This window comes from Saccopteryx bilineata, chromosome 3, assembly GCF_036850765.1.
Source record: "Saccopteryx bilineata isolate mSacBil1 chromosome 3, mSacBil1_pri_phased_curated, whole genome shotgun sequence".
Classification (NCBI taxonomy): domain Eukaryota; kingdom Metazoa; phylum Chordata; class Mammalia; order Chiroptera; family Emballonuridae; genus Saccopteryx; species Saccopteryx bilineata.
Genome location: NC_089492.1, coordinates 86,759,982 through 87,013,847, shown reverse-complemented (window position 1 = coordinate 87,013,847; position 253,866 = coordinate 86,759,982). Strand labels below are relative to the sequence as shown.

At 49.1% G+C, this 253,866-nt stretch overlaps 2 protein-coding genes and 1 long non-coding RNA gene across 7 annotated transcripts; 1 reads left to right on the top strand and 2 right to left on the bottom strand.

Annotated features, from left to right (window-relative positions):
- Positions 1 to 25,585: 25,585 nt before the first annotated feature.
- On the bottom strand, positions 25,586 to 146,943 carry PLB1 (phospholipase B1). Its single transcript, XM_066266803.1, has 58 exons — positions 146,797 to 146,943; positions 129,941 to 130,002; positions 128,478 to 128,544; positions 127,300 to 127,358; positions 123,669 to 123,709; positions 123,033 to 123,076; positions 120,061 to 120,157; positions 119,673 to 119,724; positions 117,973 to 118,059; positions 116,075 to 116,137; positions 115,196 to 115,275; positions 114,268 to 114,343; positions 113,354 to 113,458; positions 112,284 to 112,340; positions 108,025 to 108,096; positions 107,128 to 107,202; positions 104,910 to 104,973; positions 96,084 to 96,142; positions 93,397 to 93,470; positions 91,661 to 91,704; positions 88,626 to 88,734; positions 85,383 to 85,434; positions 84,958 to 85,038; positions 81,145 to 81,210; positions 80,725 to 80,825; positions 78,633 to 78,714; positions 76,495 to 76,599; positions 76,297 to 76,392; positions 75,945 to 76,016; positions 74,550 to 74,588; positions 73,569 to 73,629; positions 72,494 to 72,552; positions 71,423 to 71,496; positions 66,606 to 66,649; positions 64,064 to 64,172; positions 62,623 to 62,674; positions 62,154 to 62,234; positions 61,540 to 61,605; positions 60,671 to 60,771; positions 59,618 to 59,699; positions 58,875 to 58,979; positions 57,702 to 57,797; positions 57,093 to 57,164; positions 50,820 to 50,885; positions 47,434 to 47,494; positions 46,128 to 46,186; positions 44,922 to 44,989; positions 44,655 to 44,698; positions 44,338 to 44,437; positions 40,781 to 40,832; positions 39,743 to 39,823; positions 38,146 to 38,211; positions 36,233 to 36,327; positions 34,796 to 34,877; positions 33,730 to 33,834; positions 33,104 to 33,199; positions 28,847 to 28,921; positions 25,586 to 27,372 (listed from the first exon to the last, which is right to left on the bottom strand). The coding sequence occupies exons 1-58, from the start codon at positions 146,849 to 146,851 to the stop codon at positions 27,169 to 27,171; spliced, it is 4,392 nt and encodes a 1,463-aa protein (XP_066122900.1). The 5' UTR covers positions 146,852 to 146,943; the 3' UTR covers positions 25,586 to 27,168.
- On the top strand, positions 28,360 to 33,723 carry LOC136330258 (uncharacterized). Of its 5 annotated transcripts, none has more exons than XR_010730262.1 (6): positions 28,360 to 28,702; positions 29,478 to 29,773; positions 31,315 to 31,463; positions 32,847 to 33,035; positions 33,117 to 33,179; positions 33,547 to 33,723. It is a non-coding gene; the product is annotated as an uncharacterized lncRNA (long non-coding RNA). The 5 variants fall into 5 exon arrangements; XR_010730258.1 differs by having other exon boundaries at positions 28,360 to 28,777; XR_010730261.1 differs by having other exon boundaries at positions 28,360 to 28,777; positions 31,267 to 31,463.
- Positions 146,944 to 214,490: 67,547 nt separating the features above from the next.
- FOSL2 (FOS like 2, AP-1 transcription factor subunit) lies at positions 214,491 to 234,952 on the bottom strand. The gene is made up of 4 exons (XM_066266802.1): positions 233,919 to 234,952; positions 223,161 to 223,412; positions 217,885 to 217,992; positions 214,491 to 215,510 (listed from the first exon to the last, which is right to left on the bottom strand). Exons 1-4 carry the CDS (start codon positions 234,018 to 234,020, stop codon positions 214,992 to 214,994), a joined length of 981 nt encoding a protein of 326 aa, XP_066122899.1. The 5' UTR covers positions 234,021 to 234,952; the 3' UTR covers positions 214,491 to 214,991.
- Positions 234,953 to 253,866: the final 18,914 nt, after the last annotated feature.

Here is a 253,866-nt window from a genome sequence, read left to right as displayed (position 1 = left end):
CCAGGTTTGCCCTGTGTAACCAAGTGGCTCTTATTTATTTTATTTTATTTTTAAAATTTCTTCATCAAATGACTTGACTACCAATACCTGTAGCTAGAGAATGGGAGTAGAGACTTGCTTTGCAGCAAGAAGCCCAGCAGTGGAGGCTCAGTTTACCTTCCAAGGCCTTGAATTGATGGCTTGACTCTGGGATTCAAACTTGAAGCCACATGGCCTAACAGGACCCGGGGACTACATGTGACCAGGAGCTCCAGACACACGTTCCCCTGACTCTCCCCATGCGGCTTTAGAAGAGTTGCTGAGACAGAGGACTCTTACCCTCCAATCAAATCCAAACATCCTCCTTCTACTCTGACATGCAGGTGTCCCTGCAGCCTCTGCCTCGTCCCACAGGCACGTGTTCCTGGGGCTAAAAGCTGAGGCCAGTATAAGTTGCATCCCAGGAACAGATGCCGAAAGGCAAGGATCAGGAAGGGTTGGGCTGCCCAGAAATAGAGAAACCGCAGGAGCAAAAGATCAGAAAGTGGGAGTCCAGTGGGAGGGAACTGGTGAGGTATGCTGGAGCGAAGATCTGATTCAGTCTCCTTAAGACAGCCCGACAAGAGAGGTAAACTGAGTCACGAGGGCAGCAGCTGAGAAACAGCAAAGAGAACATCAAGAATGGAGATAGAGCAGCCTCTGGGGAAAGCGACCAAGGCAGGGAGGACCTAGAAGAAGAACCTGATTGTTGTCAACATTCCCTGTTGAGCTCCCACCTGGGAGACTGTGCAAAACAGCGGTGGCACAAGGTACCGTTTCCCCAACCGCTGCATTCCCACACCCCACTCCCAGAGGGTTGTCTGCGCCTCTCCTACTTAATGTAATGTTTCTTCTTACTACCTACGGGGACTTGTGCAACTTACTTAACCTCTCTCTGCACCGGTTTCCTCACAATGATCTCAACCTAACAGAGTTGAAAGGACTAAATAACAATATATGGGAGGTGTGTCTGGCACATTGGGATTACTCAGTGGGTATGAACTATTATGGTTTTCATCATTACCATAACCTGTATTTGATTTTAAGTGTGAAATGAATGACTTATAGGAGGTGGGGACTCTGATCCCGTTCTATAAATAGAAAAAACGAAGCTGAGGAGGTCAAACCCTTGCTAAGGCCGCACAGCAGAGGAGCGCTGGAGTCAAGCTTCAAACTCAGCTCTATCTGCTGGCTCTTCAGCTCACATTCTTTCCACTGTGTTCATTCATCTGTTTGGTTCTTTGGATCCTCAACCATGACAGGTGCTGAAAGCAGCCGTGGGCCAGTGGGAAGATCACAGGTACGGAGTCGGAACACCTGGGTCCCAGGTCTTACCTGCTAACGGGTGACCTGGGACACCTCACTTCTCTCTGGACCTCTGCTTCCTGTGTTCAATGAAAAGCGGTACTGCTTAGGACGGTGTTGCGAGGAAGGGAAAGCTAGCTTTCATGGTGAAGACACCAACACAGAGCATGTTGTCTCAAACAAGCAAAAACATTCCATGGTTCTAAATCTTCTTTTTACTTCTTGTGAATTTCCGTTGTTTTTTTATTCTCCTGGCTCCCTGTTCTCACCTCCTGCCCTGGGTGTTTCAACCTCAATGTCTGAAACACCTTTCTGTCCTTTGCTCACTCTTCGTGTTTACGTTTTCTTTGCCTGGAAGTTTCCGTTTACTCCTAAGGCTCCTGAATCTGTGCCTGTATCCGGGCCTTTGGCTGGAGACTTAAAATACTGTCTTATTCCAAAGGCCAACACCAAACAAAATGCAGGATTGGGTAGAGCCCCAGCCTGCTGCTGTCTTCCTCCTTCCAGGCCCCGGCATCTGAGATCCCTATGGTTTCTTTCCGTCTAATCAAAACTGTTCTCTGGACAGAAGCTGAAATTCCTTTCCACTCTGGCGAAAGTAATAGATATTTGAATGAGGGTGAGAACTTTCTGCCCAAGCACCGACCTCTCTCTGCAGAATTTCGCTTTGGTGGCTCTCCAAAGGGAGGATGCTGGATTCAGAGCACAGGAGATACCACCATGCAGGTGGCTAAGATCCAGCGGTGCATCAGCCAGGCCCTGGAGTAGTCTCTGGGATGTTTCCTTGCTTTAGAGGCAGGATTGTAGTTACTCTGGTCACACCTATGACATCTCTTATCTTTGCGTCTTAAAGAGCCCTGGGAATGTTTATTAGTGGGAGACAGTCTTAAAAAGCAGACTGGCAGGCAGCAGCCTCCAACTACAACTGAATTCCCTTTTAGACTTACAAGCCTCCATTAAGAAAGTCAAGTTTTCTAAATTCATGTCAGCTCTTGTTCTAGCAATGAGGTAACATGCCTGGAGTGTTTCAGACCACCGTTTTAGTTATGCTGCTAGCTGATTTCAAAACAGCATAGCATTATTACCATTCCATGTGTATTAGGTACCCACGTCAGTCACCCTATGAATTCAAGTTCCTGCTCCCAGTCCTAACAGCCTGACCTTGGGCGAGTCTTGTGAGCTTTCGGTCTCAATTTCCTCATCTACAAAAGGAAATAATAGTCCGTAACTCTGGGGATTGTTGTGAGTCTTAAATGAGACAGTATCTGCAAAGTACCTGCCTCAATGCCTGGTACTCAGTACTCTTAAAAGTGAGTTCCCTTCTCCCTCCTTCCCCACAGTCCCTCTCCTTTGCTACAGAGCACTGCAGAGAAATAAGCAGAAAGGTACATTTAACTCTCTCCAGAGCTGTGTGTTCTCAAAGCAGATATATTTAATTCTTAAAAACCTCAGACACACATTCCTTCTGTTCAATGACTTCAAACATTCACTTTTACCCTTTCCTACCCTTCACTAGGAAAGAAAAAGAGTGAAAGATGAACAGGAGAGTTTTGTATGCCAGCCATTGTATCAGACACACTAAAACAGATTGCTTTGAACTAAGAGCCTACAGAGTGGAATTATTAGCCTGACCTAAGCTGCAATATATAAGAAAAAACCAGCTAAATGTTCCCTCCTTTGGAAGCACTGTGACAATTTAACTGTCAGTTGGTGCGACTAGCATTCATCTCAAGATCACAGTAACATAGAGATCTTGTCTAGCTCATTACGGCTTTCTTAAACCTTCTCTGGGTGCTCCTGCTGTCCTAGACCCACCCAGGCCAGTGTGGGGGGGGGGATCAAGAATTGCTAACACATCACTAATGATCTTTTGGATTCAGAATCAGAACCAGGAGAGCAAGTGCAGTGGTTAAATCTAAAGAACTGTCGACTTCAGAATGTCCAAACCTGTAAAGAATTTTTATAAGGGTTTATTTGAGCCAAACAGAGGCTACGCCTAGAAGCAAGATCTCAGCAGACTAAGAAAAATGCTCCGGGGAATGACAGTTCACAGTTCCTTTTATGCATTTGGAATTGAGGGAACGAATGTAAGGAAGATGACATGGAGAGGGGAGCGAGCAAGGTGGGGACTGGGCTACAGGATAGGTAAGTTCATGTGCTCTCTTGAGGGTAGTTATGCCTCAGAGATCTAAAAAGATTACTCTGGTATTTATTTCGAAGGTGTGTTAAATGGACAGGGCTTGCTCATGGCAAACATAAACCTTTTCCTGAAAACGTTATATGCCAGGGGTATGACTACACACCATGACCTCCCCAGTTAGGAATTTATGATCAGATCACCCTGCGAAGTTTCTTCCCATCACTGGACTTATCAGTGGTATTATAGAATCCCTTTCTCGTCCATGATATGAATGTGAAGCTACATTCAGAGGCAAAGCAGAGTGTGAAGAGACCAGGCCAGAAAACAGAGTCACCAATTGTGGAAGGACCCACGATGGGATGCTGGCTGGCTGGAGCGGTCAGCATCAGCTGATCTAAAAGTGCCAGGCTGGGCCAGGCATACAGCAGGAGCCAAGCGCCAGCCCAGGGAAGGGAAAGGCGCAGATGGAAGGGGAGCAGGGACTAGGAAATCGCCGCAGCTAAAAACAAGTAGGATGAAAACAGGTCAAGGCCAGAACTTGATGTCTGCAGACCCGTGGCCAAATCCAGGTGTGAGTGATGGCAAAAATGGAGTTCAAGATACAAACTGAGGCTGGTGCTGTTCCACCAGATGGACTCGATGAGGGCGGGAGTGGCACCTGAGAGCACAGTTTGGCAGGCCCATAAGTGGAACTACATAAATACTAGGTGTTCCTGGCATGGTGAAAATCGGCAGAAGTCCATGCATGAATCGGATGAGGGAAACCTTGGAATCGTCTAAACTGAAAGCACAGTGTCGGAAAGCGGGCCTTGCTCAGTGAGTGCTCCACCTGCCTCCGGGGGCCCTCAGTCAATGCCTTTGGTTGGACACACCTAAGACCCTCCTCTCTCTCCTTTCCACACCCTGCCTTACTTTCCTGTGGTTATCATGACAAATTATGACAAACTTGGTGGCTCAAAACAACAGAATGTATTGTCTCATCGTTCTAGAAGACGGAAATCCTAAATCAGTATGCCTGGGTTGAAATCAAGGTGTTGCCCTGGCTGGTTGGCTCAGCGGTAGAGCGTAGGCCTAGCGTGCGGAGGACTCGGGTTCGATTCCCGGCCAGGGCACACAGGAGAAGCGCCCATTTGCTTCTCCACCCCTCTGCCACGCTTTCCTCTCTGTCTCTCTCTTCCCCTCCCGCAGCCAAGGCTCCATTGGAGCAAAGATGGCCCGGGCGCTGGGGATGGCTCTGTGGCCTCTGCCTCAGTCGCTAGAGTGGCTCTGGTCGCAACATGGTGACGCCCAGGAGGGGCAGAGCTTCGCCCCTGGTGGGCGTGCCGGGTGGATCCCGGTCGGGCGCATGCGGAAGTCTGTCTGACTGTCTCTCCCCGTCTCCAGCTTCAGAAAAATGAAGAAAAAAAAAAAAAAAAAAAGAAATCAAGGTGTCGGCAGGGCAGGGCCGTTCTCCCTCCAGTGGCTCAGGGAAGAATCTTACCTCTTCCAGCTTCCTGTGGCCATTGGCATTCCTTGGTTTGTGGCTGCATCACTCAAATCTTTGCCTCTGTCTTCACATGGCCTTCTGCTGTGCACATGCATGTGTGCATGTGTGTGTGTGTGTGTGTATGTGTATGTGTGTGTGTAATCTCCCTCTACTTTTCCCTTAAAGTAGTGTTTAGGATTTACCTGGATAATCCAGGAGAATCTCTTTATCTCAAGATCCTTAATCCAATCACAAACTGCTCTTTTTTCTCATGTGGTAACATTTGCAGGTCCTAGGGGTTTGGACCTGCTATCTTCAGGGAGGCATTATACCACCCCCATGGGGCCTAATGCAACAGTGGTTGGGAGAGGATTCCAGTTTGCCTTTCCCTGGAGTGATGTGGCAGGGGCAGGGGTGTGATGAGGGGTGAAGGAGAGCTGTCACTAGGACAGAGGCAAGACAAAGCAGGGCAGAGCAGAGCAGAGCAGACGTATGGGGGAGGCTGGTGGGAACCACGTGGTGCGAGGCAGGGTGACATCAGAGCGGAGCTCAGCACCAGCATCTGGGCAAGGGCATGCTAATGGCCTCCGGGAAAAAGCATGAGTCACTCGGACACCCAGCCAGGGCACGGAAGGGACCAAGGCCTGTCTGATTGCACTGCTGGTGTTGAGGGCTGTGGTGAATTGTCCTGGGAACATCAGACCAGAGCGCCCATGTCTGAGCTCCCTAAATTGGGCCCAGCTGGGCCACAATGAATAGGACACAGTACCTGACCTTGATGAGCTCATGTCCTAGTGGAGAGGCAGAAAGAGCCCCATTTTTTGACAAAGCTGTCTTTCCTCTGTGTCTTCTCTTCCTCTTCTCCATGTGTCTCTCCTTGTGTCTTTTTTTTTTTTTACAGAGACAGAGAGAGTCAGAGAGAGGGATAGACAGGGACAGGCAGAACAGAGAGATGAGAAGCATCAATCATTAGTTTTTTTGTTGCGCATTGCAACACCTTAGTTGTTCATTGATTGTTTTTTCATATGTGCCTTGACTGTAGGCCTTCAGCAGACCGAGTAACCCCTTGCTCGAGCCAACGACCTTGGGTCCAAGTTGGTGAGCCTTTGCTCAAGCCAGATGAGCCCGTGCTCAAACTGGCAACCTCAGGGTCTCAAACCTGGATCCTCAGCATCCCAATCCGACACTCTATCCTCTGAGCCACCACCTGGTCAGGATTCTTGTGTCTTTTATAAGGACATTTGTCCTTGGGTTTAGGACTCACCTGAATAATCCAAGATAGGTACTGGGAAGTGGGTATATCTTTTAGCAGCTATCATTCAACTCACTACACCTTCCCCATCAGAATGTATTTATCCAATGCTTCATTCCTGCAGGTCCCAAAGAGATTTTGAATATATCTGAGCAAAAGTATTGATGATTTAATAATGTTAGCTCTTTATTTTATCAGAGGACTCCCAAAACCTTTGTCCAGAGAATGGCTCAATGGGAGTTGAAATTGCAAGCTCCGCTCAGGCCTCTGGCCATAAAGCTTTGGAAAAAGGTTCTGCTACCAGCAGCCCTCAGACCCCGACTTGCCGTGGATTTGCCCCTGTGACCCAGTCACAGGAAATCATGGGAGAGCGGGAAGGGGTTTATGACCATTTCATCTCCCCCTGGCTTTCCAAATAACTTCTGCTTCCTTCTATTCCTAATTCTTCCTTTTAAACCAGTTAAGAAAGAAAGAAGAAGCCTGACCTGTGGTGGTGCAATGGATAAAGCATCGACCTGGAATGCTGAGGTCGCTGGTTCAAAGCCCCAGGCTTCCCTGGTCAAGGCACATGTATGGGAGTTGATGCTTCCTGCTCCTTCCCCTTCTCTCTCTCTCCTCACTAAAAAATAAATAAATAAATAATGAATGAATGAATGAAGAAAGAAAGAGAGAGAGAGAGAGAGAGAGAGAGAGAAAGGAAAAGAAACCAGTTAATAGTTACCCTGCACTGTGTTAAGTAATTTACAAGCATCTTATTTAATCCTTGAAACATCCCTGTGAGGTGGTTACTATTAGTACTGCACTTTGCAGAAGACATGGAGGCTTAGAGGCAACATGGCAGAACCAGAACTTGAACGTGGGTTTTCTCTTGTTCCAAATTCTGAGCTCTTAACAATTCTCCTGAGGCAGCTCCTGCAGCTCTTTGGAAGGCGTTGCTCTCAGAACTGGGCTGTCGGAAGCATGATGGGCGGGGCCAGGGGAGCTGTACTGGAGGCTGCTGGTTCTTCTTCCAGAAAGTCAGACTGAAGGAGGGTGACGGTGAATCCTCCAGGTGGAGAGTGTTTGTGGATTTATTTGTGTCACCATGACTGAAAGAACCCCTCTTTTTAAGAGTGAGTGTTCTCAAATCAGCAAAATTGAGAGGGACTAATGGGCAAAGGACCCAGAAAGCTCCTTCCTCAAGTTTCCTGGTGAGCACAGGGGGAAGGAAGGATGAGGAAGAAAATACAATGAAGAGAACAAATAAGTCTCATTTCTGATGAGGTGGGGGTGCATTTAACACCCATAAAAGCATTAGGTAAAAGTCTTGTTCACCCTCACAGGAAGAGCATCAACCCCAGCGATGGTCTGTCTGTCTGTCTCACTGAACTTCCTTCTCAGAAAAGAAGAAAACTAGTATTTATTTGAGCATGTAGGTTTACAGACAATTTTAATGCTGAAAATAATCCTCTGAGGAAGATGTCACTAACCTCACTTTACAGATCAGTCAATGGGACTCAGAGGGCATAGGGGCTTTGCTAAAGGTCACCCCAGTAGACAAGGGCAAAGCCATGATTTATCTTATGTCCTTTAACTCCAATTTCGGAGTCTGTTCTACATTGTCCATGTTGATTATAAAACCCTGGCAATGCTCAATTGTTTGACGAAGGAGCCACTAGTCTCTTCGCAAGATGAAACATGCGACGTCACAACTGGTTTTCTTAACCTCATGTGTTTCCTTATCTCTCAGCCGGACTTTGTCCACCTCTGCCTCGAGGACTCCTTCTTGGACTCTAAAACTCACCTCAAATGTCTCATCTCTTTGAGAGTTTCTAGATCCACCACATTTGGGCTCCAGGCAGAATTACTAACTGTTCGTTATGTTCTGTCAGACCCATATGGATATGTGCATTACTAATAGAGCACTGTTAATGTTCCTGCCTCCCCCCGCTAGGACGTGAGCTCATTAAGATCAGGTATTGTGTCCTATTCATTGTGGCCCAGCTGGGCCCAATTTAGGGAGCTCAGACATAGTGTCAGACTGGGGCCAAGGACCCAGGTTCGAGACCCCGAGGTCGCCAGCTTGAGCGCGTGCTCATATGGCTTGAGCAAAAGCTCACCAGCTTGGACCCAAGGTTGTTGGCTCGAGCAAGGGGTTACTCAGTCTGCTGTAGCCCCACGGTCAAGGCACATATGAGAAAGCAATCAATGAACAACTAAGGTGTCGCAATGCGCAACGAAAAAACTAATGATTGATGCTTCTCATCTCTCTGTTCCTGTCTGTCTGTTCCTGTTTATCCTTCTCTCAGACTCTCTCTGTCTCTGTAAAAAAAAAAAAAAAAAAAAAAAGACACAAGGAGAGACACATGGAGAAGAGGAAGAGAAGACACAGAGGAAAGACAGCTTTGTCAAAATGGGGCTCTTTCTGCCTCTCCACTAGGACATGAGCTCATCAAGGTCAGGTACTGTGTCCTATTCATTGTGGCCCAGCTGGGCCCAATTTAGGGAGCTCAGACATGGGCGCTCTGGTCTGATGTTCCCAGGACAATTCACCACAGCCCTCAACACCGGCAGTGCAATCAGACAGGCCTTGGTCCCTTCCGTGCCCTGGCTGGGTGTCCGAGTGACTCATGCTTTTTCCCGGAGGTCATTAGCATGCCCTTGCCCAGATGCTGGTGCTGAGCTCCGCTCTGATGTCACCCTGCCTCGCACCACGTGGTTCCCACCAGCCTCCCCCATACGTCTGCTCTGCTCTGCTCTGCCCTGCTTTGTCTTGCCTCTGTCCTGGTGACAGCTCTCCTCCAACCCTCATCACACCCCTGCCCCTGCCACATCACTCTAGGGAAAGGCAAACTGGAATCCTCTCCCAACCACTGTTGCATTAGGCCCCATGGGGGTGGTATAATGCCTCCCTGAAGATAGCAGGTCCAAACCCCTAGAACAGGGGTCTGGAACCTATGGCTCATGAACCAGATGTGGCTCTTTTGATGGCTGCATCTGGCTTGCAGACAAATTACTAAAAATAATAATAACATTAAAAATAGAAAACATTCTCATGTATTACAATCCATTCATTTCCTACCGCTCATGATCATGGTTGCGGGTAGCTGGAGCCAATCACAGCTGTCCTCCGGGACAACACCAAATTTTTATTGAATAGTGCGTAACGTACATGGGTCATTGTATGGCTCTCATGGACTTACATTTTAAAATATGTGGCGTTCATGGCTCTCTCAGCCAAAATGTTTCCTGACCCCTACCCTAGGACCTGCAAATGTTACCACATGAGAAAAAAGAGCAGTTTGTGATTGAATTAAGGATTTTGCGATAAAGAGATTCTCCTGGATTATCCAGGTAAATCCTAAACACTACTTTAAGGGAAAAGTAGAGGGAGATTACACACACACATACACATACACACACACACACACACACACACATGCACACACGCATGTGCACAGCAGAAGGCCATGTGAAGACAGAGGCAAAGATTTGAGTGATGCAGCCACAAACCAAGGAATGCCAATGGCCACAGGAAGCTGGAAGAGGCAAGATTCTTCCCTGGAGCCACCGGAGGGAGAACGGCCCTGCCCTGCTGACACCTTGATTTCAACCCAGGCATACTGATTTAGGATTTCTTTCCTCTAGAACTGTGAGAGAATACATTCTGTTGTTTTGAGCCACCAAGTTGCTGTTAATTTATTATGGCAGCCACAGGAAACTAAAGAGGGCACCAAAGAGATTGACCTTGCTTTCCTGGTCTCTTTCATCCCCTCCCCCCCAGTTTAACAACTGTCATATCTACCTGCCTCACTCCTCACTATGACCCCTGGGATGACCACCACCATTTACTGAGCACCTGCTACATGCGGGGCATGAGGCCAGGGGTCTCACATGGGCTACATGCAATAACTCTATGAGATGAGTGCTGAGGTTGAAAGAAATTAGGTAACTGGTACAGGATCACACGGCTAGCAAATGCTAGAGGTGGTATCTAAACCCAGCTGTGTGTCACTTCAAAGCCTGTGGCCATAGCCCTGTCCTTCACTGTTTGAGTGCAGGCCCCTCTAATTGAACATTAGCTCTCCAGCAGCCTACTGGCATCCCACAAAAATGACTGCTTACCGTGTGCCAGGTGTTGTGCTCGGCACTCTTCATACATTATCTTATTTTTATCAGCAAAAGAACTCCATGAGGTAGGAGCTATCATATCCCCCCCCCTTTTTTTGGTATTTTTCTGAAGTTGGAAACGGGGAGGCAGTCAGACAGACTCCCGCATGTGCCCAACCAGGATCCGCCCGGCACGCCCACCAGGGGGCAATGCTCTGCCCATCTGGGACGTCGCTCTGTTGCAACCAGAGCCATTCTAGAGCCTGAGGTAGAGGCCACAGAGCCATCCTCAGTGCCCGGGCCAACTTTGCTCCAATGGAACCTTGGCTGCGGGAGGGGAAGAGAGAGACAGAGAGGAAGGAGAGGGGGAGGGGTGGAGAAGCAGATGGGTGCCTCTCCTGTGTGCCCTGGCCGAGAATTGAACCTGGGATTCCTGCACGCCAGGCGACGCTCTACCACTGAGCCAACCGGCCAGGGCTTTATATCCCTTTTTATAGACAAGGAAACTACCGACCATGGAAGAAAGATCGATCCTTGGGCCTTGGGGCTCCTTGGGGTCCCGGACTATTGTTATTTCCTCTGATTCTCTTTACTCCCTATTTGCACAGGCACACTGAGCTATAATTTGCGTTGGACGTAGTTCAGTGTCTGAAATACTTCTGTGTTGCCCAAAGCCTTGGGGGGGGGGCTTCCATCAAGTATATGGGTGGGGCTTGCTTGTTAGTTTCCACAGAGATCAAAACACCTACCCTGCTATAAAAATACTCTACTGCCCAGACATTCACAAACACCCTGTCCACATTTTCAAAAGTCTCTCTACCTAGTCCTATCCACACCCTCCTCCTTGCCCTCATCCTCATTAGAAAGCTTGAAGGAATTACACTGAAAAATTGATATATTTTAAAAATATGCAAAATGTAATTTATTATAACATTGGCCATTATAATGATAATGTAAAAACTGAGAAAGAAAAACAGTTGAGGAATTCTCCAGACTATGAATCCCAATTAAATCTTTTAAAAGAAAAAAATAATAAAAGGATTTTAACAAAGGCAAGTATAGAAAAGAATGCTAAAAGAAAGAGAAAATGAAAGAGAAAGCAAGATTGTCTACATTTATAAACTCTGAATATCTAGATGGATTTATTTAGAATTAGTGGTAATTGGCATGCTTTTGTATGAAATGCTGAAAAACTTAATTGAAATAACAAACATGGCCAACAGACAGCAAACTGCCTTTGAAAGTGAATTAGGAATTCCAGGATCATCTTGGCTCTTTAGGAGTTTGGAAAGGAAGACAAGTCCAATGAAAGGGAGGAAGAACAGAAGTAGAAGAATGAACAGAGAACAGGACCAGAAGCTGAAACGCTGGGTTTCTGTCTCAGCTCTTCCACCCATTTGCTGTGTGACCCTGGATAAGGCAATTCCCTTCTCTGGGCTGCAGCTTTGCCCGTCTGCTGATGATTTCTGTGGTGCCTTCAAATTCCATAAGGATGTTTTAAACCAATATACAATCATAATCCAATTTTTTGTTTTGTTTTTGCTTTTCTTCTTCAAAGAGAATGAGGCAAGGAGCTATAGTAGTTGTTGCTGAACACACATTTATCCAGTGGGCAAAACCATGAGGACCTTTGGGGAAAAATCTGACAAGAGCATACCTCACACCCAAATCCCAAGCTCAGTAGAACTGCCCTTGCAATGTTGGGCTGGAGCAGCCTTGTGAGGGAGGAGGTCTGGGGAGGCCTCTGTCTGAACCTCTTTCATTGCAACACTCCCAGAAAACCAGCACTGTTATTAAGCCTCAAAGTAAACATCATCCTCAGCAAAAGCCCAAGCTAGCAGTCACCGAAAGCAAAGCTCACTCTTTTAAAGAGAACTCTTTCACCATTCATCAATCCACCAGTTCCTGCTTTAAAACATGAAAACAAACAGGAGGCTCCCCTAGGAGCTCAATGGCCTTTCATCCAAAATCACTGCAGGCTGTAGGCAGGGTTCGGAATTATGTTTCACTGGCTGGTCCAGACCACAGTGCGTTTGGGGAGAGAAACATGCTCAGGGAACAGAGAGGCAGGGTTCGGGGCAGGGGTAAGAAAAGGCCCTCTCTGGGGTGACTGCTGCAGAGCTGTGGACAGTATTAACACATTCAGAACATTTGGACCAGAGTTCAAAATTCAGACTTATCAATAAGCATTTCTTGCCCTGAGTATTTATCATAGGTCTATTGAGTTTTTAGCATATCATTTTGTTCTTGATAATTAAGATGCTGCTTCAACATATTAAAACTGTATCTTGTGTGTATGTCTTGAAGCCCAACCTAGCTAGTAAATTCCTCAAAGGCAGAAGAAGTTCCAGTTGTTTGGTTTCCAAGCCCAACAAGGTGCCCAGTGCAGAACTGAGCCGAGAAGTCAACAGCAGCTCTTCCATGTGCCCCAAAGCAGTGTCCGTCCCTGCCTGTTTCTGTGACCCTCAAAGCACTCCTTCCTCCCCAAGTCTGAGAAGACTGAGTAGAACATTGAGAAAAGTGTAATCGGGCATTTCTATATAGCCTAGAGTAGTCTGTACCCCATCTGAATAGTGATGATAATAATAATGGCCAACACTTATTGAGTATTTACTATGTTCAGGCATTGCCAAGTGCTTTATCTTGCAACACCATCTTCATACTACCCTATGAGATAGCTACTTCATCATCCCCATTTTATAGATGAAAAAACTGAGACTCGGGCACATAGCTAAGAAATGGAAGACCTGGGATTCAGAGCAGGGCTGGCTGTGTTTTCACATATGAGACAGCAATTTTCAACTGGTGTGCCCCAAGACACACACAATACCTGACTATTTAGTCAGGGGCATTGACCTCTTTTCCTGTGGATTGTCAAATAATAAAGTGACAAGAGCCAACACAACAATGGCCATCCAGTGCGAATGAATCAAAATTATACCTGTTTTTTTGGATCGGCAAAACGTATGTTTTTTTGGTGTGCTGCAGAATTTTAGTAATTAGTTTATATGTGCCATGAATGAAAAAGGTGGAAATTGCTGATCTAAGATATATTGCTTCCTGAACTAGTTTGTGAATTCCTTAAGAGCAGAGATTCTGTCTTTTTTTTTTTTTTTTTTGGAGAGCCTAGAAGAATCCTGAGCAATACTAGGCTCTTGTCATCTACCTGTTAACTGACTGTTAGGAGGTCCAAGCCCAGGGAGGTCCATGCCTAGGGAGGTCTATGCCTAGGGAGGTCTATGCCTAGGGAGGTCCATGCCTAGGGAGGTCTATGCCTAGGGAGGTCCATGCCTAGGGAGGTCCATGCCTAGGGAGGTCCATGCCTAGGGAGGTCTATGCCTAGGGAGGTCCATGCCTAGGGAGGTCCATGCCTAGGGAGGTCCATGCCTAGGGAGGTCCATGCCTAGGAAGGTCCATGCCTAGGGAGGTCCATGCCTAGGGAGGTCCATGCCTAGGGAGGTCCATGCCTAGGAAGGTCCATGCCTAGGGAGGTCCATGCCTAGGGAGGTCCATGCCTAGGGAGGTCCATGCCTAGGGATATCTATGCCTAGGGAGGTCCATGCCTAGGGAGGTCCATGCCTAGGGAGGTCTATGCCTAGGGAGGTCCATGCCTAGGGAGGTCTATGCCTAGGGAGGTCCATGCCTAGGGAGGTCCATGCCTAGGGAGGTCTATGCCTAAGGAGGTCTATGCCTAGGGAGGTCCATGCCTAGGGAGGTCCATGCCTAGGGAGGTCCATGCCTAGGGAGGTCTATGCCTAGGGAGGTCTATGCCTAGGGAGGTCCATGCCTAGGGAGGTCTATGCCTAGGGAGGTCCATGCCTAGGGAGGTCCATGCCTAGGGAGGTCCATGCCTAGGGAGGTCCATGCCTAGGAAGGTCTATGCCTAGGGAGGTCCATGCCTAGGGAGGTCCATGCCTAGGGAGGTCCATGCCTAGGAAGGTCCATGCCTAGGGATATCTATGCCTAGGGAGGTCCATGCCTAGGGAGGTCCATGCCTAGGGAGGTCCATGCCTAGGGAGGTCTATGCCTAGGGAGGTCCATGCCTAGGAAGGTCCATGCCTAGGGAGGTCCATGCCTAGGGAGGTCTATGCCTAGGGAGGTCTATGCCTAGGGAGGTCCATGCCTAGGGAGGTCTATGCCTAAGGAGGTCTATGCCTAGGGAGGTCCATGCCTAGGGAGGTCCATGCCTAGGGAGGTCTATGCCTAGGGAGGTCCATGCCTAGGGAGGTCCATGCCTAGGGAGGTCCATGCCTAGGGAGGTCTATGCCCAGGGAGGTCTATGCCTAGGGAGGTTCATGCCTAGGGAGGTCCATGCCTAGGGAGGTCCATGCCTAGGGAGGTCTATGCCCAGGGAGGTCTATGCCTAGGGAGGTCTATGCCTAGGGAGGTCTATGCCTAGGGAGGTCAAACACCAGAGACAAGAGTAACAAAAGAGAACTTGCAAAGAGTTTGAAGCCCTACTTAAAGCCAGGCTGATCTGGAGAGTTTGGGTGGGGTGTAGGCACAGAGTTCTCCTCCAGGCAATACTCAGAAACTTTCAGAAAGCCCTGAGAAGAAAAGTGGACTTGCTCCCCTGAGGAAGACTCTTCAACGAATAATGAAGCATCCAGATACAGCAAGGGCATAGAGATGGCTCTGGGGCCAAACCCAATTCAGTGTCCCATCATTGGTGACCACTAAGAGATGGCTCTGGGGCCAAACCCAATTCAGTGTCCCATCATTGCATAGACCAATGCTGCTCTATGCAAGAAACTGCTCATCAGCCTTGGCTGATGTCCAGTTTAGAAAAATGCACACATTATTCAACTGATCCTATACTTTGGGCAGTCTGTGGAATTTTCCTTCCTTGTCCTGCACTAAAGGTTGCTTTATTGGTGGTGGCACAGTGGATTGAACGTTAGGCTTGGGATTCTGAGAAACCCCGAGGTCGCTGGCTAGGAGAGTATAGGCCTGTCAGCTTGAGCATGGGATCATTGATATGATCACAGGGTCACTGGCTTGAGTCTAAAGGTCACTGGCTTGAAGACCAAGGTCGCTGGCTTGAGCAAGGGATCACTGGCTCGGCTTTAGTCCCCTGGTCAAGACACATATGAGAAAACAATCAATGAACAACTAAGGTGCCACAACAAAGAATTGATGCTTCTCCTCTCTCTCCCTTCCTGTCTGTCTTTCCCTATCTGCCCCTGTCTCTGTCTCTCTAAAAAAATTAAAATAAAAAATCATTATAATAGCTATTACTTTTATTAGTACTAATTTTATACCAATGGCCTTTTAATTCATTATGTTTTAGCTTATTAAATTCTCACAACAACTCTATTGTATATTTATCAATAGCCTTACATAGGAGATAAGAAAGCTGAGGTGTGGGATGATTAAGTAACTTGCTTTAGATCACATGGCTAGTGCACGGAAGAATCAGGATTCAGCCCTGGACAGGTAGCTCAATTGGTTAAGAGCATCATCTTGATACACCAAGGTTGCAGGACACATACAAGAATCAACCAATGCATAAATAAGTGGAACAACAAATTGATGTTTCTCTCTCTCCCGCCCCTTCTTCTCTCTCTAAAATCAATAAATTTAAAAAATATATATCTGTTAAAAAAAAAGGTATCAAGATTCAAACCCCAGTCTCTCAAACCTCAGATTTCTGTCTGTTAACTGCTATGCTGTGCTCTTTCCTTTCCTTTCCTTTCCTTTCCTTTCCTTTCCTTTCCTTTCCTTTCCTTTCCTTTCCTTTCCTTTCCTTTCCTTTCCTTTCCTTTCCTTTCCTTTCCTTTCCTTTCCTTTCCTTTTCTTTCCTTCCTTCCTCCCTCCCTCCCTCCCTCCCTCCCTCCCTCCCTTCTTTCCTTCCTTCCTTCCACCCTCTCTCCTTTCTTCCTTCCTCCCTTCTACCATTCTTCCTTTCTTCCTTAATTCTTTCCTTCTTTCTTTCTTTCTTTTACAGAAAAGAAATCATATATATATCTCAAAGCAATATATATATATTTCAAAGTAAAGCTTGCTGTATGTTTAAAATATGTATCTTTATTTAAATGATAACCTTAAAATTGATATAAGGCATAATCTGGGTCATTGGGCAGTCCAAACTTAACTGAGTCCTGTCTAGCAATTTAAGAGCTCCTTTTTGTGTCTATTTATGATTGATTTCTAGCCAAGAGGAGGCTAAATACCATTGTGGCACATTGAATGAATGAGGGTTTTGCACTAGATTGAGCAGAGACAAATCATGGGAAAATTGCTTGTTCATGCAGTCACACAGCATGCAGTATACAGGCATGCCGAGTTTACAAGGATTTGGCCCTTAGGTACCATCTTCACATTGGAAGCAAGTACATTACAAATATTCCATCCTTCCGTAGCCAGCTTTGTCCACCATATTGACTCATCATTTTGAGAACTAGCTACTTGGCTGTTAAACTGCTTTAGTCCCCACTGAAAATTGTTAGAAAATAAAGTTTTTTTCCAAATCTCCTTTTAGCTATTCTTCTTTCTCGATGATGCAATGAATAGTTATAAATATTCTTTAGAAACTTCTCATTTTCCTACTTTAAAGAAGAAACTAAGAAACAAGACAGACACCTGCTAGCTAGTTCAATGAATAGCACATCAAACTTGTTTATGGAAGAGGAATAATCACAAAGTTTGAGTTTATTACAACATTAGAAAAAGCAGGTGAGGAGGAAGCAGAGTAAAAACAGTGCAAATAGGAAGCATGAAATGAGACTATAGAAATAAATCCAACTCTCACTAATCACAATAAAAGTAAATGGATTAAACTGGCCTACTAAAAACATAAGAAAATATTAGATTGAAAATATTAGAAATCTAGATACACTTTTTATGATAGACTACCTAAACTGTAAGGTTGCAGAAGGACAGAAAACAGAAATATGAAAAAAAATAGAACTGACAAGTATTAACCAAAATAATAATAATAATAATAATAAAGCTAATAATAATAAAGCTATTATTAATATCAGAAAATGAATTTGGGATAAAGCCAGTCACTGCATTTTGATAAATGTTTTAGTTCATCAGGGAGACATAACGACTCTAAACTTACATGTACTTAAAATTCACATAGGGGGAATCTTTTGCAGTGGTCTCAAAGGATGAATAGTTCACCAGACAGACAAGAGGAGAGGGCCAGGGAGACAAGCATGCCAGGGAGGGAACGCCATCTACCAAAAACCAGAAAGGTGAGAAAGCATGGCATTTACAGAGACCTAACACATTGGGTAATTACACTGAGAAAGAAGAATGAAAACATTGTAAGTAGTAGTGACTTCACATTCATGAAGACTTATCTTCTATGACAGTTTCCTGTACCAGAAAGAAGAACTAGACGTAGTTCCTCTTCAACATGAAACCAAAGTCGCTAGAAGAAAGAGTACGACTCACATGGGGGATGGGAGGCGGACAAAGAACCAATGCTTTCATTTTCCTTGGCAAACCCTGCAGAGCAGATTTCAAAGTCCCAGAGTAATTCACTCTGGTGATGTCATTTCAGCCTTGGATGATTGCGCGTCCTGAACAATCATGTGACTAACACATTCTGGCTGTCACCGAGAGGTCCAAACAAGATCAGCAGCATTACTCAGCCCCAGCGTGCTAGCGAGCTGCCTTAGTTCCTTGCTTTCATAATTAAGTCTGATTTGTTACATGTAATAAAAAGGGGTTAAGAAAGGAGAAAGAAAAACAAGTGTGGGAACTATTTCATATGAATGCCATGACCTAACACATTCATTTGATTTCAGTTGGCAAAGGAAGTAGAAGATCCAGTTTCACACACACACATACACCCACACAAAAGCTCAAGAATACTTGCACAATGGGCTTCTGAGTTAGGGACATCTTTTATATACTGTCAGTTTCCAGCATGACAGGTAATTCACTCAGGAACAAAATACCTTAGAGAGTAGCCAAAAAGTCTTAGGAAATAATGTGCACTTTAGGCATAGGAAGTGCTTTTAAAAAATTTCAGATAATTTAAACAATTTGTGTTTCTTGAATTTGGACCCACTTTTGCTGCTGTGTGTAAGGAATTCTCTAATGTACCATGAGAATGGGCAGTTATCCACCCATTTTTTATTTTGGTGGTGAAAACTGGAAACTGCGAAGAGAGGCTGGAGGGATGGGGGGGTGTTGTCTACTTTTCTGGTTTCTTTAAAAACGCCCTTTTCTGAGCGTTAAGCATGTTTTTTGCTTTAATCACAGCAGAAAGTGTTTTCCACATCGGAGGAAGTGGGGAACAGGCCTGAACCCCTGCTCTCTCTTCTCTCCAGGGATCCACGCTCACCTCGGCCTGCAGGAGCTCTCTGCCCTCTTCTCTTTTTGTAAAAAAAAAATTATTATTAATTTTAATGGGGTGACATTGATAAATCAGGGTACATATGTTCAGAGAAAACATCTCCAGGTTATTTTGACATTTGATTATTTGCATACCCATCACCCAAAGTCAAATAGTCTTCTGTCACCTTCTATCTGGTTTTCTTTGTGTGTCCTCTTCTCTTGTTTGCTCCTCCTTCCTGTGTTCATCCTTCAGTTCCTTTCTTGTCCAACGGAGAATAGCAGAATTTATGCAACCTAGTACTTTTTGTAGAAGCTGCTTAATTCTGCAGGTATTTGTGAAGTGTATGGCATGTGCCAGCTCTGCTTCAGGTGCTGAGAACCTGCAGTGAGCAAAGCAGACAGGGGTCCCTCCTGTCATTGAGCTAGCTACCCTTGAGGGTCCTCAGGGAAGGCATCTCAGAGGCAATGCTATCTGGCTGAGATCTGACTCTGAAAAGGAATGAGCCCAGGGGAGAACACCTGGAAGAGTGTTTCAACCAGAGGGAACAGCCCTGTGCAAAGGCTTTGAAAAGAGCATCATCTCCATGCACTCCAGGGAAAGGAAGAAATTTGGTGAGTCATTCCTGGGTTCCCAGTCATCCACACATGAAGGCCACTCGTACCTGCTGGGTCACTAGGCAGGATCCATGCCAAGAAAGAAAGAAATGTCCTCTGCCAAAGGTGAGAACTTCAGATAATGAAGGGCCTCTAATTCTGTTCCAAGCTGGGGGCAGGAGTAGGCAGGGTGCTGGGTGTCTGTGCTTCAGAAAACAGGGTGGCATCCCGTTGCAATGGCACAGAGAGACTGGAGCCCAAGGAGCAGAGACAGGAGGGAGGCCAATGCAACATCCCAGGCTCCAAAGGTGGTGGCAGAGAGCCGGAGAAAGATGAGGTTTTTCTAAGAAAGGGAGAGAGGAGCACGGTGCTTCCAGGAGAAAATTGTCAGTTTGGATGAGGGAGAATGGGGGACTGGAAATAGAAAATAAGATAAATTAGTTCAGGGTATTTTGGCCACAGAATTCCAGAGTTTGAGTAGAGCAGGAGAGAGAATTGTTTTTAGACGTCTCAGAACTGGAGACAGGTGAATGAAAGGAGGAAGGCGGGGTTTGCAGAGGGGACGGAGGAAGACGGATGGACACAGACAGGGACTGTCCCTTCCACCATCACATAGGCACTCACTAATACCAGGAACCTTTTCAAAATCTGCCAGGCTGAGGGAAATGAGCTAAATGTCTTTTGTTTTATACAGAAAGCAGGATGGCCAAGCCTCTATTTTTATACCCTGCCTTTTCAACACCTTTTTTAACCTTTGTTCCCTTTTGGTAAACATAAAATTCACATGCCCTCTTTTAAGGTCATTTGAAATTTTAAAATAAAGTAGCTAAAAACAAAGCAGGGTGATTTCAGAATACATTTTCTCATTAATAATGTTTTCTGTATGCTGCTATATGTTTTTGCTGTTAATGCGCCCTCTGACCAGGTTGTAGGCTGTCCCCTTCTGACCTCCTGGAATTTCCATGCTAGTCACTGCTCAGTTGCCTGCTGCCTGAAAGTGTGACCAGATCTGCATACCAGCCTCAGGCTACTGTTCCTTAACTCAAAAGGGAGAGGGAAAAAGCAACCACTTAGTGGACTGCCTGGAGCTTGTCTTTAAAAATATGTAGGGAAGTGAAGGAGAAGGCTGTTGGGGGAAAGAGAGCTTGCCTTGCTTCTGAGAGCAAAGCTAGACTCCATGACTAAGTGGGATCTGAGCGTAGAAGAAACATTAGATTAACCTCAGAGCATAGGAAGTTGGAATTATAACTTCTTAATTATTTTGTGGTTTCCAAAGATTTTTGCATGTGTAAGTTATATAAAAGTTTATCTCTTGCAATTCAATAAAAGCTCTACTATAGATTTTATTTTTAAGATATTTATAGTTCTTTTATAAACCAATCTGTAGAACTAGAACCTTTATTAAACTAAGAACATATGCTACTATAAATAAAATGTGTAAATATTTTTAAATTGCTATGAAATATATCAGAATAAAAATTCTGGGCTCATAATTTTTTAAAATTTCAAATTAAAATAAAAAAAAGAGATCTCACTAAAGATCAAAACTTTCTGACAATGGACATAGTGAACACCCGGCCCTGCAGGTGAGCTGTGTTGAAAAGCAGAAGCCTACCCAGGGTCTAGGGTCCCTTCCAATGCTTTAGTTCTATGAATTAATTTATATCTAAACACCACGAGCATGGCGTTGAGTTGTGGGCATTCACAGATTCTGGTTCTCTCTCTCATCAGAAATAGCCTGATAAGCCTGACTGGTGGTGGCGAAGTAGAGTGTTGACCTGGGATGCTGAGACCCCAGGTTTGAAACCCCAAAGTCTCTGGCTTGAGCATGGGCTCATCCAGCTTGAATTCAGGCTCACCAGCAAGTTTGCCAGCTTGAGCGCAGGGTTGCCGGCTTGAGCATGAGATAATCAAAATGATCCATGGTCCCTGGCTTGAGCCCAAAGGTCACCGGTTTGAAGCCCAAGGTCGCTGGCTTGAGCAAGGGGTCACTGGCTTGGTTTGAGCCACCTGGTCAAGGCACATATGAACAATCAATCAATGAACAACTAAAGTGACACAATTACAAGCTGATGCTTCTTATCTCTCTCCATTCTTCTCTCTCTCTCTCTCTCTCTCTCTCACTAAAAGACAAACAAACAAAAACCCTCCGAAATAGTCAGTTAAAAAGAACTATCAATATCATTAGTCATTAGAGAAATAAAAAGCCAAACCACAATGATACATTACTTCTCACTGACTGGGATAGCTATATTAAAAAGGACAGGCAATAGCAAGTGTTGACCAGGATGTGGAGAAATTGGAACCCTCATCCATTGCTGGTGGGAATGTAAAATGGTGCAATCTCTTTGGAAAACAGTCTGGTAGTTCCTCAAAAGTTAAACATAAAGTTAACATATGACCCAGCAATTCCACTGCTTGCTCTATACCCAAGAGAAATGAAAACATATGTCCACACAAACATGTAATATTTATAGCATCATTAGTCATAACAGCCAAGAAGTAGAAACAATTCAAATGTCCAACTGATGAGTAGATAAGTAAAATGTGATATATCCACACAGTGGAATATTATTCAGCAACAAAAAGAAATGAAGTCCTAATACATGCTACAAGATGAATGAAGCCAAAAAACATTACAATAGAAAGAAATCAGTCACAAAAGGCCACATATTGTACAATACCAATTATGTGAAAGGTCCATAATAGGCTAATCTATAGGGACAGAAAGTGGTTGTCAGTGGCCATGGTGAGGAAGAGGGAAGGGGGAGTTTGGGGGGAAATAAGGAGTGTCAACTAATGGCTATATAGTTTCTTTAAGGGTGATGAAAATGTTCAAAAGTTGATTGTGGTGATGGTAGCACAACTCTGTGAGTACACAAAAAGTTGAGGTGTATCTTTAAAATGAATAAAGTGTATAGTATATGAATTATATCTCAGTAAGATTATTAACCGAAAGGAAGAAAGAAACTTTGACTTACATTTACCTCAGTTTGGTGGCTTTGTAATGAATACTTACCAAACTTTTGTATGCAGCCTTTGGGTACAGCTTCTCTGCCACGGTCAGGAGAGTGGGGGTTTTTCTGGGCATATCCTCAGGCTTCAGAGCCGTGAAGAGCCCCCTGCAACTGATCACTCAACAAACAAGCACCCTAATTTAGCTTTGTTCTTTTATAACACATCTTTCTGCTTCATTCTTTTAACTTAAAAATGATGAAATAGACATACAGGAAAAGTCTAAAATATATATACATCAATTTCAAGTTCCCAAGCAAGATCTTGTGAAACCACCACTGTTAGAAGCCCTCCCTCCTTTCCTCTGCGAACACAATCCCCTCCTTCTCTCAAAGGTAACAATTTTACTGATTTTTATGATAACTGTTACATCAATTTCCTTAACTACTTTCACTACCTATCTCCTTATGGAATCAGATTCCAAGAAATCTTTGTAAAACTTTCTTCTTTTTTTTTTAGCAAGCAACAGAGAGACACAGAAAGAGGTTCAGACAGAGACAGACAGGAAGGGAGAAGGACGAGAAGCATCAACACCTTAGTTGTTCAATAATTGCTTTCTCATATGTGCCTTAACTAAGGGGGGGGGCCTCCAGCAGAGCCAGTGACCCCTTGCTCAAGCCAGTGACCTTGGGCTTCAGGCCAGTGATCTTGGGCTCAAGCCAGCGACCATGGGGTTATGTCTATGATCCCATGCTCAAGTCAGTGACCCTATGCTCAAGCTGGTGAGCTCATATGAGCTCAAGCTGGATGAGCCCATGCTCAAGAAGTGACCTCAGGGTTTTGAACCTGGGTCCTCAGTGTCTCAGGCTGAGGCTCTATCCACTGCACCACTGTCCGGTCAGGCAAAATTTTCTTCTTTTAACTTTATATGTAAGATTCACCCAAGTTGATAAATGAAACTGTAGTGATTCATTTTTCACTGATGCATAAATGCCCATTGTATTAATAGACCGTAAGTTATTTTCCCAGTCAACTCTCAATGGACATTGACCTCATCATTTCTAGTTTTGATTTTATGCACAATACTGCTGTGAATATGTTTGACCCATCTCTCTAGAGAGACATATTTGCAAGTGTTTCTTTGGGAGACACAACCTAGGGATAGAATAACTGGATAGAATTACTGGGTAGTTGTTTCATATTTGTTCAATTTTAGAATTAAAAAAAAATCTTTAGCTTTTACATGTTTTCTTAAAATTAAAAATATTTATCTTCTCATTAGTTTCTAAATACTTAATGTTTAAAAAGTTAAAAAGCAGTCCTGGCCGGTTTGCTCAGTGGTAGAGTGTCGGCCTGGCGTGCAGGAGTCCTGGGTTCGATTCCTGGCCAGGGCACACAGGAGAAGCGCCCATCTGCTTCTCCACCCCTTCCCCTCTCCTTCCTCTCTGTCTCTCTCTTCCCTTCCCGCAGCCAAGGCTCCATTGGAGCAAAGTTGGCCCGGGCACTGAGGATGGCTCTGTGGCCTCTGCCTCAGGCGCTAGAATGGCTCTGGTTGCAATGGAGTGGTGCCCCAGATGGGCAGAGCATCACCCCCTGGTGGGCATGCCGGGTGGATCCCGGTCAGGTGCATGTGGGAGTCTGTCTGACTGCCTCCCCGTTTCCAGCTTCAGAAAAATACAAAAAAAAAAAAAAAGTTAAAAAGTTATATGATTCTCGCCTGACCAGGCGGTGGCGCAGTGGATAGAGCATCAGACTGGGATGCGGAAGGACCCAGGTTCGAGAGCCCGAGGTCGCCAGCTTGAGCGCGGGCTCATCTGGCTTGAGCAAAAGCTCACCAGCTTGGACTCAAGGTCGCTGGCTTCAGCAAGGAGTTACTTGGTCTGCTGAAGGCCCGTGGTCAAGGCACATATGAGAAAGCAATCAATGAACAACTAAGGTGTCGCAACAAAAAACTGATGATTGATGCCTCTCATATCTCTCCATTCCTGTCTGTTTGTCCCTATCTGACTCTTTCTCTGTCCCTGTAAAAAAAAAAAAAAAAAAAAAAAAGTTATATGATTCTCATATAATATAGGATGAACACATGTCAGAGATTTTTTAACTCACTAATTAATGAAGAATCATTAAGATGATGAGTATGGTTCAAAGAAGAATTTGAGGAATGGAGATTTATATTGTTAGTTGGTCAAAGGACTGCTGAAATAATGTTGCTTATAGACATAAAACTGGTTAGTGTCCCATAGGGTGATAAAATTGTAACCTTGAGTTATCTATTTTACCAGTCAAAAATCCACTAGTCAACATCCTGCATAGTGCCTGGGCTCTAACTGAATAGTAAATAGCAAAGTCTAACTTTATATTCTTGATAACTAAATCTCTCTTAGGTGAGCGAGTGAAACAATGACATTGACAGGACAAGTGGTCGCATTCCTGCCTTCTTTCCAAGTTTGGGATGTCTTTTTATTAACAATACTGTCCTTTGCGTCTGAGTTTGTAGTGAGGACCAAATGAGAATTTATTAAAATGCTTTGTCAACTGTAAAGTGCCAAATATATGTTCATTAGTATGATTGTTTTACAAAACCCCTTGCATAATTTATTAGAATTAATACCGATGTGGGAAATTAATTAGTGAACACCTGTCTTTTAAACTATTGTTTTTATCTCATTCAATTTTTACAAAAAGATTGAAAAGATAGAGAATCTGCTTTAGTTTCCCTGTGTGTAAGACTGAGCTAATAATAGTATGTACCACACTGGGCTGTTGCGGGAATTGATGACTAATACAGATTTACTGTTAAAAATAATGCCTGGTATACAGTAATACACAGGTGATGTTGGTTCACTGGGTATTTAATCTCTTCTATCTCCTGAAGTTTAATTTTCTTTAATACCAATATATTTAATTTCTAGAAGTTCTATTTGATTCTTAGTTCTTTCATAAGTCTGCCTTTATTTTTAAAAAGAATGCTTTGTTCTTATCTCATGTTTTAAACTTTTTGTCTTTAATCTTTCTAAACAAACTTAGAGTCTGTCTTCAACACTGTTATAAGACATTTGTTGTGTCTACTGATTCTCACAAGGATTGTTCCTTCATTTTTTTCTGAGTGGAGCAGGTATGTTGTCACAATTGTACAGAAACAGAAATTGAAGCTAGAAGAACACGGATGGGGCCTGGGTCCTCTGGGGACTCTATTCTGTTTTGCAAAAGAGATGAGGAACCTTTATGAGAGGAAGGCAGGCAATTTTCATCCACTCATTACGTCCTTGTTCCCACAGCCCTCTCTAGGCCTCCACTTCCCTGACAGTCTGGACCCCACCTCAGCCTCCACAGCAGAGAAGGAAACTCATTTCCATGTGTGCAGTATTTTAGAGTGACAGAGCATTTTCATATACACGTCTTATTTGCCAGCAGGCCTTGAGGCAGGAAAGGTGGGTACTCAGAGTTCACCTTTTATTTATTTATTTATTTATTTTCCATTTTTCTGAAGCTGGAAACAGGGAGAGACAGTCAGACAGACTCCCACATGCGCCCGACCGGGATCCACCCGGCACGCCCACCAGGGGCGACGCTCTGCCCATCCTGGGTGTCGTCATGTTGCGACCAGAGCCACTCTAGCGCCTGAGGCAGAGGCCACAGAGCCATCCCCAGCGCCCGGGCCATCTTTGCTCCAATGGAGCCTTGGCTGCGGGAGGGGAAGAGAGAGACAGAGAGGAAAGCGCGGCGGAGGGGTGGAGAAGCAAATGGGCGCTTCTCCTGTGTGCCCTGGCCGGGAATCGAACCCGAATCCTCCGCACGCTAGGCCGACGCTCTACCGCTGAGCCAACCGGCCAGGGCCAGAGTCCACCTTTTAGAGAGCGGGTATCTGAGAAACAGGCTCAGGCGGTGATGGGGTTCGCTCAGAAGGCCACTCATTCCAATGGTAAATCAGGGCTTCTGACTCACATTCTTTGTCATCCCAACTATGGGATCAGAGAGGTACTTAGAATGCAGAAGATGATGGATTCTTTTTTGTTTGTTTTTTATTGAGGTGAAATTCATAAGACTTACAATTAGCCATTTTAAAGTGAACAAGTCAGTGGTATTTAGTGCATTCATGAGGTTGTACAATCACACTTCTAAAACTTCTCCATCACCCCCTCCCTGGGTTTTTGTGCAGAATAAAAGGAATAATCAGGGTAGGGCACCCAGCTTAGGGCCTTGCCCCCAGTCAGGCCTGGACTGTCAGCCTCTCCAGCTGTCTCAGCAACCTAGTAATGTAGAGAGAAGTCTTTCCCAAATTTAGCACCTTGAGGGAATCAGATTGGAGATATGTGAGGTATTCATGTCCCAATCCTTTTATTTTTTAAAGTGACATTTCAAAATTGCCCTCTTCCAGGAAACATTTCCCAATGTTGGAACTCCTCCTAGTCTTGAGAACAATCCGACACATTTACCCACAATGCTCCGGTGTTGAATCACACTGCCATTGAGCTTCTTGTCTTTTGAAGGAGTTTGTCTTCTTGGCCAGGTACTGCACGGCCTTGGAAGTATCACAGTGTGCTGCGTTGTTCTGGGTACAAAACAGGTGCACGACAGGCATGTGTTGGATTATATTGGATGGTGGCCAGCCAGCTCCCAAATTCTAGCCACCACTGGGTGACCAATGTTTTCCCCACGCTTGAAATAGTGGGTTTGGTGACTGAGGAGATGTCCCTCCAGCTGGGCTGGACCCTGATAGGGGTTGGTCTGGCCCTAGTCAGCCATCACTAGGGCAGCTCTGGCTGAGACGACATGAAAAGCTCTAGCTCCCACACCTGTGTTGTACAACAGATGGGAGATGGAAGCTTCAAGCAGGTTAACCCAAGAATAGAACAGCTTAGGCCTTATTTAAATCTGTCATTTCCAGGAGCATAGGCCCCAGGCCTCAATAAGTCATGATGGTCCTTTTGGCTTCCTACGTCATCAGGCGTCGAAGCAGGTGCTCTCTGTGCTGGTCAGGGGAGGCTGAGTAGGGGGCGATGAGGAATGGTGTGGCTGGGCATTTAGGATGAGTGCCCACACATGCCAGTGGGCCTAGAAGCTCATAGTATTCAGGCTTATTGGGGGATTTTCCCTCCGGCGACTTCTCATGGCTCTCCAGGCCATCACTGCACTGACACCAACTGCAAGGCCACCTCCTGCTGCCACTGGCACGGCCCAGGAGAGCACCTGGGGGCCTGCGTCAGCCTCGTCCTGGAGTAGCCGACTGTTCCTCAGGGTGTGCAGGTAAGGGCTTTCCTGTGGAGGAGAGGGTCAGGGGAGAAGGGCCTCTGAAAACCACCCTCCTGCCAACCTTCCGCTCACTCAGTCCCTGTCCTGGAGATGCTACGACAGCCTTGCACAGGTCACAGCTGGTCCGTGTGTAAAGCTCCCTCATGGACACTGTGCCAGGTCTCCTGAAGGAGGAGGGGTGCCCAAAGGGGTCGGCACCAAGCTATCACCTCTCTGTGTGTCTCCTCGGCAACTGCTTTCCTGTCAACCTGATTGCGGAAGGTTGGGAACTGACGAGTGACCAAGGAAAGAGTCCTGGGGAGCTGGCAGAGTCCCCAACTCTGTTTCTTCTTGGCCACCCCTGGACAGCTGTCCTCTGCCTTCTGTTCAGGGGTGCCTGGGAGCAGAGAAGGTCAGTGTGGGAGGACAGCTGCCTCTGTAGCAGGTCAGAGAACCCACACTGAGAGGGGCCGGGAGAGGGGGTGTGGGGCCTGCCTCCCTCGGGGGAGCCCTGTGCTCGGGAGCTGTGAGAGTGCCTGAGGGGTGAGAGGTGACCTCTCTCATTGGCCTGGCAGGAGATAAGACATGTTGAGAAGCGAGCACATCACAAAGGAGCCTGTCAGTGTCTTATGAGAGGTGTAAACAGAAGAGAGAGGCCAAGGCAGGTGTGTGTCTGGGGCGGGAACAGGAGGGGGAGATAAGGTGGAACAGTAGCCCCGAAGAAGGACATGGAAATTTCCCACAGGCAGAGCTGGGGGCAGGGCCCCCAGGAGGAACAGAGGTCAGGAGGAAAGCGCAGGCTCGGGCAGGTGAGCAGTCGTGGGGCTCGCCTGGGAGGCTGCTCCATATTCAGGCGCAGAGAGTGTCTCAGGTGCCTCTCCTCAATGGGCAGCGGGAGGGCCTCAGCACTCTCCACAGTACGCAGTTACTTCCAGGAGGCTGCTCCGTGTCTGGCAGTGATCATGGGGTGGACGAAGAGGGGAGAAAGGACCGCTGGGGAGCGAGTTAGGGACTTGTCAATGGTCCAGGCGAAGGGAGTAAGGGACTGGAAAGTGGCAGTGGTGGAAAGGAGGGACGGAGGACTGCAGGCTCCCAGAACAGACACGGTGTCTTATTTCTCTCTGCCTCCCAACCCCCCACTCCTAGTGGCTGCCTGGCATGGGAGAGCTACTCAACCTTAAGAGGGAGCATGACTCAGACCCCTCCGGGTAGAGGGTGACTCAAGGTTCTGGCCAGTGCTCTCTGCCTTCCCGGAGTGCTTCTCACTTTGGTGGGGACCTGTTGCTTTCTCTTGCCCCTCCCCCATGGCTGCCCACATTCTGAGGAGCCAAGACGCCGTCAGGAGCAATGAGGAGAGGTGAGATTTGAGAATGGTGGCGGTGAGTGAAGGTGCACAATGCCGCAGCCTCCCAGAAGATTTTTGTGTCCCCAGGTATCTAGATTAACCTCCCCCGTCCCCATTAGGCATCTGTCCTTCTGGATAGGAAGGACCTTTACTCACAGGAGAGGGACACTTGAGTTTGGTTCGGCTGTAGGTGAAGTTGTTGGAGGTCGTCTTACGGCCCACTGGTTCCAGCTAACGAGAGAAAAACACCCCTGATTCCCTCCGAAGCTGGGGAGGCTGCCCTGTTGGGAGGGGTCTCTCACCCCACACTGCCTCCATTTGCAAGATTGAAACCAATCAAGAGGCAAGGTCCACGGCAAAGACCAGCAGTCCTGGGGCCAGAGCTGGACCTGACTCTCGCTCACAGTGACAGGTCAGAGTCCATCAGCGCAGAGTGGGCGCCCACGTCTGCGTCCTGGATTTACTGAAGCCAGGAGAGCACGACCAGTCAGTCTAGAGACCACAGTGAGTAGAAGTTAGGGCCCAGAACCTCCATTTCTTGTCTCCTTGTGGGTGGCTGTGATTGCAGAACTCTGCATTTTCAATTCAGAAATGATCATAATCTCATTGACCAACTTCTTGAAGTGTGTGGGGCTAGTCATTTTCAGGAAGACTTTGAAAATGCATTAGTTACCACAATATACCGCCACTACACATTGGTTACCATGACACGGTTACTACATTTGGCTTATCACCCTTAAGAAAATGCATTTTCTTACTTGAGCATCTTTGCATGTTTTTCCCATAGATAAAAAGGTTTACTGGAAACACTCCTGGGAGCATTTGTGGTTCAGAGAATTTCTGCTTAATACTTTTGATCCTGGGACCCTCCGAGAATGAGCTGGATGTAGCTGTACCCCCTGCTCCCAACATCTTCAGCCAGTAGTCTAACCCACGGCATGTGGCCAGCCCGAAGAAGAATGGGAACCTGGCACGCTCACCTATTCAGACTGTCCTGAACCTCTGGCCTCTACCACCTTATAATCTGCATCCCTGCCTGTTTCTGACCTCATTGGCTCCTGACCCCCAGGTACTGCCTACGGGGTAAGTGAACATACTCTGTGCCAGCTAATGACCATACCTGGCTCATGATCTTGTTTTTTGTTGTCTTAAAGCCTTTATCCCTGCTTCTTAGTAACACAGTTAGATAAGTGGTAACAAAATGAACACATCTATGTAACCAGCATCCAGATCAAGGAACAGAATATCACCTGTACCCAGAGCCCCCTGCCACCCTCTTCTGCCATAATTCACCCCAATAAGACCATATATTAATTTTCTTGTTTTTGAAATGTATGTCTATATTGCTGCATGTTGTTGAAGTTCATTTCTCAGCACTGTAAGGTATTCCACTGTACGACTTTTTTTTAACCATTCGCCTGTTGGTAGACATTAGGGGAGTTTTCCATTGGGAATTATGAACAGCACTGCTGCAAAAGGTCTGTCTGCATCTTTCGGTGAACCCATGTGTTCCTTTCTGGTGGGAATAAACCCGGGAGTAGAGTTGTTGGGTCACAAGGAATCCACACGTTCAGCTTTAGTAGATATGTCAAAGAGTTTTTTCCAAAGTGGTTTTAGGCATAAACTGTTTTTAAAAGTCTCCTGATGATTCTATTCTGCAGCCCAAGCTGAGAATTGCTGTCATAAAGGCTGTAAGCCCAGAGACAGGGCTGCCAATCAGGAGGCTTGGTTGTCACCCAGCACCTGGGCAGATGCAACTAGTAGGTGACAGAGGGATTTCTGCAGGAGGAAGCAATCAGCAGTGAAGGATTAGGCATCAGAAAAAAAGAGAAGGAGAAACTCTATAAGCAGACAGAAGAATAAAGAGGAAGAGAAAAACATTTCCTGGTGCTGCTTGTATTTCTGGCTTTGCCAAAGTCTCTGGCAGAAGCATAAACTGTTAAGAGAGGAGGGGCAGGAGAAGAAAAGTTTACAGTGCTTGCTGCCACGGTAGGGTACCCTGGGAGCATCAGCCAACGCCTGCAGACACGATGTCATATGACTGTTATTATGAGACGTGAATTCACCAGTTACATATGTGCTTATCTGGCTGGGAGCGGGAAGGCCAGGTGGTGCTGTGTCCAGAACACTAGGCAATTAGACTTGAGTGCTAATCCCTGCTCTACCACTAACTGGCTGTGTGATCCTGGCCACATGGCCTCATGTTTCTGAGTTTTAGTTATAGAGCATTCTGGCTGGATGACCTCTAAGAGCCCTTCTCGTTCTAAGGGCCTGTTATTGATTTTATATCACTCTAGGGGTGAAATACCAGTAAGAGAATAATCTGAAAAGTTGGCCTGATGCAATCAATAGCTTTATATCTGGGATGGTTTTGGATGAAAACACTGGACTATACAATTATTTCCCCAAGTTATATAGCATAGGGTAAGACATCCTTAGATGGTTTTAGTTCAGTTTTGCTTTGTTATTGTTGTTTAAATTCGAAATACAGCAGGGACAGTGATGGGTGGGAACCACGGGCAGTCTTGTAGCATTATCGGTATGGCTCTGTGGCAGTGTGTACCTTTCGTTTTCAGATCTAAACCCCTCCCACTTGCCTTTACACATAAAAGCTTCTCATGCAGGGGAAAGGGAGAACTGCTGAGCTGTTCTGGAAGCAGAGGCCAGAGCTACATCCTTAATTCAAGCAGAAAGAGACCAAAGGACCTTGTCATTTTTGAGTCATCAAGCCCCAGGAGACTCCTGGCATTGGGCAGACTCAGAATGCCACCAGGTAGGAAGGCCACATTGATGGAACTGCTGGGAAACAAAAGATAAGGGCTGCCCTGGCCGATTGGCTCAGTGGTAGAGCGTTGGCCTGGTGTGTGGGGGACCCAGGTTCGATTCCCAGCCAGGGCACATAGGAGAAGCACCCATTTGCTTCTCCACCTCCCCCCCCCTTCCTCTCTGTCTCTCTCTTCCCTTCCCGCAGCCGGGGCTCCATTGGAGCAAAGAAGGCCCTGGCGCTGGGGATGGCTCCTTGGCCTCTGCCCCAGGCGCTAGAGTGGCTCTGGTCTTGGCAGAGCGATGCCCCGGAGGGGCAAAGCATCGCCCCCTGGTGGGCAGAGCGTTGCCCCTGGTGGGCGTGCCGGGTGGATCCCAGTCGGGCACATGCGGGAGTCTGTCTGACTGTCTCTCTCTGTTACCAGCTTCAGAAAAATACAAAAAAAAAAAAGAATAAAAAAAAAAAAAGATAAGGGCTAAGCATTCTGGGCCCTTCTTGGAATCTGGGTCTCCCTGAGTTCTCGGTGGGGAGGGAGGGATTTCAAAAGCAATGGAGTTGTGTGACTCAGCCACTGAAGGAGAACTGAACTTCAAAACAAATATCTATAGAAGAAATGAAGTCTACTGTACCAACTTGGATTAAAAAAAATTACTGTGTGGAGGGAACTTAAGGATGTTGTCATCGAAATCCAGAGTCCTGGGCTGAGAGTGTGATGAAAGATTTAGGAATGGGCAGAAGGTGACGTCAATGGGAGGAAAACAAAAGGAGAGGAAGGCGAGTCTGTAATTAAGACGGCCTGCTTACATGCCGTTCTGAGCAGAGGAGATGGTGCAGCTAAGAGAAAGTCAATCTTGTGAGTCAGCCGAGGGAGCTACCGGACCTATCGGATGAGCTGACAGGTGTGGGGATATTTGCACAGTGGTGGTTGGCAGGGACACGGCGGGCCTGGACTGCAGTACAAGGCGCAGGAGTGCAGACTGTTTAGTCACCATGGGAGAATCGAGGGAACATGCACATCAGGGTGGGGATTGGGTTACCCACTGAGACTACATCAAAAGAAACCAGTGGATTGGAAGGCATTTCATGTGCTCTGTGCAAATGTGCCCAGGAGTGAGTAGTCAGCTGTGAAGGACAGAGGCAAGGCCAGGTGTCCCTGCGGCCCCGGGGCTGCATGTTCATTGCGAACGGTCCCCCTTACAACCTGAAGAAAGGTGGCTGCCTGGGAAACAGGCTGGGCGGCTCTTTTCTTTTTGCTGTTGAAAGAAATAATAGTCGAAAATGTATTCAGACTAGAATGATGGGCTGACATTTGTTCAATGTTAATGATTTGCTGGATGCTATTCACACATTACCTCAAATTTCTGAGATGTGTCATTTTCAATGTTTTTACAGATGTTGATGCAGATGGCCAAAGAGACATTGTTTGCCTAAGGTCACACAGTGAGGGGTAGAAGCTGTTATTTTCAGCCAGTCTATCTGATTACAAAGTCATCCCCCATATTGCTGAGAGAATCAAATCTGCCAGGACAGGTGAGGCGCGCTGCCTTGCTGAGCATCGGGGAGAAAGGTGCCACGTCACCGGTAGGTTTTTGTTGTCAACGTCCTGGGGTGGCCCTTTGACACAGCCCACTCGGCCCACAGGCACTCACCATGTTGTTCCAGAGTGCGATGGCCATCTCGGCATGGCCGCGTTCCGAGAAGTGGAAGCAGTCCTCGGAGAAGAAGGTGAGGTCCGCTCCCCCTCTCTGTGACCAAAGGCAGGGGGATTACCTTCCTGGGACAGGGGCACCGCTACCTGCCCCCTACCCACCTAGGAGGTGCCCTGGGCACTTCCCTTTTCATCCTTCAACTCTGCTGGGAACTGGCTCCGATATTGATGGAAAAATTCCCCAATTTTTGAATTTTTATTTTTTAAACAGATATGAATCATGGCCACCAGCAGCCCACCCTTTTCCTTCCGCATCCCTACCCTAACAGTTGAAAAAGAATAACATTTTTAGGGAGATTTTCATTTATCCCAATCCAGCAAATAGCAGGGCCGTGCCTCAGGCCATTGTGTGGCCAATGTTGTTTTTCTCCTGCTCTTTCCAAGTGCATCTGGATTCTAATTATACTCCAAAAAGGGGTGAAGGGGAAACAGAAAAACCAACCTCTTGGGAGCCCTCTTAGAGACAGAGAGAGGATAAAAAAAAACCCACATAGAAAAGAAAACACATCATCGAAGATATGGCCTCCCTACACATGTGCCTCTCAGAAGTGCCTGCAGCTTACTTACCTCGTTCAGGGGGACAAGGGTGTTTTGGAAGAAAGGCTGCACGACCACCGTGAAGTCCTCACGCTGCAGGTACTGGTGCCAGTAGGAGAACCTGGACACGCCACTCTGCGGACCGGACGGGGAGAGAGGCTGCTCAACCCTCCACCGAGGATGGACAGCTTCTAGTCCGACTGCCTTGGGCTGGTCGTGACGGGGGCCAACCCACCCTAGATAAATGTGGCTTAAAGGGGTCTCTGCAGGAGTAACACCCAATTCCACTCTGAAGACTGGGTAAGGCTGGGTCTGAGCTGCCAACCAGACTCGTGGGCCAAAGGCCTCCCCTGTTCTCACTGCAGAGGTGAGTTAGAGCACGAGCTCCAGTTCAGATCCTGCTCAAATAGAGACCATTTCAATGCCAGTTCCCCCAAGTGCTCGTGGACTGGGGGGGAAGGGGGGGTGAGCGTTCATAGACTTTGAATAGAAGTGCCAAAATGTGTCTAAAAGAGATAGATTAAATGGGCTTATTCTTAAGGAGCTTATGATCCATTTGAAGTGGGACAAGATGTGGAAAAAGCATGAGGAACATGTGGTCAGTGAAGTGTAGGCTGAAGCTGACATGGGGAGATATGGGGGGGGGGAGTCCAGTCCGGGGAGCAGCTTAGAAGAGGTAAGGCAACATGCCCCGTGCGTGAGGTGCATACGTTGCAGAAAGGCTTGGAGTGGACATGTCAAGGGAGGGACAGTAAGTTGGGTGGGGCTAAGCCTTATGTTCTTAAGAAGGGAGAGAAACCAATTGGCCATAAACACTCCCCCTCCCTCCTCTGGGCGGGGGATTGTGGCCACACATGACATCCATTCTGGGAGCTGAGTGCTGGTCACGGCTCAGGGCTGACTAGCCCAGGACTGGGAGGTGAGAGCTCTCTCAGCTCCCCTTCTGAGATCTCTTACTCCCCCTCCTCCCCAGACTCGGTGTTCAGTTCACCTGGATACATATTTCAGGGCTGGGCTCTGCCTTTAGGGAGTAGTCCTGCTCTCAGCAGTCAGGGTGCCTCCCCTCTGGGGTAGGAAGAGGCGGGTGCAGGGTTACCTGAAAGTTCCAGTTCACTTCCTTCAGTTTTTGCATCTCCAGGGAGTTCTCCTGGGAGTGTAGGAGGCAAGTGCAGCTGCTCCTGTAAGACAAGGCCCATGGAGAAGCCCCTTGGGGGCAGCCTGGCTCTGGCCCCCCCACACACATACAGAGAAAGCTGCTACCCACAGGGGCCTGGACCCTGTGCTGCCTCGCATGGGAAGGTGGAGACACACAGGTGTCCCCAAAACACAGCCTTGCTGACTTGTGGACCTAGGCCTCAGAACCGAGCTCTAAGGTCACAAGGTCCAGTACTTGTTGAGAGAGAAGGTGGAAGAGTTGGCACCCGATGCCTGCGTCTCTGTGTGGACAGGCTGCCCATGCTCTGTGCCCCTGACTGCTCCATTCCAAGCTTGTGACTTCTGGGCTTTCTCCAGGAAATGACTAGTAGGGAGGGCTGGAGTTTTGGAAGGACTGCCATGATGGCCCAGTCTTTCTTCTTCATGCTCCCGAGGCCTCCCCTCTCCACCTCTAGCTACATGAGACTCTCCCTCAGGGCTCCAGAGCGGGCAGTCTCCTGAGAAGCCAGGGAGCATCAAATCAGCTTGAGCTACCTGACAAAGTAGAATGTATGGCCAGCAGATGCGGGAGGAGCCTGTCATACCCCCCAGCCATTGGCTGCTCTATCCAGGGGCTGGGTTCCTAGCAAGAATGGGAACTAGATTGTCATCTTCCTAGCAAATCCATTTAACACCAGATAGGACTTCTAACCTCCTAGGAAATCTCCTCCTCCCAAAGCAAAACTCTAGGAGACTCTCTGGTCTCAGATAATGGCACCTTCCTGCCAGGGTCACAGCTGAGCTTTAAACAAATTCTAGCCCTCAACAGAAATTCTTGTCCTGCACTGGCTTTCAAGGACAGTTATATCAAGGATATTATAAAACCCTCTTTCCTGAGACACTGCCCCATGAGGGCCAAGAATTTTATACGCACGTCCTATAGACCTCCCGTCTACTCTCTAAGGAGATTGCACAGGTGAGGAGTGATAGGCCCAGAGAGGGTGGGGCGGTTTGGTCAAGGCCCCACAGCTCGTACAGGACAGAGCCAGAATCTAAGGCCAGGTACAACCGTCCGGAACACTCACTGCCCTCCGGGCCTCTCAGACACGGAGCCACTCACTGGAGGTGGAGTGTGGAATCAGCCGCAATGTCAGGAGGCTTTGAGGACCATTTTGTCTGTCTCACTCTACAGAAAAGCAAACTGGGGCCCTGGGAGATGAAGTGACTTGCGCACAGTCGGCATTCAATAACAGAGAGGCATTTCCAAATGGTTTTCCAAGTCCCCCACGAGTTGTCCTCTTTATAGGACTCTCCACTCTGTCTGCAATGGTCTCACCATTGGCATTTGTGAGCCCTGCTCTCCCAGGGCCCTCACGTGGCGACCGTGATGGGTACTTACTGAGCTGCCTGCAGCGTGTTACATTTCCCGTCGTGGCCCTGGTGCAGAACAGTCAGCTCCATGACCTGAACCACGTTGACGAAAGCCCTCGGGAGCTGTGATGAGCAGAGGAGTGGGCTTCATTAGTCCCCAGGACACTGACTACTGCTGAAATGGGCCTAAAGGGTCATCTACAAGCCAACCTCCCCCCTCCCCAATTTTACCAATAAAGAAATTGAGACCCAGAGAGGGAACACAACTTGTATTAATCTTGCTGGATCGTCTTTGTCCGCCCCACTTTCTACTTTGAGAAACCGAGACACAGAGAAGTCAATTGCCCAAAGTCACACTGCTAGAAGCCAAAGCACCTGGCTGCACACAAGGTCAGTTGGCTCCAGAGTTGAGCTCCTTGCCACTAACAATACAATTGGCTTCAGTTAGAATTGCCCTGCGGAGGAGCTCAGCAGCAGCCCCCTCCTATGCAGCCACAGTGCCTATGCATGGTGCCCCTGATGCTCAGCCTGCATCTCCCTGCCCTGGTGCCTATGCATGGTGCCCCTGATGCTCAGCCTGCATCTCCCCGCCCCGGTGCCTATGCATGGTGCCCCTGATGCTCAGCCTGCATCTCCCCGCCCCGGTGCCTATGCATGGTGCCCCTGATGCTCAGCCTGCATCTCCCCGCCCCGGTGCCTATGCATGGTGCCGCCCCCCGCCCCTGATGCTCAGCCTGCATCTCCCTGCCCTGGTGCCTATGCATGGTGTCCCTGATGCTCAGCCTGCATCTCCCCGCCCCGGTGCCTATGCATGGTGCCCTTGATGCTCAGCCTGCATCTTCCCGCCCCGGTGCCTATGCATGGTGCCCCTGATGCTCAGCCTGCATCTCCCCGCCCCGGTGCCTATGCATGGTGCCGCCCCCCGCCCCTGATGCTCAGCCTGCATCTCCCTGCCCTGGTGCCTATGCATGGTGCCCCTGATGCTCAGCCTGCATCTCCCTGCCCTGGTGCCTATGCATGGTGCCCCTGATGCTCAGCCTGCATCTCCCTGCCCTGGTGCCTATGCATGGTGCCCCTGATGCTCAGCCTGCATCTCCCCTCCCCGGTGCCTATGTATGGTGCCCCTGATGCTCAGCCTGCATCTCCCCGCCCCGGTGCCTATGCATGGTGCCCCTGATGCTCAGCCTGCATCTCCCCGCCCCGGTGCCTATGCATGGTGCCCCTGATGCTCAGCCTGCATCTCCCCGCCCCGGTGCCTATGCATGGTGCCCCTGATGCTCAGCCTGCATCTCCCCGCCCTGGTGCCTATGCATGGTGACCCCACTGCTCAGCCTGCATCTCCCTGCCCTGGTGCCTATGCATGGTGTCCCTGATGCTCAGCCTGCATCTCCCTGCCCTGGTGCCTATGCATGGTGCCCCTGATGCTCAACCTGCATCTCCCTGCCCTGGTGCCTATGCATGGTGCCCCTGATGCTCAGCCTGCATCTCCCTGCCCCGGTGCCTATGCATGGTGCCCCTGATGCTCAGCCTGCATCTCCCTGCCCTGGTGCCTATGCATGGTGCCCCTGATGCTCAGCCTGCATCTCCCCTCCCCGGTGCCTATGCATGGTGCCCCTGATGCTCAGCCTGCATCTCCCCACCCCGGTGCCTATGCATGGTGCCCCTGATGCTCAGCCTGCATCTCCCCGCCCTGGTGCCTATGCATGGTGCCCCTGATGCTCAGCCTGCATCTCCCCGCCCCGGTGCCTATGCATGGTGCCCCTGATGCTCAGCCTGCATCTCTCCGCCCTGGTGCCTATGTATGGTGACCTCGCTGCTCAGCCTGCATCTCCTGAGCACAGCTTGCCTAGTTGCACTGTTGGGGCATCCCCAGTGAGTGACCAGACAGGCAGGTTACCGGCAGGAAACGGGACCCAGAAACTAACTGCTGCTCCTTCCTACCTCCTCGTAGAGGATGTCCAGGGCCTGCTGGACATGCTGAACATATTCCATGGCCGAGTGATCCTCCTGTGAAGAAAGAAGGGGTTCTCCTCAGCTCTTGGGCTTTGGCTCAGAGGAGGAGGGGAGTGGTCCGATGCTCAGCATTGGAAGGTCCTGGGGACCTGGAATGGTGGCAGAGTGGGCACAGAGGGGCTGTGATGGCACTGGACAGCTCTTGCTGCTGGAGGACAGAGTCTCTGTAAGAAGTCATCCCTAGACCGCTATGAGACACCAGGAACCACCCTGACCTCACCTTGCTCCACAGAACCTCAACCCAGAGGTGGCCCCTGGCAGTGCGGGCCCACCCCTCTCCAGTCTCATCTGTCACCAGCCGCAGCCTTCTCCCACAATGACAGTGCCCCTGATGGCCAGGCTCCCTTTCCTCTGGGCTTTGGCCATGCTGGTCCCCTGCCTGCCCCAGGATTCCTACTGTCCCTTGTGACTCAGCTTGACGGTCTCCCCCTCTGGCCCATCTTCCACCTGGAGGCTGATTTCGCCCTTGCCCAGTTAATCCTGGTGGTGGTGGTCAGCGCCCTTTCACAAAAACGCTTTCAGGAGCATACACCTGTTCATACAGGGGACAGGCATTCTGTGGCTAGCAGTACCCAGTGTCCATAGATGGCTCTGGGGTCACTTCTGGTTTCCTGGACCTCATTGAGACCAAGATACAATGACATTTTATTCCCCAAGGGGTAGTGTCACTTTTGCCACCAGAGTCTGTGTAGTAAGGGAGAGAACAGAAGGGCAGGCGCCTGGAAGAGCGAAGCCCTGTGTGGGGAAGGAACTCCATCCAGCCCTCAGTGGCTGTCTCCACGAACCCCAAGGAATGATAAATGTCTTTCTCCCCGGCCTGTGACTGTCAAACATTCTACCATGACCTCTGAGTAATGGCAGCTGTCTTTTCCTGGCCAAATAAAATACAGGACTTCCTCAACTTGGAACAAGCTGTATTCCAAAAGTTATAATTTCCCAAAGTTTTAAGTCGCGGTGCATTTCCCCACAAAAACAGCAGTAGGAAGAGAGTTGGGTTCCCAGGCTGGCTAGCTGAGGTGGGTTAACTTATGATGTCCCCAAGTGCAGAAAGCCATCCTGTTGGGACTGGTTCAATTTTATCCAACCTCATTTATGACATGGTTTCAGCTCCCTCTGCACATCCTACACCCCCCATGAAAAAAAAAACACACACCAACAAACAGGCAGAGACTGGAAGCAGCTACTGTGTGGACCTCACTGGTTATCCACTGAGTACCAGAAAATAGTATATGTGTGCATCAGAGAGGACAAAAGAGGACATCCATCAGCAGTGCCTGAAGCGTGAGTGCTTCTAGACACTTCCAGAATCGGGAAACCAATGAAGCTGGTCTCTGAGGGCCCTCTCAGTAACAGGCAACGCCAGGCCTCATGGGGTGTGTATGAGCCAGGGGCTTCCCGGGTAGACTCAGGTGCCTGGGAAGTTGTCCATGGGACTCCCCCAGGAGGCTCAGGACCCAGGGCATGGACAATGCCATGGGTCAGCAACCCCCGTCTCAGGTCCCCCGTGGGGCTGGTCGGGGCCTACCGGATTCTCGCAGTAATGACACAAGTCGTTGCTCCCAATGAACAGTGTGATCAGCTTCCAGTCTTTCTCCAGGTTGATTTCCTGAGGGGACAGAGATCCCAGGTTTAGGGTTGGGGGGGACATTCAGGGGGTGCTTCCCAGGCCCAATAGCCCAAGTGTCTCTCATGGTCTCTGTATCATGATGAAGAGAGGATGCCAAGTGGAGTCTCCCTCACCCCCCCACCCCCCCCCCCACCCCCGGCGCTGGAGCAGGGAGCTTCTCAGTGTGTGCGTGCGTGCGTGTGTGCACGTGTGCATGCGTGTGTCTGCCCACCCAGTGCAAGAGCCTGTTTTCCCTTTGAAATCTTCTTCAGAAAGCTGCAGTCCCATGTGAAGCAGACTGTGTTAACATCCCCCCTCCCCCAAAAACCCACACCATCTAAAGGCCTTCAAAGGAGCAGAGGGCAAAAGATGCAGCTGGGAGAAGAAACCCAGAGCCGCCTCCTGGGAGAGCGCTTCAGGTGTGGGGCCAGGGCGGTGGGCCGGGGCGGGGCCTGGACGGGGCGTCCTGTGTGGACGGAGAGGTGGCGTGGGGGCTGGGAGGCCCTCCGAGGAGCCTGCTTTCCACTCGGCCAGCACCATAATAGGAGTCCTGCCAGGAGCTGAATTCCAAGGCGCACACACAGAGCATTAAAAAGAGAAAGTTCTAGTGAGAAAGTTGAGAGGGGCCGGGTGAGCTAGGAAGGAGGAAGGACTGGAATGAGAAGGCTATTTTTAGAACCCAGCATTTACATAACGGGGCTCTGCAAGCCAACTCCGGGTAACGTGGGAAGCTGCCAGAGGCCAAGGCCACCGATGCTCTGCTCTGTCTCCCCTTTCTGCAGTGACTGCAGGGGCAGGAGGTGCCAGAGCCGTGGGTGAGGGTGCAGCAAACAGGGTGCCTTTGCGGTAAGACCTGCTCAAGCCAGGGGCAGGAGCTGCAGTGGGTCATCGGGGCCCTTTAGAGCCACTGTACCCACCCCAGGTGGGGACCCAGGGTGGCTGAGGCCCTATACTCACAGGGCTTCTTTTCATTCGCTCTACCAGGTCCCGGGCCTGGGCTGGCATGTCTCTAGGCAGGAGAGAAGGGATTGTCAGAGCTGGCTCAGGAGCGAGAGCTCAAGCTGTAGGAGCTTGGTGAGGCAAAGATATGCTTCAGGAAGACAAATGTTAAGTTTATTCAGAATGTATCTCAGGAAATCTCAACTGCGTAATAACCAAAGCTCTGCCATGGACCTCGGAGCCACACGGACCTGGACCCTGCAGGGGCTAATCTGCACCCCACATCTCTCTGTAGGCCGCCCTCTTGGGCTGCCGTGGGAGGTGGCTGCTCAACCTTCCATCGGGGCTGTTCCCTTGTATTTCATCCGGCTCTTTCCTTGCAAGCTGAGTCTGTTCACTTCTTACTCGGCTGCCTGTTTTAAAAATAACCTTTTTTGTGTATTTGAAAAAAAGTCATAGCCCTAAATTATTCCTCAGCTTTCTCTTTTCCAGGCTTCATTACTCCTTTAACCTTTACCTCTAAGTCCCACCCTCTGTTCCTTTAATCTTTTTGTTTCTCTTCTCTGTAATTACTTTGGATTTCCACACCACTCTCCGTCTCCCCACTTTCCCCTCTCCCTACAAAACAGGATGGGGGAGACAAAAGCCGAGAGGATTAGTTCTCCCTTCATCTCCCAGACATCTGCCACAAACAAGGAAATGAATGCTTCTGGGTCAGAGATCTGCATGCCAATGGAATACTCCTCAGCAATAAAGACAAACAGTGATTGATATGTACAACAACGTGGATGCTTTTCAGAATAACTTTGCTGGGTGAAAGAGGTTAGACAAGAAAGGAGTACACAGTCTATGACTCCATTTACATAACATTCTATAAAGTTAAGACTGATCTATAGTGACAGAAAGCAAGTCAGTGTTTGCCTGGAGTGGGGTAGAGACCGGAAGGGGCAAGAGGGAGAGATTACAGAGGGGCACAGGGAAACTTTAGGGAGGGATGCGTGTCTACATCATCTTGATTGCAGTGATGGTTTCACAGGTATATGCATACGTAAAACTTATCAAATTACAGACTTTTAATGACAGTGCATTGCATGTCAGTTAAACTTTTTTTTGTATATGATAAGTTATGTCAGCAAAGAGATACAGACAACAGAGGCTTCCATGGAAGAAGTCATAGAAGCAGTCACTGGTACCCGATGGCTATTTAAAATCTCTGATGCCCACAATGAGCTGGGCACGTGGCTAAGCACACATGGCACCTTCCCTGCCCTTCTTTCTCAGCTACATACCCAGGGTCACACCCATACACTATTGCTATTGATAGGTACATCAGAAAGCTATAAATAAAGCCTGTCCTGGTTGAAGATAACAAACAACCAAAGTACCTACAACCTTTTAATAGGCCCAAGATGTGTCTAAGGGAATTCATGGATGATAAGCCCCTAGGAGAGCTAGGGGAAGTAAGGAATGCTCACTTCCTCCTCTTTTCCCATGTTCTTCAGGCTCAGAGCAAGCCCTACCTCCCTCGTGAGCTTTCTCTCTGAGCTCATTTATCCACACCTCCTCCATTTTCTCTTCTCTCCTGGTACAAAGAGCCCTGCTCATGGAGTTATGGGACCAGGGTTCTTCTTTCAGCTCTGCTACTAACTTGTTGTGTGATCTCACCTAACTTACCAAATCCTGCTAGGGCTGAATTTTTCTCACTTTTTAAATGAAGAGGTTGAACTAGATGAATTCTGGGTCGGTGTCAGTATTTGGACTGCCTAGTCCTCGTGCTTCACTTCTCTGTTCTCTTGGTTGCACTCTGAAGTACAAAGTAATTTCTGTCTGCAATGTTGCCAAATGCAATCGTTTTCCCCCCTTAGTTATTTGTTCATTTAATCTCCTTAATTAGACTGCAAGCTCTCTGGAGGGAGGGAGTTTACTTTTTGACCCTTTCGTATCTTTTAGTAATCACCTTGGCAGGTGTTCAATGAATTCTTGCTTATTAATTGATTAAAGAGGAGTTAGATGTTTAATAAAACTTTGAAAGTAAATATCCTAATAATGGCAAAATTTTTTTGCATGTGTATTATATACTGTACCGAGTACTTTCCATGGATTATTATCTCACTTAATCCTTATAACAACCTCGAGAAGTGGGTACTCTTATTATCCCTATTAACAGAGGGTGAAACTAAAACTCAGAGATGCTGAGCCACTTGCCCAAAGTCACACAGCTAGTAAGTCTGGGAGCTGAGATCTGGACACAGATGGTCTGACCCCAGGTCCCATTATCTTGGTTGCTTGGCTGCGGTATTTAGCTTTCTATTTAGGTGAACTGATCCTTATCAACACTTAGCTAAACACAGAGTACGGATAAAGGAGTGACAGAACATCTCTCCCACCTTGCTTACTAAGTCGATGGCTAACTCTCCCTCCTTCTAATATGGGACACCAGCTATACCAGCAAGAAGCTGCGAGTCTGGGCTACTTCCCCTGCCACAGACTGGTTCCTGTGGAGACGTCGAGCAGCAGCAAAATGAAAAAGGCAGTGAAAGAAGTGAAGCCAGAAAGGGGCTTAAATGTCAACAGACTTAGGAATCGCCTCCCAGTTAATGAAGCCTGAGCTGTGGAATAATAATGAAATGACGATAACGATGATGATGATAATTATTATAATAGTCATAACAGCGGTTAGATGTTGACATTGTGACCCCATGAAGCCAAGTTTCTTGCAGAAAAATAAGTTCTTCCTGCTTATGACGTCAAGGAACTGACATTGCTTCCTGCAAGCTCAGAGGCTCAAACTGAGCGTGGGGCCCTCCTCACAGGGTCTGAAAGGAACGCTCCCTGTAAACAGACTGAGTCAAGACAGTGCCGTTTCCTTGGTGATCTCAGTGCAGCAATCCTGCTACAAAGCAAATACCCAGCACGCTCTGTGCAGGAGAATCAATGAACTCCATCAGGCATTTCAGCTTTAATTATCCAGGTTGTTATCAACAACAGAAATATGAGTGAAAACAAACAACTACCACGCTGTTCTGGGCTGAACATCTAACTCCCTGATGTCAAAATAATAGCTTTTCCAGAACTGAGCACTGGAGATTCCGAGGTAAGGTGGAGGAGGAAAGGTGGCCATCCGTGGGGCCACACGCTGAGTTCCTGAGCTGCTGAGAAGGGCCCTGAGTGTGTGACCTGAACCGCTGCTGGGCAGCAAGGTCCGCAGGAGTGAGCAGGACAGCACCTCGGGAGGTGTGCTTCCTCCCGCTGCCCCAAGAGGCAGCGATCGTGGGCAGAACAAAGGCCCTGCGTCAGCCTGGTCTGATCCCGGCTCCTCTGATAACTCTCTCTGATAAGCTTGGACCACTTGGTGTCCTCATGCTAGTACCCATCTTGAAGGGTGTGAGGGTTACATGGGATCATTCCTGTGAGGGGCCAGCTCAAGGCCAGGCACAGATGTGCTCCACGTGTGGCAGCGGCTCTGGTTCATCTGGGGACAGGCTCCCAGACACCGCCCTCCTCCCCTCTCCCACTTGCCACTGTGGTCCCCCAGGCTGCCCTCCTCTCTCCCACCTGCACCCACGTCCACTCACCGAGCTCTGGCCCCTTCCGCAGCTACGTTCAGTCCTGCCGTCTCCTCCTGGGTGCCAGTGGAGAAGCCAAGGATCTGAGGATTGAACTTCTTCAGGATGTCTTGTAGGGGGAGAAAGCAAATAGCACAGGTGAGTGGGAGATAGATGTGCAATGTTGGGGCACAGGTGGGGGGCAGGACCGTTTGGGGTCTTTTCAGGGGCTGGCTGACTTCCTTCCTTGCAGATAACCTTTTCTGCCAATGCTCAGGGGGAAGGCCTTGGCTCAGCGCGGGGCTGTTGTGGCCATAGTGATGGTGCGTCTTCATGTTGCTACTTACTGGGCAGTGTGGTGTGGGTCTCCAAGACCCCATCTCCTCCAACGCTGGGGAAGAGAAACACATGTGGTCAAACCCTCCTAACCTGCCATTCCATATCATCATATTTCTGAGCCAGAACCACCCTTAGGACTAATACAAGCATCAGGGCCTCTCTCTCCCCCTCAGTGCAGGCCACGGAACCTGGCCTTGTCTCTGGAGGATGGCAGGGGAAATCCTCATGTCCTTTGGGGAGTGTCATCAAAGAAAACAAGTAGAGAACATCCTCACCTCCAGGAGAGTCCCCGCCAGGACACGAGCAGGTCGCTGGCGTTGCTGGGGCGGGCTCCCACGGCTGTCTGTGAAAGACAGAGAAGCAAGGCTGCAGACCAGGGCTGGGCCCGGCGCAGGCTGAGGGCACTGGGAAAGGCCTTGTGTCCTTGTGTAGCAGCCGGGACCTGCGTTCACCTTTTCTGAAACTAGTACCAGCTTTACTCCAGGCCACTTAATTTCTGAGTTGTCCTGACTCGCCAATCCTCCACACACAGTCCGTAACCAAGTCCTATGGGAACCCAAATTCTTCCTTCCCAGTTTCAATAGCTCCCATCTCTTTCTTTCTGCTCTCTTTGCCATATTCCAAGGTGAGACTGCATATTCCTGCCACAGACAGCTCTGACCCCCTACCGGATCCCACCGACTCCAGTGCCTGAGCCCTTCTCGCCAGACTGTCCGCCTGCTCTTCTGAGCACACCATTCCTTCACATTTCCCCTTAACTCTGAACTTTCCATGGGTTTCCCTTACTCTCAGCTAAATCCCCTTACCAACTTTCTGAGTTCACCATAATATGGTTTCCGCTTTCCTTCCTGCGTTCACCCACTCCTTTCCTGTCCACACAAAACTCCAGGTCTAAGCAAATAGATCTGATACAGGAGGGCCTTGAAACTACCCCACCTCATTACCACCCACCCCCTCTAGGAATGCTGAACTTCACCCTGTCCAGCCTGAAATGTCAAATTCATTCTCGGTGACCTTTGTCAGTTTCCCCTTCTTCTGTGAAGCTTTCTTGAAATGCCTTATCTTAAAAGAGAGAGAGACATTCCTCTTTGAACGCATATTTAAATAGGGTGAGGGGACGCTGGGCAATGTGTGGGTGAGACCCACCACTCTGTGGGTCAGGGGGATGGAGGTGAGCTTCCTGATAACAGCAGGCAGACTTGGATGAGGATTATAACGCAGAGATGGCACGCTTGGGGACAGTGGGGAAGGGGGACAGATGGCTTCTGCCTGGGGATGGAGGTGGTGGCTGAGCAGGACTGTGGGAGGGCGGCGGGCAGGGCATTCCAGATTGCCTGGTGATGCCGCATGGCTGCCTGGCTGCGATACAGCGCCTGACACAGGTAGGTTCTCAGTGTCAGCTAAATGCAGAGCCAGCACAGTGGAAGAGCGACTTTTACACAGGGCTTGGCTGGGGCCGCCCGGCGCAGCTCAGTACTCACCGTCAGAGAGTCGCCCAGGGCGGCCACCACTTTGATGTCTGCTGGCCGGAGCTCATGGACTAGGATAGACAGGCAACAGGATGGAGGGTCAGGGGAGGTCTTTCTTTTAAAGCATAAACTTGACTAGAAGTCTGAGATTCTGCTGTGGTCCCACAGGTCCCCATTACACTTATTTCCAACCTAGGGCTTTGGCACCTTTGTCTCTTACATCCATTTAGAACAGTGGTGGTCAGCCTGGTCCCTACCGCCCACTAGGGGGCGCTCCAGCTTTCATGGTGGGTGGTAGCGGAGCAACCAAAGTATAAATAAGAAGATAGATTTAACTATAGTAAGTTGTTTTATAAAGATTTATTCTGCCAAACAGTGAAAATCTGACATAAAGTACTAGGTAAGTAATTATTATTCTATGCTTTAACTTGCTGTAATTCTGCTTTATAAATTTTATAAAGTAAAGTTACTTCCCTACTTTATAAATCACCATTACTGTGGAACTGGTGGGCGGTTAGAAAATTTTACTACTAACAGAGATACAGAAGTGGGCGGTAGGTATAAAAAGGTTGACTACCCCTGGGTTAGAGCAACAAGGCACTGGCGGTGCTGGCCTTGGCGGCTGTGGTCCATCCTGAGAGGCACCCAGTCCACACTGGAGTGGTCCAGGAAGGTTCCAGCAGTGGGGTCACGAGCATAGGCAGAGAGGACCCCAATCCCTGACTGTCCCTATCTCACCAGCAGAGAGGCCTGAGGGACTGCCACTGAGACTAAGTGGACCTGAGAAGTGTGGTCTGTGGAGAGGCCTGAGGGACTGCCACTGAGACTAAGTGGACCTGAGAAGTGTGGTCTGAGGAGAGGCCTGAGGGACTGCCACTGAGACTAAGTGGACCTGAGAAGTGTGTCTGAGGAGAGGCCTGAGGGACTGCCACTGAGACTAAGTGGACCTGAGAAGTGTGGTCTGAGGAGAGGCCTGAGGGACTGCCACTGAGACTAAGTGGACCTGAGAAGTGTGGTCTGAGGAGAGGCCTGAGGGACTGCCACTGAGACTAAGTGGACCTGAGAAGTGTGTCTGAGGAGAGGCCTGAGGGACTGCCACTGAGACTAAGTGGACCTGAGAAGTGTGGTCTGTGGAGAGGCCTGAGAGCCCAGGTGGGGTTGCAGGCCAGATTTTGTGGGTTGCATCCAGATATTGGTCTGCATTGTGTGGGAATCAGCAAGGTCTGCTCAAGGGTCCCAGGTGTGCTTGTAGGGTCTCCCACCAGCCAGACACTCAGCAAGTCTCTTAACTGAAGTGGGGAATGACGTTTTCACTCACCCGAGGTGGGAACACTGTTGGAAGGATTCCACTCCATACACAGGAAGTCACTGCCCCAGTTCTAAATCAGCAGGAGGAAAGACACAACGCCCAATGCTCATTGTGTAGGGGAAGTTAATTTCAGCCCCAAAACTAGGGAAGTAACTTTTGGTGGAGGCTAGAACTACGTCACTGTAGGGGATCGTGTGAGGGTAAGACCTGTGAGTTGTACATGGACTGCGAGGGAAATTAGAGAGGAGAAAATGGGTGTCTGCCTATCCCTATGCACAAGACACATGATCATGGGCACACACATGCACACTCACACACTCTCACCCATCTGCATTATCTACACTCTTAAATGGAGCCGGCAGTCCTACCAAAGCAGGGGAGGAGCAGTACAGCCATGCTATAGGCGGTCTCTCAGAAGAACACAGATTTGTATGCCTCAGAAGAGATTGCAGATGGGTGCTGGTACTGTTGTTTAACACTAAGCTAATGGACACTAATTACAATGCTAGCGCTGAAACAATAATTAGTTAGAATATTTTTAGGAAAAGAACATGAAATTTTTATAATTGTAAAGTTCCTGGTTTCTGCATATTTTTTCTATATGTGTGTATATCTTTTTGAATATTTAACTTAATAGCCAACCAATTCCAATTCTTTATACATGTAAATTCCTTCATCTCTAAGATAAAAAATATCTTTTCCGGGTGCTGGGGAAAAGGTTGTAGTGGGAAGCAGAGGGCACAGAAATGATCAGTGACAGCAAGCTGGGAGAGTAATAGAACCTTTTTGCTGAAGTCCCAAACACCTACATGTCCCCAAGATGGCCTGAGGGACAAGCCCCAGTGCTGAGCGCCAAGCAGGGCTCCACAAACAGGCCCTGGCTGGTTGGCTGGTTGGCTGATTGTCGGCAAAGGCTTTGGAAGCTCATCTCATCTGTTTTAATCAGATGATGATGAAGACAAGCCTTGTTAAAACACTTCTTTCAGAAGGGAGCAAAAATGAAACTACTTTTAAGTGTTATTTGCTTAATTTGATATAATTTAGTTTATTCCAGGGAATTGCTCCATTCATCACACTGATGGATTCCTTCTTCTGTGTGGATGTTCTACTGAAATCAAGAATGTGCTTGTGTACTGATGATAGATATCAGGGGAAATGCAATTAATAAAAAGTTCTCTAGCCTGGCCTACAGACAGAGCGCAGTGGATAGAGCATTGACCCGGGACACTGAGGTTTGAAACCCTGAGCTTGCCCAGTCAAGGCACATACGACAAGCAGGCAATGAACAACTAAAGTGAAGCAACTATGAGTTGATACTTCTCACTCCCTACCCCCTCTGTAAAATCAATAAGTAAAATCTTAAATAAAAAAAAGTTCTATAGCTGTGAGTACTTTAGAACCATCTCAGCCAGCTGGTGAGCCAGAGACAAGCAGGTGCCGCGCGGATTAACAGACACAGGCTGGAGTATGAGCATGCTCGTCTGTCACAGGGGAGAACCACAACCTGCAGTGTGCCCAAATACCCTGGGGGTCCTATTAAATGCAGATTCTGATTCAGTAGGACTGGAGTGTTCCCAGGACTGTGCCTTTCTAACAAGTTCTCAGGTAATGTCGATGTTGCTTGTCTGTGGCTAAAACAGCAAGGTATTTTAAAAAAAACACAAACCCTTTCTAGGCATGAATTTCTAACTCTTCTAGCAGCAAAGCAACACATAAGATGTAAGACACATAAGATGGTAAGATCCCAGAGGGCAGGCCCAGACCCACCTGGCTCACCTTATATACCCAGCACATATGCCTGCTTCATTTAGGCATCTAATAAATAAATGTTAAATAAATAAAAGCCTGATTGACAAGACACAGCTGACAGTTTGATTATAATGTGTTTGTTTGATGGGCTTGCCTGGGACAAGCCTCCGTTGGGTTAACGTGAGCCTGAAAGAATCCAGAGAGGCTGGGTGGTTGGCATTACCTCAGCCATAAAGCTGTCATGGCTGGGACCCCACAACTGAGAACCTAACAGCTCTCCAAGAATTTCCTGTAGATTAGGCTCAATGCTTCAGCTAGCTTGTAAAAAGTCCTTTTTCGATCATGCTGGCTGATGCTCAGTCCATTACCCACACTACTCAAGGAGATCTCTTTAAAAGTTGAACCAGATTGCCACCCTTTCCTAAAACCTCCAATGGCTTCCCCCATCTCTCCACCTAAAGTCCAACCTTCCCAATCAAGGATTCAGATATTGGGTGATCTGGCTCCTGAAAACTTCTCTGATCTCATTACCCCACTTTCTACCACATTCACATGCCCACAGCCACTCTAATCTTGTTTTCCTTCCTCAAATACACTTAAATGAGCCCCACTTCTGAACCTCTGTGTTCCCTGGTCCTGCCTGGGATGCTGGCTCTTCAGATAGCTGGCATCTCTTCACCATACGTGTCCCAGCTCAAATCTTTCCTCTTCAGAGAGGCCTGGCTTCCCCAGCTCACCAGAACTCGCCACTCCTCCCTGGCCCCATCATGCTTTCTCGCCTCACTTTTCTCAGAGCTGGCATCGCCATCTGAAATGATTGTGTTTAGCTATTTATTGAATGCCTCCTTCAATAGACTGTAAGCCCCATGAGGGATAGGACCCATCTCTCCTGTCTTCTGTTCTATCTCCCTGGAAAAGTCCATGGCACATAATAGGTACTTGGTATGGAATAACCTCTAATTCCCCAATGGCAGGACCATGTCTGATACTTCTCTGAATTCCCTATAGCCCCTAATACAAGAATGGACATACCATAGGTGCTCCACTGAAACTGGTGGTTGAGCCCCTGTCCTGGTGGCTGACAGACCCAATCTGGACCAGGCCTGTCCTGGAAGGGGTGGCCTGGGGTGGTCTAGGATCCTCCAGGCCATCTTTGGAGTAGTAGTCCTTAAAGCCATGGGCCCTAAATCCTTTGGGGTTCCTCAGAACCAGTGTGACTGACTTGAACTAAACCAGCCTTAGGGACCCACCTGGATGTGCACTGGCTTCCTGTTGGGCCAAGCCCCCCTGGGATTGAGGAGCTTTTCAGGAAGTCAGTGGCACATCGAACCCACTACCCCCGTCCCGTTCGTCCCTTCTTGAGAGGCTGAGTTGCCTAATCAGAAATTATGTTCATGCAAAGCTCAAAGAAAACTGACCCATGGGCATTTCCTCTAGTTTGTTCACATCAGGTAAGCATTTGTGAACGTGCTAGGACAATCCTGGAACTTTGTGATTCAGGTGATTTTTATTTACACATTTCAATTTCCAGTATGTAAGAAGGATACATTTCTGCTACAGCTAACACTCAAACTGCATCACACCCGAGTCGCTGGCAGGTGGACACGGTGTGTCCCTGAGAGAGGCAGACATGCATCAGGAGTTACCTCAACAGCTGGCTGGGTGGGGTATGTGTAGTTACTGTTCCGGAAGGTTCTCAGGAAAGGCTCGTGCTAAGACAGAAAAGAAACCACAGGGGGAGGTTACCTGACAATATCGAAGGTCACTTGGGAAATACAAGAACTAATTATCCTGTCCTCTGGATTTATTGAACATGAATTTTTAGCGTTCAAATACAAAGAACTGTATGAACACAATTTTGTTCACTCCCTAGAGGGTTTTACATATCATCTTTGGCAAGGGACACACCATGACAGTTTCCATGAATGTTTTACTCAGGGTTCGATGCTTCCATTTCCACCCTAGCAACTGAACACCTTCCTGGGCATCACAGTGATCTGTTTTCTTTCCTTCTCTGGCAAGAGATACACGTTATAGCAATTTTTTTTTTCTAAAAAGTTTTATGATTATCAACTTATTTTTAATATCTTCTTTCTGCCTCCCTTGAACTATGTGTCTTACCCCCTTCGGGTTGATTTCATAAAAATATATGAATATATATAACAGGTAATGCCTTTTCCCATGAGCATCCTCTTCATGGCCTACTCACTAATCCAGCTCAAGGTCGGTTCTCACACAAGCCCAGTCAAGAATCCAAGTCCACTCAGTTGCAGGTGATGGGTTAGTAAAGAAGGATGAACGAAGGCAAAGGAGAAACAGGGGGAAAGCAAAGGAACGAGAACATGTAAAAACGATGGTAAAGCAAGACCCAGTTAGTGAGACCGAGATCAGAGACACCAGTGGGCCCTGGGCTGTCAACCCTTTCACGTGATGTGCTCAGTGGGCTACGATGGCCATCATCTGAAAATTTAGGAATAAAAAGAAGAAAGAACCAGAATGTTGGAGAAGAGGTCACTGGAGATCAGGTCCAGGGGTTGAAACAGAACTGTTCATGAGCTGAACTCATCCAGGAGATGTTTCAGTTCTGCTTTATTTTGGCCGGAATGGCATTAACAGAGGAGGAGGCAAGGGAGGGGAGAGCGTCTGAATGGTTTCAGGGGAAACACGCTCTCTTCAGTCCCGGCCCTGTCCTTCCTCCTGTCACATGCCTGATCCATTCACACCACTGCGTTCCTGCCTGGCATCAGGTCTGAGTTCGCAGCCCCTGAAAACCCGCATCTTAAAGACGAGGAGCAACGGAGGCCCAGAGCGAGGAGGGGCCCTGCTCCCAGGAGAGAGCAAGTAGTGAGTGAGAACAGCACCTGGCCGGCTCCATTCCTCACATTGATGCAGGCCCGTGTCGTCAGAGAGGAAGAGGGACAGAGGGACTCAGCAGTCACCTGGGAGGACCAAATCTGCACGTGCAAACTCCCAGTCCCCAGCACGGCCCTGGTTCCCTCAGCACCGCACACGTCTCTCCTTCCGAGTCTCAGCGTCCCTGGCGGACGCACGGGAGTACTCAGGGCCAAGGGCAGGAAGTGTGCTCAGGACTGGCTGCAACAGTGCGTGACGAAAGAGGCCTTACAATGTCGTGCCATCATGGCTAACTCGGCTTGTCTCCAGCTAATGTTATTTAGTGTCCCCTGAGCATTCACATCACATGAGGGCAATCTGGGGGTACTCTATACAGAACTGACCCTCAGTTGCTGAGCCCCGTTGTGTTCAGAGCACTGTTCTGTGCTAGGATGAGGGGAGGATACAAGAGGCCTACAAGCCAGCCGGGCAGAGCATGAGGAGCTCCGAGGCGGCAGCGGAACACCACAGAACAGTGTGGCCGTAAATGAATGACTGGTAAGGAATGGCGGTAAGATCTGGGGATGTGTGGTTCTCCAAGACCAGGCTCAGGGGGAGGTGGGCTGCTAATTAATATTCTCCCCCCACTTCAAGGGGGCCCTGACTGGGCCCAGGATCTGGGGGTTGGAGCTAGTCGCAGAGTGGCCAGCACAGGATAAAACAAGAGGGCAGAGATGCACCCTGCCCGGCTGGATGTGTTAAGAGTCAAACTGGACAGTCTCTCTGATCACATGACCCAGAGTTGGGGGTTGGGCCAGAGAGGGGAGACTGAGTCAAAGGTATCAGAGGTCAGGGAGACACTGGGATTCAGCCAGGAGTGAGGCCAGAGCAGGAATAATCAGAACAGGTCCAGGGCAGTAGCAGACAGGTGGCCCGGGCTGCCCCGGGCTTGTTTTATTGACCATAGGCCACATGGTGTGTGCATGAGTCAGTGTGGTTTAAAGGCTAGGGTGGAGCAGATCATGTGGAGGGAGGGATTCCATCATTTAGACTGACTGGCTCTCTCAGACTCCATAACATCAGTGAGTAGAAGGTAAAGCCCATTAAATGCCAGCACAAGGAAGTCTGGGCAAAGATGGTGTGGCCCGCCTGGGGTGGGGGCAGAGCCAGGACAGCCACCTGATGTGAGTCAGCAACGTGAGTCAGAGGCTTTGGGAAAAAGTCATGTTCATCTTGGCTGTGTCACTAACATTTAAAGTTCCACAGTGAAGGAGTGGTGGTGTTTTTTTATTGTTGTTGTTGTTTTTTTCTGTTCTGTGCTGCTCAGACCAAACCAGCGGGTACAGGCAGGTCTGGGCACCTGTCTGAAGAGGGGTCATGTTCCAAGGAGACATACCTACCACGTGAGACAGGGTTTGGAAGGCTTGTCTATGATAAAGGGTTGGGGGAACTGAGGAGAAGAGTCGGGAGGGTGGTAGAGGTGGAGGTGGGGAGAGGGAAGAGGCCACGACAGGCCACGACTCTGACATTCCACTCCATTCCTAATGTGCTGGTTCATGACCTACCAGGCTAACTTCACAACCTGTTAGTGGGTACCACATGGCAGTTTGAAAAGCACGGCCTTAAGAGCACAGATGTTTCAGTAGAGGCCATGGCGATGCCTTGGGAGGAATGTGGTAGAACAATTCATTTATTCTATGAGAATTACATCAATAGGACTCTGAGGTCCTCCGCACTAAGATTCTAAGCTTATATACTTCGTGATGGAACGGTAGGACCAGATAACCTTTAACAGGCAAAGTGCTGAGAATCAGAACAGGGGTGGTGGTGGTGGGAATGGGGAGCAGGGGCCGGCCAGAGGGGCACTCGGGAGAATCCCATCAGGCAGGCTCCTGTCTGAGGTCCCAGGCCTGTGAGATGGTGGAAATCACAATACTGACAGAAGTGGGAGAGTCCTAAGCATCAGACTTTTTGGGAAGACATATTTAGTTCCTATGGACACTCCGTACTCAAAATTATTTTTTGAAGGAAAGTTAAGTTTGAAGTGATGGTGAGGTCAGGGCAGGATTAGGAGATTTAGAAGTCCAAAGCATTCAAAAGATAATAGTGTCCCCTGTATGTAATTCAAAATACACTAAATAATCTGTATAAGGGAATCCAACAAACCTCTGTTCTTTCCAAAATAAAAGATAGGATGTAACATCACTTGAAATTATTTCAGTTTCTCTCTTTCTCTACCTGTTTCTTCCTTCTTCTTTGCATCTCTCTTTGGTTTCCCTGCTTGGTTGATACCCTGACCATTCCTGTAAGCTGCCATCTGGGAAACCTTACATTATATAGGGCAGTGGTCCCCAACCTTTTTTGGGCCACAGACCGGTTTAATGTCAGAAAATATTTTCACAGACCGGCCTTTAGGATGAGATGGATAAATGTATCACATGACCGAGACAAGCCTCAAGAGTGAGTCTTAGACGGATATAACAGAGGAAAGGGAATTTGGTCATTTTTTAAAAATAAAACATCATTCAGATTTAAATATAAATAAAACGGAAATAATGTAAGTTATTTATTCTTTCTCTGTGGACCAGTACCAAATGGCCCACGGACCGGTACCGGTTTGCGGCCCGGGGGTTGGGGACCACTGATATAGGGCATTCAAGGGAAAAACAGATCTTAAGGGTTAGAAATATGAGGTGAGTTTGAGAAAGAAATAAGAAATGAAACACAGATTGGGGAGTCTCTTGCAAAGAAATTTAACAGGAAACCCTCGCAATGGACAAATCTCAGAGGGAAGGGATGGGAAGAAAGAGAAGAGGGAATAGGACTGAGATATGGCAGTTGGGGAATGTCCACATTTTCAAGGCTGGAGAGGTAAGGAGGGTCATTAAAAAGAGACAAGAAGGAACAGCAACCAGAAAAACAGACCAAGGAGGGGCTTTTGCATCCAGGAGACTCCTGGAGGAGGGAGTTAAGTTTGTCAAACACTTAGAGAGGGAAGATGAGTAAGAGCTTAAAAAGGACTGTACTGGTCTTTCAGCTGCTTTCTCCAATGCCTGCGGAGTCCCTGCCGGCTGCCCTGGGTTAGGGAAGGAGTGGCAGAGAGGAGACGAAGACAGGAAGGGGACCACAGCGACAGTCCACAGAGCGGCTATGCAAAAGTTGGAAATCATTCGTCCAACCTGAAAGTCTACCAGAGATCCATGGAGTGCTGCTAAGTGCCTGGTGCAGCCTGGGCAGAACGCACTTGCAGTTGACTGGGGCGGGGAGTGGGGGAGCAGGGAGGAGGACGAGAAAGCTCCCGAGTGCTTGCATCCATCTCAGCCCCCTCCTCCCCACTGGGTCCTGCCTCTTGCCTCTATCTTTAGACACCACTAGCACTAAAATATGTGCTGCCTGAGCCCTGTCAGCTCACACGGAGATGCTGGTGGACTTTTATTTAGCTCCAAGGCACACGGGAGGGAGCAGATGGGACTCGAGGAACACAGAATGCTACATTGCCTGGTATGGTGAAATGGGGCTAGCCAACAGATGGAGCCTTTGGGAATGGACTCTGGGGTTGCCTGGCAACAACTTCTTCTAGGCTGGGCTTCTGTGGTTCCAGGAGGCTGGATTTGTCTCCTCTGCTCGCCAATGGCTTAGTCAGACTCTGTCCAGGGGGAGGAGCAGAGCCCATTGTGGCTTGCGCGTTGGTGGACTGGCACCCTATCTGGCTCCTTGCCTGGGGCAGAGAGTGACACAGATCACCTTGAGGCCCATGGTGACAGGGTTCTCCCTGACAGTGCCTAGACTCCAGTCTGGTATTTAATGAATGTTTGTGGGGAGGAAGAGCAATGATGGCTCCCTGGAATGTGTTATTACTCTTACTATTTAATGGAAGATTGAATGGGAATATTGGAGTTTTCCATGACTGATGTTCAGTATGTCAGTATGGGTTGTAAAAACAGTGAAATACCTCCAGTATGGTTTATAGCCTGACCCCCACTACAGAGGTTGCCTGACTCCTCCCCTAGGGCCCCTTGGACATGCTCAGGAGTTAGCAATTAAACCATTTACCCCTGGCCCAGCAGAGTCCCCTTTGCCACAGCCTTTTGGCCAGCATCTGACCTTTGGAAGGGAGGCATCCCTGGTGCTCTGGCTGTTACATCATTGGACCACCGCCCTTGCTCCAGGCTCTGGACCCAGCCACTGAGCCCTCCGCTGCCACTGTCCTCACTTCTGCACCCCTTCTTCCCACCACCCTGTCCTCCTGATGACGCTGACAGGTGTGGGGAAGGTAGCAGGCAGGGCACACGGGTCCCCAAAAGCCTGCCACCCTCTCTGGAGCCCTGGCAGATACACACGGGAGCTGCAGGCCTGGAGGGTGGGAGGCAGTGAAGCAGCCCACCCAGAAGGGAGACCCAGCCTCCCAGTTTGGGTCAGGCTCTTCTGCTTTTATTGCTGCTGAAGGCTCTTGGGCCACGGCCTTATTTGGTGAAAAAGTCGGAAGACAGGGCCTAGAAGAGGTTGCTGAAGGCAGTGGGAACACGAACCTGCCCCCACCCCTAGGCCTGAAGTCAAGTTGAACAACCACTTACATTTTCCTCCTAAAAAGGAGCTGAGTTCTCACCACGGCCACTCTGACTTGCCCCTCCTCCACAGAGCTCCAGGGCTGTCCTCCTTGACCCTATCCCTGTGGGAATCTCCCAATTCAGGCTCTGCCACCGCTAAGCACAACTTCTGACCTGCTGGCTTCTCGCTAGGCCTCCACCTGCTGTCTGACTTTCCCGTCTGCCGCTCCTGCCAGTGCTAAAACGAGCCTTCTTGTCATCCTTCCTGCTTCCTGACTCCCCTGCTCAAGAATCCACCCTTCTCACCCTGACCCTCAACCTCTGCTTGGGCCCAGGCCTCCTCTCCCCCCGCCCCTTTCATTCCCAAAGAAATAAGTGCTTCTCCCCTTTCCATTCTCATTGACTTCCCTCCATCCTCCGAAGTCCATCTGCTTCCAGGTCAGGGGCAAGATGGGCAAGGAGGAAGCTGTGGAGGAGCGGGAAGGGGGAGGGAGGTCAGAGTTCTTGGTTCCCAGAAAGGAATGAGCAGGTCCTTATTACCTGAGTGGGGCAGGAGAGGGGTATATCTGCTCTCAGGTCCAGGGTATCCGTTTTCCTTCCTAGTGGTTCGAGCTGATTGGGAAAGAAAAAGAGAGACACAGGTGTACTCCTTTGTTTCTATGAACGTGAACATATCTGGGCAGCATCCTGCAGTGGGAAGTCTCCTAACTCAGTTTCAGAGGCTTTGGCTCCATTTCTGGCTCTGCCAGTTGCCAGCTGTGGGATACCGGGCGAGTCTCTTAGCTTCTCGAGGATTCAGCTTCCTCATAAACTTATGATAGAGCAGGGCGGTTGAGAAGCTTCAATGGGGAACACGGCTTAAACCACCTGGCGCAGTTGCTGGCACATAGAACATGCTGAATACGCGTGGGTCCTGCCTTGCATTCATGTGAAGAGTCCCTCATCAGAGTTCAAAGCACAGAGGGGAGCGTGTGGTTAGCCCTGGGATCTTAAGGACTCTGGGTTTTCAATTCTATAGATGTCTACAGATGTGCCAGGCATGGCTCCTCTGTACCTTGCTGGCAAGGGGGGCCAATGACAAACTCAATCCTACGGGGCTGGTGCTTTGCTCTAGTCTAGAACCAGGGGCACCCCACTTTTTTTTTTTACCATATTGGCCCAAAGGGCCTTGGAGAGCTGGGAGTGGAATTTCTGACTTGGGTGGATGCAGTCTGGGGCAAAGAAAGACGTATCCGGGCGCCCGTCCTGTAGGAGAGAAATAGACTTCCTCAAGGTCCTGGTGGTGCAGAGGGTGGAGTGGGATCCACAGCTGATGGGCCTGAACCTGGGGTGGACCTCCCACCACCCTCCTCCCCGGGGGTGCTCTGAGCCCTTGGACTTCTCCAGGCCTGCTTACTTCCAGAGGGAGAGCAGAGCAATACCACAGATCAGTAGCCTTGGGTGACCCCAAACCCCCATCCTCCTTCCTGGTCCCATAATTTCTATTATTTAATAATAATAATAATAATAAAAGTGCCATATTTGTTTTTAGGCATGTTGGTATGATGCTCTAGCCCATGCCATGGTTCAGGGAATGAGATCTCAAAGTAGAAAATCTACTTTCCAGCCACTGGCCAGGTGGTCCCAGTGGTCTTAGTGGGGAGAATGGGGCCGAGCCTCGGGGCAGCCCTGGACAAAGCCAATACAAGGCAGCGTGCCACCCTCCTCTTTCTTGAGGCACTCAGGGGTGCTCGAAGCTCCCTCCAGTTAGGTGGGGCCCTTAAGATGGAAGTGCAGGTGGACAGAACCAAGTCCCCACCCTGGTCCACTCATAGAGCTCGCTCTTCTGCTCAGTGTAGGCGGGCCGGTCAGACGCAGAGCACAGCAGGGGTGGAAACTGACTACCCAGAACCCTCCTATATGACTGCAGTGTCATGGGCATGTGGCAGGAAGTGAATGCTCTGTAGCTGGGCATGGTCAAGCCTTGTCTCTCTGTCCCATATCTCCTTATGATTTTAGGAAGGCTACTTGGCACCTCTGATCCTCTGCTCTATGGAGATGATAAAAGTCACCTTGAAAAGGTGTAGAGACTTTATGTGTGGCGATCACAGTGCCTGACACATAGTAGATGCTCAGTAAAGTGGAGGCTGCTCTGCCATATCAGGCTGCCACTAGGAACGCAGCTCAGATGTTCAAGGAGGCCCCACCCACCAGACCAGCACCTGGAGAGCTGCCTGCCTCTCTCCCGTTTTATTCACACTCTCAAGGAAGTATGTGGCATTTCTGCCCTGAATTTCCTCTTCTCTCCAGGAGCCCCAGCAGGGAGGGCAGGGGCACACATACCTCCAGGATGGGCAGCCGGATGTCGTGGAAGAAGGGTTGCAGTACCACAGAGAAGTCCTCCCGCGTGTCATAGCGGCCTGACTCCACCAGCTCACGCATGCTGCTCTGGGGACACACCCATGGGTGCCTTCAGCATAGGCCCTCGGTGGGCCCAGAACCCAGTGGGGCAAGGGTGGCAGTGGTGGGCAGAGTCCCCGTCTCCCTGGTGAGTGGGGGAAGGGTGTTGGCTCAGCCCTTCCCTCAAGCGTGCAAAGGCACTCGCACTCGATTGCAAAGCTCTTTCCAGAGAATTAGAAACGGGTTGGGTCACCTTTTTGTTTTGCTCTTAAGTGAACTGCAAGCTCTGTAGGGCCAGGCAGGAAGTCCCACAGGGAATAAAACCTGGGAAGAGTCTCCAGAAGGGGCAGGGTGGGGGGTGGACAGCTGTGCCCCAGGGTGCAGGGCAGGGGAAGGGGTTCCGTGGGGCGTCCAAGGCTAATTTCCTCCTCAGGCAAAGCATTGGGGTTAAGCCACCCTGGCAGCTGAGCCATGGGGGCTTTGCCACCTACATCCCTTTGTAATAACTTCAACAGGGGACCCGAGACACCTCAGCCAGGTGGGGGAGAAGAAGGGGCCTAGATGGCGAAGCCCCCCTCCAAACCCCAAACAGTTCTTCCCTCCTCTGAGTGTCTGCCCTAAGGGGCTCCGGGCTGGTGTGTCCATTGAGTGGGGAGAGCCCTGGACGGTGCCCTTCGTGGTCTCACCTGGTAGGCTCTGGTGATGGCCTCCAGCCTGGCCAGCTCTTGGGAGCTCTCCCGAGGGGTCAGGACGCAGTTACAGAAAACACTGTACAAGGAGAGGGAGGCAGGAGACCCCAGAGGGCTGGTCAGGGCTGGTTCTGCTGCACGGGGCAGCTCACTCGGGCCTGGGCATAGGAGCATGTGCCATGAGACATACTCAGGGGCAGATTCAGGCCTGACATGGACGCTGGATAAGTTCCCAAGGGTTCTTGCAGGGGCACCCTCTCATATTAACAGAGTACAAGTAGTGGACAGCAGGCACTGGACCTGAAGCAAATTATGCTGAAACGATGAATTTAGGCAATGCAAATGCGATGTTTAATTTTTTTAAAATAAGATAAAAATGCATCCTCTGGAATTGGAGCTGGTATTTGGGAGCCTCTAATGCTCACGTCCTCTGACACCTCCTTAGTGGACACTAATGCCTCATTGTGTCTTTTATTTTGTTATGTATTATTTCCTACCCAGAAAATACACTTAATGTTAAAAGAGATGTTATCTCTGAAGTACTCAGGACAGTGCCTGGCTCACCGTGAGTTCTGTGAAAGTATTTGTTAAATAAATACACATATATATAAGGTACAAAGAATAATAAAACATGCCCACATGCCTCTTGTCTTGCCCAGTTTCAGAAACAAAACCCTCCCAATTTGAAGTCCCCGCCCTAATTCACCTCTTCTGTTAAAGGTGACTAGATTGTGTGGCTTCCTCACTCTGCTTCAGGGTGACCATTTCATGCTGTCCCTACAGGCCAGCAAGCTGTCTCTCAAGCATTAGCCTTTGCCTCCGCCGGCCCCTCTGCCTGAGCTCCCCCCACCACAGAGGTTCCTGCTGACACCCTGAGGTCGGATGGGGGTGGGGCATGGCTCCAACCTCCTAGAAAGGGGTGGTCCTGCCTCTTTGCAGACTTGGGCACATGGACAGACCAAGTCACAAAGACCCCAGGGGAGGTACCACTGCATGAGCCAGCCCAGGGGTGAACCCTCCCCCAGCCGGGGGCAGCCAGCACCTGCCTACCTGGCTTGCTGCACCGGGCACTTGTCTGGGTTTCCCAGGAAGACCTGCCGCATGACACTGGGGCTCATGAAGTCCACGAGGTTGACCAGGGCTCTGGGCACCTGAGGGCAAGGCCGAGGTGAGAGGGGGGTTCCGGGGGCTCCTCTCCACAGCTGCCTTAGGCAGAAGTAGGAACAGGCTCGAGGGTCCCTGCAGAACTCCAGCTCCAATGTCCCTGAGTGGAGTTCTGTGGAGGTGTCTACACGGGGCTACCACTGAGGACCCGGCAGGCCATGCATCCGCGTGGGCTGCAGTGCAAACGCCACCTCTTGGAATGGGACAATATGGTGGACCCAAGTCTAAATGCTCAGAGTTCAGCTCCAGTCAGCCACCAGTTAGTGAACCCAGATCTGCTAGCTTTAAATTTGGTGAGACAGACACCCTGTTTGCCAGGGCATGAGTCCTTGACCATTTCTCTCGAGCCTAGCGTGGACCAACTGCTGAGCAGGCCTGAGACTCAGCCACCCAGAGAACCACCTGGTGGTCAGAGTATACGAGGGGCTTCCCTCTGCCTGGGGTGGGGACAGAACACACTGCTGGGCACTGGATCAGAGAAGGGCTTGCTTTAGATACACTGTGAGGCCCAGAGTACAGTGCCCAGCCTGGAGCCACTCAATTGCTGCCACCAAGGCATGCCCCAGGCAGTGGCGGGGGGATGATTAGTGTACACAGTGCCTCCCCTTCTTCAAGCCTGAGATCCTGCTGGGCTGATTCCAAATGCAACAAGGCTTCCCTGTAGGTAGGCCTCAACTGCTAAAAAGGGAAGAAGCCTTCGCCTTCTTCTCCCCACCCACCTTTACCCCCACCATGCTTGAGCCGTTACCACCCACCTCTCTATGCAGGATGTCCAAGGCATTGCGGAGACGGTCAAAAAAGTTGGCTGCAGAATAGAAATCCTGGGAAGAGACAGGAGGGACAGGAGGAGCTGGTTAAGAGGAAAGGCCCGCGGGGCAGTTGTAGGCCCCCTCTGGCTCCAGCCCCAAGAACTTGCTCTCCCTCTGGCCTCCCGGGTCACCAGATCATCATTTCAGAATCTGAGGTGAGTGGTTGGCCACTAGCTGTTATCAAAGATGGACCAGCCAAAACACTGGGACCTTCAGCCAGAGCTTTAGTTCAGGAGCCAAAGGTAGAGAGTCCTCTTTCTAACTGCTTGGGGTTTCCAGTTTCTTTCCTTTCTGAATTTTCAGGAATTTTAAGAGAGGGGGGTAGAAGCACCATCTATCTGCACCTGCTACCCCACTACCTGGGACATGGAGGTGGAGGTGGAAAGCCGAGGGTCATGGGGTAGGAAGTGTATGCGTGGATACAGGTGCATGTATGTGCACACACACACAGGTGTAGTTGAACAACCCTAGGATTGATTCTTGGGACTGTTCTCAAAGAGGATCTCCCAGGCCTCCTGGTCAGTCAGGAGCAATGAGCAGGCCTGGCCCACCACCATTACCGAATCCGTGCAGTAGTCACATAAGTCACTGCCTCCAATCAGCACCGTGATGACCTTCCAGTCCTCATGGAAATTTACTCTCTACACAGAGGGAGGAGAATGCTTGGTGATTTCCAGCAAACAAACAAACAAATAAAAAACACCAGAGCTCTAGAAAATCCATTCAACCTTCTGAGGCTTCTTTGCCCACTTGAAATAACAGAATCAGAATCTCAGAACTGAAGGAATTTTTGGCGTTTATTTATAGATCACAGACTCTCAGCATCAGGAAGGACTTTCAAGGTCCTTGTGATCAGCAACAAGCCTCTACTCATGGACACAAACATCCCCTCCAGAATGTCTCCAGCCAGGGCTACCCCACTGCTACTCTAGTGACAGGGGGCTCACTGCTTCACAGCAGACCAATCCGTTTGGGGACTCTTGTGGATTAGAAAATTAACGTTTAAAAGTAACCATAAATCTGTCTCACCTGGTCTTCTCTCATCCTCTGCACCAGAGCCTGAACTTGGCTTGTAAGTGCCCTGAAAAGGAGAGGAAATGAGTTTTATTCAGGAAGAGAGCCTGGATTTTTTCTGCTCAAGGGCTGTACAGGAGGTTTCCGTGGTGTTAGCCCCACTGCATGAGCTGGTAGGGACCCTGTGGCTCAGGGGCAAGGAGCTGCTTGCCTGTTCAGGAGAGTTATTTCAACAAATAACCCTTTGAAAGCCAACTAACTGTGTGTTTGTCCTACTGCTATAGTCAAAGGTACGGCCAATTATATTTGTTACTCATAGTCTCTTTCCTAGAACCACATGTGCCAAAGTGTCTTTTATGAGTCCATGCTAGGAAACCATTTGTCACCTGGGAAGAACTGGTTTAGTTCCTGAAATTAGATCTATGAAAGTTTTAGCATGCTTCCTCTTTTCACCTTGGCTGCCAGGAAGCTGAGTTTGCTGTTCAGGCACAGAAACTATAAAAAAAAAAAAAAAAATCACAGTGGCTGTGATTTTTCTCTTAAGGCTATGTTAGTTGTGTTATTTTTTATATAAACTTATCTAAATGCCTCTTTTAGAAAGAGATGGAGAATAAATAGACACTGTAATGAGCCCGGGTTTATAATTCCTAGGAGGACTAGATCTCAGGCATCCTGAGCTCCACACTAGTTCAGGACCCTGTTACAGGTCTGGGTGGGATGGATCCACAACACAGTGACCTCCTGGGACCCGATGGTGGGTCCGTCTGTCCTCAGCTACTTCTATTACCCAGGCTGAGTGAGCAGATATGGGAGCTGTGCTCATCAACCAGAGGGTATGGCCCTGAGCAAGAAGGTGACAGTGTGACAGAGGCTTAGATGACCGAGCTGAAACAAGGGGACCCAGACTGCTGGGACCTCGAGGTGCTGGAGGAGGGCTTCCCGGGGAGATGGTCCTGGGAAGCTGAGCCCTTCTGCCTTAGCGGCTCTGGCTTCTCAGCTGCACTTCCTGTTCGCTCTGCAGCGGGGCTAGGGACAGGACATGACTTGTTGCCCCAGAGGCCTCTAAGGAAGGAGGTGCTGGCTTGCCCATCCCTTTGTTTGGCATGCCCTGATCTTTTTGGGGAATTGCCACTTGCCAGGCTTTGGAGAGAGTGAATCTCTCTATCACCATCATGCCATGGTAAGTTTTAAAAATTGGATAAGGCTGGTCAGTTAGTCGAGTGATTAGAACATGCTGCATATGAAAGTAAGGTCAGAAATTCAGCTTTTAGGAGCACAGGATCTCTCCAAGCTGCAGCCTCTATAGCTTAGTCACAGGGGCAGCCAGGGAAGGGAGTAGCCGAGAGGCCCTCAAATCATCACTGCAAATGGATAAATGTCCCCTTTGCACATGGAGGGCATAGTAACATCTTAAAAGGGAGTGCCTCCCACGGAGCCCCCTCCCCGAATGCCATACTCAGCCTTCGCTCCAGGAACAGCCTGATTGAGGAACGCATTTGTGTCATTGGCGTCACCTGTGCCCAGTGCGTAGCCTGTGAGATGTCTGTTAAACTTCCGAAGGATGTCTGGAAGAAGAAGGGGCACATAGGACACAGAGAGCTTAGGCTGGAAGGCCAGGGGTCCTCTCCGGTCCAGAGTCCCCACACTGGGCTGCGTTTCCACTCAGGCAGCCCGAGGAGAGGCAGAGGAGGGGTGCCAGCAGGAGCGGGGCCCCTCTGGGTTGACATGACTTGATAACAAGGTGGGCCAAGGCAGTGTGAGCCTCTCAGCTTTTTTTTTTTTTTTTTTTTTTTTAATAATTCACAGAGAATCGTGCAGAAAATTCTCTCTATCTCATTGGATTGTCTCTTCATGCTCTGGGCCAGGTGAAGAAATCTAAGGCTCAGAATGTCTGGAGACTTGCCCTTGGTCACCTGGCAAGCACATAGAAAAGCCAGGTCTCTGGGTTCCAAATAAAGTGTATATTCCACCCCCTTAAGCCACCTGCCCACAGGTCTGTCCTCCCATTTCTTTTTCTTTTTTCCTTTTTGGTTTCTTTACTGAAATATGAACTCAGTGTTTGGCTATTCACAGATTATCTCCATGCCATCTCCATTTAGAATTTGACACACGTGTCAGTTATACGGTGTTTTTTCTGTCCCAGGTGCTCTAAGGCAACAGCGGCAGTCATTATGGATGCAGAAGGCATCGCTGAGAAGGGAGCGATGGCAGCCAAAGTTAATTTGTTAGTATCATCGTTGTTCTGGACGGGGCTCTTTACCGTTTGTTTGTTTGTTTTTTGAGATCAGGCAAGTTAAAGGTGTTCCAAATGATATGTCTAAAAATGATTACAATATTGGCCAGAGAATGGCCTCTACCCAGAAAGGACTCTTAGTGTATTCAGTCATCAACAAACCTCTCCTCCCATTTCAATGGTAATTGGAAGGAAGATGTTGTTTCCTCCTTGTAGGGAGCCGACCCACAACTGCTGGCTGACAAGGTCACAGCAGAAGAAGACCCACAACTGCTGGCTGACAAGGTCACAGCAGAAGAAGACCAAAAACTGCTGATTGACAAAGTCACAGCAGAGAAGACCAATGGCTGCGGGGTGACAAAGTCACTGCAGTGAAGACCAATGGCTGTGGGGTGACAAAGTCACCACAAGGGATAGGCACAACGATACTCCCCCCTTTGACTTTTTGAATTAATCTGGCCTTATATCCCCCCTTTTCTGGGTGTGTGCTATTATTTGTGGCACAGGGATAATAGTACCGTGCTTTCCCTGTAGATTCGTAGTGATTTCTTTGGAAATGAGACAGAGGGTATGAGTTTCACAGAAAAGCCTGTAAGCCCCTTGAACTGGGCTCATAGACATAAGAGGCTGGCTATGATATCCCTCATAAAGGGTTAAGTTTGTAGGAGAATTCCTTCTTAATCATGTTAAAAAGAATAGATTGTGACTTGTGAATGGTTAGGAGGCAGTGGCTGTGCACAGAGCACCCTTCGGCCTTCACTTAACATTTTTTCCTCCCTAGCCTTTTCATGTGATAAGTAGAAAAACATTTCTTTCTTCCTGCTTATTTGATCTGCAAATAGTGGTATATTCTGAGAAGAATAGAGTCAGAACTTAACTAGTGTTTAAATATAATAAATAAGTAATATTTGATTAGACAATAGTATCTTAGATAAGGTATAGTAGGATGGCCCATTGTGTGGCCTAGGATGAGAGCGTAGTCAGCAAGATAAGAATGTTTTACTAAGAGAATTGTCTTTTGACTAAAGACAATTGCTAGGCTTTCTCAATGAGAAGTTCTTATGAGATTTAAAAATGTAGGGAAATCCATGGAATGTCTTGTGTTGCTGCTGGGCTATCTTGCAAGTGCACTCTGCATATCTTTGGGTGAAAGCTATTCTTGATGTTATGTTAATTTCTTTAAAGGCAAGCCTTTTAGAATCTTGTGAGAAAAAGTAGGACACTGCATAAACCCAAGGCCATTTACCTGAGCAAGCGGTGGTCCATTGTTAGTCGTCTGCTAAATCTCTCTCTGCCCCTTAACTCACAACAGTAGTAAAGTTAGTTAACTTTTAGAACTAATACTCTAAAAGCTTTTACTGATGTTGTTATCACTATTCAAGTTATTTTGTATTTTGAATGATTTGCTACCTGATTTGTGACTCATAGATGTAAATTAACTGTTATCGGAAACATGAAAACATAGTGAAACAAAAGCAATAATTAACACCATGTGATTGTAACTCGGTGTGCGTGTATAAAAAGGGAGCTATACTAGCATTTGGTAGAGATGCCTGGCAGTAAATGCTAACCGGAGAATAAAGAGAAAGAAAAGAATTCGGCTCTCTCACTCCATTTTCGCCGACGCCGTCTCCTCCTGTGGGACCCCTGAATGCCCCCCAGGGCTGGACCCCGGCACCTCCTTCCTTAGCTGAAAAGCATCTCAAGAAATCTAGGGGTCAGATGCAATGAGTGGACAGTCTCAAGGCCCCTGGTGGATACTCACTCGGTAAAGTGGTCACGGTCTCCAGGGAGCTGTCTCCTCCTGAACTGTAGGGAGTAAGCCAGTGAGATGAAATCAGTACAGAGGTTTTTTGTTTTAGCACCCATGCCATCAGCACCTACAAGATGTCAGACCATCTCTTTGTGTTTGAGGGATTCTGAGAAAATTTGAATTCCCTAATAGGTTGGTTCCCTCACCCTCCCCCCTCAAGTCCAGGATTTGAAGGCAAAAGAGAGCCGTTTCTTTTCTCCACCAAATCGGGAGAGAGAGCAATGCTATGTGCTCAGCCAGGAGCCCAACTCCGCATTGGTTATCTCGCCTCTCCCCACGAGCTCATGATGTGAGTGCCACTATTTTCATTCCGTGGAGTAGGAGGCTGAGGCGCATAGGGCTTCACTAACTTTCTTAAGGCAACTAAAAGCCGTAAGAGTAACAACAACAACAACAAAAAACCAGCCTGAGCTGGAAATTTTTAGAAAATGGGTAAGATCTTCTCTGTCTAGTAAAGTAAATTCACTGGAAGTTTCAGGGGGCAGACTCTCACTGCCTTCTGACGCCCAATCTAATTTCATCTGACCTAACAGAATTTTCTGGCCCTCAGTCTAACCCTATGACACACTCAAAATTTCATTTTCTTTCGTGCATTTCAATTGAATACATGTGGGAAGCAAGGAGAGAAGCAGTTCTATTTTCACAAAGGCCGATGTTCAGATGTACTATATTTATTGTTCTATTTCTTCTGCACCTCCCTCCTCAATCCCAGCATATTATTCTAGGCCAACAGATTATGGTAACACAGGGCTAGCATCCAGCCCACCAGTAGAGGCTTCCAAAGGACGGCCATAAATCAAAGTCATGGCTGTTGTTCATTCAAAGAATGCTTGGAATGAAGTTGACTATTTCATACCAGAGTGGTCAAGGGCTGAAGCCAACCACTCAACAGTTCCTGGCGGCGTGGAGCGAGAGAGGCCAGGTAAGCCCTGCCCTGCTAACCCTGCTCCGGTACCTCTCCTCATCTTCCCAAAAATGTCTGAACCTAACTTGGCTGGTGGTTGGGCACCTGTTTGAACTTCTGGTTCTTTTCCAACTCTGCATAATTCTGCTGCTTTAGCTGCTTCTGATCCTTCTTTCTTTGGACTAAAAGCACTTAATCAGAATACTTCCCACTTAAAAGGAAATGATAAATCATATACCTTCTCTAATTACTGTGTTCTGACTCTGCTTCCTTTTCTCCTTCACTAAACACGTAAGCATAAACATAGAGACATACGCAGAAACACACCTGTCCAGTACTTTCTCCTGTAATTTCTTGTTTAAAGGTATCTTTGTTCTAAAATAAGCGCTGTGGCTGGTTGAGACCAATAGGCTATTAAATCTCTCTCTGAGCCCATTTCAGAGTGAACATTCCCAGGAGAAAAGAGAGGGTTCCACAAATAAATACAGGTTAAAATATTTAAGGGCTTATTTTGATCAGAACTATGTGAAACATGAAACAAAACAGACACATATAAAACAGCCAGCCGACGGGAGACTTGCAGAGGAATGTGATTTGTATTACGATGTGAGCTCAGCGCTGGACTTTGTTCCTCTGTTGTCACCACAGTGCAGAGAAATACAGAGTAGATGCTCAGTAACACCGGTTAAAGGAGTTTCAGGCCCTGGCCGGGTAGCTCAGTTGGTTCATGTCAAAGGTTATGGGTTTGATCCCCTGGTCAGGGCACGTACAAGAGTCAACCAATGAATGCATAAATAAGTGGAATAACAAATTGATGTTTCTCTCACCTGCCTCTCAAAAAAACTCATTAAATTAAAAATAAAAATCTTAAAAAAACAAGAAAGGTTTTTCTCTCAGTAATGTGAGATTGGACTCCTAATTAACATGACAAAGAAATGCATTTTTTGGTAAGTAAATTTTATTTGGGTCCTTGGAATGCTGCCAAACAAGCAAACTTATTTCAACTGAACAAAAGGCAATGCTCTAGGGACCTCCAGGCCTGCCACATGCTTATGTTATATGATCTTCACAGGTCCGGGGGCCGAGCCTCCTCCTGCGTGTCCTGCTCCCAGCACCCCCTCCCCAGAGCTCTGAGTCTACTTCTGCCCTGTCCGGCTCCATGAGTCCAGTCTCTCCATTTTGTTTTCTTGGAGGAAGGGGCTCCAACTGCATTTTTAATTTACCTAAAATCATTCATTGTTCGTATGTCCAATCTAAAACCTGTAATGACTCCTGAAGATGGCTGTTCTCAGATTAGCCTAGCACAGCAATTTTCAACCTTTTTCATCTTATAGCACACATAATCTAATTACTAAAATTCTGTGGCACCCCCCCCCATAAATTGTTTTGCTGACCTGACAAAAAAAAATAGATATAATTTTGATTCAGTCACACCGCACAGCTGTTGTGTTGGCTATTGTTATTTTTTATTTGACAGTCTAAGGGAAAAGAGGTCAGTGCCCCTAGCTAAATAGTCAAGTATTGCATGTTTTACAAACTCTTGTGGTTCCCAGTTGAAAAATCGCGGGTCTAGTACATGGACAGTTCCTGGGGGATGCTAATAGGTATACGAACAAAGAAAGCATTCTGGGATTAAGGGTAACATTGGATGAAACAGATACAATTTTTTTTGTGTGTGACAGAGACAGAGAGAGAGAGAGAGAGAGAAATAAGGACAGGCAGACAGGAAGGGAGAGAGATGAGAAGCATTAATTCTTCATTGGGTCGCTTTAGTTGCTCATGGATTGCTTTCTCATATGTGTCTTGACCATGGGGCTACAGCAGAGTGCGAATGACACCTTGCTCAAGCCAGAGACCTTGGGCTCAAACCAGCGCCCCTGTGCTCAAGCTGGTGAGCCTGTGCTCAAGTCAGTGACCTTGGGGTTTTGAATAGGGTCCTCTGCATCCCAGTCTGACACTCTATCCACTGTGCCACCACCTGGTCAGGCAAGACAGATACAATTTTTTAAAAATGTCTTCATGGTAGGTATTGTCAGAGCCTTTAATATGCTAACAGGCATGTGAATTCCCCAAAGGAAGAATATAGAAGGTAATGTTTCCAAAAGAAAACAAACAAACAAACAAAAAACAAAACCAAAGAATTTGCCCTCATCAGGAACATGGCTGGGGTTTGTGTTCCATGGAATACAGTTTGGGAAATGTTAGTCTATGTATTCCGCCATATGTCAAGCTGTCTCTCACACTGATCCAGAGCTTCCATCGTTAACACAGGGATTCTTGGGGCAGGTTATCTGAAACATTTAGAACAAAGAGATTAAAGGGATAGCAGCCAATGAAAATACCAGGCCTTGGAATGAGAACTCGGGAACTGAAACATTATGCCACACTTGTCAGAAGCAATGGAGCAGTGGCTGGATGTTTCCACTGCTGCAGAGAGAAACATGCAGCAGGAGATGCCTGTTTGCATCTGACCTCAGACCCTGTCCAGTGGAGCTGTGTGAAAAGCTGAGCAGGTCGCCCCTCCCCCAGACGGCACCTGCATCCTACCCATCTCTGCCGTGCTTGGGTTGCCTGTTTTTCACTTCCCACTCTGTGATGCGAGCCCCCTGCCTTTGCAGCCATGCAGCTGCTGCAGCTCATGCTTTCTCTGGGTTGCAATCAGCTCGGCTTTCTCTCTCTCCCTCTGGCTTTTCTGTTTCTCACAGCCTCAGGACCCCTGGGGGTAGAGTGGCCAGGAGGGGAGCCCACCCACCTGGTGAGGTATGTGGAAACCTCAGGGCAATCAGGGGCCAGAAGGCATTTACCTCACCTGTCAGGGGTGCCCACGCCCTACGTCCTCTCTGTGGGTGGCTGCAGGCTGAGTGAGGACACCTCTCTCACCAGGGAAACCTTTCTGAGACTGTCCTCAGAGAACTGTTACAATCCTACTCAGCCCCAGCATTCCCTGTCACTTTCTCAGAAGAAGGATGGGGAGGCAGGCCATCGTGGGGCCACCCAGCTTCTCGTTAGCACTCCGCCCTCTTGTGGCTGGCTCTGTTCTAGTTCTGAATTCTGAGCTCATCATCAATGACTGGAAGCATACAGAAATGCAACCTTGATTAGGAAAGAAACTTCAGAATGCCTACACCCAACAGCTCACCTGACACCTTGAATTTTTCTACTTCTGGGTCTGGAATGTTCTTTCTCACCTTTTCCGCCTACCTAATTGCTGATCTGTCAAGACATGAGCAAGGTCCCACCTCCTCTGGGAAGCCAGGGTGGTTATTCCCCTGTCTGCATCCCTGTAGCACGCGGCATGTCTCATTCCTACAGAGCACCGGCCGAACGCGCAGAAGCATTTGCCTGCACTTTCCACACATTCCCCTCATTCGACCTCTGTTGGTGTGATTGTGTCTTGGTTATTTCCTCCTGAAGCGTGTTGCATTGTGAAGTTTTCTGTACAGATGTGTACATACATGTAAAGGCAGGGTGTGACAACAGACCAACACGAATAAATACATATAGACGTACACAGATGTAGGGGCAGTTACGTGTGCACATATACATGCAAACGGACAGGTGTAAAGACTCAGGGATTTGGTGCTTTCTGGGTGCATTTCATGTTGGATTTGCTGACCTAGGAGTCTGAGGAGGACCCTGGCTTGCTTTTTCTGCACAATTAAAAAAAATAAAAGGGTCATCAAAAGTAACAGATCCTTCCCATTCACCACATTGTCACATTTTGCAGACATACATAGGTTTTATTCTGAAAGCCCATTCCAGACCTGGTCCTTGCTCTTTGGTATTTAAGTATTTACAGAGACAAACTCCCACCCAACCTCTGGGGGTGAACATGGGGTGGGAAGGGGTCAAGGATTAACATTACCTATATGACAGCCCCCGATACTGAGTGGCGACATCACGAAGGTCGTCTGGTTTGGAGCCAATTCCATTGCCAGCCTTTGAAAACATACCAAAATCCACAGGAAAATCAGCAAGTCAGAGAAAATGGAGGCTGTGGATGTGCAGGGCATCTGCAGGTGGTTCCCAATACACTCCTGGCAAAACGCTGGCCCGGGAGTCAGAGAACCCGGGGTTACACCTGCAAGTCGCAGCTGCCTCTCTGCTTCACTGGGGACAGGCTGTGTTTAACTCACAGGGTTCTTTGGATGGCCCAGTTGGATGAGAGTTATAAAAATGGAAAGACTTGTAAGTGCTTTACGAATGTGAGGCACTATTATTACCATCAGCATCGTGCACCTAGGCTCTTTCTAAGCAATGAAGAAAGAGCTCACAGATTTGAGAGGACTGCAGTGGGCAGATTTCTCATGAGCTTTGTATTTCTCTCCTTTCCCTCTGGAACACTCTGTAAGGCAATCTCATGGCTTCCGAAGGGCTGCCAGAAAGTAGGGATGGTCAAGGAGCCCTATTTCTCAGAACTTAGGGGCAGCGTTTTAGCCACAGTTCTGGAGTCTTTGCTATTTTCCGTGCAGATGCGGAGAGGAAACAGGTGGGAGGGTCTGAGCTGCGTGTAAAGCATCATCCAAAGGGAGAAGTGCTCCCGCACAGGTACGGTAGATTTTTTTGAGTCAAAATGTTTTTGCAAGTGTTAAAAAAAAAAGTGTTGTTGGAGATGTTTTCTCGGAACATATGTACCCTGATGTATCAATGTCACTGCATTAAAATTAATAAAAATAAGATAAAAAAAGTGTTGTTAGATATTCAAAACCTCCCCTGTCTGAGATAATTCAGTCCACTGCCGAAAAAAAGACTTCCCTTTGCACACCTGAGTGAGAAAGTGACTACAAGACAAACCATCACCGTGTTCTTAGATTGACTGTCCAGGAGAGAGGGGGGATAACGCAGAGGCCAGGAGTGCAGGCACCGGAGTTAGGAGAACTGGGACCTGGAACTGACACGTCCACCGCCACCCCACCCAGCGCCCAGGAGTCCTTACAGTCAGAGAGTCCCCCAGAGCAGCCACGACGTGGATGTCTGCAGGTCTCAGGGCATGCACTGGAGAGACAAGGGGACACACGTGAGCCCGCGGGAAGGGAGCTGCAGCCAGAGTCCAGTGCTTCTTTAAGCAAGATCAGAAACCACCCGCATGTGTGCTTGGGCCACGCAGGACTGAGTGTCCACGGTGCCCTAGAGGCAGAGGTTATATCAAGACAGACTTTCCCCATAAGAGATGCAATAAAGAAATCCTGGACCTATGGGGAGGGAGAGGTGCTGAGAGACAGGGAGAAGGAAAGGGGATGAATGAAAGTAAGGATGGGAGGGAGGGAGGGAGAGAGGGAGGGATGGAGGGAGGAAGGGGGGAAGGAAGGGGGGAAGGAAGGGGGGAAGGAAGGAAGGGGGGAGGGAAGGAAGGAAGGAAGGAAGGAAGGAAGGAAGGAAGGAAGGAAGGACGGAAGGACAGTGGGATCCCACCACTGTAGCACCAGCAGTCACACGGGATACCAGCTGTGCTCAGAGTACATAACCAGATGGGCACTGGGACATCTGAAATGAGGTCCAAGGCCTGATGCACAGCTTATTGGGAGCTGGATTCTGGATTTCCACAGAGAATTTGAGAATCATGTCAGGCCTTTCTGTGCCCCCAAGTGTCCTCTAAAGACTCCAGGGAGCTTTCCAGCCCTGCAGGCGGCAGTGACAGCAGAGCCTGGAGCCCCAGGACAACCCGCAGAGCTGGCTCCCTCTGGGGACCCCCTCGGCACCCCGCCCTCACCTCTGGGCCTCAGTGGGTGGGGTGCTCATAGGAATCCCCCACTGTGCTCCCTTTAAGGGGCTGCTATGGAAGGACAGCACACAGTCCCTGGCCTGGCCCCTGGGGGCCTGCTAGGGAAGACACCTCTGCAGAATGGAGCGGGACAAACCAGGGACTTGTCCCAGATGACCTCCCAGACAGGAAGCCAGCACTGGCCATAAATGTGTCATTAAGTGATGCATAAAACACTTTGTCAGAACATTCATTGGCTTCTGAGTCCTTGAAGAAAGTCCTGGGTCCCCGTGTCCTGCAGAGTGCTTACCTGAGGCAGGCGGCGAGGCAGAAGAGGCTCTGTCCCCACATAGCAGCTGGCTCCCAAGACCCTAAGGGCAAAGAATGAGTATCAGGGGCGAAAGGACCGTAGAGGCTGGCTGGGTGTCAGACACACAGAGACCTGTAACAAACACAGACGCTACTCCCCGCCCCCTACTGGGGAGAGCCTAGAAAGGCATTTGAAGAGGGTTCCCCAGATGATTCTAAACATCAGCCACCCTGGGGTCTGCTGAGCTAGCTCAGACTCCTCCACCAACTGATGTGATAACTGGGGTGTTAATAAAACGACCCCACCCCACTCCTGCTTCCACGGCAGCCGACGAGGCTAGGACCTTCACTGCCCCTGTGCTGAGGCCATGATTGGGCTGGCTGGCCCCCACTCTGGCTGTTTTTTTTTTTTGTTTTTTTTTTTGCATTTTTCTGAAGCTGGAAACAGGGAGAGACAGTCAGACAGACTCCCGCATGCGCCCGACAGGGATCCACCCGGCACGCCCACCAGGGGGCGACGCTCTGCCCTCCAGGGGGCGATGCTCTGCCCATCCTGGGCGTCGCCATGTCGCGACCAGAGCCACTCTAGCGCCTGGGGCAGAGGCCACAGAGCCATCCCCAGCGCCCGGGCCATCTTTGCTCCAATGGAGCCTTGGCTGCGGGAGGGGAAGAGAGAGACAGAGAGGAAGGCGCGGCGGAGGGGTGGAGAAGCAAATGGGCGCTTCTCCTATGTGCCCTGGCCGGGAATCAAACCCGGGTCCTCCGCACGCTAGGCCGACGCTCTACCGCTGAGCCAACCGGCCAGGGCACTCTGGCTGTTTTGATGGAGCTTACTCTGCCCTCCACGCCATCTGAGGTGCAGGTGGAGGGCCTTTCTACAGGAGTGTGCGCCCCCTGGTTCTCACCCCCCCCCCCCCAGCCCAGTCTCAGCTCAGGGGCTGCCCACTGCACTGGCTGGTGAGATAAGGCAACATGCAGATACCTGCACACTGTTCTTGTAGGTGCTCAGAAACGGCCAGTCCTGTGAGAAGAGAGGGTGTGAGTGACCACAGTGAACACGGCTTGCTTCCTGCTTTGCTCTCTGCTGCCCACCAGCAGGAGGTGCTAATCTCTGCATGAACACTTCAAACACCATTGTCCTTCCCGCTCCACACTGCAAGCCCCTCCCTGCCAGGCTGACCCTGGAGGCTCCATCCCAGGATGCACTGGGGCCTCCTCCACAACCCAGACCCAAGTAACCCAACATGAACTCACAGGAACAATCAAAATAAACCCGCAGCTGCCCCCAGGAATGACCATGTCTGCTTGTCACCTCCCACTCCACTGCCTGGAGTGGCTGTGTCACTGCTTTCTCAACTCTGTCCCTCTCAACAGAGCACCACTTTTTGCTAATATAAGCCCGTGTCCCTGCTCCCTAGGCCCCCTGGCCACCGCATGCCACTCCTCCCCTGCAGCAGCCTGGGCTCCTTCCTGCCCCTGCAGGAAAAGTCTGGCTGTCTGAGGTCCTGCCTCATGCAAGCCCCACTCAAAGGGACCCCACAGGGAACACAGGGGAGCAGACAGGAGTGGGGAAACAGCTGCAGATTCAACCAAATGAGAGTGAACATGGCGGGGGGGGGGGGGGCTTGATCTGCTTTGGCTTCCTGGTTTATGTCTGCTTTCCTAGCTCCAGCTTTCCAATATCCACCTCCAAACCCATCCTAACAATAGGATCCTGGGTCTCAGTGCCTCGCTCTTCACATTGTACCATGGAGACAGTGGCTCCAGGGAGACGGAGTGTCCTTCTGTCCTATCCTGCCGTTCCCCCCACCCCCTAGCCTTCCAGATGAGAGCTGGATGGGATGCTGCGTTCCTCCTCCTACTGGGAAGAGCTGAGGCAGCCGAAACTTGTGCTAGGGTGAACTGCGACAGGAAGGGATGGGGGGCCACTCTAGGGCCTTCCAGCCACCAGGGGCTGTCATTTCACCACAGTCTAACCCGCTAGGGCAATGTGGATAGTTCACCAGAGTCTGTGATGAGTGAGTAGGTGAACAGAACTGGGGGCGAGGGTGAGACCCTGGTATGCAACAAACGAAGAAACCTTGATAAGACTTTAAAAGGCTGGAAAAGATGCTTAACATGGAGCCACTGCTCCTGCACCTGGCCTGTGGAGGCACAGTGGATAGAGCATCGACCTGGAACGCTGAGGTCACTGGTTCGAAACCCTGGGCTTGCCTGGTCAAGGCACACATGACAAGCAATCAATGAACAACTAAAGTCACCCAACTATGAGTTAATACTTCTCATTTCCCTGTCTCCTCTCTCTGTAAAATCAATAAATAAAATCTAAAAAAAAAAAAAAAAAGGAGCTGTTGCAGGGATGTGCTTTTCACTCTACCTCATTTGGACACGTGATATTGATCTTGTTTTCAAAATCATGCTGTGTTGACTTCTGGCCGACAGGTTCCAGCTAAAACAAGAAGCAGAGTGAGAAAGAGGTGGCAAGAATGGAAAGGTCGGGCTGTGGGTCAAGGCTGGGGAGGGAGGGAGGGAGGGAGGGAAGGAGAAAGGAAGGGAGGGAGGGAGGGAGGGAGAAAGGAAGGGAGGGAGGACAAAGGATACGGATTTAATATCATTGCTGCTCCAGGACTCACACAGCCTGAGTGATGGGCCTCTGATGTCCAGCAAAAGCTTCTGGAGTCTTTTTCTTATCAGAGAAAGGAAAATATTTCCTACCTCAGTCATCTTACCATATTGTTCCAGAGAGCACTGGCAGCATGGGCATGAGACTTGCTGCTGAAGTGGAAACAGTCAGGAGCGAAGAAAGAGCTATCAGGCAACCCGTCCTGGTCACGGGACAGACAAGAGGGGCTGTGTTATGAGATGTGTCAGGAACAGCTGGGCACTGTTGTGCCCCACCATTTATCCACGATGCTTGCTTTATTTACCGAGGTCTTTGGCATGTTCACTTTCTCGAAGAATGGCTGCACAACCACTGTAAAATCTTCCCTCGTGTCATATCGCCCACTCTCAACCAGCTGGTGTGTCCCGTCCTGCAGGAGGCAAACGGGACAGGGGTCAGGGGGCTCCCTGCACCTGCTCAGTCTGTGCAGTCTCTTTCTCTGCTATAGAGAGAATAAAACAGAGTCTGATCTTCGAGTGAAATCAATCTGCTGCAAAATCCAACTGACCAGGAGCCAGCTAGTGACATTTTAGATCAGCTTTTATCTCAACTCCTGTCCCCAAGCTCTGCTGCCATTACATATATTTGACCCAGGCTGTGAGGAAGGGAACGTAAGGAAAAACTGCAGTCCATCAGCTTGGTTCCCCCATCCTTTGTGTTCTTCTTTTCCAAGTGAAATGAGGGGAGATAGAGACAGACTCCCACATGTGCTCCAACTGGGATCTACCTGGCAACCCCAGTCTGGGGCCGATGCTCTGCCCATCTGGGGCCATGCTCACAATTGAGCTTTTTTTAGCACCTGGGGTGGAGGCTCATGGAGTCATCCTCAGTGCCTGGGCTAATGTGCTCGAACCAATTGAGTTATGGCTGCAGGAGGGGAGAGAGAGAGAGAGAGAGAGAGAGAGAGAGAGAGAGAGAGAGAGGGAGAGAAGGGGAAGGGGAGGGGTGGAGAAGCAGATGGTCACTTCTCCTGTGTGCCCTGACTAGGAACCAAACCCAGATTATCCACAACATGTCAGGCCAATGTTCTGCCACTGAGTCAACCATCTAGGCCTGCTTGATGCCTTTTTAAAGCTTCTGATTAAAAAGGAAGGGGGGGATACGTATTTAATTACATGCCTTGTTTGGATAATCCTTACATTTATTTTATTTCTGTCTTACATTTGTTCAGAAAGTCAAAGGTGAATCAACCACATCTAATACCTATTTATATCGCTTGTGTGCGGTGCATGTGCACACGCGGACTCCTGTGCCTGCACACTCCTTTTAGGCCCTCAGATCTGTCCAGGAGGGTAATGAAGCTGTTACTCTCCCAGTTCCCACTTGGGCTCAGGCCCAGGATGATGAATTAGCCCAGTTCTGGCTCCCATTCCTGCCAAACTGCCATCTCGCTGCTTGCCAGGTTCTCACCATTTGGGGCCAAAACCCTTGCTAGAGAAGGACGTCAGGGTTTGCATGCCAAGAACATTAGTGTGGGCACTTCCAAAGATACCATGCACTTGCTTTGCCCAGGGTCAGCCAGAAAGAGAGCCCCTACACTGGGAATGCATCAATTTTTACCTGCCAGGGGAGTTGCCTCATTATGGGCAGTGGCTTGAGTAAGGCAGAAGGTACAATGCCATTACCTAGCTATGTGCCTTTCTGCAAGATGCTGTCCATCTCTGGACCTCTATTTCCTCATCTGTCAATACAGGATGTTTGGCAAGACCTGCACCTTCCCTTAAATCCTTTCCAATGCTACTGGTTACACCATGGCTCAGCAACAATGGCTCACAGTGGTACCACGCATCTCTTAAGAAACAAAAGAAACCATATCTCGAATGTCTAGCACACAGTGGCACTGAGAGCAATGATCGTCTCCAGGGAGAATGATGGGAACCATAGCTTTTGTAGGAGGGAGGGAGGGAGCAGGTTCTGAGAGAGGGCACATGATGGCCTCAGGTAGCTGAGCCCTGAGCTTCTGATGGAGAAAAGCCTGAAATGAACAACCCACAGGATGTCTGGGGAACGCCTGCTCCCCCAGGACACTTGTTTCTCTGGGAGGGGAGGGCAGAGGGAACGCATGTTACTGCATGGAATCCTCCAGACTCTGTTGGGTGGAAAGGATTTCCCATCGAGAGTTGGAGGCTCATACACATTCCCCATGGACAACTGGAAATATTCGTTTGTGTGTAAGTTCAGGAGCTGAGACTTGATGATGTGTGTTCAGAGACTTGGTTCTATAGCTCGGTTCAAATAAATAAAATCGCAGCCCCTGCAGGTGTCTTTAAATCTGAAAACTGGTCAGAGGTAACCTTGTACCCAGTCATGGTCAAAATAATGTAGGTGTAGGATCATTTTCCAACCAGAGCAACCAAATCACACAGCAGTCCTGTGCAGCTGAGATGCCCCTTCCCGCCTCACCTGATACTTCTGGTTGACTTCGATGAGGGTGGCAAGTTCTGTTGAGTTATCATCAAACTTCAGGACACAGGGACACAGGTTCCTGCAGACCAAACAGACGAGAGGCCTCACCCCACCGAAATCACCATCTGAGTGCCTGATGCAGCAATGGCGGCTTGAGATTCAGACTCTGTTAAACCTGAGGCATCAGGGCTCCTGCTAATGGGGGCCCCAGCTGGCTAACCTGTCAACTGTGCCAGGTGAAGCTGAAGACAGTTTCCCAGACCTGGATTTGCTCGTGAAAATGAAATAGTTACTCCTTCTGACATCTGCACGAGTGATTGTTGTGGAGCGGAGCTACCTTCTGGTTATCTGAAGACTGCAGTACAGATAAGGCACACCTCCTTTTTGATAACAATAGTGACAACCAAAACAATGGCTAATGCATACGGAGTATTTATTGTGCCAAGAGTTTTATGTATATTATCCTGTTTAATCCTTTTCAGCTATTCTTGAAGTTGTAGTGACATTGACCCCATTTTACAGTTGAGAAAACTGAGGCTCAGTGTGGTTAAGTATTTTCTCAAGGTCACATGGATGCTAAGTGAAAGGGCTAGGACTTGAACTCAAGTCTGCCTGGTCTGAACTTGAGCTCTTAACCCCTGCTTAAACTGCCTCTGTCCGGTCTGGATGGCCATCTTGCAAATCTGGGTTTTGGTCCAGGGGGACGAGGCGATAATACTGTGGGTGACTCAGTGTAGACTTGGTGCCACCAAGGGAAGCACCACCACTGAGACAGAACAGCGGAGAGGCAGGGAGGACAGTGCCCTGGAGAGGTGGCGGGACAAGGTGACCTTGAGCCTGTCTGACCCACAGTCAGTGACTTGGCCATTTCAGATCTGAAAACAAACCTGGCAAATGTGGACTCTGAACCTTTAGCGTTAATTGTCTAAAAACCCTGCTGTGATCAGTAGCTCGAGATGGGGGTGAGCTGCTCTGGAGTGGAATGAACACACTGATCCCCTCGTGGCCCAGCCGCTAGAGAAAGAGGGAGCCAGGGGATGAGTCAGCAGCTTTAAATAGCACGCCTGCCACCAGCTGCGTCATAGGCTAGAGTCATCCAGTCGCCATCCCCTGCTCTCAGTGCCCTCGGGCTCCCGGGGGGCTTGTGCAGTCTGGGCACGCAGGTGAGGCTTGGCATGGAACTTCAGGAGAGCAGCTAAGATACTCCTACATTCCAAAGAGCAAGGCTCTTGTGAATTATTCATTTAGCCATTCAGCCAATAGCCGCTGAGCCCCTATGCTGTGCTAGCAGTGACTCAGACCACAGAGTCCAGGGCTGCAGGAGAGAGGCACATGAATAACTGCCATGTGACGTGCTGGGCGGGGGGGGGCAGGGGACGGCGGTACAGAGCTGGGGAGAGGGAATGGGGAGCCGGCCGCAGCCACCGTGACGTCAGCTAGCGGTCCAGAGGCGGCCGTATGAGAAGCAATGCTGTGTGAAAGGGCATTGCTGTGGTTAGAAGGGTATCTCCTTCCTGAGGGTCGTGGGGATGTGGAATACTAGAGAGAGAGCCACCTTTATTTGGCTCTGGAGACTAGGGATGAAGAAGGCCTCCCTGGGGCCTCCCCAGGACCAGGGCCCTCTGTTAGCCCAGGAAGACTCTGTCCTCTGGGCCTCCTGGTTCTAATTTGATCATCCTCTTCTTTATCGAGTGACAATAGCCCTGCATTTGTGAATGCCCAGCCTGGAGCACCATGCCAAACAGAGGCGCCCTCTGTCCTAGAGATGGGCCGCCAGAAGGGGGAGAAGCTCTGAATACTGATCCTGGCCCCCTCCATTCCTCATGCTTGACTCTCCCCGCCCTGGAGGACTGAAGGGTGTCCTGAGTTTCTGTGACAACAGAAGCATGTTTGGGTTGAAATGCACACTCCGAGGGCAGCTGCGGTCTACACTGGGGACGCAAAGGTGTCCTCCATTAAACCCTGTCAGATTAGGAAATGGGGGTGGTCTCAGTACTCCTCACACTCTGCCCTTGGGTTTGCTAACTCATCAGAGTCACTTTCTGCTAAGGGCCCTATGGCCCTTTCGGGAAGAGGGGGCGAGGCTCACCTGAGGATCATCCTCGGGCAGCTGACTTTCTTCTCCTGGAACAGCTCCCTCAGGCTAGCGATCTCCAGTACCATCACCAGGTTCACAAACGCCCGAGGAACCTGAGCAAAGGCAAGCTCAGTCCCCCGAAGGATCGAAGGATCGAGGCTGGGCAGTGCCTCCTGTTGGGCATTAGGCCGGTGGCCCTCCATCTGGCCCATCCACTTCTTCCATCCCTGCCTCCCCGCCCAACTCCCCATCAGCACCCATGTGTTCAGGCTGCTGGGACCAGGACTGACAGCCTGGTCATGCTGGTCTCCAGGTAACAGGGACCTGATAGTGAGGTCTCAGCCAGAAGCTAGAGCCATCTCCAGGCGAGGTCTGAGGCCCAAGGAGAACTGTGATCGAGCTGCCAGAGGCCATGTGACCCAGCTCCTATACCTCAGCATGGAGGATGTCCAGAGCCTTCCTGATGTTGTCTGTGAAGTTCTGGGGAGAATAGCGGACCTGCAGGAAGAGGAAATGTCTAATACCATTTGTCACCCAGTCTCTATGCAGGCCAGGGCCACTTCTTCTTTTGGGTCCCCTCCTTCCTGTACGTCAGCCAGAAGGGGCAACATCTAAACCTGGGTTTGCCTTGGTGCCTCCCACCTCCATACCAACCCACAGCTCTCAAGACTTACCATGGCAGTGACCCCTTCCTACCATGGGAAACACCCTTTCTCCTGCGCGGAGCTATGAAAAGCTCTGGACTCACTGCCTATCAGCTAGATGTAGAGCCTTCACTGAGGCATCTGGGTTCCCTCTAGAGTGGGGTGTTGGAGCAGAGGACCTCTAAGATCTCTTGCAGCTTGAACATCCTCTGGTCCTATGCCTTGATTTCTTCTGCTTAGAGCCTCAACTGTCTGGGAACCCACAGCCCAATCATATCACTTGAGGAGAAATGGAGGGGAAGAGTGTCCTGTGAAACCCCTCTCCTAAGAACAAACACATTGTAATGGTTATTTCTCTTGATTTTCATACTTGTGGTTTTTAAACTTTTTAAAAGCAGTGGAACCCTTTCTCTGAATGAAATCTATCCAAGAACCCTGCTCTACCAGACGAATTAAAGTTGCAAGAAAGTGGGGACAGGCTCATGAGGCCCCCCTCCCCACCTGCCCCAGCAGCCCCCGGCTCCACTGGGGGCTCCTCACATCACAGCTTGAAAATCCTGACCCTGGTGACTTTGTTGTCTGGAAAGGAGGGATCTGGGGCAGGGGCAGGGCAGGTGCTCCAGGTCACAACAAGATGCATCACTTCTTAAATTCTGCTCAGCTGGTTCCTTTTCTGCCTGACAAACATCCCAGACTTCAAGTCCCAGTCAGAGTCTCCTACTCTGTAAACTTCTGATACTCCTCCCATGCCCACGCCCAATTCCCATGGCAATTCTGACTTCAGACCTCTGTGGGCATCACTGGAACCACACGATGGGGTTTTTCTCATCATGTTATGGTGGTCTGTGTCCCCCTGCCCTGATAGTGTGTGTTTCTTGAGGACAGAGCCTGCATTTCACATGTCTGCTTAGCCCCTAGTACAATGCCTGGCATACAATACGTGCCCAGCAACTGATACCAGAAATAAAAGGTGTCCTGTTCATCAGAAAACACCATAAACAAAACTAAATGGAAGACAACAAATAGGCAACATAGTTGACAAAGGGTCAGTATACTTAATACAAGGGTTTTTTTATAAGTCAATAATAAGAAGATAAATAACTTAATAGAAAATGGCCAGTGGGCATAATGTAGAATTTATCAAAAGGAGAAATTTAAACAAAGAAAATCAAAGTTTATCTCTACCTAGTAAGTAAATAAATGCAAAATTTAAAAACAAAATATAATTTTATCATTTATCAGATTAGTAGTTATTAACTGATAATATACATTGTCAGCTTGAGTGAGGAAATAGGCATAATTGGTATAAGCATCCTGGGAGCAATTTGGCAATGTATATCCAAAGCATTAAAAATGTGCAGAGTCACCAAAAAATAAGATGGATAGACAGATATGTGCTACGATAGCACAGTATTAACAACTGTAAAATCTAGGGGGAGGTATATGGGCACTTACTACACAAGTCTTAAATTTCTCAGTATGTTTGGAAATTTTTATAATAAAAGACTAGGGGAAGAATATGTATCTTTTTACTTATAAAGCTTACTACCTAGAATACAGACAAGAAAAAAATTGTGGATGTACACAGAGATGGTTGTTTATTCTGGTATTTATTTATAATAAGCATAATTAGAAGTAATGTAAGCTAAGTACCCAATAATTGGGAACAGTTAATTAAGTTATGACCATATAGCCATTAAGAATTATGTTAACATAAAAATAAATATTGATAAAAGAATATTTTCCCAATGTGTTGCTATTGAAAAACAGCAGGTTACCAAAAGATATTTTTGAGATAATACCATTTTTAGAAAATAATAAAGCATTTTCTCCACATTTACAGAAAATGCTAGACAATGGCATTACAGGATGTTGTAATTATGTTACAGAGAATTTTTTTTTTAAGTGGCAGGAGGGGAGATAGACAGACTCCCACATGCACTCTGACCAGAATCCACCTGGCAACTCCAGTTTGGGGCCAATGCTCAAACCCAATGGCCGGCAAACTCATTAGTCAACAGAGCCAAATATCAACAGTACAACGATTAAAATTTCTTTTGAGAGCCATTTTTTTAAACTTAAACTATATAGGTAGGTACACTGTCATTAACTTAATTAGGGTACTCCTAAGCTGGCCTTTGCGCCCGCCCGCACGTGGTATTTTGTGGAAGAGCCACACTCAAGGGGCCAAAGAGCTGCATGTGGCTCACGAGCTGCAGTTTGCCGATCACTGCTCAAACCAATTGAGCCACTGGCTGTGAGAGGGGAAGAGAGAGAGAAGAGGGAGAGGGAGGGGAAGAGGAGCAATGGTTGCTTCTAATGTGTGCCCTGACCAGGATCAAACCCATGATGTCCACACTCTGGGCTGACAATTTACCCATTGAACAAACCTGCCAGGGCCTAGAGAATATTTTTTTCTCTGTACTTGGTATTTCTTATGTGTATTGCTTGCACAATTAAAAAGCAAACAAAAGAACTATTAGCCAGATTGGGTGGTGGTGCAGTGGATAAAGTGTCGACCTGGGATGCAGAGAACCCATTAAGCACAGACTCATCCGACTTGAGTGTGGGGTTGCCAGCTTGAGTGTGGGATCATAGACATGCTCCAAGGTTGCTGGCTTGAGCCCAAAGGTCACTAGCTTGAAGCCTAAAGTCACTGGTGTGAGCCCAAGGTCACTGGCTTGAGCGAAGGGCTCAGCTGGAGCCCCCTGGTCAAGGCACATATGAGAAAGCAATCAATGAACAACTAAGGTATCGTGACAAAGAATTGATGCTTCTCATCTCTCTCTCTTCCTGTCTGGCTGTCCCTGTCTGTCCCTCTCTCTGTTTCTGTCTCTCTTGCTAATAATAATAATAATAATAATAATAATAGAGTCAGCTCAATTGAATGTAGAAAAGGCATGCCCAGCATTAGGCAGAAGTCATGAGATGGATGATCTTAACACAAAGAAACAGTAATTTACACCTACTCAGAATACTAGTTAGAGCTACCTAGCATATGAAAGGGCTGCTCATCACTGGAAGTGTCTAACAACTGGATTCTGTGACAGGCATTTCTGCTGTGGGTGGAGACTGATCTGGATGGTTTGTGGGGTGTCTTCCAGCTCAGAGAATCGGGGAGTCCAGGAAGAAGCACCGCACACACCCATGGGGTAGCAGCCTGGCTCTTGGGTTTCCTGTCCACCCAGAATGACTGGGCATCTGAACTTTGTCTAAGTGCCTGCGTTAGGAAATCAACTCTCCCACACAGTAACAGCACGGAGGTGGAGACGGTGAGGGAGTTCAATACTGGAGAAAGGAGCTGACTTGCAATGACCTATGAGGATATGCCTGATTTTTGAGATCACTGGAATGTTATCCTGGTTTCTAGAATGATCTATCAGCTCTCTTGATAGAAAATCTCATCATGTTTCATCTCATCAGCAGGCCTGCTCGTCCTGTGGAATCTCTTCCTGGAGATGAATGCCCCCTAGGTCTCGGGCTAATCCCGGGGTGGACCGATGCAGACCACAAGCCGCGAGTCCCAACCCAGCTGCACTGCTCTGGGGCCTGCAGGGAAAACCTTCTTGGGGGAAGTCTCAAATTAGGGCCTGGGACCTACCGGGTCATTGCAGGAATCACAGAGGTCGTTGCCGCCTATAAACAGGGTTATTATCTTCCAATCTTCCTGAAAATTTATCTTCTGAAATGAATAGAAAACAAGCAAGTAAATGCCTTACCCCAGAGTCAAGTCGTGGAAAATACAAAGTGCTGAACACTGGCAGGGATGAGTCCTTACGTAGCACAGAGTTTAGAGCACATTAACATTTTCTGTTCTTTGGTTTGGGGGTCCTGGGGTCATAGGTCACAGGTCATTGGTGCTAAATCATTGGCTGTTTTTTTGTTTTTTTTTTAAGGTGGACTCCCTGGACTTCCTTGGCCCTGTCCTCTCCCAGAGCTGTCTGTCTCCATGGAGTTCTCCTGCCCAGTTCCCGTTCCTGGGAGTCCCGCCGCAAGCAGTCCCAGGCGGTGCCCCCTCAGACTCACCGTGTGGTTCTTCATCAGGCCGACCAGCCTCCTGGCCTGAACAGGAAGATCCCTGCGGGCAGGCACAGGAAGAAGTCATGGGAGGAGCCGGGACTGGGACCCAGGGCTGGGAGGGGACTTAGCAGAGAGAACGGAATAAAACTTGTAGCAGGAGAGTCGGACTGAAGGCCATGCTCCGGTCACAGAGCTGGGGCGGGTGGGAGTCCTGTCTGTACTCTGGGGAGAGAGCACTCCACATACGCGGTGACTGCTAGTGCAACGGTTTCCTGATTGGCATAATGATTACATACTTTTCTTTCTGTCCCAAGCCAAGCTCATTCAGGGCAGACAGAAGGCTGCACGTGAATGTCTCATGTCATGCACAGCTCATGCCGTGACCTCACCCTCAAGGTGACATAGTTGAGTCAGACACACCTGGGTTTGATATTTAGTTACATCTTGCTAACTGCAGAAATGTGACTTAAGTTTCCAGTCCAGAAAGTCTGCAGATGGGGAGACGAAGCCTGTGGAGTGAGAGCCCTTACTGTGCCCAACACATGGGTTTGAATCCTGATCCCAGCACCGGCCAGCTCTGAGACCCCAGCCAGGTAATTCACTTCACCAACCCTCAGCCTTTCCCTTTGTAAAATGGGGGTGGCAAGCATACCTTTGTCACAGAGTTAGTTGTTGGGCAGATTAAATAAAGTGCCCATAAAGAACTTAGAACAGCACATGCTAGCTATCCATATTATACATACTCCATTTAAGTATTTGTACCACCATCGCTATTATCTTCAATAGAGTCCTGGGCACAGAGCCTACCAGGAAACACTAGCCACCATCCTCCTCCATTCTTAACTATTAGCCTGGCTGGCCTGGTTTTAGTCCCAGTAGACAAGGTATCAGTGAACCTGGGTAGTAATTCTGGGTTAGCCATGTAACTTCTTTGAGCCTCAGTTTCCTCGTCTGTACATCTGAAGTTATCAGAGCAGCAGCTCTTTCTATGGACCAGAGTTTTGGGATGATTCACCGACCTCTCTGAGCCTCAGTAACACCATTAGGAAAACATGGGTGTCTGATGCTCTGCTTTGTCTGTCTCACAGTTACTGAGTGGAACACAGGGAATAAGAGAAACAAAGGTACTTTGTAACTTGTGCACTGCTGAGCATGTAGGAGGGCTTCCTATCAAACCGGGGCTAAAGCCTGCAAGGCACAAAGCCAACTGACCATGTGGTTGAGTTGATGCATCTGTTCAGGCCACTTTGCCTCTTTGTGCTATAGTTTCTGCAATACAGGAATAACAATCTCTCCCTCTTACCCACAACTCAGAACGTGCTTGGACAAATGGATTACTTGCATGAAAGAGCTGAAGGCTCCCAGGAAAGCTGAGAAGAAATCCAGGGCCATGTGAATCACACTCCGTTCGGTTACTTTTATGACTAAGGTTTCCTTCTAAGCTGCCTTCCTGACATAGTCACTCTTAGACCTGCCTCTCCCCTTAACACCTCCAGCTGGCATGTGCTTAGAAAAAAAGCAAAATTATGGTAATATTAAAGTAAGCCTACAATTTAAAGCAGTAAATTGGTAGCCTTTCACCCCTCCCCCACCAAAAGGAAAACAAAGCCGTAGAATTCATTCCAAACCCTACTGGATTTTGTAGGATCTCTGCTCTGGAAAATTGGTCCCCTTTCCTGTCATAAACACGAGAGTTACTTGGGTGGCTCACAGATTCAGGGTGTTGAGAGCTGAGGGAGTGGAGTAAGGGAATCTAAGAACCAAGACACAGGAATCCCTAGGAACTACATGCTAGCATTAAATTTGTGATTGTTCTGGAAGGAGAATAGGATTAAGAACCAGAAAGGATCTGGTTCCTTTCCTAGATAGGGAGTGGCATTCACTTATTCTCTGACCAGGCAGCAAACCCAGTGGAGTGCTCAAGTCTCTGGGACCTTGGAGAGAAATGGAGCTGTAGGACCCAGGGAAGCCAACCACGCTCTTGGGACTCTGCCATTCAGTGCCCATGAACCACAAGACCAGGGGTCCCCAAACTTTTTACACAGGGGGCCAGTTCACTGTCCCTCAGACTGTTGGAGGGTCGGACTATAAAAAAACCTATGAACAAATCCCTATGTACACTGCACATATCTTATTTTAAAGTAAAAAAACAAAACAGGAACAAATACAATATTTAAAATAAAGAACAAGTAAATTTAAATCAACAAACTGACCAGTATTTCAATGGGAACTATGGGCCTGCTTTTGGCTAATGAGATGGTCAATGTCCGGTTCCATATTTGTCACTGCTAGCCGTAACAAGTGATATGACGTGTTTCCGGAGCCGTGACACGTGAGTCCTACGTCACCGGAAGTAGTACTGTACGTGAGCGATGCCGCACTTTGCAGCGCCACCACATACAGTACTCCAGGAGCACAGGATGCGGATGCAGATGCCTTCTGTGCTCCTCTCACTGACCAGCAATGAAAGAGGTGTCCCTTCCAGAAGTGCGGCAGGGGCTGGATAAACAGCCTTAGGGGGCGACATGCAGCCCGCGGGCCGTAGTCTGGGGACCCCTGCACAAGACAGCGGTTCCCTTGTTCACTAACAGGTTTCCCAGGCGGGTCTTACATCCCTGCTGCACTGTTGCTAGGACCACCATCCTGACCCAACATGTCTGTGCCATTTAGAGCTCCCCAGAACTTCTACACTCAACATGGCACTGAGCCTCACAACCGCCCCGGGAGGGTTCACAGCCAGCCCATATCTTAGGGTAAGGTTTAGCGAGGCCGGGCAGGGGTGGGCGGTAGGGAAGAGGGGAGCCAGGACTCAGCTCAGGGGACCAGTGCTCTTCTCCTGATCCAGGAAGGATGCAAAGTCAAGAGCCTGAAAAAGCTGCCCCAAAAGCATGTCTGAGGAAGGGAATGAGACGATATGAAAGATAAAGATGAGCAGAAAATACAAGCTGAGTCTCAGAGCCAGCCCTCCCCTCTTACGACCACTGCCTTACGTGGATGTGAGATTCATGATGAGAAAAAGGAATTTGCTCAAAGTGTATACCTGGCATCAGAGTCAACTGGGACTAGTTCCTGGGGTGGAGTTAAGGGTGGGCTAGCAGCTTTCCATGCCCCACAGCCAGGGACACCCCCGAGAGAGACCCTTCCCCGGACCAAAGCCTCTAGCTGTCGGCCACACAGCTGAATCTAGGCTGAGCCCCCGACCAGGTCCCCAGAAGACCTGTGCTGTCACCCCAGGGCTCCCCTGCTCACCCAGCGCAGTCTCCAGCCACAGCCTGGTTTAGGAAGGCTCCGGGACTGTTTTCTTTCCCCGTGCCAAGAGAGAAGCCCTTCAGGGATGGGTTGAATTCCCGGAGCATGTCTGGAAATACAATGAAGAGACATGCTTAGTACAACCCAGAGCAATGTGCGAATCCTTTTACTAAACACTCGTGGGTACTGAGGACCAAGCAGTGCCCCACCCACCGCCCTTTTCCTTACTATTCACTCAGCATGGGAAGAAATGTTCAGTAGGACATTTTCCTTGTTTCCCTTAATGCAGAATAACTACTGAGATAATTCATGCACCATAACATTCAACATTTTAAAGTATACGGTTCAATAGCTTCAGTATATGCAGACAGTTGTGCATCCATTACCACAGTCGACCTCAGAACATTTTCATCACCCCAGAAGAAAACCCCGTACCAGCCCCCCCCCATTCCCTCTAACCCATGGCAACCTTGAGTCTATTTTATTTCTATATAAACGTAGTTATTCTGGACACTTCATACAAAAGGAATCATACAATACAGTATGTTTTGCATCTGGCTTCCTCCACTCAGCATAATGTTTTCAATGTTCACCCATGTTAGCAGGTGTCAGCACTGCATTCCTATTTATGGCCAGATAATATCCTATTGTACAGACAGACCACAGTTTATTTATCCATTCACCAGTTGAAGGACACTTGGACTATTCTCACCGTTCTGGCTATTATAAATAATGCAGCTATACACATTTATGTATGAGTGTTGTGTGGATTTCTCTCCAGTTTATAACTAGGAGTAGACTTGCTGGATCCTCTGTTTAACCTTCTGAATAACTTTTAGACCTATTTCCAATGCAACTGTATGATTTGATTTGATTTTTAATCTACTGGGGTGATATTGATTAAGAAAACTTTATAGGTTTCAGGTGTACAATTCTATAGTCCATCATCTGTATATTGCACTGTGTGCTCACCGCCCCAAGTCAAGTCTCCTTCCATCACCGTTTACCCCCCTTCACCCTCTCCTGTCTGCCCTTCAGCGATTTTCCTCTTGTAATCATCATACTGCTGTCTGTGTCTATGAGTTTTTTCTCTGCTTACTATTTCATGTTTCCATCAGCAGCAAATGAGGGTTTCAATTTCTGTACATCTTAATACTTGTCTTTTTATTATAACCACTCTTGTAAATGTAAAATGGCATCCCATTGTGGTTTGATAGTTAATGATATTGAGTATCATTTCAGGTGCTTATTGGCCATTTGTATACTTTTTTGTTTTGTACCCTTTGCCCATTTAAAAAAAATTGTGGTAAAATACTTATAATAAAATTTACCATATTAACCATTTTTAAGTGTAGTGTAGTGGTACAATTTTTAAATTGGGTTGTCTTTTTATTGCTGAGTAATAGTTCTTTATATTTTCCAGATACAAGTTTCTTATCAAGTACATAATTGGCAATTATTTTCTCTACTCCTTGGTTGTCTTTTACTTTCTTTGGAAAGCACTTTCTTCTTGTTTTTCCTTTGAAACACTAAAGTGTTTAATTTTGTCTAATATATCTCTTTTTTCTTTTTTGTCACTTGTGCTTTTGGTGTCATATGTAAGAAGGCTTTGTTTAACCTAATGTCATGAAGATCTGCTCCTCTGTTTTCTTCTAAGAGTTTTAGCTCTTCCATTTAGGTCTATGTTTTGATTTGAGTTGATTTTTGTATATGGTTTGAGGTAGGGATCCAATTTCATTCTTTGTAGGTAGCTGCCTGGTTGTCCCAGTACCATTTATTGAAAAGACAATTCTTTCCCCATTGAATGGTCTTAACATAGGCTAAATGTGTCCAGACATCTGAGGGGCAACATTGCCTCAATCCTTTGTAAGTCACTTTGATGAGAGATCTTGAGCCTGTTGGTTTTTAATTATGTTACCCATGCTAACAGCATGAGAATCGGAGAGCCCAGCAAGCTGTTATACAGGCTGGGCCAGGTCCTAGCCAGTCAATCCCACTTACAAAAGCAACCCGCACCATCTCCAAGCAGTAGGGGAGTTTATTTATAGCTCTTGTGTGTAGACCTAGAGATAAAGAAGACAGGGAATACTTGTGCCACAGAGTTGTACCTACTTAAATTCAACAGGATTTGCAAATAGCAAAACAGATAACAAATGTGAAGTCCAATCAGCTCTGCCTATGTAGAGATGAAGCAATCCTTATCATCAAATTCTTAGTGACTTAAAGCTCAAATAACTTCCTAGTCTCTAAAGATATATTACACAGGGATAATTACAAGAAGAGTAAATGAAAATGGGCCCAATGAAATTCCTCTTCAGGTATAATTATTAGCTATAAGATTTTAAAGGGAAAGAATTAAATTTTAACATTTATTGCATGTATCTTTAAGAATAAGCACAGTGATGTCTACGGATTAAGGACAATACAAAGATGAAAAAGACAAGGTTTTCAGAGAATGTTGTCAGGCTTTAAAAAAAATCAGTCCAAGCAGGTTGTTGGTGAAATAATTTAAAGAAAACTTCAGGCTCCCAATGTGACTGTTTTTGCACAGCCTGAGCAAGGTAACTTCACCTTTACTGCTGCAATAACAGTGTTTCCTAAAGCGGCGCGCAGGAATTCACTGTCTCTGCACTCAGTGGTGCCTAATGCCGCCCAAGCCGCGACCAACGCTTCTCAAACAGGCATAGCCCAGATGGCTTTCCTTTCTTTCTTAAATCATTTCTTAATAATGATTTGCACTAAGGATTGGCCTGAGATCTTTATCTCTTATTCTCTTCTTTAGACAAATACAATTTTTAAAATATAAAAGAGAAAAGAAAAGAAAAAGAAAATCTCCCTCCCAGGCTTTTATCACTCAAGAAGCAAAGCAGGGAGACCACATCGGGGAAGCAGCGCCCCCTGCCGAATGCGGCTGTCTCTTGCCTCCCGGTACCCTGCTAAGCTCGAGGCCTCCGCCAGGGGGAGCTGCAGATACGCGCACAGTGACTGCGAGCCCGTCCCCCACCCCACCCCACCCCCAGGGAGGGTGTACTCACTGGCCAGGGTGGTGACGCTGCTGAGGTTCCCATCTCCGCCGACGCTGTGTTGTGGGAACAAAAAAGAGAATGAGGTTGAAAATGCCAGCGATGCAGAAACACCTCAGACACTACTGACACAGACCTTTCTCCTGAGAAACACCCTGGGGGCTTGCAGCCTGCCTTTTACTTAGGATTGCAGTAAAAATTCTTGAGAAACAAGCCAGAATGCAGCAACTCCTCTCCCCTCAAACCTGAACATCCAAACCAGAAATGGTCATGGCTGACTTTGCTTATGTTTAACTTTGAGTGTTGACACTGGGGCAGGCTTCCCCCACTTCCAGAGGGCAAGTGGCCTTCCTTGTACGCAGAGTCCGGCCTTGCCCCACCAACCACGGCAGCTGTGCGTTGCTATTATTACTGAAAACACAGTAAAAGGGCTTGCTCTCATCGTTCCTTTCCTCTTCGGCTTGGGCAGACCTGTCTTCCAAGGGTGTCTTCTACAGAGCAACCCATCTTCCAAGCCACTTCTACAAGTCCAAGGAAATCCAAATCGGATGGGTTTCTAGGCATGAAAACATGCAACATTCCAGAGTTTATTGGATTCCCTGCTTTTCCATATCCCTTCATTCTCTGCCAAACACGTCTGGGAACATTTAAAAGGTTCTCCAAGTGGTCAGGGTTGAACTCTGCAGCATCACAAGGGAAGATGCCAATGATTCGACTCCTCTGGTGCCCGAGATGCCAGGTCCCAGGCTGAGGGACCACCGCCCCTGCCCCCTCATGCGTTCCACGCTCAGAGGTCTGAGTCCTGCTCGCTTCAGCTTGGGGAAGCCTGGATCTGTTTACAGCCTGAGCAGGAACAAGCCTGCAGGAAGCAATACACAATGGAGGATGCCACCACGTTAGGTGTCAGCAACCACCTACTCTACCTCTTGATCTTTTACCAACTGGCTGTGTGACCCTGGACAAGTTACTTGCCTTTTCTGAGCTTGCTTCCTCATCTGTATACCGAAGGCCCTTTAATAATGATGCCAGCTGCCATTTGTACCTACTTTGTGCCAAGGCACTGTGTTGGGGTGCTTAAATTCTCTCTAACCCTCACAACAGTACTCCTGCAGTATAATTATCCCTACATCAAAGATGAGGAGACAAGCTCAGAGAGGTTAAGTAACTTGCCCAAAGTTGCACAGAACTGGGCAGCCAGGGTTCAGACACAACTCTGGTGCCAAGGCCACTGCCTCCTTCCAAGACTACTTCCCAGAGGAATAAATGGAGGCTAGAGAAGCTTTTCCAACTCAAATGTTTATGTAGTTTCTCCCCCAGACTCCGCCTTGTCCCAGCGCCTGTTCTGGGAAGTGCAGTGGTCTGGGGAAACTGATAAAAACCTTCTTCAAATTAAGCCTAGAAGTTTCTCATGGAAACTACTAGGTGGTGCCTGACCTGTGGTGGTGCAGTGGATAAAGCGTTGACCTGGAATGCTGAGGTCACTGGTTCGAAACCCTGGGCTTGCCTGGGTTTCGAAGGCACATAGGGCAAGCAACAAACAACTAAAGTGAAGTAACTATGAGTTGATACTTCTTGCTCCCCTCCCCCTCTTCTCTCTGTAAAATCAATAAGTAAATCTTAAAAAAAAAAAAAAAAAGGTATTAGGTGGCTCATTCCTCTGCTGGAAGAATGTTTTTCTATGATGAGCAGGGGTCCTCCCAGCCCTGCCAGGAAGGGGTCTTCAGGGCCTACCCACCCCCCTCACTCACCTCCAGGATAAGCCTCGATACTGGGTCAAGACGTCCAGGATGTCCCCGGGCTTGGACCCGGCCCCATTACCAGCCTGAGAGGGAGCAACAAGTGGTGAGTTTCCCTGCCAGCTGGCCAGAGGTCCGCACCTTGTCCTGGCCGGATCCCCTGGGGCCCTCTAGGATCCAGAGTCTGGACTGCACCCTTTCCAGAGGTGAGTGACAGCCCCTGCTGGGAGTCCTGGCCTGTCCCCAGCTCAGCCTCACCCTGAGAAACCTGCCAGAACCAAGGTCGAGTGACACCAGTATAGCAAAAGTGTTCTGAAAAACTAGACTGCAGTGTCCATTTTCCAAAAGGACACATTCTGGGGTCCTGGTTTCTTAATTTTAAAAAAGTTGTGAAGTCTGTCATAATAGAAAGTGTAGTGCAGTTCTATTATATCACTATGTCTGCACATGGACATTTACAAAGTAGCCATCAAATGAATGCCTTGTACCTACCCCTCAGCTGACCAAAAACCAGGGTCTTTTCAAGCCACAGTCTGGACCGGGGTCAGGAACCTTTCTGGCTGAGAGAGCCATGAACACTACATATTTTAAAATGTAATTCCATGAGAGCCATACAATGACCTGTGTACGTTATGCATTATCCAATAAAAATTTGGTGTTGTCCCGGAGGACAGCTGTGATTGGCTCCAGCCACCCGCAACCATGAACATGAGCGGTAGGAAATGAATGGATTGTAATATTGAGAATGTTTTATATTTTTAACATTACTATTTTTTAATTAAAGATTTGTCTGCGAGCCAGATGCAGCCATCAAAAGAGCCACATCTGGCTCACGAGCCATAGGTTCCCAACCCCTGGTCTGGACCCTCTCTGCGGGTGCATGGGCCTTGCCTAAAGGCTGTTATTTCAGAGCAGGACCGTGCCAAACAGCACACGAAGGCTGGCCTCCCAGGCAGCCTGGGGAGGAGGATGGGCCTCCCTGAGAGCCCCCAGTCCACCCCTTGCCCCAGGGGTGTGATCCCTGCTCTGGGGCACAATTCCTCTGGCCCCAGCCAGGTGTGTCATACTCAAAGTGCTGCCACCCCAGGAAATCCCAAACAGCTGTGCTGATCCTTGATGACTTCTTACTCCCAGCGCATCTTCAAGGAGCCCAGGGGCGGGGGGGGGGGGGGGCGTGGGCACAGGTGAAATCGGGCCACACCTGGCAGTGGTGGGGGGTAAGCAGCGCTAACAGCCACCTGCCTGTCCTTCCCCGAGGGGGTGGGTATGAGCAGTAGGGACTTTGGGGTGAAGAGTCACTGAGGGGTCAGGGAGGAGACAGCTACAATACAAGGCCAGAATTCTGAGTCAGGACCCATGAGTTCTGGGCCTGGTCTAGCACTTACAAGCTGTGTGGCCCTGGACACAGACTTTGTCTCCCCCAACTCCACCTTCTTTATGGTTTAAGTTTAAGGAGAGTTGGACTTCACGGGTTTTGTTGAGGAAATTGAGTGAGATGATATCAATGTGAATAGGCCGCAGATGTGAAGGTGTGAGCTGGGTTTGGGGGGAAATTCAGCTGGAGGCCCTGGATGCTACTGAGCAGCAGCTAGACTCCTCTGTGATGAGTCACTATTGCAGGGAAGCTTCTGTCTGGAAACCTCTGGGACCCCATCCAGGCTCTCTAAGGGCCTGACTTGGCTTTTCAAAGATAGCTCTTTGTACGGCTTGGGGTGTCACAAGGGAGAGGCTGAGAGGCAGGCCAGGATCATTTTTAGGAGCTCTGACTCTCCTCCTGACCCGTTTTCTCACATATAAACCCCCCCACGTCCTATCAGCACCTGCTCCTGTCTCATTATCTCCTGGCCCCTCTCTGAACTTCCCGACATGCAGACAAAGCAGCAGGTCTTTGAAGGAGTGCTACCCCATGGGTGGGAGACCTAGTCCCCTTCTGCTGCATGACTTGGGCTGGGTCACTTCCGTCATAGCTTCTTGCTCTGGGGTCCCTGCTTCCCACTCTGTCCTGTGTTCTAGCAGTTCCGGCATCGGGAGAGAAATGAGGAGTTTAGAGTGAAGGTGGGAAGACGAGATGGGCAAGGAATGCTGGATTCCAGGGAGGGCGGGATGCTGAGGACTGGAGAGCAGGACCCGGACGGCAACATGGCAACAGTTATGAGCTAGGAGTGAGGCCCTGGCCGGTTGGCTCAGCGGTAGAGCATCGGCCTGGCGTGCGGGGGACCCGGGTTCGATTCCCGGCCAGGGCACATAGGAGAAGTGCCCATTTGCTTCTCCACCCCCCCCCCCCCTTCCTCTCTGTCTCTCTCTTCCCCTCCTGCAGCCAAGGCTCCAATGGAGCAAAGATGGCCCGGGCGCTGGGGATGGCTCCTTGGCCTCTGCCCCACGTGCTAGAGTGGCTCTGGTCGCAGCAGAGTGACGCCCCGGAGGGGCAGAGTGACGCCCCGGAGGGGCAGAACATCACCCCCTGGTGGGCAGAGCGTCGCCCCTGGTGGGCGTGCCGGGTGGATCCCAGTCAGGCGCATGCGGGAGTCTGTCTGACTGTCTCTCCCTGTTTCCAGCTTCGGAAAAATGCAAAATAAAATAAAATAAAATAAAAATGCAAAAAAAAAAAAGAGCTAGGAGTGAGGTTTTCCCTTCCCCGGTTCTCAGTGCACCCAGATCAGCTACCCCCACCCCTTCCTCCCACACTCAGGGTAACTCACCGTGAGAGAGTCGCCCAGGGCTGCGATCACCTTGATGTCCGCCACCTTCAGCCTGTGGACTGAGAAACAAGCAGAAGTGAATGGAGGATCGGGGTTTCTACCTCTTCTGAAAACAAGTGATTTCCCAGGAAAACTGAGAGAAAGTCAATTTATTTATTTATTTATTTATTTATTTTCGTATTTTTCCAAAGTTAGAAGCAGGGAGGCAGTCAGACAGACTCCAGCATGCTCCTGACCGGGATTTACCTGGCACGCCCACCAGGGGCGATGCTCTGCCCATCTGAGCTGTTATGGCTAGAGCCATTCTAGCACCTGAGGCCGAGGCCATGGAGCTGTTCTCAGCGCCCAGGCCAACTTTGCTCCAATGGAGCCTTGGCTGTGGGAGGGGAAGAGAGAGACAGAGAGGAAGGAGAGGGGGAGGGGTGGAGAAGCAGATGGGCGCTTCTCCTGTGTGCCCTGATGGGGAATCAAACCTGTCCTTCCACATGCAAGGCCAACGCTCTCCTGCTGAGCCAAACAGCCAGGGCCAGGAAGCCCATTTTAACAGCAGTTCAGCTTGGACAGAGATATTAAGAACCTGTCCTTGTCATTAGGTTCGGCAACAGTAGCCCAATAGTCGCCGTGGAGCCTGACTGCTCCACAGGTCTCCTCCTTGGGGCCCCTGGACACAGGGCTCAGGGCTGCAGGGTGGACCTGCTTGCAAAGGGGAATCTGCTGGCTTTTGATGAAACCTGATGCCACCAGGTGAGCAGCCACCCTCGGGGCACAAAATGAGCCAGACAAAGTCCCTAGTGATCTGGGACTAGGGAAGGAATTGTGGTGGACTCACAGCCAATATTCATCTATTCTAGGATCTGGTCATATTTGGGACTAAGTATCATATTATTTTACTAAAAAAATTAGCTCAGTTTCTCCACAATGAAAAGGGAAATGCCTTCATACCACTATTTTTTAAAACCAAGGTGAAATTCATATCACATAAAGTTAACCATTTTACAGTTAACAGTTCAGTGGCATTAGTGGTATATTCAGTGTTGTGCAACCACCACCTTACCTAGTTCCAGAACATTCTCATCGCCCTCATTAGAGACCTGTACCCATTAGCAGCCTCTCCCATTTCTCCCTCTCCCCCGGCTCCTGCAGCCACTAACCTGCTTTCTGCCTATGGCCTCTCCTATTCTGGACATTTCATACAAACGGCATCACACAATATGTGGCCTTTTGTGTCTGGCTTTTTTCCACTTTGCATAATGTTTTCCAGGTTTGCTTGAGTTATGGCATGTGTTAGTACTTCATCCTTTTTATGGCTGAATAATATTTTTTTGTATGGCTAATATGGCATTTCAGTTATCCATTCATCACTTAAAGGACCTTTGGATTGTTTCCACGTTTTAGCTATTGTGATTGGTTCTGCCGGCCACATGAACATTCATGTACAAGTATTTATTTGAAGTCTTGTTTTTCACTATCTGGGGTATATACCTAGGAGTGGAATTGCTGGGCCCTATCATAATCCCATGTTTAGCTTTTTGAGGCACCACCAAACTGTCTCCTCCAGCTTGACTCTATTTTTTATCTCTTGCGTTTAAGCACATACTGTGACGTGGCTAAGCCGCTGTCTACTCCTATGACAAACATGTTCAACATTGGCCGGAGCACTGGGGACTACACAGTGATCAGAAATGTTAAATGTCCTCAAGAACCTCACAGGCTAAGGAGGAAACAGGAAACATCTGTAATTATAAGAATTTCTAGGCTGATAAATACTTTGAGAGGCATAAAGTGATCAGAAAGCCCGGAGCTGGGGGCTGATCTACCCCAGGGCTGTGGTGGGGTGGTTCAGAGCAGGCTCGTGAAGGTGGTGTTTGGTTGAACTAAACCTAAGGCATTATGAGATAAGAGGGAGAGCCAAGCAGGTGATGGATAGCGTAAGGGTGGACATAGTCCAGTAAACATGTGATATCTATGAAGAACAGAGAGTTATGCAGTTTGGCTTAAGGGATGGGTACAGAAGGAGGCTAACAAAAGTAACGTTGAAAAGTAGGCTAGAGGCCCTGGCAGGTTGGCTCAGCAGTAGAGCATCAGCCTGGCGTGTGGAAGTCCTGGGTTCGATTCCCAGTCAGGGCACACAGGAGAAGCATCCATCAGCTTCTCCACCCTTCCCCCTCTCCTTCCTCTCTATCTCTCTCTTCTCCCGCAGCCAGGGCTCCATTGGAGCAAAGTTGGCCTGGAGCTGAGGATGGCTCCATAACCTCTGCCTCAGGCACTAGAATAGCTCCTGCCGCAACAGGGCAATGTCCCAGATGAGCAGAGCATCACCCCCTGGTGGGAATGCTGGGTGAACACCAGTCAGGTGCATGCGGGAGTCTGTCTGACTGCCTCCCCACTTCTAACTTTGGAAAAATACACATACACACACACACACACACACACACACACACACACAAGTAGGCTAGGGCCACAAGCCTTATATGCCTGGCGAACATGAATATTGCTATACAGGGTGGGGCAAAAGTGGGTTTACAGTTGTTCCTACTGAAAAGAACACAATAATTAATAAATAATAACACAAGAATAAACTCTGTTTCAGGTACTTACAAGTGAAACCTACTTTTGCCCACTCCTGTATATACAACTTGTACGTAGGCACCTGCACTATATTTGTGTACCCCTTTACATTATACACACATGGGTGTGAATCCAAGTGCATTTGGGGGCCCACACCTAAGATTCTGTATTCCACATGCAGCTCTGTACCCTCAAGTCCTTGCTCCCACGGTCACCCTGACTTTGCTATAGCCCCACTTTCCTCTCAGATGTGCCTCCGCTTGTCTCTCGTGGTGCACTGCTGAATGAAATTGTCAAATAGCTTTCAGGCCTTAGGGAAAAGTCTAATATATCATTTGTCCCAGGGAGTGGCCCACTCCCAGAGGGAAGAAGCATTTTAGTGGGGTATTGCTTAAGATGAATAAACTGAACCTTGCGTGCAAGGAGGCTTACTTGACAGCTCCTCTTTGCCAAGTCACCCTATAAACACGCAGTGAAACACAGAGAACAGGCAGCTTTCAACATAACCTGACTACATAGCCCACTTCACTCTTCACCATCGAAATCATGGTTGTATAATTATACCCAGGGAGGAAGCTGTGTTAACACTCAGTGGAATCAGTGCCTTGTTTCCTTCCATGGAGACATCTTGTCTACCCAACTTCCATGCTCTGTGCAATAGGGAACTACCTGCCACTCCCACTGGGAGATTGCTCCCACTGAAAAAATAAAAGTCCTTGCCTCTTCCTATGGGAGCATGTAAGCCAACACATACATAGTTGTGAATGTGCATATGCAAAATACATAGCTTTGTGGTCCTCAAATTTGAGTATGTATCAGAATCATCTGGAGAACTTGTTAAAACACAGATGGTTGGTCCTCACCCTCCGAGTCTCTGATTTAGTAGGTATGTGGTTAGAAGAATAATATCAAATCACAAAGCCAGCTGCACACATTAGCGCACATCCATGGGGCCGAGCCTGAAAACTTTAAAATGACCTCTCTCAAAGAAATCAGGCTGAGGTTAGAAAACAAGTAAAAAAGAAAGGCAACGAAGGCCCCCCTCCCCTCAACTCTAGAGGGTTTATTTTAGCTCCTAGTGATGACAGTCAATCAGCATGTTCTTGTTGCCATAATGTGTAATACAGTGAATTCTGTGAGCACTCCAGGGGAAAGGGTTAGGGGAGTCTTTGGGGCTGACAAATGTGGAAGAAATGGATATATTTGCATCAAAAGCCACATTACTATTTGATAAAGAATTAGGTGAAACTGGCCATTTCTGTCTTCAAAATTTGTAGCAGATGGAAAATATACACACATACACATGCATGTCTACATCTGTGTGTGGTGGGGGAAAGAAGGGAGTTTCTACTTTTGATCATCCTAAAGGATTTCCTGCAAGAGATAATAAACCAAATGAGCCAAGCCTAGATGGGAGGAGTTTGACTTATCTGGGATTTTATTAAGATAGAGCCCAACACATATCATTGGCTTAATATCTGGAGACCTTGATTTGAGCTTTGTTAATATCATCATGTATGACAAAGACACAACCTGGAAACACAGCAAAGTACTTTAGCAATTGCTCTCCTTGGGAAAAAAACTATTCAGAGATAAGATTAAATTTGTGTGGGCTGATTAGCTAAACATTATCTGGTACAAACTGTGCACCACCTTGAAAGAAACTGATAAACACATCATTAGTTCATCAAGATTTCTTTAGAGAGGACCTCTTATCAGAAGGCCATCCAAATGATGATGAAATATCATGAATAGTAAAGAAATAGTAGCCAAGAGTAGAAAATTGGAGAAACTATCTTCTATACATGAAAAGTTACACCCAGGAGAAAGACTTGGCACCTTGGAGTTTTGTCTCGTGCAGGGGTCCCCAAACTTTTTACACAGGGGGCCAGTTCACTGTCCCTCAGACTGTTGGAGGGCTGGACTATAAAAAAACTATGAACAAATCCCTATGCACACTGCATATATCTTATTTTATTTATTTATTTATTTTTTTGCATTTTTCTGAAGCTGGAAACAGGGAGAGACAGTCAGACAGACTCCTGCATGCGCCCGACCGGGATCCACCCGGCACGCCCACCATGGGGCCACGCTCTGCCCACCAGGGGGCGATGCTCTGCCCATCCTGAGCATCGCCATGTTGCGACCAGAGCCACTCTAGTGCCTGGGGCAGAGGCCACAGAGCCATCCCCAGCGCCCGGGCCATCCTTGCTCCAATGGAGCCTTGGCTGCGGGAGGGGAAGGGAGAGACAGAGAGGAAGGCGCGGCGGAGGGGTGGAGAAGCAAATGGGCGCTTCTCCTATGTGCCCTGGCCGGGAATCGAACCCGGGTCCTCCGCACGCTAGGCCGACGCTCTACCGCTGTGCATATATCTTATTTTAAAGTAAAAAAACAAAACGGGAACAAATACAATATTTAAAATAAAGAAAAAGTAAATTTAAATCAACAAACTGACCAGTATTTCGATGGGAAATATGGGCCTGCTTTTGGCTAATGAGATGGTCAATAAGCTCCTCTCACTGACCACCAATGAAAGAGGTGCCTCTTCCAGAAGTGTGGCAGGGGTCGGATAAATGGCCTCAGGGAGCCGCATGCGGCCCATGGGCCAAAGTTTGAGGACCCCTGGTCTTGTGTAACCCAACAACTTAAACCACTTGGGGTCACCATCTGAAATAGCAACTTTCTCTTAATTGTTAGCTAGGATTGCCCAACCCATAAGCTCTCTGATTTTAGGGACTTCCTCAATTGTAGTAAACTACTGGTACAAGACTGGAACCTTGTTTCTAACTTGGAAGTCCTTCATTGTGAGCCTATATGAAAAATATGTGCTGTGCAATAGAAGGAACTCAAGAAATATGTTAAGGTAAATGACAAGCTAAGTAAGGGGCTCTGTGTCAGGGACTGGGCAGCTTTCCAAGTGAAAATGATGGAAACTACAGGGAAGGGAAACACTTATTCATCCAGACATCTTGGGGTGAGTTTGAACTTGCTTAGGCGGCTGGTCCCACCTGGGGACAAGCAGGCTATTACTCCCGGTGGGGCATCAATACTTCTTAGTCACAGGCCTAGTGAAGTTGCAAGACTCATGAACATGGGGTGACTACAGAAACAGCTTCAGGGTCTACAAGGGACATTAAAATGCTGGTTCAGAACTAAGTGAAACCTTAGTGATCACTCAGTGTTGTAACCTGGGGCATTTTCATATCAGGTTTTGAGTAGCTCCTTTCAGCCAAATGAGTAAAATTAAATGATATCGGGGATGGAGACAGAAATCACTGGCTTAAATGGATGAAATGTTCTGATTCCTGCTGGTGGTGATAGTGGCATACAATTCGCTTTGTGGATCTCTATTTTCAAATACTATAAATTCCCCCCCTTGCATGGAATTAGCAGCTTGACTTTAAGACAAACAACGTTAATAGATAGCCAATGAGCGGCATCCCCTCTGGCTCCTTGTTATGACCACTCTTTTGTTTGCAAAGTGCTACTCCTTTTCTCACCTTTTCTCGATGGGAAGACCTTAAGTCAGCTACCAGGCGTAATATAAAATGATATAAGTATTTACAAAGTTAATAAAGCCCAGGGGGGATAGCACCCAGCACACTGCACATGTAAACTGGGGGGAAACAATTAGAGGCTTGCATGCATGCATGCATGCATTCATTCCTGGTTACCAAATGCCAATAGGTTTTATATATATATATATTTACACCAACACTAGATCTCTCACCCAGATTCCCCTCAATCAGTGGAAGGGTTTATCCCCTGTGGGCTCTGACAGACGGCAGTGAGGCACCCTGGCTGCGGGCCCTGGTCTGCTGATAAAGGCCGTATTCTATTTTGAAACACCACTTTTGATTAGCTAGGTGTACCTGTGGATTGGTTTGAGAGAAATATTAGGAAAGGGGACTAACAAAGAAAGTTTCTGAAAATAACTCTGAAGACAAAAGAGTTATTTTATAAGAAAAATGGTTTGAACAGAAGATACTTTGGTCTAGTTGGTTTTGAAAGTCTTTTTCAACCCTAAGAATTGTTGATTTGCTGAATTAGAAAATCTCGATAGTTCAGATTAGTTCAGCAAACATGTATGGGCTCTTACCAGGTGCTGAGTCAGGGATATAAAGATAAGATAACCTGTTGTTATAAGTGTATATCAGATGCCTTCCTCTCAATTAGAAATTGCCAACACGCTCTCCAGAAGAGTGAACGACCTCACCAGAAGTATGATCCTTCTCAAGGGAAAATATTGTGTTCCTGTACTAAGTCCTTTGTCCCCCCCCCCCCGCTCCTCCCCGCCCCCATCCACCATGGCCACAAGGATGGCTAACATGTCCAATCATAGAGCATACACGGAATGAAGTGTGTCCAGTTAGCGGTGACCATTTGTCTAAATGACACTTTTCAGGTGGGACTCAACTGCAGACCCGGCACTGACCTGTGAGGGCTGCCACCCAGCTGGAGAGAGTGTGTCCTGATCCCACGCCCACCAGTTAGAGCAAACAGGCCTAAATCTATCCATCTGCTTATTCAAATAGCTCCTATCACCAGATTATCTAGGACCTCAAGATCTTGAGATTTCTGGCATTTATATCTTCAAGCGCCAATAAACAACAATCTTCAGGGTCAGGGAATAAAGATGAGGTCCACATTGTATTTGGCTTTTAGATGTTGAGATATCATCATCATGACAGGAATGTAATCTAGACAGATTGCGACATGCTTTCAGAATGATAAGATTGAAAAGAGGATGGCCCTTAAAGACTCTGACTATTAAAAGAGTGACGTTCTTTCTCCCTCTCCTTTTCTCTCTCTACACATAGAGACATACATACATACATATGTACACCTTTGAGTTTTTGCCATAGGAGGGTCTACATCTGAAGCTAGTAAATTATTTTCGCTGCGAAAATCCTGCTCGTAAACTAACCAACAGGAACAGGTGTCACCAAGTGGGGAGAAGCCAAAGACTCACAGTGTGAGAGTGTGTGTGTGAGTGAGTGTGTAAGATCTCGATCACCTGCTCCTTTGTTCTGCAATACAGGCAAGAGCCAGTTGTAAACCAAAGTTTTGGGGAGATTTTTCACTGCCCAGTCAGTGGCTTAATTAGAGCGCGTAGGGCTGAGACGTGGGAGGGCGAGGAGAACAGACAGGCACTTATTTGTTCTGCTAACACCCAGCAAAAGGAGGCAGCCTGACTCTGAAGATTGGCATCCCTGACAGATTCCTGCGAGGCACTGCGGCACCTCTGAGCTTAATTCTCTACCCTGCAAGGCACAGAGGAGGCATTCAACACGCATCTGATCAATGAGTGGACACGTGCACAAATCGATGAACAAATGAGCCCAGGACCTATCTCACTGCTGCAGAACTGCTCCTGGGCTGATGTTTTGTGTCATTGGGTCACAACCCTCTCCCTCCCCAGGTCTCCCCGGTCACGTGCACACAGCCATCACTCCTATTCTGGCTGGCCTGGGGGAGAAGGCTCAGCCCTTAGGCAGCTCCTCTTTGGCCTAGAACTCTCATTCCTGACTCTCATTTTCATGGTCCGACAACAGTCATTTTGGAAATGCTGAGCGACAATAAAAACGGCACATTCGTAAGGTAGCGCGCTCTCCTGTTCTGTGCGGGGTTTGAGTGCATCCTGCATCAGGTTCTGGCAAGGCATGCCGATTGGTTATTTTTGCTTCCTGCTTCAAGGTAGTCTTGCTTTTCAGAGGGCAAATTCACCTCATCGAAGTTTAAAGGCAGGGATAATGACATCAGCTCGCTCTGTGCGGATCATGGCCTGGCATACAGTTAATGCTTAATAAGTGCTTTTTGATAATTTTATCATATCTAACCCATATATTGTATCATATCACATATCATATCACATCATATCTTATCACATCACATCATATCATATCTTCAGTTAAAGAATAATCACACGCAGGCATGAACTTACAAATATACAGGCGTACCTTGGAGATGGTGCGGCTTTGGTCCCAGACCACCGCAATAAAGTTAGTGTCACCATAAAGTGAGTCATCGCCCTTTCTGCTGATGGAGGGCACTGCCTTCCTTTTGCAGAACATGCAGCATCCGTGCAGCGCCACCCAGCCAGGCGTGCCTGCACGGACGGAGCTGTTCCGACTCGTCCCCGAGACCCCGCTCAGGTGTGTCTCAGGCAGAAAGCCCCGGCCATCCTACAGTCGTTCTTACTTTACTGAGTTCAGGCCTCAAATGAGTTTAAAAAATCACTCGACTCAAGCTGTGTACCTGAGGTGGGGATCGTGTCGGAGGGGTTCTTGTCAGGGCATCTGATTTCCATTCCTTCCCGCAGCTGCAATGAGACACACAGAGAAATAAGGAGAGACAGGACATGTGAGACTGGTGAGAAGTGGGGTCTCTACTTTGGAAAACATCACCTAATGTAGCAACCGAAGTGTCTTCTAATCTCTCCCTCCTGTTCAACACTCACATCTGGGTGTCCACAGCATCCTCTCCAAATGCTCCCACACCTGTCCCCTCTCTGTCCCTTTCCTCGGCCTACGTGCAGGCCCCTGATTTCTTCTGGCTGAGGACACTGCGGTGTTCACAGCGTCACTGCCCTCACTCCCCTGGGCTTCCTGCCCAGCTTCTGAATCCAGTCAGAGAGGTCTCTCGATCTCTCCCACAGAGTAGAACTGGGTTGCTACTATGTTCTCAGTGAAAGCAGGGATTTGGGGATAATGCTGTAACCCCAGAGCCTAGAACACTACACAGCAGGTGCTCAGTAACTTTGTTGGTTGAATAGTAAATACATTCCTGCTCTGTATTAACCCTTTGAGTAGTGAGTTTTTTGTTAACCCTTTGAGTGAGGTCGTACATGAACGTTCGTACTACTCAAAGGGTTAATATCAACATAAAGTCATTCCTTCTTTGCATGGCCTAAGAGGCCCCAGCCATCCTAAACCATAAGAACTGAGCCAACGCTCTGGACTCTGGACTCATGCCTCTGTGTCCTGCCCAAGCATTAGCTCTACCCCCTTTCCCACATTTCCATCTCCCTGGTTCAACCTCAGACCTGGGTACTTAGGCTGAGGTCATAGGTACTTAGGCTGAGGTCATGGGCACTCTTCCAGGGGTCTTTTTCAACTCTCGCCTGTGTCAGTGAGTCACTCTGCCTCTGTGCTCCCCGAAAACCCCATGGACACTTTGATTACAGAATCTATTCCATTGTGCAGTAATCACTGGTTGACTCCACTAGACCGAGCGCCTTAGGACAAGCAAGTATTTTATTGATGTTTTTATCTCCTATGCCTGATATCCATCCTTCCACCTACCCACCCATTTAGTCATTCAACAAAATAATAATTGGGTACTTGCTCTGAGTCCTTGCCCTCACCCATATTGAGTCCTATTGGTACAGAGAGGTAGGTAGTCAAAAACTGTATCCTGCAGGAATGTATCGCTCCCTATTATCAGATGATAATGCTAGCAACACTTATAGAGAACTCACAGCATGCCAGACTCTATTACACATATTAGAGTAGCTTTATACTTATTATTTATTGTGATTTAATAACAACTCTATGAGGTAAAACTTGGACTTTCACCACTTCCCACGTTAAAATAAACATGGCACAGAGAGAGTTAAGTCCCTTGTCCAGTGACACAGAGCCAGTGAGTGGAAGAGTCTGCATCTGAACCCAGAGCCAGTTAGTTCTCTGCTCACTGTGCCACGCTGCCCCTTAGATGTACCCTCGTTGCTGTGGTGTTAGAAAGGGTGGGACAGGTTGATTAATAGGAGTCTTTCCCACTGCATTTCTTGGGCTTTGCCTCCACCACCTGGAATAACTCTCGCCTTTTTTATACAATAAGGAGGCAGGGATGGCGCTAGGCCAGGTTTGTCACAACCTGTATCAGGCCCCAGTCCTCTGAGAACGAGGACATCACCGGCACACGTTTCTGGTTCCTCGAAGCAGTGCAGGGTGCTCTATCTAATCTTGACAGGGAGTATCAGAAAGAGGTGTGAGATAAGCAATAAGCAAGCCACCGGCAAGTGTGAGGTGGCCCCGGAGGTGTGGGCCAACTTCGGAGGCCTTATGGTCTCCACACTCTACGGTTTCAGATTTCACCATATTTCTAGGCCTTTTCTTGACTTTCTCTTCTGATTAAGGCCCCAGATGAATTTAAAAGGGTTTGGCCGAGATTTGGGAAGGGCCTGAAGACTCTCGCCTTACAGCCGAACATTCAGGGAGCAGGCAGTGCTGAGCGCCCGCCGCTCTCCGCGAGGCTGCAGGGCGCTGGTGGCCGGGCCATTCCCAAGACGGAGCCGCTGGGCAGACCTGCTTCAAGCACCAAGGACACAGCGCACACCGAACCCCTCACCCTTCCCAGCCTGCCCCTGGGGTTCCGGGATAGGAAGAACCAGTGGGAGTTCCCACAGACTCAGCGGGGTGTAGGGCCCCTGGCTCATTTACATGTGTGCCAACCACAGGAAGCCTCTCCGTACCTCTAGCTTCTCCTGGAGCTCTGTCAACCTGGGCAGGTAGTTGCTGTTTCTATAGGTGAACAGATAGGGACTTTCCTGCAGAGAAAAGTCACGTGTTGTAACCACGACTCAGAACCATGTACCCTTCAATTATTTGGCTTTATCACCCAGCAATACCTTTGGGCCAATTTACAACATTCATACCATCATTTAAATGGAAACCACCGTCTGGTTTTTCTTCTCTGCACTTCCTACAAGCTCCGTGAAGGAGCCCATGGATGCTTTTCAATTTCCCATTTGCAGTGGCTGGTATTTCCTGCTCTCTACCTGTAGGCTCATACTACCAGGAGAGTATATATATTTCTATGAAAGAAGAACTTAATTGTAAACCTCCTGGCAGCCAAAGCAAAGAGGAAAACAGAGTAAACTATATAGTTCTTATAGCCTAGTAACAAAAAACTTATCAGTTCATCAAGAAAGCCAAAACTTTGAGTATCATTAAATGATAAAAGGAATTCTACTCATTTATGTTATTTTTCTTATCCATTTATTCAGTAACATTAACTACATGCCTATTACATATATATTTGGCAGATATTTAAGAAACTCATGTTTAGATTTGAGACATTTAGGGCCAGGTGAGATATAGCTTTGTCCCTCTGCCCTCCGCAGGCGTGGAAGGGGCCATAATTCTACCAAGACAGCTCAATTCTGCTATAGCGGTTAAATTCTGTAAGCCTTAGGTGTGGTGAGTATGTTAAGCTGTGACCAGACCCAGAAGAATAGACCCAAGGCTCTAAAGGGGCTAATGTCTCATTCAGGTAAGACCCCACTTTACAGCAGTGCCCATTTGGTGACCCCATCTTTCTCCCAATTCAGGCAGAGCTGTCTGTCCCCTCCTCACCAGTCCTTGCCTACCTGAGAGGGACATTTCATCAGCCTTTTCTCATTTGCACTGAATGGCTCATCCTTCTGTCCCACTGGCTTCATCTAGAAAAGAAGGTGACCTTTAAAACAGGTAAGTCATACACAGGTGACAGCATGCCAGGCCCACTGAGAATGACTCGTTTGTCCAGCATTTCTCAGAGTCTGACCTTGACCCGGGACCAGCAGCATCAGTGGCATCTGGGAACACATTAGGAAGGCAAATTTCCAGCCCCCATCCCAGACCTACTGACGCAGAAACCCTGGGGTGGGGTCCAGCTCTCTGCACTTTCACGTGCCCTTCAGGGGATTCTGATGCCCGCTCAAGGTGAGACCCACTGCACAAGAGGGTTCCTAGCCCACGCCTCCTGATGTCACAACAGAAGCTGAACACCAGGGAGGCTGGGCGGGGACTAGGACATCGGGGTCCTCGATCCAACCAAAGGTCTCTCAGTGGGTCACAGCGTCCTATGTCTATCGATTCCGGAACGAGTGGTGGTGGCATCAGCTCTGACATAGCTGCCTGAACGGCAGCCAAAGCCTATCTAACACCCTGGACAGAGAGTGCATAGTGGGCCAGCAGGTAAAAGAACACTGAAGGTAAGAGAGGAAAATGAAGGCAGTAGAAGAACTTGGCGTGGGAGCAATTTATTTTAAACCTTGTGTTATTTTTAAATGTTCATTATATGTGTGCAAATACTGGAAAGAAAAGCCCAGAGGCCTTGAGAGCTCAGAGGTTTCCTCCTGCACGCACGATCTCCTTCCCTTGGAGAACCGCATGTTTGTGGTCAGCCCTGCTTCCCACAGGTGCCGGGCTCCCAGGGCACCTCTGTCCCTCGCCTTCCCTCCAAGGACTCCGACAGGGGATACAGGAGACAGGACCCTGCAGGATGGAGCAGCCTGTCTGGCTCAGTCACTGGTTCTGCCATGAGGATTTGAGAGTCTTTGGCGATATCTTATCCCTGCATCTGTGCCCACTAAGCAAGAAGCAGGAAGAGACCTTTACCCTCTCAGGACTGGCTCTTCACCCAAATGGACAGTCAGATAAGAGGGTCATTAACCTTTTGGAAAAGGAGTGGCAACCCTTTAGCTCAAAGGCTGGAGGAGGGACTGAGGTGCTTTCTTTCAGTTTTATTCTGATGCTCCTAGAAGTGGGAGGACCCACCCAGCACAGTCAGACCTGCTCTGAAAGGGAATGTGGACTGGGCCTGGGTCGGTGGCCACATGTCAATCTGCCCTGCTTTCTCCTCCCCAATCGTCCTAAAATATAATCAATAATAGAACCTGGAAAGAATCATTGGAAGAGCCAAGGTTAATGATTCTGGTAGAATGGATACAGCAGATCCTATTCTTTTAAGGACCTCAAAGAAGGAAAATGTGTAGGTTTTTGCAATAAACCCATTTCTGTTAAGAACCTTGGCCTTCTAATTGTCTCCTGTCTTAGTCACCTACATTCTTCCTGCTTCCACTAATCCCCTTTACACCTGCTCTGACCCTGTATCCTCACGGGGATGGAGAGTGAGGTGCTTCTTCTAACGTGTCCCTCACGTGCCCCTGCCTCTCCTGCCACCCTGTGCAGCACACAAATGCACGTCCACCCCAGGGACACTGGTGCTGGCCTTGTCCTCCTCCTCCACTACCCAGACCCTTAATTGCTCGCCTGTCCTCTGCACAGCTTCCCTGCCACCTGACACACCAGGAGTGTGGGAGAGGCGGAGGGTGACCTAGACATTCTCCCCACGGAGGATTCCCATTGGCTGTGAGCATCTCCTGAGTGTTCCCATCCTGCCCTGCGGCTCTGGCACCTTGCACAGGGCTTGGCACCATGTGGGGATCAGGATGCCTGAGAGGACCTGGGAATTGAGTTCCCTGAAGGTGGGTCTCTTAAACTACCGTGGTAGTCACTGGCCTCAGTACTCACATATGCACGCACGCACGCACGCACGTGCTGGGGCTTGGCAGTGGGGGGGGGGGGGGAGCAGGCGCCAGTGTGGCTCTGTGTGTCAGCAAATGTGGGCATGGACAGACACACTGACTTCTACCTCCATGGTCTCAGGGAAGCCCAACACAGCAGAGGCTCAAGGAGGTGAAGGTGGAGACTCCTGGCCTCCCCAAGTTTCTGGGAGGACACAAGATGAACCCAAGAGTGACCCACTCCCAAGGCCCTTGGAGGCTGACTAAGGGTCATTCTACCCCTTTGACAAGTAGAGAAAATAAAATGGCCAATGTGACTCACTTCAAAGAAATAACCAAAGACACACCTGGGTCGAGCTTTCCCTCTTTGCTGGCCTGGCTGCAGGGACCCTGAGAACTCTCACTGGGAAATGACTGCTGATGGGTTAAACAGGTCTGGACAGAACGGGGAACTGTCCACCCACAAGAGCTACCACCTCCTCCTCAGGGCCCTTGTGACGCCTACAGTGTCCCAGTCCCTTGGCCTTGAGTGTGCGACCTTCTGCTGCCCTCTGTGCACCTGCTCATCCTCGTCCTCGTCCTCACCCTCCAGTGGGTAGGACACTGTGCATGCCTGTTTGAGTGGACAGGTCATCACTTGGGCTCAAGAAGGCAGTTGTCACTACTGCCACCACCACTGATGACACTCAAAGGCAAGAGAAGGGGAGAGAGAGGGAGAGGGGAACCCTTTCTCCCTATCTACTCCCTCCAGCTTCCCTCTGTCTGCGTTCAAAGTGCTTCCTCGGTTCTCGGGGGCCTCCTTGTCCCGTTTCCTGTCTATCAGACCAGCTCTACTGCCTCTTGATAACGCATTTGCCATTATTTTCCGTGCCTTTTGCTCACAAAGGCCTCTTGCCTAGGAAGGGCCACCCTGACCCTGACCTCCTCTGACATTCCCGACAAGGTCAGGTCAGACCCCGCCGCTATGGGCCCTCCCGACCTCTCACCCATGTCACTCTCGGGTGTACAGCACCCAGCCCTCCGCTGCTGGCTGGGTTCAGGTTGACGCTTGTTCCTCCGAGTCGCCTGACCCGTCCAGCTATACCCTAGGCTCGGTGAGGGCAAAGGCTATTGGTGTGTCTTTTGTATCTTCATCAGACCCCGCACAGGGCAGGGCACACTGTGGGTGACCTTTTATTGCTCGGGAGAGAGGTGGCACCGGAGGAGAAGGAGAGAGGTAGGGCTGAGCTGGAATAATCAGCTCTTCTCCCCCGGACAGCGGGAGCAGGAGGGCAGCCCCTGCAGGGGGGCCACGCCCCTCTCCTCTGCCCCTCACAGGAGATCAGCAGCAAAGTGGCTTCCTGGGGGAAGTGGTCCACCCGCGGGTCAGGCCCACTAACAGAGAAAACAAACGCTTTCTTAAAGGAGAATGGGATTCAGTGGCTGAGGGCTCTGTGGAGTCCCCGCCCCCCTCCTGCTCTCTGCCGCGCCGGCTGATCGTGTAGAAACACAGCTGCTCGTGGTACTCAGCCGAGCACTTAGTTGAAAAGATGGAGGAAAAAAAATTTCTAATCTAAGGAAGAAGAAAACCAAGTTTCTGTCACTGCAATTCTAAAAATAGAGCAGCTTGGATGGGGGAAAAATAAGTGGCAAAATCAGGTCTCTGTCTGGGCCCTGGAAAGGCTCAAAGTTTTGACATTTCATCCCATCCACTGACTAATCCCAGATCGCCCTGGGGACCCTGGAGGTGGGGGAACCCTGTCATAGTTACTGTAAGAGGGCCAACACGTGTCGAGTACTCACGGTGGGCCAGGAGTGAGCTACTCACTTGACATGTCTTGGGCCAGGTGTTGTGATCTGGGTTTTGAAGAGAGAAAGTGGAGACCCTACAGTCATATGACTTGTGAGAGATGGAATTAGGATTTGAACCCAGGTCTTTACCACTCGAAAGTCCATGTTCACTCCAGCCCCACACTGGGTCTAGAACGCACACGATGGCGCTTAAGTGTGAAGTGAGAAAAAGCTGTGCTGGAGTGTGAGAAAAAGCAGTGTGAGATGCTGCTCAGTGCCCTGCTCCCCGTGAGGTCCCCACACAGACTCCAGGAACGCTCCCGAAGGTGCTCAGCGAGGCCTGCACACTGCCAGGGCTGCGTTCCAGTGCCGGTCGAGGGAGTGGAACTCCCGGTGGTCAGGACTGGGCTGTCCCTAGACGTGGAGGATCCCTGGTGGCCCAGAATCATTATCCCGGGACCCTGCCCCTCCGTCTGAGCCGTGGGCAGAGTGGCTGTGGCGGTGGAGGCCCCACCTCCCCGTAGGCCAGTGCCTCACATCGGACACTCCCAGGACCCCTGGGCACTCACCATGCTGTTCCAGAGGTGCAAGGCCAGAGTGGTGGGATCCAGGAGTGGCCACTGCCCCTGGAAGAGAACCTGATGAGAACCCCTGTGACGGGGTGGACCTGTCACGAACCTTAAAGCTGTGCTTGGCAGAGATGGGGTGGCACTGACCCGTCCAGACTTTTTCTCTCAGCCCCTTCCCCCATCAGTGATGGCAGGCACTTATAGGGGCACTGTCTGGGGCCAGGGCTTAGAGGCGAGGTTATCGTGGGCGTCTCCATTACTGCACTAAACAGCAGAAGCAGGGGTGACAGGGAAGTGATTCATGTGTGGTCTGAGTAGGAGGGGGGATGGAAACTCATATTCCTCCTCCTCCTTTTAAAACACTATTTAAACATTGTTTAAGTCCCGAAGGGGGCACAACGACTCCAACAGGCGAGAGCCAGGAACCTGAAGCCGGGACTGTCCCAGACACACAGTGCTGGAGCCTCCATGGTGTCAGAGAGACCCCACTGAGCACGTGTGGACCCACCGCCCTGCCCATGGTCTGGGCGCCCCACCGAGGCAAGGGGCATTTGCCCAGTGACCTGTGGGAGATGGGCAAGTCAAACTGCCCCCCCTTCCAGGGGTGGATGCAGCGAGCCGGCAGAGGGAGGGGAGTGACACGGTGCCCTGAAACTCTATCCTGAAGAGTCACAGTAGCTAAGAGGTTCTGAGGGCTTCCCAAGTTCCTCACACGTTTACTCCTGTGACCCTGACAGCCGCCCAAGAGGGAAGGAGATGAACAATGGCCCTGATTTCACAGGCGAGGAACTGAGGCAGAGAGAGTTCCAGCAACTTGCCCAAGGTCACACGACTGGCCCATTTCAGAGCTAGGAGCTGCCTCAAGTCCATGCTCTTTACCTCCTGGCTGCTCTGCCTCTAAGGAACCGGTTGGTGGGGCTCTCCAACCCCCTGGGAAAACCGTCCAGAAAGTATAAGACAAAATATTGCAGCATTTCCCCCTGAGAGTGTGTATTCTGGGCTCAGGGAATCTCAAGTGGGAGGGAGAGGGAGAGGTGTGGGCCAGGCTTCTTTCGGCCACCCCTACTCACTGAGAGTGGCCACAGGGCTGTCTCGTAGAAGAAGGGCTGGAAAACCACCGTGAAGGACTCATGCTCATTGTACTTGCTGGAGGCCAGGAGCCGCTCCCAACTTTCCTGAAGGAGAGAGCAGAGAGATGTGCTCCCAGGAGCAGGAGCAAGGCACAGCCTGCCCCGTCCTCCAGCCAGGGAGTTCTCATAGCCCTGCGGTCCCAATCGCCCACCACGTGCTATTCTGCATTAATACCAGACGCAGAGCTGAAATACACTCCCCGGGAGCTCAGGTAGTATACACCTGCCCGGCAGGAGGCTAGGGCACCATTCTCTGTTCAAGGGCTAAGATCCATAGAGGGATGTGCTGTTAACCATATGAAACATGTCACCTCTGGAATAAGAAAAGTGCTACACATCTTCATACATAACTTTGATCTTAAAAAAAATCATCATGCGAACACGTGTCAATAGGAACTGTGCTTTGAGCACAGCAATGATGGCTTCCACTAAGCCATCCTCACCCTCTTGGGGTCTCTTCTGTAAACCAGAGAGCACATCTCTGGGACCTCTGCATTGCCCTCGGGCTGTAGTCTGGGGTGTTAGCCCCGCCTAGGCAGAACCAGCTCATTCGTCACAGAGGCAGTGGTACCAGCAGTGATAATGGCCAAAACCATTTCCAAATGAATTTGCAAAGCCTTTCCCTATCTAAAGTACCACCACTGACCCCCAACCTGGCAGTATGTCATCCCCACTTTTCATGTAGGAAAATTAAGTCATCATTGGGGAATGAAATGAGAGCAGCTCTCTACGGTTCCTGACCAAGTCAGAGAAGTCCTTCAGTCACAGACTTATACCCTAATTGTCCCTACCACCTCTGCTCTCCTCCATGACCCTCGCCTCTGCAAACTGCCCATCTCCCAGAGTGGGCTCACCTGATAAGACCACTGTGCCACAACCTTGGACAGCTTCGAGGTGTCCCCTGAGCACCTGCAGGGCTCTGCTCCGGGGCTGCAGGTTAAAATAAGGCAGGCATGAGAGTGTGGATACAGGGGGGCCATTTGGGCTGCCCCATGGTGAAATAAGAGGGCTGGGGACCCGGACATTGCCCAGGAGTGGGAAGGAGAATTGGAAGTCTCAGAGGGTGCAGGAGACGGAAGCAAATACCCGCTGAAGAGGACAGAGTGGAAAGGAACATTGTGATCTGGTTTCCATCGGTCACTCCATCGGTGGTGGACAGGGGTATGGAGACACGTGCCCTCTAGCCATCTCCTGCTACACTGACCCCTCACTGCCTCTACCCCAGACACCCACCTCCAGTTCTCCCTCCCCCTACTCTGTGTCTTTCTCTTCAAAACCCTCCCTTCCCCTCAGCACTGTCCTCTCCTCTCTGTTGCCCCCACCTCCAGCTGTCCCCACCCTGACTTTTGCCACAGGGACTTCTTTTCTGGGTGCAATGCCAAAAATCTTGGGACTTGGGTTCAAGGAGTTTAAATTCTATAACAACTTTCAGAATGATGTGAGAATCAAGTTCTATGAAGATAAAATACGTTGAGGCTGATTTTTTTTCTTTCCAATTTCTAGAAGTATCACTTCTTGGCTTATGAATGTTTTGCCAAACCTGTTCTTTTAAACTCTCAGATCATTCTGGTGGGGGAGAGGGCAGGCCCACTGGCATGGCGTCAGCAGACTGAAGTGTGCATCCTTCGACTCCGTCCCCAGAATGATACTGCACTCACTCGCTCTGTGATCTCAACACATTGCTCAATCTCTCACGACCTCGGAGATGTGAAGTACCCCACCCAGTGCCCGGCACCTGGCAGCCACTCACCAAATGCTTGTCCCATTCCACCCCCCTTTTACCTGCGCTGGGTCCCCTGATGCCAGGGAGAGAGCCACACAACCTCAGAGAGGTCCACCAGGTTCACAAATGCTTTAGGGACCTAAGAGGAAACAAGAGAGAAGATGAGCGTTTGCAAAGTCACTGTCGCTGCCCGAAGTCTTCCCTGGAACCCTCAGCCCAGTTTGGGGTCTGCTTGACCGTGAAGGGCCTCTTTGGGAGGTTTGGTTGGGGTTGGTCCAAAGCTACCAGCCCTGCTGGTTATACAGAAATGTGTCATTCCCCACCTCTCAGGGTGGGCAGGGCACTGCCCACCACAATGTCAACAAGGAGGCAGGCCCCCAATGGTGAAAGGACTCTAGACCTGCTCCCACAGAGAAGGTGCCTGCCCAGGAGTCTCAGAACCGGTGGTGCTTGCTGGCTCATTGTGGCCACTCTGGGAAGGGAAGCCTTATAGCTTCTCAAGAACCCCTCACCCCCACCCCCAGTAATCACAGCTCAGAAAAGAGTGGCTTTCAGGAAAGAATTGGGTCTGGGAAAAACTGTTCAGGAAAGAGTGGGGTCACCGAGTCCCCAGCGAGGGGTTTGCCCCCTTCCCTCCTGCTGCCCAGAAGTCTCTGTCAGAAATATCTTTTGCCAGAGTGAAGGGCTCTCTACCTGACCCAGGTTTCAGCACAAGGGTAGAAAGGTGGCCTCCTCCAGTCCCTCTCCCCAGTCCTGATCTCCCTCATGGGAGGGCTGCCAGGACGCCATCTTTCTCAACCCAGTGGAGGCAATGTGAAAGTAACCAGATCCTTCCCTGCCAACCCTCAGAAGGGCAGCTCTCTCCCGTCTGTGGAAGGCGTCCACGAGCAAGCTCCGGGCGCACGGTCCCCTGGACCTGGGGCAGCCGCAAGCCTCACCTCCTGGAGCAGGTAGTCCAGCATTCGGGTCAGCTTGTCCATGCCATCTGTCACATACCTCTGCTGTGAGAGGAAAAATGTGCTGAGTGTAGGTGGGGCGGGGAATATGGGGCCCCGGCTGCCTAGGCTCATGCCTGCCTGTCCCTTCCCTCCCCCCCCCCCCCCAGGGATGATAGTGGCAAAGGCCCTATGAGATCCCAGTTTCCCACAATCAAGTGCAGAATTCCCCGAGCTCCCAAGGGCTCTTGTCCATTCTGACTTCCCCAAACCCCAAATGAAAAGTTCCATGTCAGGGAAGGGCAAACTCAAGGCCAGGGAAACTACAGCTCACTTCGAGCGATGGGAGACAAGACTTACTCCCAAAGGCTGATGGAGTCACTTGTATCTGAAGAAAATCAGGCCCAAAGGGGGAACACAATTACCCTTGGATTTAAGGACCCAGATGAGCCTCAAAACTTCCACATGACATTCTTTCATCAGATCTCTCCCTGCCACATTCTCCCGGAGTAAGACAAGGGCTCTTGTCACTAAGTATTTAAAGACACCCCCCTTCCTACCCTATTCCTTGCAAGTAATGAAAATAAATAAACAAATGAGAGCACTGCAAAAATAGCCCCTGGTTTACTTTTCCAAAGTAAAAAAAGACACAACACACAAGCAAACAAAAAACCCCACCAAACAAAAATAAATTTTATAGCAAGACACACTCCTAAGCTGCCTGCACACCGCTGTCCCCTGAGGGGACTTGGCTCAAACAGGAAGACAAGGGAGGCCCAGGAGCTGTCTGTTTCCTGGGAGAACTCAGGTAGGGATTCTGGAGACAGCTGCCAATCACTCAGGCCGTGACCAAACGTAAGGCAGCTTCTCCATCCTGAGTCCCCGCTCAAGTGCGAGGTTGTCCTTGGAGACCAGCGCAGCCAGCTCTGTCTGTCACCAGGGCAGCAGTAAAACCACGGTCTCATTGAGTCCGAGTGAGTCTCTCTCTAAACATGACCTTAAGCATCTCACTTTTCCTTCTGAAGGGCCTTGGGAACTCTGTCTAGAAGGGTCCTCGCTGCCCACATTCAGGTGATTGATCTTCCACAGGGACCCCTGTGTCGTTCTCCCCCGACGGCAAACTCTGCTTTCAAACCTCTCAGTCCAGGTGCTTGTTCACAGCGGCAGCATGGCTCGGGGCCCGCCCAGCCACCCCACACACTGAGTGGTTGTCGCTGGGACACCGACTCTCCCTTTCCTTAGAGGAAGATATTATGTTCTTATAAAAACATCCCTTGTCTACAAGGTCACAGATAATAAACTCCTCTTTGAACCCAAAGGCAGGAAAAAGCTTATTTTCCCAAATGAACCTGGACTTCAGCCCGAGGTAGTCACCTACATACAAAGTAAATGAAGTCACATGTTTCATATTCTGCGTGCAGGAATGCTAAGGGGCCTGGAGTGTAGTCTACGTACATGAACATTAGGCTTTCCATTACAACTGGGTTCATGGTAAACTACAGTTCAAAAGGTGATGACCAGAGTATATATCCTGTTTTATTTCCTTAATTCAATACTTAAATGAATCAGAGTTAAAAGAGGTAAAATGATTTTTAACTAGGAAGCTGATTTTTCTCAATTGCAGAATAACCATAGACCCCCCCCCCCTTATCTCCACCTCAATTTCCTTTACCTGATATGAAAGATGGTAAGTTAAAACACCTGTTTCCATATATGGTTCTTTGAGCCCTTATCCATCCATCCATCCATCCATCCATCCATCCATCCATCCATCCATCCATCCACATTCTGAAATAGGTGCCACCACGCCCAGCCAAGGTGTAGACTGGGCAGGTTTAGTTCATTCACTCTGCACCCACCCTGGCATTTGCAATCCCTCCAACCCCCTGCCTGCGGTTTACCTGTTGGGCAGAGGGACACAGGTGACATTGGCTTGTGTTACTGAAGAACACATTGATGAGCTTCCAGTCATTCTGAAAGTCAAGTTGCTAAAGAAGGCAACAGCATCAAAAAGAGATAGTGGTCAGACCTGATACCCAGAGAAATTTCTCTTCATATCTTTCAATTTCATATATTGACCCCCATTAAATCATATTTATGGATTTTTTTTTTCAAAAAGAGAAGTATATGGTGGGAAACTCAAATTGTACAACTACTCTAGAAAGCAATCTGGCAAAATAGACTTTAAAAACTTTTAAGGGCATACCCTTTGATCCAACAATTCCATTTCCCAAAATGTATTCTAAGGAAATAAGGGTACATGAGAGATTTAGCTGCAATGGCAAAGCCTTGTTTATAACAGTAAAAAAAACTGGAAATAACATAAATGTCTAAAATAGGGGATTGCTGCACAAGTTGGGAAATACTCAGAAGTGAAACACTGGGTGGCTATTAAAACAATGTTGGAATATATAATTATTGTCATGGACAATATCCTATTTAGAAAAGCACATTATAAAAAGTATCCACATCTAGTTACAACCTTGTTTTATAAAATATACATATGTGCTTAGAAAAAATATGGCAGGGGATGTATGCTGAGTTGCCAACAGCAGTTATCTCTGAGTGATATTCTTTTTGTTTATCTGTGGTGTTGTTATTTTTTCTGCAATAAACATGAGTCACTTGTGGAACAAAAAATAAACATCTATTTTGCTCTTTAAGAGGCAGTGTGAAGCAGTTGAGGTGTGCAAGGCTGTGAATCAGACACTGTAGATTTTAGCTTTAACTAGCTGTGTGAACTTGGACAGGTCGCACCAATTCCTGGGACTTCAGTTTCCTCATCTGCAAAACTACGTGGTTGGATTCAAGACCTCCCCGTTCTTTTCCAGAATGCTGTGATTACTCCAGAAAGTCTGGCAGGCATTCCCTTGTTAGAAGGAAACCAACTCTTGGTGGCGTATCTCCTGCGTTTATCCCTGTCCCTGTATAACCTGCAGTGACCTGGCTTTGCTGCCTGAGCTCTTTAATGACTGCCTGGCTGACCGAGACTGTGGCTGCCCTTGGTTCCCATGGTCCAGGCTCAGCGCTTGGTTCCAGCCAGGGTGGCACCAGGGTTTCAGCAGGTATGTTACCCAGGCCTCCGCCTCAGAGCTAAAATGGATACGATAATTAATAATAACAACAATCGCCACTTCAACGATAACGACAGCTATAGGGTTCCACTGAGCATTGCCTCTGGGCCAGGCACATCCAACACCTCATTTAATCCTTCCTAAATTCTGTCCTACAGCCTCTTATTATGCCCAATTCATAAATGGGAAAACTGAGGCTTAGAGAGGTTAAGTGCCTTAACCAACATTATATAGCAAGGAGGTGAAGAATTCAAAATCCCCATCTAACCCAAGCTCTCGACCACCTGCCTAAGCAAGAAATCATGTAGTCCACCTGCTGACTTTCAGCAGGACCATGCAAAACACCAAGGTGCACGTAAGAAGTGACCCTGTGTTTCAACGGCCTCCAAGAAAAGCATTTGTGGAGCACCCAGGCCACTGTGGTTGCTGAGTTTGGGGCACAATGGCCACAGCTGCCCGGGGCGTTTGGTCTCACTGTCTTTCCACAGACACGGGCACGCCAACCACAGAGTCAGATGGGGTCCTACCTGGTTTTCTCTCATGCTCCTCACCAGTTCTTTTGCCTGAATCCACAAGTCTCTGCACAGGGGAGGGGAGCAGAGAGAAAATCAGTTGAATATAACTTTGTCCAAGCCTGGGAGCTTGCCCCGTGCCCCAGCCCAGGAGCCAGGCTCAGAGCCCAAGGCTACACTGCGCCACCCGCGGCTTCTGGAGGGCAGACCCTGACCTGCTTTCTAAAATCAGACCCATCAGACAGACTTAAATCAGCGCAGGAGAGGCATTTTAGCTTTGACTTAGTACAGACCTCTATTTTTAAGCCTCTTTGACTCTGCCAGTCCCTCCTCCCGAAATGCTCCTGCCCGTGCCGAGACCCACGGGAGTACACAGCCCCGGAGAGAGCCGGGAGGGACTTACTCAGCACCAGCACCGCTGTGGGCTTCCGCTCTCTTCCCAGGGGCGCACATGGGCCTCAGAACAGAGCGACTGAAGTGTCTGATGATGTCTGAAAGGACTAAAGGGAGAACTGGCTTGAGAGTTGTGGCTCTGACAGCTGGAGGTCAGCTATGGAGACCGACCCCTCTGGGCTGAGGTGTCAGGGTGGCTGCCCTTCTTCCAAACCATGACCTTCACACCTGCCTTGGTGTGTGAGGTCAACCTCAGAGCTGGCCCCTGGAAGTGAACTGAGCTAACAATTAACATCTGTGAGGGCTAGGCCAGGCTTAGTGTTAAGCACCTTTTATGTGAGAAGGGGAAACTGAGGCTGGGAGCAGCTAAGCAACCTCCCTGAGGGCTCTAGGCTAACTGAAGTTGTGTGCTATTGACTGGTCAGGGAAAGCGTGCGGGGACAGGGACCGGGCAGGCTGTCTCCCAGTCCCCTCTCTCCCCGAGAGAGTGACAGCAGGGTGGGAAAGCTCCCGAGAACACAAAGAGAGCAGTCCCAGGGCTGACAGCCAGAGGGCTGCTAAAAATAGCACTGCCAGGAGCAGTTACGTTGTGTCTTGCTCCCCAGAGAGGAGAGGGCAGAGTGGGGACTGTCATGGGAGGGAGATGCCTCCACCCCCACCCCTCAGTCCTCCTTCTTTCTTCCCCCACCCAAAAGTGCCAGGGGCTTCGTGGGAGCAGAATCCAGAAGGCAGCTTTAAAGGGTTCCCTCGGAGGCTGCCGACACTGTACACGCAGCAGGTGGGGAAGGGGTAGGGCGGGAGAGCTGGGCAGGAGAGGAGGGAGAGCTGGGCAGGAGAGGAGGGAGAGCTGGGCAGAAGAGGGGGGAGAGCTGGGCAGGAGGGAGAGCTGGGCAGGAGAGGAGGGAGAGCTGGGCAGGAGGAGCCCTTTTCTCTAAGAAATGGAAAGGCCTTCTCTGAGAAATGGAAAGCTCTGAGGCCAGTGGAAGACTACAGGACAGCGTGTGTGTGTGTGTGTGTGTGTGTGTGTGTGTGTGTGTGTGTGTGTGTGTGTGTGTCCTTGGCATCAGGACCATATGTGAGGATGAATGACCTACCTGGTGCTAGGTCTTTGAAAGATAATTACTTTCTAACCAAAGGTACTTGCATTATATGGCTTCTTTGTGGTCAAACAGGACCTGGGTTCTTTTCACACAAACCTCATTTCATTTTACATCTGCTGTGTACTTTGTCCATCCTGTCTGTCCTTTCTGCCTCTCTCTGGGTTCTTAGAGGGGTCAAAACAAAGGGACAGACTATGGGGCTGGACCACCTGTGTTCACCGGGACTCTGCCGTGTACTGACCACGTAACTTTGAAGAAGTCCCTCCTCGCCCCGACTCAAGTTTCCGTGGGCACACTGACTGTGGTAAGCAAGGGCACAGCTAGGTCTGCAGAGCTCCACGGTCCTGGAGTTGGACACAGGCGGGCTCAGCTGGGGCTGGCCCCATCCTACACGGCACAGCCTGGATATTCCCAGAGCACTTTCTCCTTAAAGGACCGGTTGCTCCTCTGCCGGCCGGCGCCCCAGGACTGCACTCCGCTCCTCGCTCCTCCCCTGCGTTAGGTAGGCTGGATCCCCTGGCAGCCTCAGGCAAGTCCTGTCCCTCAGGGCATCCAGGGGCCAGGCCTGTTCTCACTGCCCTGCCTTCTGCTGCATCTCTGGCCAGGGGGGCCTCCTGGTCACTCTGCTGAGGAGGGGACTCCTGGTCACTCTGCTGAGGAGGGGCAGTCAGGGCTTTTTATGTTACTAGGTGTGTGAGGGACAAAATAAGAAAAAGGAGGCAAGTCAAGAAGTCAAGCAAAGCAGCTGTATTTGTGGTTTCAGGGTCTAAACTACATCCCATCTTCCCAGACACCACTTGTTTCTTGTTTTCTACCACAAATACACCACTTGTTTCTTGTTTTCTACCATTTAAGAGTAAAAAGGGTCAAACCAGGCAGAGCTGTGACAGTCACCTAGTTAGTAGGGGCCTCTTCTTTCAGAATCCTTTGACTCTTTTCAAGGGGATCCTCTCACTACCTTGGCCACCAATATCCCTTCACCTGTCAATCAGACTCTGGAGGGCAGAACACAAGGCCTTAACCACCCCTGCTGGGAGGCAGGACTGAAGGCAGGCCCAGTGTCTTGCTCACCCCTGCCCTTTCCAGGGAGCCCAATAAGCCCCAGACCCTTGGTGAAACTTACTGGCTGAGCTGGCAGGGCACTCGCCACCTCCCTGTCATTGCTCCCACAGGGGGTCAGCTCAGCGGAGCACGTGCATTGTGTCTGAGCCTTCTCGCCCTAATGTGGGTGCACAGTGGTTTCCTTGGCAGTGACCGCGAGCACCACGGTTAGAGGTGACTCTAACATCCCACCAGGCTAACTAAGCTGGCGTTAAGGGACTTAAAGTTTCAGGATGACTTAATAGAATCGTAAGGGATGTCTGATGTTCAATGAAAAACAACAACAACCCAGGTTACAGATAGCATAGCACAAGCACATTCATATATAAAAAGGCCAAAATGTTAACAACGATTATCACAAATAGTGGGATATAGTTGGTTTTCATTTTCTTCATTTCATTTTCCTGAACCCAACTGATATATTTATAAGTGAGGGAGTTAATACAAAATAAAATAGGCTGAAAATTAGACCAAGTCTTCTCCTGGAGGGGTGGGGGTTCATTGTGGGCAGTTTCCCCAGATGAAGTGCTACTGGCTCAGCCACCCCCTGGCCCCTCCCCCATGTCCTTTAACTACCAAAGCCTCCTGGCTTCTCTTTGCTCAGAGACCCTCAGACACATTTCTCACACCCTCCTTTCAGGGTGTGTGACTTTTCATACCCGGACCCTGTCTGTCCTCCCCCTCTGCTCGGGCTCCGTGACATCTGTCCACCTGCCACAGTGCTGCTGTGTGGGGAGGGATGGGGCAAGCAGGGATCTGGCCGGGAATGCTCAGAACTCACCTGTCACCACTCCCAGGGACACCTGCCAGGGCCTATCTCCGGTCCTGCAAGTAGAAGCAAATGCACAGGTGTCAGGCTGTGTTTGTCACCTGCCAACAACCCTTTTCCTGGCTGCTGTGGTCTGTTCCTGACGAGCTGCAGCCCGGCCTGGCTCTGCATCTTAGATGATCCTTACTGGAGTTGAAGACACAGCTCAGATGGCAATGGAGTCGGCCCAGTGGGGTGCACAGCTCCATCTGGGCCCTTCTCCCCACGTCTCCAGTCTAGCCCAAAGCTGGAAGGGGCTGCAGACCTCGGTGTAGAATGAGACTGACCCTGGTCTGCCCTGCACGCTGCCCATTGAGCAGAGCAGGGGCCTGGTCGGTGGTGAGAAACGAGAATCCTGCCTGTGGCCTTGCCTGCTTTTCCTCCCATTTACCCAGAGGAGCCAGGGGATTCACAGGCACAGTGCTGTCAGGTGGGGAGGCAGGAGACTGGGTTCTGTCCCCGCTCCTAAGGGACACCTGTTCCTCAGGGAGCCTGGAGGCAGGCCTTTCCCACCTGGTCCTGGGGTTTCCCTGTCAGGGAGGCAAGGAGAGCACATCTCTGAGGCTCTGTCCAGCACCACTGTTCTGCGATTCCAACACCGTTACTTACCAGGGACGCTTCTGCGCCTCGGCTGTCCCCGAGCCTGGAAGCTGAAGAAGATGGGAGGCATTACTCTGGCCAGGGAGGGCGGCAGGACCTGTCCTCCTGAGACCCAGCTGCCCGTCAGACGGGAGTGGTGACAGGTGAGTTCTGAGCTTTCCCGGCCAGATCCCTGCTTGCCCCATCCCTCCCCACACAGCAGCACTGTGGTGAGTGGACAGATGTCACGGAACCCGAGCAGAGGGGGAGGACAGACAGGGTCCGGTATGAAAAGTCACACACCCTGATTAAAAGGGAACCCACAGATCCAGAGGAAGGTCAAACTGCCCACGTTCGTTCTGCAGGAAGGGGAGCAGGTTCGGCTTCCTCTGCGGCACGTGCGGCAGCGCCCAGAGAAACAGAGGGCGTGTGCGTTTCCCGCAGGACAGAGAGCGGGCAGAAGGGCTTAGATTTACATCCACGATAAAACCCTGTGACTATCCTGTGACTATCCTACAGGAACACAAGAGACTGATTATGAGTGTCCACACTCTAAAATGAACTTTGTTTATCGTCTGTCTCCTGACTGGCATGTAAGCAGCATGAGGGCAGGAGTTTGTATCTGGTTTGCTCTTGACTGTGCTCCTTGGACCTAGAACAGTGACTGACACATCATAAGTACTCAATAAATATTTGTTCAGTAAATAGTTTTTTAATGATCAAAATAAGTTTCTGATTGTCCTCTTGCTACATTGCTGGATGACATAGGACTCTCTCCATGGGAGAAGTGCCCTAATTGTAGGGCTGGAGGTGAGACTGTGGTGACCCACCTGGGAATAGTGTCCTTCGCAAGGCCCTAGGGAGGTTTGGAATCCTGCCCAGGACATAGAACATGCTCAGTACACAGTCACTATTGTCGGTGTTATTTTTAGAGATCAAAATCCTAGAAGACAGTGTCTCTAGGAACGGTGGTGACAGCTAGAACCACACTCCCCACTTCCAGCCTGCTGCCACTTCCCCTTAAAGACCGTCTATCCTACCCACCCAGCTCAGATGACAGCCAGGCTCTGAACTGGTCACACGCAGAAGCCCTCTCGGGAGGACAGGCTGACCGTGACCTTTCTCTAACTGGGAATGGAGTCTTTTACTCTGCATGAAAGGCCACATTTCCAGGGAAGGGTAACAAGTTAAATAAAAAATTACACTAAAATGCCAGCCAGGGGTCATAAAGATGCCAGCAGGTGAAGTCACAAGGGAAGCAGGCCTCCTGGGACTGAGGACCTGTGGACAGCTGCACAGCCCACAGGGGGCCTGACTGACAGTGGAGCTCAAGCTTGATGGGGGGGGGGGTGAGGAGGGAAAGGGAGGGGGAGAGCCTGAGGAACAAGCTCACAGGGTGGGGAGAGCAGCCACGCTGGCAAACCCAGCAAACGCCTGCGTCTTCGCTGTGCGCGGCCGGGCATTTCCTCTCCACGCTCCTCGTTAGCCCAGTGCCTGCCTTGTGGCGGGGCTGTGTCTGGCACAGGACATGCAAAGCAAGGTCAGGCACAGGCCTGCCTTCAAGGAATCTGATAGACTGGATTGTAGCCTCCCTGGCATGGAAAAATGTCCATGACTCTTACTTGAGCAGAAAAACAAGTCACAGATAATATGTTACAGTATGACCTTCCTTACATTAGACACACACACACACACACACACACACACACACACCCTCTCTTTCCCTTCCCTCCCTCTCCCCAAACTGTGTGTCTGTCTGCATCTGTGAACAGGAGATGTGAATGGGGCCTCTAATATTTTATACTATATACATGTGTTGTGGTTGATATTTACTTATATTAAACATGAATCACACGTTCTAGCTTGAAAACAATTTTTGCAAATATTTACAAATCTAATATTTAAAGTTTCAAGAGGAAAAGGGAAGTCTAGAGCAATTAAACCAACCAGTGCTAGTCACTGTCACAGGTATGTGTGCCCTGGTTACAGCAGGCCCCAGGAACTCAGAGCAAAAACATCCGTATGATGGGATTTTTTCCATTTTAAATTCAGTCTTATTTTCCCAAACCTGATTTTTTGTACACCAGGCTGAGCTCGCAACAGCGGCTCCATAGGCAGAGGGAGCAAGGCCGCCTCCCAGGTGCTGGGCTCTCAGGCTTCATCCTGAAGGTTGGGTATAATGATTCTGGGGCTGGGAGACCATCACTGATGGAGCTGCCATGGGCCTCGGGCTCACAGGAGGAGAAAGGAGAGCGAGTGACAGGCAGGAGCTGGGGGTCTGAATAATTCATGAATAAAGAGCGCTTTCAGAATGGGGACCAAAGGGTGGCAGCCATTGATTGGTTTGACTTTGGAAACCTGGCTCAGGGTGAAGATTTTCCCCACAGTGAGTTTCCCTGGCCAAAGTGGAAGAAAATGAGTCCTCCAGCGAGTGTCACACATTCCGGGCTCTGGAATGTGACCATCAGCATGCAGGGACACACGGGCTCAGCAAAGTCAACGCGCTATCTGTGACATGAAACCTCCTTTCTCATTTATTCCTATCTCCCCTTTCACATCTCTCCCAGCAGTAAACCTCCACCTCCACCTTCTCTCTCTCTCTCTCTTTCTCTCTCTCTCTCTCTCTCTCTCTCACACACACACACACACACACACACACACACACAGAGTCACGTGTGCAGTTTGACCACCACCAGACCAGCACAGAGAGAAGAAAACGAGGCTGGGAAGCTCTGCCTGCCGATTTCTCTGGGTCCAGAGTCGGTTTCTGATGTGAAGTCTTGTACAATACTTTGCACACGGCTGTCACTGTGCACGGGGTGGGGGGTTTGGGCCTTCAGCGAGGTGGCAGGCTGGGCCCAGGGGAAGGGGCTGAGGTTGCAGGAAGTACAGCCTGCAGCAGGGCCAGGGGAAGGAGACTGGTAGGCTTCCCAGGTGAAAAGAAGACACTGGAGGGAGGGGAATGTCCTGGGTCAGGTGCGGGAGGTCTCGCAGGGCCCTGGAGCAGAGCAGAGGACACCTGGTCCGTGGTCTGTCCAGCGGGGAGTCACTGGGACTGGGGGTGGGTGCGGTGGGCAGCAGGGTGGGAGGGCGGTGGGCTTCTACTAAGCCCAGGCCAGCGGGGAGTGTGGAAAGCCAGGTGGGAATCACGTTGGCCTTCACTCTGCCCCCCCCCCGCCCTCCTCTTTCCAGATACCCCGTTCTGCTCCTTCCCTCCCTCTCTCCATCTCTCTCACCGCTTCCCTTCTCCGTCTGACCATGTAAAACATACCGCTTCATGGGGACTAGCAAGGATGGATATACTTATTATAACTTACCAAGCAAGAGAAGGACAATTTTTTTCTTTAGCTCATAAATGGACAATTTAAGAGATTAATTTTGCAATTCTGTGTGATCTTTGACTTAATTTATCAATGGGTTTAATTTATTAATGAGAAACGCCAAAAGTTTCCTCATCTGAACGTAAAGAGAGGTTTTCATTTGATTTAAAAAAAAAGATAGAAGACTCATAACCCCCGAGATTTTAGGATTTCTCCAAACTAAGTTGAAGAGGATAAACTTCTCTACAAAAACGAAACATTCTGCATGTTCCCAGGAGCTCATTTGGAAGCTCACGGAGCCCAAACCCTGTCTCCTACCTCCATTTCCTTGAAATACTCACCATGTCCACATGGCCAACGGCTGCCACAAATTTAATATCAGAAGGTCTCAGAGAGTGGACTGTGAAGACAAGAACCCAGGTAAGAAGGTCGGGTCTACATTTCCCACAATGTGGGCCACAGACGCTAAGTGGGGGGGGGGGGGTAGGCCCATGTCCACCAGTCAGAGGACAGCTGCAGGTTGAGTCTTGGCCATGGGAGCAGAGAGCTGAAGACCAGGCTATCATGGGAAGCCCTAGGAACCTGCTCAGTCCTTGCTGGGGGCCACACTGTGAACTGAACTCAAGGTCTCCAAACGGTGTTTCATGGAAAGTCATTCAAGGTCCTCATTTTCCCCTCTCACCTAGCCCATGGCTCTGTATTTCTGGACCACCATTAGTGAGATGGCAAGAGATCAAAGTGAAAACCACCTATGTACACAAAGGGTCACACTGGCTCAAAGGTCACCAGAGAAGAGCGCTCAAAGCCTGTGAATGCGTAAACGTCAGATGCGAGCTGTGGACGATGGCATACCAGACCTCCCAGCAGGCTTAGAATTAAGTCTCTCTAGAGACCACCAACATACTCCATGCTCATCTGATGGGCTCCCCAAAAGAAATCCTTTCCTAAGAAACATATTGATTTCTTTTTCGACCTGTACTCCTTCTCTAACAGAATAGTAAGAATAGCACACTTAACTGGACAGCCGGGGAAGTCAGCGCAATCCAAACATAAATAAAAGCCGCCAAACAGTCTGTGATGCAGCCACTTAATAGGATAAGGCAGGAGAAGATGACCCGCTCAGGAGCAACATTCATAGCATCCAGGTGTTGGACAACCCTCACCCACTATGGGGAAACAATGTCTACAGCACCCACTGTGGCTACATTACAGGGACAGGGAAAGCACACGAGTGACTAGGGTCCCAGCCACAGCTGCCATGACACGGTCTGCCCCTTGGAGGGGAGCCCTCCTGGAGGTTGCCCTCATCTGTCAAGCCACTGTGGGGCCCACGTCGATCTCACCTCTGACTGGTGGGTCATTCTATGTCCCTCCATAAAAATAAATGAGAGGGGAAAAGAGAAGGTGTGAGGGACTAAGGATGGGAAAGAGGAGGGACTTGAATGGCCAAAGGGTACAAGAGAAGTAGGGCTGGGCCCTCTGCTGGGGACACCAGAGTCGTGGCCCAGGCGTCACATACCTGACTCAGAAGGCAGGCTGGATCCTGATTTCTTTGGGTTGCATAAGAACTGAAAATTCCTCAGGCTCTGCAACAGAAACCGAACACCAGAAACGTCAGCTGAAATACTGCAGGTCCTGAAAGCTTGGTGCAGAAAGGACCGTGTACTTGCTCTATCTAGGCTCAAAATCCAGAAGCAACAATTGTCCAGGTGCATGGTCATCTAATCCCAAACCCAGTTCACCTAGTACCGGGGACATGTGTCTCTTGACAACGAGTTTAGCAGGTGGAGGTAAGGATGCCCCCAACAGTGGGATGGAGAAGGAGGGAGAATAAGAATCCATTTCTGGGGTGGTGACAGAGTTCTGGAGGTGGGCAGTAATGATGGCAGCACAACCCTGTGAATGTATGCAACACCACTGAATTTTACATTCAAAGGGATTAAAATGGTAAATTTTAGATTACGTATACTTTTCCACAATTAAAAAATCATTAAGAAGAGATCCAGTATACCTAGACTAAAAGATTTTTTAAAAATCCATCTATGCTATTTTTATTTGTATTATCTACTTTCTCTCTTTTGATTATTTACACAAATGCAGGTATTTGAGGCATTATGTTCATGTGCTGCTGGACACGGGGTAAACTTGAAACTGAAAACTTGTGTTCCCACCTGATCGGTGTGTCCTAAGCCCAGAGGAGGGCCTGGGTGACCAGTGCCTGGGTCCTCAAGACCGCTTGGGCCTCCTCAGATGCTCATAGGAGTCCAGAGCAACCTCTGCATCTGAGTGTCCCATGAAAAGCTTTGGGAAGGGAGATCATGTTTCCTCCCCGGAACTGAGAGTGAAAGAAGAGATGTAACAAGTCCTTAAACAGTCATTTCATTCAACTTCTAACACTGATAAGAGGCCACAGAAACTTAACGCTTTTCTATATCAATTAGCCTATGGGAAAACTAGTGCCATTACAGGTCATTTCACTGCAATTACAAGAACCCATCAAGACATTGAGTGAATGAGGACTTGCTGTACTCCAACAGGGTAAAACATGCAATAAATGAGTTCCTTGACCACATCTCACTCTCATGAGAAGACACAAGTTAATCCTCTTGAATTACTGATTGCGGTAAGAGATAAAGTATTTACTCTCAACTCTTATCTTGTGGATGTTCTGGGAAGACCTTACCCAGATGCCTTCAGATAACTCATAGCATCAGCTTCAAGGTTCATAGAGATAACAAGCTCATTTATAAGTCTTTCCGGACACTTCTGGGAACCACCCTCCCGGTCTGTAGGAATGATGAGCCCCAAATTCCAGGAGATACAGGCGTTCTCCCTCTGCTCTGCCAGGCAGCCAGACTATGCCAGGCCAGGGGTGGGGGGCAGCCCTTTCCCTCCAGGAAGGAACCTGCCAACTTGTATCAAGACTTGGATTAACCCAGTGGAAGAGACCCGCCACCCCTTCCATGAGGACAAAGTCCTCACCTCTGACCATAGCTGTTCTTCCAGTGTATCCTCTCCAGGAAAGGTATGGATCTGGGTAGTCCCTAAAATAAAGCAAAAATAATTCAGGTTATTTAGCTGGAATTAACTCCCACCCAGATCTGTAAAATTCCTGCCCTTCCTCCCAGCCCTAGCTATGTGCCCTATCCAGTAACATGCCTTGTGTTAAGAAAGGCTAGATTCCATCTCTCCAACTATCACCTCCATTGTTTGGGACCTCATACTTCTGTTAATGCAGCCTATTAAAGTAGAATCCCCAGGTTAAAAATAAAAAATGTTATTTGGGAAGGGTGAGCGATAACCCTATGCACAGGTGCATCACTGCAGTTTCCTTTATTGGTTCCTTAGCAAAAAGCAGAACTCTCGAGGAGGGTCATGTTGGACAAATAACTGCTGTTGTTTGGGGAGCCAGGACAAAGCAGGAGAGGTGAAAGACATTCTGGAATAGTCTGATGAGTGATGTGATCTTAGGAGGAGAAGTCCTCATGGGATTCCCAGCAGCTCTGACTGGGTACAGTGGCTAGACAGGGGCTGTCTCAAGGGGTCTTGCTGAATGTAGGTGAAGGGGGAGAAAAGGCAGGTTGAGAGGCCACAAAGACAATATCCTCATCCCAACTTATTTTGAGCCAATCTTTTAAAACATTTTTTTACCTTTAAGAAATATAATTTGGCCCTGGCCAGTTGGCTCAGTGGTAGAGCGTCGGCCTGGCGTGCAGGAGGCCCGGGTTCAATTCCCGGCCAGGGCACACAGGAGAAGCGCCTATTTGCTTCTCCACCCCCCCCCCTCCTTCCTCTCTGTCTCTCTCTTCCCCTCCTGCAGCCAAGGCTCCATTGGAGCAAAGATGGCCTGGGCGCTGAGGATGGCTCTGTGGCCTCTGCCTCAGGTGCTAGGATGGCTCTGGATGCAACAGAGTAATGCCCCAGATGGGCAGAGCATCGCCCTCTGGTGGGCATGCTGGGTGGATCCCGGTTGGGCGCATGTGGGAGTCTATCTGACTGCCTCCCCGTTTCCAACTTCAGGAAAAAAAAAAAAAAGAAATATAATTTACATACAATGAAATAGACTCATTTTAAGTATACAAGTTAATGTGTTTTCCAATAAAACATTAACCTTTTAAATATACAAATAATAGTATAGTACAGTTAATAGAATTCTAAATAAAGACCCACAGTGCCACTACCCCTACAACCAAAAAAGATTTCATTTGTTGACACTCTCGGGTCCACCATCGGGCCCAATCAGGCACACTTCTCATTCAGTTGTAACCAATATGTATACAATTTTGCATCCTGCAAGCTCTCTTCAATGTTGTACCTTGAGTCTTTTTCATGGTGTTATGTAATCTTAATGCTTTACTTCAACAGCTTCATGACACATTAACGATACTGATGTGTAATCTACTGATATGTCATCTACTGATGCATAATCAGAGATCCAGGTCCCTGGCTTCCTCTGCCTTCTCCCCACCCAGTTTTCTGCTCTGGGTGCCATGTGAGACCCCAGACAGCACTCGGCCATGCCAAAGGGAGGCCTGACTTGGGGGAGAGGACTTACTTTCTTTTCCACCCCAGCCTTCCTCTGCAGCTTTACCTTTTGACCCTGAAAGTAACTCATCTGGAGTTGGATGAGGAGCAAGAGTGTATTTCCATGCTATGCCCACTGGGGGATCAGGCACTGGTTTCCATATTGGAGCTCATACAGGAGTGATGGCTGTAACCCACCCTGAGATTTGCTTCTGGATGTAAAGAGCCATATGAGAGGAAGGCATTGAGGTGTGGACAAGCACAGAGAACTGGAAAAGACCGGAGTACAGGGTTCATAACTGGAGGATGGGGGAGAAAAAGGGGCATAGATGAGGCTTCACAGACAGCAGATGGGCCGTGAAGTGGCAAATGCCAGGCTACTCCACGAGTATCAGTACCACGAAGAGATTAGTGTTAATGTGTATTTTAGGATGATCACCCCATTGGGAGGAGTGAGGTAGATGAATTAGCAGGGCAGGGATTTGAGACTATTTTGGTAATATTCTTTTCCAGCCACGATAAAAATCTATATGGTAGCCAACACTTATCTGCAAGTTCTATGCGCCAGGCACTGTTCTCAGCACTTACATGAAATAATTCATTAAATTCTAACAACCCTGTGAGCTAAATACTACAATATTATCACCACTTTATTGGTAAGGGCCCAGCAAAGTTAAGTGGCATGTTAAAGATGATACAGTTATCAAATGATGATGGCCGGATTTGACAACTGGCCTTTGACAACGGGTCGGCCTTCGTGGGCCATGCTCACGACCAGCAAGTGACAGCCTCACAGCTAGACCTAGAAACGTTTCCTGTGAAGGGCCAGCTAGTGACAAGTTTAGGTTCTGCAGACCATACGGTCTCCTTCACAATCACTCAGCTCTGCGGCTGTCATGTGAAAGCAACCACAGATGATACGTAAACAAATTAACTTTACTTATGGAGACTAAAGTTTGAATGTCATAAAATTTTCATGTGTCATGAGATACTCTTTTGTTTTTCCCAACTACTTAAAACGTAAGAGCCTTTGTGAATATCGCCAAACTGATTCTGAAATGGAAGAGCCAACAGAAAATTGAAGAACAGCAAAGGCAGAGGACTAGCACTCCAGAACGCCGAGACTCATGCTAAAGCTGCAGTAACATCAAGGCAGTGCGGTATTGGCAAAGGAACAGACAAACAGATCCATGGGATGGAATGGAGAGCCCAGAAAACCCACATTAAGAGAGTGAACTGATCTCTGACAAAAGAACAAAAGCCGTATGATGGAGAAAAGATGGTCTGCTCAGCAAATGGTGCTGGAACAACTAGACAACCACATGAAAAAAGAGTGAATCTAAAAATGTAGAAACCATTCTCAGCTCACGGGCCATACAAAATCAGGCGGGAGGCTGAATTTAGCCCATGGGGTCCTGTTTGCCAACTAAGGCCTGATCTAGATTGCAACAGAAAGGTCATCAAGCTGAACTGGGAGGGTGGCATCTCTGACCAGCATAGCCTTAGCCCCAGGGACCCTAGAGGGAACCCTGGGATCCACCTCTGGATTGCCAGGCTGGGTGCTGCTGCCACATGGCTTCACTGGACTCTGCCAGGACCTCCACAAAGGAACACAGATGTCAGAAGCCAACTCTCCCCTGGTCTTTGAGTGATGTCCCATTCGGCACCTCTAGTCCTCCGGGCTCCAAGTCTGAGAAATAAAAAATTGCTCCTCCAAAGAAAGCCATTGGTTCCCTGAAAACTCCCTGAAGTTTTCTTTAAAAAACTAAAGATGTTTATGTCAGCGAGTACAGTATATACTCAGAGCTCTACAAGATTTTTAAATGAAATAATATAAGCAGAAGATCTAGCCCAGTGCCTACACAAACTGCGTATTGAAACATGCTAATGTTGGTAAAAGGTGTTGTTGTTTTACCATCAAAACAATCCAGAGAGACAGATGGCATTATTAGTATAATTTTATAGCACTGAAAGTTTAAAATTCTCTTTAGAGAGGCAGAGCTGACTCTAGTTCTAAAAGGTTTTAAAGGGGTTCAAAGAGGCTATTTCTGAAGACAGTTGATGGATTTCTTCATTTTTTTCCTGCAACTGTTCTGGATTTTGCTGGGCCTTATTTTTCCTCTGCAGAAATTCGATTATACATTTTCACTTTGCGGGAGGGGGGGAATGGTGAGGGAGGAGGAGGGAGAGGAAGAAGGGGAGAGAGAGAGAGAGAGACAAAAAGAGGGAAAGAGAGGGAGGGAGAGGTGAGGAGAGGGAGGGGTGGGAGGAGGGGGCTTGAGAAAGACCATTTGCTGAGAGTTCTAAGAGCAGCAAGAATTTGAGGGGTCCACAGCCAAAGAGAAGAAAAGCGAATTTTTGAAACCACCCTACCCAACATTGGATGCTGCTTTTACCCATGAAGCATTTGTCAAATCAGAGGCAACAGGTATCAGCAGGGAGGAGGCTCATGTGCTGGGCAGAGCTTCAGGTGGTTCCCTGGATGTGGGAAAGCACTGGTGTTCAGTGCCATCAAGGAGGAGGGGCTGTGGCAAACGTCCCAGGCTTTCGGCTGGAACCTAAAAGAGCGAACCCCTTGGAGTAGGGATAAACTTGAAACAGACCAGCCTCCAAAAAGACTGAAGTCCAGCCTTTTTTGTTTGTTTGAGGTTTTTATTTTTTAAGTTTGCAATTAAAGTTTGCATTCAGTACTATCCCGTATTAGTTTCAGCTGCACAGCACAGTGGTGAGAAAATCATGTACTTTACAGAGTGGCCCCCCTACTATTTCAAGTACCCACTTGGCCCAATACATAGTCATTACGGCATTTTTTTACTATTTCCTTGTGCTGTAATTTACATCCCCATGACTATTTTGTAGCTACCAATTTGTACTTCTTAATCCCTTCACCTTTTTCACCCACCTCCCAACTCTCCTCCCCTCTGCCAACTGTCAGCCATTTCTCTGTATTTATGAGTCAGTTTCTATTGTGTTTGTTTGCCTTTTCCTTTAGATTCCACTTATAAGTGAAATCATATGATATTTGTCTTTGTCTGACTTATTTCACTTAGCACAATACCCTCTACGTCCATCCATGCTGTTCCGAGAGGTGAGATTTCCTTCTTTTTCATTGCCAAGTTGTATTCCATTGTGCACATTTATTTCAGTCTGATTCTGGACTAGATTAAGGGGATCTGCCTCGACTAACTGCCTGAGTGTTCAGAGGAAGAGAGCACCACCCAAAATGTGAAATTATCTTTCTACTTGTTCATAGATGATGCCTGTAATTTAATGTTTAAAAATTACCAAGAGATAGTACAAAATAAACAAAAACCAAGAGCAGAAAAGAAAGAAAGAAAAGAAAAGAACGAAAGAGAAAGAAAGAAACCCAAAGACAGTAGACAGTGGAAAATAGTGGGCTGATATGGGAATAAAAGAGCAATAACTGCAGTTTTGTTAGCCAGATGTTGTTTTCTCTGTTTATGGTAGAGGTGAACCAAGCAGGTATTTAAAAGGGAAACCAAGGCAATGAGAAGGGCTGAGATATGATCTTCACATCTTCTGGGCTGACTGGAAAGCTAAGTATGTGGCAGAGAATCCTGAAAGAGCCCCATGTAAAATTAAGGAGAAACTGAAGAACTGGCTGCAACTTTGTGTTTATTTTCCAACTTATTCACCTACCAATAAACAGAGCCTTACCAACTCTAGGTGTCTGAGCACAACCTCTGTCCAAATCACTGGCTGATCACTACACCATGCAGACCCAGGCATGACCCCCTAGGATTCCAGGTTTAAGAAATAAACACAAGAAATAAAACACTAAGCAAAGACATTCATGGCTGCATACTGTGAGGGAGACAGATTCCATAGTTTAAGTCTAAGCAATTTACTAAGAAATAAACCAATCACTCTCAGAAAAATAAAGCACAATCCAGAATTTCTAAATTTATCAAATATGTCTGGTTATCAACCAAAAGTTACTAGGCATGCCTCAAACCCAAAAAGTTAGTCTTGTACTCAGGAAAAAAAGCAGTGAATGAAAACTGTTCTGATTGGGCTCAGATGTTGAATTTTGCAAGCTAAGTCTTCAAAGCCACTATTACATGTGTGTGTATTTATATATATTTATTCAAAGAATTAAATAATCTATGTTTAAAGACTATATAAAAACATTTACACTAAAGACTCAATAAATAGAAGGGGTCTCTGTCTTCTTTTATGTATTTATGTAGTTATAATATGTATTTATAATAAATTCCAGAGTTGAAAAGTACAATAACGGAAAGATTCACTAGATGGGCTCAGCAACAGACTTAAAATAGCAGAAAAAGAATCTATAAACTTAAAGATAGATCCATAGAAAGTATCTTTCTGAAAAATACAAGGAAAAAAGACTGAGGGAAAATAAACAGGTCCTCAGAGATCCACCTACACTGTCCAGCATATAAACAATACATACAGGTAATGAGTCCCGAAAGAGTCAGAGAGAAAGAGGCAAAAGAGATTTAAAGAGATAACGACTGAAAAGTTATTCACATTTGATGACAAATATTGAGCCACAGATAGAAGAAGCTGGGGGAAAAAAAACTTTAGGTAGGAAAAACACAGAGAATTTTACCAAGACACATCGACAATAATAATTGATTTGTCCAGGGATCGTTCTAAAGCCAAGGGGAATACATCTTGAAAATAGCAGAAGAAAAAAGAACTTTGTACACACACAAGCCAACATTATGATTAATGGTTGACTCACCATCAAAAAAACAATGGAGGCCAGAAGACAGTGGAATGACACAGCAAAACGCTCAGAGGAAAGTGGTTCCAGGGAGAAGCATAGAAATGTAAGAAGGAATGAAGCACAGGAAGAATAAAAATGTAGGTAAATTTAAAATAATATTGACTACAAAAAAACCAGAAGCCAGCCAACTATGGCCCATAGGTCAACTCTGCCCACAATGTTATTCTTGTGTGGCTCTCTACATAAGAATGGCTTTTATACCTTTAAAGGGTTTTGGGAAAAAACAAAGAAGAATATGTAATAGAGACCATATATGATCCAAAAACCCTAAAATTTGGCTCTTTATAAAAAAAGCTTGCCATCACCAATAGAAATAATAAAAAACACTGTAGTGTGGAGTTTAAAATCTATGTAACATATTGCTGTGTGGGCAGAGTTGGCTGGAGTAAATGGAAGACACCAATGTTCGACTTTAATAAGTCAAGGGTGCATGTTGTCATCTTAAATGCCAAAATAACAAAAATGTATAACCATCAAGCTAATGTTGGGCAGGGTAGTGAAACTGAAACAAAAAATAAATGAAATAAAGGAGGAAAGATCATAGAACAGGTGAGACACTGAAAGTGTTAAATAGTCAGATATCATATCTAAAAACAGAAAAAAAAAAACAGAAAAAAGACACAACACTGAGAGGAGGTGTATGAGAACTTCCTTCAGTATCTAAAGAGTTGGGTGCCAGGAGAACTAGCCTGGTTTCTTGTGACCCCCTCTAAACCAGGACTGGCCCAGTGGACACAGGCTGTCCCTGGGTAGAATAGCTAGAGCTACCTGAATGAGAATGGGCCACCAGGGCACTGGTGCAAGCAAAGGCTGGGATCACGGCAGCCATGTGGCGCGCCTACCCCGCAGATGTTAAGAGTTTAGACACCCTTGGTCTAGTCAATCTCTCTATGCTTTCATTTCCTAACCTATAAGATGAGATTGATAATACCAGCCTCATGGGGTTGCCTATATGAATTAAATGCATGTAAACACAAAGCACAGTATCTGACACATGGCAAAGGTGCAGTCGTTGGTAGTTATGATTATTATAATTTCCTATCAGAGAGATGGTTAGCAAAGACCATTGTTCAGACCCTTCCAGGCTCCACAGTCTGGGATTTCCTCATAAAACTGCCGAGTTTATGTTCAGAAGATCTGAATCTTCCATGATAACTGATGGCTCTGGGGTGTCACAATCCACCTGAAATCTAAACGTGAAATGTCCAGACCTGAAGGCCCACGTGGAAACTTCGGACCTCTCAGTACCACCCCACCGAGTCCTGGAGTGGCACGGGCCCTCACTCTGGTTCTCTGCTTTCCACCAGGTGAATGGGGAGAGAGTCTCTTGCCTATTCCCTCAGCACCCTGAAGCATTGTAGAAAAAATTGTCCAGGTACTTGTGACATGGATGAAGCCCAGTCACAGAATCCCAAGGGAATTCTTCGGGTTTGAAAGGCTGCTATAACCTCAAGCCCATGGATCTATGAAAGGCTTAGAAATCACTGAAGAAAAAAAAAATCCCACCTCAATAAGGTCCATAAGGGGGGGAAAACATGTACCTTTCCATCCTGATGGGAATGAGAGAGGACAGCTGTGCACACTCTGGGAAACAGGCTTGGCTGAGATCAGTCATCCATGTGGACACGGCTGTTACTACGAGGGCCCAGAGCTGACAAAGGGCCGTTAGAGCACTGGCCTTGACTGGGTGAAGTCACACACGAGTCTCCCTCAGGAAAGGACCTTCTGGAGCAGTGAGTCTCAACCCCATGACGCAGGGACAGATTTGACTGGCCTCAGCTGGGAGCTGGGTGTGCTGGGAACCAGCAGTTTTTGAAAGCCCCTTTGAGTATTGTTCAGATACTTTTGAGTTTGAAAGCCCCAATTCCTCAGAGAAACCTAAAGTGCGTTAGCCCAACAAATGGCTAGGGAGGGGCACGTAAGGTGGTTTCAAAAATAACATTAAAACAGCTGGTGCCCTCTTTATTTATAGATTTCCTTTATGTTTTTCTACTTATACTGTGTCTTCAGCACGATTGTCCACCGCGGGCTGTACCTTGAGGAAAGACAGCCACGTTGTGACCTTGATCAAGTGCTACTCTCTCTGCACTTTGACTTCCTCATCAATAAAATGGGGGTAAGACCGCTGTCCCTGCCTTCTTCACGGGGCTGTTGTGAAGATCAGAGAAGAGGCGAGAGCTGTACATGCGCGAGGGTGACTCATCTCCCGGGAGGAAAGCACGGTGCCTGCCCTGGGCAAGGGGAGGCCTGTCAAGGCCGACACAGGTGGAATTAAAGCCACTCTTGAGTGTACACTAAATTCTTGGGCTCTTTGAAAAGTGTATAATGTCCTCACAGCAACCCCGAAGAGTAGGTAGAAGCAGGATTTCTGTTGCCGATGGCATTTTTTACAAGCTTGGAGAGAATAGGTGGCTTCCCCCAGCCCACACAGACCAGGGTCAGGGGCCTCTGCATCCACTAAGCAGCAAGCCATCCTGGTGAGCTGGGAAGCGGAGGGTCCAGGTCAGCCAGTGTTTGTCCCCTGAACTGTTTTGAACTGTAAGCCACTGGGGTTTAGCTGTCACCCCTGCAGCACCTCATTCCTGTTCACACCCAGGGCCTGAGGGATGCAGCCGGTGACCTGTGAGCAGGCACGGCACGTGACAATCTGTGGTTGCTGAGTCAGAAGGCACGAGTCACACCTGGCTGCAGCTCCAGCACCAGAATACTCGGTGCCCTGAGGGACACGGGATGGCAGCTTGGGGAGTCACATGCCATGGCCAGCGGGCGGTGACACTGAGGGCCAGGGAACCTTTCTGGGGTAGCTAGTTTGACCTCTGAATATTTGCCTTAGAATCCTGGAATGGCCAAGGTGGAACAATCTTTGGGGTCACTCATTTAATAGCTCTTAAAACTGAGACCCAGAGAGGTTAGCAAACTTGCCAAAGACCATTCAGCAAATTACTAAAAGGGCCACATGTGGAGCTCAATTCTCATGAACCTACTCTGGTGCGTTTTCCTCGAGATCAAGGTCTTTGCAAAAGCAGGTTATAAAAAGGCTTATCAGTATCTATACTGTTCTATAGCCCCAGTTCCCAGCATAAGGAAATGTATTCTGTCGCCATGTCTACCAGACCAATACTGTCAGCTGTTCTTGTCCATCAGCCCATCTAGATTTATCATTGGCACACCAATGAATGATACAGGGTTAACACTGTCACAGCCTTTGGGTAGACATAGCCTCTAGTCTGATGAAATTATAAGAAACATTAGAGATGATTTGGAAAGTCAGAAGCCACCATTCTCTAAATACTCCACAGGGAGATACCACCACCCCTTACAGGTTCCATTCCAGCCAGGAACCAGTGTGCCCTCACGGCTTCACCTGCTGGGGCCCACCCAACATCCAACATCCAATATCCAACATCCATACCCTGTGCCTCTAGACAGGGAAGAAGGCTGTGGGAGCATCCTAACAGGAGAGATCATATTCAAAGTTGGCTAGAGTTTTGCTGTTGACTGACTTTATGACCTCAGACAAGAGATGCCTTGCTGGACAACTGATTCAGAGTCAGGAAGGAATGAAGAAGAGGGCTCCCTGGTGAGAGTAAATGGTGGCACCTTGGCAGTGGCCAGCTGGGGCCAATCATCCTGCTCTGACATCCTCCATGACCACATCCGGCTTGCAGCCTTTCTTCAGCCCTCTTGGGCCAGAACTTTAAAGGGGATCAGAGACCCTCAGAGCTGGAGGGGGCATTAGTGATGATTAGGAGCTCCAACTGGAAGGGAATCTCAGGGAACTGTGTGGGGGCCACATGATGTCCCCCACCAGGAAGGTCACCTTCCATAGACAGCTGGGAATTTCTGGGGTTAAGAAGGGAGTGCTATTTCTCACTGAGATACAAGAATGCAAGAGGAAACTGTTGCCTGGGGTAGAAGAAAAGCACATGGCCTTCCCGGAGCCCAGAAAACGCCCTGCTGGGCCTCTCTCAGGAGCCAGGCACACTGATTAACCGGTGTGCTGTCTCCTTTGACTCAGGACCGTCTGAAGCTAGAAGACACATTTAAATTAAATCATTTCAGAAGTCTCTTCAAGCCAAAAGACACCATGATCATCTCCATTGTTCTTGTCTTGGGATTTCAAAATTCCACTTTATCTAACTCATCACCTCCCGCCACCAAGCCTGCACTCCAGATCCGGCCTGCTCCCTGCTCCCTGCTCCCTGAGCCCCGTGTGGAGACCCCCTTTGCCTTTGCTGTGCTGCTCCCCCCACTGCATGTCCCCCTGTTCCCCTGTGTTTCTCATTCCCCGCCCCCTTCAGCGCTCAGTCGAGTTTCACCTCCCACATGAAACTTCCTCGGCCCACGTTCCTCTCAGTTCTCTGAATCCTGTTGCTTTTATTACAACTCCTTGCACCTATTTTGGTCCTTAATTCTTCTCCAGTGATTTTATGCAGATTAGCTCTCTCTCCCTAGGGGGTACCTTACATTTGGCTTATTACCTACCAGCCAGGCTCAGCCTAACTCCAGTTCCTAGAAGGGTGCTCAGACAGTTGACTGACAGCTGCAAAAATGCAACTTGATGAAAATGATTGACAATAAAGTCCTAAAAATTGACAAGATACAGACGACATTCCAGGAAGGCAGGACGCCTGAGCTTCTAGAGAAAATCTCATGCCAGGGCTCAATGCCAGACATAAGTGTGTGAGCGGAGTGGGGGTGGGGGGCCGCCAACGAGGTGTATGACTCGAGCAAGTCCCCTCCCCTCGCTTGTCAATAACTGGGAGGACTTGAGCCACCAGAAGTTCTCCCAGGTCGCTTTCTACTCCTATTTGGAAAGACAGTATTTCTAGAAGGCCGGCTGGCAACCTCCAGGAAGGGCTTTGGGTGTTTGTAAAGGGAACATTGACTAGCTGTTCTTGTTCTAGTAATAAGAAAGATACTTTCTCCTCTCAGGATGAGTTCACCCAGCTCTCACTGTTAGCTTTGCAATGACAGGCCTGGCACGGGGCATCACCAAAGTATGACAATGTCCTGGAGAATGTCTGACCCATTCCAGGAAAACAAAGTTCAGGTGAAAGTTGTATTTTCTTAGATACAGTGATTTCTTGCCAACTTGCTTTTGCCAGTTGCAGTTATGAGATCACAGTGTTTCAGTTGTATAAACCCAGACTTTCAGAGCAGAAATCTGTTTTTCCTATGTGCTGTTTGTTGGTTTGAAAGCTTAAATAAAAGGCTGGTTGTGATTCTTTCCTCCCTAGGGCTGGATGGTAATGCAGGGTGGTGGTCAAAGGTCCCAGTCTCAGGACTCAGCCTCAGGACTGAATTCTGGCTCTTGTACTTATTAGCTGGATGACCTTGGGCAAGCTATTTAATTTCTGAGACTCATTTTTCTCATCTGTAAAATGGGAATAATAGTATATCTCTCTTATAGGAAAGCTGTTATATATGTATAGTGCTTAACATGGGGTTTAGCTGTTCTAGCAAACTTAACACCATGAGCATAGTTTGAAATGTTCCTTGAATGGTAATGTCCCCAGTGCCTGACAGAATGAAATTTATATAGGCTCTGAAGACCAACATTTTTATCCTAGTCCTCAAAGAATCTCACAAATAATTTTTTTAAGGTGTCTGAACAGCTCACAATAAAAGAAATAATAATAACCAAGCAGATGGGCGAAGGTACCAAACAAGGTATCTAAGAACAAATATTAGTGGGGAAAAAATGCAGCCGAAACCGATCAGAGACTTTGTGTACTGAAATTATCAGACAAAACTTATAAAACTGGTTTTTTTTTTTTTAAAAAAAAGATAAACTTGAGGGTATTTGTAAGAACACTAAATTATTTTTACAAAGCAACATTGCAAATTTGGTAAATAACAACGTAAATTACATTGGAAAAATACAGTCAGTTTTCAAAACCTTCAGTGATCTTGAAATCTTCAGGTTTAACAGCAAATTGGACACAGCTGAAAGAGCGAGTCAACCAGGACGTGTGTCCTATCGATTACTTAGCACGGAGCACAGAAAGACCAGAGGACGCGGACGCTGAAGAGAGGCTGAGAGACGCGGTATATAAAGTAAGGAAACCAAACAAACACTTCAGGATATGTTGTAAAGTGAAAAAAAAAATCAAGATGCCAAAAAATAAGGTATATAGTAGGTTATCTTTGTACAAAAAAGAAAAGAATAAGAGTATATCTTTGTAAAAAGAAACATGGAAAGGAATGAAAATACTGAAATTGGTTACCTGCAGGGGTGGGTGGGAACAAAACAGAAAGGCTGAGGGGGGGACAGGACTCCTCTGAGTTTATCTTCTCAGGTGGTGTTTATGTTTGAACCATGTTAATGCATTATATATTCAAAAAATAAAGTAAAATATACAAGAACGAGAGAAACCTTATAACTGAATGCAAACAGACAACCGTATGTCAAAGAGAGAACATAACCACACACACACACACACATACACACACAAATAAAAAGAAGAAAAAATTAATCTATGCGATATTTTTAAACAAATTATTTTGTTTCTACACCCTGAATAGGGTATAGCCTAGGGACAAAAAATAGGAGAGAAATTTTTAACTTTGTTGGTTGTTGGTGGTGTTATTGCTGTAATAATGCCAATATTATGGTATACGTATCATAGGGTTTGAGAAATGAATGCATTTATTAATATTTTATAAACCTGGTTTGCACTGTGGGAGGACAGTACAAACCTGGAATGGAGGAAGGAGAAAAAAGGCTAGTTCTAACTAAAATTAGAGATGTCTGTAGAAATTCACTTCTTTAAAAAAAAAAAGAAAACTATTTCTTAGCTCTACCCACTGAGAGGGCTTAGACATAATGACACTCCGGCAGCAATGAATACCCTTAGTACCCAGTTCTTGGTTTCTAAATAAAATGCCCTACCAATGAGAACCCTGAAGAAATGGGTAATTACACGGTTGAGATAGAAAAAGATACAAGATTAGCCTGAAATAGCTTGTTCTATAAAGTTTAAAAAATACTTAAAATTGATGGGGACACAGTAGTCAGCTTAAAGGAGCTCTCTCATTGGCCAAATCTGTAATAACTTGAGTATCCAAATAAATAATAATGGGGCTGGAGTATAACACGCTGGTTAAGAAAAGAAGCTATAAGCCCATTTTATATTTAAAAAAAACACAAAACAAAACATGCAATGAGTGAAAAAAGAACCTTCTTTTATGGAGGAATTCCAAATAGCAATATTAGAAGGGGTGATAGACATTTGAAAATCACCATTTTATACTAATCGTGATAATTCAGGCAAGAATCATCAGTGGATGCTAAAAACCATTGGGTATAAGAACAATTATAGGGGATCAAGCATCTCCTACAGATAAAGTATAAATCACATGGGGGAAGGTACCTTACAAGGGAGAAATTTGGCAGACACCATCATAACCAAGTTATTGAATTTGACATTACCAGATAGGGTATTTACCGACATCAAGTGTATCCCCTAAGGTGACACAGCTAGGAAGCAACATTATCTATGTTACATTTCTGCCCAAAGAGTTTGATCTGATTCTAGCAATAAAGAAACTACTATTTGTACAAATCCAAGTTGAAGTGTACACAACAAAATCCAGCCTAAAATTTTCAAGGACACAAAACAAACAAAATGGCTCAAGAACTGCTCTTGACTGAAGATTTTAAGGAGGCAGGACAAGTAAACGCAATGTGTCATCTTTGGTCAATCTAATAAGCAGTGACTGAAAAAAATAATAAGTCAACTAACTTATTAACTAATTTATCACATTAGCAGATTAAGTACATCATACAATCATCTTAATAAGCACAGAAAATATTAAATAAAATTCAACATCCACTTACGATTTTTAGAAAACCTCTTAGAACATTAGGAATGAAATAAAATTTTTCCAGTTTCATAAAGAGCGTCTAGAGAAAAACCAATGGCAAATATCATACTTTTTGACAAAACATCAAAACACTTTTTTTTTTGAACCTGAGAATAAGATAAGAATACCTCCAACCATCATTGTTGTGAAAAACTGTTGTGAGGACACCAGCTAGCGCAGTAAGGCCAAAGCTAGGAAAGGGGCCCAGATTGGAAAGAGAGCGACCGAGCTGTCATTACGGGCAGGACCGTGTACATAGAAAACCCAAAAGAAAACACAGATAACTTGTAAAATGTATGAGTTTAACTGAGTTCAATACATTGAAAAATCAGTTTTATTTCTAGATACCATTAACAAACACTTTCAAAATAAAAATTTAAAAATCTGTTTACCATACAACAAAAATCATATATCTAAGCATAACTAACAAAACATATGCAAGACCTGAACAGAGCAAACAATCAAACTCTGAGAGGCATCAAAGAAGATCTGAGTACGTGCTCATGGTTTGGAAAACTCAATAGTGTAAAGATCTTTATTTTCCTCAACTTGGTTCATAGAGTTCAAAACAATTTCTATCACAATCCCAAGATTTTGGGTGGGGGGGTAGAAATTAACCCAATGATAGTAAAATTTATAGGAAAGTTTCAAGCTAAGTCACTCCTTAGAAAGAAAAAATAGACTTGTTTTTCTAAATAACAAAACTTACTATAAAGCTACAGAGTAAGCTAACGTGCTGTTGGCACAGGGATAGACCAATGGTCTAATGAAGCAAAACAGTTTGAAAGAGATGCAAGCACAAAGGAACCTTTTATATATGAAGGGAGGTGGCTTTTTAGAGCACTTCAACAAATGGTGCTGAGACAACTAGCTATCTGCATGAAAAATATATATAATTGGGTTTCTCTTTTATACTAGTCACAAATGCCAATTCCAGATATATTAAAGACTCAAAAGAGAAAATCAAATTTATAAAGTTTTTAGAAGGACGTATAGGATCATACCTTCATGACTCCAAGGAAGAAGAGGAGTTTTCAGACAAGAAGCAAAGAACACAAACCATCAAGGACAGGTGAAAAACTTTGGAGGCAGAGGGACAGAATACAATACACAACCAGACAATAGCCAGGCCGTAGGTGACTCTGACCCACCCCCACATACCCCACTGCCTGCCAGGACTCCCAGCACCGCCCCTGTAGCAACCAGCCTAGAGGTCAGGACTTGGTCCATGACTGCAGCTTCCCTACTTTTGTCCCTGCTTCCAACTCAGGACCAGCCAGAGAAAGCCAGATGCGGTTCCCCAAATGAATCACTTGAGAGCCTAGCTTCTAGTTAGGCGGCCTCCAGCTTCCATGGCAACAGCCTCCAGCCAGAGCACAGCGGAAGCCTCCCCCTCTTCACTCTCAAGCTTCCCACTCCCCCACCTGCCATGGAGTCTCCACCCAACACCAGTTTCCATGGTTGACTCCCTTGCTCTGAATAGCCTCCGTTTTTCTCATTTGGGTGGTCTTCATTTTTCCCCCCAAATTAAGGAATTTGCTCATCTAAAGTCTCCTTAAAGAGAGCGGAAAGGCAAGCTGAGAGTGTACAACAGCTGTCACACTTATCACCAACAAAGAGCAAGTATACATACAGCCTGTATGAAAAACTCCTAAAAAAAATCAATGAAAAAAGGACAAACCCATAGAAAAATGGGAACCAAGCTTGAACAGGTACTTTATGAAAGAGGAATTCAAATGATCAACAAACACTTTTTTAAAAAGCACCTTAGCCTCATTAACAATTAGAAAAATGCAATCACCGTAAGCAATAGGTATAACAGGCATTATTGTACCCCCCTCCTCAGCCCCCACCCACTTGCAGCCCGCACCTCAATCCTCCCTACCTTGCACACACACACATCCCGACTCAGGGAGTGACTGGCTTGTCTCAGGTAAACAGCAGAAAGGGGCTTGGCCCAGGCTTCTGTCCCATACCTCCTTCTTTCCCTCTGTGGCCTCCAGGGCAACTGCTTTTCCACCCGGGACCCAGGCCTCTCATTTGGAAAAGCTAAAATATTCTCTTTAAGGCCCTCCTTGGTTTAAAAGATTCTGCCTTTCTAAACAAAGAGAGGAGGGGAGAGCCGGGAGTAGAATGGAGGAGGGCAGCTAGGGACTGTGGCAGAGGCACCTGCTTCTAATGCGGGCGTCAGGAGAACCCTCAGCCCTGCCTGGGAGCTCACGCTTTTCCATCAGGGTCGAGAGCACTAGAAAATATGGGCAATCCTTTAGGACTTGTCATCCTGAAACCTGCCTTCCTCTGTCCTTTTAGCAAAAACAAAACCCATAAATGGAATGATCAAAATGTGCTTAGCATTAGTATTTCCATGCTAGGATGAGGAAAAAATTAAGGTTCAGGGAGGGGGCCCTTGCTGCAGACCACACAGCACAGAGAGCTAGAATCTGGAGCTCTGTAACTCCCTACACTTCTGGCTTTTATTCCCCACCATAGAGCTGCCTCCGGTCCCTTCTCACCAATCCCAAGACCTGCCTCTGGTGCACAGCCCTGGACACTTAACTGCAGCATTCTAGCCTGCTTGGGCCTGACCTGTGTATTTTGTGCTTATGAAAAGGACACATTCCTCTCCCAAGCTCCAGGCCTCAGCAGGCTGACCCAGGGAAAGACTCACCTTGCCCCAGAAGCAGCAGCAGCCCCAGGAGGAAAACGTGTGGCTGTGGTCCCATACCAGAGCTCTGCAGGTGTCGCTGGCCTCAGATGAACCGTTTCCGCAGATGGATGGACTGTCACTGTTTCTCCTTTTATGCTCCTCTGTTGTCTGATAGTGCACCTGTCATAAATTTTACTGTGTTCACCTTTGCAAGGGGGCAATGGCCGGCTGTAAATGATAAATATTAACATTTAGGCAGAAGATTTCTTGAGGTGGATGAGTCAAAGATGGGTAGCATGTTCTAGACAGAGGCACCAAAGACCAGGCTCACACATTTCCTTCATATGACCTCCCAGGAAGGTGGGTGCCCAGAAATTGCCACTGCTGGGGACTGGTCTGCTGGGAGCTGCTTGGGGCTGGAAATACCAGGTGCTGGACTGGAATCCCAGATCGGCAAAGTCATGAGAACTTGGGTGTGTCCCTTAACGTGGCCTGAGCTTCTCAGCAGTAAGCTATGGAAATAAAAGCCATGAATGGAGCGAAGTTACTTTGTATCAACTGTCAACCATGAAGCCACTTCCAAGTGTGAGATCTCCTAGTGTGACATGTGTTCCCACGGTGTCTCAGGAGTGCTGCTGGGTACCCTGGTCTCCATGATGCAGAGAGGTTTGTGTCTGTTGTTCCCTACCCCCTACCACCTCAAAGCATGGGTGGCCGGGAGTGTGGCCTGAAGTGCACACCACGTATCTATTGTCTGCATGTTGAATTGAGAGACACAAGCCAGAGGTGAGCCATGGAACTCATTAGTCAGCATCAGCAGTTTCCTCTGGGCCGACTCAGCCGGAATGCTGGCCCGGGTCTAAACTGGACTTTAAAGTCTAGGCGACAAAATACCCTTGGGGGTGAAATTTAAATTTTCCCCACAAATATCAAGGAGCAAATGCCTATGGTTAATATGAACAAATATATTTAAATCACCCTTGCACTTGGCCACCCTGATGGCAGCAAGGCCAGAAGCCTGCCTTCTGAGATCTAGCTAGGAGTCCGAAGCTGGTTTCTATTACCCAACCTCCGATTTTATCTGCTGACATGTTTCTCATATGTTTAAAATTACAGTTATGGCTTGGCTGTCTTGAGTATAAAGTGAAGACTAAGTGGGCAGCCCTTTGTTCCCCACTCCCTAATATTAAGATTTTATTTCCTTTCTTATCTGCTCAGGAAAATGTGACTTGTAGGTGACCACTGATTTAGCCATGACAAAGGTTCACCTTCAGAGCAGCACAGAGGACTCTGGTCACACCAGGAGTGTGTGGGCACTGGTACAACTAGCCCCATTGGCCATCAGCTGGTCTCAAAGCCTGGCAGACAGCAGCACACAGAGAAGGAAGAAGAAAATATCCCCAAGGCAAGGTCTGCAGGGGCCAATTGGGCATAGAGCTCCTGAGCATCCGACACTTATTTTCAGTAAATTGGTTACAAGCTCAACAAGAAACCTTTGGCCATGCTTTGGCCAGCTGGAGGTGGGGACAGAGGCATGATGGGAAATGAGCAGAAATAGCCTGGCTCTACAAGCCATACATTTCTCTGAATGATCGCCAGGCCTCCCTGGGCTGGCAGACACCAAACTAACCTCTTTTACATTTAGGAAAATGACTTAAAAACATTTTTAACCTTTGTGAGACATTTTGAAATTTCCTCTTAGATATAAGGAATCTTTGAGTTCTCTCAATGTATCAAGAAATCCTCATCAGCCTGACCAGGTGGTGGCACAATAGATAGAGCGTCGGACTGGGATGCGGAGGACCCAACTTCAAGACCCTGAAGTCGCCAGCTTGAGCGCGGACTTATCTGGTTTGAGCAAGGCTCACCAGCTTGAGGCCAAGGTTGCTGGCTCAAGCAAGCGGTCACTCAGTCTGCTGTAGCCCCCCAGTCAAGGCACATATGAGAAATCAATCAATGAATAACTAAGGAGCCGCAATGAAGAATTGATGTTTCTCATCTCTCTCCCTTCCTGTCTGTCTGTTCCTATCTGTCTCTCTCTCTGACTCTCTCTGTCTCCGCCACACAAAAAAAAAAAAAAAAAAGAAAAGAAAAAAGAAATCTTCATCAGCTGTGCGGCAGTAGGGAGATAACATCCTGTGGGCACTCTATCAGGCACGGTGGTGGGCTCATTACATGTGTTAGCTTAATTAGCATCTATTTATTGTGAGATCTCTTATCAGCTATAAAAACAAGGGGGAAAACACTAGTCAAAAGCCAGAGACAAGCTCCACCATTTGTTTGTAAACTTTTCTTCTCTGATTTTTGCTACTAAAGTGTCCTGCAAGGACAAGTTCTAGAGAGAAGATGCTTCATTTCCATTTTTAGCCACAATCAGTAAATGTTCTTGTTGGGGAAAGCACAGGCCCACAAAATCAGATCTTTTAGGGTCCAAGCCTTGCTTTTGTCCAACAATCCACAAGGGGGTGCTAGACCAAGCATGTGGATTAAAGCAGAGCTGGCCTTAGAAGAATATTTTCAAACTGGGGATTACCTATAATCCATTACCATCCCATGAATTTAATTTGGTGAATGATCAGCCCACTTTTTAAAAATTAATAGAATACAAAATATCCAAGGGCATTGCATTTAGTAAGGGTAAGTAATGTTTTGGGAAACTGGTTTTTTAGCTACATGTCGTGATGCAACATGTATTTCTTAATATGAATCACAGTTTAAAAAAAAAATGAAAACCTACTTCAGGGAGTAGTAGATAAGATCCACAAAGAAATCCTAGACTCTGAGAAAAAGAAAACAGGTTTGTTTTTCCCTCTAGGTAAAAGATGCAGCTGTACCAAATTCCCTTGTGCTAGGAGCTAGAAGCAATGCCTGCGGTTAGCTCTGGGCCTGGGAAAGAAAGAAGACATCAAATTCGTAATGGTTGTGAGCAGAGAGTGAGTGAAATGGTCCTCTTCCTTCAACAAGAAAAACCTAGTCCCTGGCTCCTGGGTGAGCTCTGCCAAGGTGGTGGAAGTGTGTGCCAATGGCCCATCACCTAGGACAGTGCCCATTGGTGCCTTGTTTATGGAAGATGCACAGCTGAAAGAGGGAGAGAACACACCAGACTGTGGAAGGGATGGAGCCACTGTACTGTCTGTCTCAGGATAATGTGCCCTGAAGCCAGTAATGCCCTGAGAATTGAATGCCCCAAGCTTTGGCTTTTCCAAAGTACCTACTGGCTCTCAGCACAACAGAGACTTGTGTGACTGACTCACTTCTTCTGCACGTATTGGGTGGGCTTCCTGAGGGTAACGGTGGACCTTTCTCTTCCTCCCATCTTGGTACCCCCAGGACTCTTCCCCACCAGAGAGCATATAGCTAGGTGTCTTGCACATACAAGGCCCTCATTAAATCTTCATTCATTGGTTGAGTACTGTCTAGAGCAGGGGTTCCCAAACTACGGCCCGCGGGCCGCATGCAGCCCCCTGAGGCCATTTATCTGGCCCCCTCCGCACTTCCGGAAGGGGCACCTCTTTCATTGGTGGTTAGTGAGAGGAGCATAATTCCCACTGAAATACTGGTCAGTTTGTTGATTTAAATTTACTTGTTCTTTATTTTAAATATTGTATTTGTTCCTGTTTTGTTTTTTTTACTTTAAAATAAGATATGTGCAGTGTGCATAAGGATTTGTTCCTAGTTTTTTTTATAGTCCGGCCCTCCAACGGTCTGAGGGACAGTGAACTGGCCCCCTGTGTAAAAAGTTTGGGGACCCCTGGTCTAGAGGCAAAGAGCCAACTGGTTTAACCAAGCCTGTGTTCTCCAAGACCCTTCCCAGTCACAGAAGGAAAAAGGAGGCATGGATTAGGAATCTCCAAACTCGAACGTTACCCAGTGTTCCTGTGTATACACAACACAACACCTGTGTGTACACACTCATACAAAACATTAGCAGATACAAGTAACTGGGCTTATTTAGTTTCCCTTAGGCAGAGGCTTTGTTTATAATCAATATACAAAAGATAAGAAGCATTTGATTAAGGAGTGAAAAAGAGACAAACTGAAGAAGAAATCAGTGATGTATGTTTATAAAAAATATCCAAATATCACAGAAAAAAAGAGAAAAAAAAATGATGGGACAAATTGCAATAGCCACGCACTCCATGAGACCTGTCCGCCTTGTCCTCACTGTGTCCCCAGCAGCTAGCACACTGCCCATTCTAGCAGCTATTCATTAAACATTGGAATGTAAATCAATCAATACATGAAAGGAAAGAGACCAAGACCACTATAAAAATACCAGCTCAACAGAACAGAATAGCAAAGACAAAAGGAATACAAATTATGTTTTAGGATGGAAAACTAAGGAAAAAGAGAGAGGCACGTTACCCCAATACCATGAAACGTGATGGAAAAAAACGCTGGAGAAGCAACAGAGCTCACAGCTCTTCCCCAAGAAATGAATAAGAATATCTGCCCCTTTAGTGGTCTTCAACCCTGACTGCATATTGGAATCATGAGATTCCATTAGGCTTTTAAGACAAATACCTGTGCCTGGGCTTCACTTTCAGACATTCTGAATTAATTGGTCTAGGGTGGGAATGGGCACCAGCTTGAAGGGGCATGCAGGCGGGGGTGGGGGGGCTGCCCTGCTGTCGAGACACAGACCCTACGTTAACAGACACCAACATAAAGCCCAGGGCCCACTTCTCCGTCCTGAGAAGGGGGGTCCCATGGAGAGAGGCCGGCATGGCCAGTAGGCACTGGTGTACAGGAGGAGCTCTTCCCTGGATCTTCCAGACCTGAGATTTCACAAGATGGGGCTCATGAAGTGCTCCAGGAGAGGGGTGGTGAGAGTATTCTGCCCACCAGGGGTTCCCAAGGGAACTTCTGCTGTGTGGCTCATCCTTCCCTTACTCAATCCCCTTTGCATCCAGTCGGGAAGAGCTGTGATCTGTTCTTCAAATCCAAAGGGAATAACCAAAGTCTCCCAGTCTTTCCCAGGAACCTCACGTACCTCGAAACTTGCTGGCAGGCTGCTGGCTTCCACAGCCCCAGCCACCACATGCGTCCGGGCCTGCATTCAGAGCAGACTTCCTACCCCAGAAGGCTTCTCCCAGCCTAGGGGTCCGGGGAAGGAAGAGAGCCTCCCTACTGCAGCTGGGGACTTCCCTCCATCCACACTGCTGTCCAGGATGGGGCCCTGGGCCTCTGGCTGTGGGGCAGGGGATTACTGTGGCATAGCGTCACCAGTTGGGCCTTCAGCACCCCCTACACACTGCACATGCTGTTATTAACTTCAGCAATGATGATGACGAGCACATGTGTTTGCTCTGCTGGCTTCAGAGCAGGCCTGTTTATCTTTGAGGGCACCGCCTAAGGTGAGGGCTGCCCTGCCCCAAGGCCCTGATGCAGATGGGCCTGCTGGGCCAGGCTGGGTCAAGGGAACAGATCTGATCTGAGCTCCAGCCATCAGGACAGCAGGCAGGATGGGGCAGGGCACTGAGGAGCTTTGTCCCGTGGGGTTCTGTTTCCCAGAGAGTGCCCATGTGCCCTGTCTCTGGGCACTGCTGGCTGAGCCTACCTGCCTGCCCCTTTCTCCCTTCCCGGGTTCAGGAAGAAGGGCTTTGTTCAGCTCTGGAGGGTAAGCACCCAGAATAGAACACCTAAGGAAGAGGACTTTCCAAATCCATGCTTTCTCCATTCCAATCCACGCACGTTTTTGCACAGTACAACATTTCTGAACAGACTGCCGTGTGATTCACAGACATGTTTAGAAATTTGCCCCGATCACAAGGAAGCAGGTGGTGAAGGAGGGTTTCTGATGCCAGGTTTTCTGCTCCAAAGGCAAGTTCTCTTTAACACCAAGACACAATACTTTCTTTACTTTTGATAGTACCTGTTTGTTCCTGAATTGACCCTAGAGGCCCCCCCCAAAGACATGTGTGACCAGACACATGTGGGGACATGCACCTTAATCACAGGATCTCCAGATATGGTTGGCATCTGGGCGTGGTCTCTGCGACCCCAGATGGCTCCCAGTCACTTTCTTCTCTGCTTCTGGGAGCTACCTTGAGCCATGTTTCCAACTGCTCCTCTCTGTTGGTGTTGAGACCCATGTTTTCTCAGCCAGAGTGCAGCTCCAAGCTCTCACCTGGATTCCTGGACCAATCCCTCCAGGCTGGCTGCCCAGCCCTGCACCCAGCCCAAGGGCAGCCTTTTACAATACCTTCTACTCTCGTCTCCACCCGCCTCGGTGTGGCTTCTGCTCCCATCACTCTACCAGACATACTTTAAGGACAACAATTTGGACAATAATGTCCTCAGACCTCCTCTCGCTTCACATCTCAGCAGCATCTGACCGGTGACTTCTCCCCCTATTCTTGGGACATTCCGTCCTTGGCCTCCCTGCTCCCAGTTCCCTGGTTTCCTCTCCAGCTGTTCTTTCTCAGCCTCCTTTGCCAGCTCCCCCAGTGTTGCTGGAGCGCCCCGGGACTCTGGCCGGGACCCTGGCCTGGACCCTCCTTTCCCTCTGTCTCCGCAGGTGATCCCTCATGCCCCCATGGCTTCATTTCAAATCTGTGCGTCAATGATTCCTACATTTCAATTTCCTGCCAGCCCTCTCTTCCAACCTTCAAGCCTCATAAACTCATTCATTGACTCAACATCTCTACTTTGATGCTTCTCAGGCATCTCACACTCAAGGAGTTAAGAACTGAAGGTAGGATCTTCCCCACTTGTTTGCACCCCTATAGGAAGGGCTACGGACAGATCCAGGAATGACCCTTTAAAACTCCCTCTCCTCAGCCCCAGCAGATCATCAGATGCTGAAGCCTGTCAAGTCTGTATCCTAAATCACCTGATGAAGTCACTCACCATTCACCATTTCCACCTCCCCAAACTGGGCCCAGGCTGCCATCTTGGCTTCCCCGAATGGCTGCCCCATATCTACTCCTGCTTATTCCAATCCATTTTTTTTCACATGGCAGCTTGAATGATCTTTTCAAAGAGGAAACCCAATGTCACACCTTTGTATAAGACCCTTCAACAGCTTCCCACTGCCTGTGGACAAAGCCCAGCCGTCTTAGTATGGCTCATGGGCTTTGCACAACCTCCTCCCCTCCAGCCTCAGGCTCCGTCCCCCGCTTCCCTCTGACCCCAGGCTCACTGGGCTCCTTGCACTTCCTTGAACATAGCCTTTTATGCCACCTCAGCACCTTAACACCCGCTATGCCCTCTGCCTGGAGCTCTCAGGCTACACCTATGTCCATCCTATCTCTTGGCCTCACTAATTCTCCTTCCAGACTCAGTTGAAATATTTCATAATTATGAAATGCTTTCAGAGACAACCAAAGTGTCCTTCAATACAGGTTTAGATAAAGGAGATGTGGTACATATATATAAATACTATGGAATACTACTCAGCCATAAGAAATGATGCCATATTGCCATTTACGACAACATAGATGGACCTTGAGAATATTATACTGAGTGAAACAAGTAAATCAGAGAAAGCAAAGAACTATGTGATTTCACACATAGGTGGGAGACTCATGGACATAGATAAAAGTGAAGTGGTTACAGGGGGAGTGGGGGAGGTGGAGGGAAAGGTGTAAAGAGGGATAAATATAAGGTGATGGAAAATGATTTGACTTTGGGTGATGGGTATACAACATAATCAATAGTTCAAATGTTACAGAAATGTTTACCTGAAACCTATGTACTCTTATTGATCGATGTCAGCCTGTTCAATTTAATTTTCTAAATAAATTTTAAAAAGAAAGAAATGCTTTCTCTAGCCCAATCAATGTAAGGCCCTGTCTCATGTTCCCCGGGCCTTCTGTGCTTCTTGTCCAATACTCAGCACACTTGTACCTGCTTGTCAAATCTATCCTGTCTGTCTGACCATGAGCAAGGACCAAGTGGTCCACTGCTGTGTCCCCAGCACTCAACACAGAGCCTGATATCAGCAGGAGCTCAGCAATTGCTATAAGGAAGAAGACACCCAGCCTTGCTCCTCCGGGGCCCCTGGTGATCAGAGCAAGTCGTTCCTCACAGTGGACTAACTCCTCCTGCCTTCTCTGTAGCTCCATTACATTGCTTACTTCATCTTGTCAGGTATCAGAAAATTGTTCAATTGGAGCTGTCTCCTTGGCTGGAAAGGGTGTGGCCCATGCTTCATTCATCTGTGTAACTCCCTAACACAGTGGCTTTGCATACCGTAGGAAATTGTGTCCCAAGATTTGCACTCAAGAACAACACATTGCTGCACAAAGAAGGAGCCTTGCATAGCCTCTGCCTGGCCCAGATGTCCTCTTACATCCCTCAGTGTTGAGAAACCTCTTAAAATAGTCCTCTCAAGAGAAAAACAGGGAAGCCTGAAAATTTCCCATTCTTGAAAATTATCACTAGTGAGCGAATCGAGGACTGCCAAATGTACTTGAAGGTCAATTCGAGTCTCCCCTGTTTCTAAAAATCCCCCCGAATAGAATGCTTGCCAATCCTAGACTGTCAGTATTTCCTCTTTTTTTTTTTCCCTGTGAAACTTACTCTTTTTTTGAGATACCTCTGAACTCCTGCTGAAATGACAGCAATTACAGATGGTAACTTGTGGCTGCAAGTTTATAAATAAACAGCCATGGCTAATTTTGTCTCAGGTTTTGTTTGATTTTTTTACTATAATCTTGGTGCAGTGATTCAGATCCAGCCTGACCTGCTGGTCACTGGGCACCTTGGTCCTTGTCCAGGTGTGATGTCCACCGAGGCCCCTTGAGCCTCTTTGCCCAGGAAACATCATCGACAAGTCATTCTGCACTGGACCTCAACTCTTCCACTCTTTGCATTGACTTCCTAGGCTATTTTATTCACTTGTCAAATCCTGGGTATTTACATTTGGTTAGTGTTCCCCTTTGGGGCTGTATCCTTGGTGATTTCCTTCTGCTTTTCTCTTTGTTTAGTCTGGTGTCCTTAACTGTTATCATGTCATGAAAAGGAGGATCGTAGAGTGGAACGCAGCCACCAGTCCTGGCTCCTGAGACAACCTCAGAGAGCGGAGAGCTGGCAGTTCACTCCAGACCAGCACCCTCCGAGGACAAACTGCTGTGAGTTACCAATAAAACCAGGTGAGATTGTCCTCCCATTCTGATTATTTGTCTTGAGAGCTTGGTTTTGATTCAGAGAGAACATATTCTCTCTCTCTGATATATCCCACCTGCCAGGGACTCAGATTGTTGGGTCTCTGTTCAGAGATCAGAGGCCCAAGACACAAGGTTGTATGAGCACCTTCTATGACTGTGACTTTCAACTGGCTGTAATCAGAAGTCGCCTCAGTCTAACCTGTGTTCCATTCTGGGAGAAAAAAAATGCTTCTTTTAGGTGCCCCATTACCACTAAAACTCCTGTATTTCTCTAAATGGCAGAACTTCAACCTGACCGGTGGTGGCGCAGTGGATAGAATGTTGACCTAGGACATTGAGGTCCCAGGTTCGAAACTCTGAGATTGCCAGCTTGAGCGCAGGGTCACTGGCTTGAGCACAGGATCATCAACATGATCTCAAGGTCGCTGGTTTGAGCCCAAGGTTGCTGGCTTGAGCAAAGTGTCACTGGCTCAGCTCTGGAGCCCCCGATCAATCAAGGCACATATGAGAAATAATGAACAACTAAAGTGACACAACCATGAATTGATGTTTCTCATCTCTCCCTTCCTGTCTCCATCTTTCTCTGATAAACAAACAAACAAACAAAAAGAATAAATGGCAGAACTTTACCAAGGATGATTTGGGCCTTCAATGGACACTTTGGGGAACACTTAAATAGAACTGCTCATTTGAGAAGCGTCTTAGAACAAAACGAAATAAAATTCCTCGGGCCCAGCGAGCACTTTCTTTTTATTGGTACTCTGATGCTGCTAAACAGAATCCTAATTCTGAAATTCCAATTCTTTAAAGAATTTTTTTGGTCAAGTCTCAACAAGGAACTTGACGACTCAAGGTATAAAAACTCCCTGGGATACAACTGCCTCCCTCAGTGAAAGCCCAGCCTCCAGAAGCCCTCCTCACCACACCCTCCCCGCTCCTGCACAGGGCTGAGCCCACCCCTCCACCCTCTGCCCTTCCTCTGCCTCAGCCAGATCCCTTGCCTTTTCTTAAGAAGCTCCTGGCACTCCAAAACATCAGTTTCCTTTACAAATACACCTCTTTTGAGAATCACACATGTGCCTTATATCACAGAATTTAAACTCGAGCCTCAGCAGAATTAAGAGCTATTATCCAAGATTTCCCCAAACCCTGACAAGACAGACCCCCTTTATTGAAAAATCCAGACTCTCCAGGGGCCTATCATCCAGGCCTGCCAGAGCTTTCTAACTATTCACATGCAGGTAAGAAGACCAAATCCTAAATTATCAATGAAAAAAGCAAAACAAACAAACCCAGAATCAGATTGAAGAAATCCCAGCATGCATGCTGAACCAGCAGGCTTCCAGAGAGCCCAGAGAACAGGGCAGAATTTACTGAAAGTGGATTCTAGGACCCTCCCTGTAAAACTGAATGGAATCAAGAGGATGAGCTACAGACAGGGAGAAAATATTTGCAAAAATGATATAGGACTGTCATCCAAAATACACAAAGAACTCTTAAAACTCAACAAGAAAATGTACATTCTGATTTTTTAAATGGGCAAAACATCTGGACTGTCACCTCACCAAAGAAGATAAACCAATGGCAAGTCAGCATATGAAAAGATGTTCCATGTCATATGTTATTTAGGGAAATGCAGATTAAAACAAGATACCACTCTACACTGATTAGAATGGCTACAATCCAAAACACTGGCCACACCAAACACCAGTGAGGATGTGGAGCGGTGGGAGCTCTCTCTGGGTACTGGTAGGAATGCAGAATGGTACAGGCCACTTTGGAAGACAGTGTGGCAGTTTCTTTTAAAACCAAATACATTTTTACTACACAACCCCACAATCACTTCTTGATATTTACCCAAAAGAGCTGAAAGCATGTTCATACAAAAACTTGCACACAGATGTTTATAGCAGCTTTTTTCATAATTGCCAAAACTTGGAAGCAACCAGATGTCCTCTAGTAGATGGATGGATAAATAAACTGTGGTACATCCAGACAGTGCAATACTATTCAGTGCTAAAAAAAAATGAGTGGTCAAGTCATGAAAAGACATAGAGGAATCTAAAATGCATATTACTAAGTGAAAGAAGCCAAACAGAAAAGGTTATATACTGCTTCATTTCAGCTATGTGACATTCTAGAAAAGGCAAAACTATGGGTATAATAAAAAGATCAGGGGTTGGGGGGGGTGAATAGGTAGAGCACAGAGGATTCCTGGGGCAATGAAACTCTTCTGTATAACACTACAATGGTGGATACATGCCATTATAGTGATCTATTTTTTTTTTAATTTTTCTTTTATTAATTTTTAGAGAGGATAGAATGAGAGAGAGAGAGAGAGAGAGAGAGAGAAAGAAGGGGGAGGGAGAAGCAGGAAATATCAACTCCCATATGTGCCTTGACCAGGCAAGCCCAAGGTTTTGAACCGGCAACCTCAGCGTTCCAGGTTGACGCTTTATCCACTGCGCCACCACAGGTCAGGCTTATAGTGATCTATTTTGACATTTGTCAAAACCACAGGATGTACAACACCAGAAGTAAACCCTAATGTAAACTGTGAACACTGGGTGATAATGTGTTAAAGCAGGTTCACTGATTATAATAAATGTACCCTCTGGTGCAGGATGTTGATGGTGGAGAGTAGGGGTGGGTCATGAGACACTTGAATATTCTCTGTACTTTTCTCTCAACTTTGCCGTGAACCTAAAACAGCTCTAAAACTAATGTCAATTAAAACTTAAACAAAAATGTGATTGGATTTTGATTCAGTTCTGTAAGCAGAGAAAAGATGAGTCAAAAGGAGATTTCAGGGACAGACTAGAAATTACCTCCAACAAGATTCAGGAGTCAGCCTCAAAGCTGTCCGCTCATCCTACTTTGGAAATGGGTTAAACCTGAAACTATAACATCTCATGGAATACTTCGAAAGGTCTTTGAAACAGAAACAATATAAAACTCAAAATAAACACATGACTTTGCAGATAAAGCAACTGGCAGTCCTAATTTTCATTGATTTCCTATTGATGAAGATGCCTGTAAATACTGTAAACAGAAGGGACCCAAGGAGAAAACGGAAGCCTGTGTTCACGCTGCCGTGTCTTGTTAGGGGCCCCCCTCCCTGGTATCTGAGGCAGTTCCTATCGGCGGGCCTCCTCCCAGGAACTGCCCTGGATTCCCTGCAGCTTGGCTCAGATGGCCTGATTGGAAACTGCAGCCTTGTCTTCAAGGTTCCTGGGCCTAACTGTTGCCTGAATCACAGCTGACACAAGAGCACCTACCTTGGAGCCAAACCTCAGAGGCCCTGCCAACCCTCTGCCTGCTGTCTTCTGGGCCACACACACCCACAGCCGGGGCCAAGCCCTGGGCCTCTCCAGCTGCCCTGCATGGTCCCAGGGAACCATTCTGTTTTGCACCCTCAGGCACAACACTCTACGCACCCAGCCCAGCTTCTTTGGCTGAAGGTCAGTATGGAAATAGGTGGTCAAAAAGGACATTAGAACTGAAAGAGAGCTTACAGAATCTCATCTTTTGCTCAACATACAATCTAGAAACAGCAACATTAGTGTCATCTGGGAGCTTGTTAGGAAGGTGGACCCTCAGGCTCAGCCCAGACCTACTGACTCAGGAAACGCAGTTGAAGGACATCCCCAGAGTTAGAGAAGCCCTGGTCTAGAACAGCAGTTCCCAACCTTGCTACATAACGGGGTTGCCTGGGGAGTTTAAAAATTACCAGTGAGGCCCTGGCCGGTTGGCTCAGAGGTAGAGCATTAGCCCAGCGTGTGGAAATCCTGGGTTTGATTCCTGACCAGGGCACACAGGAGAACCACCCATTTGCTTCTCCCCCCTCCCCCCCTCCTTCCTCTCTATCTCTCTCTCTTCCCCTCCCACAGCCCAGGCTCCATTTGAGCAAAGTTGGCCCGGGCACTGAGGATGGCTCCATGGCCTCTGCCTCAGGCGCTAGAATGGCTCTGGTTGCAACAGAGCAATGCCCCATATGGGCAGAGCATTGCCCCCTAGTGCGCATGCCGGGTGGATCCGGATCAGGTGCATGTGGGAGTCTATCTCTCTGCCTCCCCACTTCTCACTTCAAAAAAATACCAATAAATAAATAAATAAATAAATAAATAAATAAGACCAGCGAAAGAGCCCTGTGCAGACCAATAGAATCAGAATCTCTAGGTGGCCTGGGCACTGATTTTGTTGTTGTTTATATTTTTAGTTTTCCAGGTAGTTCAGATGGGTGACCAGGGTTGAGAACCACTGTCCTCCCAACCTGTTTGTTTTAGAGAAGAGGAGACAGAGCCCAGAGGAGGGAAGGGACCTCAAATCTGGGCTCCTGACTGCTGACATAGAGCTCTCCCCACCACCCCTGACCAGTGTCCCTTCTTAGTAGCAAGTGCATCTCATGAGTCCCTCTTGAGTGTTGAGACATGCCAACATAGATTCCTGCAACACCACAGTTCTTTTAAATGATGCGTCTGTTATTCAAAATATTAGAAACTCTTTAATTATCCATCAATAGGGGAGTGGCTAAGTAAGCTGTGGTAAGAATACCATATGATACAGGAATGAAAAAGAACGGGGTGGGTCCATACTTACTAACAGAGCCTTTTCGGGGTATAGTGTTGAGTGAAGAAATAAAGAAGCCCAAAGGCATAGATGGTGAAAGAGCTTTTTGGAAAAAGAATAAGAAAACAAACAAACAAAAAAGCAACCAATAAAATACTACATTTGTTCTATAGAAAACTACATATGTGTGTATATATATGTGAGCATGCGTGTGGGTGGAGGGGGATATAGAGGAAATTGCCGTTACTTAACACTTGGTGGTTGAAAGGGTCGTTATCTTTACCACTAAAGTTTTATTTATCTCTTCACATGGAGAATGTATTTTGATACTACTCATGTAACCAGAAATTATTTTTAAGGGGGAAAACAGTTGGGACCTTCTAGGTGCTATATTGATTAAATTAACTTGACACCCAATTCAGCCTTTTGTCCTACGAGTCACTTGAATTTGGGAGCCTCAGTTTTGCTGTCTCATGTCTCAACTGGGAATCATAGTGCTCTGGCCGGGTAGCTCCTCTGGCTAGAGCATCATCCCAATACACCAAGGTTGTGGGTTTGATCCCTGCTCAGAACACACACAGGAATCAACCAATGAATGCATAAATAAGTGGAACAACAAATTGATATTTCTCTCTCTCTTCCTTTCTCTAAAATTAATAAATAAATAAAGAATTTTAATGGCAATAATATCCTCCCCCAGGGTTGGTGAAAGAATCAACGAGATGAGATGAGAGGGTTTGGTGCCCATCCCCTGCTGTGTAAACCACAGGCTAATGTCCTCTCCAGGCTCCCATCATGGTCCTCCCCTTCCCAGCCCGTCTGTGTCTCTCCCACTCCATTTTCTCTCCGGGGACTTGCCTTATTCTCCTGCCCCAACATTTTTCTTGCACATCCTTGCCTTTTGTGATGCTCGTGAAATAGGAGGACACAAGTGACTCTCCCTTTTGTCACAGCATTTAGGCAGAGCCCCCCAACCAGGAACAATTCATTAGGTACGGAGTATGCTGCACCCTAATGCAGGGCGCTGGCCCACCTCTGCTTCTGAGTAAGGATCTGAAAAATCAGTGGAGCCACCATCAGCCTGTGCCCCGCTCTAGGTCCTCAGGAGACGGCGGCGGCACATGGCCAGGCTTCCTGTGAAGGGATTGTCTGTGGGCTGTGTATCACCTCACCCTCCTGCCAAGGGCTGGAGGTCTCACAGAATTTGACAGGTGTCCCCAGCAGTGTGAGGAGCATAAGACGTGGTGCCTGACCTCTGAAAAGCCTCCTTGTGAGAAGGAGTAGCTGGAGAAAGAGAGGTTGCCCTGGAGAGACCTGAGCTTCCGGGGTATTGGGAAACCTCAGTCTTCCCATGTGTCTCCTTCCCTCCACACTACTGTCACGCAGCACTTCAGACACCAGATGTGTGGGGCTCACACAATTCTGCGACACCCACTGGGTGTCCTACAATTCAACTCAATTCTGACAGTCTCCCTGGAGATAGAGTCAGATCCCGTGGGTTAAGAGCTCGGTCCCACAAGATTGCCCCACATACATACACACATACATGTGACACCAATCTCAACTCCAGGTTGTCACCTGTGCTTCTGATCAGCCCACTGTAAATCCAAGTTCGAGGTGGCTTGGCCTGTGTCAAAGAATCCTGGCAAAAGAGTCTCAGGGATCTGGGAGGCTCCAATCTAACCAGTGTCTAACCCACAGAGAATCTAGCTTTGCAGTCTGCCTACCCGAGGGCACAATGCCACATACAGTTGGAAAAGCTAAGAAGGTCCTTGCCTGCCTCCCTGCCCCTTTCCTGCCCAAGCCCTCCAGCCAAGGCAGCCCGGCTCTCCCAGAATGGGAGAGGAGAAGGGGCTCCTTTCACCTGCCCCCGCGACTGCCCCAGCCTGACTGAGGGAGATTTTCTGATAGCACAGAGCTTCGGCATCTGTAGATACTTCATTACACGAGAGGGACCCGAAAAGGACTGGAGCTGCCTGGGGTTTCCCTGCAGCGAAGAGCAGACCCGAAGAGAGGTGTGCAGGTGCTGATAAGAGAATAAAGGTGCTTTCTGCTTGTGCCACGTGCCTGGAACGCTCAGCCAAGGGGCGGCGGGGTTCTGACCTGCTTGCTTGGGTTAGCAGCCTGGCTGTACCTGCACAGACACGCGCGGAGCCTCCTCCAGGTGTCCAGCCTGGGGCTCCTCTTTCTCTTTTGGTTTTCATGCCACAGCCCAGCTTCTCTGATCTGCACATTTTCCTGCTTAAATTGAAGATTTCAAAACTCAGGCATCACAAAAGCTCTTCACCAGTACCCCAAATCTTCCAGGTACTAGACCCTGTGTACCATCATCCCCTCACTCCTGCCAAGGAGGAGCCAGCCAGCCCAAGGGCCCCTGGGATTGCAGCACCTGGTAACATTCTACTTCTCCAGTGGGGGCTCAGAGCAACCCTGTCCCAGCCTGCTGAGCACCGCCCAGAGGGGGAGCCTTCTCCCCCTTAGCCCCTCACAGCTTCTGCAGGTTAGACCCCACCTGCCGAAAGGCTCCAAGGCTCCCTGTAACTGCCCCACTAAGCGGGGATGTAGCCAAGTCTCCGATGTGTGACAATGACTTAAAGAGAAAGTAAGGGTCATCCACTTTGTGATGAAGGCTCAAACTGGACTCTCCTTCCTCCATTCTCATGTTGCCAGGAAACAAAACAATTCTTCCCCTCAGGCATCCCCAAACTACAGCCCGCTGGCCGCATGAGGCCCCCTGAGGCCATTTATCCGCCCCCGCCGCACTTCCGGAAGGGACACCTCTTTCATTGGTGGTCAGTGAGAGGAGCACTGTATGTGGCGGCCCTCCAACAGTCTGTGGGACAGTGAACTGGCCCTCTGTGTAAAAAGTTTGGGGACCCCTGCGCCTAATTCAAGGTCAAGTCCCTTGGGCACTGTCTCTTTTCTTTCCCTGTGACCATCACTTCCAGGCCCCCCTGGCCCTGGCCCACTGACTTCGATGCCGGGTTCAGGTGCTCACAGGTGTACCCAGCACAGGGTTAACACACATTGGCCTCATAGCTTGGAGACCAGGACCTGGGGACGTCATCCCTGAGAGAGGCCTAAGCATGGACACATACTTCCTGAGGTCCTTTTATGTGCCAGGTGAGGCCTCTGACCTCACGGAACTTACAGTCTAGGAAGGTAGAGAGAGAAGCACTGATTAGTTTCACAAATGAATGTAAAATGACAACATGAACACAGGCAGCCAGGGGGCTTCTCCCAGGCTCATTTCAAGGCTGTGTCTTTAGCGGGACCGTGGGGAACCCCACTGAGGGAAAGAGCAGGTGGCTGCCATGAGGAGTGAAGGGAGGTCGAGGCAGGAGAGGTAGGCCAGGGCTGTTCAGGGCCTCAGAGGCCTTGCTAACATCTGGGCCTTTATCCTAAGAGAAATAAGAAGCCAATAAAGGGTTTTAAGAGGGGAAGTGACAGGACCTTCTTAATGTTTAAAAAGATGATGGCTGGCTGTGTGGTAGGCACCAGTCAGTGGAGAAACAGGTGGGAAGTTGGACCCCAGTCAGGAGGTGGAGGAGGCTTAAACCGGGCTGGCGTGGTGGAGATGGAGGGAGTGGGAAAAGAGGTGCTTGGGAAGTGAAACAGATGGGTCACCTGTAAGAGGGGAGAAAGGAGGCCGGCTTGCCATCTGGTTGGTACACGGGCCTGGGCAGTGGCTTCTGTACTGAGTAGGGGTTGCTGGGCAGGGTTGCAGTTTTTTTGAAAGAATGTTGAAGGAAGCCATAAATTCAGGTTTAGAGATACTGAGCATGAGTTCCTTGAGGACAGATTCTCCAGAGATGCCAAGGATAGAAGGATCGGGCGTTCCAGAGAGAATGCAGGGCCTGAGATGAGCGGGGGTCAGATGTGGCCATACCAGCTGTGGGAGTGGGTTTGCGAAGGTGGGAAGAGCAAAAGCAATGACCGCAGGTCTGTGTCATGGAGAGAAGAGCATTTCCAAACAGGGGATGCTGCTAGGAGGTTAGGGACCGGAGGCCTGGGAAACTGGGTTTTAGCAAAGGAAGTCGTGGCTGATGTTAGTGGTGCTCTTCAGAGCCTCGCCTCAGCTCTGTGCTCTCAGGCACCTGTGCCCCACCTGGGACTTCTGTCTGTCCCTCGCTGGAGAAGGAGAGTTGGAGAATCACCAAGACCCCTCCCAGCCGAGCATCATTCCAGAAAGCCATCATGGAGGAGGCAGCCTCAGCTCCTCCCAGGCCCTCCTACCTGGCTGCATCTCACCACGTCCTGTACGTATGACTTGGGGTCACACTTCTACAGTGGGTGGGAAGGGGGTTCCCACTAATTCAACATTCTGGGAGTGCTGGGCCTTCTGTTAGCCAATTTTAGGTGCTATGTGGGAAACAGAAAAGATGGAAGATACGATCCCTACCCTCAAAGGCCTTATCATCTCTTTAGGGGAGTTAGGATGAACATACGTGAAAAATCAAATCTAGAGACAATAAGTAAAAGAAAGCCCATATAAGTCAACTGGTGGGACAGAAAGTGTACACAAAGCCTCCGAGGGGTGAGCCCCCGAGGGAAAGCGGCTCAGAGCCGGCAGACCTTGAGCTGGGTCGAGAACAAGTGATATGGCTGATTGGAGAAGCTTAAGTGCAGGCATGGAGCTCAGCCATGGGCAGACAGATAAGGCTTGGACTGGCAAGCCTGACTGGCATTGGCATGGTGAGGCAGTCTGGGTCCAGGGCACAGACCCCGGCCCATTGCATGGACAGTGCCACAGGGGACAAGCGAAAGCAGATATCATCCTGTTCCCCCAAGAGTCATTTCAGTTCCGACCAAGGTACACAGACTCACAGCACATCACGCCAGGCTGGGTCTGCGGGGGATATCTGAGTATTGACCATGTGGTGGTCCTCACCAGACCTGTCCCTCCTTTGCCCTACCCCCAACTAAATCAAGAAGGCCATTTCTCACCTGGACCATTCACAAGCTCCTTTCTTCCTCTCCCTCTTCATCCAGGGGAGGTCAGTGCAGCTGGGCTCCTCCTGCCGCCCGCCCGCTGCACCTGCAGCCCGGACAAGCATCTCTGGGTGGCTCTTCTTCAAGCACTCACTGCCCACAGGAGGAAGGCGGCTCCTCCCCTTTCCTCCTGCCTCCAGCCGGTATCTGCAGCCCCACCCTCTGGGTCTGCTCTTCCCTTTTCTGACATCACGTCTTCTTTTCATCACTGGGCCTCTTCCCTCCACCAGGGAGTCCTGCGGCCTCTGGAATGAGCACCAGGCCCTTTCACAATCTGCCTAAAGTTCTGATTTGGCCTCACCCTAGGACTCCCTTGGAGCTAACCACACATTTTGGTACCATACCGCCACCCCATCTTTCCTCAGGCTGGACCTTCGGCCTGCAGTGCCTTCATCCCATTCTCATCCAAGTTACTATACTATTGTTTCTCTTCATATCATGTAAATCTTTCGCCTTTTACCAAGTTACTTCCCACCCTCCAGATTCCTCTCAGACCCCATCTGTCTCATGTGGCAGCCAAGCAGACTATATGAGTGCGTACTCCAGAGTCACAGACATCTGACCTTAATCTCTGCTTGACCACTGGTCAGCTGTGTGCCCCTGGGAAGTCACTTCATGTCTTCTGAGCCTGTTTCCCAGCTTATAAAAGGGGTGATCCATGCCTTAGAGAGGTAAGGACTAAGTGAAACCAGGTGCACGCAGCACTCAGCGTGGCACCCCGGCCCTGGCAGGAATGCTTACTATTGCAGCCTGTTTCCAGTGCCCTCCCACAGCTGTGATCTCACCCTCCTTTAAAGCTCTAGAACACTTTTGGTCTCTGTCAGCACCCACACTGGCCACCTATTATAGGCGGCAAACTCCTCAAAGCAGGAGCTCCTTTTGTACCCCTCTGGGCGTTACAAAGCTATTGGTTGAGTGGATGTAGGAGCTGTTGACAGACCTGTAATGACCTGTCCTGGGAGAACAACACCCCTGTGGCTGGAGCTGCTCCAAAGCCAACAAAGCCAGCATCCGCTTGCTGACGCCGGGACGAGCACACCGGCTCACCTCACTCCTCATCCCAGTGAACCAGACCACTCTGGCCACTTCCTGGTACCTCCTGCCCAGCACAATGGTGTTGGGCAGCAATGGGCCTGGCTGAGCAGAGATGACCCCCCAACAATGGCCAAAGAAGTAGCTGTGCCCCGAAAGACCCTGGCGCACCAGCTGGGCCACTCGACACAGCCTCATCCCTTCGTACTGTGCAAATTGGCTGCCACACTCAGGGAGTCTCCCTTCCCAAACTCCGATGTCCTGTCCCACCAGTGGACCTCAGATGCAGTTACCTCCACCGATTAGAGATGTTAGCATTGATGGTCCCCAGTGAGCAGGTGGCAGGCTCCAGAGGTAGCTCAGGGCCACTGAGCAATGGCATACTTCCCCCAGCAATTTTCAAGCTCTGCCCACAGAGGAGTGTGTAAGGAGAGGCCCACAAGGGAGGAAATGCAGCTTGCCATGTACCTTTCCGTTTTCGTCAGAGGCCTTCTTTCCCAGAGGTCTCCAGCCGACGCCTCCACAGCTCTCCTAGGCAGAACTCCGCCACATCCTCGCCACTCCTAAAACCAGTCCGTGCCCAAGGAGATGGGCTGACCATGACTGGCCCAGACCAAGCGTGACTCACCTCCTAGGGCTGGTACCACCTTCTTTAAGCATGTGCTTGATAAATATCTGAACAAAATTGGGATTCTTCTCACAAGGTAGAGAGGAGGAACAGCTGCAGGAAAGGCAGCCAGCCATCCCCACAAAGAGCTCTCGGGCTAGGACGGGTTTCATCCGATTGGGAGAACAGTAAAACCTGCTCAGACAATTCATTTTAAGTGAAAGACGTGTTCTGAAAATCTGCACATTTAAATGCATGCATAAGTGAAAACCAACCCTGACAAAATATGGTAGTAACTTCTGTTCACTAGCTGAAGTTAGATCAACCAGGTGACAATAGTACACAGAATTTACAATTCCCTGGGCCCGCTGGCTTTCCAAGTAGGTAATCTGTGAAGAATTTTCAAAACTTGTAGGGATTTGCATTATTCCATGGAGGATTTACTAATACTTTAAAATAAAACATCTTTAAAATGTCATTAGCCCTGGCCAGATAGCTCAGTTGGTTAGAGCATCATCCCGAAGTGCAGAGTGTTTTGGTTCGATCATCCATCGGGGCATGTACAGGGACAGATTGCTGTTCCTCTCTTTCTCTCTCTCTCTCCCCCTTCTTTTATCACTAAAATCAATACATTAAAAAATATATCATTTTGTTTCAAATGTTATTAATATTTTATGCAAATATTCTATTTTGCATAAAACACACTACGATCTCTAATGTGGGTTGATCAGGCCAGCTATGAAGTATGTGAGTGGGTGGGATGGGGCCCAGTGACTCAGTGGCAGGACTTCTTGCAAATTACTCTGTCTCGGTTTACCCGATTTGACCAGCTAGCTGGTTGAAAGGCCCTTTTCTTGCTCTAAAAGTCCATAATTCTGTGGCTCCACAATGAGGGTAAAATTTTATGATTAGCATAAACATTGCACGCTTTCTATCTGAAAACGCACAATGCGTTTTTAGGTTCACTATTCTGCAAAGTGATAAGCAAACATCATTGGGAAGGAGAGTCTGACGTCACGAAGGAAGCCAGGGGCCCAGCAAAGGCTGATTTTCTCCTCCTCTGACAAGCAGGTAGATACTATACAAGCAGGTAAGTTCCTGCCCCTGGAGGAGGGGTGGGAGATGGGAGGCCGGGTTCCATTCAGAACGTTCTTCCATCTGGTACTTCATTGGCCCCGGGGTCAGCAGTGACTTGAGAACTGTTTGGAGAGTCTGCAGTGACCAGGTGGGTGGGCCCGTTGCCAAGCTCCACCCAGGTGCAGCCCCCAGAACAGAGGTCCGGAAAGGAGAACTGAGGGCCACGGTGGCCTGGGTTAGCCTGGACACCTGGACACTGTGGCTCCACACCACATTTGAACATTTTTTGAATTAGATGATATTTTAAAATGGGATGATTCTATTTAAAACTTCACATTTCCGGCTTCTTTTGAAAATGCAGACGATCTCCAAACATGAGGGCCCACGTTCCTGTGGGATAATAACTGGCCGGAGCAGAGTACACACTTCTTCCCTTACAGGGCACTGTGGGGTCCTCGCTCATCACGGCCCCACCACTCCCTCTGTCGCCCTGTAGCTATTTGAATCTGAGACACTTGGTGTAGCCATTGGGTATTTAGCTGCTGCTGGTGTCTACCCCCCTCCCACAGGTGCAGGTCTGATTCCTGGGATGCCAGCTTGTTAAATTTCCTGCCACCCCTCCGACTCCTCTTTTATTTGGGTGGCAGGCCTCTCTCTGCTCTGATGTTAGTTATTAATAATCTTGGCAGCATAATTAGCCACCAAGCCTTCAGTTCGCGGGAGGTGAGAGTCTCTGTTTGCATCCCTGGTGCTACCCACGAGGAGTCGTCCAGTGTCCAATCTGAAGGCTTGCCTTTTCAGAGAAGCATTGATCTGCTAGAGACTGTTTACATCAGGACAGTGAGTTCGATCCCCGGTCAGGGCACATATGAAAAACAATCAATGCGTCCACAACTAAATGCAACAACAAATGGAACAAGTTCTTTCTCTCCCCCCCTTCCTCTCTCTCTCTCTCTCAATGGAAAAAAAAATTTTTTAATTCAAAGAAAGCAATAAAAATGTCAGAGTATATCACAAGTAATTAGTACACACTTTCATTAAAGTTTTGTCTCGCTAAGGTGTGAACATATACATATAATATGGGTGTGTGCACTGAACTGTGGTGTAAAATTGGTGGGAAAGTTTGAAAGCTACTAGGTTAGAAGCACAGTGGGAGCACTTCTGTTTGGTGGGAAAATCCTGTCTCAGATTCATTTTATCAGGTCAGGCTCAGAGCAACTAAGCTTTGCTCCTGATTGGAACAAGGTGACAGCCAGATCCAAGGCCAGCCCTTCGATGGGCTCCATTCCTGGGTCGAGGAGGCTGCCGCAGAAGGTTCAGAATATCCAGACTTTCCTCAGAAAGATGCTGCTAATCTTGAATGATTTCCCTGAGTGTCGGGCCACTTTATAGACATACCTCTCCATGATAACAGCCACCATCTCAACGCCATCCTATGACCACACTCCTCACCTCACCCCAGGATTAAGCCAGAGGCTTCTGCACTGTGGTGCCTCTGGAGTTTTCCTATGACCAGATCTGTTCCCTAGATCCCTCCATCTCAGCCCCTTGATGCCTTTTGCTCAAGACTGCCTAGGTACCTAGAACTAGCTGTGTAACCTCCCATCCTTCACTCTCATGAATTACTCCGTGCATTAGGTTTATTTACTTTTATCTGCAGACTGAAGGACCTGACCAAAAAACAAACAATGGTGTGGCCTGTGGCAGAGCTGTGCTGGGCGGTGGTCCCCCCGTAACTGGCCGTCAGTACTTGTATGGCAGAAGTACCCTGGTGTAGCTCAACTAAGGGCTGGAGCAGGTTGTTTAGCTGTCATTTTACAAGAACTGGAGCTGGGGCAGAATCATACAGTGCCTTTGCCTTTCACATTGGAAATTGTTCTGTCAAAACCCTGTTTCTACCCACTCTTATTCATGGCAAGTGCCCTGGGGCATTAGAAACCAGGACACTATACGGCTTATATAATTTAACTCTAGGATGAGTTTGTCTTGAAGTTGAATGTTAGTGATAAGTCAGTAAGTGTTTCAAAAACTCTTAAGATTTTCCACAATTTTTTGGATTAAGTAATATATGAAAAACATGAATTTTGTAACATATTACAAAATTCAAAGGACTAAATGAATGTAGACCCTTCTCACTACAAGCGAAATGAAAGTTTCCCTCCCTCCTCTTCCCTGCTCAATCAATCTTTGCTCTCACTCCCTGACCCCGCACACACTATTGAAACACTGTCAGTAGTTTTGCAAGTATTTCTCCAGAGGTACTCAAAATATTCTACATATATTATTTCAAATCATTTAGAAGTTTTCTCAGTTAAATGAAACAAAGGCAGCAATGGTCCACAGTAGAGTAGACAATTGTGTCTAAAGACTTTGGAAAGTGAGAGGAGAACTCCAGGAAAATAGAGACCCAGAAAGGAAGAACCACACATCCGGTATATAAACTCTGTTCAAATATCTGACCAGTTCCTGAGCCACGCATACATGTGGCAGGCTGAAGAGGCCCAGATACGAATAAAAGAATCGAACTGAGATTTGAACTGTGGCCCAAGAGACAGTTTGGCCCCATCAAGTTAATTACATGCTAAAACAAAGAAGCAAGCAAATTAGTATGTTTGAGAGAGAAATATAACAGAATCCAGAGTCTTCACAACTTAAAAATCATAATGTTCAAATTATAATGCAAAATTACTTGACGCATGAAGAAAATGGAAAATGTGACCCATACTGAGAGAAGATAATCAACAGAGACTGATATTGAGATGACCCAGCTATTAGAATTAGCGGATCATCATATTAAAGTAGCTGCTATTAACTATGCTTCATGAGAAAAGAAATTATATGTTTGTAACAAATGAAAAGATAGGAAACCTCATCAGAGAAATAAACTTTATTTTTAAAAAGCTTAATTGAAATTCTGAAACCAAAAAGGACAATGTTTGACATTTTTAAAGATTTTCTGGATAGGCTGAACAGAATGGAAATAATAGAGAAAAGAATTAAAGACCTTAAAGTTAGATAAGTAGAAAGTACCCAATCTGAAGAATAAAGAGAAAAAACTGAAAAAAGAAAACATTAGCAGTGCCTCAGAGGCCCAAGAAACAATATCAGAATGTCTAACATATGTAACTGCAACCCCAGAAGAAAGCAGAAGAGACTGCTGAACAGAAAAAATGTTTGAAGAAATAATAGCCAAAATTTCCCCCAAATTTGGTGAAAGGCATACATTTACAGATTCAAAAAGCCCAATCTACTCCAAGTAGAATATATACAAAGAGCACTTCCCTTAGGCACATTTTAGTCAAACTGCTAAAAACCAAAGATAAAGAGAAAATCTTGAAAGTAGCCAGAGGAAAAAAATACATATAGAGAGTTAAAAACAACTCAGCTTCTCTGATAAAGGCCAATATCTGCTAAAGGGTTAATACAAAATACATGAGAAATTTCATACAACTAGATAGCAAAACAAACAAAAAAACACACAAATACCCCAATTAAAAACTGAGTAAAGGACCTGAATAGACATATTTCCAAAGAAGACATACAAATGGACAGCAGATAATGAAGAGTGCTCAGCATCACTAATCATTAGATTAGTTATCAAAACCACAGTGAGATATCACTTCACACCCGCTAACATGGCTATTATCAAAAAGACAAGAGATAACAAATACTGGTAAGGATGTGGAGAAAAGGAACACTTGTACACTGCTGGAAGGAATATAAATTAGTACAGCCATCATGAAAAACAGTATCAAGGTTCCCTAAGAAATTAAAAATATATAGAACTACCATATGATTCAGTAATCCCACTTCTGGGTATTTATTCAAAGGAAATAAAGAGGTATATACACTCCCATGTTCTTTGTAACATTTCACAATAGACAAGGTATGGAAACAACTTAAGTGTCTACCAACAGATGAATCGATTAAAAAAAAATGTGGTGTATATACACATATACAATGGAACGTTTTTCATCCTTAAAAATGAAGGAAATCGCCTGACTAGGTGGTGGCGCAGTGGATAAAGCGTCGGACTGGGATGCGGAGGACCCAGGTTTGAGACCCTGAGGTCCCCAGCTTGAGCGCGGGTTCATCTGGTTTGAGCAAAAGCTCACCAGCTTGAACCCAAGGTCACTGGCCCCAGCAAGGGGTTACTCGGTCTGCTGAAAGCCCGTGGTCAAGGCACATATGAGAAGGCAATCAATGAACAACTAAGGTGTTGCAAAGCTCAACGAAAAACTAATGATTGATGCTTCTCATCTCTCTCCGTTCCTGCCTTTCTGTCCCTGTCTATCCCTCTCTCTGACTCACTGTCTCTGTAAGAAAAAAGAAAAGAAAAGAAAGAAATCTTGTCATTTACAACAATAGGGATGAACCTGGAGAGCATTATGCTAAGTGAAAATAAGTCAGACAGAGGAAGACTCATGTGGAATCTTAAAAGGGGGGAGGGTTGAAATCATAGAAACAGAGTATAAATGGGGTTGCCAGAGAGTGAAGGAAACAAGGGGAGATTGGTAAGAAGAGCACAAAGTTTAGCTATAGGATGAATATGGTCTGGGAATGCAATGTACAGTATAGTGAATAAAATCGATAACACTTGTTGCATAAATGAAATTCTCTAAGAGAGGAGAACTAAATGTTCTCACCCCCTACACATACCCAAAAAAAGGGTAAATATGTAAGGTGAGAAATGTGCTAATTACCTTGATGGGGGAATCCTTTCACAATGTATACATATATCAAATCATCATGTTGTACATTTATGGTATCAACAATTTGTCAAGTCTACCTTAACAAAGCTGGGGCAGTGGGGAGAGACCAGAAACCAGTAGATCAACATCTCTAAAGTATTAAAAGTATAATCTTTCAATCCAGAATTCTATATCTAGCAAACATATCCCTCAAAATTAAAGGTAAAATAAAAATATTTCCAGATAAGTGAAAACTTTAAAAATTCACCATTAGAAGATCTTCACTACAAAAAAATAAATGTATAATGGAAGTTCTTAGGCTGAAGGGACATAGTTCAAGAGGGAAATTTAAACCATCAGAAACAAATAAAGAGCATGGGAAACGGGAAATAAGTAGGCAAATACCAAACCAAATTCCTCATTTACACTCTGCTCCACCCAAACCTGCTTTTCCCGTCACTTTGCTTATCTCAGGGATGGAAAACTTCTTTGCAGCTCCCTGGGCACAGACCAGGGCATTAGCACCTTCTCTCACTCCCCAGCTGGTACTATCGGCTCTACCTTCAAATTATATATATATATATATTCAGAATCTGACCGTTCTTTCTACCTACATTTGCCGCCTTCCTGGCCCATGCCACTATCACCTTGTGTCTGGATTATTTCAATATCTTACTATTCAACCTCCTTGTTTCTTCCCTTCCTACCCTGCCATCAATGATAGGACCCAGCAGCCAAAGTGATCTTTTCAAAACTTATGTCAGTTCTTTCACCCTTCTGCTCAACACTCTCCACTGGCTCCCCACCTCACTTAAGAAAGGAAAGTGCCCTTACCACAGTCTACAAAGGCCCCACGTGATGCAGCCCCTCCCACTTCTCTGCTCTTCCTCCCTCCCTCTCTTGCTCACTCTGGTCTGGCCATCTTGGCCTCCTTGCTGTTCCCCAAACACACTATCGAATTCCTGCCTTGGGGACTTTGTTCTAGGCCCAGTCATCTTGCATGGTATCTCCAAGGCTCACTCCCTCAGTTCTCTGTGTAAATAGTGACTTACCAGTGTGATCGTTCCTAACACATCCTAAATAAACTAGCAATGCAACTCACATTCTCTTCCTCCCTTATCTCACTTTAGTTTTCATCATAACACTTATTGCCTTCAGGTTTAATTAAAGATTTGTTGAATGGATGAATGAATAGAAACTACCTGACTCAAGGCTGAAGTGCAGATAAAGGTCTGTGATGAAAGAGAGCTCAAAGGAAGAAAACTGTTCTTTATGGAGCATCCTCCATGGTTTAGCACTGTTGGTTATAACATTTAATCTTCATTACCATCCTGTGAAATCGTTCATTGCTATTGATTTACGAGAGATGCTGAGGCCCAGGGAGGTTAAGTGTTTGCCAAGGTCAAATGCATAGTAAATGATGGCAGAATTCAAGCCTAGGTCTTTATAATTCCACCTATGCATCCATTATTACATCACACCACAATGAAACCCTGTCTGGCTAGGTGAGAAAAGATGGAGTGTCTGGAAAGGCTTTCTGGAGGAGGTGGCACTTTAGGTCCTGTGAGGTAATAGGAAAAATATATACATATTGGTCTCTGTCCCTGGTTCTTGGCCCAGAACTCCTAAAAAAGACCCTTGAAATTTCCTAAGTGTTAAGAGCACAAGGAACATCTTTTGTTCTACTACTTGGTCTTTGACCCCAGTTCCTGACACAGAGTTCCTAAATCCTTGGAATTTCCTGGGTGATAGTAGTGTCTTTTGTTCTGATGAGGGGACTCTTGGTGGGTTCTTGGGTGGAAGCCGGTCACCAGAAAGATAAAGCCATGATTAAAGCTTGAAATTTTCAGACCCACCTTCCCTCCTCTAGAAAGAAGAGGCTGGAAGTGGCGTTAATGAGCCACCATGCCTAGGTGATTAGGCCTGCATAAAGTCCCGAAAATACAGAGTTTGGAGAGCTTCTCAGTTGGTGCTCAGAGAGGGCGTGGACCCTCCTCATCCCTTCCTACATACCTTGTCCTACACATCTCTGGAGGTTCCTAAGTTATGTCATTTTATAATAAACTGGTAAACAGTAAGTAAATTGATTTCCTGAGTTCTGTAAACCACTCTAGCAAATTAATTAAACCCAAGGAGGGGGGTATGGGAACCTCTGATTTATATCCAACCAGTCAGCAGCACAGGTGACAACCTGCCTTGTGAGATTGAGCCCTTAACCTGTGGGATCTGACACTACCTCCGGGTAGACAATGTCAGACTTGAGTTGGTTTATAGGATACCCAGCTAGGGTCGCAGAATTGCTTTATGGTGGTGGGAGTAGGGGTGAGGAATAGCAATGTGAGAATGAAGGAGACACACAGGAGTAGCGGGATTTTCCTAACACAGTTCCCAAGGAATATGATCTGGGCAGGAGGTTAGCATCGTAATGGTCACAAGAGGTTGGGATGGAATATAAAATTGCTACCAGGAGATAGACATTCTAAGACATATTTAGAGGTGAGGTGATACCAATGGCTACCTTTGTTTCTTTCCAATTCTGCCTGAACTTTCCAACAATTAGAGCTGTCCTCAAATGGAGCCAGTGACCCACAGAGACAATAAGGATAAGGGTGGTAATGCTAACAATTCCTTATCTCCTATGTCACTTCACTGACCCTGTGACAGTTCTGTAATGTAGCATAGGGCAAGAATTATTCCCATTTTACAGGCGAGGAAGCTGAAGCTTAGCTATTAAGCACTAACACAGATCTTGCCACTTGAGGTTCAATTTTCTTTGAAGGTATTGAGATGTCCACCCTTGAAATGTTGGGTGGAAGCCACATCACTCAGGTCAGATTGTTGTAGATTGTGAATAGTCAGGAAAAAGCAAGACGGGCTCTGTGGACTCTATGATCCTGAGTCAATCAATTTTTTTAAGAAAAAGTTTTTATGGTAATAAAATATATATAACATAGAATTTACCATTTTAACCATTTTTAAGTGCATAGTTCACTGGCATTAAATACATTCACATGTTGTACAACTATTGCCACCGTCCATCTCCAGAACTTTCTTTCATCTTCCCAAACTGAAGCTTTTTCCTCATCAAACACGAACTCCCCATTCCCCTCCGCTCAACCCTGGCAATCAGCATCCTGCTTCTGTCTTGTAAATGTAACTATCCCAGGGACCTCATAGATGTGGAGTCATGCAATGCTCGTCCTTTGGTCACTGGCTTATTTCACTTGGCAAATGTTTTCAAGGTGCATTCACTTTGTAGCATGCCTCAGAATTTCACTCCTTTTTAAGGCAGAATAATACTCCATTGCCGGAATACACATTTTGTGTATCTATTCACTGTTTCTGTATCTCAGTCTTGCTGACAAAAGGCAGCAGCCTCCTTCGGCAGAAATATTCTTCCTCCTAGGCGGCTAGTTCCAAGAGCACAATTCAGGGATCCTCGGGCGACGACAGTCTCTATATACCACGTTTAGAATTTGACACTCACTCCCATAAAAACTGAAAAAAATTGAGACGAGTTTTGGCTTTTGCCGTTAGCATTGTATTTATGGATTACATGGGTCAACTAGTTTGGCAGCACATGGCAGAAGAATACATAGGAACACGACATATGAGTGAGGGAGTTGGTGTCCCCCAGTATGCTTAGCTACACCGTTTTGGACTATTAAAAGTGCAAGCGCTCCATTTGCTAGGGTGTGTTTCGCCTTACACTGAAATTCAGGTTATGTCAAAGCCTCAACTGTCACAGGAACAGAACTATGTCTGTCACAGGAACAGAACCAGCACCCTCTCTCCTTAACCCAGGAGGCTATTCACATGTAAATGAAGCTTTTTGCACAGGAAACTACCTACTTGGGGTCAGATACCATTGTGAGACCCAGATTTCTTGGAAGTCTCCAGGCTTCTAGAAGACTGTGTGAGGGCCAGGCACTAGAACTTCTCTCTCCTTGAAAAACAGAAATGGTAAAATGTTCTAGGCTCTCTCCCTTCCCCAGACCATGTAGCTCAGCTGCCCAAGTTGCCTGGGGAGGAGAGAAGAGTGGCCCAGGAGGAACAGCCATTGTTTCCCTTATACCAGGGGTTCGGGAACCCATGGCTCGCGAGCCAGATGTGGTCTTTTGATGGCTGCATCTGGCTCGCAGACAAATCTTTAATAAAAAAAATAATAACGTTAAAAATATAAAACATTCTCATGTATTACAATCCATTCATTTCCTACCGCTCATGTTCATGGTTGCGGGTGGCTGGAGCCAATCACGGCTGTCCTCCGGGACAACACCAAATTTTTATTGGATAATGCGTAACATACACGGGTTGTTGTATGGCTCTCACAGAATTACATTTCAAAATATGTGGCGTTCATGGCTCTCTCAGCCAAAAAGGTTCCCGACCCCTGCCTCATACCCTAGCATGATCTCCTAAGAATTCCCTGTTCTACAGTCATTGCCAGCTAGAATCCGGCCATAACAGGGAGGTGTGGCCACCTATTGGGCACCAGGGGTAGTGCAGTGTTGGGGCCCAGAGAGGTCACATCTTTCACAGCTAGGCCAGCTGCAAGCAGTATGACACATCCCTGCCCCTCTCCATCACTGGGGAATGAAAGCACTTGCTGGCTGAAATCAATGTAGGAAAAGCTAGGTTAAAGTAAAAAACAAAAAACCAAAAAAACTCCCAAAACAGCAGCCCTGGCTAGATGGCTCAGTTGGTTAGAGTACCGTCCCAAAGCATAGAGAGAGGTTATGGGTTTGATCCCTGGTCAGGGCACACACAGGAACAGACTGATGTTCCTGTCTCTCTCTCCATTCCTCCCTCCCTCGCTAAAATCAATAAATAAAAATTAAAGAACAAACGAAAAAATCGACTTGGTATCATTCCGATACTCCAAGGTTGCAAGTTTGATCCCTACTCGGAGCACATACAAGAATCGACCAATGAGTGCATAGATAAGTGGAACAACAAATCAATGTTTCTCTCTCTCTAAAAACTCAGCAAAGAAAAAAAGATTTTTTTAAATTATAATTTAAAAATAGAACTAAACAAAAGCAGCCCCTATATCCAGATAATGGAATTGTATTCAGTGCTAAAAAGAAACGAGCTATCAAGTCATTGAAAAGACATGGAGGAAACAAATGCAAAGTACTAAGCAAAAAAGAAGCTGATGTGAAAAGGCTACAGGCTGTATTACTTCAACGATATGATATTCTAGGCCAGTGGTCGGCAAACTCATTAGTCAACAGAGCCAAATGTCAACAGTACAACGATTGAAATTTCTTTTGAGTGCCAAATTTCTTAAACTTAAACGATATAGGTAGGTACATTCCTTGTCGAGGTAGCGCCCGCACGTGGTATTTTGTGGAAGAGCCACACTCAAGGGGCCAAAGAGCTGCATGTGGCTCGCGAGCTGCAGTTCGCCAACCAGGGTTCTAGGCAAAGCAAAACTTTGAAGACAGCACAAAGATCAGGGATTAGGAGAGAGGGCTGAATGGAGGGAGGGAGGACAGGGCATTTCTGGGGCAGTGAAATGACTTTGTAAGATACTATGATGGTGGATACTGGTCATTCTACATTTGTCAAAACCTATAGAATGGACAACAGCAAGAGTGAGCCCTAACAGAAACCATGGACTCTGAGCAATAGTGATGTGTCAATGCAGGCTCATGGAAGCGTAACACGGCTCTGGGGAGGGAGGGGGATGGAGGGGGAGACTGTACATGTGTGGGACAGCGGGTGTGGGGGGCATGGGGTATATGGGAACTCTCTGTTCTTTCTGCTCAATTTTGCTGTGAACATAAAACTGCTCTAAAAAATAAAGCCTACTGTATTTTTTTAAAAGCCACCCAGATACCCTGAGCTCTGTGTAATAAGGACGGCCCCTTCTCCTCACTCTAGTTACCCAGCTCTAGGCTCAGAAAGCCTTGCTCTCCCGGGGGGAGGGGGGAGCTTACAGCCCCCTTCTCTCTCTGATGTTTCTTTTTCCCCAGCTGGGCAGGGATGGAGAGGAACTGCTTTACCCCGTAAGTGTAGGGCAGGGTTCTTTGGAGTCCTTCAAGTCCTCTGCTCTGTTTCTCAGCTGAAATACCCGCTCCTCACAAGGCCTCCCGGGACCACCCTAACCCCAGTCACTCCCCTCCTATTATCGTGTCTGGTTTTCTGCTCAGCACTCGGCACTAACTGAAATTAGCTTACTTGCTTACTTATTTCTTTTAGTCACCTCCTAACAGAATGTAGGCCCCACCACGGTGGGACTTGTCCCTAGTACCCAGAATAGTGAATGACACAGAGTAGGAGCTCAATATACATATGTTTGTTGATTGAATGACCAATTGTGTTACTGACCAGTTGCATAACCTAGGGCAAGGCAGTTACCTTTTCTGGACCCCAATTTCCTTATCTGGAAAATGGGCAATTAGACTTAATGACTGTGCTCTCTTGGCCACAACCCTCTGAGTGTTCTAGCAAGTATCAGACTGACCTTGTTTTTCAACTCGAGGGCTTCTGCCAGGCCATCAGGTGACTAGGATGTACTTAAGAAAAGCATTCCTAGCGGCCTGGTGTTGCCTGAACTTTCAGGCTAGGTTTGTAGATGTAGGAGAGAGAGAGGTCAAAGTATGTGCCTAGAACAGTGCCTAGCACACAGCAGATTCCATAGTCACCAAATGAGTAAAGGAGCAGTACCAGGCACTGAAGCAGCACTCGGCTCCTGCATGTCCACTCTTGGGGGAGGGTGTCTGTTTGGGTCGTGTGTGCGTGTGCGTGTGTGTGTGTGTGTGCGTGTGTGTGTGTGTGCGAGAGAGAGAGAGAGAGAGAGAGAGAGAGAGAGAGAGAAAGAGAGAGTACTGCAAAAACAATCCCTTCTATTGGCGGAAACTTTTGCAAAGTGTTTGCACATGCATCATCTCACCTGAGCTTCATGACAACCCCATGAGATAAGGACCATTAAGTGTTATTATCCTCAGTTTACAAATGAGATAACTAAGGCTCAAAGAGTTGGACCTGCCCAAGGCCACATAGCTGGTAAATGGCAGAGCCTGATCTCAAACCCAAGGTTTTCTGCTCCGGACCCATGCCTGTGTGTGTGTGTGTGTGTGTGTGTGTGCGCGCGCGCGCGCCAAGCAGCAGGAGAAGAGAGCCTTATGTAAGAGCCAGGGCCCCAAGGAGAGAAAAGATGGAGCAGCGACAGATGCCCGGCCTGGATCCGCATGGGCCTGAGCCCACAGCCCTCACCTGTGCACTATGACTGCCCGCCTGGGGTGAGGTGGGGTGGGGGGCTGAGTGAGGAGCCAGAGGACATTCCTTTGCCTTTTAAGTGTAGGGAGGGGCCAGCCTTTTAAGTGTAGTGTAGCCGCAAAGTTCAACCCTCCCTCCACTCCAACAGTGGCTGATGACCCCGCGGCAGCTAGGGAGACCGCTGGCCTCACGTAGGCACCGCGGCCCCTCAGGCCCAGACATGCATGGCTCCAAACAGGTCGTTCACAGGGCACAGATGCCAAGGATGTGGGCAAACTGGTTTGAGGAACACCAAAACCAACTCAAATCTTTCTTCCCTTTCCCACACAAGGTACCAAACCTGCCCTGTCATCCCTATGCCAAGAACTCTCAAAATGACATCTGCCCAGCACCCAAATCTCCCCGACTTGGCCAAAGTCACTGTGTCTCTCTGAATCATACCTATACAGGCACACACAGTGCCGCCTTAGATTTCTCCCCAGTGAGCCCCAAGCTGAGCCCTTTCTTCCCATCCTACATCTTCCCTGGGTTTCCCTCTTCTGTACTCCAGAGCCTGCTTTGGTCCCCCTGCCCTGGCTCTGATCCCGGGACTTCCATGAAATTTATGTGTAGGTGTGACCGCTTGCCTGCTCCCTGAGGGAAAGACTGGGTCCCCTGGCTGGGCCCTGCCTGGTCTGGTGCTGGGGTCCCAGATGCCTGCCACCTTGCCTCAGCCCCTGAGAGCCCTGGGGAGTCAGCAGTTATCACATCTCCCTGAGGCCTTGTCCCCAGAAGCCAGGAGGCAGTGATGAGGAAATGGCGGGGGTAGGGGGAGTAGAGGCTGGGACAGGTGTCAGCCCACACTTCCCTGGGTTAGTCACCAAGGGAGCATGGCAGAGCAGAGGTCATCTCTAAAGCTGATGCAAGGGGCAGGGGTGAGGAGAGAGGGAGCCCATCTGCAAAACCAGTACGGAAAGGCGCCATGTCAAAACATCCTTCTCTTGCCTTTTTCTGGGGGGGGCGGGGGCTACTCTGGACTCCCCAGCAAAGCTCAAAATCACAAGAGGAGGGATGTCTTGGGTTCATTCTGTCAGAGACAGTGGGCTGAGTCTAACAGCTGGCTCTCCTGTGGTACCCGACCCTGGAGCTTAGAAGCCTTCCTGGGCCACAAGGGGCTCCCCTGTGTACAGCGGGAACAGATGGCTACTACTACCACGTGTAGCCAATGTTGTTCATTGATCACCTGCTCTCCCTGGCCTCGTGCTAGGGGCTTCACACATGTTATCTAGTTTCCTTAAGGGGGCAGCTCCCAGAGAGGGTTCTGGGGAGTTGACAGTGGGGAGGGGAGCTTCTGACTTGAATGGGGTGACCAGATGCCCAAGTTGCCTGGGACAGTCCTATTCTATGTCAGTTGTCTCAGTATCATTATCAATAGATTCCTCACTATCCCCATTCTAGAAGTGTCCTGGTTTGGAAAAGAAGTGGTAGGTTTGAGGGACTGTCCACAGAGCCTGACTCAGGGGAGTTGTGTGTGATGTACCTAGAGGGGCAAGTGGGCCATGAGAGGCAGGCACTAGAGGGCGCCAGTTAGCTGTGCTTGGCGGGCAGTCTCAAAGATGGTGCTTAGCTGGCAGCCAGGAGACCTGCAAGCAGAAGCCAGCAGGTGGAGGACGAGCTTGGATAAGGCCCAGCAAAGCCCTAGCTGAGCCTTTTCCTGGCCTGGGCCCACCTCCTCTCATGTCCCAATCCACCCAGAGGGACTCAGCAGGGGTCCCCTCACCTCAGGGGCCTGGGAAGCTTGAGAGGGAGGAGAGGTCCCAGCATGGCTTTCCCCTCCTCACTTTAGCCAGGCCAGGCACCTGCCAGGCTTCAGGTGCAGCATGATTCACCCAAGCTGGAGACCGCAGATCTTTGGGCCTGTTCTCCTGATGGGCTGGAACTGTTTCACAGATGGCCTTTCTGGAAAAATGGCCAGATATCAAAAAAGTTTCATGGCCCTCCAAGGGGTGGGTATGGGAGCAGGAAGGGCAGAAGGCAGAAGGCAGGTGGAGCATTTGGTTAGGAGTCCGGATTTCCTTTCTCCTCCTTAATCCATCCTCACTATCTGTGGGGACCCAGGCACAGTGATTAAGTCTCAGTCCTTACCCATGGGGAGGTTGGAGGGCTGGTGATCATAAGGAGCCCACTTCTTACCTTCCTGGCCTGGCCACTGTGTCATCCAGGAGACTGCCCTGCAATCAGACATAGGATTGGCCTGGGGAGGGGGGGGACTCTCTATTCCCATTTGCACAGTGCCCTGGACCCAGCCCATGACTCCTCTCCAGCCAATCAAGATTCTGGGGCACAGAGTGGGGGCACATAGGCCTGTTCTTTTAAGTGGGACACCCAGGGCTCTGTTTGAAGTTCTCTCACTGGGAGAAGGTCACACAAAAGCAGAGTTGGGGGCTATTAAAACCACACACTTTGGCCTGGCCTGTGGTGGCACAGTGGGTTAAAGCGTCGATCTGGAAAACTGAGGTTGCTGGTTTGAAACCCTGGGCTTGCCTGGTCAAGGCACATGATGCTTAAAAAATACCACATATATCTGAATAGAAGTCAGCTGCGGGGGCTGGAGAAGATAACACTATATGAATAAAAGGATTGTTAGCTCATGTATCTATTTGGTGGGAAATGTATGGCATGAATTAACCCCAAAAAGTTTGTTTGCAAAGAAGCAAAAGTAAATAAACCAAGGAAAGTAGAGAAATCAAAGGGTGTTTCTTGGCAGGTTCTTTAGGGACAGAGAGGTGCTAGTTGGCCACCCGGCAGCCTGTCTGGCCCCACCTTCTCCCTGTGCATCCCAGTCGTCCCCTGATCTCTCTCCTCACTGGACAGCGAGCCCTGGGGAGCAGGGGCTGTGTATATCATCTCTGTCTCCATCCCCAGTGTCTGCACAGGACCCGGCACAGTAGACAGTAGGGAGGCTGATTGTGTCATTTATCATCCAAAATGGGACACCTTAAGAGTGAAAGAAGACTATTCATAATGATGTCAGGACAACAGTTGTAATCTGGGATTAATGAATGAATGAATGATGACTGAATGAACAATGAATGAATGATTCAACAGTGTCAAAAAAGATTGAGGCTGTCCGCACTGAGAGACCCATGATATTCTCCATCTGTTGATGCTACTGTCAAAGAGAAAATTCCCTTGTGTACATACTGCTTTTTAAAATCCATCTTTATTCCCCTTTTGCATTCAAGGACTCCCACCACAGAAGGAAAGGCTGGGCTGAGACCGAGGGTCCTGCTGGCACTGCTCAGAGTGTCCTCCACTGTGCACACTGCTCGCTGAGGTGCCAGGCACTGAGCTAGGCACTTAACTGTTCCTTGTTGCATATAATCCTCACACCTGGCTTGCAAAATAGCTACTATTGTTACCTTTTGCAGGTGAGTCAATTGAGGCTTAGAGAAGTTAAATAATGTGCCCAACGTCAAACAACTACCAATATCAGAACTGTAACCTGTACCGAAAGCTACTGGACCCCAAAGTTTGTGTGACTGTGTGTGTGTTTAATTTTTGTTTATTAATTTTAGAGAAGGAGGAAGGGAGAGAGAGAGAGAGAGAGAGAGAGAGAGAGAGAGATAGGAACATTGATCTTCTCCTATATGACCGAGGATAGAACCGGCAACCTCTGTACTTCGGGACGACACTCTAACCAATTGAGCTATCAGGCCACGGCCAAAGTGTGTGGTGTGTGTGTATGTTTTTTTAAGACTTTATTCAATTTTCAGACAGGAGAGAGAAAGTGAGAGAGGGGGAAAGAGGGAGAGAGAAAGATGTGCTTCTTTGCAAACAAACTTTTTGGGGTTAATTCATGCCATACATTTCCCACCAAATAGATACATGAGCTAACAATCCTTTTATTTATATAGTGTTATCTACTCCAGCCCCTGCAGCTGACTTCTATTCAGATATATGTGGTATTTTTTAAGCATCACAGATATCACCTCTGTTCTCTTCATGATCCCATAGACATCAACTCCCAGACACAGGGTCCTGATTTATTTTTTATTCTCATGGACAAGCACACAATAGGACAATGACAATGATCTAGAGGCAGGCTCCGAATGGCCAGTTCCTCATAACTTATGCCAGAAACACCTCCATGACATTAAATGAAATGAGAGGAGTCTTAGGCAAAAGGAAAGAAGAAGCAAAAGGAGAGAAAATTAGATGAAAATAGTAGTGATGTCCCTTGGGGTTGGCCCGGGGCTCCAGACTGGAGCAGTCACCTTTGGGCTCTTGTCTGAGCTTCTGAGTTGGGTTGGGGGAGGGAGGATGACAGCCCTTGCCAAGGGACCATAGGCAGCCAGGAGTGAGTTGTACGGGTGAGGGTGGCATCCCCATCCCATCCGTGCCAGAACCAGGGATGTCTTGGAATGTGGAGGCTTTGAGAGGCCAAACCTTTCTGCCAGGTTCCCACACCCCATGCCCATTCTCTTTGGCCCAGACCTTCTCAGTGAGACACCCACCTCCTTCCCCCGCCTACGTCCTCCCAGGTCCCTACACAGCTAGTTCAGAGCATCAGGGTCCCACATGGGCAGCAGTCTCGGTGTCAGTCCAACTCCAGACATCCCACTGGAATCTTATCTGTTCCACCTTCCTATCTGTCATGGGGATCGAGCTCATGACTCTATCTCACCATCACCCGAGGGTCATAACTGGGTGAAAATTGTGTCAGTACGCCGCCGGGAGGGGGGGCAGGAGAGAACATTGCCTTATTTAGATGTGCCGCCCCCAGCGGAGGAAGAAAGGAAGGAGGGGGAGGGGGATGAAAAGCAGATAGGAGCAAAAGGAGAAGAAAGAAGAAGGCATGGGTGATTCTGAGAATTAAGGGTAACTCAGGACGTCATCATGGGGAGTGTTGCACCCAGGTCAGTGGGTGGGGGCATGGCAGGGTGACTCGGGCCCTGTGACTCACTTGTGAGAGTGGCCCCATATCCAGGAGAAGTCATTTATTTAGTAAGTCATTCGTTCTCTCAACACACGTTTTTTTGAGCTGTACATTTCAGATAGTAGACTAGGCACGGGGGAGGTGAGAGAGAACCGACAAGACCCGGAATAGAATGGCCGAAAAGGGAAAGAGTTTCGCTGCCGACGGTAGGTGTGCAGGGTCAGGCGGAGATGTGACTGCGGACACGCTCGGCTCAGAGGGAGTGGCCGGGGGAAACAGCCCCCAGGAGGGAAGGCTGGGTGGATGGGGATGTCTGGGATACGTTGTGTGGGAGGAGTAGGCAGGAGCCAGACAAGGGAGGGGAAGGGAGTTTCAGGCGGAGGAAGGAAGGAACATCGTGCGTGAAGGCACGGAGGTTGGGGGGTGGGGGCGGGGAGGTTTGGGGAACTGTAAGTAGTTCCCGAGAGGGTGAAGCAAGAGGTGTTGAGAAATGAGACTCTAGAGGTAAAGGGAGCCGGACCCTAAAACAGTTGAGTGGGTGTCCTCCCAGCAGTGAGGCCCCCGGAAGGTGTCGGAAGGTGTGTACCCGGGAAAGCGTGGTCAGATGCCCTCCTAGGAGAGGAGCCTCTCCATGCAGAGCCAGCAAGTGACTGATAGCTTGGTGACTGGCTTCGCTCAGGAGACAGGACCGGCTTCAGTTACAGAGCTCGTACAGGGGTCTGGCCTGTGCTGGAGGTCTCATCACACATTATCACCCTCCAGTGACCCTTGGAGGCAGACCCAGTTTCCCCCTGGCGGATGGATGAAACGGACCCTGCCCAGGCCACTCAGCCAGCAAACGGCCGAGCCCAAATCAGAAGCCAGGGCCATCTGAGCTCTTCGCCGCTTCCACCCTCAGCCACCACGGGGTCTCCCGAGGACCTCCTGCTGGGACTCACTGTCCAAGATTTTTACAGCTCCCCCTTGGCCAGTTCCACCGGATGTCCTTAAACACAGCTGGGCTTCCCTGTGATGTGTAGCCCACTCGGCCTCTACCTTCTCACCGGTGTGCCGATTCCATCACAGGACCAAGGGCCCTTGCTCCCAGACTCAGGGTCTGGGGGGCTCCCAGCTGCGCGCTCTGTCGTCTCCCTGTGTCTGGGGGAGCTTCCAGGGCTCCCTCCTGGGAGAACCGGCGCTCCTCCAGGCCACAGCCCACCAAGATGATGCGGGTTCCCAGGAGCAACCCTCACCTCCGAACTCTTTTTTCCAAATAGGAGACCCCTGCAAGAGCCATGAGGACGGGCCTTGAATACCCAGAGGTTGCTTCCATCTGAGCGACGAGTGTTGGCCAGGCCCACGGTGGCCCCTCTTCACGCAAGAAGAAGGAACACCACCTCCACGTGGCTGAGAGCGCCAACCTTGCCAGTATTTCCTTGCTGGCATTGAGTTCCCAAACACATCTTTGCTTCTCATTCTAACATACGACCTCAAGTATATTTCAAGGGAAACGCCACTCTGCCTGCTTCTGATTCATACCTGCTGAGCTCATCAAAACCAGAATTATTTGGTAATAGCGGCTGGGTTTACTGGATGTCCCCCAGGATGGGTAAAAATCTCTGTTCCTCAGAAACAGGAAGTGTCAACAGGCAGGCAGAGGCTGGTTGCAAAAATCAAAGTCTGAATCCTCTCTGCCTATTGGTGAGGCATGGTGTCCGTGTCACTTCTTTCAGCCTGTCAACAAACACAGGTTCGGTGCCTGCTGTGTGCAGGGGCTGGAGACACAGAGATGGTTAGTAGAACGGGCCCTGAATTAACTCTCTAGGGCTGCCACCACCAAGTAGCACAGCCTGGGCGGCTTAAACACAGAAATTTATCTCCTCACAGTTCTAGAGGCAAGAAGTCCGAGATCCAGAGGTCTGCAGGGCTCGTTTCTTTTGAAGCCTCTCTCCCTGGTTTACCACAGGCCGCCTTCTCCCCGCATCTTCACATGGCCTTCCCTCTGAATCTGTGTTCTAATCTCTTTTTATCAAAGGACACCAGCCACGTGGACTTAGGGCCCTTGTGATATCATTTTAACTTAATTCCCTCTTTAAAGACCCTATCTCCAAATTCAATTGCAGTAGAACCTGGAAATTTTGGAGTGGGGGTGGGGGGCACAGTTCAGCGGATAATAGGCTCTGACCTCCCAAAGTTATTCTCTCGCGACATCGTCCCTCTCTTTGATCTTGATCTGAGGTTAGGGTCTGAGAAGAGGTGGTTTAGGATCCATTTCCCGCGTGGTTGTCTTAAGGCAGGATGATTCAGTAGAGTGAGCACTGAGCTATCAGATCAGCATTCAAATTCTGCCTCTCTCACTTACAAGTTGGTGATGTAGCCCAAATTACATAACCTCAGAAGCCTCAGTTTCCTCATCAGTATAGTGAGGATAATACTATCTATCTACCTCAGGGGGAATTTTTGTGAAGATCCAAGAAGATAATACACTAAAACAGAGCACAATGTCTGGGAACGGAGTAGACGCTCACACAATGGGAGTTCCTTTTCCAGGTTTTCCCTGCAGGATTCCCTCTTGCAGGAAACGAAGGATGCATTCCAACCATTCTCTGGGGAGGAGCGTGCCGGGAACAGCAGAAACTCAAGCGCAGGGGGGTAAGATGCCAGGTTTCTTAGCCAATCCATAGCTGAAATGCCTGACTGCTGTACTTCACTCCTCGGGCTCAGGCCAGGAGGACCTTTGGTCACCTCTCACAGTATTGGCTGACCGGCTCACCAACTCTCCATTTTACATGTGATCTCCTGGCTCTCACGCTTATTAATGCCTTGGGAGAGGTTCTACCCTGAAGGTAACTAAGCCCCAGAGCAGGAGGAGGGGGAAATGACCTGGAATTAAACCTCACCAGGAGCACCCACTGCTGAGACCTCTGCTGCACAGCGTAGGAAAGCATGGGACAACTGTCAGGTCCAGGCTGAGTCCAGCTGTGGAAAGCTGGTCTCGAAGTAAAACAAATCCAAAGGTGGGCGAAGCTCTGTGCTCAGAAGATGCCCTCACAGTCCAGAGGTGTAGATGTTGGACTAGGCAGGAGACCTGAGTTCTAATCCCAGCTCTGCTATTTCGCAGGGTAGAACATTAGCAACTCACGTGACCTCACTGACTTTCAGTTCCCCTCGCAGGGACAAATGGGATAATGTATTAGAGAAATGTGAGTTTATATTTTATTAATAAGTACGAAGGTACCCTATGAGCATCCCTCCTCTGGGCTACCACACTTTCTCAACTACCTAGGAACAAAGGAAGAAGTTAGTTGCTCTGGTTTCCCATTTCCTTAATCGGCCACCATTCTGCACATAGACGTACTTTGGAGCAGATTAAGGATACATCCCTTCTCAAATAGAGTAGCATTTCCAGCTTTGGAGTAAGAGGAGTGAGGACTCATTCTGGGACACACTGCCTCTTCAACATCATCCCACCCCCACCCTGGAGTCCTCACCCTTCCCCCAACCTCCCGAATTACTCATACTCCTGGAAACATGACTGATGACTTCAGGATGAGTAAGAGGCCCATGCGCGTCACGGCCCGACTGCTGGGAGGGTGAATGAGTTCAGTGCTCCCTTGAGCAGAGCCCTCAGACATGTGCCAGGGGTCCTTGCTAGGGGAAGGGGCCACAGGACCCTATAGAGAAGCTCAGCTTTATTGAGCAATGAGCTTGAGGTCCTGTGACCCATTCCCCCTGCTCCCCACCCCTGCGTGAGGATGGCCTTCCCGGTGGGGACGGGGATGGGTGTCACACCTCTGTGCTGCCTTCCCGGTGGGGACGGGATGTGTGTCACACCTCTGCGCTGCCTGAGCGGCGGGTGCAGGGGCTCTCGCTGAGCTCCGGAACATGGCGTTTCTCAGACCCAAGCAGCCCCGGCCTCAGCCCAGCCCCGCCGGGCCCAGGGCAATCCTAAACTTGGCAGCTCAGCTTTGGCTGCTTTGAAAGGGCCCTAATCCAGGACCCAGCCTGTAGGGCGTGTGTGTGCAGTGGGTGTGGGTTCACACTCTCCTGTATACCCTCCTCCAGTCAAGAAAATATTTTTGGTCTATTTTTCACTTTCCGTGTTCCTCATTTCTGAATGGTTAGTGGGAGCGGGATCACAGTAAAGAAATGTATTCATTTAAGGCATTTTGAAATGGCTGTTTTACATTCTTGGAGTTCAGGTGCAAGCCGAACCTGCTAATATAAGCAAAATAACATGCAATCTAGCCTCCTGGCACTTAACAAACAGGGCTGAAGCATCAGTTTCCCCATGCCTAGAATGGGTGTAGTCAGGACATAGATGGAATGGAGAATAATGTTAGGACTGTCAGGCACGAGGCAGCCCCACCTTCATGTTCCCTGCCACCAAAACAGACTGTGTCCTCACTCTGAGCCTCAGCTCCTCAGACAGTCACCCCCAACTTCGTCCCATGAGGACATCAGAGGTGTTCCTTGGGACCCACTGTAGTGTTCTTTGAACTGATCAGAACAAGAGTGGTCATTAAATAGAAAGACATCATTAAGGCGTTCCAGGACAGAGGAGCTAGAACGCAGAAGAACGTGAGGATGAATCCTAAACGCAGGGACAGGAACAGAAGTGAGGAAGACAAGCCAGCCCGGGTGGGGGTGAGGAGCCCCTGCTTCCTCTCTGCTGTCTCCTCACTCGTCAAAAAGGAGGGGTCCTCTCCCCATCATCACTCTCACTCACCACTCTTGATTAACATTAGGTATACTCATTCAAATGTCACTTGTTGAAAGCTCCATATAAAACCTGAATAAATGTTAAGCAATACAATCAGGTGTTCAAGAGAGATTATTTTCTTCCTTTCCTATAACGCAGCTGAAACTCCCTGCCACCAGAGTGGGGGAATATTAATCCTAGTTAATCCCAGAGCCCCCTGCCCCCTATTCTTAGCATCAGGACTGATTTTCTGGGAGGTTTACAGAGAGTCAGAGCACTGGGCGACTATCCTCAGGGCTCCTGTCTATACCTCTGCTGGGATGACCATTATTCTGACCCCATGGTCCCTTCAGGGCACAGCTCTCCCGGGAGCCATGAGGGTCTAGGATTCATGCTACTGCTCCAGACCACAGGACACAGGGGAGGCTCTACGAAGCTGCCCCATGTCCCCTGAGGCCTCAATGGCTGCTGAGTCTAGGCGCAGGGGTGCAGAGTCCCTCTGTCCAATTCCTTCCACTCAGCCCAGGGGATTTTCTCTAGTCTCAGCAGGGCTGTTGACTGGCAGTGGGAGAAGTGGTGCCTGAAGGGAGCTGCTGGCTATCATGCTGCTCTCCCCGAATGTTATGACTTTGTTCCCCTACGGACCTGTTCTTAGCCTGGAAGGCCCCTTGTTCTATGCCTTGCATCTTGGGATTGTGCTCACTTCCCCCTGGCATTCAGTACAGAACTGCTTGAGGGTCAACAGGGCCAAGGACAAATACTGGGGGGAAATGAGTTAGTATTTAAAAACATGCTCCCCAATGGAGGATTTTCACTACCTGATTTAGGACTTCTTAGAAACCTATAAGAATCAGATAGTGTGGTCTTGGCATAAGAATAGACAATGGGATCAAGGGAACAGAACCACACAGGTGTGGTTAACTAAGTATAAACAAAGGCACCGAGGTAATTTGGTGGTGGCAGGAGAGTCTTTTCAATGGTACATGGTGCTAGAGCAACTGGATATTCATATATAAAAAGAGGAGCATGACCCTTACCTCACATCATACACAAAAATGATTTTGGGATAGATTATAAATCTAGATGTACAACCTAAAACTTCTAAAAGAGAACAGAGGAGAAAATTTTTGTAAACTTGCAGATGTCAAAGTTTTCCCAGTCAGGTCATAAAAAGAAAAAAACATTTTTTTTGAAAAAAGATTGATAAATTGCACTTTATTAAAGTGTTTTTTGGTTTTTTGTGTTTTTGTTGTTGTTGTTTTTTTTTTACAGAGTCAGAGAGTCAGAGAGAGGGATAGATATGGATAGACTGACAGGAACGAAGCGAGATGAGAAGCATCAATCATCAGTTTTTCATTATGACACCTTAGTTGTTCATTGATTGCTTTCTCATATGTGCCTTGACCATGGGCCTTCAGCAGACCGAGTAACCCCTTACTCAAGCCAGCAACCTTGGGTCCAAGCTGGTGTGCTTTGCTCAAACCAGATGAGCCTGTGCTCAAGCTGGTGACCTCGGGGTCTCGAACTTGGGTCCTCTGCATCCCAGTCCGACGCTCTTATCTACTGCACCACTGCCTGGTCAGGTTATTAAAGTGTTTTTAAAAACAGAAGATATTATCAATAGGCAACCCAGTGCACAAATATTCACAAAATATGTATCTGATAAAGTTCTGATATCCTGAATATATAAAGAATACCAACAGATCAATAATAAAAAACAAAAAAATCCCCACAAATAAATAAAAAAGAACAAAAGACTTGACCAGACATGTCATAAAAGATTACAAATAACCAATAAACAAATGAGGAAATTGCTCAACATCATTGTGTTAATCAGAAGATGAAAATTAAAACCACAGTGCAATAACATTTCACACCCACTGGAATAGCTAAACTTACCAGACCAACAACACCAAATATTGGTGAGGACCTGGAGTAATGGAGCTCAGACATGGTGGGTGGGGGGCGTAAAATGGTACAACTATTGTGGTAAAGTATTTAGTAGTTTTTTATGAAGTTAAACATAGATCTACCCTATGATTCATCAATTCCATTCCCAACTATTTCCCCAACAGAAATAAAAACATATATTCACACACACACACACACACACACACACACACCCCTTGGCCAAAAATGTATACAACAGTTATATTCACAATAACAAAAACTGGAAACAACCCAAACATCCATCTAGATGTGGATGAATGAACAAACGGAGGTATCTTCATACAGTGAACTACTACTCAGCAACAGAAATGACCTAACTGCTGATAGAAGCTATATGGATGAATGTCAACAAAGTTATGCTAAAAGAAGTCAGCACAAAAGAGTACATATGGTATAATGTTATTTAAATGAAGTCCTAGAACAGGCAAAACTAATCTATGATGATAGAAATCGGAACATTGGTTGCCTCGGGGTATGGGGTGGGGATCAACAGAAAAGTTCTGAGAATCTAATGCACATCATGGTGATTATGATTATAATTAATAATACTTTTTTAAAAAAGAAACAGGGAATAAGGCAAGTTTGTGATGGAAATATGCTATATCTTAATTGGAGGCACAATTACATTGGTGCATGCATCTGTCACAACTTATCAAATTTTGCACTTAAAACCTATGCACCCCATAGTATGTAGCACATACCTCGATAAAAAACAGTTTCCAGGGCTGGAGAGAGGGGGAATAGGGAGTTGTGTTTAATCGGTATAGTTTCAGTTTTGCAAGATGGAGAAATTCTGGAGACAGGTCGCAACATCGCAAATATACCTAACACGATGGAACTGCACACACAGAAACGGTTCAAGTGGTAGATTTTACGTTATGTGTATTTGGCCACAATTTTATTTTATTTTATTTATTTATTTTTTTTATTTTTTTTTTCTTCATTTTTCTGAAGCTGGAAACTGGGAGAGACAGTCAGACAGACTCCCGCATGCGCCCGACCGGGATCCACCCGGCACGCCCACCAGGGGCGACGCTCTGCCCACCAGGGGGCGATAATCTGCCCATCCTGGGCATCGCCATGTTGCGACCAGAGCCACTGTAGCGCCTGGGGCAGAGGCCACAGAGCCATCCCCAGCGCCCGGGCCATCTTTGCTCCAATGGAGCCTTGGCTGCGGGAGGGGAAGAGAGAGACAGAGAGGAAAGCGCGGCGGAGGGGTGGAGAAGTAAATGGGCGCTTCTGTGTGCCCTGGCCGGGAATTGAACCCGGGTCCTCCGCACGCTAGGCCGACGCTCTACCGCTGAGCCAACCGGCCAGGGCCCACAATTTTAAAAACAAATAAAATGCTACCACATACTACCAAACAAACCTTATTTTTGAAGATTCAAACACAAACAACTTAATTCCGTAATGTAAGTTATGTAGTTTCTTGAAGTAGAAGAGTCAAGGTAAGTCGTATGTTATATATTTTATCACAATATAATACACTATAAGATAAAACATGCAGGTGTGTCCACGGTCCTGCTCTTGGGGCATCCGGACTCTGGCAGACTGTCAGCAGTTAATGGGTCCCGACTTTCTCTCTGGCAGGCACTACAATGGGTTTTGAAGGGGAGAATGCTGATTGGCTTGCACTACTAGGGAAAAAAAGTTTCAGAAGGACTTCCTGATGAATTCTATTCTGAAAAGCCTGGTTTTTTGTGTTTCCACCCCCATTCCCATTCCAACATCTCTCTCTGGACCCAGATACTAGCTTATATGGTCAATGACAGCTGGTCATGGTGACTGGGCCCCTCCTATATCCTGCCCTCTGGGCCCTGCAAGCCTGGTCAGTGAAGGGGCTGGCTGGATGGATCTTGGGCCCTGAACCCTTTGGATTGTGCCAGCCATGCGAGCCTCTCTGACAAGGATGCAGCTCCGGCCCATCCTCCTCTTTGTCCCCAGCAGAGAACAAAGTCATTCTGAAGGTCTGGCTGCAATGCCCAACATCTTGCTCTCTCTGCATAAAGTGGAGTTGAGTAGGAGTCTTGGATTCTCCAGAGGTGAACCTTGCTCTCTACTTCAATGGTGGCACGCAGCCGGGGTCTCCTCCACCGTCCACAGCATCCTGGTGGTGATGCATTGAGCACCGGGCGTGGGAGGTACTGAGGAGCACACACGAGAGCACCGAGGTGCCTGTCTCTAGGGCTGAGAAACATCGGGACCGTTTACACGTCAGACCCTGCCTACTCAGGCTCCCCAGGGGACAGAGGGTCAGAGCTGGAAGGTTCTGGAGACCGCTCCCATGAACCCACTTCTGACAGCCTGGCCCCACAAGCCCAGCCAGCCCCAGGGGTTAGCAACACAAGGAGGAGAGGGCCATGTCTCAGGTGTGTTGAAGGGAGGAAACAGGTGAGCGAGCTCGATGAACCCTGGCCCTGGGAGGCCCCAGTTTGCTAGCCTGGATCCCACTAATAACACCCTTCATGGCCCTTGCCAAGTCCTGTATCTTTGAATAAAAAGTGGGGTGGGGGACTAGCTCAGGGCTTTCTACACTGAGTTTCTCAGCACTGCTAGTCCAGGAGCCAGACTGGGGCTGGGGAGCTGGGGACCCAGGAGGCTGAGGAGACCCAATCCCTCCTCCACGTGAGTCTGACTTCTGGGCCCACTGTGTGGCTGAGGGGTGACGTGAATGGTGGACTAGGGCTGCTGCAGGTGGGAGGAAGGCAAACAAGGGTACTGTTAATAAGCAGTGAATCATGAATCACGCTGATCATGAACTCAGGCTCACCAAGAGACAGGCGTGATGGCCAGGGTGCTGGGCAATGTGTTTACACCTGGCTTCCCCAGCCCCCATCACCCCTGCCGATGAGACCCCCTGCCTCCTTGTGGTCCTAGGAGTGCCCTGGGGGGAGGAACTGCTGTGGTGGTGCTTGCCGGCTCTGCCGGCCTCCGCAGTGCAGAGGACTGCGGCCTTATGGGAAAGGAGAGAGAACTGGCATTTGTTAATCACCTTTTGTGGGTCAGGTCTGCATTAAAGCTTTTGTGAGGGTTATATCATCCGGTCCTCACAATACCCAATTTGTAGGTGGGTAATTGAGGCTCAGGATGACTTGGCCAAGTTCCCCCACTGAATTAGGCGTAGCCTCTACCCCCTTTCCTCACTCCCATCATCACAGTCTATAACTGTTTCACTTGCAAAACAAGCTACTTCTGGCTTTTCTACTCCGACCACTCACTGTGGTTGTTCTTTGCCCTAACAAATAACCTCTTTCTAACAACCCCTTCCCTTGCTGGAGATGGAAATTCCCTCCACTCAGATTTTAAGGGTTTGGCTGAAGAATGCTTCCCAGAAGAGGGAAGGTAGGATTTTAATTTTCCTGAAATACATTGGGAAAACAGAGGTAAGAATAGCAATTCTAGTGTGCTGCAAAGGTAGATGGAGGAATGAGATTAGCGTGTCCTAGAGTCTGAAGGGGTCATTGTATATGGAGCACAGGGACTGAGGAGGGGACGATGACAGGGACGATGTTTGCATTTAATTCCCAGAGTTTTGGGCAGAGACAGTGGTATTCCCCTGCAAAGACTTCATGAGAGGTCGTGTCTTGGGCTGCTGACAGGCGCGGTCTGGGGCTTAAGGCAGGGCTAGAGGTACATCAGAAATCGTGTTGACAAGAGCTCTCCCAAGTTTCGCTTGGTCTTTCGGGATCTCCGGAGCCTGCCACAGTGAACTGCAAAGCTGTTTAATGAAGGAAGTGACTGGGCGTTAGTAGACGCTTCACTGTGGCCAAGGCACTTAGGATACTGAAAAGATTCTAGAGGAACAGCCTGGTTCCGGGCCCCACCCCACGCAGGAGTCCGGTGTTTCCACGTTCTCACTCCAGGTTGTAGACCGGTAGCATCCACCTGAGGGGCAGGAACACATTTCCCATCACAGTTTTCTTCTCAGGCCCACAAGTGATCCAGACGAGGCCTCTGATTCCAGTTTCTAAACGAGACACCTCCCAGCTAACAGCAGGACCTGGAGCTCAGGGCTCCAAGTGCACAGCCAGGCACCTCAGCGATGGTTCTTGACAGACCCATTGTCACGTCCCAAACAATCTCACCTCCGCTGCCAGGCGGGAGGCCGCCTCTCTCAGAGACGCAGTTCCCTAAAGACACACAGTGGGAAGGGGACAGCGCCTGGAGTTCACTTAGTCATTACTTGGAACACTGATTGGGTCCAAAACTCGATGGGCTATCAGGGATCATCAGTGACAGCCCCGGGCCCGAAAGCCAGGCAGCCCAGCCACCCTCCTGCCAACAGTTTTCAACCCAGGAGAGGACGACAAGAGGCTGAGTGAGTTCTGTTTGCCCAGAGCTGGTCCTGGAAGCTGGTCCTGTCTAAGTCATGGTAGATGGCTGGGGTGTGGCACCCACCTGCCCGCCATGTCCCAGTGATCACAAAAGTCTCTTCCTTTAGAAACCCAGGGGGAAGGGGTTTGCTGAGGGAGCCTAGAAGCCAGTTAATGTTTTGGCCTTCTACCCTCTTTGTAACCGATAGGAACCCTACAAGCTTGCGTCCATGTTCCTAATACAATAGATTGAGGGATTTAAAGTGTTAGCATGGTGTCTTTTTAAATATTTGGAAATACTCCCCACCCCCACCACCAAAGTTGAGTATTTGTTTTTTAAAAATAAACACTAGGCAAGGATGCCAAGCTGCGCCCCTAGCATAGGTGACTGTTGTGTAAGCTGGTCCGCCCATCGGCCGTGGGTGGGGACCTACCCACAGCTGTCACCCTGCTCCTAACAACTCCTGGGGACACACCCTGCTCATTAGGCCCTGGCCACACCCAGCCGCCCAGACTCCTGGTTGAACCAGAATGCCAGGAGTGGGTGGCGGCTCCTTGAACCCTGAACAATGGCTGCCAGGAGTTGATCGGGGCCCAGGGCCTCAGGCCCCAGAGAGCCCGGCCGTGCCTGTGGGACCTGCAGACTGTCTCTGTGGGGGCTGAGGATAGCAGGGGCCCCAGAAGGAGCCAGGCAGAGCTCTAGGCAGTAAAAACAGACGTGTGTTCAGAGGCTGCCTCTCTCAGTAGAGTGCTGAGCAGTGCAGACGTGATCTCACTCCTGCTCAATGTCCCCCCAGGCAGGTAAGGGATGGGACTTGTTCCTGCTTTACAGCTGGGGAGCCCTAGCCGAGAGGATGGGTGGGCAGAGAGAGGGTGCCACCGGCTCTGCTCAGCGTCTGCCCGAGCCTGAGCACCACTGGGCAAACGTCCCTGCCAGCCCATGCTGCTGCCCCCCAGGGTGGGGATGGCCCCTCTGAGACAGACTGCCTGGCCCCCAGCCCCACCACAGCTCGCACCCTCCCCGAAATAATTCAACGTTGCTCCTCTTCCTCCAGGCCCCCCCTAGTTTGCAGTGCTGTTCCCCTCGGGCCGTGCGGCATGCGGAAGGATGGGTGCCCGCTGTGCCCCGCCTGGGAAGTACATCCCTCAGGAGCCTCTGCTAACGCAGGATAAACCAGATTGGGGTTAGGCGGGTGGCGACATGCTGCTATTCGTGGAGGCCTCTGGCCTTTCTGCTCCCGTGACACCAGGAGGGTGAGGGCAGCAGCCATTTCTGCCCAGTCATGCGACCCAGGCCTGCCAATGAGCGAGGATCGTGTCACAGGTGACAGGCTGGAGGCACAGAGTCTTCAGAGGGGCTGCACACTGCCAGGGAAGAGCCCCTGCTTGGGACATGGGAGAGCCCAAAGCAGCAAGCTCAGGCCGGCTACCACCATGCCAGGGCTCGTCTGTCTGGTGAAGGGGTTGCATTAGATGTGAGCCTCACTTCACAAGTCTTCCACTGTCATTAGGCTGGGTGTCCTGACTTCCAAGCCCTCCACTGCTTCCCTCAATAAAACCCATTCTAATTGGGGGATTAGAATGAACCTCTGTCTAAATTAAAGGCTGGGCAGGGAGCGATGGCAGCTGTGATGCTGTCTGTGCAGGTGCAGCTCTGGGCGGGAAGCCCTGGGGCCTCCTGAGAGAGCAGGACCCGTGGAGAGCCAGGGAACCCCACCCAGTGCCTCCCACCTGGCTCCCACTCCAAACCCAGGCCCGTGAGACTCACCCCCTCTCTCCAGGTCTCCAAACCCAGGCAGGCTGGGGAGCTGTGAGCCCCACAGTGTGGGCCCCTCACGGTGCCAAGGACCAGCCACAGGGACCAAAATCCCTTTAAAGGTCGTCTGCTACAGACATCCACTTATTTGCTCTTACTACTAGGAAGCGCCCCCTCCCACCCCAAGCTTCACCACCACTTGAATTGGTTAATTATTTGTAGAGATTGTTTTGATTAACAAAGCATTTTTTCATAAGTAATATCATTTGATCTGCATAACAATAAAATAAAGTATTTTCTCATTTTAGAGAGAGGAGAAACAAAGGCTCAGAAAGTTTAAGTAACTTGTTTAAATGATCCCAACCAGGAAGTGATAAAAATCAAACCTGGGATTTTAGTGGTCAGATTCCAAGGACAGTGTGTGCTCTAGGTCACTGTGACCCTCTCTCTGGGCCCTAGGAACCCAGAAAGGCTCCACAGTGTGTGGAGGCCTCCCAGTTAGGAAGGCTACGTATCTGCTATCTCTGTGGCCTGGAGAGCTACCATATTGTTGCCCTCGGCCCATGTGTGGGCTTCTTTCTTCCTGCTAAACCCTGTGATGTTCTCTCTTAGAAAAAGAGACCCTCTAACTATCTTCAAGTCTCTGAAAGCCATGAGGAGCTGTAGGGACCATGAATGGAAGAAGCAGGAAGCAGATGGGACACAGTGTAGGGAAGGACCAGCATAAGGAAGAGCTCTCGTCCTGGAGAACTGCCTGGAACAGCTTTGTAAAATGGTAAGCTGCCTGTAACTGGAGGCATTCAAGCAAAGATCAGGTAACCATTCTGCCCCGGGAATGTTATCGAGGAAATTCAGACCCAGGAACTCGGAGAATGTGGAAAGAATGGGCTATATGATACGCACACTTCCTCACACCAAGGGCCTATGATGAAATGGGAGCTATTTCAGATTCCATTCAGACCCTGGCTTCCCTGCTGAGTGCCATATTGGATCAAAATAGGGTTGTTACTGAGTGTCTCTACCCCTTGCAGTAACAGAGTGGGATTGAGTTGGGGAGAGGGGTCAAGAGGCTTGAGTGTGGGGTGTGTGGTATCCCAGGGCCACAGCAAGCTAAGAGTCTGACAAGGGAAGGTTCTTCTGGATCTCCACGCACTGAGGCCTGAGCCCTCTGAGGCCATCATTACCTGCCTTCCCTCAGAAGTAACTGGGGCATTCCCATTGATTTGGGTGGCCAGCCAGAGGCCTGCCCTTGGCCTCATGAGCAGATGTCCCCTTTGCCACAGTGACCAAGTTGAGTTGTCAGGCTGGGTCAAGATAAGCCTTGTGTCAGCCGTGGGTGTTGACCAGCCACCTGCATCCAGCAGCTAGCTGGCTGAGTCCCAGCCATCCCTCCTTTGTAAATGGCCTGGATCTTTCTTAGGGCTTCTGACCACCTGGAATCCAGAATCTAGATTTGCAGGTAGAAGGATTTGACATTAGCATCCCAACACTGTCCATGGGACACCCCAAGCTATCAAACTGCCTGCCATAGTTCCCTGAGGGTTAGGGGAAACCAGACCAACAACTCTTCCAGAAAGTTTCCCAGGATTGTGCTCCATTGGTGAGTAGAGGGGCACCCTCCCTCTCCCACCACCACCTCCTGGCCACTTCCTGCTTAGGATTTGGTTTTCCCCTGGAGGCATTCACTGGGGGAGAGGGCACATCCAGACTTCAGGCCTGGCACAGCCTGGCCCAGCCTGGCCCATGTTCTTCTAGGAGCCCTGGAGCTGCTCCCACACATACCTTCCATCAAATAATACTGACCGAGCACCTATGCACCCTGCAAATCAAAAAAATTAACTATCTCATAAAAAAAAATGTGCAAAGGATACGAATAGGCAATTCCCTGACCTAGCTTGGCCACTTACTTGCTGTGTAAATTTGGGCAGATAACTTAACAACTCTGTGCCTGTTTGCATAAATTGATGGCAGACTTGGGAAATAGTAGCAGCCTGTGGTTTTCTAATTCCATTGTCAAATGGGGGCAGGGGTAGCTGATTAAGGTATGACATGCAGGCAATCAACCCAGCTGATCAGTGAGGGATTCTCAGGAAAGATCTGACCAAGCAGGGGTGGCAATGATTGCACAGGAAGCTCAGACCCACCCCGAGCTAGCTGTGTGGCCCTGAGTGGGTTGCCTGCACTCTCTGGGTCCCACTTCCCCCATGGTGCAATAAGGGAGGATGGCTGCGGAAGGATGGCATTAGTCACTATGAGTGCTTACTATGTTTGAGTCACCTGAGCTACATTGTCCCACGTGAGCCCCACAACAACCCGATGGAGTAGGTATTTGTATCCTCATTTGGCAGATGAGAAATATAAAAAGTTAAGGGCAGTTAAGTGATTTGTCCCAGGGAGTTTAGCTAATGATTGAGGACTTAAAGGCTTGAGTGGCTGACTAACCTCCCCCCCCCCAGTACCTGCATCTGAGAAGTTGTGATGCTCCCACACAGTGCCCAGGTGCACACAGGGACAAGGGGCCTGGCATTCTGAGCTTACCTGTTCCTAGAGAAGAACCAAGTGGCTCTGGGAGGCCCTTTCTCCTGTTAAAGCAGGGTCCAAGACGTCACTGTGACTTTGAAACTGACAGAGGGAAAGAAAAGACCCCACACTCTCCCCCAACTCCAGCTCGAAGTCCTTCCTCCCTCCTTCCTTTCCCTTCTTCACTCCCTCCCTTCCTTATTGAGATGAAATTCATATAACAAAATTAACTACTTTAAAAGTAGACAATTCAGTGGCATTTATGATGTTGTGCAACCACCACCTCTATCTAGTTCTAAAACATTTTCATCATCCCAAAAGAAAAACCCACACCCATCAACCTATCACTCCCCTTTCCCCCCTCTTCCTAGCCTTTAGCAATCACCGACTGGCTTTCTGTCTCTTTGGGTTTACCTATTCCAGTAATGGAAGAGACAGAACCATACAACACGTGACCTTTTGTGTCCGGCTGTGGGCACACTTCTCGGACCACACTTTCTGTATCTCCCTGAGGAAGGAGAAGGAGCAGGGGGTCTCTGCTCCCTGGCCCACACTGCCCTGTGTCCCTGTCCACGGCCTCTTATGGCCCAGCTCAGTCATTCTCTGCCATTTCCTATTTCTTAGAACTACCCTGAGCAAAGGACTTAGATGGCTCGTAAATTAATTTAGCAAATAGCTCATGGGCAAGCAGACAGACAAGTAAACAATCACTCCAGCAGGGTGCTACGGCACCAGCAGGGGCTTTTCAAAGAGTAGACTAGCCGGGAAGAGAGGCCTATATCCCAGCCTTGGGGTGAGAGTGCTCAGGAAAGAGCAGGAGGAGACTAGGGTCTCAGTCTGTATTATTCACGTGGTTTCCTCAGCACTTAGCACAGTTCCGGGCACCTAGATCAGGATAAATAAACTGTTCAGTTCAATTATTCCATCCATCAATCAATCAAAGAATGCAGCTCTCAGCTAAGAGCTGAGGGTGAATGAGAGTTGTTTCCACCGGAAATAGCATATCTGAAGACTTGTAGGCAAAAGGTCCAGCCCTGGAGTACACTGGAAGCTGTCTCAGTCTTGATCAACGTGGAGGGGTGGGGGAGGCAGATGGGAAGAGAAGGGGCTAGATTAGCAGGGCCCTGGGTGCCCCATAAAGGAGCTTGACTTTCACCTGAGTGACAAGAGGAACCACCAAGAGGCTTCAAGCAGATTTGCATTTTAGAAACTTTTTTTTTTTAACCTAGATGAGAGATTATGATGACCTAAGGATGTGCCGGGCAGACAGAACAGACATTGTCCTTGGCCTCCTGCAGCTGTGTTGCAATGGGGAGCAGAGGCGCTTAATACATTATTAAAATAATAAACAATCATAAGGGTGTAGGGTGCTCAAAGGGATGCCATGGGTCAGGGAAATCCTCCCCAATACAATGATCTTTATATAAATCAAAGCCTGAATATGAACAGGAGTTTGTCAATTAAGCAGAAAGACCAAGAGCTTTCCAGATGACACTAACGCTTTTAGGAAGGTTCTGAGCAAGATGTGTTGAAGGAACTGAAAAGAGTCGAGTGTGGTTGTTGTGAAAGCGTGAGGCTAGGGAGATAAGCAGGGGTCAAGCCCCAAAAAACCCTCTTACACATTTTGGACTTACCCTCAGTAAAATAGGAAGTCTTTAATGATATAAGATTGGCTTTCTCTTTTGTATTTCTGTGCATGTGACCTTCCTCCTGGTCAGTGAGATCACCCACTTGCCTTGAAAGTGGAATTCTGATTATCACAGAAATGCGCGCAGAGAGGAGATAGGAACACGTAGCCTCTGACACCCTCAAACAAGATTTTACCGCCAGACAACAGTCTTGAAAGACAGTCTTTGTTCAGGAAAAGGGTATTCTGGATATCTTTAGCTTCCTCTTTAAGATATCAGGAGGCAAGCCTGACAGTACTGACTGTAGAGCTTTAGCTAAAGAAGAAGACAGGCTAGAAAGCCCTGCCCTTTGCTCTGGGGGATCCTGGGGAGGAGATGAGGGAGGAAGCAGGGATGGAAGGAAGTCAGGTGCGCATCCTGATTATTGGTCTTCCTGTTGAAGTCCCAGAGAGAGAAGGTGTCTTTGATGAGGGAGGGCGGGGTGGGCCTTCTCGGGCCCTGGGAGCAGATGTAACTCATATATCTATCTAGAAGCCTTCACATCAGAGTAAACCTGGAGGTTTGGTGCTGCTCAGCACAGGGAAGGTTGGAATTTCTCCTTCTCAAGCCACCCTGGGTTTCCACATGGGGTTCCAATCATGGCGGCACGAGGTTTTGAGCTGTGGGTTTAATATAAGAAATGAACCAGAAGCAGATAAGTTGAAAGCCTGCTAAGCTTTTTTTTTTTTTTTTTTTTTTTCATTATTTCGACTTATAGTTCAGGCAGAGCTTATGCACTTGTTGGCCGAGTGCACGCAGCACTGTTTCTCTAACGTTGCTGATAAAAGTTACAAGGCCGAATCTTGACGTGGCTTCTTTATGTCCTTAGTCATGGGGCTTCTTGTTCAGCTGGTCTTCAGGTGGTTCTCAAAGATGGCTTCGTAATTTACTTTTAATTTTGATGTGGTCGTGGAAGGAGGTGAACACAGGGTTCTCTCATTCCCCTTTGTGACCGAAGTCCTGCTAAGCTTCTAAGGAAAATGCACTGAACAACAAAAGGCATCGACGAGGGCCTGTCACAGTCTGAACAGTTAATCCCTGATGAATGCTCAGGCCCCAGCACCTGCAGCAGCAGATAAAGTGGGAACACACAAAACCAGAGTGGTGTTGGGGCTGCACAGTGAGCACTGGAGGTGGCTGTAGCCCATCAGGTGAGGGAAGCCAGGGAATCGTGTGAGGACAGTGACGGCGGGAACTAGATCTGAAACACAGTTAGGAGGTGAGACAGGACCTGGTGGTGGTGAGGGAGCCAGGAGAGTCGGGAGCAGGATGGGGAGAGCCGAAGAAACGGATGTTTCAAGTAAGAGGCCATCAGCGGTACGGGCTGTGTGTGCGGTCAAGAAGACGCAGGCTGAGATGTGTCTGCAGGATTTGGTCACAAGGAAGTAGTCTCAGGACAGTGGGGGTGGGAACAGACTTGAGTGGGTTGAGGGAAGAGTGGGGGGGTGAGGAAGTGGTTCAGCAAGAAAGATAACTCCTCAGATTCTCGCCTGGGAGGCTAAAATTGGGGGGGGGGTCAAAGGAGGGTTCATGTCATTTTTTTCTTTTTTAAAAGATTTTACTTATTGATTTTAGAGAAAGAGAGAGAAAGCTAGAGAGAGAGAGAAGGGAGGAGGTGGCAGGCAAGAAGCAGGAAGCATCAACTCAGAGTTGCTTCTCGTAGGTGCCTTGACCAGGCAAGTCCGGTGTTTCATACTAGTGACCTCAGCGTTCCAGGTGGACGCTTTATCCACTGCGCCACCACAGGTGAGGCTCTTGCCATTTTTAAGATTGGCGGCACTGGACCTCATTTAATGCTGCTGAGAAGGGGCTCTTGGAGAGGCAGAGTTCAGTGGCAGAAGGAGAGGAAACGGATGAACAGGGATCCCTGAGAAGGAAAGTGTCGAGGCCCACAGCTAGGTGAAAGAATGAGCCCGGGAGCCCAGAGGGACCCTCCTCTGTTTAAACAGGTGAGGGAAGGACAGCAGGAGACAAGCTGGTAGGTCTGAGGATTTAGCAAGGGCCAGTGGAGGAGATCCCCGTCTGATGGCCTCCGTTTTCTGTGGGAGGTGACCTCATCTGTGGAAAGCGAGGGGGTTGGGGGAAGTTTTGAGAGAGAGGAAGCAGTCTGAGCACCCCTTCTGGAGAACAAGAGAGACAACTAGCCAGGAAAACAAAGAGCTGAGGCCCAAGCCAAGTCAGAAACATAAACTGATGGTGGCATCTGCAAAGGTCTGTGATTTTCTTCAGAAGGAAATTCCTAACTGACTCTCCCCTCCTGCCCATGCTCCAAGCTCCAGGCCAGCCATTGCACTGCAGTGGGACGCACACACCTGCCAATCCAGCACATTCTTCAGAGTGCCTGAAGCTGAACTTGGGACCTGGGCCCCCCACCCCCACCGAGCTCCTCCTCTGCCTCCAAGTGTCTGTTCCTGGAAGCAGACATCTTGGACTCCCAGGAGCACCCTCTTGCCCTCCTGATGCCGCTGCCAGCTTTGCACCTGCCCTGGGCTAGCAGAACCCCCATAGTCCCCCTGCCCCTGACCTCCTCCCTCCCCACTCCACGCCTCATCCTGCATGAGTCTTCCGAGAGTGTGACTGTGGCCCTGTCACACCACCCCCACCCCTGCCTTCCATAACCCCTCTGCAGCTCCCAATACCTCAAAATAAATCTCCCCGCTTTAGGAAAAGTCTCACTGCTACCTGCACCAATAACACTGCTGGCATAAGAAAGATCCAAACATTTAGAAAATTTTTATGAGGGTTTCTTTGTGCCAAACTGATGACATATGCCAGGGAGCAAGCTCTCAAATGCTCCTGAGAATAACAGTTGTGCGGCTTTTCCTATGCATGTGAGATTAAGGAGGGACAGAAGAAGGAGGTAGTTAACAAGATTATGTGCTCTCTTGAGGGTTAATACCCCCTTCGGCAGGGGTGGGGGTTCTCCTGGTATTTCAAAGGTGTGTTAACCTAGATCAGGGGTCCCCAAACTTTTTACACAGGGGGCCAGTTCACTGTCCCTCAGACCGTTGGAGGGCCGTACTATAAAAAAACTATGAATAAGTCCTTATGCACACTGCACATATCTTATTTTAAAGTAAAAAAACAAAACGGGAACAAATACAATATTTAAAATAAAGAACAAGTAAATTTAAATCAACAAACTGATCAGTATTTCAATGGGAACTATGCTTCTCTCACTGACCACCAATGAAAGAGGTGCCCCTTCCGGAAGTGCGGTGGGGGCTGGATGAATGACCTCAGGGGGCCATAGTTTGGGGACACAAGAATGACAAGACTTGCTTAAAGCAAAGATAAACCTTTTACTACAAAAGTTATAGGCCTGAGGCATGACTACTACCCACCATGACCTGGCCAGTTAGGAATTTATGATCAGATCACCCTGTGAGGTTACTTTCTTTAGAACCCCTTTGTTTTCATTCACAACTCCTTACACATCTTCTTTGAAAGACTCAATTCCCTTGTAATTACTTGATCCTGCCCCCATTAGCCAATGGCAGGTGTGCGTGCATGCATTTCTATTACCTCTCTCTCCACAGCACAGAAGACAGTGCCTCGCACAGCAGGCACTACGCTGGGCTCACTGACCATCTGATGGAAAGATTCAAGCCTCTCATTAGGCCTTCAAAATCTCACATTAGCTTGGCCTGTGGTGGCACAGTGGATAGAGCACCAACCTGGAACATTGAGGTCACTGGTTCTAAACCCTGAGCTTGTCCGGTCAAGGCCCATATGACAAGCAACAAGCAAGCAATGAACAGCTAAAGTGAAGCGACTATGAGTCGGTACTTCTTGCTCCCCTCCCCCTCCTCTCTCTGTAAAATCAAAACAAAACAAAACAAAACCCCTCTGATTAAATTTCTATCATCCCCTCCTAAAATGAGCAAATTAGCCCATGTTCCAGATATTGGGGATACCTCTCCAGTTCCCAAAGCTGCCCCACACTCTCCTTTTCCACCAGGCCTTTGCACAGACAGTCCCTTTGCCAGGTATGCCCACTCTCCACTCCATCTTGTACAGACAGCCACTCTTCTTCCAGCCTGGGGCCCCTTCCACTGTGGAATCTTCCCTGAAACGCCCCGCTCGCCACAGGCCAAACCACATAACACCTTCTACCATAAATGTCTATCTTCCCTATCCTTCCACTCCTATCAGATTGTAACCTCCTTGAGGGAAGCCTCTGGTATGTTCTTACTTGATATTTCAAATGAAAACATCTGACTGTGAAGCAGAGACGCCTTACATAAATAACACTTGTATGGTGTCTTATACAGCAGTGTCCCCCATAATGCCTTTCATGTTGTGATGTATTTAGCCGGGACACAAAAACCTTTTTTGCATGAATGAGATATATTTTTCCCCCTCAAACCTGTAAGAATGTGATGGTGACAGTCTCCATCTACACATTCATTTTTAAAATTAACTTAAATGCGGTTTTCCCATGTTTACAACGTGAAAAAGGTGTCTGTTTTCATCAGTGAACAAAGTCTGTCCTTTCAGGGTTATTCCATCTTTATTTGAGAGACAAATGCATGCCTTATGCAGCGGGTTGAGGTAGGGACTGGGTTTGCCAGTGTCCCAGACACACCACTGCGTAAGGGAAAAGGAATTTCTCCCGGAGCTGATAATTGCCAACATGTTCAGCAACGTTTGTCTCTTGGGCTTCTGAACAAGACCACAAATGTGAAGGCGTGTGAAATCTGTGAAGCACTAAAAAATGAGGAGCAAACTACATTGCTATTCATAGCCATTAGTCTATTTCCCATGCTAATGTCTCATGATTGCCTTTAGTTCAGTAAAAGAGAGTCACTGGGATCCTCAAAAATACTACCCAAGTGTTCATCCGCAGAGACAGAGAAAGCACTGGTGGTTGCCAGGGACCTGGGGGGCGGGGAGGGAATGGGGAGCAGCTGCTTAAAGGGTCAGGGTCTCCTTTTGGGGCAATGAAAATATTTTAGAACTAGATAGAGGTGGTGGTTGTACAACATTGTGAATATAGTACTAAAAGTCATTAAATTTTTCACTTTAAAATGGTTATTTTTATTTATTTGTTTATTTATTTTTTGTATTTTTCTGAAGCTGGAAACAGGGAGAGACAGACAGACTCCCGCATGCGCCCGACCGGGATCCACCCGGCACGCCCACCAGGGGGCGACACTCTGCCCACCAGGGGGCAATGCTCTGCCCCTCTGGGGCATCGCTCTGCCGACACCAGAGCCACTCTAGCACCTGGGGCAGAGGCCAAGGAGCCATCCCCAGCGCCCGGGCCATCCTTGCTCCAATGGAGCGTCACTGTGGGAGAGGAAGAGAGAGACAGAGAGGAAGGAGAGGGGGAGGGGTGGAGAAGCAGATGGTGCTTCTACCTATGTGCCCTGCCCAGGAATCGAACCCGGGACCCCTGCACGCCAGGCCGATGCTCTACCATGAGCCAACCGGCCAGGGCCAAAAAATGGTTATTTTTATGTCATGTGACTTTCACCTCAATAAAACAATTTATATATCACTCAAATAACTCCAAACACTTTCTAAGTGCCCCACAGGACAAGGTGGTGCTGTGTTCTACAAGAGCCCGATTTAAGGTCCCACGGCACCGTAATCTTTGCCTTTGGAAAAGGAGCGGGGTCCCCCATGTGTAAGTAGAGCCATGGTCTCAAAGTGTCCTCAGAGAACTCAGCCGACCACCGTGGCAGAGCAGGCCGAGCACTGCCGAGTGCTTGTGTGTTGGTTTGCTCCTCCTTCGGCTGGCACAAGGGTGTGGGAAGGTATTTAGTCCGATCAAGGACTTTCTAGTTCCAGAGGTGGAGCCTGAAGCAGGTTTTTATTATTTTTCCTTTAAACAAGTGGAAGTTTCCAGAGACAACTCACAGACTGTGGAGAGAGCTACAGAGCTTCACTGGGCACCTGTCCACCGGGGCCCAGGGGAGAGGAAGGGGGGTTCTGCCCGAAGGGCAGAGTCATGGCCACAGCTCCTTTCACACCGGCAGAGTCTGCAAAGGCAAAGGCTGACAGCCTGTAAAAAAAAGGGGGAGTGGACTTGTCCCAACAGCTCACCGCTTCTCAGGAAGCAGTCCTTTTGTTGTCTTGTCAGGGGAGGAACAGATTCTGTCAGCACAAGCAGGTGTAAGAGCAGCGTCCAGATTGGGTGAGTGGCCGGCCTGGAGCAGGAGCCATCAGCCCTCCTCGTCTCTGGGGCCTGCCGCCTGTGGGCCTGGGTCAGCAGGGGGCTGGGCTGCCCCCGTACAAGTACCCCATCCATCCTTTAAGCGCATAGAGCCCAAAGGGAAATCACACCCTACCATTTCAAATGTGGTTCTGCAGCCCAGAGCCCAGTGGTTGTATAGAATCGAGTTGCACCAGTCAAGTTTATAACCGAGGTCAGTGGATTGAACCACTCAAGCTTCCTCCTTAGTTCCTGAGCACCTCGCCCCTTTTCTCATGCCTTCATATGCGTTGTCTCACGCAGTCGCCCAAGGGACAAATGCGGCTGAATGTCTTAGAAAACACCGGCTCCGGGAGGATTCCCTTTCCCCTTACGTGGCGGCAGGCCAATGAGCAAAGGCAGTCAGATGACAAAGTGGTACTCACTTGGGGGACACTAGGTCCAGCAAAAAGGGATAGTCCTAGGAATTCCTTACCAAGACTTCTTTCCCAAGGGAGTGGACTCTACTTCATCCCTAAAACTCCCAACTTTGTTGGAAATGTAATCAGTAAAGTTTGCCACCAACCCAGGTCTCTGAACAGGTTTGGGCCGAGATAGCCTGGACTGAGAGGTGACTGTAAAATTCCCTGACAAAAACTGCTAGGTTTGGGAACCCAACAAAAGTGGCCCCTTGTTTTTCTCAAGAAAACAAAGACTGAGCACTTACGGCATCACGGAGAAGGACTGCTCTGTCTCCATCTAACAGGCGCTGGCGACTGTCAACCTCTCATTCAGTGGGGGTGAAGAGGCAGAAATTTTAACAGACAAAGCAGATTTCGAAGTGTTACTGGAGGGTGAGAAATGTTATGGAAGCACCTGGGCCTTAGAGGCCTCATAGCCACACAAACACTGGCTTCTCCGGCCAGCATAGTCCGCAAGGATCACGGACGCTGATGAACATCACGAGCACCTGCCTTTCAGACACTTACATCACAGGGAGACATGTGGGTTGCTCAGGAAAACAAAGGTACCATAGAGACGCCCCAGACTCTTTCTGTGTTGTCTTCTCAGGCAGAACCAGTCACGAGGAGGCCTCTGGCTAAGACTTCTGAGTGCCCCATCCCCAAATACCCCAGGCCCTCTCAAAGGGGAAAGGAGATATTGTAACCCTTCTGATGTGGGTGCCCATGATACCATCGTTACCCTCTCCCTTTACCGATGAGAAAACTAAGTCTCAGAGAAGTTAAATGGCTTTCTCCCAACCTCAACAGCCAACAAGGAGTGGGGGCGGCCTAGCGGTCAGGGCCCCTCTGACTCATAATCCAGTGCTCCCGGGTCCCCCAGAGGATGAGGCCCGCACACCAAGCTTGTCTGAGCAGATCTGAAGCAAGTGGTGTCACGTGGAGGTCTAGTTCTCAGGCAGCTGCCGACCACTATGAGCATTAGCTAATGGCAGGTGTGCCTCCCTACCATTTCCACCACAAGGACCAAGCACTCAGAACAACACCCCCCATAGACCTCGGGTTTCCTGGTCCCAGGACAATGGCGGTCTGGCTGATGTTTCTGCATGTTCCACACATAACAACCCGTGTCTTTTGAAAAGGAAATCTGGAGATGCGATTGTTGCACTTATTTGTGTGCCTCAGCTGTTTGCAGGGCCCTTTCCTGTGCATGATCTCATTTGACCACGTGGACCATCTGAGCGAAACCTTTGAAGATTCTTGGGTTTCCAGAGACAACCTGTTCAAACAAAATACTCTCAGGAAGGGACAGAACCTTGACCTTTTATTGGCTCACACCTTGGTGGTAGTTGGCAGCTGGCTGAGAACCAGGCCCTGAGAAGTAGGGAGCAGGACTGGGAGGGTCAAGAGGACAAAACAGCACTAGAAAGGAGGTGGGGGAGCTCCAAGCCCCTCCCAGGAGCCCGCCTCACAGTTTCGCAGAAGGAAATTCCCGACCAGCCATTCCCTGCTCCCTCGCCCACCAGGGACACCAACTCTCCACACCAAGCCAACAGGAGGAAAGGCTAGAAGGAAAAGAGAAGTGACAGGAGAGATGAGACGAAAAGATGGAATAAACCAACCATAACAGACTCTTCAATCTTAATTCATTTTATTCTACAAAATGCTACTCAATGGAAAGTGTTAAAGCTAATCAAAAATAAAAATAAAAAAGCAAAGGAAAAAAAAAAAGGTCTCAATATGTTCTTTCTACCATAGCAGCTAGCTTTTCTAGCAAGCTTTTCTTTAGTGCAAATACTGTAGGCTTGTGTTACAGTAAAATAACAAAATAGGAATTTTAAAAAAAAAGACAAGAGCAGAGATACTCCTCAATTTTCAAAACTATACAAAGAATTTTCAGTTCACAGTCCTGCCTGGGGAGGCTTATAAGCCTTTCCAGTGGGACCATTTCACCAATACTCAAAAAAGAAAAGAAAGAAAGAAGAAAAAAGGATGCTCAGGAAGGTAATGAAATTCCTCATGGGGCTATAGGAATGTTGTACAAGCTGTTTGCTTCCAGGATCTTAGAGCAGACTTCACTCCACATCACTGACACATCTCAAACACAGACGCACAAGGCTCATCACTGTCCACTATAAACCGATACACTATATATGCATTCCCTCCCACAGAAGACACCCTGATACTTACTCTTTATACAAAAGTGAATATTTTCTTCTTTGACAGCAAGTAACCACAAACTAAAATAACTGGAATAAACTTTTAATCATACAGAGAAAATAATTTTTAAGGGACAGGGCAGGATCTTTTCTTGTATTCTCTAACAATGTAGACTTCTTGGGGACCACTGTCCCCAGAGGAATGACAATTCATCTTTAAAAACAGAACTTTTTTATACAGTTTATACAGCACAAGTCACAAATCGTTTTAGAAACGAACAAACAAAAAAAGCATCATTAGCCTAAATTTGAAAAAAGTAATAAGGAAGAGAGGGAGAGAGGAACTGAGTACTTTAATGCTATCTGTTTCTATTCAGGCATGGTACAACACAAAGATGTAAACATTTAAAATAAATAATAAAATAAATGTCAATTTCTTCTCCCCTTCCCCTTCCCATGCCCTCCTCAAAATCTGACCCAGCCCCTCCTGAATATGTCAGCACTGGAAAATTAAAATCTTTTGTTGATGTACAGCCAAAACACTAGAAGCATGAGAAGATGTCAAATTAGTGGTGGGATGACTGGGTTTCCTTTGTAAAAGCTGCAGGAGGACGTGGGCACACCTGGAAATGTACACACACACACACATACACACACACACACACACACACACACACACACACACACATGCACACACATACCCCAACCTGTCAATAAATAGTGAGATGCTGGCTTTTAAGACAAATGCCAAAGACTCAACAAGCAGAAAGTAGCAAGATGCCTTTACTTACATTTTTAAAAAAGAAAGTTATACCTACCATTTATCCTATTGGTCCACGAATTCTATAAGGACTCAGGTTACCCCTCCAACCATCTAAGGGGTGCAAATGAGCACATCACAGGGCAGAGAGAAAAGAAGAAACTTAGAGGTGGAAGGGTATCTAGGGGATCGGTCCTTGGGAACAAGCCTCCGACTAAAGACAACCTTGCCTTGGCTATTTTAAGAAAGACTTTCTCATCTCCAAGTTTCTGTTTATCCATTTCTTAGGGGCCTTTAATAAGGGATGCCTTCATCCTTTAGTCTCATCCTAAAGAGGGCGTATATAAAAGTGCCTAACACAGTGCCTGGCACATAGTAGGTGCTAATTCCTTTTCTTCTTAAAGGGGCCACACGGATATCTGATCAGGAAGAAAATCAACCTGAAAGTTAAATGGTGAGATTACAAGGAGCACTATTGGTCCACCAAGGACAGGGTAGAAAAGACCCAGTGCACCCTGAGGTGAGCCCACTCCTACACTGGGAGCCAAGCGGAAGCAGAGAGGAAACTCCTTTCTCCAAAGCCCGAGAAAGGAAAGCAGCAGTCTCTGATGGCCCTTGGCTTACAGATGCCTGTACGACTGGCCACAGTGGACACACCTGGCCTTCTGCACAGGCGGAACAATAGTTTCTTTCTGAAAACCTCCCCAGTGAATTCTCTGCTTAGCACTGGCTCCAGCAATTTTCTAAGCTTCACCTGGGACCTCCTCTCTTTCCTGTGTCAGCAGCTGACCCCATCCACCCAGCCAGGAAGAGGGCTGTTCCCAGAGAGGCCAGCCAGGTGGCCAAGATGACTGTGTTTCACACTAGTTTGTCAAGGAGTGCCTGCCCTGTGCTGTCCCAGAGCTGCCTGCAGCCCAACTGGAGTCCACACCAGCTGCCTCGTGGCTGGGGGACACAGGGGAAGCACAGCGGTTCCCAGCCCAAGCGCACAGCTGCCCACGGCAGCTGTTCCCTTAGCTGGAGCCGCGGAGGAGGAAGCAGCAGGCCTGGTGTCTGGCGATTCTGGAGCAAGGGGGTGTGTGCACATGAACCTGGAGAACAAGCCAGAGGAAGTAACTGAGGATATGCTCACGGCTTAGGCGGACCAGTCAGCCTTCCCCATAGAACCTCCACACCACCTCCCAGAACAAAGCCGGAGGGTCCTGAAAGGAACGCAGCTTGGAGGCCACGAAAGTCCCGTGAAGTGATTGGGTTTCCGCCTTCTGCTGGTCCCAAAGCCAACACAGCTTGAAATCTGAACTAAAGCCAAACTCCGTCTTAGGAAGGTTCAGCCTGGCCCCAAGTCACAGATTGTGACCTGCCTTGGGATCAGTGCTGTGCAAACTAGGGCATAAAGGGACTTTTAGAAATGAAACACCAGAAAGCAGCTTCATTTAAGAGAGAGGAGATAGATATATAGATATATAAATATATATATCTATTTTATATATATATATATATATATATATATATATATATATATATATTTGAGCAAATAGTTCCCACTTAGCCACAAATACCACTAAATACCACTTGAGATGATTGAGCTCTTCAGAGCTGAGAGCACCCAGTTTTCTCTGCCCGCCTCCTGCTACCCCTGGCTGACTCCTGCTTCTCAGATTAATCTGAAGCCAGAAACCCAACGGCCCATGCTGACTAGGTCCAACTCTCCCAGAACTTCTGGAAATCGGGAGGGCAGCATCACAGCCAAGAAACATAGGAAATAACATTTTAAAAGTATTTTTGAACAAAATCTTTTTTCTTTTCATCTCGTCTCCTTCCCCATGTCACTTCGTCCCAGTGGGCCCTGTATCTAAGTGCGCGCCCTTCCATCTGCGTCTAGTGCCTGGTACGTCGGTAACGGACATCGAACAAGGACCAGCACAGAGGCCTGGGTGTGCGAAAGAGCAGGTGAGCTCTAAGTGTCGCCGCTCTCTCCTTGAACCTCCACTGGGTTTGATTTAAATAACAGCTACATAGTTTTAAGTTATCATACAATAATCTTCAGAGCTGAATCACAACAGCGGGGCGGTGGGAGGGGGGTTCTCTCCCAGAGCACTAGCCACAGAGGCCAACTCCGGAAGGTCAGAGGAGCTATGCATGGGGGAGATCAGAAGGGCGGGAGGCAGGGGCCGCTGAGCTGTGCTCATTCAGGGCCAGGAGGAGCCCTTCCCCCTCTCTACCTGTGGGCAGGGGGCAGCTCTCCAGCAGAGAGAAACATCACCTTTTATCTCCCCCTTCAGCAGTCCCCAAGAATGGCGCATAAACCACAAGTCATAGCAACAGCTCTGGGCCAGCTGTTGGACGCGAAGAGCACACTGGGGTGAGGGGTTTGGGGGTGGGGGGTATAAGAGAAAGCACTTGACCCATCAGACAGCAATGGGCACATCAGAGACATGAGCAGCCAGGCCAGGGCAAGCCAGGTACCAGGGCTGGTTTGAGGTGAATCCCGCCTCCCTTCTCTGCCTTCCCATCCACAGCAAAGGTGCCTTTGAGGCTTGGGGAGGGGCCACCTGGCAGCAATCTGGGGAGGGTCCACGCTCATTAAATCTCTGTGGGTGGCGTCACCCTGACAGCCAGGGTGGGGGAGGGTGGAGCCAGCAGGAGTGATGTGTGGTTCCTAGGGAGGGACACCTCCCTGGTCTGAGAGAAGGGTCCGGGGCAGAACGGCGAGGCAGTAATTACAGGAGATGTCCTGCTCAAGACACCAGTGAAGGGAAGCCGGCTAGAACACCGTGTGGCTTCTTGGCACTATTCCTGGCCTGTTAATTAGGCGTTTGGCAAACGCAACCTGTGGCCCGGCTGTCTCACTCACACCCTGTCTTCTGGCCAAGCTGCTCCTCCAAGAGCCATTTCCGAGGATGAGGAGGAAGGGTCCTGCGAGCCTCCCAGTGACAGCAGCATCTCGAGAGCTCAGAGAGCTGTGCCGGTGGCGCTGGAGATGGACCGGGGAGTGTCAGGGGGAGGGAAGTTTCTGTATTGCACATTGACTGTCCCCTTCTGGACAAGTCATCCCCAGCAGAAGAGTCACCTGCTGCCCCATCTCCAGAAATGAAGAGTTTTAATATTCAGACCACCCAGATGAAATGTCATGGCAAATTTGATAAAAACCAAGAGGAAGTAAAATTGACACTGGGGGGGTGGAAGGGGCAAACAGATGGAAGGTGAAACCAAAAGGCACCGAGCATGCTTGGTGGGGCGGGAAAGGACACCATCACTCCAGAGACACGTCATAACAGAGGGACAGGAATGGTCCACACCAGCTTCAGGCTCCTCAGAAACCAGAGAGATGCTCGAGTCCAATCAACAAAGTTCTCAAGGCTTTTCAAGAAACAGGATTTGATTTGCAAGGTGAATGAGGGAGGAGGTTCTGTGACTTCCAAGTGATCATCCAAGTCCTCCAGCGCCTCATTGCCAAATCCCACCTAGGTCTCCCCAGAGCCAGGAAGCTCTGTGCAGAATCCCCTCTGTGCCCTCTCAGCCCTGGAGCGCTCGCTGCTGGTCCCTGGGAAGGAGGCAGTGATGAGGACCCCCAGGCAGCTGGGTTACAGAGCCAGAAGAGTGGGGGAGTTCAAGGAGTCCGACGACTGGTCCCCACTGCTACTGCTTCTGCGGTGAGCCTTGGAGCAGGACTCGGAGGGCGACGCGGGAGACTCCTGCTCCAGGACGCTGGGATAGGTGAAGACAAGGTTCGAGGTGCCCGGAGTGATGGCGGGTGTGGAGGTCACCACGATGGGGGTGTGCAGGGGCTCCTCCCCATAGAAGCCCCCAGCGATGCTGATGGGCTTGATGACAGAGCGCTGGGCCTTGTCCAGCCCTGCCGACGAGGACGAGGGGCTGTCCTCCTCCAGGGGCTCCTGTTTCACCACGACAGCGCCTACTCCACCACCTCCACTGCGCAGGGGCTGCAGCCCGGAGGCCGGGGGCGATGGGCGCTCCTCGGGGCTGATCTTGCACACGGGCCCGTGAGCCACCAGCATGAATTCCAGCTTCTCCTTCTCCTTCTGCAGCTCGGCAATCTCTTTCTGCAGGCCTGACTTTTCCTCCTCCAGTTCCTCCGTCTCCTACGGGAAAAAGAGAGGGATGTAAGGGACAGCAGCCTGCCAGGGACCTTTTTGGGGTGGGTGGTGGTGGTCAGGGTTCAAATCCAGGCGAGCACGGGAAATCCAGCAATGTCTTCAGAAGACCAAATGTGAAAGCAGCCGGCTCACACCTGGCCGCAGACCCCACTGGCTGTGAGTCACCTAGATTCCTTTTCTTTCCTAAGCTCCAGATTGAGAAAGGAGGTGAGGTGGCACAGAGGAAAGGTAAACTGCCACCTGGAGTTGCCATGACCGAGGGCTTCCTTTGGGCCAGGCACTGTGTTAGCATTTTACAGGCCTTATCTCACTCAATCCTCTAGCAGTTCTTTGAAGCAGGTTCTATCATCAACTCATTTTGCAGGTATGGAAACAGATTCAGACAGGTGTGTCAATTTGCCCAAAGTCACAGAGCCAACAGGTGGGTGGCCCAGATTTGACCCCAAGGTGTCTGACTCCAGAGTCCAGAGCCCATCTGCAGATGCGTACACACTAAACTCCAAGCTGTCTGACCTGGAGTTTAGCAGTGGAGACTGTCTGGACACACAAGCCCAGCACACTGCCTGGCTTGTAGGAAGCGTTCAGTCAGTCCTGGTCAGCTCATCACAGCCCCTCTGCCCTTCTCTGCTGATTTCAGAAGAATGCGTCCCAGGACTCAGAGAACCCTGCTCAGCATTCAGTTCAGCCCTGCGCTTAACGGATGAGGAACCTGGCAGAGCGGGCATGTGAGGACGCAGGGTCCAACTGCAAGGGCCTCAGCCCCTTCTCTCACACAAAGCCAGAGCAGCAGCACGTGGACGTGGAGGGGTAGTCGTGGAAGACGAGAAGGTGTGTGTCACCCGCCTCCTCCCCACTTTTCCCTTAACACAGGTTCCCGTTCAAGAACGAGATGACACGGGGCCAGAGGTTCACTAACTGGAGTACAGCACATGCTGGAGTAAGAAAAAAGTTTCCATCTGTCTCAAGGGTCTGATGAACGTCATGAGCTTGTGAGAGGTTTCCTGTGGAGGATGTGGCTCAGGGGCCTGGGTGGCTGGGCTGGGGCGGCGGGGGAGTGGCTGGCTGGTGTGAGGCTTCTGGGGCAGGGAGGGGAGGGAGGCAGAGGGCGGCAGGGGCGGGGCTGCTCTGGGGCTGGTGGCCAGGAGCACCCCAGGTAAACCCAGAGGGCCTGGCTCCTTGGAAAGTTGGCAGAGCAGAGGGCTCTCCTGGGGGTGGGGGTGGGGGTGGTCTCCCCACGAGTGCTGATCACTCACGGATCCACCTCAGCTGGCAACAGAGAACACCCACTCATCCTCCCCAACTTGAACTAACACATCCACGGGACATTAGTACAGGCATCACAGAATTCACGCCGAACACATGCCGTATCCCCACGCGAGGGCTGCAGGCTAGGCAAAAGGCAGCTGAAGTAGGTGAAGGGCACCTGGGTGGATGACATAAAGTGATGGGATGGACAGACAATGTGTGATTTCCAAAGCCTTGTACTGGCTTGTCACTGTAAGGACCACCAACAGTCTCCCTCATCTCCTCCTCACTTTGAGAACTTCCTACCCAGAAGAGTCAGTCCTAGCTTCGGGCTTCCCCCACACGGCAGACAGCCCTTCCTCTAGAATGAGGCTCTGGAGGGAGTTAGGTTGAAAGTCTGATCTGACGTTGGTCACATCAGACTTTCAGGCAGAGCCATGGGCCCCCAGGTGTGGGCAATTAGGCAGCAGAGGAGTGTGACTCACAAGGCAGAATGAGGTACCAAGGGCCCAGTGTCAGGCTCAGAGAAGAGGTGGAGAATCCACCTGCTGGTGAAGGAGGAGAAAGCCCCAAGATAGTACAAACTCAGCCAACAGGTGACCTATTTTTGACACCCAGAGGCATCAAGACCCCCGCAGAGATGCAGGAGGCCTGAAAGTAGCCCCCCCCCCTGCCCTGCCCAAACCTGGCCACTTAAGCCAGGCTGGGCCACGCCTGCTGGTGGTAGGGACTGCCGGCTGGAACTGGGGAGCAGCCCTGTAGCGGCAGGTCTAGGCTTGCCTTGGCTCCCAGCAGCACCGGGCAATCCCGGCATCATCTGCCATCTGTCACCCGGGAGCCACAGAGGATCTGAGAGCAAAGAATGCTCAGGCCCTGGGTGAGAAAGGACCCTCGGCCCAATGAGGATGTCCAGTTCTTCTCTCTCTGGGCCCTGGCTGGTGCCAAAGGCCAGCTCCCTCTGTCTCTTTCTTTTCTTTAGTCAGGCCTACACTACCCTGTGTGCTCAAAGGGCAGAATGTGCATCTCCACTGACTCAGCTGCAGGCCACTAGCAGTCGAGGAGAGAGTGGGAGGGCCAGGAGCCCTGGGTGCCCACGCCAGGCAGAGCTCCTCACCGCCTGCAGCTTCTCCGTCAGCTCCCGGCGGCGGTTCCGGCACTTGGCTGCAGCCAGCTTGTTCCTTTCCCTGCGGATTCGACGCTTCTCCTCCTCTTCAGGGGACAGCTGCAGGCCAAGGCAGAGGATCGTGGTTAGGTTCAGTAAATGGTTCACCAGCTTTTTGTTTCCTAAACTGCAATTTAAGTAGGGCAGGAAGCCCCTCTGGGACTGGGGAGGGGAGGGGAGGGAAGAAGGCTAGAGAAGTGTGGCCAGGCTCAGAGGGCCCTGAGCCTGCAGCTCATTATTGTCTGGCCACCTAGGAGGAAACTTAGAGCTGAGCCCACCCTGAAGGTGAGGCCCTGCTGAAGGGAGATCGGGCAGCAGTGGGTCTGGGACGCACTGGCCCAGGCACGATGGCAGCAGCATTTGTCCTGTCAGCCCTGATTCAGTGCCGAGGCCACAGAGGAGCGGGGACTGCTTCCCCCAGAGAGTCCCCTCACATCAGCCAGGCTTGGCCCCACCCATTAGAGCAGCTTCTTCCAAACCCAGCTAATTACTCCTCCCATTACTCTGCCTGCTTTGCAAGCCTTATTATCCTCATTTTGTTAAGTAGCTGGGCCCAGAGTAAGAACCACCTAGGGGGTTGTAGGGGGTTGTTCTGTTGCTAGAGGGACGGTCAAGGATGCTACCCCACTCCCAACTTCCTCTGCAGTGCCAGCTGCTCATGGTTCAACCCCGAGGACCCAGCCGTGTCCTGACACAGCGCTAGGCTGGACGGGATGGGCGAGAGGAGGAAGAGCCCTCAGGCACATTGACTTCTGCTGCCCACCACATCCGCTCATTAAACAAACAAGCACCTCCCATGTGCCAGGCATGGTTTGAGGGGTTCGAGACTTATCAGAGAAACACATGAACAGAAAATCCCCCGAGGAGCTCATAATCTAGCTTTTTACAAGTAGGCTGGTTAGGGGCCTGTGACTCATGCCACAGGGCAAGAACTCTGCTCCATTCAGCAGTGTGCTGAAGCTCTGTTTACACAGAGCCCTCCCAAGGTTATGACCTAATGCCCCTTGCAGGCAGAGGGGACACAAGGAGATGGCTGTGGGCCAAGGCAGAAGGCAATTCAAAAGGAAAGACCACCCCATTCATTATCAGACACTGACGGCACACCTGTGTGCCAAGCACAGCAGTGGAGGCTTAGAGGATTCCTGGGGAAGAGGACCTGGGTCCTACACTCTAGGACAGGGGTCGGGAACCTTTTTGGCTGAGAGAGCCATGAACGCCACATGTTTTAAAATGTAATTCCATGAGAGCCATACAATGACCCATGTACCTTACATATTATCCAATAAAAATTTGGTGTTGTCCCGGAGGACAGCTGTGATTGGCTCCAGCCACCCGCAACCATGAACATGAGTGGTAGGAAATGAATGGATTGTAATACATAAGAATGTTTTATATTTTTAACATTATTATATTTTTTATTAAAGATTTGTCTGCCAGCCAGATGCAGCCATCAAAAGAGCCCATCTGGCTCGCGTGCCATAGGTTCCCGACCTCTGCTCTAGGACATTGGGCAGGTAAGTCAAAGCTACTTTTAGAGGGGCTGAGAGAAGCTACCCCACTGAGGGATGCCCCTGGCCACCCTATGAGGGGGAGCCATGCCTTGAGCAAAGCCCAAGTCCCTGGGGTGCTCCCTGCAGGTCTGCTGCTGTGAGGTCCTGTCAGCAAAGCAGAGCACAGCAGCATCGGAGAGGACAAACCCCTCCCCATCTACACTAAGGTGGCCCTATGGCCCCACGAAGCCAGAGCTCTGTATCTCAAATCTCCAAACTCTGGCACAAAACCGTGCCAGTCCACCGTTCAGATGAAGTCTGAAGTCTCTGAGGCCATGTGGGCACAGACGAGCTCATCACACCTTCTCAGCTTTCAAACCCTCCCCAGCAGTTGGAGTGCAGGGCCCCGAGGGAGGTGGGAAGCCCTGCAGGCTGGGGAGACTTCCAGGGCCTCCCGGTGCTCTGCTGGGCCGTGTGCCCACCTCTCTGTGTCTGCCCTGGGACGGCCCTCACCCCCAGGACACCCTGCCCACACTCCTTCACCTCCTTGGCTTCCCCACCCCCTGGGATGCAGAGCCAGGACCAGCTTCTCTCTCACTGTGACCGTCACTCCTGCAGCAGCCTCCGGGTGGGATGCACCGTGCAGTCCAGCAGGTGACATCCCTGTGTGTCCCCAGGCCTCTTCCAAAGACCTGGTCCCACAGTCTAGCCCTGACTCCACTTTTGCCCCTTCAAGCCCCGGCCTCAGTTCCAGCCTCTGAAATCCTGTTTAGCCCAGAGAACCAAGGGCTCCACATTCTACCTTCTGACAGGTATCCGGCCAACTGGGAGCAAAGCACAGAAACAGCATTTCCGGACGGCCCTGGACGTATCCCCAAACCTCGAGCCTCAGGTGTCCCACGTATAAAATGGGGTTCACAGGACCTGTCCTGCCTGCCACGTGTCTGTGATGATCAGATGTGATGCAGCAAGAGTCCTCTCTACACTAGAAAGTGCTAGAAAGATGATGCAATGCAGAGGTCTCCTCTCTGGTGCTTTTTCTGAGTCCTGAAAGAGTCTAAGTGGACAAGAGACCCAGAGTCCACAGACTTGCTGCCTGGCTGACGTCACGAGGCCACTTGGCTGAGGCCCTGAATGCTGGCTGCTCCTAAACCCGTCTCAACCTGAGCCCAACAGAGCCACTGAGAGAGCCCGACGGCCCCACTGCAGTCCTGGGTTCAGGGCTCCCCTCGAGGTCCAGCCAGTGCCCTCATCAGAAGGCTGGCCGTGGTCCACTCTGCCCTTCCTTCCCCCTTGGCTGCTTCTGGACAACTCTTGGCCTCCTGATTGGCCTAAACACCTCTTCCCTATCTGGTGAGGTCTAGGGCAACTTGTGGGAGCTGTCGGCATAGGAAGTGTTCAGGGTGGTGACATCAGCACGGTTACAGCTTGAGTGTGTCAGCACCACGGTGTACCCACCCACAAGCCACACACACACCCTCCCCTCCCGGCCTCCTCAGTCACAGCCACTGGCCTCAGAGGGAGCCTTGGGGACGTTCTGGAGCAGGGCAGTCAGAGACCAGGCTGGCTCCTGGCGACAGTCCCCTGCCCCTGGGGGTGGGGGTCAGGAAGGCAGAAGCAAGCTCCAGGGAAAAGACCCTAGGTCAAGAAACCACAGAGCCTGGTGCTAGGATGCTACCGCCCAGGCTTCCTCCAAGCTGCCGGATGATTGTCTGAACTCTTAATTGACAATGACGCTAAATAAAATGCCCCTGGCTCCCTCCCTCCCTCCCTCTCTCTTGAAAAAGGAAGGAAATTTTCCAGACAGATTGTCTTAAGGCACGCCTAGATGGTGTGGTGGGAAAACCACAGGGCTGGAGGTCAAAGGAGGTGGATTCCAGTGCTGGCTCTGCTCTAACTTGCTGTGTGACCGTGGTCAGGGGGGCCCTTCTCCTGTCTGGGTCTTCGTTTCCTCATCTGTAAAATGGGTACAGATGGAAAAATTTAAAAGCTGGTCTCCAAAATCCCTTCCAGATATAGACTTCTCCATTTGGCGTGAGCTAGGTCCAGAAAACAAAGCGTGTTCGGCACACCTTGCTTTGTTGACCTCATAGCCCCAGAGTCCCTCTCACAAACCTGGCTGTCCCTCAGGAGTCACACACGGGGAGAACCCAGCTCATCAGTGACTGTAGAGCTCGGCACCTGGGGCCCCCTGCAGGAAGCACACTTATAAAGGACATTTCCAATCACTGCTACTGCAATATTTACAACTGCAATTATGGAAAACAACAGTGGGGGGACTTTTGGCCACTGGCCCCAAGAGCAGGAGCGCAACAGCAACTGAACGCTGTGTCTATTACAGCATCTCTGAAACACACCGCCCAATGTCGCCCTGCGCGGGTCCTGCTGTCAACAGAACAAACCACCAGGCAGTGGATACAGGGCCCAGCTTTGCCCTCAGAGGAACAGGGCCCCTGCGAAAGCTGCCAGCTCCCTGGAGAGTGACCTTGAAATTCTAAATATCTTGGGCACTGTTGGCACTGGACCCATGATCATCCACCGGGGACCGTGCTTGTCTCGGAATACTGTGGAGACGAGGATCCCCGAGTGGAGAGGTGCCTACGCTGTACTGGAGTTCTCCAGGTTAACACTTCGTCTGAAAAAGGGGTTCCACTGCTGACGCGTGTTCTCTTCCCTGGACTCAGGGTGGCATGGTGCTGTAGGGAGAACGCCACGCAGGGAGTCCAGGGACCTGGGTTCTAGTCCAGCTTCCCATTCAGGCTGAGGGGCCCCAGGCAGGTATGTCTGGGCTTTGGTTGTGTTGTCTGTGAAGGGGGAAGAGATGGGGCGCTTTGACAGCTCCTCCCCTCCTTTCTAGCATTATGCATGATTCTGAAGGCTCTTTCAGAGTCAGGGGGCCGTCGCTGCCCTGGCTCACTGCTGATGCCAACAGTGGACCTTTTGAGGGTTGGGTGGATGCCACAGAGAGACCCCCACTTTCTGGAGTCCCTCCCAGCCAGGCTCAAAGCGGAGCCCCGTGAGGAAAACAAGGCTGATGTCTGACCTCTCAGCCTTACCCCTGGTCAGCTGAAGCGGCTGCACAGGCTCCAGGGACCCCAGTCCCTACACTTCCGGAACAGGCATTCCATGCACTTGAAATGAGCTCCTGATTCGAGGGGGAGGCCTGGGACACCGAGGTGGAATGTGAAGGACTGTGGGAAGTACTGGCTAGAGTGTGGCCCTTTAGGTCTGCAGGGGTCAGGTGGAGGGGGGATTGTCTGCACCAGATACTGGAAGACAGTTGAAGGTTAATCCCAAAAAGCTCCTAGCCAGGGTTCACTGACTATTTGTCCTGTGGCCACTCCGCCAAGGGTCAGAGAAGGACACTGCTGTAGGCAGACCTTAACAGCCCTTCCCATTTGCCGACACCACACCACTTACAATGTGCGTTCCCACACACGACCGCATTTGAGTGGCAGCAAGTCTTGGCTGGCAGACCCCAGAATCCTCATTCTGCAGCTGAGGAGACAGACTCAGAGATTCTCAGGGACACGAGTGAAACGACAGAGCGGGACCTGACCCTCAGGTCTCCAGCTCTGCCTGCAGTGATGACTGTCATGGGCTCCTGGCCCCAGTTCCCTCTTCTTTCCAGTGATCCCAGAACACTGACCCTGCTCCCCACCAGTCTGCAGAAAAACACACCGGGTAACAGGCCTGAAACCACCGACGTGGCTTTTCTAAGGCTGATCTGAGCTGTACCTGCTCATCTCTCCTCCTGCGACCCACTGTGGTCCCGATGGTCTTGATGACACCAGGTCTGGGGAGGGCCATGTGCCCGGGGACAGAGGCCAGGCCCGGCAGGGGGCTGTAGGGGTGTGAGCGGGGGTACGGGTTGGACATGGAGGTGATCACTGTGGGCTGCACCATCCACTGCAGGTCCTGGCTGGTAGTGATGGCGTTGATGGTGGGGATGAAGGCACTGCCCGAGCCAGGCATATCTACCCGGAATTTCTGAAACAAACAGAAAAACAGATTGAGCCAAGAAATACTGAACAAAACAGAACAAGCAGAGACAGAGGCAAAAACCAGCAGAAAGCAGGGTCAGAGCTTGAGGGACCGAGGTCAGAACACCAGTGGGCTTCCACGGACAAGTCCTATACAACCAAGAATTAGGGGAGTCTATTCCTGGGGCCCTGTGTCTGGTTGATGCCCTTAATGAAGTCCTGGAAATTCCATTCCTGGTGGTCATCTCCCAAACGGCTCCTAGGGGAGATGAGGTCCCTAGCCGCTGACAAACAGCAGGTCTCCTCTGCATCTCTCCAGGGTAGCATGTCCACTACCTGCAGGAGGGCAGGCCTCCCACCTGAGCCTCTGGGTCACCTGCCAGTCATCCCCCAGGGCAGCCACCCAGGACCCCGGGAGGAAATTTGCATACCAACAGCTTTGGAGCAACAACAATCACCAGGAAGCTTATTGTGCCTGCTTTTGCTACTTGACAGACAAGATCAGAATGGGGTGGTGACCCCAGCAGGGTGCGCTCGGGTCCTTGGAAAGGTGTCCTCCCTTTGCTGCCAGACTTCCCCTCGCTGTCCTCAACCTCCTCCTTGCAATGTTCACTACCCACCTTGCTTGGGACAGACATGCTGTGCCTCTACCTATCTCCATATCTGCCTGTGTTCACAGATGCACCTGTGGGTAACTCTGATGCTGCTAACTCAGACTTTGCTCTCTTGATTTATGCCCAGACCACGCTGCAGAGCTCTCTGGAACATGCTGCAGGAAGCATTCTGTTTAAAATATAAGATGATGACAGAGTACAAAAGCTAAACTGGGCCCTACTCCTCAGCAGCCGGGCTTGACCTTTCTTCAGGGCAGCTACTAGAAAGTGAGAGAAGGAGGGAGAAAGGAAGGACACCCCCCACCTGCTGCTACAGCTTTCAAGGAAAAGGTCCCCTAATGGAACCCTCATCCTCAGAAGATTCCTGTTTCCTCAAAGATTGTGTAAATCCCTTCTTCCCTAATCTGGTGGGTAAAATGATGACAATAATAATAACTAACATATACTGAGCATTTACTAAATGACAGGCACCACGGTAGTGTTTCACCCAGATTACTCATTCACGCTCCCTCACAAGGTAAGAACTGCCATTATCTCCATTTCAGAGGCAGAAATTTGGGCGTAAAGGGATTAACCTATTCCAGGCCACCCTGCTAATAAGCAGTGGGGTGAGATTCAAACCCAGTTCAGCCCGACAGGGCCCAGTGCTCTTACACACCGTGCTGCAAACTTCTGTAGCATAACTTCTTCCTTCCTCCAAACCCAGCCAAAGTGCTGGTATCCACCCCTACTGCCTCGGCCAGAGCACCAGGTCCTCACAGCCAAGGGTCTCAGACAGGCCTCCCTCACCCCTGGAGGCCCACAGGTCTGTCTGTCCCCAGATGAAATGGCGCTATCATCTGCATGCATGCTATAGCACCACCTCCCTCTCCACCCCCAACCCCCTTCTGGCCCAGTCACACCAACCAGGATTAGAAGTATCAGCAGCAATGGCAGCTGCCACCCCCACTGCCTCTGCCCTTGGTGATGACACCTAGGCTCCTGCTGTGTAAATGAAGTCAAGCCTAGCGAACCTCACTGGACCTGAGAGAGCTGAGGACCCTTCCTTGCTCCCCTTCCAGGGGCTGTACCCCAGTCTGGGTGGCTGAGTGTGGCTGCCTCAATGCCCAGAAGGCCTCGGGGCCCCAGGCCAAAGGCATTCAGTGAAGAGTGGCCAGCACAAGGGATTCAGGGCTTCCATGAGGAAGGCTACCCAGTGCAGGGAATTCTGGGATTCTGTGAGGGGAGCTGCCCGATACAAGGGGTTCTGTGTCACCTCGGAAGGCAAGGCCAACTGGGTGTTTTATCAGGAGCCGACTGAAAAGAAGGTGTATGTGGGTAGGAGTGTGTGTGTGTGTGTGTGTGTGTGTGAGTGTGAGTGTGTGTGTGTGTGTGTGTGAAGGAGGGAAGGATTCCACTGGGAAATGAGGAGGAGGATTTCGAGGAGGCCAGGACTGAGAATGTGTGCAGAAGCATGAGGCCTGAAGAGCTGTGTTCTTCCTGGGCCGCCGGACGCGGGGTGGGGGGCAGGAGTCAGCACTGCCCTGGGAGTCTGCAGGCCTGGGTCTGAGGCCTTGGAAAATCACCAAGGACTCAGTTTCCCTGCCTATAAGTGGAAATCCTAACACCAAACAGGCTGCACTGTCCTGAGGATTAGATTAGTAGCTACTTGTAATCACAGGCTATAAAAGCACCCCAGTGGCTCTCGGCCCTGCCCGCACATTACAATAGTCTGAGGAGCTTCTTAAACACCAATGCTGGAGCCAGCCTCCCCATTACAATTCTAAAATAACTGGTTTGGGGTGGGGTTCTGATAAGGTATTTAAAAAAAAACACCCGAGGCGATTCTAATGTGCAGCCAGGGTTGAGAAATGCAGCTTCCAATGACTGGAAGCAAGGCAGCAGCATCGTGTCACCGCCTGTCGCCACCACCAGCACCATCACGTCACTGGGTATCACCACGGTGTCTGTGCACCCTGCACAGGCGGCTCCAGGGAGAACTGCCAGCTCCCCACTCCCGGGAAGCACCCAACATTTTTACTCCATTTCCCTTCCCAAGCCGGGCTCCGGGTTCGAAAAGCACCCGAGGCATCCAGCACGTGATTCAGTGTGACCCTCCACCTCTGCAGGGACCTGTCAACTTTCCTCGGGAAAAGCACCCAAGAAATTCACTCCCCATTCCAACCAACAAAACAGCTCCCGTTTCAGTCTAGGCGGAGCAAGCAAAAAACCTGAAGCTCTGCTTGGACAGTGAGCTCCCTGGGAATAGTGGGTGACTCTCTGTGCCTTGTGGAGCCCCCCAGTCCGCTCACTCCGTGGTGGCAGGCCACAGAATGTGCTCCCTGCCACCAGCCTGACTCCTTGCAGCAGTGGCTTGGTCTAGACAAAACAAGACAGCAATAAAAGCAAGACAGTGGGTAATGACTACCTCCAAATGCATGTACAACTTGTTTGAGAGGGAGGCAAAGCCATCTGGGTAGCACACTGGCTCTCCATGGCAAGGAAGACAGTGTCCCACCGCGGAGACAGGGGCTCGGATAAGAGGGCTGTTTGTCCCCCAGAGGAGCCTCTCGGACACACAGGTTTCAGTGACATCTGGCAGATGTGTCTTGTCTCATTTCAGAAAGTATTATTCAGAGAGCGACACAGGGGTAGGAGAGAAAAGGTGAGGCTAGGAGTTTGTGGTCCCAAAAGTCAGCCCAGTATTTGTCTGTACCAACAGACCCACGAGTCCGTCAGAGGTCACACTGCAGATGAATCGTGGTTTCCTATGAATGGGCTAACACTGAACAGAAACTAAGACAAGGTTTCCCAGGTGCAGGCAGTAGGGGGGTTTGAGCCTGCTGCAGCGCCACTTGTGTGCTGGGGGGACGAAGAGCTGTGTTCTTCCTGGGCCGCCGGACGTGGGGTGGGGGGCAGGAGTCAGCACTGCCCTGGGAGTCCGCAGGCCTGGGTCTGAGGCCTTGGAAAATCACTGAGGACTCAGTTTCCCTGCCTGTAAGTGGAAATCCTAACACCAAACTGGCTGCACTGTCCTGAGGATTAGATTAGTAGCTACTTGTAATCACAGACTATAAAAGGGGGTGGGGGGGAGACCAAGGAGGTAAGCCAGGACCTCACCTGACTCTCCTGGGGCTCTCCAGCCCCCCTGGAAGCTCCATTTCTAGGGACAGAATCGAAGATGCTGGATGCCCGTGCGGCATTCCAACCTGGCAGAGCCTCCAGATGCCATATTTAACTGTGCCGTCCTGTCCATTTCTGGGTGGGCAAGAATGGGACAAACTGGACCCCACTGACCTCTTAGAGAGCTTGGCATAGTTTTGCTTTAAAAGGCCAGAGAGTGAATATTTTGGGCTTTGTGGGCCATACTGTCTCTGTCACAACCACTCGAGTCTGCCACTGTAGGGTGAAAGCAGCCACAGACAAGGTGTCAACATGCAGGCAGCTGAGTGCCAGTAAACCTTATTCATAAAGACGCCTGGGCCATGGTTTGGGGACTCCAGTTCTGGAGGACCATCTTCATCTATGCTTGAGTTTGGGGGAAAAGAACAAAGAGAGGAAACAGAAGCAGAAAGCCAGACCCGAGGTATTCCTCCAACCCAGGGAGACTCGGGAGGGGCTCTCGCCAGACCCGAGGTATTCCTCCAACCCAGGGAGACTCGGGAGGGGCTCTCGCCAGACCCGAGGTATTCCTCCAACCCAGGGAGACTCGGGAGGGGCTCTCGCCAGACCCGAGGTATTCCTGCAACCCAGGGAGACTCGGGAGGGGCTCTCGCCAGACCCGAGGTATTCCTCCAACCCAGGGAGACTCGGGAGGGGCTCTCACCAGACCCGAGGTATTCCTGCAACCCAGGGAGACTCGGGAGGGGCTCTCACCAGACCCGAGGTATTCCTGCAACCCAGGGAGACTCGGGAGGGGCTCTCGCCAGACCCGAGGTATTCCTGCAACCCAGGGAGACTCGGGAGGGGCTCTCGCCAGACCCGAGGTATTCCTCCAACCCAGGGAGACTCGGGAGGGGCTCTCACCAGACCCGAGGTATTCCTGCAACCCAGGGAGACTCGGGAGGGGCTCTCACCAGACCCGAGGTATTCCTGCAACCCAGGGAGACTCGGGAGGGGCTCTCACCAGACCCGAGGTATTCCTGCAACCCAGGGAGACTCGGGAGGGGCTCTCGCCAGACCCGAGGTATTCCTCCAACCCAGGGAGACTCGGGAGGGGCTCTCGCTCAGCTTGCTCTCCAGACCCTGAAGCTGAAGTCTGAACCCTTACACACCTTGTCGTGAGTCTCTGGCATCAGCACCTCCTTTCCCCTGCAGCACCCTGGATTTACGGGCACTGTGGGCTACGCAGTCAGTAAGTACATGTGTCCTTGTCCCATGGCCGGAAAGGACAGCTTGGAACAGAGAGCCACCCAGCTTCACCAGATCAGAGAGGTCTCTGCAGCCCAGATTTGGGAAGATGACCCTTCTGAACTTTACACAAGGGCCCTGGATTCAGAAGTGAGGGTTAGCCCCACAGCCTCCTGCAGAACTAGGGTGTGGGCTCCCATTCCCTGCAGCCCTGGATGGGGCAGGGCTCCGCCAGTAACTCCTGAGCTGAGCAGAAATGGCACTGAGATGAAGCTGGGGCTGGTGTTCTGGGCCCGTTCTCCTGGCCAGACATTTCTCCGTCAGATTGTTTCTAGACTGAGCCACCAGCATTCAAGCCATGAACCCCATGAATCCTGTGACCTCTCCCCACGGGCAGACAGGTATGATTGTATCTGTCTGGGAAGGGATGGGGTTCTTTCCCTTTAGAACCCCCCTTTTTTGTTTCGATTCCCAGCACAGGTAAAGGAAAATTCCAACATCCCAGGCGTCTGGCTCAGGGGAAGAGGAGAAGGTAAGCACAAATGCTCCCTCATACAACGCTGGGTCGCCCTGATGAGGCCCACCTAGTTTGACTCAAATGTCCTCTATTTTTATTGAACTCGGGTTGTTCCCCAAAGCTTTCTATATGGAATTCAACCGATCTTCACAGATCCAGCATTGAATACCACTTTGACCTCTCATTCCTATCTGAGGAAAGCTACTTATGTCACCATGGAAATAGTTGCTAATAACTCATAGTTTCCCCAAATTTTACAGTAGAAAAACACTATCTCGGGTAAACTGCCTCCTCTCAACTTCCTGTTTTTGGCAGGTTCACTTGAAAGAACCACGCTATCCTTTTTTACCTGTCAGCCAGGATAAAAAAATAAAAATCAGGGAAGAAAAGGAAAAGCAAGGAACAGAAGTAAGAGGCAGATACAGTTATTCTGCCAGGTTCCCGTGTCTTTCCTCCCAGGACCATTCTGGCCAGAAACCCCACTCCAAAATATAGGAAATTCTCTCCACTGTCCTGTGGACACCTTTTGTGCCTCCAGCAATCCTCAGACATATCTTCACTCTATGGGAAGGGCATGCCATCTCCCCTATAACCACAGCAGGGTGAGCTTGGCCAAGTCACTGCCACGTGACAGGGTGAGACAGTGCTGGGCCAGAGGACTCTTGTATCTTCCCTCTCCAGCCCAGTGAGGTGCAGAGGGATCGAGTTACTAAGTGGGGTTTGGGACAGATATATTTGCCTCAATAGGGGCAGCTGCCATCATTTCGAAATGGTGTGGCCAACAAAAATAATATATAGAACATGAATGAGACACAGCCACAAAGTAACAATGTCTTTTTCTTTCTTGCAACAAATAGATCAGAAAGTTAGCTTTCTGAATTCTCAAAACCAGTATTTTTATTCCTGTTTGAGAGAGAGAGAGAGAAGGAAAGAGAGAGAGAAAGAAAGAGAGAGAGAGAGAGGAGCAAACAAAAGCCCTAAGGTATAGATGGCACAGGCGCCTGCTTTGGTATGCCTCGTCCTGGTGACTGCTCTCCCAGGCAACTCTGACACCAAGACCAACAGAATTTGGGGTCACACTCTGCTTTGAACACAGCCGGACCACCCAGACCTTATATGTCAGAGGTGGTTCCTTATATATCAAATCTCTTGATAATTTCCAACTATCAAACTTACCCTCAAAGGACAAAGACTTGTTAGCAAGAAGGATTTCCAAAAGAATTTGCTGAAGGCAATTCCAAAAGAGGGGCGTTGTAAAACCCTTCTGAGTCTGACTAATAGCCCCAGCATTCAAATAAGTATTTAGTCTCCTCCAGGAGCAATTATGAAAGGACAACAGGGTATAAGTTCTGGTGTGTTTGCATTAAGCTAGAAAAGAAAACAAACGAGGCAGCTAACTTTACACTCACCTTGAATAATAAGGCAGAAATAAAGTAATGGAAATGCACGCAGGGGTCGGGAAAGGAAGATTCACTGCCACTCACACAATACATGACTGCTGTTTCACCCCATTCCCTCTGATGAAAAAGTGACGCTGACTTCCACCATCAAGAATCAGCAGAACAGACAAATTCTTGGGATAACATTTTGTTTGATCCTAATCTACAATAGACATCTGTAAGCTCAAGGCAAAAAAAAAAGAAAAAACCAACAAACAAAACAAAAAACATACCTCCCATCTTCCCACCAATTCTGAAGACCACCCCACCACCACCACCAAAACAATTCTCACACAAACAATTCAAGAAAACAAGCGTTGCCCACACAGGAATGAACAGACATCAAAACAGGGAAAGAAAAATAGCACTCCTTTTCAACCAGGTTTTATTTTAAACAAACAAACAAAAAAAGTGTTTTTTTAAAACTGTATCTCAAAGTCAAGCAGTTCCTTGTTAACCACTGTTAAATGTATGCCATTTATTTGCCCTGAACTAAAACGAAAAAAAATCCTAAGAATTTTGAAAACTCACCAAGTTAACTCTCTGGAGCTGGAAAAATACATTTCCCCAGATGGTTCTTCTAAGAATGTCCGGTAGGGGGCACCAGAGAGGTATGATTAGGGCTGACTTGGGAATCACAGTCATTTCTGGTAAAAGTTCTTTGATGTGAGGAATGTCCCAGCCTGGTACAGTTGGCAAAAGTTCACTCCGGGAAATTCTGTGTGTGTGTGTGTCTGTCTGTGTCTTGGGAAAGGGTGGTTGCTGAAGATGAGAGGTAGTCTGGTATTCCTTGATTCCAAAAAAGAACTGTCCCCTGTGATTCATTTTCACAAGTTATCTAAGGAACAAATGCAGCCTTGGAAAAGTTCTGGGTCTTGTTTTTGTTTTGTGTGTGTGCGTGTGTGGCTTTTTTTGTTGTTGTTGTTCATTAAAAGGGGGCCCAGCTGATGAAAACAAGTTATGAAATGACCTATGTTTGTGTAACTGGCTGAGTTGCGTAATGCTCAGGCACTGAAACCGTAATAGTCAAGCAGCCAGGCAGGGCTTATATCTGGTAGGTGTTTTCCTAGGAAAGTCAGGAGAGAGAAAACAACAACAACACAAAGAAAAAGCCAGGAGGGGGAGGTGTGTGCAACTATTACTGACAAAACAAAATCACCAATGACCAACGTCTGAGATTAAAACTATAACTGGAACAGGAAATATTTCTCATGCTTCAAGTTCCTGTCATATTTAAGAATAGAGGTTTTAACAAAAAGTTATCTTCCTCCCGACCCTCCCAGTCACTAGAACTCATGACCCTGTTAAGATCAAGCCTTATGAAGCTTGAGAGGAGAAGAAAGTTCTGGGTTGAGTAAACAGCAACAAACATCAGGAATATTAGACCCCACAAACAAAGAGATCAGGAAAAAATAATTTTCACTTGCCCAAGGAAAAACCAGAGAACAGTGGTTTACAGTGATTGGTCCATTGAGACGCCATAGAGGAGGAAGGCCCATCTTTAACTGCCAGCAGTCTCCCCGTAAAGGAAGCTGAGAGAAATAAAGTGATTATAGGTTTTATCTAGTATGTAATAAAGTTACCTCGAGATTGGGTGGGGTCATAGACTGTTAAGTAACCAAAGCCTCTTATAGTGAGTCCTTAGGACCATAGAACAGCTTTGCTCAAAGGCAGAGAGATGATGGATGGAAAGACCCTCCCCCACTCCACCCACCCCCTCCCCACCACAGTGGACAGGTTGGGAAACTTGTCTGAAGTGGCATTACCTTGCCAATCCCTCTCATTTGAAAGGTATCCCACCCAAGCTGCTGGGCCAAGGAACAGGCATATATTCAAGAACCCCATGCACTAGTTATTACTAATTGCAAAATCCTCATGTGTTACAGCATGCTAGGAATTAGCCAACAGCTGCTTTTTGCTTTGGTAATGAGGCCCCATTACACTCTGCTGGACTGAGTTCTCTTCCTTCTTCCTAGCACTGGTTTCCTGTCTGATTTTCTTCCAAAACAGGGAATTGCCTCCGCTCATATCCTGGGCTCAAAGCCCTAGTGACACAGATTATTCAATCGGGGCACTGGTGTCCGGTCTGACTTCCTATCCAGGCCCTAGGGTTAGAGCAAAGCCAGGCGGCAAGATTGTCATATTTCAATGATGACTGTCACAGGAACGGCAGCCAAAGAACAGGCAAGAAATCAAAAGATTCCTTCCTGATTCAGGAAGGAGAGGGACGTTAGGGGATTCGCTGAATTGGAGGGAATGGGTATAATGACTAAAACCCCTTGCCTAATGATATTTGGATTCAATACAAACCACCAACGGGGCTGGAAAGCAAACAGTATCACTTTTACGATAAGATTTTAAACTCATTGCCTTAGTGCTCATTATTAAGGGTAGACTAACTGCAACCTCCATGCACAGACTAGGCTCTCTACAGTGGGTGCTTATGGGGAAACTAGGAGAGGTAGAGGGAAGACACAGAAAAGCCATTTTGGGGACTCATCATGTGTGGGTAATCACTTTGGAACAAGGTGATTCAGATCCCAAAGAGAACCTTGTTTCCATTTTATTCTCCCACAGAGTCCATCTCTCCCTGGAAGCCCACCCCAGCCCCTCCTGGCTGGCTGGCTTCTACAGACCACTGCCACACCAAAGCAACTCTTGCTGCAGCCAACTTGGCTAGAGACTCTGCAGATCCTGACCAGTGGGCTTTAGTTTATGGTGCGGTGGCTTTGTTAAGCCAGCTCTCTCACAAGTCTGGGGGGTCGGGGGGGCTGCTGCAGGCACCCCCCCAACACCCCCCCGCACCTTTCTGGTATTTATAGACACACAGATCACAAGCACAATCCCTCCAGTGCAAACCAGTCCGGCTGCTTTAGAAACAAGTTGTTTTTCTGTTTCCAGAACCACCCAGGAGCTTAAGCGAGGTCTCCTTCCCCTCCACCTCTCTCTGTAGGCATCCTTGCCCAGGTACCTCCACTTCTTCAAGGCACCCCTTCTGATGCCAGTGCAGGCTACTGCTTTGACCCTACCAGGAGATGGATGGGCACGGAGCACACAGGCGCCACCCGGAGCCAATCAAGGCTGACCTACTCATTCCTGACCTTCGCACCTGATTCCCAGAGCAGCAGCCCTCACCCTCATTCCGGGTTACTTGAAGGAGCCCAACCATGTTTCCAACTTCCCAAGCTCTTTTGGAAATTAACTAAGACTGATGGAGAGATGAAGAGGGCTTTCCCGTAGGAATAGGGTCCCGAATGTCTGGAGGAGGGTGCGAAGATTTTTTTTTTCCCCACCAAGGAGAGAGAGGGAAAGGGGGTGGAGGATTCCTGGGAGAGGAGGTAACAGGCTTGGTGCTCAAGGAGCTTGTCTGGATAAGATGTAGTATGAAGGAAAGGGTTTGTTGGCTTTTAAGTCCGCTCCTTGCTCCAGTTTTTAAAAAAGAAAAGTGATGGAGACGAGCAGGACAAAATGAAAACTCAGAACTTACAATGGTGGCCCGTAGGAATTTTCTCGCCAAGCCAAGGAAGAGAAATTTAAGCAAAATAGGCAATTGCAGCGAGCAGAAGGCAGGTGGTCCACCCGCGCCGCCAGGTGCACCCGGGTCCCGCACCTACCTGCTGGCCGCCGCCGCCGCTGGAGTAGGACTCAGCGTGCGCAGGAGAGCCGCTGCTGCCCCGGGACGAGGTGTCAAAGTTCCCGGGATAATCCTGGTACATGATCCGCGGTGGGGGCCCGAGAGGAAACAGGGTGGTTTTCTTTCCCCGCCCTCGCCGCGGCCACGCACCGGGTGCTGCGCGCTCGCTTCCTGCGGGCCGCGCCGGGGCTCTAGTCGGTGCGCCCGGGCTTCTCCCTTACAGCGGCGGGCGCGGGCCGGGAGGCGGCGACACCCCGGTACAGTGGCCCCTGAGCGCGGGTCGCTGCTCTTCTCTCTCGCTCTACGAGCGCCGCGGGACCGGTTGTCCACCCAGTCCCTCCCTCTAAAAAGTCAGCGCGTCCCTCGGTCCCTCCCCTGCGCGCGCCTCCCGCCCCCGCGCGCAGCCGGAGCCCAGCCGGGACCGCCGGCTCAATCAAAATTTGGAAATTCAAAAAGAATGGGAGCCAGCAAGTGACGCCTGCCGGGGCTGCGGATCCCCGATCTCGGGAAGAAAAAAAAAGATGAAAAGAAAGGGTTCCCGCTTGGAGAAACTTCTATTTCCTCCTTTAGAAAAGGAGCTGAAAATAAACTTCCTGTGGCCGACGCGCCGCCGGAGTTTCGGAGCGGCTCGGACACTTGACTAGGAGAAGGCAGCCTGCGCCCGTCCCGCAGCCTGTGGGGTTCAAGCTGAGAGGGACGTGGTCCGGTTCCCTGCGCCGCGGCTCTGGCGCCCGGACTTGCACCCCTTCTCCGGCGCCCGCTCCTGGACCGGCCCGCCTCGCTGGTCAGCGTCTCTCTCTGTCTCCCCCTCTGTCCCCGCCGAGCGCCGCTCGCTTGCTTGCTGGTTCGCTCCGAGCCCCTGCGCTCTGCCCGAGATGAGTCACTACAATGGCACGAGTTCAACTCCACACTCTTTATTCTCCAGCCCCTGTACCATGTGGATACACTCAACGTCAACCCGACTCCACCTTGCAGGGAGGCTGGGGGAGGAGAAGGAGGAGGAGGAGGAGGAAGAGGCGCGGGAGGGGGCGGGCGCAGCGCTCCCCGCCCTGCCCGGGCTCCCGGCCGCGCTGACGCCAGCAGCACACCCCGCGCGAGGAAGGAAGGTGGTGGCGAGGAGGGGGGAGCAGCTGGCCGGCGCGGTTTGAGGGAGCAGAGGCAGCCCTAGCTCTGGTCCGCCCCCGCCCACCCCCCGGGGCCCAGCGCCCATGGTCTGTTCCATTGGCGCACGTTGCCAAAGATGGTCATTTGCGTTAGAGGACGCAAGTGCGGGTTCCCTAGCTTTTGGGTGACGTGGAGTGAGAGGGATTCCCTTGCCGGCTCCTAAGCGCGCCCGCAGCCGCCCCCCCCCCCCCGTCCTCCCACGTCCTGGGAAGGGGCGCGGGGTGCGGCCCCCGAGAGCGGCCGTGCGGGCCTCGGCGCCGGGTTATAGAGAATAATCACAGTCTTGAGGAGCGAGACGGGCGGTTCAGTGCGGCGCCACCGCGAGGCCGAGAGCTGGGCGCGCAGAGCCGCTCGCAGGGAGGGCGCGGCCGCGCGTGGTCGTCGGCGCCCTCCGCGGCGCCGCCGGGTGCAGTGGGAGCCCTGGGTGCGCGGTGTACCCGCGCCGCCCTGCGGCTGGGCCTTGGCGAGGCGCGGCGCCGCCGGGCGGGGCCAGCCTGCCTATTTTTCTTTCAGTGACTGGCTGTCCACTGCTTACCCCCACTTCTCTCTCTTTCTCCCTCTCTCTATTTCTTTTTTTCGGCCCTACAATTAATTTCTTAGAAGACGAAATTAACCAGTCAAGACATTCCGGCCGCCCTCTATGCCGGGCAATTAGGACGCATCTAATAGGAGGAATCCTATTAGCAAACTCCAGACTGTTACGAATTAAACACACACACATACACGTATACACACACGCGAGGAAGGAGGGAAGCCCGGGAGAGTGTGTGACCCAACATTGTCTTCTGCTGTTTTAGAGAGAAGTTCAAGGAGCAAGTAGTCCGGACTCCTAGGTTTTCCCACCTCACTGAGCTGGGCCGGGCGAGGTACAGGGTAAAGAGCACAGGCCTTGGAGTACCAACGCCAGGCTGTGCTATATTTAGGAGCTGTGAGACTTTAAGGAGACTCTCTTAACCTCTCTGGGCCTCAGGTTCTCTCTATAAAACAAAGGGGTTGGGGCAGGTAACCTAAGGCCCTTGTCAGTTCTGGAACTTAATTCTTTCTGCAGATGTGATCAGGAGGAGCACTATACCAGGAGTCAAGCAACTTGGATTCTGGTCCAGGCTCTGCCTTAATCTCAGTTTACCCAACTGATAAATGGGGCCATGTGAGGACCCAACGGGTAGAAGCGTTTAGACCGTGATGCGTTGCGCACTATAACACATCAGTTCCGGTCCTCAGTTTCCTCATCTGTAAAGTGGAGGTGTTGCTAGGGAAGAAAAATAGAGCCGGGAACTCAAAGCTTTCCCGGGTCTCTATATAAAGCACTGGCGTTTCCGGGACGGCTGGCTGCATCTGGCCGCCCCAATGGCCCCAAGATACGGTAATCCCAAACAATACTCGGGGTCATTGTTTACAGTTATAAAACACATTCTGTCCCGAGCTCCATCCCCAAGGACACGTGCGGCAGGGTGAGGCTGGCTAGACTCCTCAAACCTCCGTCGCCGCCCGCTGGGCAGAGTCCTCAGCTCTGTGAGCCTGGGCGAGAGGTGTGGAGACAGGCGGGTGCATACTCTAGCTGCGGGGCTTAGGGGGGTGGTGTGTGTGTGTGTGTGTGTGTGTGTGTGTGTGTGTGTGTGAGAGAGAGAGAGAGAGAGAGAGAGAGAGAGAGAGAGAGAGAGAGGCTCTTAAAATCTGAGTCTTGTCTGCCCGGGTGTTTACGTGCCTATCCCAGCAGGACTGAGTAAATGCAGTCCTTTGACGCAAAACCAATCAGCCCTTTCCCCAGCGGCAGCGGCTAAACCCAGAAAACTGGGGGTGGGGAACGGGTGGGAGGGAGTTAAGGGGAAGAAATCGTGACACTTTCTCATTCTCCTCTCTGTCCTTTCCCGCGCCTCTCGGGCCCGGCCGTACTAGCGAAGTCTTGGGGGGACGCGGGCAAAGGAAGGCGTGATCCTGGCGTCCAGGGGTCTCCCTAGAGCAGCAGCCGCCTGTCGAAGAGGCGCGAACAAGATGCACTTTTGGTTTTTCTTTGAGCAGCTGCGGATGCCCAGCCCTCCTCCACCCCTCGCTCGAAAATCCGGGTGCTTCTGGGTCTCTCCCACACAGTCCTTCCAGTAATATGGGGAAAGAAGGAGGGGAAAAGGGAGCGGGAGCGTCCTGCGCGGCCTCCGCCATCTCGGGCGCGCCCAAGCCGGGGCAGGCGCCGCCGGGAGCGCGCGGGCGGGAGAGAGCACCGTCGCGCCCTCGCCCGCCCCCGCCCTGCCTGCTCCCCAGCCCTTTCCTTTCTTGTGGGTTCCCGTAAAGCCCAGCAGCCCCTAGACGTCTGCAGAGCATCACGGAATCTGTGCTGATGCAAGTCGCTAGCCTCCCTTTGGTGCGCCCCGGCCTGCCTCGGAGCGCTTTGATACCCGCCTTTCCCTGCTCCAGAACTTGTGTTGCCTTCAGTTGCCTGCCCTCACCTTTCTGTCCTCATAGTGCCAGACACACAGAGCTGCGCTCTAGTGCTACGGTGAATGACCCGCTGGTCCAGCTGTTGCCTCGGCCAGCCGAACAGTGCCTGCCAAATCGCGAGTTCAGCCTCTAAGCCCAGTTCACTGCTCCTTCCGTGAGGAATCATTCCAGGATCACCCATTTAGAAAGGGTCTTCAGGCTCCCTGGAATAACATACTAAGAGGAGCAGAGGGCAGCCTTATGGAGTGCTTACGAAGTCAGGCACCAGGCTGAACACTTCACAGGGATTGTCTCATGCAGTCCTCTCATCAGACCTTTGAGATGAGTTTTATTCCCTGGTCAAAGATCAAGAGACTGAGATTAAGGAATTTATCCAGGAGAATTGGTTAGTGGGATAGTGATCCAGTTGGAAATGCAGCTGGCCCTCTGGTACCAGGCTCCTTCTTTTACTCAGAGCACTGCATGACCTGCTTCCTACTGGAATATCTTTGCTACTCTTACTGGTCTCCAGAAAGCATGGACTTGATCTGGTCCATGGCTTTGTCATACACCTAGGGGTGCTCCCTAATTCTCTGCTGAATACACAGCCTAGCACCATCACTCAACCTAAGGAAAGGTCACATCAAGTGAGGAAAGGGTAAGAGCATAAGCTGGGCTGGGGAGAAAAGTGAATATGAGCTGCCTTCTCATTTTTGTCTCTGGGTCTCTGGGACTTCCCTGCCCTGCATTTGCCAGTTTCCTCCTTTGTCCCATCAGCCTAATGTTAGGCTCTTGTCTTGGTTCCCACAATGGCTGCCTCCTCTGGGCTGCATTGGCCCACAGGTCCCAGAGCTGGACAGTTCATGAAGCCCTTTTCACATATGTGGCCTCACTTGTCCTCACACGCAACACCCTGGCCAGGATGTGATGGCAAGTGGCATGACTCTGGATTGCCAAAGAGGAGGCCCAGGAACAGAGTGGCAAGGGAGCCTACTCAAGATTTCCCAGCCTATAGGTGTCAGAGCCTGAACTTAGACCCATCTCACCTGACTTTACGCCTGGAGCTCAGCCCTGGTTTCCCATGCTCCCAGCCTTGACAGGTTAGAAGCAAACTCCTTGTTACTGATACAGTTCTCTACCATCACACCTGAGCAAATCTGCCATCATTTCTCTATAGTAAGCCATACATTTTGGTGTTGTTTTAACATTTCTGAAAGCTGGGTGTGCCTTATAATCAATGACTGTTTAATATGGAAGTGTTTCTGTTTGTCCAGAAAAGTCTGGATCAATCAAGTGTCCATCAGGAAACAGACTTCAACCCCATGGTTCAAAGGGAGAGGCTTTGGTGGAGAATCTCCATATAGAGGTGTGGACAGGACTAACAACACAAAGATCTTATGACACCCAGAACCTAGTAACCACTGGAAACTGTGACCACCTCTAGGGTTGAAAAGGGGAGCAAATAGTGATTTGAGAGCCGAGTGTGCCCCGGGGCCATGGAAGAAGGCCAGGCAGCAGGAGGGAAAGACTCAACCCACTGCCAGAGAGCTGTTGAAGGGGCGGTGGGGAGGAATACCAGAACCATCTCTCCCACCTCCAACTCCTATCTCTGGCCAAAGACAGTCCACTGAAGTCAGCGTCTCAGGGTACAGAGAATAGCAAGGAAGGGTGTGGACAGTGGGTCGGGTGAAGGTGGGGAAGGCACTCAATCAGCAAATGGGGAATAACCAGAGTGGATGTTATTAAACCTCAAGGTTTCTTCCCCAGGTGGCACTTCAGGATGGCAGAAATGCAGTCAATCAGTGAGTGTCTCACCTCACTCCGAATGGGGGTGAACAACAAAATAACCTGCACAGCTTTCTCACACTGCACCTCCCCTCCCTTCACACGTCACCCACACACTGAGCCGCTAATCTGGAGGTGATGGGCTGTACTCCTCAGGTGTGGGAGCAGAGAAAAGGCTGGGAGGCTCTGGTTGGGCAGCTCAGTTGGATAGAGTGTTTGTTGTCCTGATATGCCAAGGCTATGGGTTCAACCACTTATCAAAAGAGATGAACATCTGGGGAAAACAGCTGGGTGAATAAGCAATGCTCACTCCCTCCCCTGTGGCCTTACTCAGCCACCTTAAATTCCAAGGGGGACCTTCCCAACTTAAGTATTCTGAGATGTAACACATACCTTTGCTCACCATGATTCCTATTTCGTGTATGGGATATACACCAATGCGAAGAAATGAAAACAGGGAAGTCAAGATACTATTGCTCTAGAGACAATCATAATAGTTAACATTAAAACAGAATGGTCTGCATCCAGCTGGTGGTTACACAAAAAATTCATCAAGCTCAACCCTAAGATGAGGGCATTTAATTTACTTGACTGTATGTTGCCTTCAATTAAAAAACAATAAGCAAGCAACAACAAAAATCATTTTGTTCCCTTAGACCACATTCAGAATTATATTGAAGTTTATGCAAGACTTCTCAGAAAGCATATGTAAATGAGACCTTTCTGGCCACCAGCTTATAGCCCTGCAGACTCTGAGTAGTCACTGCCCTAGAAAGACTCAAGCAGGAACAGGGTACTTCCCCAGTTGTTGTTGTTGTGTGTGTGTGTGTGTGTGTGTGTGTGTGTGTGTGTGTGTGTTTAAACTGGACACATTCCAGAGATAAAGTGACTAGTGCTATTATTCAGAAATATCTTTATGAGTCAGAACAGAAGTTACCCCTGGTAGGAATGTTTGTTGGGTCTGGAGAGGAGGAACAGGACAACTTCCCTCGCTTCCCCTTTTGGGGTTAAGATTAGGCTTCAAGTTAGAAAAGAGAGGTCCAAGGATGCCCCTGCCCTGTCTGGCTGTGTGACCTGGGCTATATCTTTTGACATCTCCAGAACTCTGCTTCTTCATCTGCCACCAAGAGGATGGACTGAACCTAGGACCTGCCACAGGTAAGGGAGACACACAAATCCCAAGGGGGAGAAACTTTTCCTACTACTGCTCCACTGAGGGCGGGCCTCCCGCCAGCCATCTTCATGTCCCAATTGGAAACACTTCTCTCTCACCATCCTATTCTGAGGATCTGAAAGTCCAGGGGGAAGGGCTATTCAGGCTCTAGAGTGAGCTCTCCTTCTCCTTCTCCATGCCTAGCCAGAAGCTTCAGGCAGGCTCTCTCCACTTCTAATCTGGTCACAGCCATCCATCAGCCTAGCCCCTGGATTTTTCTAAGCACTACTGGGGAAGAGAGAGCATAAAAGAAGCCTGAAGCCTGAATGGGCCCTACCCTCAGGAACCTTACAATCTTGCTAAGAAGAATAAAGAGTAACACATAAAATAGTGGGGGGCATGAAGCAATTGACAATAGGGACACCTATAAAAACCTTTTATAGGGCTTCCCTTACACCAGACAGTGTTTTAATTGAGTCATACATATTAACTCAGTTAATATTCACAACAACTTTATGAGGTAGTTACAATTATTACCCCCATTCAATAGATGAGGAGAACTGAAGTCAACCGGTGTAACTTCTCCCAAGAAGCACAGCAAAAGAAACAGACCTGGGATTTGAACATGCGCATTCAGGCTTCAGACTCTTGGTACAGAAAGAGCTAACAAAACCTCCTATTAGCATGATGTTGAACCATTACAAACCGTGTCTACACACACAGACGCATCACCTGCACTGGGGTTCATCTGATCCTTCGAACAGCCTATGCAGTGGCCAGGATTCCCATGAGTGGCTCTATTTTCCAGATAAAGAAACTAAGATTCAGGTTGGGTAAGCCATGGCCTCCAGGTCACACCAACCTTGCATACAGAGCAGGGTGTCCTCGGATCTCCTGACTCCCAACCTTTTTTTTTTTTTTTGTATTTTTCTGAAGCTGGAAACGGGGAGAGACAGTCAGACAGACTCCCGCATGCACCTGACCTGACCGGGATCCACCCAGCACGCCCACCAGGGGTGACGCTCTGCCCACCAGGGGGCGATGCTCTGCCCCTCCGGGGCATCGCTCTGCCACGACCAGAGCCACTCTAGCACCTGGGGCAGAGGCCAAGGAGCCATCCCCAGCGCCCGGGCCATCTTTGCTCCAATGGAGCCTTGGCTGCGGGAGGGGAAGAGAGAGACAGAGAGGAAGGAGGGGGGGTGGAGAAGCAAATGGGCGCTTCTTCTATGTGCCCTGGCCGGGAATCGAAGCCGGGTCCCCCACACGCCAGGCCGACGCTCTACCGCTGAGCCAACTGGCCAGGGCCCTCCCAAACCTTTTGATTTTCTTCTCTGCTGAATCTCTGTCTTTTGGCAGGCCCATCATCACCCATTTCCCCTTCCTCTGGTGAAAGCATCTTAATTTTGTTTTGGGGAACCTCCACTTTCCCATTCCATGTGCCATGGGTTGACCTTACCCTTAAGCTCTAGAGATAGAAATGACAACACATGATCCAGTGCTGGCCAGGACACCCCACTCCCCTCACTGCTCTTACTGATTGGCTCAGGATTGTACAGATGGCCCAAAACTGGCCTTGGAGAGTCAGACCTAAGGCTTTGGCTGAGATTCTTGGGAAAGAAGCACTGTCTTTTCAAATGAGAGACTACGTCTTTGCTACTATTTGGGAAGAGGCTATGAGGAAGACAGCCAACCCAGAAGGACCAGGGCCCAGTGATGCAGAGCAAGAAGTTTCTAAGGACACTGATTACCAGAATCCCATGGTGTGTAAAGTAATCGTGCTCTGGAACTTTCCATCATATGGCAAGAAATTCCCTTTTGTTTTCAAGCCAGTTTGAGTTGGGTATTAGTCACTTACAACTAAAAGAGTCTTGACCAATGCTCCAGTGAGCACATAAAGAACACCTACTGTTAGCACTTACTTTTTGCTTGACGTTTCAAGAAACAGAAAGATAGGTAGGAGGTGTCTGTCTTTAAAGAATTTGGAATCTGGTAAAGGATGAAAAGATTCTCAAATAGCTTTAAAACAAGTCAGAACACAATAAATGCCACAAGGCAGCTACCAGCGTTCTCTGGTTAATACAGCGGATGAGAGCATTCCAGATGGAAGACATCAGAAAAGGCCTCGTAAATGTGGTGGCAGTGACATTCACCTCAGGAGTCTGATGGGATGTTGACAAGCAAAGGCAGGGGAGGTGGAAGAGCAGACAGCATTAGGAAGGGTCCAGGTTTAGGAAAAGTATGCACAGGCAGGAGAAAGAATAAATGGATGAGACTAACTGAGAGCAGGGGAATGGTCTCAAATTTATAGTCTAGGAGGCTGGGAGGAAGTGAGCAGAGGATGGTCCTGAGCTGTCTCCAGATCTCTGAAGGAAAAAGTCACTTTGGGAAAGGATGAGGTTTGGTTGGTCTGGCCCCAAAGGACAAGGCGAAGGGTGGATGCTGGTGTTGAGGGAGGTAGAGTTTACCTCAGCCTGAAGAAACGTATAAATACTGCCAGAAAATATCATGGACAGTTTGGGGGAGATGTTCAAAAGAGGCTGTGACTTGGTGGGCATTGTAAGGAGGCCTCTGAAACCAGATGGGAGTCGGAATCAGCTGATCCAGACAATTCTGTGAGTTGGCACCAGACATGGAAATGACTGGGCCTGCCTTAGAGGGGTTTGGATTTCATTCCAAAGGCAATGCTAATTAATACATATCATCTTGAGGACTGAGGAAAGGAGGCAGGAACAGTGATGGGGGGCAGAGCTTCACCTGTGTCTGCGAATTTCTTTTCTAAATACACAATTTGGAAATATTGAATATGGACTGAATAGTAGATAACACTGAGGAATTTTGTTAGGTGGAATAATGGTATTCATCGTGGATATGGATACATAAGATAATATCGATAATTTTTAGATGCATACTGCAAAGCATAGGGATGAAATGATACTATGTTTGGCCCTGGCAGGTTGGCTCAGTGGTAGAGCGTCGGCCTAGCGTGCATGAGTCCCAGGTTCGATTCCTGGCCAGGGCACACAGGAGAAGCGCCCATCTGCTTCTCCACCCCGCCCCCCTCCTTCCTCTCTGTCTCTCTTTTCCCCTCCCGCAGCCGAGGCTCCATTGGAGCAAAAAGATGGCCTGGGCACTGGGGATGGCTCTGTGGCCTCTGCCTCAGGCGCTAGAGTGGCTCTGGTTGCGACAGAGCGATGCCTGGATGAGCAGAGCATCGCCCCCTGGTGGGCGTGCCGGGTGGATCCCGGTCGGGCGCATGCAGGAGTCCGTCTGACTGCCTCCCCGTTTCCAGCTTCAGAAAAATTAAAAAAAAATACTATGTTTGAGTTTTTATTTCAAATATTTCAGCAAGGGGAAGAAATTACATTTTTTTCACACACTTATGTGTATGTATACACAAATATATGTATATACACATACATATATATGTGTGTTGTGTATATGTGTGTGTGTGTGTGTGTGTCTATGAGAGGGAGCAAGATCTGAGTTGTGATACCTATATGAGAAGGAAAGCAATTAAAGCAAATATGACTCCTCCATTGATGCTTTCTTGAGAAGATAAAGAAGACATGATCTGAACTATGTTCATAAGCCCGTTTTCCAAATGATTTTGAATGCTATCCTTGGGGGAAGATTTTTTTTTTTATGACTCCAGGGACTATATATTGGGCTTCAGCCTGAATTTGAAAAATCTAGCTTTCAGCTGATCACCCTGATGGGAAGGTGAAGGATGAAAAGGAGCAGGGAGAGCCCAGAGCAGAGACTGGGAGGAGAGGGGTAGGGAGGGAACTCAGCTGGCCAGGGCTGAGAAGAGTTCAAGTTCGATGCCTGTGCCTGGGCAGTTCCCAACTGCCTGCGGTATGTTCAGATGGAAAGGGCAGACCTGCACAGCCTCAGCCAGACACCCCAAGAATAAGACATCCGGAGTGCGGCCAAGTGCTAGCAGCATCCTAACTGAGCACCCCCTAGGTGTCAGCGTACCCCACCCTGGCACCCAATGGATCGGCTGCTGTAGGTCACTGGGCACATGGGCTGCCACATGGAACCTTCACCCTCCCCCCTGCCCCCAATGACTTTAAAGACACAGAGAGTCTGGGAGTCATGTCTCTGTTATCTGCACAAATGAGCATATCATGCAATTTCCTGCCTGGGATACAGAAGCACTTAGAGTTCCTGGAGAGAAGGAAGCATGGAAGGAAGAAAAGAAGAAAGGAAGGAAGGAGGTAGGGAGGGAGGGACTCCATTTGTCTTTTGAGGCAGCTGTGATGTTTTCAGAAATAGCCCTAAGTTTGTAGGCAAAAGATGGGATTTGATCCCTGGGCCTGCCAGTCTGAGCTGCAAAATCTTGACAAAGTCACTTCATCTCTATACACTTCACTCATTCATTCATTTGCAAAGTGGAGTGAAGAATGCTGATTTGGGCATAACTCAATGCACAGAAATGGCCATGGGCTAGATCAGTGGTTTCCAAACGTTTTATACTCGGGGACTGGTGAAAATAGAATTATGGCAGGACTGCTAGGGCAGAAATCACCCTAAGCATAAGCGAATTCAACTAAAATCACTGAGATTAAATTGTCATACAACATCAGGGTAGTTAACTCTTTCGTGGACTGGCACGGATTTCTGGCAGACTGGTCTGCAGACCGGCAGTTGAAAAACACCAGGCTAGATCAGAGAGGACTAGGTCCAGTCCTGGGTCTGCTGCCTCAGAGCCTAGGGACCCTGGGTCATCACTGAATCCCTCTGCGCCTCATGTTCCTGCCTTGTGAGGCTACGAGGAGGATTATGCAGGTCTGCACTTATCTAAATAGCCAAGCAGGCCCTGGCTGGTTGGCTCAGCGGTAGAGCGTCGGCCTGGCGTGCGGGGGACCCGGCTTCGATTCCCGGCCAGGGCACATAGGAGAAGCGCCCATTTGCTTCTCCACCCCTCCGCCGTGCTTTCCCTCTCTGTCTCTCTCTTCCCCTCCCGCAGCCAAGGCTCCATTGGAGCAAAGATGGCCCGGGCACTGGGGATGGCTCCTTGGCCTCTGCCCCAGGCGCTAGAGTGGCTCTGGTTGCAGCAGAGCGACGCCCTGGAGGGGCAGAGCATCGCCCCCTGGTGGGCAGAGCGTCACCCCTGGTGGGGGTGCCGGGTGGATCCCGGTCGGGAGCATGCGGGAGTCTATCTGACTGTCTCTCCCCGTTTCCAGCTTCAGAAAAATACAAAATAAATAAATAAATAAATAAATAAATAAATAAAATAGCTGAGCAGCATCTATTCATTTGTATGCTGCCCTATTCCCAAGAGGATTTCTGTAGCTGTGGGGAAGGTTCAATGTAACAACATGGGAAGGGTCAGGCCTGCGGTTCCTGCTGAATGCAGTGCACTCCATTCCTTGCCTGTCTCCCAAATGAGAAAATGTTTCTGAAAATGGCTCACAAACTGGAAAATCCTATTTGCATGAGAACTAAAGAAAGTGGGGAAAAAGGGAAAGGTATGGGAAGCTGAGGCAGGAACGGGCATCCAGCCACCTCCCAGAGTAAAGCATGGGTTCTTGGAGCTCTGAGACCTGCCACCCACTGGCGAGGGGTCCGTATACTTGAAGTATAACGCAGCTATGTGAGGAGCTGTGGCTACAGGGTCCTGTCTTGTCAGAGCTGGAAGGAACACGAGAGAGCATTTATTTCAACCCCCCATTATATAGGTGTGAAACTGAGGCTCAGAGATGGACATAGGCTTGCCTTGGTCAAACCACGGCAGCACAGGCAGAGCTGAACCAGACTCCAGTTTCCTGATGCCAAGTGTGGGCGCCATTTCCATGGCCCCGTGAACCCCAGAACCTGGCACATTTCCCTCAACCTGGTCTGGGACATCCTGAGACAGGTCTGTAAGAACCTCACTTCCCAGGGTGAATTCTGGGAGCTTAAGGCAGGAAGGCTTGCCTTTCACCCCAGTAATGTGCCTGGGGCCCCACCCCATGACGTGCCTAGGGGCTCCTGAGCACTGACTATAGCCAATAAATATAACCCACAGCTGAGAGCAAACACAGAGCCCTATTGTTAGGGACACTGATTACTGCACTGGGTTGGGCATTTATTTATTATCACATCTATTTCTTTTCATTAACAGCGGGCAAACATTCCCCACCCCAGTTACTGGAAGGCTACTACCTGTACTAGAGGATGGATGATGTCTCTTGAGGCTGGGTGGGAGCAGATCCAACCAACTTCCATGGTCCTTCCTTCATACTGAGGGTAGGAGAGCCCCAGGTCGGACGTGAGGGAGAACAGCACACACTGTCAGGACCCAGGGCTGCGTGCGTTACTGAGTAATGGTGAAAGCTTGGGGTGGGGTTGGGAGCCAGATAGAGCTGGTACTGCCCCTTGCTCGGCTTCTTAACTTTTGGGAAGATCCTTAACTTCCCTGAGTGTTCACCAGTAAAAAGTTAGAGGTTGTGAGGGTTCAGTCATATAAGTGTGAATGCAGGTAGCACGGTGCCTGATACACAAGCACTTTATAATAGTGTCTGAGACCCAGTGAACCTGTGTCCGCCAATGAACTGTCCAGTAACGAGCTCCGGGCAAGGTGGATCTGGGCAGGGTGCCCTTCTGGGGGCCTTAAAGACAGGAGAGGGTACTAGCCCAGAAATAACCGCACTTGGGGACAGGGAAATAAACTTGGTGGTCCCTTCTGTTCACTCTATTTTCTTTATTTACTGTTCATTTCAAGGTTTCAGTCTTTCTCCAGCATGGTCTTCTCCTTGGGAGGTCCAGGTATTCTTCTCAATCCCATTTCATGAGATTCCAACTTCTGTGAGGTTTTTTGTTGTTGTTTTTTTCATAAGGACCAGCTTCTATTAGACCCTCCCCCCCCCCCCCCCAGCAAAGGTAGGACCCATCAGCAAAAACTTCTGGAAGGGCCAGTTTCAGAGTCAGTGTTACCTAACGAGGGAGGACTGATCAGGTGGAGTCTGAGGTCAGGTGAGCTCTGGATCCCAGTGTGTCCCATGGGGCAGAGCAGCAGCAATGCTCCTTGCTCCCCTGGCTTCCTCCCACGGGCATGTCTCTGCAGTGCCAGGCAGGGGCCAGGGAGGCCCGGGCCCCTGGGAGGAGGCCAGAGCCCACAACCACGCCCCCAGCTGTCTGCGGCTGAGGGGAGGGGCTTCTCATTTTCCAGATTTTTGGTTCTCATCCTGTAATGGATTATTTGTTACCTCCAGCAAAATGCTTAGCAACAACTGGGGCTGGGAACCAAACACTCTGAAATCCACCATTTGGTTTGATCTCAACAGATTGTGAAAGCTGGAAAAGACCCCACCCGTTACGGAGACCACATTTTCCAAAGCAGCACAGACTAGACTGTAAGGGTGAGAAAAAGAGATGATAGCCAATGGAAGGACAGTGTTTTCATTGTTTGGAAAAGACTAACTTAGGTAGGTCTCTTTGCTCAGGACTTCTCAGAGCTTTTAATACGCTAATGCAAACTGAATATTCAGGATGCATTTCCCAGGAGCCCCCCATGGAAACAATGATTCAGCCAGCCCTCTGGCTTTCTGGTGAGGAAACTGAGGCACAAGGTCCTAGGAACAGAGAACCAGAGAATCAAGGTCTCCTGACCCCAGGGCCTGTGCACTGTCCTGATATCAGAAGTAAACCGGCTCATCCTTTTTCTGGTTTTGTAATTGAGGGCAGAGGGTAGTGGGAATAGAGAGTTTATTTATTTAGATGCATTTTATGTGCTCTGCAGGCCAGAATGAGGGCCAGTGGGTAGAGGTTCCTTCTGAGTAGAATTTCAACTCCACCCAAGTAAGAACTTTAAAATAATTAGACCTGTCTGGACGTGAACTGAGCCAGCTGATGACATAGCGAGCTTCCCACCACTGGAGGTGTCCCAGCCCCAGCTGCCTGACCACTGGTGCAGGCTGTTGAGTGGTGGGCCTGGAAGAGATATGTCTACATCCAAATCCCTCTGGATCCAGCGAATGTGATCTTATTTGGGAAAAAAAAAAAAAAAAGATTCTTTGCAGATCTAATGAAGTTAAAGATCTCAACATGAGGTCATCCTGGGTTATCTCGGGGGGGGCTAATTTTCTTGACAAGTGCTCTTAGAGGAGTGAGGCAGAGAAGATGGCACCCCCAGAGGGCACCCCCAGGGGAGAAGGCCACATGAAGGCAGAGGCAGAGGTTGCAGTGAAATGGCTAAGGAACGTCACAGCCACCAGAAACGGGGAGGCCCTGCCGGCACACCTCGACGCGGGACTTCAGGCCTCAGAACTGTGAAACAGTGCACTTCCGCTGTTTCAGACCGCCACGTGCTGGTCTTGTGTTTTGGCAGCCGCAGGAAATGGACAGAGGTAGGGATGCTGTGGAGAGGAGATACACGCGGATGGATGAGGGGCCCCTCCTGACCCTCGGCCTACCTAACGGTCATCACGTCTTGGTGACACCTTGGATTCAGGATTGGGAAAGATGGGCCAGGCTTCCCAACTGTCCCAGGGAGGGAGTCATCGAGGTATAAGACCTGAGGGAGGGAAAGCACATGGAGTTAGTTCAGTGTCTGTGCTTCCGAGGGCCGCCGGAAAAAGCACCCCCTCCCATCCTTTGACCTCGTCAGCAGGGTGTCCTTAAAGCCAAAGAACCTACAGCAGCTTCTGGCCATCCGTGGGCCAGTCCAGCTTGTTCCCTCAGAGCTGCACGCGTGCACTTTTACACGCACTCAGGGGCTCTGTTGCGACAGCCTCACTGCCCTGAGACAAGCGGTAACACGCCCGCCTGCCCGTCTCTCCTTGCCTCTCGTCCCTGGCAAAGTAAGAGAAAACCCAAGTTGCAAGGCAAAGGAGGCCCGATTGCCAGGTGAAGGCGGAGGCTGTGGTTTGACTCTCGGTAGCAATCTGGGGAGACCTCGGGACAGGAAAGAGGGGTTCAAGTCAGTGCCCCCTCAAAGCTGCCAGCTGCCCAAATGTCCACAGCCATTCATAAAGCAAGCTGCAGCTGTTCGGTCCCTAAAGCCGGGTGCCCAGACAGGCAGGCACTTTGGAGCTCGCTGCCTTCCTCCTTGGGGTGCCGAGTGAGCTTTGCCCACTTGGGCAAGCCAAGCTGGGTGCTGGGCAGGAGCCCCAGCCCTGGCACAGCTGTGGCTGAAGTCTGACTGGCTCGCCCAGATCCCACCTGGCCCTCAGGGGAGGGGAGGGTTCCCACCACCCAGCTCACTCCCAGCAAGGCCCCACCTAGCCCCCAGAGACACCGGGTCATCTCAGACGTGGTCTGTCTTGACTTCTTGGTTCCTTCTTTCCATTTTCCAAACTCTCCATGGACCCCAATACCCACCCAAACACAAGTTCAGGGGAAGGGAACATGGCATTCTCTCCTTTCTAGGTCAGAAATGTTTTGTAACCAAGCCCTCAGGCTCTGTAAATGTTTGCTTGCAGGGTGTTTTGCTCGGCTGGGGCAGGGCTGGGCTGAAGCCCCTCTGTCCTCGATTGCCTTCTCCCCCTCCCTTCACTACCCTAATTTTAGGCTCAACTGTGTGCGTTTAGGGCTTAATTAAACTCTTGTCTTGCTTTCAGAAGAGACATTTTCTGCCCCAGGGAGTTGCTACTGTGCTTTGTGAGGAGGACAGGTCTGAGCAGGCTCCCAGGTGAAGATCTGCGGGAGGGAGAGAGAACATCGCCTCCTGGAAGCTGCCCAGGGGTGGCCAAAGGACAGCCAGCAGGGCGGGAGGCCGGGCCCCCAGCTTCTGCGGGGCAGCCCCCAGGCATGGAGGGGCCTCCCCGCCACCGCCACCTCTGCGCTCACGCTCATTATTGAAGGTCAGGCTGTGCAGGTCACGCTGTTCCTGGTGCCCGCCCTGCCCCACCCGGCCCAGCCAGCTGCAGCCTCCAGCACCTCCCGCCCACTGCTGGCAACACCCTGGACTCACCATCCAAGATTCCTTCCAAAGGCCCAGGCCCCCACCGCAAGAGGCCTTGGACCGAGGAAGAGGGCCCAGGGCGTGGACTCTGTGATCCAGGCCCTCAGTCCTTAGGACAGACCTGCCTCGCACTGGTTCGAGGGGAACTTTCTAAAGAAATGTGTCCCAGAGAGCGATCTGGGTTGGAGGCTTGGGCCTGCCCCTTATACCTATGTGTCCTTGAGCAGATTATTTAATCTTTCTGAGTCTCAGTTTTCTCATCTGTAAATTGGGAGTGCTAATCTACCTCTGCCACAGGTATGCAGAGGCATTCAAAGAGACAGCATAGGAGAGAGCATTTTGCTAACTTAGGTAAAAGGCTATACAAATATTAGATAGTATTTCTACCAAGATTAAGGCAGTGAACAAAGCCACTAACAGCTTTTAGCATTCCCCCCCCAAAGATCAGTCCCCTCCGTTCCCTACCCCCCGCACCATTTTAGTCTGTGAGCACCGAGTTCTCTGCACACTGTCCTCCTCACCACGACGGAAGCTGGTCTTGCCATCCACCTCCTGCATTTCTTCCCTTGGGCTGTGAAAGCCCCCTCAGGAGTGACTCCATCAGTATTCCCCACTGCTATGTCTATCAACAGGAAACTGAGGCGAGGAGAAGGAAGGCCCTTGTCCGACCACACAGCTCGTCTGGAAGGGTCAGCGGCAGGGGCCAGGTCTTCCACACGCCGCCCTGCTCAACCCGAGATCCCACCGCTGTCATCGGGATGAATCTGCTTTCTAATGAATTCTCTGAGCTCATGCAAGGGCAGTCATTAGAAGCAGACAGGGTACTGGGGAGTGTGGCTCTGAGTCAGGGTATTGGGGTATCGGGGACCGTCAGAGTTAGAAGGGACCCCAGAGGTCACCTTGGTGACCCCTTGGAGAAGGGGGTCAGCACGGAGGCATAGCTGCCCCAGCTGCAAACTCCACCTGCTCTGTACCAGCAGAGAGGAGTGCCGCTCAGTCCTCGTCCCGGGAAGCATGGTCCTCCCTAGAGAGACCTCCCAGGCAGGACATGGCAGGCCAGCCCAGAGGCCTGAAGGGGAGACCACAGGCTGCTGACTCCAGCGATCCCTGGTCAGCCCAGGTGACCCCGCTGTTTCCGTTCTTCTGGGAACTTCCTGCGGGATGACACAGAGCCCAGGACAGGAGGCTTTCGTCTTCCCCTGGGATGACCTGGGCCACTGCCTCGAGCACTTCAAAGTCCTTCCTTCCTGACATGATCTCATTCAGCCTCACCTGCCCGCTGGGGCTGACAGGAAGACAAGGCTGGGGGGCTTCCGGGGACTTGAGGGGTGGGGAGAGGGAGGGGTTATTGAAGAGCACAGCTTGTCCAAGGGCAGCACACTTGAGTAGGTCACTTTTTGTCAGTGTGCCTCAGTTTCCCATCTCTAAAATGATGGTTAATAACACCCAGTGCTACCTGGTTGGCTTGTGCAATGTATTAGTGACAATGAAGGCAAGGCAAGTTGCTTGCTCAACAGTAGGTAAGAATAAGTGGTGGCTTCTTCAAGCCAGTTTCCTCATCTGGCAACACTGTGCCCCACCTCACAAGTAGGATGAGACCAATAACATACAGGAGCCCTGTCCAGGGGCTGGCACATACCAGACACCCTATTAATGTTACTTTTCTTCCCAAGTCACTAGGTCAAGACAGCAGAACCCAGGTCTATGAGTCTCCTCCTATTTCCCCAAGTCTCCCCAGAGCTCAGTGGCCCAGGCTCCCTCGGCAGCCACTCAGGGGCCCCGGTGGGCTGGGAGCCTCTGCTGTTCCCCATCAGCCTCCTTGCCCACTGCCGGGCAAGGCAGCAGCCCACGTTGTCTGGGCCTCTCCAGGGGCCAGGCGCTGGGCGTTCTAACACTCGCGGGGCTGCCAACTTATTGTGTGGCCTCAAGCCAATCTCCTGGCTTCTCTCAGTTTCCCCACCAGTAAAATAGGGCTAATGACCATCGGCCTCCTATACTGGGGTGTTGTGAGAATTAATTAAGGTTTGTAAAAGGCTTTGAGATCCATGGATGAAAGGCCCCAGAGAAGGACAGAGTGTTATTATCCATTATTAGTACTGTTATATTCCATCCAAAGATCTCAAAGTCTCCTACAGACAGTAATTAGTACCTTGCAGAGGTGTTTTGAGGGTGATTAGTTCCATTTCACACATGGGAAAACCAAAGTGCAGAGAGAAGTTAAGTCAGAGCAGGGCAGACGGGGCAAAAGCTGGCCCACTACTCCTAGAATCTATTGCCACCCTCCCTGGGCCTCGCAATCCCCGCACCCAGGGTACACCTGGGCATTTTCCTTTGGACCAGTCAGCCAGGGTCCGTAAGAGGCTGTGGAGGGGCTCCGAGGTGATGCTTCCTCCCCTGTTCCCCTGGTTCTTCCTTCCACATTGCACTGTCCCCAGGGAGTGTCCCCAGGGAAGCCCCTCTTCAATCCGGCTGAGCAGCAGGAAATGGAAGCAGAGGGCATGGAGCGGTGGGGGAACCCTGGGCACAGTCTCTCCCTTTCTCTCTTAGCTCACCAAAATGCCTCTTTCACCTTGGGGGTGAGATCTCATTCAGGCTCAGGTGAACCAAGTCCAACCCAACCTTCCATGCTCTCTGCAGGAACACGCGAGAGGGAGAAGGAAGCAGAGGCACCGAGACAGAGGGGCGAGTGGTGCCAGGCTGCCGCGCCATCGAGGGCTCAGTGGACAGAGGGGCGGGTGGTGCCAGGCTGCCGCGCCATCGAGGGCTCAGTGGACAGAGGGGCGGGTGGTGCCAGGCTGCCGCGCCATCGAGGGCTCAGTGGACAGAGGGGCGGGTGGTGCCAGGCTGCCGCGCCATCGAGGGCTCAGTGGACAGAGGGGCGGGTGGTGCCAGGCTGCCGCGCCATCGAGGGCTCAGTGGACAGAGGGGCGGGTGGTGCCAGGCTGCCGCGCCATCGAGGGCTCAGTGGACAGAGGGGCGGGTGGTGCCAGGCTGCCGTGCCATCGAGGGCTCAGTGGACAGAAGAGTCCCCAGTCTGCCTTTCCTGGAAAAACCCACTGGCTTCCTACAAACCATCAGGAGGGAGCCTGGTGCGTGTGCTGGCTTCCTGCTGTGCGGATACAGTGATTGTATTTCTAAAAAGTGTCCCAAAGCTAGTGCTTTGAAGACAGGTTGCACTTATTTGAATACCAAGCCATGATCCCAAGTACATAAATAAAATCAACTTGCTGGTGCGTCAAGCTGCAGAGGTTGTGGACAGCGAAGCCAGACACAGCGCACTAACCCCCATCGGGGAGCCATAGAGCACAACGCCAGGCCTCGCCCTGGTCAGCCCTACTTTCCAGGCCTGAGCACTGAACGAGCCACAACGATCTTCAGTGTGTGCTGGTAAATGTTTAATAATAAGCTCTGAAAACAAACAAAACAAAAAAATCTCTAATGTGTAGTGCTTGCTAATTTCCACGATGTACATACTTTTACTATGGCTGTCTTCAGACTACCAATGTGACATTAACCACCTCTCCA

What these genes read in the sequence shown, in the direction of transcription:
- PLB1 (XM_066266803.1), bottom strand. Translation starts at nt 146,851, where the DNA reads ATGGGACCACAGCCACACGTTTTCCTCCTGGGGCTGCTGCTGCTTCTG. An exon ending in GACCCACACCACACTGCCCA is followed by an intron (nt 44,438 to 44,654) that starts GTAAGTAGCAAC and finishes TCCCCCTACAAG; the next exon opens with ACATCCTGAAGAAGTTCAAT. An exon ending in GCGGAAGGGGCCAGAGCTCG is followed by an intron (nt 40,833 to 44,337) that starts GTGAGTGGACGT and finishes TCTCCTGCCTAG; the next exon opens with AGACATGCCAGCCCAGGCCC.
- FOSL2 (XM_066266802.1), bottom strand. Translation starts at nt 234,020, where the DNA reads ATGTACCAGGATTATCCCGGGAACTTTGACACCTCGTCCCGGGGCAGC. An exon ending in GCAGGAGGAGAGATGAGCAG is followed by an intron (nt 217,993 to 223,160) that starts GTACAGCTCAGA and finishes CTTGGCCTGCAG; the next exon opens with CTGTCCCCTGAAGAGGAGGA. An exon ending in TGACGGAGAAGCTGCAGGCG is followed by an intron (nt 215,511 to 217,884) that starts GTGAGGAGCTCT and finishes TTTTTCCCGTAG; the next exon opens with GAGACGGAGGAACTGGAGGA.